The following is a 222500-nucleotide window of genomic DNA, read 5'->3' as shown; positions in this document are numbered from 1 at the left end:
TTGCTATGAACATAGGGATGCATGTATCTTTTCAAATTATGGTTTTTTCTGGATATATGCCCAGGGGTGGGATTGCTGGATCATATGGCAACTCTATTTTTAGCTTTCTGAGGAAGCTCTGTAATATTTTCCGTAATGACTGTACCAACTTACATTCCCACCAACAGCGTAGGAGGGTTCCCCTTTCTCCACACCTTCTCCAGCATTTGTTATTTGTAGACTTTTTAATGATGGCTGTTCTGACTGGTGTGAGGTGGTACCTCATTGTAGTTTGGATTTGCATTTTTCTAATGAGTGATGTTGAGTGTCTTGTCTTTTTTTTTTTTAATACGTTCATTGATTGATTGATTGATGGCTGCGTTGGGTATGTTGCTGCGTGCAGGCTTCCTCTAGTTGCAGCAAGCGGGGCGACTCTTTGTTGCGGTGCGTGGGCTTCTCATTGCGGTGACTTCTCTTGTTGCGGAGCACAGGCTCTAGGCACATGGGCTTCAGTAGTTGTGGTGCATGGGCTCCGTAGTTATGACTCACGGGCTCTAGAGCGCAGGCTCAGTAGCTGTGTCACACGGGCTTAGTTGCTCTGCGGTATGTGGGATCTTTCCGGACCAAGGATCAAACCTGTGTTCCCTGCATTGGCAGGCGGATTCTTAATCACAGCGCCACCAGGGAAGCCCCCTGGTTATCTTTTTTAAAATGTACATAGGTGGAAAATCTCACTCCTCAGTAATGTCAGATAGATCATCTTGACTTCTATTACTTGCTGTACCAGTTCAAGATATGACCAAGGCAAAGATTCAGTGAAAAGTGTGAACTGGGGAATCAAGTGCAAGGGCAAAGATAAACCCATCATCTCTGTGGGCCTCCTATTCATTGCAGAGTAATTTGACAATGTATAGCAAGACCTATCCTAAGACCAGTTAAACTTGTACATTAAGAAAGAAATCTTAAACACGGGGGGCTGGGGGGAGGAGCTTTGGGGATAATTCATTGCCGCACTAATTATGGTAAAATGAAAACAATCCAAATAAGTAAAAATAAAAAACCAACTAAATATTATGATTTTTCCAGTCTGAGTTCTTGATTGCAAACAGTGAAAACCGAGGAGAGTTTATCAAGCAGGAAGGGAATTTACAAGAAGGATATCTGAAAGCACATAAAATTGAAGAAATGGCTGTAGAAAATGTAACCAAGGACAATTATGCATCTGGGCATATAATCAAGATCACACCTCAGGGACACTCAGGTAAGGAAGCTCATGCTGGCCCTGATAGACACTCTCCACCATCCTGTTAATTTCCATCTGTCTCGGCCTCTTATGTCACTTTTTTTGATTAATTTATTTACTGGCTGTGTTGGGTGTTTGTTGCTGTGCGGGCTTTCTCTAGCTGCTGCGAGTGGGAGCTACACTTGGTTGCGGTCTGTGGGCTTATTGTGGTGGCTTCTCGTTGCAGAGCATGGCTTCTAGGGTGCACGGGCTTCAGGAGCTGTGGTGCGGGGGCTCAGTAGTTGTGGCTCACGGGCTCCAGAGCTCAGGCTCAGTAGTTGTGGCACATGGGCTTAGTTGCTCTGTGGCATGTGGGATCTTCCCGGGCCAGGGATCGAACCTGTGTCCCCTGAATTGGCAGGTGGATTCTTAACCACTGAGCCACCAGGGAAGTCCCTCTTGTGTCACTTTCTCATGACTCGACATCCCTAGTAGAAGTGCCCAGTGGGCTGAGCCTTCTCATGTGACGTGGCTGCCAGGGAGTGAGAAGAGAGAATGTCTGCCCCCTTGGGCTCTGGTAGTGGGAGGGGAATTTTGCCTCCCCCGCCACTTTTTTTTTTTTTTCCCGGTACGCGGGCCTCTCGCTGTTATGGCCTCTCCCGTTGCAGAGCACAGCCTCCGGACGCACAGGCTCAGCGGCCATGGCTCACGGGCCCAGCTGTTCCGCGGCATGTGGGATCTTCCTGGACCGGGGCACGAACCCGTGTCCCATGCATCGGCAGGCAGACTCCCAACCACTGCGCCACCAGGGAAGCACTACCTCCCCCTATTTTGGACTCTTACAAGGTAGGACGGATTTTGCTTCCAGGCATCAATGAATTACAAATTTCCATTCTAGTCCACCTCTTTGACTTCCTAATATCATAATACATTCTTCATTCCATCTTTTCTTCTAAAACAAAAACAAATGTTGCCACCAAACACAGTGTTGCATTCACTCAGCCATCTGCAAGCATATCCCCGGTCTTCAGGGGAACCAACCCAAGATCCTATCACTCACTCAGTGCATCCAGCTCTCAGACGGTGTCTCCAGCTGAACTCTGTTCCTTTTCTACCTCTGTTACAAGTCTGTCTTGATGTACTGAATTCATAAATCAAAATGATAAAGTTCACTACCAACATATGGGAAGTACAGAATAGCAGTGGGGAAGGAGATTAAAAAGTTAAGCATATTTTCTATTTCATAATAAAAATATAAGTACCTATAAAATATCACATATTGAGAAACAGAGATTGAGGTCGCATGCTTCTGTAACTACTCGAGAAGCTGTAGTTGGGTTTTCTGATCTTTATATTCTGTCTTCAGCAAGCATCTCCTTGCCAGGTAGAGAGACCCAAACCTTCTTTCCTGAGGATTCTGAGCCTTGGAAGGTCCTGCACAAATGGAGGACATTGCTCTTACGTTTTCCCCTGGGGCATGGCAAGAGTAGCCTGTCCGGATTCTAGCCCCTGTGCACCAGCAACTCTATTTCCCTTTAAACATCGAGACTACCCCAGTCAAAATTATAATTCCCCCCCCCACCCCCATTTTTGTCTTGCTTATCCTTTAGCATGAGAAGCCTGGAAAACTGGGAACTGGTATGTATTCCAGTCAGTGGAACAACCGTTGTGTTGTCAAGTGACAAGAGACTTCCTTAGAGACAAGAGCCCAAAGTCATAGGTACAGGAAGTCAAATTTTGCCTGTGAGTCATTTGGATGTAAGTGTGAGCAGCCTCACACATATTTCCACTCTCGGTTTTAGATCCATGAATTCTGCCTATACGATGCTTCATCAACGTTCCTGGTAGAAGGCATGGCTGTGCCTCCCATCTAAGGGAGATAATTTGATGTAAGTAGTCAAAAATGAAGAAGGATTAAATGAATTAGAGTATGTAAAGCACCTATATATGATAGTCAACAAATAATGTGATTAGAAGATACATTTTAATTCTTCCTATAAATACTTACATGCGTCAACATGCATCCATTTCCTTTGCCTCTATTATAATTATTCTAATACTTTCCTAAATTTGAGTTGAGTGAACACTACATCAGCTACCCAGCACTGGGAAGTCTGCGGAGGCATGAATCCAACACAGAGAAGGTTAGACTGAATTCTGACATCTCAGAGCAGGGGTTGAGGGGAGGGTAGGAGACAGGGAGTAGTGACCGGGCTGGTAGGGACTGAGACTGGAAGATTCGATAGTGGGGGTGGGCAGATAGCATCTCAGACACTGAATGTGGAAGGCAGAGCAACATGGTGGACCACGGGCTGGGTAGGCCTCACAGCAGGTGTGTGGGCCAGTAAGTGTGAGGAAACCCTGTTACCAGAGACCAGCTAGAAACATGTGCAACTCAATTCTGAGTTCACTATGAAGATCAGGAAAATCATTAGAGAAATTATGAATATCAGGAGACAACTGATGATGAGGTAGCTGGTGTGGTCCATTTAGAAAACAATTCTATGTCTTCTCCTAAATTAGAAACCAACCCCAGGTGAAGGGAGGCTCAGGGGCAGTGGTGAGTGCAATTAGCCAAAGCCCCAAGGGGGCAAAATGAAGTGAAGGGAAACCGAAAGTAGATCCCGGCCAGAGCAAAGGAGCCTGATGGGGCCCAGGCTAGAAAGTGCTGTTCCATATTCCTCTTCTTTCTTTTGGTAATAGAACTCCTCCATGGTTTAACCAGGCACACGGCTGCCTACTTAGACTGTATTTCTCAACCTCCCTTGCAGTTCAGTATGACCAGGGACTAAATTCTGACCAACAGGATGTTCGTGCGAGTGTTGAGTGTAACTACAAGGGCACAACCTTAAAAGGAACCTGTTTAGAAATAGACTCAGACACAGAAAACAAACTTATGGCTACCACAGGGAAAAGGGAGGAGAGGGAGGGATAAATCAGGAGTTTAGGATTAACGCATACAAACTACTATATATAAAATAGGTAAACAACAATGACCTACTGTATAGCACAGGGAACTAGTCAATTTCTTGTAATAACCTATAATGGAAAAGAATCTGAATAAAAAATACATATACATATATGTATAACTGACTCACTTTGCTGTACACCTGAAATTAACACAACATTGTAAATCAACTCTACGTCAATTTAAAAAAAAGAAAAGGGCAGTTGTCTGCCCTCTGCGGTAGGCAGATTAATGGCCTCCAAAAGATGTCCATGTCCTCATCTCTGTAACCCGTAAGAATAGGTTACATTACATGGTAAAGAGAAATTAGGATTACAGGTGGAATTATGGTGCTAATCTACTAATCAGCTGACCTTGACGCAGGGCAATCAGCCTGGATTACCCAGGTGGGCCCAATGTAATTATAAAGGTTTATAAACGTGGAAGGAGGCGGCAGAGAGAGACGCCAGTCTGGGAAGGGTTTGGCCGATGCTGGTGGTTTTGAAGCTGGAAGAAGAGGGCCCCAGAAGCTGGAAAAAGCAAGGAAAAGGATTTTCCTCCGCTGGTTCCAAGAAGGGAGCACAGCCATGCAACACCTTGACTTCAGCCCAGGGAGACCTGTGTCAGACGTTGAACCCACAGAACTGTAAGGTAAAGTCATGTTGTTTTCAGCCCTGTGTTTGTGGTGATTAGTTACAGCAGCTATAGGAGACGAATACACCTTCCGTTTGTTTTTTCAGCCTTCAGCTGGGCCAGAATATGGTGAGTCCGATGTGACCATGTAGAAGAGGATAACACTGGTGAAACAAGGTAAGAGCTGTACGGGTCCCTGGAGTACTGTACCGGTGAGCGTTTGGGCAGGAGACAAGGGCATGAGCTGGACAGTTGAATAAGGAACTGTTGACAAAGATGTGGACAGGGAGAAGGAAAGCCATAAAGGACGGCACTCCATATCCAGCACCAGGCAGGGGGCTATTGCCACCATTGGACAGGGCTGAGGAGAGAGGGGGAAAACAACAGAAGTAAAGATGGGGTGCATAGAAGGGTATTCAACAGGACCTGTAGGGACGTCCCTGGCGGTGCAGTGGTTAGGACTTGGTGCTTTCACTACGGTGGTCCGGGTTCAATCCTTGGTCGGGGAACTAAGATACCGCAGACTGAATGGGCAGCCAAAAACAACAACAACAATGTGTGATCTCTGGTTGAGGGATGCAGCCAACTGTGACCACCCTGCAGGGAGTCTTGGCGCGTAAACACCCTGCGTCATGCTCCCCCTCCCCAAGTCTAATGTCTTGCTAGTGTTTCCCATTAGCTGAACCAAGGAACTGGCTTGATGTGTCCAAGTAGCTTTGCCTCAGAGGGCAGGGGGAGCGGGGGCACGTCGATCTCGAGAGGTCTAGGGACCTTGTGGATTAAAGCTGTCTGTGCCTGACTCCCCTGGATTACCTGCCAGCTTGAACTTGTATGAAGTAGTAAAGCAAACTCCTCCTATTTATGTCACTATGATTTTGGTCTCTGTCAAAGCAGCTGAACCAACGTTCTCATCAGTATCTTTGCGGTGCTAAGGGGACTCTAAACCCTCTCCACAGTGCTACAGCAGTCCCCTGTCTGCCCCGTATTAGGGGGACAGGGGACCAAGAGTCAGGTGATAAGTGCAAATCCTCGTTTGTCTGCTCCACGATCTCAGGTGGTTCACAGTCTCTCTGAATCTGAAGTCCTCATTTCCTTCAGCTGTAAAAATGCCAGTAAATAGACCTGGGCTCGCCAGCAGGATCACAGAGCCAATTTCAGTGAAAGGATTTGAGTAGAGTGAGGTTTTCCTGAAATCCTTTAAGACACAGTGACTCTCCCGCTGTATGTGGTGCATCTGTATTTCCCTTCCGCCGTCGCTCCTGTAGTGCTTTCCTCCTTGACATCCCACTTGTTGTCTCTCCTCCACACCTGCCCTTTCCTTAAGGGAAAGCTCCCTTTACCCTGCAGTCCCCTCTCTCTGGCCTGCTTCAAAGCCCTTTCTCTGAAGCTCTCTCTTCTGTTGCCAATTGGCTGATAAACCTTACGCCTCTAACCAGAGAGCAAGTTCCCTGAAGACACAGAGTATGTCTTCGGCCACATCAGTGTCTCTGTTAGAACTCGACACGATGCAGACACGCTCAATATTTGTTCACTTCCGGATTAGTTCCGTAAATGGACTCCAGAGTGTTGGAGGTCGGGCATGCTCTGGACCACTGCTGAATTAGACGGTCTTCTGCTGTAATATGAACCCAGCTCACCCTATGGGTCAACTCTCTCAACACGTATTCGAGAATCATTCAAATCTCTATTTCCATATTTGGAGGAAACAACGCCACATGGGGAGAATACATAACACAAAGGAAATCCTCCTCCGCATCTCTGTCCCTCTCGGTGACTAACCCGCTCAGGAGCAGCTATTGCAAATACTGTCCCCTCTCTCTCTCTCTCTGTCTCTCTCTCTCTGTGTGTCTCTCTCTGTCTCTCTCTCTGGAAACTCCACCCCCGCTAAAAACTCCCCCCAAGCCAAGCTCTTCACTCCTGTGTGGCCGCCTCTGAGATCTAGTGTCTTCGCTTTGCTCTTGCTCGCGCTTGCTTTTCCCCCCGACACGTATGTGTGTTAACAGGGCTGTTGACGTTTTCCAAGTCACACAGCATAAAGCACGGTGAGCCACTCCCCAGCCAAGGTCGTGGCCTCACCGACAGGTGACCGCGCACTTCCCAGGCAGAGCCCGCTGAGCCAGGGGGAAGCACAGCCTCTCCTCTTCACTCAGTCAGCCTTTGTCCACGTTTAAGTGACTAAGCATACGACGCCAAAGGACACGTTTGAAAACCTACTTTTATAAATATTACATATATAAAGGTTTATATATTTATGTATACACTTCAAGATATATGCAAAGTTTATGTAAATGCAACTAGAATCGGTAGGCTTCTCGGTAACCCTTAGTCATAAAACAAATCAGTTTAATCAAACCCTCCTGTGTAGGATCCCTCCCGCTGCCCTCACTACCCCTTGCCCCCAACCTCGCCCACCCCTCACAAACATGCCACACCCCTCCCCAAGCAAGCGTGACTAGAACTTTCTTTTTATTTTTTTGACTCACTTTATGCTTGAAACTAAAAGTTCTTTCCCAGCCCTGATTCCCGTGCTTCAGAAAAGGGAACAGTTTTGAAATGTGGACCGAAGTTCTCACTGCTTTTTCCCATTATAAGCTTTAAGGCTTTTAGTAACGAGCTGCCTGCTTACAGTTCCTCAGAAGTCCCCTGTTTCTTCTTTCATATTCCGTGCCCTCAGCCATCTGTTTCTTCTCTTGTGAGAGTGGAAGAAGGAGGATATTTTTTCCCCTCTCCAGCATAAAGCAGCCAGAGCAGACCTTCTCTTAACACCTCATCTGTCAGCATCTAGTTTTGTCTTTTCTGGGGAATAACTTGAACCTACATATAATCTTTTTTTTAGTTGAAGTATAGTTGATTTTACAATGTTTCAGGTATGCAGGCACGTGATTCAGTTATATGTATATATGTATTTTTTCAGATTCTTTTTCCTTATAGATTATTACAGCACATTGAATATAGTTCCCTGTGCTGTACAGTAGGTCCTTGTTGTTGACCTATTTTATATATAGTAGTGTGTATCTGTTAATCCCGAATTGCTAATTTGTCCCTCCCTGCCTTTGCCCTTTGGTAACCAGAAGTTTGTCTGCAATGTCTGCGAGTCTATTTCTGCTTTGTAAGTTCATTCGAACCTACATATAATCTTTAACTTTACTCATCAAATTCTGGGTGCCATGACAGAAGCCTTCTCCTGCTCTACCTACATGTCTCTGATTCAGCCTGCCACCTGAACGAACTTTGTTACACGAAGCAAGCTTACTACAACCTATATTAAACATTAATCAGAACATATAGTGTTCTTGAACAGAGACACAAAGTGTCTTCTTCACTGTCATGGAATTTGTGATTTTTTTTTTTTTAACACTCAAGTGTTTGATTTACAGCGATATCTGACATAGTTCCACATGCAACCATCGCTCTGCTGATGACAAGCACCAGAGGCTACGGTTAGATGGTTGGTTGCATTTTATCTTACATCACTAGGTAGTAATAGTTTAAGGATCCTGCGTTTCAGAGCTCTCTCTAGTCATCCCAACGTGGCACCAAGAATTAAATCTAATCTTTTTTTTTTTTTTTTTTTGCGGTATGCGGGCCTCTCACTATTGTGGCCTCTCCCGTTGCGGAGCACAGGCTCCGGACGCGCAGGCTCAGCGGCCATGGCTCACGGGCCCAGCCGCTCCGCGGCATGTGGGATCCTCCCAGACCAGGGCACGGCAGGCGGAGTCTCAACCACTGCGCCACCAGGGAAGCCCTAAAATCTAATCCGTATAGTATTGGTACTTTCCTGCAGTGAAGACTTTGAAATATTTAGCCCACAAAATGTTCTCAGTGTAAAAACCAAACAAAAGACCCAAATAATAAAATCCACCAGTGGAAGAGGTTACCCCTCAAGGGAAAAGATATAAAATGAGTATCAGAAGTACTAGATGCACCTGGGCAAACCCTTAGACACTAGATGCAGGCATCTCCGGAGCTCTCACACGTAATACGCTCCCTGACCCTGATCAGGAAAGAGGTTTAAGAAATCCCAAATGCAAGAGCTGTAAACAACTGCCTAGTGACATCTCCTCATTTTGTGTAGAGCATCGAGGTTAATTTAGCCAGGGTCACACAGCTAGTTGGCAGAAAGGCCAAGGCAGGTGTGATAGGAAATACATTCCTCTCTCTCGCCCTCTCTTTCAAGACCACTTGCTCTTTTAACCGGTCTTAGGCTCTACTTAATGGGCCATCAAATCCAGCAAAACCATTTTCTTAAAATTGACTAACCCATTTCTTTACATAAGTGGCTTGTCTTAGAAGTTAAATATTTTAATGTTAATATTTCACAGAAAGGCTTTCTTTCTGCTTGGAAAAAAAAGAAGGTTAAAATAGCTAACCAAATAGAAATGCTTTATCTTAATGTATGAACAGAAAAGTATACTCTTCTCAAACTAGTATGTCTTGTGAGAGAATATCCAACTTCATGAGTATATCATTGTAGTTACTAAACACATTCAACTGAATTCTGTTCAGTCCTCAAAACTCTCCATGTAGTTTTAAAAAAAAGGACTACAGTGTAACATAAGTACAAGATAGGCCAAATTTTAGGTATGAAGCTTTATTATATCTAAAATTTATTACAATATATATTTAACAAATTCATTTGACCATGTAGGAAAAGAAAATAAACCTAACTACTAAAAGAACTACTTGTTTGGGAGCATTAGTTCTATATGATATAAAAACTTCTAGGACTCTGTAATAACCAAACAGCCGTCCAGATTATGACTTCTGTGAAAGTGCATATCTAAATTAGTCCATGTGTTTTTTCTTAAAGTATAGTTGATATAGAATGTTGTGTTAATTAGTGCTGTACAGCAAAGTGATTCTGTTATACATATATATACATTCTTTTATTTTTTTCCATTATGGTTTACATAGGATATTGAATGTAGTTCCCTGTGCTATACAGTAGGACCTTGTTGTTTATCCATTTTGTATATAAAAGCTCATATCTGCTCTCCCCAACCTCTCAATCCATCCCTCCCCCAACCCCCTTTCTGTTGCCAACCACCAGTCTGTTCTCTATGTCCGTGTTTCTGTTTCATAGATAGGTTTGTTTGTGTCATATTTTAGATTCCACATGTAAGTGTTATCATATGGTATCAAATCTTTCTGATTTACTTAGTATGATCATGTCTATCCATGTTGCTGTAAATGGCATTATTTCTGTTTTATGGCTGAGTAGTATTCCATTGTGTATATGTACCATATCTTATTTATGTTTTCCTCTGTCAATGGACATTTAGGTTGTTTGCATGTCTTGGCTATTGTGAATAGTGTTGCTCTGAATATAGGGGTGCATGTATCTTTTCAAATTATGTTTTTTTCTGGATATATGCTCAGGGGTGGGATTGCTAGATCATATGGCAACTCTATTTTTAGTTTTCTGAGAAAGCTCTGTACTATTTTCTGTAATGATTGTACCAACTTACATTCCCACCAGCAGTGTTAGAAGGTTCCGCTTTCTCCACACCCTCTCCAGCATTTGTTATTTGTAGACTTTTTAATGGTGGCCGTTCTGACTGGCGTGAGGTGGTACCTCATTGTAATTTTTTTTTTTTTTTTTTTGTGGTACGCGGGCCTCTCACTGTTGTGGCCTCTCCCGTTGCGGAGCACAGGCTCCGGACGCGCAGGCTCAGCGGCCATGGCTCACGGGCCTAGCCGCTCCGCGGCATGTGGGATCTTCCTGGACTGGGGCATGAACCCCTGTCTCCTGTATCGGCAGGCAGACTCTCAACCACTGCGCCACCAGGGAAGCCCCCCTCATTGTAATTTTGATTTGCATTTCTCTAATGAGCGATGTTGAGCGTCTTTTTTTTTAAAATACGTTTATTGATTGATTGATGGCTGCGTTGGGTCTTCGTTGTTGTGTGCAGGCTTCCTCTAGTTGCGGCTAGCAGGGCTACTCTTTGTTGCAGTGAAGGCTTCTCATTGCAGTGGCTTCTCTTGTTGCGGAGCATAGGCTCTAGGCACATGGGCTTCAGTAGTTGTGGCACATGAGCTCAGTAGTTATGGCTTGTAGTCTCTAGAGTGCAGGCTCAGTAGTTGTGGCACATGGGCTTAGTTGCTCTCTGGTATGTGGGGTCTTCCCGGACCAGGGATCGAACCCGTGTCCCCTGCATTGGCAGGTGGATTCTTAACCATTGCGCCACCAGGGAAGTCCCTTGAGCATCTTTTCACGTGCCTACTGGCCCTGTGTATGTCTTTTTCTGAGAAAGGTCTATTTAGGTCTTGTGCCCATTTTTCAGTTGGGTTGTTTTGTTGTTAAGTTGTATGAGCTTGTTGTGTATTTTGGAAATTAAACCCTTGTCGGTCACATTGTTTCCATATATTTTCTCTCAATCTGTAGGCTGCCTTCTCATTTTGTTTATGGTTTCCTTTATTGTGCAAAAGCTTGTAAGTTTGATTAGGTCCCATTTGTTTATTTTTGTTTTTATTTCTATAGCCTTGGGAAACTGACCTAAGAAAACAGTGGTATGATTTATGTTAGAGAATGTTTTGCCTATGTTCTCTTCTAGGAGTTTTATGGTGTCATGTGTTAAGTCTTTAAGCCATCGTGGTTTCATTTGTTTTGTATGGTGAGAGGGTGTGTTCTAACTTCATTGATTTACATGCAGCTGTCCACTGTCCCAACACCACTTGCTGAAGAGACTGTCATTTTCCCATTGTATATTCTTGCCTCCTTTGTCGAAGGTTAATTGACTGTAGGGGTGTGGGTTTATTCATAGGCTCTCTTTTCTGTCCTGTTGATCCATATGTCTGTTTTTGTGCCAATACCACACTGTTTTGGTTACTGTGGCTTTGTAGTATTGTCTAAAGTCTAGGAGGGTTATGCCTCCTGCTTTGTTCTTCTTCAGGATTGCTTTGGCAATTCTGGTTCTTTTATGCTTCCATATAAATTTTAGGATTATTTGTTCTAGTTCTGTGAAAAAATGTCATGGGTGATTTGGTAGGGATTACATTAAATCTGTAGATTGCTTTGGGTAGTATGACCATTGAAACAATATTAATTCTTCCAATCCAAGAGCATGGGATAGCTTTCCATTTCTTTGAATCATCTTCAGTTTCCTTTATTAATGTTTTATAGTTCTCAGTGTATAAGTCTTTCAGCTCCTTTGTCAGGTTTATTCCTAAGTATTTTATTTTGGGAGGTGTGATTTTGAAAGATATTGTATTTTTAATATTCCCTTTCTGATATTTCATTGTTGGTGTAGAGAAATGCAAACGATTTCTGTATGTTAATCTTGTTTTCTACTACCTTGCTGAATTCAGTGATCAGTCTTAGTAGTTTTTGTGTGGAGTTTTTACGATTGCTATATATAGAATCATGTCATCTGCATATAATGACAGTTTTACCTCTTCACTTCCAATTTGGATAGATTTTATTTCTTTTTCTTCTCCGATTGCTGTGACTAGGACTTCCAATACTGTGTTGAATAGGAGAGGTGAGAGTGGGCATCCTTGTCTTGTTCCAGATTTTAGCAGGAGGGCTTTCAGCTTCTCCCTATTGAGTATTATATTGGCTGTGGGTTTGTGATAAATAGCTTTTATTATGTTGAGATATGTTCCCTCTATACCCACTTTGGTAAGAGTTGTTTTTTTTTTGTTTTCTGTACGCGGGCCTCTCACTGCCGTGGCCTCCCCCACCGCGGAGCACAGGCTCCAGATGCACAGGCCCAGCGGCCATGGATCATAGGTCCAGCCGCTCCATGGCACATGTGATCCTTCCGGACTGGGGCATGAACCCGCATCCCCTGCACCGGCAGGCGGACTCTCAACCACTGCGCCACCAGGGAAGCCCAAGAGTTTTTTTGTTAATCATGAATCAATGTTGAATTTTGTCAAATGCTTTTTCTGCATCTATTGAGATGATCATGTGGTTTTTGTATTTTATTTTGCTTATGTGATGTATCACATTGATTTTCCATATATTGAAGTATCCTTGTGAACTCGGGATGAATCCCACTTGGTCGTGGTGTAGGATCTTTTTTATGGGTCATTGGATTCGGTGTGCTAAAATTTTGCTGAATTTTTGCATCTTTATTCATCAGAAATATTTGCCTTTGTCTTTTTTGGTGGTGCCTTTCTCTGGTTTTGGAATCAGGATGATGGTGGCTTTCATAGAATGTCTTTGGGAGTGTTCCCTCTTTAATTTTTTGGAAAAGTTTGAGAAGAATCAGTATAAGTTCTTCTTTGTATGTTTGGTAGTATTCACCTGTGAAGCCATCTGGTCCTGGACTTTTTTGTAGGGAGTTTTTTTTTTTTTTTTCTTTTTGGTGGTACGCGGGCCTCTCACTGCTGTGGCCCCTCCCGTTGCGGAGCACAGGCTCCAGACGCACAGGCTCAGTGGCCATGGCTCATGGGCCCAGCCGCTCCGTGGCATGTGGGATCTTCCCGGACCGGGCCACAAACCCGCGTCCCCTGAATCGGCAGGTGGACTCCCAACCACCGCGCCACCAGGGAAGCCCCCTTGAGGGTATTTTTGTACTAACCTTTATTAAGACACCTTGAGGGTGTCTCCATTAAGGTTGATGGAGAAGCCATTCCCATCTCCCCTACACTCTACTCTTTCAATCACGAGGCTCTCCTGATGTCCTCTTTTACATGTTCATATCCTTTTACTATTCAATGTCTTTTTTTTTCTTGATTCTCAGTTAATTGAGCCTATTAAAGTTATCACCATACTGTGAACATTCTTAAAAGGAGTAGAAATGGAAGTTAAATGGAGCCCGAAAAATCTAGCAACCAAACTAGTGTGTGAGGATTCCAGGGTTTCATACCATGGGAAGATGCTCAAATCTTGGAGAAGTTGTATAAACATTCCATATCTAAAGATAAACACTTAGGATCTTATGACCTTCAGGTTTAGCTTTTTTTTTGCCTTAACTGCATTATGACTCATCTAGGAAAGGCAAGATATGAATGGGAAAAACCAAATATTCAGGATTAAGGGAACAATTGCTTTCATTTGGAAAGAGGAAGTATAACATTTCTTATGAATAAATGTAAAAAAGTCAATCTATTTAGATATGATTGATATGTTAAGTTACAATTTTTTATTTTTAAAATCCCAGTTCCCTGGCAGTCCAGTGGTTAAGACTCCACACTTGCACTGAAGGGGGCACAGGTTTTATCCTTGGTCAGGGAGCTAAGATCCCACATGCCACATGGCCAAAAAAAAATCCCAGTTCTGTTCCTCAACTCTCTAGACCACCATCATACATGCTAAACAGCAGATACAGAAAAATATGTATACTAAATTTTCTACTTAAAGTCAATTTTCTTTCACCCTACTATGGGAGGCACATTTAATATACAGACAATCTTAAAGATTTAAATTTTGACATAAGCACACTCTAAGAAAAATCTACTTTTAACTGTGAACGCAGCTTACCATATTTTGATTAGAACATAGGAGCAAAGGAAGTGGTTAAAAAGTTAATCATGGCTGTTGTAACACTTCATTCAAACCCAGATAGACCATGACACTTCCTACTGAACTCAAACTCAAGTTTTTATGGAGTACCTGCATATTTTAAGGGATATCTGCAAGATTGATTTGTTTTTCCTCAGTCTTGGCTGGCCAGAAGACTGACCCTTTTCTTAGAGATATGAACATTGTCCAATATCTCCATCTAGGTTTTAAAGTCTATTAACATGATCTTCACTTCTAAACAAGGAGAGTCAGTCTTTTATGCAACCACAGGAATGCAAATACTGGAAGCTATCTTAATTTTGATTTTTTAGAACAAGGGCTATACATGTTCATTATGGAGAAAAAAGAGGAGAACTATCATCTAATATTTGGGGCTGTACACACAGATAATTCCTGGGTGACACCTCTTTTTAATCTCAAGAAATATGATAACGTATACTTTTTTCATAATTGAAGCCTACTTTTTCCTTCAGTTGTATCATAGAAATAGGTCCAATCTTTTTAGGCGATGGAGTATCCCATTACAGGGGTCTAGCATGATTACTTAACTTATCCCCTAGTGAGGACCTTTTAGGTTATTTCCAGTTTTTCTCATTACAATAGTGTAAACATCTTTATATGCTTAATTTGACATTTTTCTAGAGTCAATTTGATGTATATATTAAATTTTATACGTTGTTCAGATTGCCCTCCAGAAAGGCACAATTTTACCTTCCCCATAATCACTTATACTAGTGCCCTCGTGAGTTTGATTACAGGTAAGACTTGGGGACATTGACTTAACCATATCATCACCCCCTCGCAGCTTCTCACATGATTGTGAAAGTGTAGTCACTTCTTGGTTATCCTTGTGTAGGTTTACATTCTCCACATAATAGTACAGAGCAAGTGCATGTTAATACTGTATATTGATTAATCCTTCATATATCTAAATCAGAAAGTGTTCACTCTTGTTTATTTCCCATGGTATAAAATGAAATGTACTGTATGCTCTTTTAAAGTACTAATATGTATTGAGTATGACTCATTTTGACTAAAGCACTACCTGGGAATGATTTCTCCCCCAAAAGCACAATGGACATAGTGCCAGTTGTTTACTGAACAAATGCATGAAACAGATACCTGATGAGGTTTGTGCTCAGTGCTGGGGAAATTAGGATGCTCTGAAGGCACTTGGAATTCAACCCACACAGAATCTATTCATGCACTAACCATTTATTTCCTTAATACTCATTATACACCTACAATGTGCTCTGTGCCATGCTGGTGTTGGGGGTACAGCAGCGAGTGGGAGAGAGGGTGTGCATGACCTCATGATTGGCACATCTGTCCTAGAACAATCTAGCAAGGCCTTCTCCAATAGGGGTATGTCCAAGTATTGTACCTGGGAAGTGGCATTGAGAAGCTTCCACAAGTGAGGTATCATCAGAGGTAGACTTTGAACATAAGTAAAAGCTGGCTTGGCAGAGAAGAGAGAGAGGCATTCCAGGCAGAAGGAACAGTCTGAGCCATAAAACAGGGTCTGGGTTTGGGGACTGGTGAGTATACGGAGACTTAGTGGGAGACTGATATCCTGAGAATGCAGAGATGAGAGAGATTGTATTGGAGCCAGATTGGAAAGAGCCTGTATAGTGTGCTAAGGCACCTGAACTTGTAAAAAATATTTTTTGAAGTATTTTTGATTTACAGTGTGTTAATTTCTGCTATACAGCAAAGTGATTCAGTTATATATATTCTTTTTCATATTATTTTCCATTATGGTTTATTATAAGATATTGAATATAATATACAGTAGGACCTTGTTGTTTATCCATCCTATATATACTAATTTGCATCTGCTAATCCCAAACTCCCAGTTAAGGAAACTGAACTTTGTACTCCTTTTACAGATAAGGAAACTGAGGCACACAGGAATGTGACTCACATGGTCCCAACTTAAGAGCCTTGTAATGTTATTCAGTAAACTCATTAGTGACTAGAAACAGTGAATTTTAATTCTGTAGGTCTTTGAATTTATATTTCAAGTGAAGAACCCTGATTTCGTCCACATTTGTAGCACACTTCATTCCAAATATAACATTTTATATATATATATATGCTGTTTTTTTGTTTTTAATTATACCAGTTGTACACAAATAGTCTCCTTACTTAAAAAAAAAGTTAAAACCTTACAGATAAGGCATAGGTTCCCTTTAACTCCCATCCCAAATACAATCCCTGTATTTTCCTTCAAGTTACCCACTATTATCTGTTTGTTCTGCCTCCATCTAGAACTTTATCACTGTCTACTCATGTGTCTATGTTTACAAAAATAGAGAACTGTAATGTTCTTCCTTCATCTTAGACTTTACCCCTTGCTGATCTTTACCAATAGCATGTACAACTAAGACAATCCTGGCCTCCTCAAAATGTAGAATATACACCATTCGTACATAGCAGAGCTTGGCACATCGTAAATGCTCAAGACATCTTAAAGAATAAGAGATAGGTCACTGCTAAGGCTTAAGGTACTAATTAGGCAGATGTGGGAGTTGCCAGAGTCAACGGTCAACAAAGTAGTGGGGATTATCACCACCTGGATTAAAACAGAGTCGATGACTCGATCGATCGGCAGCTCCATATTCCATGACTTCCAAATAGAATCCCTGAGAAAGTATGCAGTCCTCGAGGTTGATGGCAGCAGTTTACTAGCCATTTTGAAAAGGGCAGACACATGCTGCAACTTCTTTGTCTGGCAAACAGCCCAATATGTGAGACGGCATTTAACCCTGGGGTGAGACCTAGTGCTGACTTGCCTCTGATGTGATACAAAACACAGCCACTGTGCTCTGGGTGGGCTGGCCTTCCTAAATCTGATTAGCAGCCTTGACGGCAGCGGTACAGCAACCATGATGAAATAAATGCTCTCTTTCCAGAAGAGCAGGCTTATTCCTTTAGAGGAACTGCAGTCGTGGCGTTAATGCATCTAGAAAGCCAAGGGCGTAGTGGTTGGGGGAGATGAGGCAACACTGCGTCTCTTTGAGAATGGAGATGGCTTTTACTAGCATTTCCATCACTTCTGAGATGTGCTCAGAGCAAAGATCCCATTTTCCCGAGGTAAAATTACTGGATTGAGAACTAGAAACTGTTCCTAGTACAAGCCATGAATATTAGTGGAACATTTAACTTGCTAATTAAATCTAGTTTCCTGGATCACTCTATGTAATAATTAACAACCCAGAACTATGAGAAAGGTTTGCAGCCAGCGAGTAGATTAGACTATCGCTTCAAGCCTCTGGTACAAAGATATTGCCTGAACCTTGCTAGGTTCAAAATATAGACTAAACAAGAAGCGCTTTTTCATTCAATAAGCATTTCCTAAGGACCCACTAAGTTCCAAGTATGGGAACTCACAGGGAGATGCAGCAAGGACTTCAGAAGCTCAGTAGGAGCTGTACTTGACCTTTCAAATGGAGAAAGACAGACTCTGGATTTTTTTTTAAAGAGTAAAGGTGGATTTAAAAAAATTAAAATATTGGAATACAGAAAGTCCTTTTTTTCCTCCTGGCTAGTGCTGAATTTCAGCATCCTTAAAAAGCTGAGGACGTAACACTACCAGCTAAGATAAAATTTTCAAGATAATCTTGAAAATACAATTTTAGGTGGATTGCTATAAGAGATGAGCTTTCTTTTAATTAAGGAAAGTTTTTCTAAAACTTAGTAACCATCAACCACTGAGTGTTAGTTGCCTACTCAATTTGCCATTGGTGACTTTCAATAAACATTAAAAAAAAAAAGCAGTCTTAATGCACTTCATTAAAAAAATTTTTTTTAATTTATTTATTTTTGGCTGCATTGGGTCTTCATTGCTGCATGTGGGCTTTTCTCTAGTTGCAGCCAGCGGGGACTACTCTTCGTTGTGGTGCGCGGGCTTGTCATTGTGGTGGCTTCTCTTGTTGTGGTGCATAGGCTCTACCGTGCGGGGTTCAGTAGTTGTGGCACGTGGGCTCTAGAGCTCAGGCTCAGTAGTTGCGGCGCACAGGCTTAGTTCCTCCACAGCATGTGGGATCTTCCCGGGCCAGGGCTCGAACCCGTGTCCCCTGCATTGGCAGGCGGATTCTTAACCACTGTGCCACCAGGGAAGTCCTACACTTTAAGTTTTAGATGCCAATGTGTTTTTGTCTAAGTATCTTATATAAAATATCTTAAGTATTTCTATAGTAAATAGTTGTAGTCACTTCTTAAACTTCCAATTATACAAATAAAAATGTTTGAATGTAACTATTATAGGTGACAAAAGCTAACCAGAGAAACAAAAGCCTTTATTTTCGAAGGCCTTAAGTCTTACCTGTGAATTGGCAAGTATTTGTATTTTTTTAAATTCTTACTTCCCTTCTTTAGTTAGGGCACTCATGAATGAAGGTAAAGATAGGATACGCCAGAAAAATGAAACTTGGGCTCATGACTAGTATTCAAGTCTTAAGGGGTTTAATTGACTAAATTTCAGTTAATTCTGCTATAAATCTAATTTTTTTTTAATTGTCAGAGCTTTCCTGAGGTTCCCTAGCCCAACCTCAGACATTAATCTCTCCTACTCATTTTTTTGTGTGTGTGGTATGCGGGCCTCTTACTGCTGTGGCCTCTCCCGTTGCAGAGCACAGGCTCCGGATGCACAGGCTCAGTGGCCATGGCTCACCAGCCCAGCCGCTCCGTGGCATGTGGGATCTCCCCGGACAGGGGCACGAACCTGTGTCCCCTGCATCGGCAGGCGGACTCTCAACCACTGCGCCACCAGGGAAGCCCTCTCCTACTCATTTTTAAATGAGGTTAGCAACCAGAAGTTAAAAATCCACAAACAATGAACTGAGAGGGCTTGCTCCATTTAGGGTGTTTCTATGGCATTCATGTTAAATATAGGTTAGAAATTAAAAAAAAAAATCCTTGGAATTCATGGGCATAGATAGGGAGGAACTTTGTTTCTACCCATCTCCTGTTGGATCTAAACTATCATCTTGCTACTTACTGGGAGGTGAAATGCAATGTGTGTGCAACCTTGCAGAAAACCTGTAAAGAGCGTGGATGAGGCCTGCCTACACCTATTTTAGTGACTATCTTAAAACACTCAAGTATTAACTTGGGTACTCTCTCACTTGTGACATTGCTTTTGAGATATCCAAGAATAGACAGGTGACTATTTTTAAGACCATGTTGATAAAAACCTGCCAGAACCAGTCAGGATAAATTAGGTTATGTTGCAGTTAAAACAGAAGACAAAAACCTCCCAATCTCAGGCTAAAAATAGAAAAGGTTTATAACTCTCTTATACTACCTATACAGAAAAATTTATTGGCTAAGGTAATATCTTCTGGCTTCAGGCATAGCTGGATCAAGATAATCCAAGGTGATCCTTAAGGATTTGTCCTATTGCATCCCTTAGTTCTGCTTTCCTCTGTGTTGGCCCCAATCTCAAGCAGCCTCTACTAGTTCCAGGCAGACATCCATATAACTCCAAGTCTAGAGAGAAAGGTATTCTTCTCTCCCATGAAAATTCCAGTAACTCCCACAAAAATCCCACAGGTCAGGCTTCCCTGGTCGCACAGTAGTTAAGAATCTGCCTGCCAATTCAAGGGACACGGGTTCGAGCCCTGGCCTGGGAAGATCCCACATGCTGTGGAGCAACTAAGCCCGTGTGCCACAACTACTGAGCCTGAGCTTTAGAGCCCGCAAGCCGCAACTACTGAGCCCACGTGCCACAACTAGTGAAGCCTGCAGACCTAGAGCCCGTGCTCCGCAACAAGTGAAGCCACAACAGTGAGAAGCCCGTGCACCGTGATGAAGAGTAGCCCCAGCTCACCACAACTAGAGAAAGCCTGCGCGCAGCAACAAAGACCCAACACAGCCAAAATAAATAATAATAATTTATTTTTAAAAAATCCCACAAGTCACCCTAACTGGAAATCTTAAGTTGCATACCCATCCCTGAACCCATTACTGGGAAGAGGGAAACGGAAATGCACTGATTAGCCTGGAGCCCATGGAGGGATGAGCCTCTTCCAGTGATGTGGGTTGAAAATGTGGAATGACTAGTCACCTCAAATCTAGGAGCTGTTTCCTGATAAAAGGATGTTAATGCAAGCCCAAGCAGCAGTTTCTATTGTGTGGGTCCCAGACTGAAACTGCCTGACTCAGCCCCTGATGTTTTCCATATTATATTACTGGTGACAGTAATAATCCTGTATACTCTCTAAATGGCTATAAGTAAGGGTTATTCAATTTTAGCTATTCATCCAACAAGTAGATATTGAGTGTACAGTATACCAGGAACTCTGCCAACTTATGGGAATACAAATTCCACTAAAATACAGTCCTCGCCCTCAAAGAGCTCCCGGGGATTTGGGTGGGGGGAGGACACTCAAAACTACAAATGACTATCCTGCATATTATAAGTATGTAGAAGGTACTGTTACTTTTGTCCTGAAATTTACTAGTCATCGAACCTACTTTTCTAGATGAATTCTGAAGCTTGCAAAGTACACTTAAGTCTAATTTTCAAAACAGCAAAAACCTAGTAATTTTCATGAGAACAGTGTTAAGTAAATAGCCGGGTTTTAGGACCTAATGATCAAAGTCTAGAATGTGATGTCCTTGTTTCACTGTCAACCCAAGAATTTAAAATGAGACACATAGGTGGCATTCTAAGATGATAAAGGTGATCTTTTTTAAAAATTTTATTTATTTTTCGCTGCGTTGGGTCTTTGTTGCTGCATGTGGGCTTTCTCTAGTTGTAGAGAGTGGGGGCTACTCTTCATTGTGGTGCGCGGGCTTCTCATTGCAGTGGCTTCTCTTTGTTGTGGAGCGCGGGCTCTAGGCGCATGGGCTTAGTTGCTCTGTGGCATCTTCCCAGACCAGGGGTCAAACCCGTGTCCCCTGCATTGGCAGGCAGATTCTTAACCACTGCACCACTAGGGAAGTCCTGAGAAAGGTAATCTTGAAAGCACGTCTTGGATTTTTTTTGAACAAAAACAATGCCTCAGGGCCACAACTGTCACACATTCTTTTGAGATGGAACAGCCAACAGCTGGCAATCCCATCTGCCATTCAGAACTGCTGTAGAACTCTCCAGTGAGACTGCCTTCCGCTGAAGCACGTAGTGCCAAGAAAGTAAGTTCAGGGACGAGAGGCCCCTGTCAGCAGGAGTAAAGCATTGTTAGGGTTCACTAGCAAAAGGGATTCATTCCTCCTAAACTGTAACATCTTCAGAAATCAGAGGCAGTTGAATGAAATATAACAGAGAGAAAGAATTTGTTCAGCAGTGAAATTGGGAAGCATTCCTAAAGTGAACTCAAGTCTGGTGGCCAAGTACCATGGCCAAGTCTTTTGTCTTGGACTGGAAATTTGTTAGGCAAAAGTAGGTATTTAAGATTTAAGAAGGTTTTTAAAACATCGAGACAAGTCTTGATTTACGTTGATTCCAGAAGCATTTATTGAGCACCTAAGATGTGCCCCATGTCCCATGAGACAATGTTTATGCACAAAGGAATGTTACACGATGATGGTATTTGTCTCACTGTCTATTGGGGGAGATAAGGGCATAAACAAATAGTTACAAGATTATGTCATGTATGCTGTAACAGGCTTTTACAAGGTGTCGGTAGACAGAGCTGGGAGTGGAGAAGAGGGAGGAGAGGAAGTCATGTTTAAGTAGAAGCCTTGAAGATGTGCGGTAGCTCCCTAAGTTGATAAGGTCAAGGAGGGTCCATGTAGCGGAGAAATGAAGGTATAATATAAGGAGTATGTCTAGGGAACTTCAGGAGGTTAACGTAGGCAGGGGGAAACCGTTGAACGCTTTTGAACGAAGTAGTGATGTGATCAAAGTTGTGCCTCTGAAAAATCCTTCCGGCAGTGTTACAGAGGGTTAGGCTGGACAAGGGAAGAGTTTGGCAGTAGGAACACGAGCCAGGAGGCTCCTGCTGGCTTTCAGACCAGATGTGAGCAGAGACTGAACTAAGGCAGCGTGATGAGGTTGGAGTGATGGGGACATGATGGCTAGTTGCCACTAGAGTAGAAATGATGGGACCTGATGAAGGGAGGAGGTGAAGGAGACAGAACTGTCCAGTGTGATTCCCAGGCTGAGCTGGCTTCAAGGATATATGATCCATGCAGCCTCACAGGGCCTCCCACTCAGAAGAGTCCCTACTGGCACCATCTTGAAATCACTGATAATTTTTGAATGAGGGGCCCCACGTGCTCGTTTTCCTTTTGTACTGGGTCCTGTGAATCGTATGGTCTGTCCTGTTCCCAGGTTTCTGCATTCAGCTACGGGGGGGGCGGGGGGGGATCACGGTACTAGTAACTGCAACTGGAAGCAGAAGAGATGGGTGGAGGGATGAGTTCAGTTTTGCAGCCCATGTGCCTATGGGTCATCAAAGTAGTGATGGTCAATAGGCTGTTAGAAATTAGATGTAAATCCTAAGCAAGGTACATGCTAGAGTCATCCATGTGGGGCGTGCCAAGGTGGTAGAGCCCCAGGATGTGGATGAAAGGGTGTAGAGGAGAAAGAAGCTGGAAATGGAACCTTCAGGAACATTAATGTGTAAGGGATCAGAGAGGGAGAGAGAAAAGGGGGTTGGGGGGAGGAGTCAGAGTCCTGTGGGAAATTTTCAGAGGGAATTGTGTCCTGGAAGCCAAGGAAATGTCTTAAGGGAGGAATCGTGAGGAACACATGCCACAAAATGATTAAATAGGGACACTGTCCATTGCATTTGGCAGTTAGAGGGTTGGTGGTCATCACGGAGACCAGTGGTGGAGACGGAAGCCACATTCCAATGGGATGGAGGAGAAACCAGGAGGAAACAAAAGTGAGTGCAGACTATCCTTTTAAGAACCTGAGCTGTGAAGTCAAAGGGAGGAAAGTAGTAGAGGGGTGTGGAGAATAAAGCTTTTTTATTTTATTTTATTTTTCCCTCTTGAGATGGGGGAATAGAGCAGGTTTGTGTGTGTGAGAGCATTGCTCTCAGGAGGTGAGATGAGGGCACACTTTCCAGGCCAGAAGTACAAAAGATAAAGGTGGGAACAGAGACGGACACATTCATAGATGGAGTGGTCAGCATATATGCATGCAGAAACAAACAAAACCCAACAAATCTAATTTTTTCAGTAATGGTAAGTTTACCACTGTAGGTGAAGTGTTAAGGCACACAGAGGGGCTTTAAGAGAGTGTTGAGGGTGCTTGCCCTCTGGGAGAGGACACTGACCGGCGACAGACAGAACTGCCAAGTAGCAGGGAGAGGTCAGCTGCTGTGAGAGCAGAGGCCAGTTTCCCCAAAAGAGGCAGAACCGAACGCTGCCTGCAACTTGTATGGATGAAAAACTGTAATAAGCAACTTTGGCCCGGGTATCAAAAGTTCCACAAAGGGAGAAGACATTCGCTTGGGAATCTCTTTTTTTAAGTTCTGAAGACCTTCCATTCACAATATTAAGACCGTCGCAAAGGCACCCGCTTTCTCGGTGTTCAGGGCTGCCCAGATAGCACCAAGGATCCTGAACATCAGGGAGAGGCAAAAATCTCCAAAGGCTGCAGCAGGGCGAGTCTTGATTTGGTGAATAATTAATGTATCACAGAGACCTAAGGCCTCCCTCCGTGGAAAGGATGTAGATAAACTCACAAAGCAGCTTACTCTATGGTCTAATGATTAAACTTCCCTGGGCCCTATTTCATTGCAACTAAGTTAAAAGCTGACCAACTGGCCACTTAAACGCTTCTCCCTGGGGGTGATTAATTAGGAAACCAAATCTCCTGACTGGACTAAACTAACTCTACTCTCCTCATTCCAGGGAACACTTTTGCCCAGCGGACTAAAGAAAGCTCAAGCTCTGACTCCAGCCATTGCTAAGGCAGCAGAATTGGGTTAATTCACAGAAGGCGTGGCAGAATCACACCACCAGCCTCTCTTCCCTCTCCAACCCCTAGAAGGGTGAGTGTGTATTTACCCCTTATTTAAACCAGACAGGTCACACGCAATGCTGCTGGAGACCCGACGTTAGAGGCTTGCTCGCACACCTCACCATTTGTACACCACGGAATTCCTCTCTAGAATTTGCGAGGTTGTGCTTTGTGGAGGTTGTGGACAAGTGCGTCTCAGGAGAGACCTCCAGCTTCGTGGCTGAGTCGACCCTTTCACGGTAAGATGGGAAAAAAGCGTCATTACCAAGAGCGGCGTTCGAGAAGTCACCTGAATTCCAGCCATACGTCTGGATTTAGGTAAGAAGTAGATTAAAAAAAAAAAAAAGAATTAGATGGGTAATTCAATGCTGTGGCCACCTGGGTAGCAGGGACTCCAGGCAGGTCCCGAGCTGGTGCGCAAAGGCAGCCGACCGAAGAGCACTTTCCTTCCTTCGAATGAAGACATCAGAGGTGGCGCCCAGCCCGGGCTCAGCAATACAGGGGCCTTCCCTGCTTTCTGAGGAGCAAACCTGCCAGGTCGACCCTCTTTCTAAAGGGTTTAACCGGCCCTCCTGGAGCGCTGGGTGCCAGAGTTTATAGCCTTGGGCACCTCTTCGTGACTCACTGCTTACAAATGTAAATGCAGGAGCTCGCCTTGGGTCCCGACCCGCCTCCTAGCCTGCGATCCGAGCACCTCCCGCCCCAGCCCTGCGCACCTCGGGACGCGCACCCGGCGGTCGCCCCGCAGCTTTGCGCAGGGAATGTTAAGAGCCACAGCCCCGCCGCGTCCACAGATGCGGCCTTAAAACAAAAGAGGCGCCGGGGGAGGGTTGGACCTGGCCCTCACCCCCTCCCCGCCAAGTCGGGGCCGCCCGCCGCCCGCCCCCTCCGCCCCGGCTCCCCGAGTGCGCATGAGCAGAGGCGCCACCCTCGGTTCCTCCCAGGGCGAAACTTTCTAATTCCCTTCTTTGGGCTCCGGGGCTGCCAGGAGCCGGGAGAGTGCTCGCCCCGCCGGGTGAGGAGAACAAAGTGGCGGCGCGATTTTTCCCTCCCCATCCCCCCGCTTCCGTGGGAGCGGCAGGAAATGCGAGGGCCCCTCTTCTCTCCCTGAATATTTGCCTTTTTTTTCCTCTCCCCCTCTCCAGAAAGGAAGACGGCGGAAAAGAGCCGGCGGCTCGGCGGCCGTGTCCTGCCCTCCTCTGCTGTGTCCCCTCGGCTGCAGGGACTGGCCATGGGGCGGCTCCAGATGTTCGCGTTCAGTTTCTTAGGTAATTCCGAGAAAACGGTGGGGGAAGGGCGTGGGCTTGGACGCGGAGAAAGAATAAACCAAGCCCTTGGTCCCAGCTTCGGGGGAGCCTGGGGGTTCGGGAGAGGGGCCCGGTGGAAATTCTGCGCTGGGATTAAACGCCAGCGCCCTGGGTGGTAGCCGGGGACGGCGTGCGAGGATCGCAGGCGACTGCATCGCGGGGGGCTGTGCCAGAGCTCCGGGTGCTCCCGCGGCTGCCTCTCTGGGATTTGCATCTCCGGCCCTTTCTCGGTGGGTCTGTCCGTCGCTGGGGTCGGGCTTATTGGGGTGGAGGGCTCGCCGGGAGCCCATTTTCCGGGAAAGTGCCCCGAGCTGAGCGCAGGCTTCGTCCTGGGAACAGATTGGGGCCATGTGGCTTTAATTAACCATCGCTGTTTGCCCCCGGATGGCGCCAGAAACAGCTGGACCGGGAGCGTCCCCGGAATGACGAATTGTTGAAGCCAATCCAAAGCCGCAGGGACTGTCCACCGGCCCCTCGCTCGGGAGAGTGGCGTCCCCCGCGAGCCCCACCATCCCCTGTCGCCCGGCGAAGCGCCCGCGTCCTCCGAGCGTGCATGCACACACACTCACGCGCCCGCACGCTCACAGATTTCCGCGCACACACTCGCGCTGTCACGCCGAGCATACACACGCTGCCGCGTGCATGCGGGTTCACAGACACACGTGCGCGAGTACGGGTGTGCGGCGTTTGGCCACCTGCCTCCCTGCGCCCAGGTCCAGGCATGTCGAAGTGCCCGGATCTGCTTGCCGGGCAGATTAGGGTGGGCACGAGTGTAGGTGGGTTTCCTGGGAGTGATGCTCTCGGCTCTGGACAAACTTGGCGTCTCTGTTTCTGTCTGAATCCTCCTCTCCACGTCCTGCCTTCCCGGCCTCGCTCATCTCCCCATTGTGTCTCTTTTCTGTGTATCCTGCTTTTTTACTGAATCTACTCTCTCCCCGCCCCTGCTTATTCCCTTTGCTGGGGCCCGCTCCCTGCTTGTGCCCTACCCTGTCGCCTGACCCTTTCCACAGCCCTGTGCGGAGCCCAAGTGAGTGCTCAAGAACCCGAGTTCAGCTACGGCTGCGCCGAGGGCAGCTGCTACCCGGCCACCGGCGACCTTCTCATCGGCCGAGCCCAGAAGCTCTCGGTGACCTCGACCTGCGGGCTGTACAAACCCGAGCCTTACTGTATCGTCAGCCACCTCCAGGTGAGAGAAGAGATGGCTCCAGGGTCTGCGCGCGCCGCCTCCAGTCCAGACCGAAGGGGAAGGCCCAGGGGACTCCGCATCCTGCCAGCGATCCAGATAGGAAGCGCCGCAGCCAGGGAGTCCCGGGATTAGGCTGGTAGCTCTCACCCTTTTGCACTGTGGTGGCTCACAGTTTGCACAGTTGTATCCGCCAAACATTTCCTGCCGCGGCCACAGTCAGTGTGGAAAGGCAGGGCTGCAGACAGATCTGGTGGCCCCTGCCCCCAAGCCCTGACCTCCAAAAGACCCAGGCGTCTAAAAAACCCATGTCTCTTTTTTTGTTTGTTGGTTTGGTTTGTTTTTTAATCCTTTTCTCTTTGGAAATGTATATAAAAGGTGGTTTAACCTCTTCTTTTTTATATACTGAGTGGTGATCTTGGGCTTTTCCCAAATCTTTCACTTGGATAAAGAGTATTCCAGCACTGACAGACACCTTGCAAGGTCACTCCCGTCATGGAGAAAAACACTCCAATGTTTTTGTCTCCTCATTTGGTGCTGTTCCCATCTACTTCTGTTAGATAGGAGAATCAGATGCTTGCTTTTTCAAAATGCCCTGGTTGCCATGGTACCTGATAGAGGAGGACCAAAATGAAATTTCCGAGTGTTATCTGTTTCTAAAAGTAGACCCAGATCCTAGCTTTCAAAGGTCACGTTTTTTGTTTTTTGTTCTTGTTTTTGTTTTTTGCGGTACGCCGGCCTCTCACTGTTGTGGCCTCTCTGGATGCGGAGCACAGGCTCTGGACGCGCAGGCTTAGCGGCCATGGCTCACGGGCCCAGCCGCTCCGTGGCATGTGGGATCTTCCCGGACCGGGGCACGAACCCGTGTCCCCTGCATCGGCAGGCGGACTCTCAACCACTGCGCCACCAGGGAAGCCCCAAAGGTCACGTTTTTAATAAAACTAATTTTAAAAGAAGACACAAAGCATAAACCACCCAGAATCAGAATCCCTTTCCTTGGTTTTGAAAAGGGAGGCAGGTATCTCTGGCCTCTAAAGACAGCATAAGGGCTTAGTCTCCTGCGCAGGGTAAGTGCCAAGCCACTTGCTCTAAACTTGGTCACTGCACCCACCTGCAGATCTGCCCTTCAGGAGTGGGTCAGAATACCGTGTGGTTTGCAGGCAGATGCCTTCAAGTGGAGTCACGTTTACAAAGCAGAAGGAGAGCCCGTTCTGGAGACCCGATAAATTAAACCAAAGGAATGTGGTAAAGTGGATTCCACTTACTTGCTTCCAGCTTTATACGGAGATGTCTAGACTGCTTCCTCCTGATTAGAAGGGAGGCTGTAATTAAACTTTTTTTTAAGTTCTGGTAATTGTTCTCCAGTATTAGTTTCCTTGGCTACAAGTTACTGAAGGCAGTTGATGTTACCTTTTCTAATATTAACATGTAAATTTTACCTAAAATATTATGCTAACATTTACCCCCAAGGCCAGGACATCCTGTAAATGAATCACCAGGTCCTGAAACCAGCTTTGACCAGAATGAGAATTGGACTCTTTGCCTTAAAAGCAAGTAGAGCCAGACTCCCTGGTTTATGTGATTAGCCATGAAATTGTGGAGCAGTCTTCACAGATATTAGAGCCTAAAGAAAGGTACTGGGTGTGTACTTCTCTCAGACGTTGAACAGGTCAAAAATTGAGGTAGGAAGCGTAAGTATTTTGTCTAGGGTCCCATTGTATTCCTGACTTCTGGCTTCTATTTTCTAGTTGGTACATCTTGCCAGTCTCTAAATCCTTTTGGGAGGAAGGTGATAAGTAATAGCTAGCTAAATAAATACAAACATAAAAAGTACAGGCAGTTGATACTGTCCTTATAAGAATACCACCCTTGCTTAAATGTTTGTAAGATGTGTGTGGGTCTCTATAGATTTCCATCTCAGTGTCACTTTCAGAGCTAAGAATAATATGCATTTCAGAAAATCTTAGGAAAGCCTTATGTGGAAAAGGGAACTTTAAGTGACACTGTTTATAATTCACGGTGATGGAGTGCAAAGAGGGCTCTTTTGGCTGTGACCCCCATTTTAGGGAAAAGGAAAATGAGAAGAGAGAAGTTCAAAGCTACTCTAAAACCTAAAGTATATTTTCAGTTCGGGTCCAATTTGGTGTTCTTTGAATTGGTCCCAGTTTTCAGTGCTCCCAACATGAGAGTCTGGTGTCCTCTTCCTGGATATTCTGAGCAGTTTGTAGGCTAGCCTGCTCGCTGCCACTGCGAATTCACTGCTGGGGCAGAGAAGAAGCTAAGAAATCTTTATCTGTAGTTCCCAAAGCTTCTTAAATACGTCTGCCTAATACTTGGTTTCTGCTTTATATAGGTTTTCGAAAATCAGGCCAATTGAACTGTTCTCTTTTTATTTTCAGTTTGCTTTATGTCAGCAAAAATTCTCTAAAACCTCCTCTGCAGTTTGCTGCAAGAGTAAACTTCTCCAGCTATTCACTGAGATTAAGACTTAAGCCTAGAAGTTTCATTTTGATTAAATTAATAGCTTGTGGAAACAATGCCTTCTACTTCTGACCTTGAAGTTGCAAGAGAAGAGGAAAATTTCAGGAGTATTTCATACTCAGTTAAGTTAAAAAGTGAAAGACATATGACAGGCCATTTAAGTAATTTTGGCACATGCATTTTTCTTGAAGCAAGTAGGTTGGGTTTTGGTATTGTGGGCTTGATTTTGGTGTGTGTGTGTGCGTGCACGCGCGCGCGATTGCTTCCTAGACTCATAGAGCTGACTTTGCTTTCAGGAGGACAAAAAATGCTTCATATGCAATTCACAAGATCCTTATCATGAAACCCTGAACCCTGACAGTCATCTCATTGAAAATGTGGTCACGACATTTGCTCCAAACCGTCTTAAGATCTGGTGGCAATCCGAAAATGGTATGTGGTTGGTATGGGGATAAGTTCTAAGGAGTGTGATTGGTCACCTGGAAGGGGTTTACGGGCTACTGGGTGTTTGTAATTACGATTGGTTTCTCTATCCTGGAATTATGGCCTTTGACAGATTTACTGCCTGAAGCACTAACTTCTCTTGGTAAAATCCAATCCTTCTTCCTGAAGTATGCACTTCCTATAAGAAAGAAGTCTTTCATGCAAGACCAAAGGAGTATTTCATAGTCTTCATCCTGAGGAGGCCTTGGGGAGCGTGGGCATGGGCCGGGGGCAGTCTGGGGAGGGCGTGGGAAGGCCCTGCACCATCTCAGGCCCTTATTCCTCCACAAAACAGCATCTTTCATTTTGATCAACTCCAAAGGAAAGGGCAGAATCGACACCCACCATCTTCCTTCCATCTAGAGAACATTTAATCATAGTACTCTGAATATACACTAGATGTAGTTTTTCAGACTCAACGTGGATAATGACCCCAAGTCAGCTTTTCCAGTGAGTGTGTGAATCCCACCGTTTTTCCTTTCTTTGCCTCTTGGGTTTTGGTTTAATAAATTCATCAGATACGATGTTACTGTTGAGGTACAACTAAGCCCAAATTAGTTTTGCATTTGCTTCAAACTTGAATGCTGAAATTTGAGGACTAAAGGTAGAGTTCATGTGTTTGTCATTAACAATGTTACCATTAGATCTTTTTTTTTTTAATGTTTTTCTTCTTTTTTTAAAATTAATTAATTAATTTATGGCTGTGTTGGGTCTTTGTTTCTGTGTGAGGGCTTTCTCTAGTTGTGGCAGGCGGGGGCCACTCTTCATCGCTGTGCGCGGGCCTCTCACTATCACGGCCTCTCTTGTTGCGGAGCACAGGCTCCAGACGCACAGGCTCAGTAATTGTGGCTCACGGGCCCAGTTGCTCCGGGATCTTCCCAGACCAGGGCTCCAACCCGTGTCCCGTGCATTGGCAGGCAGATTCTCAACCACTGCGCCATCAGGGAAGTCCCGACCATTAGATCCTTTTTACACAACATTTATGAGAAAGGACTCTCAAAGAGTGAATCTAAGCCTGGGCAGAGAAAGCCTGGGACTTCTGAAACCACATAGAGCTTATGACAAATGTGGGACGTTTCTGACTGTCCACGTTTTTCCAGTGAGACCGAAAGACAATTAGAAGAAGGATGCCTCAACATCAGTATCAAGTTGATAGACAGTAAAATAGTTCATCACGTGCTATTGTTCTAGAGTAGGGTTTTTCTTGGTTACATCAGTAGTTAATCAGTCTCTACAGCTTTGAGTTTGTGGGACAAAAGAGGCCAAATGCCAGAAAGAAGGGATTTTCAAATAGAGGGGTTTGAGGGCACTGTCACTGTCACAAGAGATCAGATGAGATTAGGTGGATGGAACTTAGTTTTAGAAAGTCAGACTGAATGTGACTGTCCCCTCTCATCTCTCTGCTGTCTGATAGGTCACAAGTGAAGACTTTCTTTAGGAATGTGATTTTATCTATTTATATTTTGTCCAAGATGAGCTTTACGTGACGTGTTAAATTATCAGTGTTCAGGCCCAGAAACAGTCTTGGAATGTGCAGCTACTTTTAACTTACCCCTCATGATGCTTTATCCCTAGGTCCGACAGAAATCAAGTACACTATAGAAGAATGATCTCATTTCTTTTCTCCGTGCATTTTTCTTCCCATACTTAAAAAAAAAAAAAACCTGCAGTGCTTTATCAGGTTAGGAATCTAAAATGGAATGTGCTTTTCAAGCCCACATTGCCGGATACGTTCTTATGTTACAGAACTGGTCCTAGTCTTGCTCGTACTTTACACTATTTCGTTATCTCTTCATTTTAAACATATAGTGCAGGTCTTTAAAAGCCTGGGAAAGGAGAGACAGATAGTTGCTTAGCTAACATTGTCCCTCAAAAAGAAAGGCGGAGAGTAGGTTTGTAGTTCGTTTCTTTCTAATAAGTTAGATAAGGTTAGTTAGCACGGCTATGTTTTTCTTTAACATTCCAACTAACTCATATCCGTTCCAGTGACCACTTCCCCCCAACCCCCATCCCCAATTGACTTGGCAGTTGTCCAGTGGGAGAGTTTATTTCAAAAGTCTACTGATTTCCTGAAAATACACCAGCCTGTGACATGATTCATCCCGACACATTCCTGTCTTCCTGCATTTAAGACTTACTTTGCTTCAGAAGATGGACCCCCAAAAGCTCTCTGGAGCACAGGAAATGTGGAAAGGTCTCCTTCACTAAACAGGCAGGCTTGAGGGCCCAAGGGATTGGGGAGGAGGTGCTTTCTGTCCCTGGAATTCCAGTGGATTGACCCCCAGGGCATAGTGCAGAGGCTCATTTGTTTGTTCAGGCTTTCCCCTGAAAGGGAAGATGTTAGTATTTGTTCTGGGCCAGTTTATTTATTTGACCCATTCTTGGTCTCTTTGGCATTGTTTCTCAGTTGTGGAAATGCACCCAAAGGCTTCTCCATCAGGGATAGGTTTTTCTAAATTGGAGTGTAACTCACAAAACGTGGTGGACTCTTATTTGTTTTCTTTGCTGCTGCACAGAAAAAAAGGAATATTTGTGTTTCGACTGGAAGAGGATTGTGTTCCTGGGCTTCAGACAGCGAAGCTGAACCCCTACTGTGCACAGGAAGTGCCCCCTCTTGTTTCCCCTTTGAGAGTCCCTTGGCTTAGTGGGTTGGGAAGACTTTTCATTTTTTTTCTAAGCAAAAGATGTCTTTCTTGACAGCAACTAAAGGCTGTCATTCTGACATTCTGCCAGATGTCTTGTTCCAGGGAACACATTCAATACGTTGAACTCCAGAATGATTTATGAACAACTGAGGAATCATTCTCAGCTGTGCTCCATCACCTGAATCAAGCCAGGGTTTTATCATTACTTATCTTCAGCTTAAGATGGACTGCAGAGAGAACTTCTATGCGGAGCCTAAGGATACTTGAAGAGAATAGTCTCAGTTGTTCACAGATGTTCCTGTTTACCTTGCTGTTTCCTTTTGTCTTTTCAAAAAACTCTCCTATAGGCGTGGAAAATGTAACTATCCAACTGGATCTGGAAGCAGAATTCCATTTCACTCATCTCATCATGACCTTCAAGGTAAGGAATCCCTAACTTTGTCACAAATTCCCCTTTCAAAATGGATGGCTGTTGCGAGTTGGCCTCAGTGGGAACCTAAACATTATTGTTGCTATAAATTGGGATAATTGAACAGCTTTCCAACATGGGCATGAAGAACTACGCTTAACAGATACTCTCTCTTCATGGCAGTAAGTAGAGAGAGCCACTGTTCTAAGATGATTCGACTGTAAACTTTTAATTAGATATCTGTTTATTTCCCCATGGAGACAGGCAGCTTTGACTTGCTCCCAAATCATAGTAAGACATCTGGAGAGTCAGGCCCTCCTCCCTTGGGTTGATGTTTTAATGCTGACTTTGGTAACTGAAAAGGAAGTGTATTATCTTTAGTTTTCAAGGTTTTGCAAAATATGTGGGAACGGTTTTTGAGTTCCTTAAGAAATGTGCCTGCCTTCTTCAACGTGGATTTTTCCCATCCTTTTTCTTTGAGAGATGTAAAATGACTCCAGGACTAGGGAATGTCTGTGTACAAAGTCCCTTTGTTTCTTCTTAAGCAGCTGCCTGGAAATGACAGGCTTCACATGGCTTAAAGTACATGTTGGTGCACACAAAACCTATAATTTACTTATTGCTTCTCAGATTAAAATCACTTTTGAATCGTTTTCAGTTGGGGGCCTTATCTATACCTTCTCAGGTTTGGAAGAGGTGCCAGGGGTAGGTTTACAGTGTGGGCGGGTAGCCATGAAAGTCTTACTTGTGTCCTCTGCCTAAGCCTGGGCGGCCAAGGGCCAGGGGTGGGCGTGGAAGTCACAGCGTGACTAGGAGGGCTGCTGGGCTGCTGATCCCCAGGCCTGAGCTCTTCCTCCCCTTGCTCCTCCACGGGAACCTGCTGTTGCTGGTTGGGGTGGGTGGGGGGAAGGTTTACACTGTGGCACCTGGTCCCGCGAGGGGTGGGGAGGACTTTCCCTAAACCACGCCTTGTCCCTTCATTGGCCATGTGCTCAGCCTAGCAGTTAGAATTGAGACTCAGCTTTGGATGTTGCCTTCATGTTATGGGACACCTAAAAATACTCAAAATCGTCTTTATTAATGTTTATGGTGCTATCTTTTACTTTGTTCGTTTTCTCCTTTTAAAAGGTAAAACTACCTTTTATGGGTAGTTCATTTATATCCAAAAGTCGGGTGGGCACATATCCTGTAGTTGAATACTCATTCAAGTGAATACAATGGGCCAAAGATGAAGTTCTGCACGGAAGTGCTGAAAGTCAAACAGAGGAGGTGGTGATTAAACTGAGACCTAAAGAATGGGTACACGTTGGCAGAACTCATCCTTTGGGCCCCTAGTTCACGTGTGAAAAGCAACATCTACAGGGTTGCACAGACTTGGGTGTGACTCCCCATCCTGTCCCTTACTGGCGTGTGTGGCCAGAGCTTCTCCTTCCTCTCTGGTAAAATGGGAAGAAAAATAACACCTGCATTATAGGTTGTGTGGCACACCCCTCTGCCCTGGGGGTAGGAATGATCTTACCACCCTGGCGTGTAATGGGAGCCTGACTGCTTTTATATATGCTGATGCTTGGCATGTAGTAATTGCTTTACAAATACGGCCTAAATATGTGGATAAATGAATTCAGTCATCTTCTGTTTGTAAGAAACTGCCTTAGATTTTAAAGATAGCATGTTCCTGCTCTGCGCTGTCCGGAAGCTCCAGTCTTCTAGGGGAGAAATACGTACTTGCAAATAACTTTCAATACAAGGTAGGATGTGCTCACTGCTATAGCAGAAGTTCAGGTAATGTACATGGGCAGGGAGGAGAGTGAGATTCACTTTTGCCTGGGATAAAGGAGAAAGCTTTACGAGGAGAGGACTGGGATTGCACTTGACCTGGGCCAGGAAGAGTGAACAGGATTTTAGGGAGAGCAGGTAAAAGAGAAACCCTTCTTGGCAGTGTGAGAGCAAAGCTCTGGTGGTGGGACAGTTCGGGCAGAGTTTGTTCAACACGTACTATGTAGACGTGCCCTGAACTTGGGCTGGTGAAGAGAGGAGCGGGAAGTAAGGTTACAGCCAGAAGGACCTTGCTTCCTTGCTGAGGGGTGTGAACTTCATAGAAAATGGGAAGCCATCGACAGGAAATGAGACCTGTGTTTCCGGAAGGGAGCCAAGAGGAAATGCAGAGGAGGGCCTGGGGCATGGAGAAGAGAGGGCACAGAGGCAGGGGGCTCTCAAGGTCAGCGGTCAGGGGGAGCTGGAACTGCCTTAGGCAGGGGTGGTGGTAACGCCAAGGCTGGCTGTGGCTCTCAAGTAGGAGGAAGCCTCCTGCTGCAACCCAGGGTCCTGGCAGTGTGACCTGGAGAGCTTTTCCCAGTCCCACGGCTCCCTTTGCTGCCCTCTCTGCTACCCTCTGCTACTGTGGCCTTGGAGAGTCATTGCCGAGAGGAGGAGCCCCTGTTTTCTAAGGGAGTCAGTCGGACCCTTTAGAATCAAGACTCAGCTATGAGTTGGAGAAAGATTAGAAGCAGAACAGCAGAAGGCAGGGATGAGTCAAAAATTACTGAGTTGTCCAAGCTGGGGAACCAGGAGGGTGGTGATACCATTGAGTGGTGAGGACAGGCAGAGGGCGAGGATGAAGAGTGTGTTTATTCCTTTTTTAAAAAAATTTATTTTATTGAAGTATAGTTGGTTTTCAATGTTCTGTTAAGTTCTGCTGTACAGCAAAGTGATTCAGTTATGAAAACGAATGTATATATATGTATATTATTTTCCTTTATGGTTTATCACAGGACATTGAGTATAGTTCCCTGTGCTATACAGTAGGACCTTGTTGTTTATCCGTTCTGTATGTAATAGTTTTCATCTGCTAACCCCAAACTCCCAATTCCTCCCTCCCCACCCTCCTCCCCCTTGGCAGTCACAAGTCTGTTCTCTATGTCTGTGAGTCTGTTTCTGTTTCGTAGATAAGTTCATTTGGGTCATATTTTAGATTCCACATAATAGGTGATAGTATATGGTATTTGTCTTCCTGTTTCTGACTTAGTATGATAATCTCTAGGTCCATCTTTGCTGTTGCAAATGGCATTATTTCGTTCATTTTTATGGCTGAGTAGTATTCCATTGTATATATGTACCACATCTTCTTTATCCATTCGTCTGTTGATGGATATTGAGGTTGCTTCCACGTCTTGGCTTTTGTGAATAGTGCTGTTATGAACACAGGGGTGCATGTATCTTTGAATTATAGTTTTGTCTGGGTGTATGCCCAGGAGTGGGATTGCTGGATCTTACGAGAGTGTGTTTGTTCTAACTTGTGTTTGCGTGGACATGGCTGTTTAGTAAGTGGATTGGATTTTCTTAGGGTAGCAAAACCCAGTTAGCATATCCACAGTCTGTTTTTGTTCATAGCCAAAGGTTTCCAAACTCACAGCTCTTTTGTTTAGTATAAATTCAGAGGCAGCTATGCAGCAGTGTGAGGCCCGAGAGGGTCAATGACTCAGCAGTGAACCTGGAAAGGCTTCCCTTCTGTAGGTAAAATGTGTTGTCCCAGTTTCCAGCAGCTTCCTAACTTCACAGGAAATTGGATAACTCGTCAATGGCCTTTTGGGACTCAGAAGGTTCCAGAAGGGAGAGAGAAGGAAGCACAGCCAGGACTGGCTATAAGGCTTTTCCTCTCTGCTGTCTTGTGCCACAGAGACATCAGGCTGGTCTCTTTCCAAAGTGTTGCCACCCACGAGGCAGGTCCCCTGGGGAGTTTGCCTTGGTTCAGTTATTGTTTTTTTCCCCCTTTGTTTAAAATTTTTAGTCTAATACTCTTTTGGGTTTAATAAAGTACCATTTTCTTATATTTCTGAATAGGTTAAAAAAAAACAAAAACCTGAGCAACTAGTAAATGTATAAGTCAAGGAATCTGTCGAAATGTGACTTTCCACTTCCTTACCCTTGTCTCCTTTTATCCTTGAGAAAGACCATCAGGATTATGAAGGATGGTACAAGGAGAACTGGGCATGTACTAGTTTTCACCCTTAGTTGTCACCCAGATTTGTCAAGCATTTGTTTTATTTTTTTTATGGTCCTGTTCAAGTTCTTATATGGGTCGTCTTGGCCCCCAACATTTACTCTCTTAAAAAAATTTTTTATTTCTATTTATTTATTTATTTATTTATTTATTTGCGGTACGCGAGCCTCTCACTGTTGTGGCCTCTCCTGTTGCGGAGCACAGGCTCCGGACGCGCAGACTCAGCGGCCATGGCTCACGGGCCCAGCCGCTCCGCGGCATGTGGGATCTTCCCGGACTGGGGCACGAACCCGTGTCCCCTGCATCGGCAGGCGGACTCTCAACCACTGCGCCACCAGGGAAGCCCTATTTTAATGTATTTTTAAAGGTTACTTTCCATTTACAGTTATTAGAAAATATTGGCTGTACTCCGTGTTGTACAACACGATACATCCTGGAGCCTGTCTTATGCCAAGTAGCTTGTGCCTCCCACTTCCCCGCCCCTCCCCCACCCCCCACTGGTAACCACTAGTTCTCTGTATCTATGAGTCAAGCACTGGTTTAAATTCAGAAGTGACTGTCTCTGTTGAGGCTCCGTTTGCTGAGTTGCCTTAACTTTCTTGGTCTTCCTCCATCGTCATCTGACTGCCACTTCCCGAAAGGCACTTACCCTGTTCATCACTGTTGAAGCTTTTGCCTATTTTTAGTGCTCATTCTGCTTCATCTCTTTTTTTCCCGTTGCCCCTGTTCACCACACCCTCTTAAATCTCCATGCTGCCTCAGTTTCCAGAATTCTTGTCTTTTTCCTCCTTCCTCTCTGACATCCATTTTTCAGGCTTCTATGACACCATTAGCCAGTGAGGCAAACAAGATCTTCATTCAGCCTGGATTTGAAAGGTCTTCATTCAGTCTGGATTGAAATCTCTCTGCCAGTACCTGGCGAGTTAACTAATGTCCCTGAGCCTCGATTTCCTCATCTGTCAGACAAATGTGTTGTTAAGGTATGTTAGTTTGCCAGGGCTGCCATAACACAGTAGCACAGACTGGGTGGCTTGAACAACAGAAATGTATTTTCTAGGGTTCTCAAGGGACAAAGTTTGAGATCAAGGTGTCGGCAGAGTTGGTTTCTTCTGTGGCCTCTTTCTCTCCTTGGCTTTTATTTTTTTATTTATTTTTTATTTTGTTTGTTTGTTTTTTGCAATACGCAGGCCCCTCACTGTTGTGGCCTCTCCCGTTGCGGAGCACAGGCTCCGGACGCACAGGCTCAGTGGCCATGGCTCACGGGCCCAGCCGCTCCGCAGCATGTGGGATCCTCCCGGAGCAGGGCACGAACCCGTGTCCCCTGCATTGGCAGGCGGACTCCCAACCACTGCGCCACCAGGGAAGCCCTCTCCTTGGCTTTTAGATGAATGTCTTCTCCCTGTGTCTTCACCTGGTCTTCTGTCTGGACCTGTCTGTGTCCTGATGTCTTGTTCTCAGAAGGGCACCAGTCATATGTGATTAGGGTCCACTCCAGTGACCTCGCTTTATTTTAATTACCCCTTTAAAGACCCTATCTCCAAATACAGTTATAGTCTGAGGTACTAGGGATTAGGTCTTAAACATCAGAATTTGGGAAGGACACAGTTCAGCCCGTAATGGAAGGTTAAGTGAAATAATGTGATTAAAGTTCCCAGCACCCCTCTCTTGTCTTCTACTAGCCCTTGGTTGATGTTAGAGCACTGACTTAGCTCTCTTTTATCTTGTTCTTTTCTTTTTGAGGGGAAATTAAATATTTGGAGGTTTCAAATACTGTATGTATACAGTGCCTCCCAAATCCATGTTTCAAGTTCCATTCTCATAGCTGAGTCCAAGACCACTGTTTCCAGTTGTCCAGGGGGCGTCTCGATTCTGAGACCTTGCACGTAACTAGACCAAAACTACATGCCTTTGCTTCTCTTCCGTATCTTTGTTAGTACTAGCACACGTGCCCACCTACCTAAGCTCAGGGGTTCCTGTTTCTTTCTTCTCCCTCCCTTTCCACTGGAATCAAACTGATCACCAAGTGCAATTCAGCATATTTTACTTCCAGTAAATTTTCAGAGCAGTCAATCCTATCCCTTTATCGCCATCCACACTGTAATGCTTGAGTTAAGACCTTCATCTTTTTTCTGTCACTTGGTTCCCTTGTCTTTTGTGTTGTCCATGTCCAATAACTGCCAGAGTTGTTTTTCTGAAGTGCAATCTAAGCGTTTCATTCTGAAACACTTAAATGTTTCAGTATTCCCCTTCATTGCATGAAGATAAAGTAAACCCCTTAGCATGGCAACACATTCCTTCCCAACCAACCCCTCCTGCCACCTGTAACCATCTCTACCCACTGTCCAGAAAACACCCAGTTACCGTTTTAAGATAAGTTTAATGCCATCTTCTCTCTGAAGCATTCCCTAGTTGTGTGTGTGTGTGTGTGTGTGTGTGTGTGTGTGTCTGCACACGCATGCTAAAATATACGTAGCACAGAATTTGCTTTTTTAATCATTTTTAAATGTGCAGTTCTGATGGCAGTAGGTATATTCACGATGTTGTGCGACCAACACCACTATCTCCAGAACTTTTTCATCACCCCAAGTAGAAACCCTCTACCCGTTAAGCAATAGGTCCTCATCACTCCCTCTTCCCAGCCCCTCTTTTGCAGTACGTGGCCTCTCACTGTTGTAGCCTCTCCCGTTGCGGAGCACAGGCTCAGCGGCCATGGCTCACGGGCCCAGCCGCTCCGCGGCATGTGGGATCTTCCCGGACTGGGGCACGAACCCGTGTCCCCTGCATCAGCAGGCGGACTCTCAACCACTGCGCCACCAGGGAAGCCCCTTCCCAGCCCTCTTAACCTCTAATCTACTTTCTGTCTCTATGTACTTGCCTATTCCATATGTTTCATATAAGTGGAATCACACATTATTCTTCTGTGTTTGGCTTATTTCACTTAGAGTAATGTTTCCAAGGTTCATCCATGTTGTAGGAAGTATCAGAATTTCATTCTTTTTTATTGCCGAATAACAGTCCATTGCATGTATATATCACCTTTTGTGTATCTGTTTATCCACTGATGGACACTTGAGTGGTTTCCACTTGTTTGGCGATTGTGAATGATGCTGCTCTGACTGTTCATGTACAAGTGTCCATCTGAGTCCCTGTTTTCAGTTCTTTGGGGTGTGTAGCTGGAATTGCAGGATTCTCTAGCTTCTTGGGTTAGTAATTCCTTCCTCTTGTTTTCCCAAAGCACACCACATGTGACTCTATTATAGTGTTTGACGAATTGTTTTGTAAATAATTTCTGCCCATTCCTGTATCTCATTGGACAGCATTAGTTACAACATTTAGACCCCTGTCTAGTACCGAGTAGCTGTCATTACACATCTACTGAATGATTAAATGAATGAATGAAAGAAGGAGCACTCAAGCTAAGCAGTCATTTCATGGGCATGGTGGCTAAATGCACCAAAACTTGTATGCTATTAAGGCCTGTTTATAATCAGCTTCTAAATAGGAAAAGCTTACTAGTCTCTAGTAAGGTGGGAGCAAGTGCAAAATTTAGAGGCGAGACACTTTTCTGTGCAAAGAGGCTCCATGGAACAGCTTGAAATATTTGAAATCCAGCCACAGTCTGAAATACCAACCACCTGCAGTCAGGGTTTGTGGCACACAATTGAATGATATTTTCCTCTGAGATTTTAAAATACAGATTACCAATAAAAACGTCCAATGAGTCTCTTCCACCCTGCTTTTAGACATTCCGTCCAGCCGCTATGCTGATAGAACGATCGTCCGACTTTGGAAAAACCTGGGGTGTATACAGATACTTTGCCTATGATTGTGAGAGCTCGTTTCCTGGCATTTCCACCGGCCCCATGAAAAAAGTCGATGATATAATTTGTGATTCCCGATATTCTGACATTGAACCCTCAACGGAAGGAGAGGTTTGTTTGTTCTTTTTGTTTTCCATTCTACTTACAAATCTAGTTTTGGATCATTGCAAAAATACCAATTACTCTTACATCTATTTTTAGGTGATTTTTCGTGCTTTAGATCCTGCTTTCAGAATAGAAGATCCTTACAGTCCAAGGATACAGAGTAAGCTTGTTTTCAAATAAAAGCTTTAATGAAGAACAGCAATCATGGGAGAATGCTTACCCAGAGCACTGCTACCCAGAATCTAAATATCAAGTGCTAATTCCACCCTCTCCATTTCCTTCTTTCTTTGCAATGCTCTTGAAATTGGCAGTTATCAGTCCTCACTGAAGGGGAACACGTTTTGATAAGAGTAAAAGGTTTGTGTCATAAGACCCCAAACCATTATGCTGGCCATAATACCTTATTTATTGCTCAGTATCATATATATATGACACGTGTGTATATATATCGCATATATGATACATACCACATATTATGCATACATATATATAATTATGTATATAAAGGTACAGATTAGGCCATTGTAACAAAGTGTCCCCAAAAATGCAGTGTCTCAAAAAAAGTTGACTTCTCTCTTACAAAATCACCGAGGGAGATTTACAGATAAAGTACCATTCACTTGCCGCAAGCAGGCTTACCAGATAAAATACAGGATGACACCCGGTTCAGTATGAATTTTCAGATAAATAACAAATCATTTTTTTCGGATAACCATGTCCCATGTGATATTTGTGACTGGTACGAGCCTATTCCATGCAATATTTGTGGTTAGTATAACCATGTGATATTTGGGACATATTGCTACTGCAATGATTGTTTATCTGAAAGTCAAATTTACTGAGCACCTTGTATTATTTTTGCCAAATCTGGCAACTGTAGCCATTAGGTCACCCAGGTTCCCAGGTTCCCTCTGTCTTGTAGTCTGTATCCACATGGTTAGACCTGGATCAACCCCACCCTGTCCTTGTCCCAACCTGTGGGAGGGGACAACTAAAGAGCAAGCGACCTGAAGCCGTACATCACATCCGTTCACACCCCACTGGCCAAAATTAGTCCCCTGGCTACACCGCAGGAGATGTGAGATGCTCTAGCTGGTGGCTGTGTGCGCTCTCAAACTCTTGGCTAGGGCTCTTATTGTCAAAAGAAGAAGAGAAGAAAGAATCCTGGGGGAAATTTTGAGGTCTCAGCCATATTCAATGTGCTCATTAAGATGAGGGTTGCAGTTGCATTTCACAGATGAGTCAACTGAGGCTCAGAGTTGGACTCACACGTATAAAGTGACATGGCTATGTAATGAGAGATCCTGAACACACGTGTTATGATTCTTAGATCAGAGTGCTTTCCAGCATCCAGCAACCAGGCTCATGTCTTTACAGAAATACACTTTGATCTTCTTGGTAGGCAGAATGGGCTTTGGAGTCCGACACAGCTGGGTTTAAGTCCCAGCTCCAGCGTGTTAGAGCTCTGTGACCTTGGGCAAGTCCTTTACTTACAACTTTTTTTGTTTTAGCTTCTACTTTTTCATCTGTAAATGGAGAGTCATGTTGACCTTCTGGTGGTTGTGGATGGAAAATGAATAATGTAGATAAATGACTCACCAAGGTGCCCAACGCACAGAAAATGTTGGGTCCGTGAAGCTGCTGCTGCTGTTGTGTCGTCACTGCCATCAGCTGTCACTCAGGCCTTCTGTAGCCCGGGTCCTGCACCTCAGAGTGAGGATAAGGCCCCCTCTCCAGCTACTGAGGTGCAGTCAGTTGAGCAGAGGTGGGGTGAGGTCTTGCTGATCTTTCTCAGTGGAGCATGGCCCTCCTTTGAACCAAAGCCCCGTGGCACTTCCTGGCTCACAGCAAGGGAGACTAGAATGGAAGGAGTCCAGGGAATATTGCCAGAAAAGTGCTGTTTCCCCACTTAATTTTACATATGGCGCAGACTGTGTCTGGTCTGTAATTTACTCAGTCATTCTACTGTCAAACAAATATTTAGTTTAAAGTTTTATTTTTTAAATTTTTTTGGAGTATAGTTGATTTACAATGTTGTGTTAGTTTTAGGTGTACAGCAAAGTGATTGAGTTACACATGTACATATATTTGTTATTTTTCAGACTGTTTTCTCGTATAGATTATCCCAGAATATTGAGTAGAGTTCCCCGTGCTATCCAGTAGGTCCTTGCTGGTTATCTGTCTTGCATATAGTAGTGTGTGTGTGTGTTCATCCCAAGCTCCTGATTTATCCCTCCCCCACCCGCCGCCATGTTTCCCCTTTGGTGAGCATAAGTTTGTTTTGGATATCTGTAAGTCTTTCTGTTCTGTAAATAAGTTCATCTGTATCATTTTTTAAAATTAGATTCCACATATAAGCGATATCATATGACATTTGTCTCTCTCTGTCTGACTTACTTCACTTAGTGTGATATCAAACAAATATTTAATGGTACATGCAGCCCTGTGCCATTTCTGAGTGAGCTCTGGGAGGCCTGCCCTCCCCGCTCTCAAAATCCAGTTGCGAGAAATGTCCACACAGGCTCCATGACCAACACCTCCTGGGTCCGTAAAAGGACTCACGGTCTGGTCCTTTTGGGTGAAATTTGTGGGACTTGGAGAGTGTGCTGCCATTATAATTCTGTTGTCTTTGGCTGTTAAAGGGCATCAGAAAACCTATTCCTATATTAAAGAAGCATCCACTGTAAGAGATCATGCTTTGGATTTACTCTGTAATCAAGGGAACAATATCTCTTTAGTTGTCCCTATTGTTGAGGCCTCCGAAAGTCACTTCAAAAGTGATTGTGCCTCTTATAACAGCGGTAAATACGAGGCTTAGCTGTTGTTAAATATGGCAGGAGAGAGCGAGGGAGCTTATTTGCTCTGCTGAGGGCTTCCACAGAGATCACTCAAGGGCTTCTAAATACTCCAGCTGCTCTTCAAGTTTGTTGTTTGGCCTCTTGTCAATAGGCGCTTGTGCTCATATTGTGCAGGAGGAAATGTTGGCATTCAGAAATTCCATTCGGTGAAGTAGTACCACAGTTTCTCTGTTTAGTTTTTGACTTTTCAAAGAGCCTAAGTTGAATGCATGGACTCATGGGCTTTCTCTTTCAACCCACAGTTATTTCTATAGTCTTCATTGTAAGCTATGCATATATTATAAGTATTTAAAATTGTATCTGGGCTTTGAAAGTATCTGATGCATTGGGCCAATGCCCCGTTGTCCCGTGTTGTAAATTTTAAGAATCTATCAGCAGAAATGAAAGTAAAGCTTAGGAGCAATTTTAGGCTACAGAGCTAAAAGGGGAGGACAGGTGGACTAATCAATCTTTTGGGCTCCACTTCAGCCAGAGCCACTTAGTGATTAATGAAAACACTGATAGAGAAGATTGAATGACTCTTGGTTTATCAAGTTATTAGAGAATGTAATTGACAACCCCGCTTCTGTGGTAAGCATAGGCCTATAGACCCAGAAAAAGGAAGAAAAGATCAAATAAGAGACATTGGTCTAGAAGTAACTTCTATTTAGGAAAAAATAATTTGCCTCAGCATCCCAATACTAAGCTCCTTTATCTTCACGCCACTGTATTATATTGGTAATTATATTGGTCAACTGTAAAACTGAGACCCAGAAAGTTGTAGATTGTAACGGTGCTTCCACAATTGGTTGAAAAGTCAGGCCCTGGATTGTGGTTATTCTTTCATGTTAAATCGATTTTAGTAACTTGGATTTCACCTAAATGGTGGGAAATTTCAGATAGCATTTTCCTCTCCAAAGATAAACACAAAAATGTCTCTAATTGTCTTATAATGATAATGAGAATTGGAGTGCTTTGATAAGCTCTTTCCTACCTGAATGGAATTTTCTGATTTTGAGACTAATTGCTGTGGGAACCAGATGGTATTGCAATAGTTTAGATTACTGTGTGTTCAGTGGCTTCCGGCAATCATGCAACCGCATTTTTAAATTTCTCCGCCTCCACACTTCTTCCTGAGACATCAGTCTGCCAACAAATCCATCACAGAACAAATGTTCTTGTTAAATTGATGAGAAGGGAATAACCTTTCTTCGAGAGACTGTCACATTATGTTAACCTTTATTATTACGTGCATCTAGATCATGCGGGGGCGGTAGGCTTAAGCCATTTTTATTTGTCATGCCTTTCTATAAAGGAAAAAAACCAAGTTGTCTAATTGCAAAGGAAGCCTTGCTTCTTTGATCACACTTTTCATATTCTTGGTGACCTTCGTAGATCTCTTAAAAATCACCAACTTGAGAATCAAGTTTGTGAAACTACATACTTTGGGAGATAACCTTTTGGATTCCAGAATGGAAATCAGAGAAAAGTACTATTACGCGGTTTACGATATGGTGATTCGAGGAAACTGCTTCTGCTATGGCCACGCCAGCGAGTGTGCCCCGGTGGATGGATTCCACACAGAAGGAGAAGGAATGGTAAGTACACATTCCAGGCAGCTTCCTTCTTCGTACGGGTGATTCTAAAAAGCAGATGGAAGCTAGTATTACCTTAAGCCTTTTAATTTGGGGTCTTATTTTTCCAGACTGCTCTTTAGTCCTTTGTACCATTCCAGTGGTTGATTTTTTTTTTTCCTTTTCTGTTTGCTGATTTTCTTGGACTACGAGAATGTAAAGAATACTCATTTCATAGACACCGAATTTATGGAAATTGTCCCTGTGGGCTGCTGCTACAGTAGATATTTTAGTCAGTAAGGATTAAAGAGTTTTCTACATGACAGTCACATCTTCCTTTACTTGAGGGAATATTAAAAACCACAAGCATTCCAGCCTGCATGCCAAAAGGCATAAATTGACCCCAGCCCAGAGAACCTGGAAATTTGAACCTAGAACCACGGACACCATTTAGGAGTCAAACGGACTTTGTTTCTTGATCTTCTAATTTCATACTTTTCCCACTTTTATGCTGTTTTCAAATTATGTAATTTTAAAAATAGAGGACTTGGGTAACTTGCCAAATGGGTAACGTTAGGATATTTTACCAGTTTCTAAGTGAATTGTTGATTCTTGTTAGAATAGACCAGAGTTTAATTTGCCAAAGGGCCTTATGTAAGTACATGGCAGATGCGAATTGAAATCTTGCTCTCCTGACTGCACCAGGGCCTCCACTGGACTGTGGGCCTCGCTTTTTTTTTTAATTAAATAAATATTTTTATTTATTTTTTTGAATTTTTGAATTTTATTTTATTTTTTTATACAGCAGGTTCTTATTAGTTATCCATTTTATACATATTAGTGTATACATGTCAATCCCAGTCTCCCAATTCATCACACCACCAGCTCACCCCCCTGCCACTTTCCCCTCTTGGTGTCCATACATTTGTTCTCTACATCTGTGTCTCTATTTCTGCCCTGCAAACCGGTTCATCTGTACCATTTTTCTAGGTTCCACATATATGCATTAATATATGATATTTGTTTTTCTCTTTCTGATTTACTTCACTCTGTATGACAGTCTCTAGATCCATCCATGTCTCTACAAATGACTCAATTTCGTTCCTTTTTTATGGCTGAGTAATATTCCATTGTATATATGTACCACTTCTTCTTTATCCATTCATCTGTCGATGGGCATTTAGGTTGCTTCCATGACCTGGCTATTGTAAATAGTGCTGCAATGAACATTAGGGTGCATGTGTCTTTTTGAATTACGGTTTTCTCTGGGTATATGCCCAGTCGTGGGATTGCTGGGTCATATGGTAATTCTATTTTTAGTCTTTTAAGGAACCTCCATACTGTTCTCCATAGTGGCTGTATCAATTTACATTCCCACCAACAGTGCAAGAGAGTTCCCTTTCCTCCACACCCTCTCCACCACTTGTTGTTTGTAGATTTTCTGATGATGCCCATTCTAACTGGTGTGAGGTGATACCTCATTGTAGTTTTGATTTGCATTTCTGTAATAATTAGTGATGTTGAGCAGCTTTTCATGTGCTTCTTGGCCATCTGTATGTCTTTGGAGAAATGTCTGTTTAGGTCTTCTGCCCATTTTTGGATTGGCTTGTTTGTTTTTTTAATATTGAGCTGCATGAGCTGTTTATATATTTTGGAGATTAATCCTTTGTCCGTTGATTCATTTGCAAATGTTTTCTCCCATTCTGAGGGTTGTCTTTTCCTCTTGTTTGTAGTTTCCTTTGCTGTGCAAAAGCTTTTAAGTTTCATTAGGTCCCATTTGTTTATTTTTGTTTTTATTTCCATTACTCTAGGAGGTGGGTCAAAAAAGATCTTGCTGTGACTTATGTCAAAGAGTGTTCTTCCTGTTTTCCTCTAAGAATTTTAGAGTGTCCAGTGTTAGATTTAGGTCTTTAATCCATTTTGAGTTTATTTTTGTGTATGGTGTTAGGGAGTATTCTAATTTCATTCTTTTACATGTAGCTGTCCAGTTTTCCCAGCACCACTGTTGAAGAGGCTGTCTTTTTCTCCATCATATATCCTTGCCACCTTTGTCATAGATTAATTGACCAGAGGTGCGTGGGTTTATATCTGGGCTCTCTGTCCTGTTCCATTGATCTGTATTTCTGTTTTTGTGCCAGTACCATATTGTCTTGATGACTGTAGCTTTGTAGTATAGTCTGAAGTCAGAGAGCCTGATTCCTACAGCTCTGTTTTTTTCTCTCAAGACTGCTTTGGCTATTCGGGGTCTTTTGTGACTCCATACAAACTTTAAGATTTTTTGTTCTAGTTCCGTAAAAAATGCCATTGGTAGTTTGATAGGGATTGCACTGAATCTGTAGATTGCTTTGGGTAGTAGAGTCATTTTCACAATATTGATTCTTCCAATCCAAGAACATGGTGTATCTCTCCATCTGTTGGTATTGTCTAATTTCTTTCATCAGTGTCTTATAGTTTTCTGCATACAGGTCTTTTGTCTCCCTAGGTAGGTTTATTCCTAGGTATTTTATTCTTTTTGTTGCAGTGGTAAATGGCAGTGTTTCCTTAATTTCTGTTTCAGATTTTTCATCATTAGTATATAGGAATGCAAGAGATTTCTGTGCATTAATTTTGTATCCTGCAACTTTATCAAATTATTGATTAGCTCTAGTAGTTTTCTGGTGGCATCTTTCAGATTCTCTATGTATAGTATCATGTCATGTGAAAACAGTGACAATTTTACTTCTTCTTTTCCAATTTGTATTCCTTTTATTTTTCATCTCTGATTGCCGTGGCTAGGACTTCCAAAACTATGTTGAATAAATGTGGTGAGAGTGGACATCCTTGTCTTGTTCCTGATCTTAGAGCAAATGCTTTCAGTTTTTCACCATTGAGAATGATGTTTGCTGTGGGTTTGTCATATATGGCCTTTATTATGTTGAGGTAGGTTCCCTGTATGCCCACTTTCTGGAGAGTTTTTATCATAAATGGGTGTTGAATTTTGTCAGAAGCTTTTTCTGCATCTGTTGAGATGATCATATAGTTTTTATTCTTCAGTTTGTTTAATATGGTGTATCACATTGATTGATTTGTGTATATTGAAGAATCCTTGCATCCCTGGGATAAACCCCACTTGACTCTGCACCGGGGCCTCCACTGGACTGTGGGCCTTGCTTCTTGATGAAAGGTGTGCCTTGCTTAGTTGATGCTGGCCTTTTCAAAAATTGTTAGTGCTCATCTAAGAAGGTGAAGGTGCAGGACTGACTTGTATTCAACAGTCTAAAACTTCTGTCTTCCCTTGACTCCATTTAGAACCTTTATTGCACAGATAAACTTGAATTTTTAACAGAGCCTGAAGGGAGAATATGTCCTTCTAATCTTTTTGCTCCATCTTTCAGAGAGTGCCAGGTAGATGATATTTACTTCTCAGAGTAACAAATCCTGCGTGTAGCTAACCTCACGTAGTCATGTCACTACCATGCGCCTCACAGTATTTTGTACTGTTGGTTCAGATGCCGTAGTTCCTGTGGTATGGGCTTTGGGACTGGTTTTCAGTCTACGTAAAACCACCTTATAATGAGAGGAATTTAATCTTCTGCTAACTGCACTTTTGTCGAGGTGGGTTCAGGGTGGACCTGTCTGTCCTGTTTCTGAATTCCATCCTGTAGAAAGTAGTGTTAAGGTGAGGGATCCGTGAACGTGCATATTTGCTCGACGGAAAGAATTGATTTATCATTTATGTGCCTCAGGGGCTCAAGTGTGACTGGTGGTGTGGTGTAAAAGAGCACATCATGGTCCCTTACTGAAGCAAAATAATCTGTTTCTTTTTCTGGCATTTTATATTTCTTTCCTTAAAAATGTAAATGTGGTAACTGATTAATTCTTAAAATCTCATTTTGGGTTGAAAAAACATTTTTAAGTGCTGAGCTGGAAGTCAAAAACCAAACAAAGCAAGCAGAGAAAACCTGTCTTTTGTATGGCATGGGGTAAAGCTTGTAGTAAATTGAGTTGGTTCCCAGTGGTGTGTACACGTTTAGTTCTCCATTATAACTTTTGTTGATTTCTATTATAATAGATTTTTTTAACTGTTAAGTAACTAGTTTGTTTTTTAAAAAAATTTTTAAGTGACTAATTTTGTTCTTCTGTGTTTTTCTCATCAATACTTCAATAAGAATATTTATCCAAGTACCCGTTATATAGCAGGAACTCTTCCTAGAGTTGGGAATTACGGACATCAATAAGACAGGACGCACCGGGGGGAAGGGACAAAATAAAAACAAAGAAACCCTCATTGTGGTGCGCTACAGATGAGGATTAGTGTCAGAAGGGGTTGATATTTTCCATTGATTGTGGGAAAGGTCTGGCCGTTAGTATATCTCTTCCTTTGCTTTCTTCTGTTTTTGTAACTTTCAAGGTTCACGGACACTGCATGTGCAGGCATAACACCAAGGGCTTAAACTGTGAACAGTGCATGGATTTCTACCATGATTTACCTTGGAGACCTGCCGAAGGTCGAAACAGCAATGCCTGTAAAAGTAAGTCTCAGGCAAAGGGATGTTCTGAATCAATTCAGACCCCGGTATCCATTTTTGGAGTGGAGATGCTGTAACAGTACCTTGGTCTGCAAAAGGAAGAAAAGTTACTACCCTTTTCCCAGCCTCACCCTGATAATCCTAGGAAGCCACTATCCAGTCTATTAAATTAATCAATTAGTATTTGAGCAGCACCAATGTGTTTGGCAGATTTAGTAGAAGACAGAGATGCCACCCCTGACATTGTACCTGTTTTTAAGGCAAGATGACCATGAGCGAACAGTGAATGAAAACAATCGTGTGGTGGATCAGTAAGGTCTAAAAGAGACGGAGTATTTGTCAGCCTTGTTTCTGTGCCAGCCCAGCTGCAGCCTGTGGCATCTTTCCATCCACCCATCCCTCCCGATGCTATTCTCTGAGCAGAAGGGTAGTTTGCAACACCACCACCCTGCCCCCCCCCCACAGTGATTCTGATAGACTATCATCCCTGCGAGGCGTGCCGTCTCTGCCCCCACTGAGGACTGTTCTAGGAGCTCAGAAAACAGTGAGGGCTGGAGTGGTCAAGGTTTTGTTAGTAAGGACGACCAGCTGGCCCTTAACAAATAGTTAGGATTGTTTAGGTAAAGAGAAGAAAGCGCAGGGGGGCGGGGGGTGGGGGGAGGTGGAAGGGAGTTCAGATAAGGAGAACACAAAACACAAGGCTCTAAGGACATTCTCACGACACGAGGGTTTAATTCATGATTCTGGGCTTTAATTAAAGCAATGTATCCAGGGCAGGACGACACAGTCCCTCCCTACAGGACGGATAAGGCCAGTGTGTAGAGCCCCGTGAGGGCCCCAGTGACAGAAGCTTCACTGTGAGAAGACAAGAGTCGTCGATGGGGGTTGTTGAGCGTGAGAGAGAGATGGTTCAAGCTGGGTTGGACCAAGAGGACTCCGCCGAATGGGCTAGAGGAGGGACAGCATGACCCAAGAAGGCCGGCTGGATGGCTGTTAAGGGTCTGATTAACAGAACCTGGCCTGGTGTGGTGGTGGGAATGAGAAGCAAGGGAATCCGGCCTTCATACCACGTTCCTCAAAGCCCGCAGCCCAGACAGGCTTCCCCAGGAACATACCTCGTAGAAAACCCTCTGGAGGGACGTATTCCCATCCCACCCTGAGCATGACCCAAACGCTTTTCCATGCAGTGCAGCCTTCCTGTGAGCGAGTCTCCAAGGGGGACTTCCCGCAGAACTTTTCAACTTTTTATAGCCCATTCTCTTCCAAAGAGGGCAAGTGAGGTTATTTCATAAAGGTCACACTCGGAAGGTTTCCAGCATGGCTTAGGATTTAAACTGATGTCGTAAGCAGATGCGTCCTTTTCACCGCCAGCGCCTACTTGTTCATTGCCATTTTGCCTGAACTTCGTCCCCAGTTTCCAAAAGGAGCTTCCTTCCCACCAACCCCATCCTCCCCCGGTACGTAGATTGAAAAGACTTCTCCTGCTGTGGGTCTTGTCTCGCAGAATGTAACTGCAACGAACATTCCAGCTCTTGCCACTTCGACATGGCGGTCTACTTGGCCACTGGCAATGTCAGCGGAGGGGTGTGTGATGAGTGTCAGCACAACACAATGGGGCACAACTGCGAGCACTGCAAACCGTTTTACTACCAGCACCCGGAGAGGGACGTCCGGGATCCTAACCTCTGTGAACGTATGTGGGGAGAGGTCACGATGGGGGGACCTGTTTCGGTCAGCTTTCAGCTGGAATAGTCTGCGAGTCACCATCCTTCTCCTAGGACTCAGACCCAGCCTTATTTTAGCTGCTGTATAGGGTGTCGGGGGTGGAATTTACTTAGTAGTCCAGCCTTTTTGAGTCTATTTTTGTGACATTTGGAGGGTGAAGGGAATATGTGTATTTCTACGTACACACACATTGTGTTACCTGATGCTTCTCATTCTCCTTAGAATGTACCTGTGACCCAGCTGGTTCTCAGAACAAGGGAATCTGTGACAGTTACACGGATTTTTCTACCGGTCTCATTGCTGGTCAATGTCGGTGTAAATTACACGTGGAAGGAGAACATTGTGATACCTGCAAAGAAGGCTTCTATGGTTTAAGCACGGAAGATCCATTTGGTTGTAAACGTAAGTACGTGTGTTCAAAAAGTTTGGGAGTTCTCATGTGCACGTGATTCCCATTTTACTTTGCAATTCTTAATCCAGTCGACTACTACAGACTCACTTGGTTTGTGTTTCTTTACTTCATTTTATCTTTAATGAAGCTTGTACTTGCAGTCCTCTGGGAACAATTCCTGGCAGGAATCCTTGTGATTCTGAGACTGGTTACTGCTACTGTAAGCGTCTGGTGACAGGACAGCATTGTGACCAGTGTCTGGTAGGTAAATCGTAATTACATGGGATGGGTGGTTTGTGGATATGACATTTCAATAGAGAACGATTTTCACAGTTGTAGATTCTGCCATCACCCTTTTATGTAAATATTAATATTAAAAGCCACGAGCAGACAATTCACAAAAGAGGAATTACTAATGAATAATTTTGACAAGATATTCACCATCGCTGTTAGAGTTGCAAAATAAAACCACAGTGAAGTACCATCTTTACAGACAAAACTAACAGAAGTTTTTAAAAAAAAATAGGAATGCTGACTGTTAAGTGAGGGGCGGGTACTCGTGTGCTACTGATGGAAATACAGACTGGTTCATACTTTGTGAAAAGTGTTTTGCAGATGTGTATCCATAGCCTGTAGAAATGTGCATCCCCTTTGACCCAGTAATCCCACTTCTGGGAATCTATCCTGATGAAATAATCAGAAAATTGGACAAAGATGTATTCACCAGAAGACTCATTGCATCTTTTATTAATCATAACAAAAATAACTTGGAAGCAACAGTAGGGAAAATAGTTAAATGAATGTGGGTGTTTCTGTGCAGTGTGGTATTTGGTTGCCATTGAAAATGATGGTAACATGAGGAAATGCTTATGCTGGTGTGAAAAAAATAAATAAAAGAACACAGGATGTGAGTAGTATCTTGACTAGGGAAAAAGTTCATCAAGAAAAACAAAATCTGGAAGGAAATAGACCAAAAAGTTCACTGTAGTGATTCTGGGTGGAGTAATTATGAGAGTAATTTTTATATTTTTTAAAACATTTTTGTGATTGCTGTCGTATTACTATCTCACCGCCAGAGTAATTCCAGAGAAGAAAATTGGCATGTTTGCTGCTATAGCTCACGTTAATTCTTGGATGAAGGCGATTTACAGGGCAAAGAAACTGCTCTGATCTGGGGTTACCATGTGGGTTTGTGCAACCCTCTCTGACCCCAGTGACCCACAGCTTGGGTTCTTTATGCTAGAATACTCCTACTCACACCTATTGTAGGCTTACTGCTTTCACGGTGCAGATGAACGTTTGGTGGAACATCCAAAACACGCCATAACTTGTCTCTTGCTGCGTCTATGGTGTAATTACAGGAACCCCCCTTTAGATGTTTAATCTTTTGTTCTGCAGCCGGAGCACTGGGGCTTAAGCAACGACTTGGATGGATGTCGACCTTGTGACTGTGACCTTGGGGGAGCCTTAAACAATAGGTGAGTGGAGCTGCTCTGACACTCTTGCGCTCAGTCACCCCCAGTGTCTTTGCGGCCTCTAGGACGAGGGTGACGTTCAGTGTCTCCTAAGAAGATAGAGTGCATTCACCTTTGCTTTGACTGCCTGAGAATCACTTTTACCTGTGCTCTCAAAGTTTTCAAAGGTTTATTCATTCCAAGAGTTAGCTTTGAAGCCTTCTCTAGTCTTTGTTTCTTGGGTTTTTTATTTTGTTTTTTCATGTTTCTTTAGTTTTTGTCTTTTTTTTTAATTGAAGTATAGTTGAGTTACAATATTGTGTTATTTTCAGGTGTTCAGCACAGTGTTCATACACAGTTATATATGTGTATATTCAGTTATATATGTGTATATTCAGTTGTATATATATGTTCTTCAGATTCTCTTCCCTTATAGTTTATTATAAAATATTGAGTATAGTTCCATGTGTTATATAGTTGGTCCTTGTTGGTTATTGTTTCTTGGTTTTTAATAGTGTTATTTGTTTTGTATTTTACTTTTTAGTATTTTTTAAATTATGGAAACAGTGTATGCCCATGGTTTTAAAAAAAAGTTCAAACAGTTCAAACAGGTATCCTGCCTTTTTTCCCCACCAAGTTCCATTGCCTTGAAGTGCCACCGTTAACAGTTTCTTGTGTCTCTCTAGAAATTAATAATAGTGCTCAAAATACCTATAAAAATGACAGTTTTCTTCCTCTCATTTCTTTTGAAATCATCTTAGATGTTACTTTTTAAACAAGACAAGTACAAAGGAATATAGTCCATGATTTCCTACTTAGCTTAACATTTTTTATAAATCAAATAATATATGTATGTACATTACTGTGCAACTTGTTTTTTTAATCTAGAGGTTTTTATATCAGCATCTATTCATCTACCTCTTTTTGTGTGTTCTATCATGTGATAGTGCCATGATTTATTGATTTCTGTTTTTTGGTTTTCTTTCTTTTCAAAAATGTTGCAGTGAATATCCTTATTGGTAATCTCGATGAGTGTTCGTAGACATATCTATAGATTGGGTTCCCAGTGATGGAAGTGCTAAGTCAAAGTACATGTGCATTTTCTATTTTACTAGAGGATGTCAGGTTGTTCTCCAGACATATGGTGCTAGTCTATTTTCCTCCCAACCAGTTACAAAGTACCTTCTTCCCCAGTCCCCCCACCAGCAGCTGGTATCATCAAAACTTTTATTTTCACCAGTTTAAAAGACGGAAAATGCAGTCCCATTTTGATTTGTGTAAAGGCTCTTCATTTTATTCTTCACTATTTCATTTTTTCCAACTTGCGGGTACATTAATGAAAATTACATACAATAATTTTAGTGACTTAAATAGGTTGATATTCCTTGAATTGGTGAGACATGACCCTCTCCTCAAAATGATCAAAGTACACATTTTGGCAAGATGTTCAATTTGTGGGAGTTGGATTAATTACCTTTGAGTCGTCTCTGTGTGTTACTGGATCAGATTCAGAACATCTGGTAAAAATAGCATAAGTGACTGTTGGGAGGATAGACAGATGTTTCCTTGTGGCCCAGGATCTTCCCCGGGAGAACGTGCTGAATTCATTGAGTAAGCCTCATGGATTCAAAAACTGACTCTCTTACAGGAAGATTTCCCAACACCGTAGTAGTCTGCTTGGGCAGGAGTGAGATTTTAGGCAGCAAGAACATGATCTGTTTGGCCTCCGTATTGGGGTTTGTTCTGTTCCAGATCATGCAGTGAACTTGGGACGGCATGTTGCCTCCGGAACTCCAGGGTGAATGCCTGTTCTTAGAAAACCTCCAGAGGGGAGGAAGCGAGGATAATTCCATAAAGGAGGAAAGCGAGACCAACTGCTCTCTCTGCTGATGAAGCCACTTCCCTGACTTCCCTTGGTGACCCCCAGAACACAAGCTGATGATTCCTTTCGTAATTGACTCCTCAATTCAAAGCTCTTGCCACTCCGAAAATGCTTCTCGATTAGAGGAAAGTGGCATACGTAACTCTCCAAATTATGTCCTAAACTCAGGAATGTCCTGTGTTCCTTTACCCTAAATGGTTTTTGTTGCTTACACTCCCTTCTTCTCTCTCGCTCGTCCGCACATGCTTCCTGTCTCTAAATGCACCCACGCACAGCCCCTGGCCTGCCCCTAATCTCTCCTGCAAAAAATGTGCAAAACCCAGAATGTGCTAGTCAAGAGAGTTTGTGAAACAAACTAGTCAAGAGGGTTTGTGAAGTTTTTTTTTTTTCAATTTTGATTGGCGTAGAGTTGCTTTACAATGTTTTGTTAGTTTCTGCTGTACAGCAAAGTGAATCAGTTATACATGTATACGTATATCCTTTAGTGAAGATTTTAAAGTGGGTAATTTGATCTTTCTAGCATGATGGATGAAATAAATGCCTTATCTTTTGGCATCATTGGTGGGGGAAGAAAAGAAACTTTCAAGATGCCTCTAGTCTTGTGACTCTTCAGGGTTTTATAGTCATCCTTTTCAAGGTTGTTTTTCCCCACAGGACTTTACGAGTCCCAAAGAGGTGACAGAGGTCTGTCTTCTAAAGCACCAGTTCTTCTAGAATGCTTGGTGCATAGCAGATGCTCAGGATCATACTTGCTGAATGATTGATTTGTTGCAGACAGTCATAAATATCTTCCACCTGACAGTATTATCGTACTTTGCTTTGCCTCAGACACATGTTGAGTAAATGTTGACTGAATAAAAGAATTTGAGAAACAAAAGATTTTTACGATATAAAAAAATTAAACATGCCCTCCTCGGGACAGGCAATCTCTAAATCAATCCCAAAACATTCCTTAGTTACTTTGGCTAGGGCTAGATTAAGTGTAAAGTCATGAAGTGGAAAAAGTTTTTAAATGTTTAATGAGCTGAGTGGCTTTTGGTAGAACAATTAAAGTGTGTAATCCATGCCTATTATATTGACAGCTAGTCTGAACTTTGGAATATTTTAAAGTAAGACCTAATTGATTTAAATAACGTGACTCAAACCAGGTTAATGACGTTTTGCCTAGTAGATAACCTGCTTTTTTTTTTTAATTTATTATTTATTTTGGCGCATCGGGTCTTAGTTGCGGCACGCAAGATCTTCGTTGAGGCACGCGGGATCTTTTGTTGCGGCGCGCGGGCTTCTCTCTAGTTGTGGCGTGCGGGTTTTCTCTTCTCTGGTTGTGGCACGCGGGTTCCAGAATGCGTGGGCTCTGTAGTCTGCGGCACGCAGGCTCTCTAGTTGAGGTGTGCGAGCTCAGTAGTTGTGGCCATGGCATGTGGGATCTTAGTTCTCCGACCAGGGATCAAACCCGCATCCCCTGCATTGCAAGGCGTTTACTGCTGGACCAGTGGGGAAGTCCCCTAACCTGCTTCAATGAATAAATAAGTGTGGTTGCTAAGTAAATGCTGCTTGCAACTGTTTAAGACGTTGAAAAATAGAAGCAGCTTGACAGCAGCCTTCAAAATTATTTCATCAGTTAAATTTAGGACTTTGATACCTGGCTTGAAGCCCACCACTTTCTTCTGAAGACCTCTCCTTTCTCCTTCTTAGACTGAAGGCCCCAACCCTCCCTTAATGTGAAAACACATTACTTCTGCATCTTTGTTAGCACTCATTCTGCTTTGTGTTATAGCTGTTTGTATTTGAAAGGTCTCTTTGGACAGGGATCTTGTCTTAGCTGTTTTTGCATATTCTTTTGTCCCCAGCCCATTGATAGGTGTTCAGTAAATGAGCTGAAATTTATTGTACTTCGAAACCAGAGCAGAAGTTAATAGATATTTTCATCAACGTATGGGATAACTGTGGTGTATCTAACCCTTTGTTAACTGCTATGGCAGCTGGACATAAAGAGATCATCGAACATAGCTCCTACCCTTTAAGAACCTATTCTAGTTGTAGGGGAATTGGCGGTGGAGGTTGGGTGGAGGGGTGGTGGGAAAGCTGCTCTGGATAGAAGGGATGGTGCTGACTCTGCTCATCACTGGGGAACCAGCTCTTACTTGTAATCAGTATTTTGGAGGAGATTTCAGCGTTGAACAGAGTAGTGGTCCTTGTGAATGATGATTTTTATCCTTTAATGTTTTTCTTTTGCTTTATTTCTTAGTAGTAAAGTTGAGATTGTACAGTATTCTCCCTGCTCATCACTGTTTAAATGAAAGGGTTTTCCTTCCAAGAGTTACCAGTTGCTACATTTATGAGAAATATGTGTTTTTGAGAAATGATCTTTTTATAAAATTTATTTTATTGACGTATAGTTGATTTACAATGTTGTATTTCTGCTGTACAGCAAAGTGATTCAGTTACACATTTCTATACATTCTTTTTCATGTTCTTTTCCATTATGGTTTATCACAGGAGATTGAATATAATTCCCTGTGCTATACAGTAAAACATTGTTGTTTATCCATCCTATACATAATAGTTTGCATCTGCTCAACCTAAACTTCTAATCCATCCCTCCCCCCACCATGCCCCCAGCAACCACAAGTCTGTTCTCTGTGTGTCTGTTTCTGTTTTGTAGATAAGTTTATTTGTGTAATATTTTAGATTCCACATATAAGTGACATCATACGATTTTTGTCTTTCTCTGTCTGACTTACTTCCCTTAGTATGATAATCTCTAGGTCCATCCATGTTGCTGCAAATGGTATTATTTCGTTCTTTTTTATGGCTGAGTAGTATTCCATTGTGTATATATGTACCACATCTTCTTTATTCATTCATCTGCCGATGGACATTTAGGTTGTTTCCATGTCTTGGCTATTGTAAATAGTGCTGCTATGAACATGGGGGTGCATATATCTTTTCTTTTTTTTTCTTTTTAAGAATCAATTTTATTTTTTGGCTGCGTTGGGTCTTCATTGCTGCATGCGGGCTTTCTCTAGTTGTGACGAGCAGGGGCTACTCTTTGTTGTGGTGCGTGGGCTTCTCATTGCAGTGGCTTCTCTTGTTGCGGAGCATGGGCTCTAGGCGTGCGGGCTTTAGTAGTTGTGGCTCGCGGGCTCTAGAGCGCAGGCTCAGTAGTTGTGGCGCACGGGCTTAGTTGCTCCGTGGTGGAATCTTCCCAGACCAGGGATCGAACTTGTGTTTCCTGCATTGGCAGGCGGATTCTTAACCACTGCGCCACCAGCGAAGTCCGCATGTATCTTTTCGAATTACAGTTTTCTCTGGATATACGCCCAGGAGTGGGATTGCTGGATCATATTGCAACTCTATTTTTAGTTTTTTAAGGAACCTCCATACTTTTCTCCACAGTGGCTGCACCAACTTACATTCCCACCAACAGTGTAGGAGGGGTCCCTTTTGAGAAATAATCTTGGCCTTTACCCTTTGAGGAAAAAAATAGGGCTTGTGTTAGGTTTCTGTTGCTGCCATAACAAATTACCAGCACTTAGTGGCCGAAAACAACATAAATTTATTATCTTACAGTCCTGTATGTCAGACACGGTCTCAGGGGACTAAAATCAAGGTGTCGGTAGGGCCACATTTCCACCTGGAGGTTCTGGGGAAACTTTTTCCTGCTCATTCTTGCTGTTGGCAGATTTCAGTTCGTTTGGTTGTAGGATGCAGTTCCCGTTTTCCTGCTGGCTGTCAGCTGAGGGCTGTTCCCAGCTTCTAGAAGCTGCCCACATTCCTTGCCTCTTTGTTTCACCTTCACAACCAACAACGGTGGGTCAGGTCATCCTCGCGCCACAGCTCTGACCCACTCCCCTGCTTTCCTCTGCTGCTTCTAAAGATTCATGTGATTGGCTTTGGCCCACCTGGTAACCCAGGGTAATCCCCCATCTCGAGGTCCTTAACCTTGATCTCATTAGGAAAGTCCTTTGTGCCCCATGAGGTGACATATCCACCGATTCCAGGGATGAGGATGTGGACATCTTTGGGAATCATTACTCTGCCTGCCACGGGCCCTGATATATTGTGTTTTATGTCTTTTTCCTACCTCACCGATCCAGTGAATTGCATCTGTATCTAGTTACAGGGACATTGGGGTGTGGGGAAACATACAGCATTGTCAGACGTACCATTTCTATCTGATTTGATTTTGCTTGAACACAGGAAAGAACTGGCACGTGATAAATCTTTTTCCTCTCTCGGGAGGAGGCGGGATTTGAGCTTTGGGGTGAAGGCACACAGGTGGGATGACCTGGTCTGATCTCGACCGTGTCTGCTCACGTTTCTCCATGAGCCCTCTCGGCTCCTGTCTTCCTGTCTCCTCTCTGCGGCCTTCAGGCCCACCTCTGTCCCGGTGTCCCCTCGTCTCCTCAGTCAGGTGAGCAGCGTCTTCCTCTCACCTGCCGTTCTTTGCTCTTAGCTCTGTGTGGGCACTGCCTGCATTTTGATTGGTTGTACTGGGCAGTTGCCTTATTGTTTATCCCCCTTGGTTAGATTGGAAGTGCTGTAGGGCAGGAACTATATTTTCCTCCCATTTTTCTTTCTCCATATCATTTCACTGGAAATAATGGACTTAACAAGGAAGGTAGGATTGGTTCAGAAGACAGTTGACAGGGACTTCCCTGGCGGTCCAGTGGTTAAAACTCTGCGCTTCCACTGCCGGGGGCACAGGTTCGATCCCTGGTCGGGGAACTAAGATCCCGCATGCCACGAGGTGCAGCCAAAAAAAGGAATAAATAAAGAGCTGACATGGACTAAAATGGGAGGGTCTCGACACCAGGAAGCACAGCTGCCAGGGCTAATATCTGCTCAGTAACTATTTGTGGAAGAGTATGAGTGTGGCTCAGCTAAAGCCAAGGGTGGGCACCCGAAAGAGAAGCAGTTGTTTTCAGAGGAGGGGTTATAGAGGCTGCGGGAAACCAGGCAGAGGCTCCGTGACTTGATAGAAGAAGAAACAGTTATGGGTTTGGGGGAAGGCGGGGCTTTGGGAAGGTTGGTTTGGCCGTGTAGCTGGATGATCTGGTTAGCGGGGAGAGAGAGGAACTGGAGAGATCAGCTCGGGAGGTGGCTGGAGTAACAGGTGTAGAACGATGACACATGGGACTAGGGTAGCCGCAGTGACAATGAGAGGAAACGGCTGAGTCAAGAACTGTCTTGAAATAACACGTGTTATATTGAGGATAAAGGGAAGATTACGTCTCACCTACATCAGATGAATTTTTTTTTTTTTTTTTTTTTGCGGTACGCGGGCCTCTCACTGCTGTGGTCTCTCCCGTTGTGGAGCACAGGCTCCGGACGCGCAGGCTCCCACGGGCCCAGCCGCTCCGCAGCATGTGGGATCTTCCCGGACCGGGGCACAAACCTGTGTCCCCTGCATCGGCAGGCGGACTCTCAACCACTGCGCCACCAGGGAAGCCCAGAGGAATTTTTTAAAATTAAAGTATAGTTGATTTACAATGTGTTAATTTCTGCTGTACAGCAAAGTGATTCAGATATATATATACGCACACACACACACACACACACATATGCACACACACATTCTTTTTTATATTCTTTTCTGTCATGGTTTATCACAGGAGATTGAATAGAGTTCCCTGTGCTCTACAGCAGGACCTGTTGTTTATCCATTCTCTATATAATAGTTTGCATCTGCTAATCCCAACCTCCCAATCCATCCCTTCCCCCTCTCCCCCTTGGCAAGCACAAGTGTGTTCTACATCAGAGTAATTTTAAATCTGCTGACGGAAATAGCAGAGCTGAAGATAAGTCTGTGTGAGGTGGCGAACAGTTTGGGACAGGATGAATTAGAGGTGATGGCTGGGCAAACCGTGGAAATGTCCCATCCACGGCTGGAGGGGTGCGACCAGAGCACAGTCGTGAGTCAGAAGTAAGAGCTGCAGGTGAGCGCCACCTGCAGGGGGCAGGTGAAGCCCCAAGAATGAGTTCACCAAAGGGTGTTGAGTGCCTACCGGTGACAAGCGTTCAAGTGTGTGGACACAGGCGTGTGGCTGTGGAGCTGACATGAGGGGAATTCCCTGCACAGGGTCAGGTCCTGGTGAGTTGTTTCTTCTTTCCAACTGTGCTGTGGGTAAAAACCTCTCGGGACTCTGCCAGCTGTCTCTATCCTTGCCTTCGTTGGCTTGTTCTCTAGTAAATGGATGACATTGGAAAGAATCTGGGCGTTTTCTTCTTTGGTGGTTCACGTTTGAGACATTTGTTCCCTCAGTAAACATCTGCTGGGGAGGAAAGGGATTTTCTTTTGTCCCCGTGATGTCATGTCTGACGCCTGAATTTTGGAAAATGGCTTTTGGTGGATTAGCTCAAAAGAGGTCTAGGTCCTAATTGGAACAAGCTTTCCTCCTCTGGGAATTGTCTACAGGATGTTGAGTGTGTTCTTATCCCTGTAGGATAAAAACTATTTACATGACATAAAGGAAGAAGACTTCAGCTGGACCATGACAGGGCTGTTCGGGGCATTTTTAATAAAGCTCTGAGTGTTCAGTCTTCCTGTGAGTTGTAACTTGCCTTAGGTATTTGGTTTAAAATGAAGTTTGGGACGAGAAAAAAAAGAACTCCGGGAATAGGTTTAAAGTAACAATTCCAAATCACATCTTGACTTTAATGAAGTAAAAATAGATGCATGTAATTCAGGGCTTTTTCTTTTTTTTAGTTGAAGTATAGTTGATTTACAATGTTTCAGGTATAGAGCAAAGTTGTCAATAATTGTCCAACAAGAGAGGAAGTGATCAATGTCTTAACAATAAAGATAGCAAACAACTGAAGCCTCAGAAGGCACCATTTGAGAAGAGGAGAGGGAGGGAACCACACAAGCCTTCATGAAGGGATGACAGTTGAAAAATCAGGAGGATTTGAAGACACAGTGCGTCAACTTTAATGGTGACAGCTTAGTTGTTGATGTGTCGCGTACATCATTTCTCTTGCAAGGAGGAGGTGGCACGACGGAGAAGGTGGTTCCTTCTATGGGTTGGGGAGTGATGGTCAGGAAACACCACAGCGGGAGAGATTTGTGAGCTGAATCTTGAAAGAAGAGTGGGTGGATCTTTGCTGGGTAAATAAGGGATCAGGGCATTCCAGGCTGCAGGAACCACACAAGCAAAGGGAAGGGGTCATGCGTCCCCCAGTGCATTGGAAAAACTCTTAAGTAGTTCATTGTGGTTGCAGAGGTGAGGGCAGAGGTGAGGCTGGGAAGGTAGAGAAGAACCAGCTGGTGGGGGGCCTGGTGCACCTCCCCGAGACCATCGTGCCTGGAAGTGATGTGGTTAATGCATCTCATAAGGGTCATTCAGGCAGCTCTGGGGGAAGGTGGAAGGAAGTTCAGGCTGGGAAGTTGGAAGATTGGCAGTAAGGCTACCAATTAGAGGACTGTGACTGCTTTTACTGTGAGCGAGAGAGAGAAGAAAGGCGTAGCCTAGTCAGTGCAAAGCGGGGAGAGGATACACAAGACGCTAGGAGGGGAAATCACCGAATTTGGTTCCTGATTGGCTATGAAGAAGGAATCTAGAGAAGAACTTCTGGCTTCTGATGTGGTCGACTCTGGGTAGTGTGAAGTCTTCTCCCCAGGAGAGAACATGGGAGGGATGGGGTGCTGCTTTCTGGGATTTCTGATTAGCCTCTGGGACAACTAAGTTGGAGCTGTCCTTCTGGGAGCTGGATATTAGATGTGAGGCCCAGGAAAAGGGGTTCCATTTGCAAAAGATAGATCAATGCAAGAACATATGTGACAACTACAGAAAACCTTAACGTGGCACAGATGGGGCATAGTCAAGAGAGCAAGGGAGATAAAACCGAAAGACCAGGTCACTGAGAGCTTTCAACCTCAGGAGTCCGGGATTAATTTGTGGGCAGTGTTTCTTTCCGTGTACTTATTTTCTGCAGGAAGTAAGAAAACCCTACCTGAATATTTCACCCCACTTACTATTTAATGGCAAACGTGGATCTGCTTCCAGTGGGGTCATTATGAACGTGGTGAGCACAACTGACCAGCTCTCCTTCCTTTCCAGTTGCTCTGCAGAGTCAGGCCAGTGCGTCTGCCGACCCCACATGATCGGACGCCAGTGCAACGGAGTGGAATCTGGTTTCTACTTCCCCACCTTGGATCACTACATCTACGAAGCAGAAGAAGCCAACTTGGGGCCTGTAAGTAGGGGGGTGCTGGCCAGGTGGGTAAAGCAGAGTATGGGGGGCGGGCAGTAATGGCCATACACATTTTGTAAAGAGACCAAGTAAGAAGCATCTCATCAGTGAGCACGAAATAAGGGCCAGGAGCAGGCCTTCTTGAGAACAGTCGTATTTAAAGCGTAAGTAAATCCGTAATGCAGAAGGAGACTTCGGAACATTCACTAGTAAGACTTTTGGTGTTTTTAGGCAGGTGGGTTTTTTTTTTTCTTTTTCCATTCTTTTCTCTACTGGTGCACCAGAGTTAGCTGGTATAGTAAATATTCAGAGAGGATAACTTCAGTTTTGTCACGCTGTGTAACAAGCCGTGCCCAAAGTTAGCGGCTTCAAATATATGTCTGGCACTTCAGCTGGGACGGCGGAAACAGCTGGAGGCCAGCTGGGTGCTGTTCTCCAAGCAGCTGTCTTGAGCTTCCTCACAGCATGGAGGTGTCTGGACAGTGAGAATTCTTACCTGGCATCTGGAGGAGGAAACAGAAACTGCCAGGTCTCTCAAGGTCTGGGCTGAGAAGTGCCCGAATGTCATTTTCTCGCACTTTGCTGGTCCCAAGGCACAAGGCCAGACCAGATTTTGAGGGCAGGGGAACATAGGTCCCACCTCATGATGGGTAAGGCTGCACACACATACATTACAGGGAATGAAGGACTTCATCTCTGGAGGTAGCTAATCACAGTTACTATATGTAATCCTGTGAACAAACTCAAATGCACACTTGAGTTAAGCAACTCAAATTGATCCATTCTCAGCCTTACAAACAGAATGCACTCATCAGTAGTGAACATTCACGGTTGTAACAAGTTTCCTCACTTGGATGTGGCGCCTGAAACAAATACCAATGAGAATGACAGAAATACATCCTCTAGATATCGGGCTAGCCTTGTGGAAATCTGGGACATACCTGGTCACTCCTAGGCTTGCTAGTAACGGCATTTGAGATGTTCTCTTTCCTTCCTTCATGCTCATTTTCCTGGTTATATCATAGAAGGTATATCCTAAGCCTTAAGCCCATCTCCAATGTCCCAAGACTACCTCAACCTAAAAACTGAAAAGAAACCAATTACCTGTTTATAAAGCAAAAAATTATACAGTCTACTGGAAAATATGACTGCAAAAAATGGGTTTAATATCTACAGTATTGGACCTTTGGGTGACTTCAGATTTCTTTGACTGTTACATTGAATTCCATTTCAAATAAAGCATCAGTCCTGTCCCCTTGTCCTTAGGGGGTCAGCATAGTGGAGCGGCAGTTTATCCAGGACCGTATTCCTTCCTGGACTGGAGCAGGCTTTGTCCGAGTGCCTGAAGGGGCTTATCTGGAGTTCTTCATCGACAACATACCGTATTCTATGGAGTATGACATCCTAATTCGCTATGAGCCACAGGTAACCCCTTGGTAGACTAATGCGGGGGGGATATTGGTAGAAAAATCTTTCTTCTAATGGACACTATGTCTTTGTGAATTGTGGAGGGTGCACTGTAACAGAGAGAACTCTCTCTGACTTTCTCTGCTCCTTGGAAGTAAAAATGTACATTTTTCTTCAGTTTCACAAACATTTAGTGATCTCCTTGTTAGGCACTTAGCCTTGCTGAGAACTGAGGTGGTGATGAGAATGTGCCAGGTTCTCTCCTTGCCTTGATGGCCTGCCCTGCCCAGGGATGGACACATGTCCCTAACTGCCATCAAAGGTGGAAAGTCTAAGAGCAGAGACACAAACAGGGCTGCAAGATGAGAGGTTCATACCAGCCGGACTGGCCAGGGGCTGCCAAAATGTTTACTAAAGAGTCAGTTGTAGGCCTTAAAACAGAGGTGGAATTTTGACACAAGAGGAAGTAAGGAATAGCATAAGCAGTGGAGAAGGGTGTTTTGAGCATCCTTCCACATAGCCAGGTAAGGGATATGGTTGGAGATGCTGTTAGGAGAAAAGCTGGCATCAGTAAATGAACTTGGACTCTTTACTAACAGGAAGCTGTCAAAGGGTTTGGGGCAAGGGATTGTCCTTATCTAAGCTGTGGGGTTTTGGGTTTTTTTTTTAATCTTCTTTTTTGCTTTTAAGTCAGAGAAAGACGAATATCATATGATATCACTTACATGTGGAATCTAAAATACGATAAAAATGAACTTATCTACAAAACAGAAATAGACTCACAGACATAGTAAACAAATTTATGGTTACCAAAAGGGAAAGTGGGGGAGGGATACATTAAGAGTTTGGGATTAATGGATGCACACTACTGTATATAAAATACATAATCAACAAGGACCTCCTGTATGGCGCAGGGAACTATATTCAGTATCTTGTAATAACCTATAATGGAAGAGAATCTGAAGAAGAATAGATAGATACATACGTATAACTGACTCACTGCTGTACACCTGAAACTAACACAACGTTGTAAGTCAACTCCAATAAAAGATAATAATAATAAGCTGTGTTTTAAGCTGGCTGAAAAGGGACGTTGGGAGAGGCAGGGAGCGCAGTGGGAGGCTGTTTCAGTGTCCAGGTGGGAAGGGGCTCGGGCTGGAACTGGGGTAATAGCCGAGGGAGTGGTCAAGAGGGAAGGGAAACGCAAGCGAGTGTTTCCCATTTAAACTTGGCAAAAGATGGATGGATGGATCCATCCAAACAAACGGGCAGCAGTGGGCCAGCTCGGTTGGTCTTCCCGATCATCTGTTTCTTGCTGTAGCTCCCCGACCACTGGGAGAAAGCTGTCATCACAGTGCAGCGACCGGGGAAGATTCCAACCAGCAGCCGATGTGGAAACACTGTTCCTGATGATGACAACCAGGTGGTGTCCCTATCGCCTGGCTCCAGGTCAGTGTGACAGTGGTTTGCAGCTCAACAGAACCAACATGCAAGTTAATTCTTTTTCTCATGTCTCGCCTGGTGAGTTGTACAGTTACCATTTTGGGGCCAGAGCCAAACGTGGACTGTTCCTTCCTTTGGGATGATCTACGTGGAGCTTTGATGGATTAGATACTTAAAGGCGCACCTTTGGTGGTTATTTTTCTCTTTTGTTTCGGGGCAGGTATGTGGTCCTCCCCCGCCCCGTGTGCTTGGAGAAGGGTGTGAACTACACAGTGAGGTTAGAGCTGCCCCAGTACACCTCCTCGGACAGCAGTGTGGACAGCCCCTACACGCTGATCGATTCTGTAAGTGAAGGTCGTTTCTGACATGAGCAGGGAGGGCTGGGCAGAAAGCATGCGTCAGCTTCCCCAGAGGGTTTTGTGGAGGGTGATGCTGAGAGGTGAGGCACAGCCCTTCTTTCTGCCCCCGAGGCCACTTTGCTTATTTATTTTAATAAAACTCCACCCTCTGGAAAGGATCTACTGAAGACGATCCTCCCTGAAAATATGAAGTGTCTTAATGATGCCATTTCAAACCCCATCCAACTTTGTAAGAAGTCTCTAAACTTTATCTGGCAAGAATATTTAAGAATGAAAAGGTTTTCACGTGACTCCAGGGGTCTGTTTTTTTTTTTTTTTCAAGAGTCAAAGAAGCACTGGGGTTTTTATGTGTTTGCTTGCGTTCATCGATGACCTGAGACAACCCCCGTAAGAACAGTGTGGTGTTCTGTTTTCTTCCTAGCTTGTTCTCATGCCATTCTGTAAGTCGCTGGACATCTTCACTGTGGGAGGCTCAGGAGATGGGGTCGTCACCAACAGTGCCTGGGAAACCTTTCAGAGATACCGATGTCTGGAGAACAGCAGAAGCGTCGTGAAGACTCCGATGACCGATGTTTGCAGAAACATCATCTTCAGCGTTTCCGCCCTGTTACACCAGACGGGCCTGGGTAGGTATTACTGCTGCTGCTTTGGCCCTTTCTTTCTCAAGAGGCCTGAGGACACTTGACATCACGAGGTGCGTTGGCAGGCATGTCCTGTAGTTCTGTGTTAGGCAGTCAGCCCAAAGGCAGTAGTGTCTCACCGACAGTTGGTGTTTGTTTCTTTAAGGGTATGTTAGTGATAGATCACCGCTGACAATGGACTCAGTCATCAAGTAACACACAAAGCATAGGGGACTAGGGAAAGGTCCCTGAGACTCTCCATACGCAGGGTGGGGAGTTGGGATGCAATGACAGCACCCCATAACTGAAATGGATATGTTGCTCTTTGAAAGGTCACTGGGCTTTTGTTGAAGGTCTTGTGATATTTGAGCTTTGAAGGCAAGGAAAGAAAACCTTAATGACCTCCTTCCTAGAAAAACCGCTTGTATCTGTCAACTCCGGCTCCTGCCACTTCCCTGGCACCCATCCGAGGGAGGATACCGCTTTAAATGGGGATTCTGAACAAGCTAAGGTGCTCACGGGGGGAGGATTGGGAAGGGCCCCAGCAAAAGGACAGACCAGTGCAAGCCAAGTGGACCTCACTGGGCTCATCGCTGTGGGGCACACGGCTGCCCTGGGTCACAGGCTTTTTTTTTTTTTTTTTTTTTTTTTTTTTTTGCAGTACGTGGGCCTCTCACTGTTGTGGCCTCTCCCGTTGTGGAGCACAGGTTCTGGAGGCGCAGGCTCAGCGGCCATGGCTCACGGGCCCAGCCGCTCTGCTGCATGTGGGATCTTCCCGGACCAGGGCACAAACCTGTGTCCCCTGCATCGGCAGGTGGACTCTCAACCACTGCGCCACCAAGGAAGCCCTTTTTTTAATTTTTAAAAAATTTTTATTGGAGTATAGTTGAAACTAATACAACATTAGTGTACAGCAAAGTGAATCAGTTATACATATCCACTCTTTTATTTTTTTTAAGCTTCTTTTCCCATATAGGCCATTACAGTGTTGAGTAGCGTTCCCTGTGCTATACAGTAGGTCCTTATTAGTTATCTATTTTATATATAGTAGTGTGTATATGCCAATCCCAAACTCCCAATTTATCCCTCCCCCGCTATCCCGTTAACCAGAAATTTGTTTGTAACCAGAGTCACATCTGTGACTCTACTTCTGTTTTGTAAATAAGTTCATTTGTACCTTTGTTTTTTAGATTCCACCTATAAGTGATACCATATGGTATTTGTATTTCTGTGCCTGACTTACTTCACCCAGTATGACAATCTCTAGGTCCATCCATGTTGCTGCAAATGGCATCATTTTGTTCTTTTTTATGGCTGAGTAAGATTCCATTGTGTATAGGGTCATGGGCTCTTGCCTGTCTCCCCTGCAGCTTGTGAGTGTGACCCTCAGGGCTCCTTAAGTTCCGTCTGCGACCCCAACGGAGGCCAGTGTCAGTGCCGGCCAAACGTGGTTGGAAGAAGGTGTGACAGATGTGCGCCCGGCACCTTTGGCTTTGGCCCCAGCGGGTGCAAACGTAAGTTGATCAGAAGAATTGTAACGTATTCATTCAGATCATGAGTCATACTAGCATGGGTTCCGTAGCTTCAGAAGGCATGCTGCACTCTGGAAATTGACCACAGGGGCCCATGAGCATTCTGCACTGGGCAGGGGGGGACTGGCCTATGTAAGGGGTGTGTTTGCAGTTAATGAGTTTTTCAGCTGGTCCCTTGGTTGCCTGTTTCCTCAGCTTGTGAGTGCCATCTGCAAGGATCTGTCAATGCTTTCTGTGACCCCATCACTGGCCAGTGCCACTGTTTCCAGGGGGTGTACACGCGGCAGTGTGACCGGTGCTTCCCCGGGTACTGGGGCTTTCCAAGTTGCCAGCCTTGCCAGTGCAACGGCCATGCCGATGACTGCGACTCGGTGACAGGGGAATGCCTGAGCTGCCAGGACTACAGCACGGGGCATAACTGTGAAAGGTACACGCAGCCTCTTGAAAGTAAAGAGAACGAGATTGTTTTTGGCTGAGCAAACAGCATCTTAGACAAACCACAGGATGAATCTCTGCCGGCCTCCACATGGCCCTTCATTTCCGATCAGCTCGGTATTTATTTTCTAGGAACTCGTTCATTGATGCAGAACAGATTTAGCTTACCCTCTGCGTGCCAGGCATTGTTCAAGGGCTGGTGTGTGTGGGGGGGGATACAGCAGAGAACAGAACTGATGTGAATCTGCCCTCTTTGGAGAGGCTTTCTAGAGGTCACCTTAAGGCTGTATAGAAATCATCTCTCTGTCTCAGCAGATCCTGGCCTAGGATGAGAGTTGTGAAATGTTAATGCCTAATTTAGGTCAAAGTAGAAACCAAATCCAAATGGGGCTTAGTCATTTTAGATGGTTTTGTTTTTTGGAAACATGTTATGCAGCTACAGCCCACATAAACTGCGCACAGGTAGATCTGTTCTCCAGTTAGCAGATGTTAATTGCATAATTATTATGGGTGTAGTGCACTGCACTAAGGGATAGTAAAAATTGGACATAAAATGTGCCTCTAATAACATTACAGCCCAGCTCAGTAGATAAGGAACAGTCCATATGAAAAAATTACATCCTGACCTACAGCGTTCATTACTAATTAAGAAAGGCAGACATGCTCTTAGAACCTGCTTTTTTTGGATTACTAGTCTCCACCTTTCAAGTCAATAACTCTTCTCTCTTCTAGTATCCATCCACATTATATGGGATTTCTGTTGTAAAAAACTTTCAGCAAGTGCTTCAGTCAGTGCAAAAGTTGCTCATCAGATGAAAGAAGTTGTTAGTGAAAACTGCATTTGCGATTACCTTATGGCTTGAAGATACGCAGGGCAGCGAATACTGCTGGATGGTATTCAAGAATTCAGCGATTTCAGTGACTACTCCTTGGAGTAAAAGTCAGTCCTTCTAACCACAAATGGTGTTGTGAAAAGATAACAAGGAAACAGTTACACAAGATTAAAAGGAAGAAATTAATATATTAGTGTCATCCCTTTTGTTTTCTCCCTTAAGTTTTTCATTACTGTTCTTTCATTGAGAGATGGAGAATATATTCGAGAGAGAGAGAGAGAGACAAACAGATAAGAAAATCAGATGAAAAAGGGGAAGAGATGGGTGGGGAACACAGGTCAACAGCGGTGGTTGTCCACAAGACCAATCTGAAATCAGGCCCACTGTGAATTTTTTTTGTAAAGCATTTTGATTTCTTGCAGAACTCAAAAGGGTATAGGAAGAGAAAAGATTTTCAGCCCTAGTTTGGATTGCAAACGTGCATTAAAGTATTTCAGATGCTGCTATCTAGTTTGAGCTGATTTCTCATTCTTTTCCTCTTTCTGAGATGATCAATTTTCATTCCTGTGAATTTAAAAAGAAGCTCTAGGCTCAGATTATTGCCGAGGGGGTTAGAGAGGGGAGGAGACAGGAAATGAACACTCAGTTCTTACCATGATGTATTTGGACTTATTTCACCTAGAAAAGCCTCATAGGAAACTTTCTCACAAACTGTTGCACGAAATTGCTTCATCACTGCTGATTTTCCCAGCACATAATTGGGGCACATGTTCTTGTATTGTGTCTGTGTCTAATTAAATAGAAGGTTAATGTCCCCTGAACAACTTTCCCCTTCTATTTCTTCATCCTTACCCGCTCCCCATTTTAAAAAAATTACCTCTGCCTCAAAAAAGAAAAAAAAACAAACAAAAAAACCAAAAAAACACTGAATTAGAAGTTCCAGGCTCTGTTGTGCTTGTAACCTGCTTATCTTGGGTGAGTTAGCTCACCTCTCCAAGTATCCAACTTTCTGATAGTAGAATAAGTTGGATTAGATGATATCCAAACTTCCTTCAAGCTCTCATGTTATAGGAAGTAAAAAAGTAACCTAATTACCAGTCATGTTGAAAAGCAGCATGACATACTAAAAGAATTCCTTGCTAAAAGTCAGGAGGCTGAATTCAAATCATGGCTCATTTATTCACTAGTTTTGTAAGGCTTGCCAGCCGTTTAAGCTCCATGGCTGCCTTATCTGTAAGGAGAGGTTTGAGAACTGTTGGGTTTGAGAACTGATAAGTAACATCTCTCATCCCTGAGAGGCAGACACAAGGGTCAGGCATCTGGAGAGCATCCTTATCGGCTTTATTACTGGTAAAGGCTGGATTGCAGAACCAAGGCACCATGGGCTTGCTGACCCAACGTCCCTCCCAGGCATAGGCAGAGACTGACAACCACGGGCTCTCTTTCCCCCAAACCCCGCCCCCAGACTCCTTAATGCAAGGACGGGAGCTACCAGGATGCTCAGGGCAGGCAGTAGGGTGCACCTGGGGAGACGTACCTCTTCCTCTGGGGAGGAGTGAACGAGCGTCCGGGTGAGGCCAGAGGTGTCACCCTAATGCAGGGGTCCTGCCATGGGGTCCCCAGGCTAGGAGCAGCAGCATCAGCCCCTAAATCAGAAACGGGGAGAGGGAGCCCAGCAATCTGTGTTTCAAAAGCCCTCCAGGGATTTCGGATTAGAACTAGTGTTTGAGCCACTGCTCTGCTGGGAAGTGGTTCATGTGGAAACGTGAGGAATGATGTTCCTAAACAGAGAACATGGTTTCTTAGACTCCTTCTTGTAACAGGTTTCTTATAACTATGGTTCATGACCTTCTCTCTTTGGCAACTGACGTAGATGCTTGGCTGGTTACTATGGAGATCCCATCATTGGGTCAGGAGATCACTGCCGTCCTTGTCCTTGTCCAGATGGTCCCGACAGCGGACGCCACTTTGCCAGTAGCTGTTACCAAGACCCTGTTACTTTACAGCTTGCCTGTGTCTGTAATCCTGGATACATCGGTAAGTGATGTGCAGACTTTGGGAGGAAAAGATGCGTCTTCACGAGATTAGTTGTTAAGGAGGAAAAAAGATGAAGAGTGAGCCAATTTAGTTGCTTTTTTTTTTTTTTTTAACAATCCTTATTTAAAAGTGAAGGGAATCTGAAATATAGAAGATGTTCTTTTCCTGTCTGGCATGTGGGGTAGAGTCCATTTTTGTGTCTCTGATAATCATCTTATAATACAGGGCACAGCAGCAAGCTCATTTAATCCGTAAGTCCCTGCTGACACTTTTCTGGTCTTCACCAGTAGAAAAGTTAATTTACATTTTACTTCTTCATTTCCTTATCCAACTTCTCGTGGAAGAGTCTCAGAGTAGTGAAGTGGCCAAATAGGGGGCAAAAGGAAGAAAAGAATATCATCTGGGAGTCCCCAGACAACAGAACCAGTCAAAGCTAGATACATTCTTCATTGTTTACGTAGTTTACATCGTGTACATCGTTGTACATACAAACATTATTTCATCCTGATGCCGCCGTTTCAAATACTCGTTATGCTTCTCCATGGCTCAGCCAATTGGCATGTTTCAGGATTTTTAAAAATAATTTGTTTTACTGAAGTATAGTTGATGTACAGTGTTTTAAATTCTGTACAGCAGTGATTCAGTTATCCATATATATATATATTATTTTTCATATTCTTTTCCGTTACGGTTTATCCCAGGATACTGAATATTGTTCCCTGTGCTCTACAGTAGGACCTTGTTCATCCTTCGGGATTCCTTAAGAAGGGAAATCGGTCATCCAGAGGGGCCCCATTTTTCAGGTCGCTCATGGAAGAGCAGGGATTTTTCCGTGAATATACGCCTTGGGTTAGGATGTAACATCAAGCCAAGCTTTCCGCTGTGAGACCACTGTTGCACTCCTGATCTGTCCGTCCCCGTGTAATGGGGAGCTAACCTCCTGTGTGCTGGAACCTCCAAACTCTCCCTGCCCTGCGTGGCCGCGGAGCCGGGCTGCAGCAGCATCGCTGCAAAGACCCTGCTTCCCCTCACGGCTAACGGCCCGCTTCCCCTGAAGGCTCAGCCACCCGGCTCGGTAACTAGCACACTGGGGACCCAGGCGCTGCCTGGATGGCCCCTCTGGGCGGCGGGAATGTCGGGGACCAGACCTTTCAGTGGGCAAGCCGAAGGTCCCATGCCGGTTTTCTTGGGACAACAGGCTCCAGGTGCGACGACTGTGCCTCGGGCTTCTTTGGCAATCCCTCGGACGCGGGGGGCGCGTGCCAGCCTTGCCAGTGTCACCACAACATCGACACGACGGACCCAGAAGCCTGTGACAAGGAGACCGGGAGGTGCCTCAAGTGCCTGTACCACACGGAGGGGGAGCACTGCCAGCTCTGCTGCTTTGGTTACTATGGCGACGCCCTCCAGCAGGACTGTCGCAGTAAGTTGCCCGTTCCCTTTGCCCGCTCCTTTGGATGACTTCCACTCTCTTCCTCCTCCTCCTCCTTGGGGGATTTTATTCTTCAGGGGTTTATCTCATCGGGGAAAATGCTTGTTCAGAGGAGTAAAATTTCACTGGTGACGAAAGATGAGGATGATTTTTTTAATTTTTCCTTTACCTCCTCATTTCCTGGCAGAGCTGAAGTGTCGAGCTGTGGCTGAAAGGGAACCAAAGGCTGTGTCGCTGTCCCCGTGATAAATGCCATCCCATAGAGTATATTGATTTCATGTTCTGCCCATGAACGTGCTAATGGGCTGGGACTTCTGCGTCCTAAATACACACTTTGGTCCGTACCTTTTCTTACATCATTGATGCATAGAGCCTTCCAGCTTAAGGAAAAGAAGGAAGTAACATCTCTGAAGTCTTTGTTTTGGAACACATTATTTCTCTCTCATCACAAGATCAGCCAGCATGTCCTGCTGTGGCTGCACGGCCCCCAGGCCCCTGTCTTTGTTGATACAAACACATGCAGAATGTTGAGGACCAGCAGGACCTGATTGTTTTAAGCCTTCCTAGCTTCAAGGGCTTCTCCCTGCCACGGCTCACACAGCCATGACTGTTCTTCCCTGCCAGGAGTTGGAAATCATTAGGTATCTCTGTTCCCACAGCATAGATTTTATTTCCAGTTAAGTCTTCAACTTTACAATGACTCACCAGCCACTTATTCAATCAAGTATTGTGAAAATACTGCCGGGCAGAATGTGTCATTTTGCAGGTCTGCCTGGGAAATGTCAGAACTGCATGGAACGTCATAAGAAGATGAAGACCACAGTTTTAGGTTTTTTTTTAATCCCCTCTGTTCCTTTCTCTACTTGTTTGCATTTCCAAGCTGAAATCTGGAGAGGGAAAATGGCAGTCATTTGATGTAGCTCACTTTTGCGTGATCTGTATGTTTTCCGAGTGTGACTCTGTAAGTACATCTGACCGGTTGCTCCTTTTTCAGAGTGTGTCTGCAATTACCTGGGCACCGTGCGGGAGCACTGTAACGGCTCTGACTGCCAGTGCGACAAAATCACTGGGCAGTGCTTATGTCTCCCTAATGTGATGGGCCAGAACTGTGACCGCTGTGCACCCAACACCTGGCAGCTGGCCAGCGGGACAGGGTGTGACCCGTGCGACTGCGATGCTGCTCATTCCTTTGGGCCGTCTTGTAACGAGGTGAGGTGTTGTGGCCGGCGGAGGCCGTCATGGCATATGGAAAGATGACTTTGAGTCCTGGTGACAGCTACTTGGTGGCCGGGCCCCAGTTAGAGAAAGGCACCCCTCCTTGTCACAGCCTTGCACCAGGGCACACAGCTTGGCAAACACAGCGCAGACTGGATATCCACCGTCACCGGTCCCCCTTGGCTGGGGCTGCGTAACTGTGCCCAGAGGCCCCATCGGATGCACCCGTAGCACCGCAGCCTAGCGCCCCAGCTGAAGGGGTGCAAACTCACTTTAGAGTGGACAAGGGGGGCCGTTTTTCTTCAATACCTGGCTGCCGAGTCAGGCTTTTTTTCCCTTAACCCCACAGCCTGAAATGAGCCACATAGTCATACCCAACATTGTAGAAAGTTCTCCTGTTCCCTGACACACACAGAATGGTGAGTGAGGTCACAGGTCACAGGTGGTCCAGGCTTGTGAGCGATGTGAGGAAACATGTCAATAAAGGGGGACGTGCTGTGGGCCTTCCCAGCCCCAGCTGCAGAAGAGCAGTTAGGAGACACTGGCCTGGGGCCCTCAGCACCTGGGATCAGTGTAAGATGCCCTGTTCCTGGTCAGGTGTGAGGCCTTCTCAGGCAGACAGATGGGTCCCCGTTCCCATAACCGGCAGCCGGAAAAGGCAGTGCAGCCTGGCCTTGGCCCGGCAGCCTGTCTGACCCGGCTCTGTCTTCTGGCCGCAGTTCACGGGGCAGTGCCAGTGCATGCCTGGCTTCGGAGGCCGCACGTGCAGCGAGTGCCAGGAGCTTTTCTGGGGGGACCCCAGCGTGGAGTGCCAAGGTGAGGTGCGGGCACCGGGCTCTCGGGTGGAGTGGGGGGGACGGGTGTCTGAGGGAGCCTTCTGTCCAGTACAGCACAATTGAACTTGTCTATAAACACGAGGTTTGATTACAAAAGAAATGCATGCTCATGGTTTAAAAACAAAAAATCCTGGAGGCATGTAAGTGGTAAAAAGTGGACCTGCTGGCTTCCAGCTCTGTTGCCCAGGGGTGAGGTTTGTCTCAGCACAGACGAGCATACATACGTACCCCAAATACACACAGAATGGCTTTATCTTTTTTTATTATTTTTTAAATGGAAGTATAGTTGATTTACAGTGCATCAGGTGTACATTAGAGTGATTCAGGTATATATATGTGTGTGTGTGTGTGTATAAAAATATACTTTTTCAGATTCTTTTCCTTATACATTATTACAGGGTATTGAGTAGAGTTCCCTGTGCTATACAGTAGGTCCTTGTTGGTTATCTATTTTACATATAGTAGTGTGTATAAATGTGAATCCCAACCTCCTAATATATCCCTCCCCCACTCTTTCCCCCCTTGGTAACCATAAGTTTGTTTTCTATGTCTGCAAGTCTGTTTCTGTTTTGTAAATAAGTTCATTTGTACTATTTTCTAGATTCCGCCTATAAGGGATATTATATATTTGTCTTTCTCTGTCTGACTTCCTTCACTTAGTATGATCATCTCTAGGTCCATCCATGTTGCTGCAAATGGCATTATTTCATTTTTTTTATGGTTGAGTAACCAGAGTGGCTTTTAAAAATGCGTTTAACCAAAATGTGCTCGTATTCACCATCGAGTTGTGCAAATTGACTTTTCCCCCCTCTGAACAGTATTTTGGGGCCAGCTTTCTTGTCTGCACAAGCAGAGCTAAATGTTCTGGAAAGATTGTTTGATCCCAGCGTAACAAGCAGGTGGTGCTGACAGTTAAAGCCCTCGGCAGGAGTGCACTGTCCTCATCAGCGAGGACAGCAAAGGAACAGGTGACAGGAGCGCCACGTCCCACTTAGGCTTATGATTAGCTAGGACTGTGAGGGAAAACTTGATGTTTTCTTAAGAATAAAACTTGTTACAATCATGTGGATCAGAAGGATTGCTTAATTTTTAGGCTGTTGCAATTTTTTTTGACCGGCCAGGTTATTTTTAAGATCTTCAAGTAAAAACATTTATGGGAAAGATGTTAATAGATTGTTGCTATTCTGTATTCCTCTTCTTTCTTTCCTACTTGGGTTTTCTTCCCTGTGTTTTAAGTTTATAACTATGGATAAACATCTTCTGTAGTTTCTTATTTGCTCTTTGACCCATTTTCTTCATCACACATCTGAAATTCTAGGTCCCTGTTGGACTCTACATTAAAAAAATACATCTTTTTCTTTCTTGGATACAACTGTAGTGAGAAATAATACAGATCTGCAAGTTAGTGGTTCATTCAGACTCTTCTGTTGAAAGTCACAAACCTAGACACTAAGTGTTCTTTCAGAGTCAACTCATCTGTTCCTGAATAGCCAGAAGACTTCAGACAGTGGACACGACCAGGACCAATGGCATATGATTTGTTTGTTTTCATTCGAGGTGTAGCCAGAAGGGTCTGTACTAACATCTTAGATGAGATGAAGGTTTGCTCCACAGAGGAGGAATGAAGGCTTTGTTGATAAGCGTGCTTTAATTCATCAGGCTTCAGTCCCAACGTTGGTTCTTAACGGGATCTGATTTTCTCACTTCCTTTAGAAGGTCCGTGACATTCAGTGGACCACTTGATTCGCGATGTCTCCTGCAAGTAAGATCCTGCTTAAAATCTGGTTTCTCCAGAGCTCTAACCACAATTCTGTTAAATTTCTCAATCTTGTACTGCCCCAAGGGCTTGATTTTCTCCAGATAATAGTTCTATCATTGCTTATATAGCCTGATTCTGTCAGCATGTGTCATTGGCAAAATAGCTTTGGCTGCCAAAGCTTTCTGACCTTTTGCTCCATCTAAGCTTTATTAGCATGAAAAACCTGTTTCCTGGAGTCAGAGTCAATCAGAGGATTGTTCATTTAATACTCAGAACTTTACCCCTTACCCTTTAATCTTTAAACTTTCACCTCTAAATCTGCCAGAGACATTGTGGCTTATAGGAACAGTATCAACTTGTTCAGGTCAAAAGTTAGATCATGTTTTAGAAACTTTGCAAAGAGAGAGATCCACGGCATCCATGTTCGCCAACTTCTCTGTTCGTTTTATCTAGAAGAAAGGTCAGCCTGTTACATAAGAAACTATGGGGACCCAAATGCTTTCAACACCCTGTGGAGGCAGCTCGTAACTGACAAGGCACCCAGAGAGGGTGAGAACTGAGTTAACGACGGGGGGAGTCCTGGCCAGCTGCGGGCCTTGTGCACATAGCGTGGCAGTCGGAGCAGGACCAGTATAATATGATGAGGGCAGGGACAAAAATTCAGTAGTGGAACAGAGTCACCAGTGAAAACAGGAGGATAAGAACTTGAAGGGACGGACGGGGTCCAGCGACCAGCAGGGACAAGAATAGGTGTCATCTGAAATTAGGTGGAGCTGTGGGGAAAAAATGTGACCACTTTTCTCAGATTACATCATTGATTGCCCAAGAATCTTCAGTTTCAAATCATTTAGTTGAACAGGGCACAAGTTTAGACTTTCTGGGGCCACCTTGCTAACAATATGCTTATAGAAAGACTTAGGTCATAGCTAAGTAGTCTCCTTATGGAAGAAAATGGAGTTATGTCAAGGACAAACGAGTTGAGCCTCCAGCTCATGAATGGTTGAATGTTCCCATTGTCCTGGCGGGTTGGGGCTCTTGGCCGATGGTGCTGAGTCCGAACAAGTCCATCACTGTGCTGGATGGAGAGGATCTCGCCTACCCCGTCCTGAACGTGCCGAGAAAGCCTCGGCCCGGAGCGCTGCCTTGTGCCCTGAGGACTGAAGGGGTCACAGGAGGAATCTTCCTGTTGATTGGTGGATAGCAGAAGCAGGGATCCTGGCTCTTGGAAAAGGCCAGTGTTTCTTTCTTTTTTTTTTTTTTTTTTTTTTTTGCTGTACGCGGGCCTCTCACTGTTGTGGCCTCTCCCGTTGCAGACGCGCAGGCTCACGGGCCATGGCTCACGGGCCCAGCCGCTCCGCGGCATGTGGGATCCTCCCGGACCGGGGCACAAACCCGTGTCCCCTGCATCGGCAGGCGGATTCTCAACCACTGCGCCACTAGGGAAGCCCAAGGCCAGTGTTTCTTAAACCCAGGCTGATTGGAAATGTGGGCCATAGGTGAGAGGCTCTGCAGAGTGGCCATTTTTTTTCATCCTGCTTGTTTCTCATTTCAAACTGTTTTTTGTAGAAAATCGAAGTACATTTTTTCTCAGACATAATTTTTTTTTTTTTAATGCTTGTCTACTTTTCTCAGGCTGGGATTCATTTACAGTCACCCACCTTTTTATTTCCAGGGTGGCTCAGGAAATCAGATTTAATTTGATTCTTTAGAGAACCACAGATACTCTTGTTAGTACAGGGAAGGCTTGTCTACGGCCATGTGCCAAATCCAGCTCACAGCCTGGGCTGGTGAATAAAGTTTTAATGGAACACAGCCATGCCCATTTGTTTACATATTGTCTGGGGCTGCCTTCGTGCTGCAGTGCCCGAGTTCAGCGGTTGTGACAGAGCCCATAGGGCCTGCAAAGCCTAAATATGCACCATCTTTTATAGGAAATGTTTGCCAACTCCTGGGCCAGACAGCCAGCTCATTTCTGCAGGTGAAGTCATAGTCATTCCCCCACCTTGCATTTCAAAACTGAAGTTACAGTACTGAGGCCAAAAAAAAAAAAAAAAATGTGGGGCTGGAGGAGGTAGAGAATTTATAGGAAAAGAAAATCACAGTTCAGAGATGAAAAAGCATTAAATTTCCCGCATTAAAGTAAAATAGAAAAGCCTAAGTAAAGTAAGAGTAAAGCTTTGGGCATGATAGCACATCCTGGGTCCCTTACTGCTGTGAGGCAAGGTCCACGGCAAAAGCGAATAAACCCAGTCACCTGATTTTAGGATATAGCACTCTCTCGCTCCCCAGGCAGGTTCAAGTTTCAAAAGGAAAGAGGGGGGACCAACGCAACCCTGAGTGACTGCCCACTGGTGCCCAGTGGGGAGTGGATGCAGCAGAGGAGAGCCACTCCCTGAGAGGGGGGCTTGGGGGGCGGAGCTTGCAGGCTGTGGGAAAGGGTAGGTAAAGTAGCAGGACGGCTGGAGGTGAGTGGTGCTGTCCTTTGCAGCATCAGAGGAGGGAAGCCCGGTAGGAACTGGAGTCACTTGGCAGGTGTCATGGAAACTGTCTTCGTGGAGAGTAACAAGGAGCTTTGGTTTCACCATTGGGGATGGATTTTCTTCAATAGGCAGGGGAGGTCTGTAGACTGGGAGGGGAGGATACAAAGAGAGCGGAAAAGTTACACCTGCTGATAAAGAGGCACACAGGCTGACGTTTCCCATTCTGGCATTCACTTGCTAATGCTTTCCTCTAGATCTCAATATCTCTAAAATGGGTACAATATTTTTCATCTGCCTACCTCTTAGAGAACTTTTTTTTTTTTTTTTTTTTTTTTTTTTGCGGTTTACGGACCTCTCACTGTTATGGCCTCTCCCGTTGCGGAGCACAGGCTCCGGACGCGCAGGCTCAGCAGCCATGGCTCACGGGCCCAGCCGCTCCGCGGCATGTGGGATCCTCCCGGACCGGGGCACGAACCCATGTCCTCTGCATCAGCAGGCAGACTCTCAACCACTGCGCCACCAGGGAAGCCCAGAGCATATATTTTATTTACTTATTTTTTAACTGAAGTATCGTTGCTGTACAATATTATATGTTACAGGTGTCCAGTATAACGATTCACAATTTTTAAAGGTTATACTCCATTTATAGTTATTATAAAGTATTGGCTATATTCCCTGTGTTGTACAAGATATCCTTGTAGCGTACTTTATACCTAATAGTTTCTACCTCTTGTTTTAGATGAGAAAACTTAGTAAAAATTGAGAGAACCCGCTGCCCACATAACCAAGAATATATTTATAGATGAAGGTAGAATTCTCATGGCTTGTTAAAATGATGACGGTCTCATTTTTAGAATGCTGTTCGTCATCTTCACAATTTGTTCAGCTTAAAAATCAGGCTTGTCCGCACAGCTGCCCAAACTCTCACCTTTCCACTCAGGCCGCCCTCTTACTTGAAGTGTGTGTGGAACGTGTCCGCGCAGTACACCTCGCTGCACAGCTAAGCATAGGTCTGGGCATCGTAGCTTCCTGCCAGGTGACCGAGGTTCGCAGGCAGATGGGTCCCTGGGACACACGCGGATAGGCTCCTGCCCGGGCCACAGGCCGCCCACTGCCCCTGCCCCAGATCGGGGGCCGCAAAGCAGCCCTGTCTGAGTCCCCTGCCTCTAGAGGGAGTATTGGACCAACACTTGTAGAAAACGGGGTCCTTGCGGGCCACTCATTGGAGGGACACAAAGAAAAAAAAAAAAAAAATCAGGCAATAACTTTTGCTATATACACTCTTCTTCTTCCCAAGAGAAAGTTTTTGATCCTCTGCCAAATAATCCCATTCCTTAAAGCCACATTGAGTTCCAGGTCCCCCTGGACTCCTATGCCTTTCTCTGAAGAGAAGAGAAAACCCATTGGCCCCCGTCAGAGACAGCCTGCACAGTTAGCTGATAATTTTTCCCATCCCAGTGGATGTGAGAGATGATTGATTGGAGAGTCTCCTTCACAATTTTAGTGTCCTTGAAGTTTTAAATTGTCAGGTGAGAACCAACCTTTACTCGTAGGGGAGGTCTTTTTACAAGGTCCTGAGTGTGGGCCTTCTAGTTCTTGCCTTCTAGGTGGCCCCATTAGAGAAGCAGTTCTGGAAACTCAATGAGGGAAAGCAGCACGTGCCCACCGGCACTATAGCAGTTTCCCGGCTTCAGTTTGAAATGAAAACCTGATGCGTTTTAGGTAGTCATTTGGTACCCTTCTAGAGAAAGGTCAGGATTGACGTTTTCAGTGATGAAACCGCAATCCAGCCATCTATGAAATTTGACTCTGCTTTTCAAACGGAGGAATGTTGTCAGCTGAGTGGGTCCTGGTCTCTGGAGGGCGCCGAAGCTCTGCCCTGCCTCTGTGATGCTGGTCTTGAGGGGAAGGGTCCAGAGATCAGCTGGGATGAGAATTAGGTGGACTATGGGAAAAGAACATGACCGTTCTTCTCAAATGATGTAATTAATTGCCAAATATGCTTTCCATTGCTAATCTTTCAGTTGAAGTGGTTTGTTGGAGGGCACAGGTTTAGACTTTCTGGGACCACCTATATGCTTCTGGAAAGACTTGAGTCATAGCTAAGTATTCTCCTTATGGATAAAAGATGTAGCTGTGTGAAAGACAAACAAGGAAAGCCTTAACGGGAGGGCACTTGCCTTCTAAATCCCCCAGTTTGGGGCCAATATTTTCCCCCTCAAAGATGCCCATGACAGAATGAGAGCAAGACATGCCTTTACTAATGACTTAAATGAAAAAGTGTTAGAGAAATTAAAACTAAATTTAACATATGCACACAGCCCTTGGCCCCAGCATGCATCTAGTGAAAACCTCTTTAGGACTGAAGTGTACCTTTGCATTATCTAGGGGAAAGAAAGGTTTTCTAAGCATGTGCAGCATCTGCTACCGTTGTCCCAAGCCTAAGGGGGATGGTAAAACAGGACAGATCTGCTGGGCCACTGAGGCCCCAAGCAGGGCTACCTGCTGGGGCCTGCAGGACAGGAGCGACGGACAGTCTGATTCATTTCACATGGCATCATGAAGGCCCCCCACTTGCACAGGTCCTGAGGTCTGTGCATCAGCTTATATGGCTTAACTCGAGGCTCATGATGGCTCTACGCCACACACACATACACACTTAACAGGCAAAAGGGAGGAGAACAGCTGGGAAGATAACAGTCAGTACTCCCCAAAATGGGGTGTAGCAGCCCTCAGCATCAGCCTCTCCTGGCAACTGCTAGAAATACAAATTCTCAGACCTCACCGGTTCCAGATCTGGGGGTGGGGTGAAAATGTGTTAAAGAGTCCTGCTCGTGAATCTGCTGCGTGCCGGAGTTTGAGAGGCTAGGACCTAGATGACCCAGGTAACTTACAGCTTTTTGGACGATGACTAAATGTTATGAGACGATACGGAAATTCATTCCTAAAGTCTGAAGTGCTTCCCATCCTCCTGACTGTAGAAACTGATGAAGGCAGTGGTCTCCCCAAGCCTTTCCCATTCTTTTTCTGGGGTGTCATTAGGTATTCCACTAGAGAAAGATCCCACAGTCCAGTGAGTCTGGGATATGACTGGGTTAAAAAAAAAAAAAAAAGTGAAACAGGGTTTTTCCTGCAGAACTCCTATGAGTCTTTAATATGCCGTTTGTTTTGAACCTTCAAGAGGAGGATGTAGAATTTCCCGAACCTGCTTGTTCATGGAACTCTCATTTCTGGGAACATCTCCTAGAACTAATTAATGGTCTAGGAAAAACAGTTATCCACAGCTCACCTAAGCTGCTTCCCGATTCATGAGAATGCCCCCAAAGAACACAGGAAAATGAAACATGCCTGGAAAGAAACAAAATGCTTAAGGAAAAAAGAAGTTTTGTTTTGAAAACCTAAGGTATCAGGAAAATGCTATAGATTTTAAATCCTAAAGGTTGAAGACTGGAGTATTCCAAACTTCAAATTGTTTAATAATCGTGTTATTGGCAAATATGCAGAGACAAACGTAAGGCTGTGACAACTTTTTGCCCATGGAAATATGATCAACACTCTGGACAGGAACCACCAGACACTTGGACATAGAGCGATAAGAATAAAAACATGTCTTGAGTGCTTACTCTGGACCAGACACTTCTCTATTTTAGAGTTAAGTTATTTCATCCTGAAAGCAATCCTAGGAGGAGCTGGGTATAATCATCACCCCTTTTACGTGGAAAGCCGTGACTGTTTCTGTCCTCCCCAGGGCTGCATGGCTGGGTGTGGGGAAGGCAGGATTCACCACCAGGCAGCCTGCACTCTTATCACAACGCTGTGCTACTCAAACTTGCTGCTTGAGATCATGGAGTGTAGTTGGCAAACAAAGGCCAGGAAAAGCTAAACAATACAAGGCAAGGTGTGAGGATGTTCAGGTGAACCGTCCAAGCCACAAACACATCTTTCTGGCTTTGGAGGATAGAGGCGTTTTGTTTCTCAGGACCATCGGTGAAACTGGTTCTAGAAGATGTTTTATTAGAAAGTCTGTCAGAGGCAATCATACCTATTGACTCAAGAAGGGGTTTTTTGTTTTTAATTGAAGTATAGTTGACTTACAGTGTTGTGTTAGTTTCAGACATACAGCACAGTGATTCAGTTATATATTCTTTTTCAGATTCTTTCTCCCTATAGGTTATTACAAAATATTGTATAGTTCCCTGTGCTGTGCAGTAGGTCCTTGTGGTTTATCTGTTTTATACATAGTAGTGTATATATGTTAACCCCAAACTCCTAATTTATCCCTCCCTTCCCTCACCTTTCTCCTTTGGTGACCATAAGTTTGGTTTCTGTCTCAGGGTTTATGTGTTCTGTAAGTAAGTTCATCTGTATCATTTTTTTTTTAGATTCCACATATAAGCAATATCATATGTCTTTGACTTACATCACTTAGAATGATAATCTGTAGGTCCATCCATGTTGCTGCAAATGGCATTATTTCATTCTTCTTTGATGGCTGTGTGTGTGTACACACACACACCACATCTTCTTTATCCATTTGGACACTTAGGTTGCTTCTGTGTCTTGGCTATTGTAAATACTGCTGCTAGGAGCACCGGGGTGCAAAGCTACCTCAGACAGGATGATTCTGTTGTGCTTTGCCACAGTTGACATTGAGTCTTAGGAGGATTATTTTCTTTTGTAGGGGTGTATGGATGTCTCTTGTGTACCTGTATCAAAAGCGAGGTTAAAGGCCTGTTTGGCAAAGACGGTTGAACTCCAGTTTGCAAGTTGACCCTGTGCTCAGGTCAGAGCTGAGAATGGAGAAATGGTTACAGGTGTACCTCTGCCCTTGGAGTCCACAATCTAGTTAGGGAAATAAGATCTTTGTTTTTGTTTTTATCCCCACCTTTTCCCAGAAAGGATTTAGGGCCAGTGATAAGATGCCTGTACAGGCCTTTTGTTACTCAAACACTGTACAGATACTGTGAAATGTCAAGTGTTGATATAAAACCAAGTTAGTCACCTGAGCTTTAGGACTCTGAGCCAGGGTTCAACAGCATCGTGATGGGTAATCTCAGCCACAGTCCGTTGGCCAAGAACACAGATCTCACCCTGTACCATTTGGTTCTGCTTAAGGTGCCTCACCCTCTTGGGCCAGTGAGAGGCTGGCCCTTCCTATCACTTCAGATGTTTTACGAGCCTATGCTCTTAGCGCTAGGGGTGGTTATCACAATGGCAGACACCCACCCACGAGTTAGATGATACTGAGTTGAAAGCCTTTTAAATCGGATACTTGGAATTCCTGAGACTTCTGCCTGATTTAGTTTTCTTTTTATCAACTTCATTGCATTTCATCAAGCATTCACTGTTCTGCTTTGTGACCAGGTAGAGGGATGTTGGTGTGTTGCTCATTACTGCTGTATCTCAGGCCAGAGGCCTCACGTCATCAGGCTGTCACCTGAATTGTCTGTCCTGGTAGGATCTACAGACGGGTCAAAAAAAGAGGGAGGCAAAGGCAGGACAGAGCTTAAGAGCACAGGCTCTGGAGCCTGCAAAGTGCTGAGTCAGAATCCTGGCTTGGCCATTTCCTCGCTGGAAGACTTGGCAGTCATGTAACCTCTCTAAACCTCAGTTTCCACATCCATAAAACTGATGATTGTAACACCTGGATCCTGTAGGGTTATGCTGAGGATTAAATGAGATGATGCATGTAAACCATCTGTACAATGGCAGGCACAATGGTGTTCACTTAAAAAATAACTATCATCACTATTATAGTTAAGACATGATTAGCCAGGGTTGAGATAACGCGTGTTCTGGAGGAAGCAGCTGCAGTCTCTGTGCAAACCGTTGGTAAGCTGTCGTGGACCATTTGTAAACCTTCCCATTGTAACGGTGACTGAGGATTCTAACTGCCAAGTCGCTGAGGTTGGGGCTCGAGTAGCTCAGCCAGCACTGCCGTCTCCCTTCTAGCCTGTGACTGCGACCCCAGGGGCATCGAGACACCGCAGTGTGACCAGTCCACCGGCCGGTGTGTGTGCGTCGAGGGAGTGGAGGGTCCCCGCTGTGACAAGTGCACTCGGGGGTACTCGGGTGTCTTCCCCGACTGCACGCCCTGCCACCAGTGCTTTGCTCTTTGGGACGTGATCATCGCCGAGCTGACCAACAGGACCCGGAAGTTCCTGGAGAAAGCCAAGGCCTTGAAGATCAGTGGCGTGATTGGGCCTTACCGGGAGACTGTGGACTCGGTGGAGAAGAAAGTCAACGAGATCAGAGACGTCCTGGCCCAGAGCCCAGCCGCCGAGCCGCTGAAGAACATCGGGAACCTCTTTGAGGAAGCAGAGTAAGTAGCTGACGGACCGGAGTAACAGCTCACGATGCTGTTTCCACTCGATGAATCCACAGCATGGCCCTTCCACCAGGAGGCGTGGTTAGTGCTGTGAGTGAAAACAGGTAACTGGGCCATTCGTTTTCCAGCAGTCGCTGCTCTGGGGATGGGGGTGAGTGGACGCTGGCTCACTGCTGGGGACCAGAGTTGCAGAGATGGCAGTGCAAACTGTGTAAATGTTACATTCAGCACTCTTCTCTGCAAATAGTACTCTCGGGCAAGGATGCTGGATTCAGAGACAAAGGATCCGTAACAGAGTCACACAGCTGGGTTACTTGCTAGGCTTGTGAACTTGAATGACTCGCTCATTTCTAAGCCTCTCTCTCCTCTCCTGCGGAGGAGGGGAGGATAGTATTTACCTTTCCCTGACAGAGTAACAAAAGGACTGATCTATGAAATGGGAAGGTAATTGCAGAAAACAGTATGAATTGTTATTATATGTTTTGCTACTACCAGGAAAAGTCCATTACCACAAATAAGACTCCTATTTCTAGGTTATTTCCACTGCTCAGCTGTTGGTCCGCTAGAGCAGTGCTTTATTCATCGAATTATAACAAATTCTCTGTGATGAAAATTCCTCTTCTTAGCTCTTCTCTGGGTAATCCTCTCGCTAACTGTAAAGTGTGTATTTTGCCAGTGGAAGCAGAGAGAATTGAGCAAAGTGATGCTGAACTTTCCCCCATTTTTTCTCCCATTTCTCCCAGCCAGTCATCTTTCCTGCTCTCAAACATTCCAACTCCCTTTGCCAAAAAGGACCCCCCACCCCCGACCCAAAACAGCATAAGGTCTAGGCTAAAGGACAAAACAGGAAAAGGTATGAAGCATTTGTGTTTCCCCAAATGCTATGGGTTTTTATTGTAGACTCACCATTTGGCATGAGCAAGGGGGTTGTTTCATGGCTAAGTCCTATACATTAAGGCGATATTATATCATGACAGACTACGGTAACATTTTTGTGTGATGGGACTTTTAATCAGCATCTCTACGAAGTGAGATGGCCTTTTCATCTCAGCGCTGTGTATGAGAAGCAGGAAGCTAACCGCTGACATTAGCTCAAGTACCTTGTAGGAGGTCCTTCCTAGACCTTCTAGATTTAAAGTAACTAGTCCCTTGATTTCAAGCCTCAGATCTCATGGCCAAGATCATGCGGTTGACCAGGGTGTTAGGCGATGTCTGATGTGGGGCCATAATGCACTTAGTGAGGAATTCAACCTCATTAAAAAGACCGTGGTACAGCTCAGCCTTCTTACATGTAGCGATCACGAGCCGTGGAAGGCCCGGGTCTGAGTGCAAGCCCATTTAGGAAATGATGTCTTGACCTGGGTGTCATGCACCTTAAGGGAAAACAAGAAAATCTGGTATCCATCAAGAGCCTGCCAGAAGAGCGACTACACTCTTCAGACAGCCCTGGTCCTACCTTCACTCTTCACCTAATTAGACAGATTGTAATCACCTCAGGAACACCAATTTCATCAATCTTTTTTCAACACAGTATCCAAGGACGCGTGGTCTAGGATCCAAAGGGGCATTATTTACAAATATACAATGAGATTTGACTTTGTAAAATTGTAACACTGTACGAGACCTGAGGAGAAATGAAAGCCTTCTGTGAATCAACCGATTAATAAAAGCAAAGCACTGAACAAACAGAAAGTAGCCTCAGGAAAAGAGCCATCAGGTTTACAAAATGTAATTTAACCCGCAAATCCTTTTAAGCGCTTTTTCTTTGAGTTGGGTCATGGTATTCTCTCAGCCTTAAACATCATTTTTCGATTGGCCCCCAACCTTTCAGCTCTCTGCATTTTCCCCGTTTTTTGTACGATTATATTCCTGAGAAGACAATAATACTGAGTTAGGTGACACCCAGGGGTAAGGTCTTCTCAAATATTCCTTTCTTTGAGATACATACACACATGCCCACTGTATATACGAGTAATTTACAAATAGATGCCTAAAGTACAGCTCTGGAGACAGGAGGATACAGAACAAAATGCAGGTGGGTTTCGATTCCAAATGAAATACTGTGAAAGCCAAATGGTTATCATATTCCATGCTTACTGGTACTACCTCCTTTCTCAGGAAAAATGAAAGGGTTGCTTTGTTGGTGGAAGGAGGAGGCTCCTCTGATGAGACGTGGCTTGAAGGGGGTCGGGTATGAAAAGCTCCTTTGGGTTGCTCCCACTGTCTTCCTGGTGGCGGTGGGGCTTGCTTTCTGAATGTCACATCTTGAAGGAGATCCCTGAGGTTCACATGAGAGCATCTTTGGTGGGTGGCTGGGAGGCATAATTGTACGCTGGAGTCACTTACATGGTTCGAGTTTGTGGGACTGTATGGGCTTGAAGCTGCTTATGTACAGAGCTGGTACTCCACGCTCTGGATCTGTGCTCATGTTACATCAGACATTCGGAATCCCTCCTGTAGTCCATCCGCCACAACACAGCTGAGTGGTGCTGCTATGTTTTTCTTCAAAGTCTTGAAGAAAGAAAAATTACTAGATTTAACAGAGTCTCTTAATGATCAGAATAAAACCAGTACTTAAAGATAAATTATTACAGACTGCTGAATCGGTCTGAAATTACAGAGGAGTGGATAAAGTATTAGTAGAAAATGTAAAATTGAGACTTCAAGTTTTCCCTTTGGTTTATTTTCCTTTAAGTAAATTTGCCCTCCTCTTTACAGGAAACTAACCAAAGATGTTACAGAAAAGATGGCTCAAGTAGAAGTAAATTTATCTGACACAGCTACACAAAACAACAGCACGGCCAGAGAACTAGATGCTCTACAGACAGCAGCAGAAAGCCTGGATAACACAGTGAAAGAGCTTGCTGAGCAATTGGAATTTATCAAAAATTCAGATATTCGGGGTGAGCATTTCTTTGTGCAAATACTTAATCCTGGGCAATGGATTTTATCACCTAACCTTTTAATAGAGCACTTTCAGAAGAAAATTAAGTGCTTTGTAATCATTTTTAAGCTTTTTCTCATTGAGACTGGCACAGATGAGGATTGAAGTCCCCATTTTACAAACACGGGACGTGGGGCACAGAAGGTTGCACGGAACGAGCAGTGGTTGTTGCGTTAGAACGGCACACGGTCTCTGATTTTTAAATTTTTTTTCCAGTTAGTGGTTTACCTCCTTGACTTCTCTTGGAAACGGGCTCTTGTAAAAAGTTAAGAAATGAAGTTGATACTTCTGTACATCGTTTTATATTCAAGAATGTTACTTGGTCAGGAAATCACATTTTCAAATCGTTTATTGATTGGTACTGTAGGCCATATTAGAGGACCTTCCCTCCCCAAAGCAAAAGAAAGTTAAAAATGTGTCAGATCACCCTATCCATCCTGCTTTATGCGTGATTGCTTATTTTTTTGGCTAGATCCTTAAAGCCAAAACACGTCAAGCTGTTTTATGTATATGATATGAGCCGTTTGAGTGGATCTAAATAGTTAAATGACTGAGAAAAGGGAAAAATCATCTGGACATGTAATCTACAGGCTCCCTGACACCAGCTATTTAGAGAGAACTGGACGCTTGCCTGTGTGTAGGAACAACATCTGCATGATTGCCTTAATTTTCTAATCCAGATGTTTGGCATCCTCCAGAGCCAGAGTTAGGTGCTAACGGGACAAAGTGTATTCATTGATCATGAGAGGAAAGTTATATTTCTTCATAAAGATTTTATTCCTTGAATTTTAAAACAAAACCATATATGGTCAGTTTAGACGCGAAATGCAGCCGTTGCTTGATGGGGGAGATCGAATACAAGGGGATTAACTATGGGCAGTTTCATTTCATGCCCTAGGCGCCTTGGACAGCATCACCAAGTATTTCCAGATGTCTCTCGAGGCAGAGGAGCGCGTGAACGCCTCCACCACAGACTCCAGTGGCACCGTGGAGCAGTCGGCCCGCACTCGGGACAGAGTGGAAGACCTGATGTTGGAGCGCGAGTCCCAGTTCAGGGAAAAACAGGAGGAGCAGGCCCGCCTTCTGGATGAACTGGCAGGCAAACTACAAAGTCTTGACCTTTCAGCTGCTGCCGAAATGGTAAGGTTTGAGGGTTTGGCCTCAAGGCTGCCATGCTACAGGAGAAAAAACACCCTGCTTTGTCTTTAACATTGTCCACTTTGCAAATGAGTCAGCAGGAGGGAAACTCCCCGGCTCAGTCTCTGGCCCACAGTCTGGGGTATCCGTGACCAAGCCAGATTAAACAACAGTGTGTGGGTTTCCAACCTTCCTCTCCCCTAGAGGTTTCTCTGGTACAACCAAGAATCAGGGCTACTATCCCAAGGCTGCTGAATTGAGTCACTGCCTTCTTATCTAAACTGGATCCTTTTTATGCTGTGGACATTTTTTACTTTGTTCTGATTTGAAGTGCAAACTCCATCTCAGGGGAGCAACTGAGAATCATTCTGGGAGAGACTTCTTAAAAAAATTAAAGGGCGCTAAAGAATTTTTTTTCATGGGTGGGTGGGTGTTAGTTAAAATGCTCCTTTGTCCCAGTAACTTTACCTAGTGAAGACCAGCCTAGGAAGTGGATTCATTTCCCGGAAGCTTTTAAAAAGTAACTCTGAAGCCAAATGAAACTGAGTAGCGAGTTCAATGAAAATCAGGCAGAAAGCCAAAAAAAAGCCAAACTAAGCCTGTTTCTTCCTCTTGCTCCCTTACTGTTTTTCATGGAGGAACACCTATCGGAGAGACTTTGGAGGATGTTTTTATATACTGTACCTTTATTTTATAAGGCTTCTGCTCTCTTAGCTTAGAACAGAGGGTCAGTACAAGGACGAAGGTGGGTTCCTAGGAAGCTGTGAGTTCAGGCCTCACTACAGTTTTGTCTTATTAACAGTCCCCCGCCCTCTCGGACTTCTCCCCTCCCCCGCCCCCACCTTCTCCAAAATAGACAAAAACACACTGTGCTTTATAATTAATGCCTACAAGGTTACATTTTCATTATCTTAGGAAACTTGATGGCATCTAATGGAAATAGGGAGCTATTTCTCTATCAGAGAAAGAGGCCTAGATCAATGTGTAATCGCACCTGAGACAAAGCCATCACACACGAGCGTGAAATGCCAAATCTGTCTTCCCCCCTTTCGGTGTATTGGCTCCTTCCTTATAAATTCTAATTCAAAACTAGTCATCACAAACAAAATCTCTCCAAACTAAAATGAAAAGCAGATAAGCATGCTAAAGGATGTTTGACTCTGCAGCGGAGGGTGTCTTGGGAGCGGGGGTGGGGGTGGGGGCTGCCGCGGGTGCCTCTGGCCACAGGAGCGGGAGCCCTGCCCTGGGCCTGCTTTCCATCAGGGGCGTGGCCTAGGAACACCCTTCGCTCCTTCCAATCTCCCACTCTGTCGAGTGTTAATGATCCTGTGAGAGTTCCCTTTATAGAGTCCATACCACCACTTCTCGTGTAGAAAGATTTTTGCTCCTTTGTGTTTTTCAAGTACCGTTGGTTCTTTGTCTTTGTGTATGTTTAGTTAGACCCATGCTGTTTTTTTTTTTTTTTTTAAGCCTGCCAGGCTGCTGAAACAAAACAGATCTTCTAGTGTGCTGTCAGATAGTTTTTAGAAAGCATCTCTTCTTGATTAAGGCTCATGTTCTTGTACAGCATGCGGAATAAATGTTATTTTCTGAAGCTTTTTATGTGCTGTAAACCAGACACATGAAAGACTACTATTTATTATTTTGAGATATAATGGGATTATAATTATTACAAAACTATTCGGTTAAACAGTTGACAGTATTTATTCAAAACCTACTCTTTTACTTATTAAAAGGAGTACTTGTTTGGGAGTATCCTGTTAACTGTTTTTCACTGTAGTATATAGCTTTTGCCTCTTTTCAACATGACCATTTTCCACAAAAGGATAGCTCTAAGTGTAATTTTTCTTCCTGCCCAGCCTTTTCCATCACATAGCAATCTTGTAATTTATCAATTTGCTGTGTATATTCTACAACCAAGCCCTGGTCTTTGGAAGTTTCTGGTAGATAAGAAAGGAGGAGTCTGGCAGGGCCGTTGGGAGGTTATTTGGAAAAGCTATACCCGTACTTTTGTCTTCTCTTCTTCTCCCATGTGGAATGTTCCCCCACTTCCCCTGCTCAAATCCCACCAGCCGACACTCCTTCCCAAACTACAGTAATACTCGGTGGTCTCTGCTTTGCCTGCTTTCCTTTGCACTTGCAGCATCTGACCTATCTTGGCTGTTTTACCTAGAATGATCCTGTCTTCCTTACTAGATGGGAAATTACTAAAAGGCCCGATAATGGGCCTTTTATATCACCCTTTTCACCAAAACAGTTAACATGATGGTAGGTCTAAAGAAGGTTCTCAATACTTTTTGTTTGTTTTTGGTAAATCCTACTACCACTTAGGAGAAAGAGGACGGGACGCATTCTTTGGCTTTCACATTGGCCGACTTCAGCCTGATGGAGCAGATAACGTTTGCACCCTGCACAGAACCCATATGGCATTGCAGTTCATTAGGGCAGAAGGTACTGATGCAGGGCTGTAAATCTTCGTTTCCTTGGAAATAAGCAGGTTAGCTCAGCCCTGAGCTCTTTGCTCCGCTCTATCCTGAACACTGTTTTCAAGCACCCTCGCTGAGGACCACCTACACACTCTCTGGGGCCACCCAGGCCCTGCACAGCTGTTGGCCGCAGCGGACTCACTCTGCACCCCGTGCTTGTTCCTTGGCTCGCTGCAGACGTGTGGAACACCTCCAGGAGCCTCCTGTTCCGAGACCGAGTGTGGCGGCCCAAACTGCAGAACTGACGAAGGACAGAAGCAGTGTGGGGGGCCTGGCTGTGGCGGGCTGGTCACTGTCGCACACGGCGCCTGGCAGAAAGCCATGGACTTTGACCGAGATGTCCTGAGTGCCCTGGCTGAGGTGGAACGGCTCTCCAAGATGGTAATTCAACCGATGGGCTGTTTTTGTTTGTTTGCTTTCCATTATGGACTGGAGGATCTGAATGGGACAAGTCAATTCCAAATGCTGACTAAAACAAAAAGGCATAAGTTTTTGTGAGGTCAGGGAAAGAGAGGAGGAGGTTTTATTCATAGATGGCTTAAGAATCTGCTTGTTTCTCACAATAATTTGAAATAACCATGTTACTAACTATGGGTCCAGGGTTATGAATACCTCCAACTGTTATTTCAATTGAGCCTTTATTCTTCTGAAGTGACATGAAGTATTTATTAACTTCATGTTAACTGAAGTATGTAGGTTAGTACCTGAGAAAAAGACTAACGAACATCTCTACACCACCAAATGTTTTGCAGGAGTTAAAAACAACTAGAAAAAAATTTTATATGCTAGCCCTAGCTATGTAAGACTGTTGTATAGGAACTGGTATAGTGAATACTTTGTCTATACAAGAATATAATATGGTTGAATGGGAGATGTTTGTTTCTAAAAGCCATGACTCCAAATACTTAAGTTTTTCGACATCATTTTCTGGACCATTTATAATATTCTCGTCTGTTTTAGAAAGAGTGACATTGTTCCATGGGTATTTTATTCCCCATACATAGGTCTCTGAAGCAAAAGTGAGGGCAGATGAAGCAAAACAGAATGCTCAAGATGTTCTGTTGAAAACCAATGCTACCAAAGAAAAAGTGGACAAGAGCAATGAGGATCTGAGAAATCTGATCAAGCAAATCAGGAACTTTTTGACCCGTAAGGAACTTTCTACTTTTACTTTTAGACATTTCTTTCTGTCCAACAATTTCTAAAGAGTGTTTGAGAGGCCATAATTCAAAATCTGCATTGTAGATAAAATCACATTATTGCAGGGAATGAAATACTTCCACATTTTTAAATGTATCTGTATGTAAATAACCTCTAATTTATGCTGATATAGACACACCCGGTGTGATACCCAAGTAACAAATCAAGAAGTCAAACATACAGTGAGAACTATATTTGGAATTTGTGTTAGAGATTACATATAATGTGTCATAAGAACCTTAATTCAAAAGCTTTGTAATCCTATTATTTATAGGATATTATACTTATAGTTAGTTACATAGCTCTATACCTTAAGTGTTCTGTACAGAAACAGAAAATCTATGGGATTTGTGGTCCAGCTCATAAATGTTGCAGGTCACAGTTTGAGTGTTACCAGTCAGGATAGTTTTGGCTGCAAGTTAAAGAAAACTCTCAACTGAAATGGACTTAATCAAAAAAGGGATGTATGTTATAACACATAGTAATAAGTTCAGTAGTAGAACAGCTCCATCGTTCTAGGATCCATGCACTTCTCATCTTTCTGTACTGCCATTTTAAGCATATCAGCTTTGTTCTCAGGCTGGCTCCTCCCGGTTACAAGGTGGCTGCCAGAGTTCCAGACTTCACATAAAGACAAAATAATAGCTAACAGAAGAAGAGACCACCTATTTCCTTTGTTGTATCATTTTTAAAAGAAAGGGATTACCGTAATTGGCAGGCTAAGCAGTATTTAACTCTGAGTTGAGAAGCTCACCTTACCTGAGGTTGGTACCTGAACGAAATCAGTATGCTGTTAGCAAGGAAAAAGGGAGAGTGGCTAATAAGTAAGGCGCCAACAGTATTTGCTAAGGATATCTTACAGAATATTCTGTGGAAGCCATCATTCAATCATATATTATCCTGTGCTTAAACCCTTAGGGCTCCATTTTTATATTCTTGCACAGTTTAAAAGAAAAAAAAAGCCTAAATATCGATGACATATTTAAAGTTTAAACTCTGGTATTTTTTTTTTATCTCTTTTCACATTTGACATTTGAAACTCCATGGCTTCTTTGATAAGGCAACTATCCTGATTCTCTTGCTTCTGACTGGATTTTCTCCCTTTCTGTAGTTTCCTGAATCCAGATAATTTATTAGGAATTTCCACATTTACATCTGCATTTACAGTAGTTTCCTAATTTTTCAACCTCAACTGAAAGTTTTCATTGCCCTTTAGGATCCAGACCCAGCTTCTGTACCCTGGCCTGTGTCGTCTTCTACAATCTGAACCTTTCGCTTCACTCAGCTTCCACAGAACTTGCTCTGCCCATCCTGCCTCTCCAGCCAGAGATGTTCTCTCAAATCCTGTTATCCTTCAAAACCTGATCAGTTCCTCACCCTCCACCGTTTTACCTGACGACCCCAGCCTTACAACCAACTCCAGTAGTACACGCTGTCTGCAGGACTGTTCCTGTGTGTAGGTCTCATCTCCCCAACCTAGATTAAAAACTCTTAAAGAGGAAGTACCTTTGTCTTGGTGTAACCCCACCATGCTGATCACATAGAAGATGACCAGTAAGTGGTTGAATGAGTGAACCATATATGATTTTCACCTCTTCACGGGAATATCTTTGCTTTTAACAGAGGATAGTGCTGACCTGGACAGCATTGAAGCAGTTGCTAACGAAGTACTGAAAATGGAAATGCCTAGCACCCCACAGCAGTTACAGAACTTGACAGAAGATATTCGTGAACGAGTTGAAAGCCTTTCTCAAGTAGAGGTTATTCTACAGCAGAGTGCTGCTGACATTGCCAGAGCTGAGATGTTGTTAGAAGAAGCTCAAAGAGCCAGGTATCTGAAGACAGTATTATGGCATTTGGGGGGGGGGCTTTGTGTATCCAGCACTGAGTGAAGTATTTCTCCACGTGAGTCTCTCGGGGTCATTTCAGGAAGGCTTTTCTTTAAAAGAAATGCTCTCTTCTGGGAGGAAGTACTTTTTTCATGTTCACATATAATATACTGTCTCATTCTTTTACTCAGCAACAGTGCAACAGATGTTAAAGTCACTGCAGACATGGTAAAGGAAGCTCTGGAAGAAGCAGAAAAGGCCCAGATTGCAGCAGAGAAGGCAATTAAACAAGCAGATGAAGACATCCAAGGAACCCAGAACCTGCTAACTTCAGTAAGAGATTGCAATCATTATTATGTGTGGGAGAAAACACGGGCACATATACTCTTATCAGAAAAGAAGCGCCTTTCACAGTTATCTATGAAAAATCTTACAATTGAATGCTAAAGGAGTCCTTTCAGTAAATCTAAACTACTCCCATAGCACAAGGTGCTAAAAGTGTCATTTTTCAAGGAAGAAAAAGGACTCTAAAGAGAAACATTAAACCCCCTTTCATTTTCATCCCCACAGAAAGCCTAAGAAAGATAAAGAGAGTTTCCTGTTCCTTCAAGGAATCACACAGATTTTATTTAGTATGAAGCACACTCTTACTCTTATCCAGTTTTAGAACATCTCTGGCTGGAGAGAGAGGACGAACAGAGCAAGGTTTTGCAGCCCAAAAGCAACTACACGTAAGACCAGTGCCTTCAGATTTATGAGGTGATCGTTCACAAAACGTCTGCTTCTAACACCCACTTTTAGAGGATCCTAATAGAGCTCTTACAGCTAAACAATCTGTTTTGTTCAGAATGCATGGGAAATATATAAGCAGAATACCCTAGAGCCTACCAAATATTTAAGACACTAAGAACTTTTCACGTGGATTTAGTGTTTTATTCTAAAAACTTCCCTCTTAAAAGTAATGCAAACTAATTGTTTTATTCTTTCACTTTTCAAAAATCAGTTCTAGAGGCAAATTTTTCCTTCCAATCTTAGGAAAGTTCATTTTTTATGAAACTGAGGACTCGTCTAACCCCTCCTCACGTTCTCAGAACACACCGTGAAGTTAGATGCTCTTAGTACTTGCTGCTATCCCCCTTCTCAAGCCAACGACCCCTAATGTTTAAAACCTTGGGAAATGCCTTTTCAGCCGGCTTTCCCTACGAGTAGTTGATAAAAACCCATCTTCCCCTATTCCATTACTCTCAGTAGAATGAAGCTGGACTGTTCCCAAGCCACTTTCTTACATTATGAGCAATTTAAGGCCCTTTCTTCAGGCTACTTGTTCAAGTTTAGAAAAATTATGTTTTCCCACCAGACTACATTCTAACCCTTTCAATTACTGTTTTTTTCTATCTCTAGGATTTTCAAATTTGTCAGTGGGTTGTTAACATGCTAATGAACTTTAAGTAGCTTTTAAAAAATGACTGTTTTGAAAAGCAAAATGGAAACTATCAAACTGTAGGTGCGATATCTGGCTTGTTGTTGCAAGTTAATAATGGTGGGCAGAAGTGTTTCAGGTTAACAGTAAGAAAAAATAGAGCCTTTACCTAACCCACACTAATGAAAGCTTGTCACAAAACTATTCGCCTACTTAAAACTATAAGGGTTATCTTGTAAGAATAGTCCCTAAGAATTGTTTTCTAAGTTAACTAATGGGTGAACTCTCAGATAAGAATCAAATAGTTACAAATTCTAGCATATGCATATACTGACCCATTAGTTACGACATTGTTATTCAGAGTAATTCTGTGGAATAGACCCATCCTTGAAGATCATTTTTCAGAAACATTAGGGGCTCAGTGAAACTGGTTCTTCTGTTATGGTTCAGGCTTACTTTGGCTAGCTTTAAAAACAACAACAGTTACTGATTATGCTTTGAAATGAGAGCAAACGTGGACCCTCACCAGTTGCACAGATAAGCTACGTTTCCCCTAAATAATTTTGAGCACTTATAGCTTCCAGTTATAACATTCCCAGACCTATGCCATCTCACAACCCTATCGTAACTTTCCAGAGTTTTAACATTCCTGATTTCCTACTATATAACCTCTGCTCCTAGAGTTTAACATTTACAGTTGATAGAAAAAAACTAAAATTGACTAGAAGTTATCATTTTTCCACCCATAATACTTCAGAAAGTTGTGTGGCTATCCCTCTACTCAAAGTCTGCAGGTGTTCTTAACATGCTTTCTCAACACATCAAGCTGCCTCTAGGTGGTTCAGTAAGGAAAAATTTTACAAAACTTTCAGCCTAGACCAGCAGAAGTAGTGAAAGAATGAAGTTAATATATGAGATGTAGCAGAGACCATTTTAAACTTGGGCACTTTATATAAGCTTTCTTGAAATTTCTTTTGTTCTAGAGCAATGTCATAGCAGCTTTTTAAACCTTCCTCTACACGATAGTCATAGCACTTGCTACCACTTCTTGAATTAATGGCTTGCTGAATGATGACGCTTTTAGATTGAGTCTGAAACAGCAGCTTCCGAGGAAACCTTGTTCAATGCCTCCCAGCGCCTCAGCGAGCTAGAGAGAAATGTGGAAGAACTTAAGCGGAAAGCTGCCCAGAACTCTGGGGAGGCAGAATACATTGAAAAAGTAGTATATACTGTGAAACAAAGCGCAGAAGATGTTAAGAAGGTAAGTAAATCTTCGTAACTTCACAGCTATGTGGGTAAAGGAGCAAGTAGTCTCCTTCATGTCTTCCTTGGAATTAATAATAAGGGACACGGACCTAAACATGGTTATTCATCAGAAACATCCCCAAGTGACCTGTTTTGAAAGAGCAGTCTTCAGAGACACGGATGGAAAAGAATGGGAGTGGATATAAATGTATCCATACACGTGATGGAGGCCCTCAACTCCAAACTTGGATAAGGGTTTAGAAAAATGAAATTAACTTAGGGGTGAAACCTTCAAACAAGCATTATTGAGCTTGTATTTCAATTAGGAAGAACTTCATGGCAAACAGTAAATTACCTGGCCCTTTGAGAAATCTTTCAAAGCAGGGTAGAAAATGCTTAAAGAATTCCTAACAGACAACAGCTAGTAGGGAACCCTTATCTCACCTCTTCTGTGCTCATCTGGAATTAACCACCTCTTGCTTCTCAGTGGACGGTACTATATTTTGCAGAGGAAAGTCTCAAGCCCAAATTTCTCACTACAAGCCAAGTAATGGAGACACATTTAATTTCTACATTTCTGTAAGCAAATATTTAAACCTTTTTAAACTTTTCAGGAGTGTTGAAACTTTTAAATGAATAGCAGGGTGCTAGAAACTGACATGAAGTCGAGATTTTTCCTAGAAGCGACTGTAGCTTTTAGGCATTACATACAGGTGACTTCTCTACACCTGTGGTTTGGGGAAGAGAACAATATGTTTAATGCCACATTTGTCTTTTTTCATTCTGGTCTAGGTTCCTACAGGTCTGAGAGCGTAAATCTCCCAAGTAGTCTTCTTATAGAACACTTTGAATCAATATTAAATTTCACTAGAAATAAGAACAAAACCCCTTGACATGAAATTCCTCTATCAACCGAATTATTCACAACCATCTTTCCAAACCCACGTTAACCCCACTTGTGCTACAATCTTGCCCTCCCTTCCTTTTGTTAAATCTGCCTTTTCCCTCCGATTTCCTGATAGCAAGTCTCTATCAAGATGGTCTTACCTGTTTTTTTTTCCCCCAAAGTTGGCTTCTTTTGATCTCTAAATATTTGGATCTTGGCAAACCTACCTCTGAGAAACTCTAATTCTCAAACTCTCCCTCCGTGCATTCTCCTAGGACATCTCCATAGAAAAGTACTAATCCCCAAAGACCTACCACAACACGTCTTTAAGATGTTTCATTTAAAAAACTCATGGCCATGTTGTGTCTTCTAATTCCACTGTTTCAAGTTAATGTTTTCAGTTATTTACTACTGGGTAGCTTGAAGCCTGCATACCCTTGGTAGTGGCCTTTAATTCAGAACGCTGGCCATGCAGGTTGATCTCATCCAAGCTTGCCATGATTTACCAGTCTTAAATGTAACTTACTAATGCTATTACCGCTTTGTGCTGAAATGTGGAACTGCAGACTCTGGATGGTGAACTTGATGAAAAGTACAAGAAAGTAGAAAATATAATTGCCCAAAAAACGGAAGAGTCAGCTGATGCCAGAAGGAAAGCTGAACTGCTACAAAACGAAGCAAAAACACTTTTGGCTCAAGCAAACAGCAAGCTGCAACTCCTGAAAGGTAGATTTTTTTTTTTCTTTCACTTAAGACTCATGATTTTTTAGTTTATTTAAATGGTAAACATCTATTCACTATGTCTTAGGCAGTTAAATAGAGCCTTATAGGCAAAGAGGAGCAGTGTTTGATTTTGAGATGATCATCAAAGTAGTGTAACTGCTCAGACCTTTTTATCTCCCACAGATTTAGAAAGAAAATATGAGGACAATCAAAAATATCTAGAAGACAAAGCTCAAGAATTAGTAAGACTGGAAGGAGAAGTCCGTTCACTCCTAAAGGATATAAGCCAGAAAGTCGCTGTTTACAGCACCTGCTTGTAACAGAGGAGGAGGAGCTATAAGTAAAAGATGGCCACAGTGTGTGACCAAAGCAAAATCACTACATTTTAAAAACTGACTTTTAATGTTTTTTAATCGCATTTTATATGGACTTAAATAAAGTACAGTGCTTTTATATAAATGTATATTCAGAATAATTCTTAAACTCATCGTTACTTTTCCTGATTTAGCATTCATGAATCCCTTTAACAAAGAATGTTATTTTCACTGTAAAGATGGATTTAAAAGCAAGCTGATTGCCTTCACAGAGATGCTAATTTTTCTTATCTGTCTCTGTTTGGGTCAATATCCTCTACAAACCCACTCCTAAAATCACCTCCCAGTTGGATTCCCAGGTGGAGATTAAAGAGGAAGGACGCAGCCTGAGCTACCACCCTTTCCCTGGCTGCTCAGTTGCTCCAGTCTCCAAAACTCCTATAAGTATTCCTTGCTCTAGGCAAGAGAACAACAAAAGCAACTTCTAGGGCAGTGTGACTTTAAAGTATTGCCACCTAACAATAGAACAGTCAGACTTAATTGATATCTTCAGGACATTACATCCCCCCAAAAAGCAAAATACACATTCAAGTGCACATGGAACATTCTCTATGATCGACCATGTACTAGGGCACAAAACAAGCCTCACAAATTTAAGAGTACAGAAATTATTTCGAGCATCTTTTCTGACCACAATGGCATGAAACTAGAAATCAACCACAGAAAAAAAAAATTACAGGGAGATTAAGCACCTTGCTACTGACAAACCAATGGGTCAACAATGAAATCATAGAAGAAGAAATTTAAAAATACCTCATGGCAAATGACAATGAGAAAACAACCATACAAAATCTATGGGCTGCACCAAAGGCAGTTCTTAAGAAACAAAAAAATCTCAACCTAACCCACTACCTAAAACAATTAGAAAAAGAAGAACAATCAAGCAGAAGGAAGGAGATAATAAAGATCAGGGAGGAAATAGAGATTAAAAGAAAAAAATCAATAAAACCAAGAGCAGGTTCTTGGAAAGGGTAAACAAAATTGACAAACCTCTGGCCAGGCTCACCAAGAAGAAAAGAGAAGACACAAGAAATAATAAGAAATGAAAGAGGAGAAATCACAACTGATACCACAGAAATACAAAATACCATAAGAGAATACTATGAACAATTATATGCCAACGAATTTGAGAACAACAAATTTATATGCCAACAACAAAATTATGTGCCAACAACCTAGAGAAACGCACAACTTTCTAGGAACATAGCCCACCAAAACTGAATCAAGAAGGAATAGAGGACAAAACCATACTTTGCAAAGATATATGCACCCCAATGTTCACTGCAGCAGTATTTACAATGGCCAGGGCATGGAGGCAACCTAAATGCCCACTGACAGAGTAATGGATAAAGAACATGTGGTACGTATATACAATGGAATATTACTTAGCCATAAAAAATGAAATGATACTCTGCAGCAACATGGATGGACCTAGAGTTTGTCATACTGTGGGAAGTAAGAGAAAAATATCATATGATATCACTTATATGGGGAATCTTTAAAAAAATGGTACAAATGAACTTATCTACAAAACAGAAACAGAGTCACAGATATAAAAAACAAACTTATGGTTACTGGTGGGAGGATAAATTGGGAGACTAGGATTGACATATACACATTACTATATATAAGACAGATAACTAATAAAGGACCTACTGTATAGCACAGGGAACTCTACCTAATACTCTGTAATGACCTATATGGGAAAAGAATCTAAAATAGAGTGGATATATGTATATGTATAACTGATTCACTTTGCTGTACAGCAGAAACTAACAACACTGTAAATCAACTATACGCCAATAAAAAAGAAATAGATAACTTGAACAGGCCAATCACTGGAAACAAAGTAGAATCTGTAATATATATATAAAAAAAAAAAAACCTCCCTACAAAAAGAAGTCCAGGAGCAGATGGCTTCACTGGGAAATTCTACCAAACATACAAAGAACTTATACTGGTCCTTCTCAAACACTTCCAAAAAGACTGAAGAGGAAGGAACACTCTTAAAGACTTTCTATGAAGCCACCATCACCCTGATACCAAAACCAAAGAAACTGCCAAAAAATAAAATTACAGGCCAGTATCTCTGATTATGACATAAAAATCCTCAACAAAATATTAGCAAACCAAATCCAACAACACATAAAAAGGTCATACAACACAACCAAGTTGGATTCATCACAGGGTCAGAAGGATGGTTCAACATATGCAAATCAATCAGTGTGATACACCACATCAACAAAAGAAAGGTCAAAACCCACATGATCATTCAATAGGTTCAGAAAAACACTTGATAAAATTCAACATCCATTCATGATTAAAAAACCCTTACAAAACTGGGCACAGAGGGAACATATCTCAACATAATAAAAGCTATTGATGACAAACCCACAGCCAATATAATACTCAACTGGGAAAAGCTGAAAGGTTTCCAACTGAAATCTGGAACAAGACAAGGATGCCCACTCTCACCAATTTTCTTCAACATAGTATTGAAATCCTAGCCACATCAATCAGACAAGAAAAAGAAATAAAAGGTATCCAAATTGGTAGGGAAGAGGTAAAATTGTTTTATATGCAGACAACATGATACTATATATATTGGGTTGGCCAAAACGTTTGTTCAGGTTTTCCGTAAGATCTTACAGAAAAACCCAAACGAACTTTTTGGCCAACCCAATAGAAAACCCTAAAGACTCCACACAAAAACTACTAGAACTGATAAATGAATTCAGTAAAGTAGGCAGATACAAGATTAACATAAAAATCAGTTGTATTTCTTTACACTAACAATGAAATATCAGAAAAGGAATGTAAACAAACTATCCTTTTAAAATCACATCAAAAAAAAACCACAAAAAAACCCACCTAGGAATAAACCTCACCAAGGAAGTGAAAGACATGTGCTGAGAACTACAAACCATTAATAAAGGAAACTAAAGATGATTCAAAGAAATGGGAAGATATCCCATGCTCTTGGACTGTAAGAATATTGTTAAAATGGCAATACTACCCAAAGCAATCTACAGATTTAATGTGATCCTAGAACAAATAATCCTAAAATTTATGTGGAACCATAAAAGGCCCAGAATTGCCAAAGCAATCCTAAAGAAAAAAGCCGGAGGCAAAACCCTCTCAGACTTCAGACAATACTACAAAGATACAGTAATCAAAACAGTGTGGTATTAGCACAAAAACAGACATATGGATCAATGGAACAGAATAAAGAGCCCAGAAAAAACCCCCACACACCTATGGTCAATTAATCTTTGACAAAGGAGACAAAAATGTAAAATGGGAAAAAGACAGTCTCTTCAGCAAGTGGTGCTGGGAAAGCTGGACAGCTGCATATAAATCAATGAAGTTAGAACACGCCCTCACATTATGCACAAAAATAAACTCAAAATAGCTTAAGGACTTAAACATAAGATGTGACACCATAAAACTCCTAGAAGAGATAAGAGGCAAAACATTCTCTGACATAAATCGTACCAATGTTTTCTTAGGTCAGTCTCCCAAGCCAATAGAAATAAAAACAAAATTAAACAAATGGACCTAATCAAACCTACAAGCTTTTGCACAGCAAAGGAAACCATAAACAAAACAAAAAAACAAGCTACAGAACTGGAGAAAATACTTGCAAACCATGTGACTGACAAGGGCTTAATTTCCAAAATACACAAACAGTTCATACAACTCAACGACAACAAACAACCCAATCGAAAAACGGGAAGACCTAAATAGACATTTCTCCGAAGAAGACATACAGATAGCCAATAGGCACATGAAAAGATGCTCATCACTAATTATTAGAGAAACGCAAGTCAAAAGTACAATGAGGTACCACCTCACACCAGTCAGAATGGCCATCATTAAAAAGTCTATAAATAACAAATGCTGGATAGACTGTGGAGAAAGGGGAACCCTCTTACACTGTTGGTGGGAATGTAAATTGGTGCAGCCACTATGGAAAACAGTATGGAGGTTCCTCAAACAACTAAAAATAGAATTACCAGATGATCCAGCACTCCCACTCCTGGGTACATACCCAGACAAAACTATAATTTGAAAAGATACATGCACCCCAATGTTCACAGCAGCACTATTCATAATAGCCAAGACATGGAAGCAACCTAACGTCCATTGACAGATGAATGGATAAAGATGAGGTACATATGTACAATGGTATACTACTCAGCCATAAATAATAACGAAATAATGCCATTTGTAGCAACATGGATGGACCTAAAGATTCTCATACTAACTGAAATAAATCAGAAAGAGAAAGACAAGTAGCATATGATATCATTTATATGCGGAATCTAAAATATGACACAAATGAACCTATCGCTGAAACATAAACAGATTCACAAATAAGGAGAACAGACTTGTAGTTGCCTTTACAACTACAAGGGGGAGGGGGCATATGGGAGGGAAGGAATGGGAGTTTGAGATTAGCTGAGGCAAACTATTATATACAGGATGGGTTAACAAGGTCCTACTGCATAGCACAGGGAACCATATTCAATATCCTGTGACAAACCATAATGGAAAAGAATATGAAAAAGAATATATATATGTAGAACTCAGTCACTTTGCTGTACAGAAGAAATTAACAACACTGTGTATCAACTATATTCCAATAAAATTTAAAAAAAATACGAGTATTGCCACCTAAAACAGGGCTAGGGCTGCTGAGGGGAACGTTTAAATTAAGTTGAGCCGAAGTTTGGGGGATATTACTGCTTGTGCACAGTGAGCAGTGCTACTCAAAGTACAGAAGGATGCTATAATTTCTCAGATTTTACATTGAATTTTATTTGATTTCACAATCAGGTAACAGTTATTCCACAGGAAAAAGAAAATAGCTGGAATACAATTGCCAAGCCTTTGTCGACTTTATAGCTGAGTTAGCTGGAAACAGGCCAGGCCTTAAGTGGTTTTTTCACACATTCTTCTTAGAGAATAGGCTACTCTGCACCACGTAACAACAACCCACACATCCAACACAGCTGCATTTGAAGCTGGGCCTGAACAAAAGTTACGTTAATTGCTGTAATCTCAATAATAAGGCAACTTCCCTCTGGTTCCACACAGTTGTCACTTTTATTTAGATAGGAATTCTACTAGCAAAGTGGTTGTAACTCCTCATCTACCAGGGCAACTAAGTCTTTTTTTCCCCCTTGATTATAAGTATTTACTTAAAAGCAGAGGTAGAAACCTTCACTACCCCTCATTGCTTTTCAGCTAAACAACTAAAAGTCGCACTTTAAAATTAGTAATTTCAATCAGATCCATGAATTGGACAACCCTTCACAAGGGTGGGCCCCACCCTTCACAAGCCAGGAGAATACTCAGAACTTAATAACAATAAGTGAACATTAAAAATTTGTCTTATACCTAGGACTTCATTCCCAACCATATATATTTCCATTCTCACAGTGAAAGGGACCTTAAAGTTGCACTTAACTATTATTTTGTGTCTCTCTATAGCTAGGACTTTGTATTAAATTAATTTTCACTATTCCCTCATCAGAATCTTTCTACCTAGAGGACATGTTTGAGGTTTAAATAAATTAGCACTTCACATAATATTGGGATTTCATATTTTAAAAAGATGCAGAGTTCATTACCAATAATGGCAAATAGCACATATCAGACCACCACTCCTACAGATAACAACTGAAAACTCTGAATAAAATATATTTTTAAAAAGTAAAGGTACTGGACAACAACCAGAAGTAGGCAGAAGAGGGGGGTGCGCGTCGCATTCAAACAGCCTTGCGTGAGATTTCCATTTTTAATAGCTTTTCACTGAGGGGAGGTCCCAAGTGGCAACTTGGAGAGAAGCCAAGTTTTACTGGTTAAGGAATCGGAGGACAGAGTTTGGGGTAACCAACAGCAACTGAAATATGAGGGGAGGAACCCCAGAAAAGAGGTATAAATTCTGCATATCCCTTGTCCAATCTCTAGCTGATCTGTGAACTTTACATGCATGGCACAAACTTCACGTAGCCCAGGTAAAGCTAAAACAACTGCGTAGATTTCAGCTGTCCACCCGCGCCCCCCACACACACACACGCGCGCGCGTGCACAAAGACAACAAGAGTTTGGAGTTTAACCAAGTTAACTGCCCACTAAAAAATTCAGTATTTTTCAGAGGTATGTAACAGAATCCAGTCTTTACAATGTATCCATTTATAATGACCATAATACAATTCAAGAGCACTGGACATGTGAAATAAAAGGAAAATGTGACCTACATATAAACCAATAAAAACCTGAAGGCTACAAAACATTTTCCTTTTATCTATGGATCAACTGATGATTTCTTATTCCATACAGCTTTCTGCTCATAAATTACATTCTCCAAACTTTCCTTAAGATGATATATAACCTTTAAATTGCAATCAAGTGAATATCTGGTTTGCACATTTCAGTTCCTTAATTTACTTTCTTTAGAAATTTATGCTATATCAAATATGATGAATGAATCTGAAATGATTCTTAAATTTAGTTATAATAAAGTCTACTTAGTATTCAACACTTTGTTATGTAAGTGTTTTAAGAAACAGCCATTTTAAGCATTTACCAATAAATATAATTTTATAGCACTCTTTAAAGAAATAGTCAATTTTACCCAGCCAGGATACACTGGCAATCCACTTAAAAGACAACAGATTAAAGATTCCCTTATGTTGTTTCTCCAAAAATAAATGTTAAACATTTAGTAGGTATCACTAGAACAGATGAAAGGATAATGACCTTTTAAATACCTTAATACTGTCCTACAGTGTGGGGAAAAAAAGATCTATCCAGGCCTATAAAAGCAATAATAAAGAGTAATAAACAAGAATGTATGGTAGAGGTAGTCATAAAAAATCTAGGACCATCTTGACATCCACTCAGAATAACCAGTAAATGAATATTTAAGACATGTTTATTTCCATATCTTAATTTCCCACTGTAATACATTACTTCTCCACTTAATATATGAATTTCATATATATACTGCCTTACTTTGGTCAACTGTATAACTATACTTCAGACTGCAGACCTCACTAGAACCTTAAAAATCTAAACACAAATTCTACCTCTAACTGCCAAGACTTTGGGGATTAAAATAACTGATAGACCATCATTTTTTATTTACATCAGTTCAGTTTATACATGTTTACCTTATTCTAATGACTTTCCAATGTGAAAACCAAGTTTAAAATAACTTGATCACCTTGTTTCAAACACAGCTGTTCACATACCACACTCCAGCTCTATCCATGTAAGTAAATCCTGTATCAGAGATAAAAGCTACTTAGCATAAATTCAGTGAAGTTGAGCCTTATATAAACAGCATGAAAATATGGGTTGAAGAAAATTTTCCAGGATGCTACCATAAGCAGTTTTTCTGCAGTATTAACGCAGTGAAATAAAATATTAAATTTATTTAAAATATAGATATGAGATTATTCCATTCTGTCCAAACCTATTAAATACCTTCCAAAAGTTTCATAATTCAGTCCTAGAAATTCTTGGAGCTGTGAGCATTTCCTGTTCAGAAATGTTACCTCTATAAAAGTTCCCAGGAAATTGCAGAAAAATATAATCTTCTAATTTAAAAGTTGATCGATTTCCCAAATGATGCAGCCAGGTTTGCTTCTCTAAAAGCTTCTGATAAGGTCTGCAAAGGGAAGAAATTTAGAATTAAAAACCAAGTATTTGTGAATGAGAAGAAACTTGAGATAGCCATTAATTGCATATGTTGTTACCGGATGTGCATGACAGACTCTAGCTATATCTTCACAGGATGCTCCATATTCCAGTGCAAGAGCAGCTTCATTTATCATTTCACCAGCACCCTTTAAAATAATAAACCAAGAAGTAATTTTGTTTCTATGGCAAAAACAACTACCTTCTAATACGAGAGATTAGAACAGTTAATTGCCTCCAGTCAGAAAAACCTTAACAGAAAAAAGCAGTTCAGAAGTTAAGAGCCTGGGCTCTGAAGCGAGATGGCCTGGATTCAACTCCTACCATTTACTGCCCTAACCACTCACTGACTCTGTGCTTTGGCCCATTTATTCACCTCAAAAATGGGAACACCACCACCTACCTCACAGGGTCATGGAAACTAAAGTTGATGCATGCATCTAGGAAAAACTGTTACAAAGTAAGCACTCAAATGTTCTAGTACCATTACTGATGCACCAGATACCTAGGGGAGGGCATACCTCATGTGCAGTGACAGGAAAGGCTTCTCTTAGAAGGTAACATCTGAGCTAAGACCTGAATAATAAGCCAGTCATGCAAAGATATGAAGGCAGAGGATTCTAGAACAAAGGCTTTAAAATGGGAACAAGCTCAGCCTATTAAGAAATTGACAGAAGGCCCATGAGACAGGGAATTAATAAGCAAAGGGGATGAGTGGAAAGAGATGAGGTCAGAAAAGTAACCAGGGCCAAATTCAGTGGGGCCTTTTATATAAGTCTAGAGCAGAAAGAACCATTAGAGAGTTTTAAGCAGGCAAATGGCCTGATCTATGTTTTAAAGGGATAATCTTAGTTGCAGCATAGAATGCAGATGATACGATGGGCAAGAATGTCAGTGCTAGAAACGATGCATGAAGAAGCCATATTCAAACTTTTGCTAGTAAATAATAACCGCAGAATGTAAACACCAGGTGGTTTTAAATTAATCTACTAAATAACAATGCTTTCCAGAAATCCTAGTGGGATTTCTGGTTTTACAGTACTCACTGGTCCTAGAATATGTGCTCCCAATACTCTGTCCGTTGATTTCTGCCCAAGTATCTTCACCATGCCATCTGTGTCGGCGTTTGTCTTAGCTCTGCTGTTAGCAGCAAATGGGAATTTCCCAACTTTGTACTCAATACCCTGTGAGAAGCAGAAAATGAGAACGTACATAAGCTATCAAAAAATTCATTCCCATTTGGTGAAAGTGTCTACCATTTCTTCAGAATATAAATCCCAAGAAGGCAATTCTTCACAAAGCATATAGAAGGAAAGACCAAAAGGCTTGTTACTGAAATATATTTTGGGTACAAACACAAGCAAATGCAAATGTCAGCCCACCTGGATACATTTCAAAGCCAAATATAAGAGCTCTGGAATTACTAGTTTTTGAATACAGTCAACCAAATGATCTCCTTTAAGATACAAAGTAAAAAATTATACAAACTTACCTATAATGTTCTACATAGTTATTTAAATGCATTAATGCAATAATGAAAGGATTCTCAACCACTGGTATCAACTCAAATCACACATTAGAGGAAAACTACTCTGAATTACCTCTTCTTTCAACTGCTCTTCTGATTTGCCAACCCAAGCAACTTCAGGGTGTGTGTAAATCACCGATGGTACACAATTGTAGTCAATGTGCACAGCGCCACCAGCCATCCCTTCAACACAGATAATGCCTTCATCCTCTGCTTTGTGAGCCAGCATTGGACCAGCAACCACATCGCCGATTGCATAGATACTGCCACGGAGATCAAAAGAAACAGTCAACTTCTGAAATCACAGACACTCATCTACAGTTATACCAGGGTAACAAAATACACGTTTCTAGTTATAAAGTCACCAAAAAATAAATCAAATACAGCTCTTCAAATATCTATGAGTTCAGGTTCTAATCTTTGGGTAGTGAAAAAATTCAATTAATTATTTTTGCTTTTACATGTTATAAGTTTACTGTTCTTCCCCAAAGCCAATGTACTTTTTTTTTTTTTTGGCGGTACGCGGGCCTCTCACTGTTGTGGCCTCTCCCGTTGCGGAGCACAGGCTCCGGACGCGCAAGCTCAGCGGCCATGGCTCACGGGCCCAGCCGCTCCACGGCATGTGGGATCCTCCCGGACTGGGGCACGAACCCGCGTCCCCTGCATCGGCAGGCAGACTCCCAACCACTGTGCCACCAGGGAAGCCCCAATGTACTTTTTAAGCATGATAAAAGCCTTATTTTCAAAAGAGTGTTTGCTTAAAATTATTGAAAATGCAGGTAAGTATCCAACTTACTTTGGAATTTTAGTTTGGAATCTGGTATTTACTGGAATTCTACCTCTAGGATCCAGCTCAATTCCAAGCTCCTCCAGTCCCAAATTCTTAGTAAAGGGTCGTCGGCCAATGCAAACCAGCAGTACATCACAAGTGATAACTTCAGCTTTACCACCAGAAGCAGCTTCAATGCTAGATAATGAACAGTGTATAACTGTTAAACACACGTCTACATGAATAGCTGACAGACTTGGAAATTTAAGACCAGACATGTCTCAAGTATCGATGACACCTCTAACAGTGTACCTTTATTTTATTACAAATATAAACGTCAGGATCAGGCAAAGAAGAATGTACATATCCTCTAGAGGTCTATCATGAGAACCTCACAACAAAGGCTGTAAAACACAGTTTAAGAACATTAAGTCTTAAGAGTCCGACAGATCCAAGTTCAAGTACTGCTGCTGCCCCCACCAGCTGGGTGACCTTAGGCAGGTTATTTCAGGGTTAAACGAGCAGAATGCCAAGCACACAGTAAGCAACTGAACCCGTAATATTACTGATTTCCCCATGTATCTGTCTAAAAATACTGAATGAATTTTACTGAACGTTCAGAGTTTAAATTTTTCTGAATGTATACTATGAAAAAGTACATTACAAATGAGAACACTGGCTTCATTTTTCTATCATCACTGCAATCGTGCATTTCAATGGACTGACTTGATAAGCAATACTGAGTTATACTACGCAGTAAAATGGTAGTAAGTTATAGAAGAATCTGATTCTAAAAACGGAATGTTTTTCTTAAAGAAACGCACAGAAGGGTATCATAACAAAAACAGATGTAGCGTACTTACGAAACGTCAATTCTTCCATCTGACTTCTTAGTAGCACCAGTAACTTTGGTATTCAGTTTAAATTTAAATCCTTGTTTTTGAAGGACGCGCTGGAAGTTTTTAGATATCTCCATATCAATTCCAATTCCACCAACATGACCCAAAAACTCAACTGCAGTCACGTCTGCACCAAGTCTTTGCCAAACTGAGCCCTGCAAATAAGAAAAAAACAATAATCATAAACATAAAGGCTTCTGTAGCAAACGTTTAAAAAAATCATCTTAAACAGTTTAGTGTACGATATTTTCTTGTGTTAATATGTTCCTACTAGAAACTCTTGAGGTTTAAAATTAACATGTGACAAACATATATAACTTAATATTCACTAACTCAACGTGTACTGAGCAAGTACTATAGGCTAGGGCACCATTTTACGTGATAGACATACGTCAGTAAACAAAACACTGCCCTCAGGGACCTTAGATTCTGACAGGGGAGACAAATAAGTAAAATTCATGCAGAGGACAGTAAAAGAGCTATGAGAAGAATAAAGCAGGAAGTAGAACCAGGACTACTGAAAGGAGAGGGACTGTAATTTTAAGCAGTGTGGCCAGGGGAAGGCCTCACTGCAAGTGCCATCTGCACAAAGACTTGGAGAAGGAATGAAATACACTGGTAACTGGTCCAGAAAGAGGAACGGCAGTGGGAAGGCAGGTCCTGAGGGAGAAGAAGTAACCTCTTATTGCTAATTACTGATGCTTGCAAAATATTAAACTGGTTTCGTATTTTATTTTCTCAACAGAGAAATGTTTACATTTTCAGTCAAATTATAATTTAAAGTAAATGCTGGCTTTTTATTTTAACAACATTTTATCAGTTATAACTTGTGAATACTTATATGTGAAACCGGCAATATGAAGATAATTTTACAGCATTAAATAAACTATGAAAAGCTATGAATATATCCTTTGCAAGAATCTGTATTAAATTCATCTCATAATTTAAAATTCACCTTAAGAGTTTACCTTACCAACTAAATTAAGTTCATGTATTCATTTTAAAAATTTCATGAATTTTTGGGGTGAGAGCTGAGTTAACTAGAGGCTATATAATGACACTAAAAATCCAATGACAAGCATACATGAAAAGGTAACTCAAAATCATGGACCTAAACGTAAAACCCAAGGCTATAAAACTTCTAGAAGAAAATATAGCAGAGAATCTTTGTGACCTTGAGTAGGCAAAGATTTCTTAGCTACAATACCAAACGCACAATCCATAAAAGAAAAAAGATAAATTAGACTTCATCAAAATTAAAAACTTCTCTTCAAAAGACAGCATTATGAACCCAAAAAGAGAAACCATAGGCTGTGAAGAAATGTTTGCAAACCATCTACTGGGGGCTTCCCTGGTGGCACAGTGGTTAAGAATCCACCTGCCAAGGCAGGGGACACGGGTTCGAGCCCTGGTCCAGGAAGATCCCACATGTGGCAGAGCAACTAAGCCCGTGCGCCACAACTGCTGAGCCTGCGCTCTAGAGCCTGCGAGCCACAGCTACTGAGCCCGTGTGCCACAACTGCTGAGCCTGCGCTCTAGAGCCCGCGAGCCACAGCTACTGAGCCCGTGTGCCACAACTGCTGAGCCTGCGCTCTAGAGCCCGCGAGCCACAGCTACTGAGCCCGTGTGCCACAACTGCTGAGCCTGCACGCCTAGAGCCCGTGCTCCGCAACAAGTGAAGCCACGGCAATGAGAAGCCCACGCACCGCAACGAAGAGCAGCCCCCGCTCACTCCAACTAGAGAAAGCTCGCATGCAGCAAAGACACAACGCAGCCAAAAATAAAATTAAAAAAAACATATAAAGTATTTAAATAAAGAATCTAAATCCAGATTACATAAAGAAGTCTCAAAGCTCAGTAACAAAACAAATGAACCGGGAAAGAAATCCGACAAAGAGGGGCTATATGTATACATATAGCTGATTCACTTTGCTGTACAGTTCCTTTTTTTTTTTTAAACCAGTAAAACTGGTTTATTCGGGAATATCAAAGAATTGCAATTTGGGGCATACAATCCATGGTGAACCACAGGCAAGTCCAGAGAACAAAGAAGACGAACGTTTCTCTTATAGAGGAAAAGGTGGAGTTGGGAAGGCTGTTACAAATAAAAAGTCCATTGGAGTCGTGCAAATTGGAAGCTGTAGTGGTTTTTTATTGGCTGAGTAATGACAGTCTCCCACTGGCAAGGTTATTGCAAGGAGAATCTTCCTTCCTTCTGCTGTGGTAGTACAGTAGTAACCTTCTTCCTGTTGGAGATGCGAGGTATGTCTCCTCCTGTTGGGTCTGCAACTGACTACTAAGTGGTAGGGCAAGAGAGCTCCTCCTTCTGGCCTCACAACTCTTTTAAAAAATTTAATTTAATTAATTTATTTATTTTAGACAGTAGTTTCTTATTAGTTTTCTATTTTATACATATTAGTGTATATATGTCAATCCCAATCTCCCAATTGCTGTACAGTTCCTTGAAAGGTTAAAAACAGAATTACTCCCAAGTATATACTCAAAATAAATGAAAACAGAGGTCTACACAAAAACTTGTACACAAATGTTCATAGCAGCATTATTCATACTAGCCCCAAAGTGGAAACAACCCAATTGTTCATCACTGATCAATTAATTTTAAAAATGTGCTATATCCATAGAATGGAATATTATTTGGCCATAAAGAGAAATGAAGTATACCTGAACGTTGAGAACATTATACTAAGTGAAAGAAGCCAGACACAAAATGCCACATATTGCATGAATTCCATTTATATGTAATGTTCAGGATAGGCAAATCCATGGACACAGGAAGTAGATTAGATTTCCAAGGGCTGGAAGAAGGGAGGAATATAGAATGACTACTAATAGTCACGGGGCTTCTTTCTGGGGTGATGAAAATGTTCTGGAATTAGATACTGATGACAGATGCATAACTCTGTGCATAGACTAAAAATCATTGAATTGTACACTTTAAATGGGTGAACTATATATGTGAATTTTATCTCAATAAAGATGTTTAAAAGAAAGGAATCACTCTTCTGAACCTAAATCGAAATAGTAAGAGTAGAAATGATGAGAAGCAGCATCTCAAAGTCTATAATTCAAAGTATGGAACAATGAGCATAGCTAGACAAGTGCCCTACTCTTTAGGAAAGCTGATTTCAAAATCCTTAGAGATAGGAAAACTCCAATAATATCTACAATTTATTTACAGCTTGTTAAATGCCAGGCACTATGTTAAGTTTCTTAAATGTATTAACTTTATAAAATCCCAACAAAATCTTATAAGGCAATTATTCTTTTCCTCCTTTTTATGATTAATCAACTGGTTCAGAGAGGGATATAAATTTAACAAGGACATAAAGTCATTAAAAGGCAGAGCTAAAATTCAAATTTATATCTGAGTCCAAAACCTATGTTCCTGAAAGCACTGTAATGGAAGAAGGAACTAGAACTGTAAATAAAAAATAAAACTCATATGACTAACTTTATGAGAAAGTAAAGAGATATGTATGACTATCAGTAAATTCTCTGATAAGCCTAAATTTTTAAAATGACGTGTAAAAACTAATTCAATATGGTAACAGACCCCTAAAACATTGTGGCAAGATATCTGGAATGACCCAAGGCTTGTAAAAAACCTAAAGCAAAAGTGCAGAGATGGAGGAAACAGAATTACTGCTTGGGGATATTATTATACTGTTTAACAAAAGAAAGTAAATCTATTATTATTCTTTTTCTTGCCTGTTTTATCCATCTGTGAGAACAATTTTCAAAGTGGAGTGAACTGAAGAAATACCATTAAGCGAGAAGTGAAGCCCAAGACAACAACTCCTAATGATTTTGGATGAATTAACTCCCTAATCAAACAAATTAGAACACAGGGTTTGGATAACAGAGACAGTCCATCAGTGAACTCTGAGAACATATTAGCATAAGAGTACTGCCAAAGGTGGAAAAGAATAGATTCTAAAGAATAGATTCTGGAGATTAGCTCAAGATGGTGGAGTAGAAGGACGTGAGCTCACCCCGTTCTTATGGAAACACCAAAATCACAACTAATTGCTGAATGACCATCAACTAAAAAATGCTGGAACCTACCAAAAAGGATACCCTTCATCAAAAGACGAAGAAGCCACAACAAGACAGTAGGAGGGGCACAATCGAGATAAAATGAAATCCCATACCCGCCAGTGGGCGACCCACAACTGGAAAACAATCATACCACAGAAGTTCTCCCACAGGAGTGAAAGTTCTGAGCCCCCCCGACAGGCTTCCCAGCCTGGGAGTCCGGAAGTGGGAGGAGTCGTCCCCTGAGAATCCGGCTTTGAGAGCCAGCGGAGTTTGATCGCAGGACTTCCACAGAACTGGGGGAAAGAGAAACTCCACTCCTGGAGGGCACACACAAAATTTCATGCACACCAGGACCGAGGGGAAAAAAGCAGTGACCCCATAAGAGACTGGGCCAGACCTACCTGCTAGTATTGGAGGATTGCCTGCAGAGGCAGGGGGCAGCTGTGGCTCACTGCAGGGACAAGGACACTGGCAGCAACATTTCTGGGGAGTACCCATCGGCACGAGCCCTGCCAGAGGCAGCCATCAGCCCCACCAAACATCCTGTAGGCTCCAGTGCTGGGTCACCTCAGGCCAAATAACCAACAGGACGGGAACACATCCCCACCCATCAGGAAGCCTGCCAGCCTCCTAGACAGCCTCATCCACCAGAGGGCAGAGAGCAGAAGCAAGAACCACAATACTGTAGCCTACAGAATGGAAACTGCTATCACAGAAAGTCAGTCAAAAGGAGATGGCAGAGGAATTTGTCCCAGATGAAGGAAAAGATGAAATCCCAGAAGAACAATGAAGAGAAGTGGAGATAGCCAACCTACCAGAAAAATAATTCAGAATAATGATAGTGAAGATGATCTAAGATCTCAGAAAAAGAATGGAGGCAAGGATCGAGAAGATGCAAGGATCGAGAAGATGCAAGAAATGTTTAACAAAGACCTAGAAAACTAAAGAACAAACAGAGATGAACAATAACTGAAATGAAAAATACACTAAAAGGAATCAATAGCAGAATAAGTGAGGCAGAAGAATGGATAAGTGACCTGGAAGACAGAATGGTGGAAATCACAGTGTGAACAGAATAAATAAAAAAGAATGAAAAGAAACGAAAACAGTCTAAGAGACCTCTGGGACATCATTAAAAGCACCAACATTCGCATTATAGGGGTCCCAAAAGGAAAAGAGAGACAGAAAGGACCTGAGAAAATATTTGAAGAGATAATAGCTGAAAACTTCCCTAACATGGGAAAGGAAACAGTCACCCAAGTCTAGGAAGCGCAGGGAGTCCCAGGCAGGATAAACTGAAGGAGGAACATGCCAAGACACACAGTAATCAAAATGACAAAAATTAAACACAAAGAAAAAATATTAAAAGCAACAAGGGAAAAATGACAAATACCATACAAGGGAACTCCCATAAGGTTATGAGCTGATTTCTCAGCAGAAACTCTGCAGGCCAGAAGAAAGTCACATGATATATTTAAAGTGATGAAAGGGAAGAATCTACAACCAAGAATACTCTACCCAGCAAGGCTCTCATTCAGATTTGATGGAGAAATCAAAAGCTTTACAGACAAGCAAAAGCTAGGAGAACTCAGCAAAACCAGACCAGCTTTCCAACAAATGCTAAAGGAACTTCTCTAGGCAAGAAAGAGACCAGTAACTTAAAACAACCTTATACATATATAGACTGCTATATCAAAATCTTATGGGCACAGCAAACCCAAAACCTACAATACGTACAAACACAAAAGAGAAAAAGCAACCCAAACACAACACTAAAGATGGTCATCAAACCACAAGAGAAGAGAACAAAAGAGGAAGGGAAGAAAAAACACCTAGAAAAACAAAGCCAAAGCAATTAAGAAAATGGCAATAGGAACATACATACCAATAATTACCTTAAATGTAAATGGATTACATGCTCCAACCAAAAGACACAGGCTTGCTGAATGGATACAAAAACAAGACCTGTATATATGCTGTCTATGAGAGACCCACTTCAGACCTAGGGACACATACAGACTGAAAGTGAGGGGATGGAAAAAGGTATTCCACACAAATGGAAATCAAAAGAAAGCTGGAGTAGCAATATCTGTATCAGACAAAATAGACCTTAAAATAAAGACTGTTATAAGAGACAAAGAAGGACGCTACATAATGATCAAGGGATCAATCCAAGAAGAAGATATAACATTGTAAATATATATGCACCTAACATAGGAGCACCTCAATATATAAAGCAAATACTAACAGCCATAAAGGGAGAAATCGACACTAACACAATAGTAGTGGGGGACTTTAACACCCCAGTTTCATAATGGACAGATCATCCAGACAGAAAATCAGCAAGGAAACACAGGCCTTAAATGACACATTAGACCAGATGGACTTAATTGACACTTAGAGAGCATTCCATCCAAAAGCAGCAGAATAGGGGATTTCCCTGGTGGTGCAGGGGTTGAGAATCGCCTGCCAATGCAGGAACACGGGTTTAAGCCCTGGTCTGGGAAGATCCCACATGCCGCGGAGCAACTAAGCCCGTGAGCCACAACTACAGAGCCCGTGCGCCTAGAGCCCGTGCTCCGCAATAAAGAGAAGCCACCTCAATGAGAAGCCCGTGCACCACAACGAAGAGTAGCCCCCACTCGCCACAACTAGAGAAAGCCCGCATGCAGCAACGAAGATCTAACGCAGCCAAAAATAAATAAATTTATTTAAAAAAAAAAAAAAAAGCAAAAGCAGCAGAATACACATTCTTCTCAAGGGCACGTGGAATATTCTCCAGAACTGACCATGTGCTGGGTCACAAAATGAGCCTCGATAAATTTAAGAAAACTGAAATCATACCAAGCAACTTTTCCAACCACATCACTACGAGATTAGAAATCAACTACAAGAAAAAAGCTAAAAAACACAAACACATGGAGGCTAAACGATATGCTACTAAACAATGAATGGATGGATCCCTGGTCAGGAAACTAAGATCCCACATGTCGCCCAGCTTGGCAAAAACAAAACAAAATAACAACAAAACCTAGAGACAAATGAAAACGAAAGCACAACAATCCAAAACCTATGGGATGCAGCAAAAGCAGTTCTAAGACAGAAGTTTACAGCAATACAATCTTACCTCAGGAAGTAAGAAAAATCCCAAATAAACAACCTAACCTTATAACTAAAGCAACTAGAGAAAGAACAAACAAAAGCTAAAGTTAGTAGAAGGAAAAAAAATAAAGATCAGAGCAAAAATGAATGAAATAGAGACAACAGCAAAGATCAATGAAACTAAAAGCTGGTTCTTTGAAAAGATAAACAAAATTGATAAACCTTTAGCCAGACTTGTCAAGAAAAAAACGGGAGACGACTCAAATCAATAAAATTAGAAATGAAACTGGAGAAGTTACAACTCACACCACAGAAATACAAAGGATCATAAGACACTACTACAAGCAACTATATGCCAGTAAAATGGACAACGTGGAAGAAATGGACAAATTCTTCAAAAGGTACAATCTCCCAAGACTGAACCAGGAAGAAATAGAAAATATGAACAGACCAATCACAAGCACCGAAATTGAAACTGTGACTTAAAAACTCCCAAAAAACAAACGTCCAGGACCAGATGGCTTCACAGACAAATTCTATCAAACATTTAGAGAAGAGTTAACACCTACCCTTCTGAAACTGTTCCAAAAAACTACAGAGGAAGGAAAACTCCCAAATTCATTCTATGAGGGTGATGACCCTTATACCAAAATCAGACAAAGATACCACAAAAAAAGAAAATTACAGGCCAATATCACTGATGAACATAGACGCAAAAATCCTCAACAAAATACTAGCAACTCTGAATCCAATGATACATTAAAAGGATCATACACCACGATCGAGGGGGATTTATCCCAGGGATGCAAGGATTTTTCAGTATCCACAAATCAATCAGTGTGATACACCATATCAACTGAGAAATAAAAATCATGTGATCATCTCAATAGATGGAGAAAAAGCTTTTGACAAAATTCAACACCCATTTATGATAAAAACTCTACAGAAAGTGGGCATAGAGGGAACATACCTCAACATAATAAAGGCCATATATGACAAACCTACAGCTAACATCATACGCAACAAAACAAGACAAGGATGTCCACTCTCACCACTTTTATTCAACATAGTTTTGGAAGTCTTAGCTACAGCAATCAAAGGAAAAAAAAAGAAATAAAAGGAATCCAAACTGGAAAAGAAGAAGTTAAACTGTCACTGTCTGCAGATGACATGATACTATACATAGAAAATCCCGAAGACTGTACCAGAAAACTACTAGAGCCCATAATCATGAATTCGGTAAAGTTGCAGGTTACAAAATTAATACACAGAAATCTGTTGCATTTCTATACACTAACAACGAAAGATCAGAGAGAGAAATTAAAGAAACAATCCCATTTACCATCACAGCAAAAAGAATAAAATACCTAGGAATAAACCTACCTAAGGAGATAAAAGACCTGTACTCTGAAAACTATACTACACTGATGAAAGAAATCGAAGACAACACAACAGATGGAGAGATATACCATGTTCTTGGATAGAATCAATATTGTCAAAATGACTATCCTACCAAAGGCAATCTACAGATTCAATGCAATCCCTAACAAAGTACCAACGGCACTTTTCACAGAACTAGAACAAAAAATCGTAAAGTTTGTATGGAGAAACAAAAGACCCCGAATAGCCAAAGCAATCTTGAGAAAGAAAAATGGAGCTGGAGGAATCAGGCTCCCTGACTTCAGACTATACTACAAAGCTATAGTTATCAAAACAGTATGGTACTGGCACAAAAACAGAAATATAGATCAATGGAACAGGATAGAAAGCCCAGAAATAAACCCATGCACCTATGGTCAATTAATCTACGATAAAGGAGGCAAGACTATACAATGGAGGAAAGACAGTCTCTTCAATAAATGGTGCTGGGAAAACTGGGCAACTACATGTAAAAAAAAATGAAATTAAAATACTCTTTTAACACCATACAAAAAAATAAACTCAAAATGGATTAAAAACCTAAATGTACGACTGAACACTATAAAACTTTTAGAGGAAAACATAGGCAGAACACTCCCTGACATAAATCACAGTCATATCTTGCTCAATCCATCTCCCAGACTAATTGAAATAATAACAAAAACAAATGGGACCTAATTAAACTCAAAAGCTTTTGTACAGCAAAGGAAACCACAAACAAAATGAAAAGACAACCCACAGAATGGGAGAAAATATTTACAAATGATACAACCCACAAGGGATTAGTCTCCAAACTTTACAAACAGCTCATAGGGCTTAATATCATAAAAACAAACAACCCAATCAAAAAATGGGCAGAAGACCTAAACAGACATTTCTCCAAAGAAGATACACAGATGGCCAAGAGGCACATGAAAAGATGCTCAACATTGCTAATTATTAGAGAAATACAAATCAAAACTACAACAAGGGGACTTCCCTGGCAGTGCAATGCAGGAGGTACAGGTTCAATCCCTGGTGGGTGAGCTAAGATCCCACATGCCTCACAGCCAAAAAAACCAAAACATAAAACAGAAGCAATACTGTAACAAATTCAATAAAGATTTTTAAATGGTCCACATCAAAAAAAAAATCTTAAAAAGAAAAAACTACAATGAGATATCACCTTAAACCAGTCAAAATGACTATCATCAAAAAATCCACAAACAATAAATGCTGGAGAGGGCGTGTAGGGAAGGGACCCCTCCTACACTGTTGGTGGGAATGTAAATTGGTATAGCCACTGTGGAGAACAGTACGGAGGCTCCTTAAGAAACTAAAAATAAAGCTACCATATGATCCTGCAATCCCACTCCTGGGCATATATCCAGAGAAAAACATGGTCCAAAAGAATACGTGCACCCCAATGTTCATTGCAGCACTGTTTACAATAGCCAAGACATGGAAGCAACCTAAATGTCCACTGACAGATGAATGGATAAAGAAGATGTGGCAGGGCTTCCCTGGTGATGCAGTGGTTGAGAGTCCACCTGCTGATGCAGGGGACACGGGTTCGTGCCCCGGTCCGGGAAGATCCCACATGCCACGGAGCGGCTGGGCCCGTGAGCCATGGCCGCTGAGCCTGCGCGTCCGGAGCCTGTGCTCCGCAACGGGAGAGGCCACAACAGTGAGAAGCCCGCATACCGCAAACAAAACAAACAAACAAACAAAAAACCCAAAACAAACAAAAAAAGAAGATGTGGTACATATATACAAAGGAGTATTACTCAGCCAATAAAAAGAATTAAATAATGCCATTTGCAGTAACATGGATGGACCTAGAGATTGTCATACTGAATGAAGTAAGTCAGACAGAGAAAGACAAATATCATATGATATCACTTACATGTGAGGTCGAAAAAAGAAAAATACAAATGAAGTTAGGAAGTTTGGGATTGATATGTACATACTAGTATATTTAAAATGGATAACCAATAAGGACCTACTATATAGCACAGGGAACTCTGATCAATATTATGTAACAACCTAAATGGAAAAGAATTTGAAAAAGAATAAATACATATATACATATAACTGAATCACTTTGCTGTACACCTGAAATTAACAAAACATTGTTAATCAACTATACTCCAATATAAAATAAAAAGTTAAAAAATAAAAATAAAGAAGAATAGACTGAAATGTGGAGCAGAGGTCAATCTCTGCTAAACACTAGAAGAGATTTTTAAACAGCTGGTTTGACAATCATTAGACACTACCACAAGTGTTTCAAACAGGTCATGTAAACGACCCACACTTTATTTTCTAAAAGTTTTTCTGGGCTGGTTAATGTAGTATATTTTGGTATCAGCAAGGTATTCAGTTATGTTTATAACTGGTTAAAGACTGTAGTATCAGGGACTTCCACGGTGGTCCAGTGGTTAAGACTCCGTGCTTCCACTGTCGGGGGCACGGGTTCAATCCCTGGTCGGGGAACTAAGATCCCGCATGCGGCGTGGTGCAGACAAAAAAACAAAACAAAACAAAAACAACAACAAAACAAGAAAAGCAATGGAGATTTAAATATGAATAAAACTCAATCTCTGCCTTTAAGGAGCTTATGGTCCTATAAAAAAGACAGACATAAATAAATAGATTCAATATACTGTTATTAGTAGATGATGCAAAGATGCAGACACATTATACTGAAGACTCGAAGAAGGAAAGACCTGAGCTTTCTTAAACAGAAGTCTCCACTAAAAAGGTAACTTCTAAGCTGACATTTGAAAGGTATTTATTATATCAACAAATGTTTATAGAGCCATAATAAAAGCCAATACATGAGTACTTATTATAGATCAGCCACTATGCTAGATCCTAGACACACAGTAAATGAAACAGCCAGCATCTCTACCCTCATGGAGTTTATGATTTAATGAAAGAGAGACAAGTGAACAAGTAACATCAAGAAAGCAAGATAAATGCTAGAACAAGAAGTATAGGGTGCAATGGAACACTCAGCAAGAGTACCTAAGGACATCTAGGGTAGGCAGGGAAGGGCTCAGAAAGTGCAGAAACTCGTAGAGGGATGAAATGTTCCAAACAGAAGCAAGGCCTACCTACAGATAAAGAATGCAGCTTGTTCAGGAACTGATATTTCAATATACCTTGAACATAGTTTGAGAGGGAAAGGGGTTAGAAATGAGGCTGGAGATCTGAGCCAGCACCAACCTACATTTAAGAGTTTGTACTTATCCTAACAGCTATAATGAGTCATTGAAGGGTTTTCAGCAGGAAGAGACATGATTACATTTGTGTTACAGAAAAATCACTTCAGCCACTCTGGGGAAAACAGATTAGAAAAAGTTAAAGTAAGAGAAACCCAGGGTAAGACATGATCTTGGCATGAACTGGGATCTAAGTAGATACATGAAAAGAAGAGGGGCTTCCCTGGTGGCGCAGTGGTTGAGAGTTCGCCTGCTGATGCAGGGGACACAGGTTCGTGCCCCGGTCTGGGAAGATCCCACATGCTGCGGAGCGGCTGGGCCCGTGAGCCGTGGCCGCTGAGCCTGCATGTCCAGAGCCTGTGCTCCGCAACGGGAGAGGCCACAACAGTGAGAGGCCCGCGTACCGCAAAAAAAAAAAAAAAAAAGAAGAGGATATATTCATGAGCCACCTAACAGGTAGTATCACATTACAACCCAGGGACTGACTCAGTATGGGGCACAAAAGCATGGAAGAGGTCACATATAGTTTCCAAACTTCTTTAGGCCTCTAGATAGATGGCAGTACCACTCAGAGATGGGAAATGTTAGAAAAGAAACAGGCTTTGTTTTATTTTTGGGGAGTGAAAGAGGGAGAGAAAGGTTAAGAGGCACTTACTGAACTGAGGGTCTGTGAGACCTTCAAACAGAGATGCTGGTAAGCATTCAGATATAAAAATTCAGAGGCAAGGAGAAAGGATTAGGCTGTAAGTATTTACGAGTCCTTGTGTAACTGAGGTAAGAGGGAAGAGAATATTCTGTGGAAAGACAAAAAGGGTCTGGAATAGAACCCTGAGACAGAACCTAGAGTAATACTAACAATTAAAGGGAAGGCTGAGAAAGGGAAGGAGAAGTCAGCCCAAAGGGCAGCTGGAAAACCCACAGAGTGTGGTTTGATCAGAGAAGTTAAGGGAAAAGTTTCAAACGCAAGAAAACCAGCAATTCTGTTTGCTACCAAATAAAGCAGTGAAGAAAACAGTCCACTGGATTGAGCAATAAATCCATTCATGCCCTGTCAAGAGCAATTTGATGGCACAAGAAGCCATGGACGAAGAAGTGAGTGGGAACTGATGAAACAGAGTGTGGGCATCTCTTTCAAGAAGTCTGGTTGTGAAGAGAAGGTGGGAGGAAAATTAGCAACTGAAGGAGGACACAGGATCAAAAAAAGGCTTACTTATGTGTACACAGCCCGTGTCTGTGAGTGCAAAGGCATCTTGGCATGTGTGAATGCACACAGGTGCCCACAGAGAAGCAGGTTTAAACGTAAATAAGGAAGCAAAAACAGAGGAGAGTTTGAAGACTAAAAAAAAAAATACAAAAATAAAAATCACAAAACAAAGTCCCCAAGAAGGCAGGAGATGATGCACTACCAAGCACAGGTGAAGGGCTCAGTCTTAGGGAAAAAAGCACTTCGAGAGTTACAACAGAGATCAAGAGAACAAGTGTAACAATGGGTAAAAATATTTTGAAATCTGGGGCATCAGGCTGAGGGAGTTCTCACCTGATGGTTTCTCTTATGTGCAATTTAGGAGACAAGGTCATCTGCAAACAGGGGAAGACGCTGTGCTGGCAGAGGTTTGAGATGAGTGGGAAATGGAACAACCATTGCAGGCATCAGGAGAGTGTACCAGCTAAGGAAATAATGGAGTTGTCAGCAAGGCTGAGGATCTTGTTGAGACCTGTGGCCAAAAATTTACACAGGTACTAATCTGCAGGGTGCGTGTCTTTCTCCTGGTGTAGTCAGTATCCTGGGTATAGCATAAAAAGACAGCTGAATTCAACCAGGACTAGTTTTCCTAAGCAGATATGACAGAATAGCAAGGCAAGGGACTCAAGAACACCTGTAAGGAAGTGATTAAAGTGACACATTATAGGGGCTTCCCTGGTGGTGCAGTGGTTGAGAGTCTGCCTGCCGATGCAGGGGACACGGGTTCGTGCCCTGGTCCGGGAAGATCCCACATGCCGCAGAGCAGCTGGGCCTGTGAGCCATGGCCGCTGAGCCTGTGCGTCCAGGGCCTGTGCTCCGCAACGGGAGAGGCCGCAACAGTGAGAGGCCCGCGTACCGCAAAAAATAAAATAAAATAAAATAAACAAAGTGACACATTATAGAATCTAACCTGCTCGGGAAAGCAGTCAAGATGGGATAAAGGCAGAGAGCAAAATCATAAGAGGGATCTAGGGACTAGAAAACTTGATTAAGTTAGAGAGCCTGTCTACCTGAGGAATAACTTAATAAGAGGAAAGGAGCTTATGGTTAGAGAATAAAATGTCTGGATTTGTGATTTCAGAAGTAGAGCCATTCTTGGCGATTACAAGGTAAAACAGCCCTGGGAAAGGACTCCTAAAATGGAGGGATAGAGGTCACTGGACAAACATGAAAACTGCCAGATGGACAAGAAGGGAGAACCAGGCAGCAAAAAGGTAGGAGACAGCACAGTATTCAGAGAACTTCAAGTAGTCTGACATTTCTAAAACTTGAGTTAAGAGGGATCGAGATGAGGATGGAGAGGCAGGGAAGAGTCAGGTCACATAAGTCATGTCTTTATCTGAAATGTAATTCACTCAGAATGAGAGCTGTCTGCTGAAGGGTCGAAGGGCTGGTAGATTTTTAAAAATTAGTCCAGTTCTAGGGAAAAGGAAATGTGAAAGATACAGGGAAGCAGATTTCAAAACAAAAGAGAATGTTCTAATGACTAATGATTACTTAAATAGGTTGCCTTGAAAATTCTTTACTACTAGATAAGTGTCTAAGCAAAACTCCATGCTGGGACTTCCTTGGTGGTGCAGTGGTTAAGAATCCGCCTGACAATGCAGGGAACACGGGTTTGACCCCTGGTCCGGGAAGATCCCACATGCCAGGGAACAACTAAGCCCGTGCACCACAACTACTGGGCCTGCGCTCTAGAGCCAGTGAGCCACAACTACTGAGCTCACGTGCTGCAACTACTGAAGCCCGCGCACCTAGAGCCCGTGCTCCGCAGGAAGAGAAGCCACCGTAACGAGAAGCCTGTGCACTGCAACACAGAGTAGCCCCTGCTCGCCGCATCTAGAGAAAGCCCGCATGTAACAACGAAGACCCAAAGCAGCCAAAAATTTTTCTTAAAAAATTATTTAAAAAAAACTAATGGATGTACATAAATATTTTAAAAAGAAACAAAAAGAACCCCTCAATGCTGATCTACCTGTGATGTTATACAAAGAATCAAACAGGGCACCACTAAGTCCTGTCCAACTCCATGTTAAGTAATAAGGGGCAGAAAAAAAACATCACTCACCAATTCTACACCTATTACTCCTGCACCGATGACAACCATCTTTTCTGGAACATTTTTTAAAGACAAAGCACCTGTAGATGACACTACTGTATCTTCATCAATCTGTAATTTAAAAAAAAGATATAATCAAAATTATTTGGAAAAACCTACTGATTATAAACTGTGATCTCAGTATAATCACTAAAAATACTAGGTCATTTATTTGCTTTGAGCTACTTATGACTTTTATCCATAGACTCAATTTTATCAAAACCCATTAAAAATGCTCACTTAAAAATTTATCATTCAGCATTTCAAAACAAAATGGTCAATTTTAACTTCATATTGAATTGAAATATATCTTAATATACAGTGTTCTATTTCTGGTCACGATCACTGCAGAATAAAGACAGGCAATTTCCTAAAGCTGAATGACTGTCAACATATAGTACTTCTGTCAGAGATCTGTCATTCAAAGTTCATAAAGAGCATAAAGTCGCTTATAAAACATATTTCTGTAGGAAGGTTGTGACAGCTGTAAGACATGTAAATACCGTAATTCCAGGAAAAGGAGTGACTTCGGAACCTGTGGCTATAAGAATGTTCTTTGTATCAATAACTTGAGTGCTGCCATCGGCTTTTGTAGCGGTGACCTGATTTTTCCCAGTTATCTTTCCATATCCATTTACATGAGCAACCTTTAAAAAATAATGTTTATAAATTCACAACATTTAAAATAACTTTTTGGAGAAACAAATATGAGTAGTCAGAAAAAACTATTAAATCAGTTATCCAATACACAATACTTCCCTACTTAGTAATGCCACGTGTGGAACGGCAGACGTTTTGTTACATGTATCGGGGAAATCTACGTCAGGTTAACGTACTGTTTTAAACTAAGTATTCTCCAGCGGCCAAGTTCCAATGACATCACTGTGAGCATAACGCAATGTGACGGTGTACGTAAACTACAGCAAACATGTGCACAGGAAACACACTGACCTTATTCTGTCTGAACAGGTGGGCGATTCCACCCGTTAGAGCTTTGACTGCGTTACTCTTCTGCTCCATCATCTTCTCCAAATTCAAGCGAACTTCAGACACTACAATTTGGTAAATAAATCTTTAGTCCGTAGCTAAATTCCTGAAGCAACGTGTGGTATGTTTCACTAATCAAGGTCTAAGAAACTGCAGCCTAATGCTTACGGAACTGTATAAAAGGCAGTATTACAATTTTTTAATCTAATGACTGATACAATAATCGTAGCTGGCAAAAGGCAAACAGCGTCCTATCACAATAACAGAACCTATCACACACTGTAAAAAGTCCACCTTCAGGAAAAACGAAGTCCAAAATGAAACATTACACCCCATTATGACAATATATTCTCCAAACACCTTATGATAACTATAAATCTGGAAGAGATTTAAATTTAAGTACTGACAAAAATGACAAAGTGAAACATCACTGGAAATTGCAAACAAAAGGGTAAATCTCATGAAACAACTACTAAAAATACACATTTGAAAACTTCAAATACAGAAGCTTAATATAAAAGAGTTTAATAAACTAGATTTTACTCACTCAATTCAGAAGAAAACTCTGAAACAACTCAGAAGATAAAGAAACTCAAACTCAACAGAACTTTACATGTAAGCATACCTCAGAAATCAGCTCATGCAACCAACACGTATCTTAAAGATGAGGAAACAGAGGCCCTGAGAGATTTGATTTACCTAAAGTCACAGAGCTAGAACGTGAAGCTTTACCTACAATGCATGTCTTTGACTAACCCTGTCTCTTCTTTCCTTTGTGGGCACAGAAAGTGAGTTTTGATTCTACTTTTCGTCTAGCTTAATATATTTGCTTTAATGTATATACATCACTCCTATATCTTCCTGCCTGCCTACACTACAGCCCAATCTTTCAGAAACCTACCGCTACGAAGAAATAAATGAAGGAAAATCAATTAACACCACCCCCCCTCCAACCAAGGTGTGTTTCGGCCCTTCCTAGAAGGGCCAAACTATATATAGATATAGATATAAGATAGATATAGATATAGATAGATATAGATAGATATAGATATCTGTAAACAACAATAATTGGAGAAAAAGGATGAAATGAAAACAGTCCAAAAAGAATGGCAGGAGACATGACATAACAAATTAAAATGTTATGAAATGTCCTTCTTTTCCACTATGCTGCATCCTTCCCCCTCTCCTTGCATCTCTTTCCACTACCGACAACTTAAGGAGACTTTGCTTCCTTCACCATTAATTTGCCCATGGCACTCAGGAATCCAGCGCCTCCCAATGATCTCTAGGTTTCAGGGAAATAAAAACTGACTCCCCTCTCTCTCTCTCTCTCACACACACACACACACACGTTAGCAAAGGAACACAAGATATCATAGTAGAAATATAAATTTAAGCCTTCTTTCTTAAATAAATCTTCTCACATTAAGATCTTTGTCTTACGCTTCCCTCACTGAACATATATTACACACTGATTAGACACAAGTCAAGTTAAGCCAGAAGAGTCAAGTTAAGTGAAAATATTGCTAAATATGAAAGGTATACATACTTTCAATTCCTCTAGATGCAAAATCTTTTCCATGGGCCATATGGTAATAATGAGAGTTATTCAATAAAGCCTAAAGGAAATAGACTCAATTATCAAATTTCACAAACTATATATAATAAAAAACCACTTACAAAATGACATTCTCTACGTGAAATAGCATATAGGACTACACCAATTCAGTTTCTGTTCTTACATAATTAATCTAAGACAAACAATAACGACTTAAATGTTCAACAAACAAGAATGAAAAAACATCTTTACTTTCTTTAAAAGCAATGAATTAAATACACACTTCAGAAAGGCAAGTTAAAAAAGCAGTCATATTTTCATATATAAAGGGGCTAAAAGAAGCAGTTACTACCTATTATCTGTTTCACTGTAAAGGAAAACTAAAAAAAAAAAAAGTGGAACATCAGAGTCTGTCATCAGAGGCTAGCTCAAAGGCTAGGCATTCTGAGACAAGGAAATTATTTCAGGAATCTATGGCAGACTGATGACAGTACTCTAAGTTTTAACAAGGGAAAAACGTGTTTTTATCATCCCTGGTTTATTTTTTAATAACTGTATTAGTTTAATATTTGAATCTCAATATATCCTTCTAGCTGGTGGCTAATGAAAAAATTTCTGCACTGCACAAAACATATGCTCACCTTAGAAGGAATACAACCAACGTTCAAGCATGTTCCACCGAGTGTTTCATTTTTCTCAACACAGACTGCCTACAACCAAAGAAAACATTATTTACTGCACATAACCTGCAATGTTTCGGTTCACTAAAATTCCAAATATATCTGTCTTAATTCTTCTACAAAACATGCTACTGAAGCTGTGTTTGTGAGAATGAAACAGACTCCTTTATAATTTATTATTTGAAGAATACTAACCCAAAAGCGAATTATTCTAAAAGATATTTTTGTTTAACAACCAAATACATGTTTCTGGCTCTATTACTGTATCTTCCAAAGTGTGATTAGAAGCCAAAACAAAAAAGTATTGGGGGGAGGGGAAAAATAATGACTTCACGTTCCATTTCATGAAAATACTACAATCGAATAAACCCTCTCTCTTCATTAGTCTCAGGCCTAAATATAATTTATAGAATTAAGAAATTATTTACCATTATTAATTACCTGCAAAGTATTTTGTGAATGTGATCAACTCTTGCCAAATGAAAAGGAATCAACACCTAGTCTGAGCCTAAACCTTACCTTGAAGCCTAACTGGGCAGCTTTAATAGCAGCAACATATCCTCCAGGACCAGAACCTATCACTGTTACATCAGCATCAACTACAATAAAAGCAAATGGATACAAAACAATAAATTGCTTAATATCGACCAAAAACAGTACATTAAAAAAAAAATCTTACATTTTACACCTCCAAGAAAGTGCAAAAAATCAGCATTTTCTACACAGTACTATTCATTCCTAGGTACCTGATGTTCTTTGACATAACTGAAAACGGCACAGATTTTTAAATTTTGTTTTCTATTTATTCATTACGGCATACCAAAATACAACTGAGCTTTGTACCCACTGACCTTGCTAAATTCCATAGTTTCGTAACGGACAGGCATTTACTGACACATCTGTATGAAGGAAAGAGCCTGAGCTTTGGAATCTTGACACACCTGGCTTCAAATCTCAGCTCCTGTCACTTATTAGTTGTGTGACTAAGTGACCTCATTTTTCTGTCATACAGGAACAATAACACTGTCTTAAATGATTGATGTTTGGATTAAATAAGATAATTTTGTATAATACTTTAGTTCTCTCAATAAATTTAAGACTGATTATATCCTTTTCAGGCACTTAACTTCTAAGATATCAGGGGGAAAACTCTGCTTCCCTATGATGCATGGCAAATACGTTTTGAACTTTATTTGAATAATGATACATTTTGTATAGTTTAAGATAATAGGCTAAACAGAACTCAATGAATTATTCTGGACATTTATCATATAAAGATAAGAAACTGAAAATTAACTTTGATCAGTAGCCTGAGAAATATAATAATTATGATACAAATGTAAAATTAAGTCCAATTATTCCCATTCTCCTCAATCCAACATCAAATAAAGCAACAATAACTGTTAGAGTTAGAGACAGTCTCCCTTCTCCACCCCCCAACTGTCACTGCAACCTAGCATTTAGCAGTTTTTAACACACTTTCACATATATTATCATGTTTTCCCCAGAACTTCCTAGGAGGAAGGTAAGGATGGCATATATCCGATATATCACAGATAAAAAACACTAGGTTCAGAGAGGTCAATTAACTTGCCCAAGGTCATCTAGCAATCGTGTGGCAGAGACAAAATTTCTGTCTCTCCTTCCAGTGGTATTTCCATTATTCAAACTACTCCATTCCTCAGTTTCACCTATCCCCAAGGGCAATAATCAAGCTTTATAATTACTAGCTATCTGACCTTAGATGAGTAATTTAACCTGCTTCACCCTCAGTTTACTCATCTGAAAAATAAACAGTACAAGAAAATCTACCTCATAGGGTTGTAATACAGAATAAATAATGTATACAAATAGCTTAGCATAGTACCTGGAACGTACATAGTAAGTATTCACTGTATAATAACTATATTCTGACCTACAAAGACAGCAATTTTAATTTCTTATCATCCCTCCCCCACAAAACACACACCTCCTAGGGGATGGGAGTGTAGTATCATTCAAAAGACCTTTGCTGGCCTGAACAGAATCAAATAACCTCTATGTTGGACGACAACTAACAAGTTAGCCTAGCCAGTTATCCACAAAATCTAAGAATCGTCCTACTGAATAAATCATAGTACTGATTCTCCTTGGTTATGTCAGATGATAATTAGGATTACTCAATACATGAAAAAACTATAGCTGGTCCAATACATGATAAAAGTATTGCTTCAATTTTTACTAATCCATTTATGCTTTTTGGCCACAATGCTTGGTTCACTCTTTCACATTCAGAATTAAGTATGTAATAAAATGTATTTCTTTTTTCAAGTCTTGAACCAAATCAGGACCTAAACAATATCCCTTAGTTTGGGTCCTAATTTTTAATTTCACAGTAATCTAAATACAAGCTACAAAACATGTTTCTCTGCTGATTTTTTTTAACATTTTTTTGGTTATAATATACATGTTTGTTGATTAAATTTAAACACAAAAAAGCCAAAATACTTGCATTTTATTTCCCAATTTACTGTGTCATCTTAGGTCTTTTTAAAAACCGTAGAAAATACCAAAAAACAGTTCACCTTGCACTGAAGATACTAAGTGTACCATTCCATCAGAATCCCACTAAAGTGCTAGGAAGCACAAAGATGAAGGGAAAAAAGAAGTCTTCATCTGAAGATTTGTCAACTGAAAGTATAGGAGGGTATGATCCAATGCAAAGCTTCAAAAATAAGCTATTATTTAGGGGGAGTACACCAATGTCTGCAATTTACCTTGAAATGCATCAGAAAAGTAAGAAGAATGAATGGATACATATATGGATGAACAGGTATGTGATAATGTAAGTATAGTAAAATGTGAAGAATCCATGGGTATTCACTGTAAAATTCTTGCAACTTTTCTAAATGTTTGAAATTTTTCATAATAAAATACTGGAAAAACAAACCAGCTAGCTTTCACCTTTACCAAAAGCTGCTTGCAAGTGACAGTTTACAATACCTGATTCTGACTCACCATCTCCTTGTCAAGAAGCATTTCTCAATTTTAAAGTAGTTTTAAAAATCAGGATATAGAAAAGTAGTTAAACCAAACACATTAATTTAGGGAACACTTAATATATAATTTTACAAAACTAGAATCAGCCTTTAAAAGTGAAAAAGAAAAGCTGAAAAGGATATACAAATTGATAGCATAAGAGAACGATGACTAAGCCAAAACGGCAGAAGACAGCTGGATAGCAATCTTCATTTCAGGTGGCAGTAAACTACCGGGAGAAAGCTACTGGGTTGATACTTTAAAAAACACTGGGGTACAGTAAGAGGTGACTGACTTAATTAGTCAACGCCATGAAATAAACTGAAAGAAAAAGCAGGAAAACGTGCTCTACAAGTTACTCTACAAATGTTACTTATTATATCATTATGAGGAAACGAAGGCTACCACATTATCAAGGCTACCACTGAAGTAAAGGTGTCCGGTTACAAACCAACTGTAATCATCAACAAATTACAACACATGTTTTAAGAAATCAGTCAGCAATATTATCTGCCACTTGGATAATATACACGCCAGGTAGTGACCTAAATGCTTCCTGTTGTCTTATTTAAGCCTCGGCACATCTCTGTTACACAGTTATTACTGCCATTTAACAGGGAGAAGATAAGGCTGAGGGTAACTAAACAACCTGTATAAGGTTGCACAATTAGTAACTGATCCAGCCAGGATTCAAGCCATATTCTTTAGATTCTGAAGCCTATGCTCCTACACCATTATGCCTCCCAAACACTCAGATGATCCCATAATCTCCAGGTCAATCAGGAACTCCAACGAAAATGACAGGAAGCTCTTCATTATCAGAATGAAATCAAATTTCATGAATGCCTATCCTATGAGGAAATCATCACTACCTTCAAAAACCTTACGTTATAGTTAGGGGAAATAGGCACGTATCAAAATGTAGATAAATCAAGATTATTTTTAAAACAAAAAAAAGGAATAGGAAAAGCAATATAAGGCAGTAATTATTAATTACCAATTTCACTAAATGAGTATATGCTACTTGTTGTAATGTTTACTTGTTGTTTTGTTGATGGGGGGGCGGTCTGTTTTAAAATCATCAATAGCCTGGGACTTCCCCGGCGGTCCAGTGGTTAAGACTCTGCACTTCCACTGCAGGGGGCACTGACTGGTTCAATCCCTGGTCGGAGAACTAAGATCCCACATGTCGCGGGGTGCAGCCAAAAAAAAAACAAAAAACAAAAAAACACCCGAAAAACAAAACAAAAAATACAATAAAATAATCAATAGCCTTAATCTTCAGTCTATTTCCATAGTCACATCCTCTACCTGTGATCACCCTAAACCGTTCAGCTTCAAAGAAAATCTTGAATTCTAATACTTTTACTTTCTGATGATAACCCTACAACCCTCTAGTCCGTAACGGAAGAGAAACACAGTAAAAGAAGAAAGGATTTGAAGTTAAACAAACCTGAGTTCAAATATGAGCTCTACCCTCTCTTCAATTCTTGGGTAAATTATTTAATCTCTCTGGGCTTCGATGCAACACAGGCATAGCAGTGACAGTCATATCTACATCCCAGGGCTGAGAGGTGAGAGATGAGGTATGTCAAGATCCTGGGAGAGTGCCAGCTGCACACTGGGCACTCGACACATGTTTCTTCCCTTCTCAGAGCCTCCTGCCAATGTTAGTCCTGCAGCCTTCAGTCTCATCCCCACCCTCCTCAGCTACCACGCTGTCCCCTCCTGCCAAAACCCAACTAGGACTTTATTCTCTTGCTCCTCATTGGTTTCCCTGCCTCTTGTTAGATAAAATCCAAGTTCCTAAATACACATCTACATCTCTTCAATAACTATTTCTCCAGCCTCATCTTCCACCACATTCTGCTTATCCACCAATATCATGCAGTTTAAGCTGCAGCAATAATGAATTACTGGTACCTTAACACGCACAGAATTGGGCTGGTCTACCCACATACATTCTGGTCCATCTACCTAGAAATAAATACTGATAGCATGTATTTCACATTACAGACACAATTCTAAGCTCTTGGGCTACCAATGAATGACAGAGCCCTGGTTCTTACTAATGAGAGAAAAAGTTATTACAATAAAAACTCTGATCTGCAACCAAAACGAGCTTTAAAAACAAATCTGATTTTATCATGCCCCTGCTTAAAACACTTCAATGACCTCCAATTGCCCTTAAAATAAAGAGTTAGGGTCTTCTGTAACCCGGAGAAGTCAACCGTCAACACATTTCAGCCACACTGGCCCTTTCTGGGCTCCTCAAATGCACTATGCTCCTTCTCGCATCAAAATATTCCCACATGCAGGTCCTTCTACCTGGAACACCTCCTCCCATACCCACTCCCACCCCAACCCTTTTCAGATACCATCATTTCCTTAGAAAATAACTGTGGCCATTCCTGATCCATATACAGATGTCATAACTCCCAATGCTCAGTTTGTGGAGTCCTTATCACAATTATTTGTTGGATGTTTATACTCCCCAGTGGACTGTAAACTGTAAAGCTGCATCTTGTCTGTCCTGTTCACTGTTGTATCCCAGCAACTAGTCCAATAACTAGCACAGAGTAGATACTCCATATCTGTTGAAATAATGAATGAATAAATTAACATAGCAAATGTGACTGATGAAGGGCTGTAAGTCTATTCCTGTCATGAAACAGGTCATATCAACAACAACACACAATACTTTTCAAATCTTGATGAACTTGGTTCATATTCAAACACCTCCCAGATGCTGTAACAGGGACTGTATCATAATAAGCTTGAACTCCTCAAGTTGGTCAAGCAATACTCATGTAACGAGGCAAGCCAAAGAGAACAAGGATAAAGAGTGTAAGCTCTAGAGTCAGAAGAGTTTTCCCAGCTCTGTCATTTCCTAGCTAAGCTCTCTCGACTCAGCTCCTCCATTCACTAAATGGGGAAAATAGCAGCACATACCTGGTAGGAGAGCCACAAGGATTAAAGACTGTGCCTAAAACAGAGTAAGCCCTCAAATGCATCAGTTAATATCCCTGTTGCTGCTGGGTACTCACTGTGTACCAGGCATGGGCCCAGAGTTTATTCAATAAATATGCACTGAGTACCTACTGTACCATTTTTGATGCTAAACAGTCACAAATCACAGTCCTTGACCTAATGAAGTGTGCACTCTTGAGGAAAGTACAGACATTAAATAAACACCTCAGACAAATATAAATATGTACAAAAAACGCTTGTTACTTCATGAAACCAAAGACTTTATGCACGGAATCTACATGGGTACTAAAGGATTTATAACTTACTCGATGTCAAGGGATCACTACATTATTGGATTCATGCGTGCTCAGTTATCCCCGTAACATTACAATCTAAGTTCCTGCCCAGGGACTGCCTGGCAAATAGAAGGTACTGAATAAGTCCTCCTTGAATATGTAATACCAAAGGTGTAGAATGAGCCATGGAAAGTCTTTACTTGCATGCTTGGAAATGAAGATCTAATATTTCTCCTATTGAGCTGAGAAGAATAAATAATAATCCCATTTAACAAAAGAGACAAAGGGTGTATGCCAATTATACCTCAATAAACTGAAAGGGGGAAAGAAGGGACAAAGGACATAACGGGTCCAACTCCCCCCAACCCCACCACCATCAAATTTGTATTTTTTAAAGGATTTCTTGACCTGTTCAAAGCTAGGATAAATCTCCCACTGTTGGTCATCAGTGACCCAAATCCTCCTCCTCCTCTTTCTCCTAGGAATATACAAAATGATAATAGTTTGACAACAGTTTAAGGATACAGGATAAAATTATTTCACAGGATGCAGGGAGACTGATGGTCACAGCTCCCCCCAGTTAATGGTTTCTATAATGAAGCTTTAAGACATCATGTGCAACTTTACTTATGATTATATGAGCGATTCCAAAAAATGTCAAAACAGATAATTTCAGGCTTCCCTGGTGGCGCAGTGGTTTAGAGTCCGCCTGCCGATGCAGGGGACACGGGTTCGTGCCCCGGTCTGGGAGGATCCCACATGCCGCGGAGTGGCTGGGCCCGTGAGCCATGGCCGCTGAGCCTGCGCGTCCGCAACGGGAGAGGCCACAGCAGTGAGAGGCCCACGTACCGCAAACAAACAAACAAACAAAATAACCAGATAATTTCAAATACTCAATACTCAGTAGTCTTGGTACTGGGAGGCCAAAGTATCTTACCCATTAACTCCCTGTTTTAAATACTTTAAAAAATAAATTACATATCCTTTACAGAAACTTCAAAAATATAGAAAAGTATAAAGAAAAAAGTATTCATAGCCCATAGCTTCCTTTCAGGGTACATTCTTCTAGTCTTTAAAACGTGCTTTTGATAAGCCCACCAAGATTTTCATTCAGTGTGGAAAAAGATTTCTCATCATTCTAAACAGTGTTAAGCAACTAACACACTCCATCTTACCCAGTGGACAGAATTAAGTTTTTTGGGGTTTTTTTTGGCCACACAGCACAGCAGGCGGGAGCTTAGTTCCCCGACCAGGGATCAAAACCCATGCCCCCTGCAGAGGAAGTGCGGAACTTTTCAAGTGTAAACATATAAAATCGCTCCTCTGCCCAACACCCTTCAGTGGTTTCCCCTCACACTTGGGAGTAAAATCCTGGCCTGGCATATAAAACCCTCCATATCTGATCCCTGCCTACCTCTCTGGTTTTACACTCTATGGGTCTCTGCTCTAGCCACACCAGCCTTCTTGCAATTCCTTAAACCTCACAACTGAATTCTCACCTCAGACCCTTCTCACTGCTGTTTGCCTCTGCCTGAAATAAACTTCTCACTCCCTCACTTTACTCAGGCCCTTACACAGAAAAGCCCTGACACCCTATCTAAAATAGCCTCCTTACCTCCCAATTACCAGCTTTCGTTTTCAAAGACCTCCCAAAATATTTCCGTTTCTTGTGTACTGTTTGTCTTTTACCCCCAGACTATAAGTTCCATAACAGGAGGGCTTTGCCTCATTCACCACCCGGAACACACTAGATGCTCAATAAACATTTAAGTGAATAAACATATGAACAAGTGAATTCTATGACTGATTACTTTATTATTAGTTACTCTACCGTTCACTTGCTTTTACATTTAAACACAAAGGAAATATGAGTTCATATGAGGAAAACCTGTTTTACTAACTACTTACTTGGTTGATCTGCATAAGTTCTCAGTGGCACTGCAGAAACTCCTTGCAGACCATGAGATATTCGATTGAAATGGCCTCTCTGAAACAAAGAAAAGAAAATGTTCCTATTATGTAAAATATGATTTCAAAATACAGAACTCCTGAAGGTCCTTGAAAAGAATGAGTTAAGGCAAATGTATCAAGCAATGATTATTAATGTATCTTCCACTGCCACAGAGGTTACATATCAATTTCTCCTCTTCTGTAAAAACAGTCAGCTTGCCACACTTTTCATTATGAACAGTCAACATCCCATTCCATATTTAACCTAACTAAAACATGTTACTCAATGGTGTTAAATTTTATTAAATTTTAAGGAAGCATGGCTAACTTTTGGTACCAGGGATCATTTTAATGTCATAACTAAAGTGTTCAAAGTTCTAGCTTAAGTACTTGGATAATTTCATTATGCAAACCTTTTACACGTGATCCATGTACAACCTATGAAGATGTACCTGAACCGTCCAACAGGAATAGAAAATGAGACAAAATACCTTAGAAAAATGCACCAAGTAATGTACTCATATTCAAGAGCTACTACGGTTTTACAAACTGCATCATAATCTCCACAACAACCTCTAAATGTGGATGGCTACTATCTCCTAAGAACGGTGAGGCACAAAAGAACAAAGCAAATAGCTCCGATCACAGAAGGCAAATGGGAAGCAGTGACAAAACCTACACTGAGCTAGTAACGTTGTCTATTTCAAGGCACTTCTTGCTGAGGTCAGGACAGCGGTCCAAAGAACAGCAGAATAAATATCAGCCCTGAGTTTTAGTCCCAGCTCTGCCTTTCACTAAAAGTACGACTTCTACCATGTTACATTAACTTCGGAAAACATAAGCTACTCATGTTTGAAACAAAGGAGTCTGACTACTGTATTATTTTTAAGGTCTGCATCAATATTGTATCCAGCCACGATCCCACATATATACACTTTGGCTGTATTTGGTACATAAATGAAAAAGGAAAGCTTTCCTGAGGATAACCTGTTACAATTAAAAATACAAGCTGCTAAGAGGGAAGTCAATGCACACTAGCTTAAAACTGCAAACGCGGAAGGGACCTTCGAGGAATTCCTAGGGCTACATGTTAGGGCTGACTCGGTCTGGGTCTTTCAAGCGGTGGCCCAAGGTTACCTGTCCACTGTAGAAAGGCCACTCAGGGGCCGGGACGAGGATTAGCAAAAGGTATGAAAAAGAATCGACCATATGGGGCAAGGTAGACTCATACTTCCTCCGCCAAGGGGGCAAGGCCTATGTGCGACCGCCAGGCCCCACGGCCCAGGCTTGGGAGGGAACTGTGTGTGACTGCTGGCCGTCATACAACCCATAAAACCGGCCGGGCCTCTCCACCGCCCAGGCCTCTGCCTCCGAGCCGCCGCCCGGGCTGAGCCGGTTCAGGGGTGGAGCCGCAGCTGGTCCCGGCCTGGCCGCCGGCCTCTCCCAACCCCACCAAGTAGGCCGCGTCCCGGACTCCGTCAGCGGGCCTCTCTGTGCCTCTAGCTCAGCACGACCCCACCCAGTCGGCCCTCACCTTAGCCAAAGAACAGTACACACGACTCCAGCTCTGCATCTTGCCGCTGGACTTTCCTTTCCGCCAAAGCTTTCACCTCCACTAAGCGTCTCCGCCGCCTCGCCAAGGTCTCCCCGCTCTGCGCATGCACGAGCGCGGCCTACGTCATCGGTCGGGCGCCGCGCGATTGGCCCGCGCCGTGCGGACCAGTCAGGCTCGGCGTCGTACACTGTCGTAAGGAGCGTAGTGCTTTGTGGCAGCGGGGAATGAGGGACTGTTCTAGGGGAATGAAAGTGTCCGGAGTTGCGATGTAATCTTATAGAATACTTGAAAGGCGTTTGCTTTCGTAAAGCTATCGTTTGCTTAAAGCACACTACAAAAAGTAAGGTTTCACCAGTTCTTGATGCTGCTAGGCTGAGGAATCTCAGCACTTTCCGGGCACTATCTCACTTTATCCCTAACTATACGAAGGATTCCGAGTATTTCTACTTCTTGGATGAGGCCCTGAGAGGTTAAACAACACCCCCAAGGTCTCACCAAGGACAGATAGCTGCAGCCCTGAGGTCAAAGCCTTTAGTCTTAATTACTGCTTTATAATCTCTCCCTCAGTTCAAATGCCATGTAAGAGATGGGGGTCACAGACTGTGGTATCACCGGCATCCTGCTCTAAGTAACTAAGCTAACTGGCAATGTGTAGAAAACACACTACCTTCTATCTCCTCAGCTGGGAAACACACCTCCCTGTTGAAGCAAATTAGAATGGGTGGGGGGTGGGGGTGATATCATACTTTTTAAAGAGACACTGAAAACCATTGTCTTCAGAACTGAGCACAGAGATCTAAGGTCTGATCCTTGCTTTGCAATAACTCTGTATAGCATGGATAAAACTTAATTCTACATTTCTTGAAAGTTTACTGCCCAGTCACTGTGGATTTAAATACTAATTAGAAATTAATGGGAATTCCCTGACGGTCCAGGGGTTAAGACTCGGCACTCTCACTGCCAAGGACCCAGCTTTATCCCTGGTTGGGAAACTAAGATCCCATAAGCCTCGCAGCATGGCCCCCCCAAAAAAAAGAAAAGAAAAAAAGAAATTACTCCTTGCTGAGGTAAGCTGTTTTAGGGGAGAAGATATGAATGATGTTTAGTGTTTGTTATAGAGGCTGCCACTTTGTACTCAGTATCCATGCTCCCTCTTCTTTCCTCTGTAAATAAGCATTTTGGCCATCTTAACCATTTTCCTGGCTTTGGCACCCACCTGCATACACTGATACTGATAACTCCTAGATCCTTAGCTCGTCTCTACTTCTCTCCTAGACTCCAATTCCATATTTTCAGCTGTCTACTGAACACATCCAACTGGGGGGTTCTGCCAGCACCTCCATGGCAATTATCTAATACCTAAAATATTAAATACATATTGTCTCCTTTATATTTATAATTCATGATACCTCCAAATAGCCAGTCATCCATAGGAAAAAATATCATAGCCATTCTCAATTCTTCCCTTTATCCCAATATCTAATTAGTCACTGTTTTACTTGACTACATCTAGAAGCAGACCTGGAGACAAGCATTTGAGTGCAACAAGTCTGTTGGAGAGATGAACCAAGAAAGCATCAGTAGGGAATGGAAAAGAGATGGAAACAATTTCAGTTACATTAATGAGCAGATTACCACTGTGGGCAATTGTGTCTCAGACTCACTGGACACCTCTGGAAGACAGCATACAGCATGCTTCAGAGTTGTCCTACCCAAAATATATCCATCAACTTCCATCAGGCTTTGGTTTAGGACTGCTCGTAGGGATTTTAACTCCCTGGCACATCTGGCCTGCCCTGTAAGTGGGCTGAGTAAGCACCAACAGCCGGAGAAATCTCTCGGGCAAAGAGTCCCTGGTGCTTCCAATAAGAAGGGTTTGGGTGAACATGAAAAGAAAAAGTGAGTGGGCTTCCCTGGTGGCGCAGTGGTTGAGAGTCCGCCTGCCGATGCAGGGGACACGGGTTCGTGCCCTGGTCCAGGAGGATCCCGCATGCCGCGGAGCGGCTGGGCCCGTGAGCCATGGCTGCTGAGCCTGTGCGTCCGGAGCCTGTGCTCCGCGGCGGGAGAGGCCACGGCAGTGAGAGGCCCATGTACCACAAAAAAAAAAAAAAAGAAAAAGTGAGTGCTAAAAGGATACAGGTGAGACCCCAGTAAGGTTGGCTACAATCACCAAGTTCTATCAATTCTGAAAGTGAGAATAAAAGTGAAGGAAACAGTGATGATGGCTCCAAACTTTCTACCTTAGATGGCAGGGTGGGTAGTGAAAGCAATACAGAAATAGGCAGTCAATACAGAAATAGAAGGAAGAACAGCTTTAGGGAGAAGATAAGTTGGAGACAGAAGGCTCCCCTAAGAAAGCGATGCTCGAGCTAAAATCCAAACAATTTGTAGGAGTGCTCCAGGCAGTAAGAATTATTATCATACCCATTTTACAGATGGGAAAGAATGCAGTGAGGAGAACTGGAATGACCATTAGGAGACCAAAGTTCTAGACCTGAATGCTCTTCACTTTCTGTGTAATCTAGTATAAGTTGTGTCTTGGGGCCTTGGTTGCCCAAATTTTCAAATGAGGGGCTACAAGCTCCCTTCCAGGTATAAAGCTATTCCACTGAGTTGCATAGAGTTGGCCTCCAGAGAACCACATAACAGTCACATCTGTAGTAGAGGTTCATTACTTTGGGGCTGTCATCTAGTGGAAACCTCACTCCATGTTTGAGGGATCTGTCACAGTGTGAGATCACACTCCACTAGGAAGCACAAGTGGCCCTCCCTGGCTCTCCTGACTCCCAACAGGTAGAACAGGCACAGAACCTAAGCCAATCAGATGCTCTTCCCAGGACCAAAGTCAGGAGTGGCATAAAGAAACTAACAGCTTAGAATTCATGCCACTAGCAGCTGCTCGGTGGCCAGTGGTGACAATGGCAGTGCTCCATTCAGAACCTACCTGTGGAAAATCTCACCTGGGGCCACCTAGCTTCCTGCCTGCTTCTCGAAACTTCACATTGGTTCTTTCGCTATCAGACAGCTTGCCAATAAATTCCTTTTTGCCAAAGTGAACCAGAGATGATTTCACAGAGATTACTTGCAATCCAGAAACACGACTAGTAGACTACCATTTATTAAAAAGCTGCTGTGTACCAGACACCTTAAATGAACTTTAAAAAAATATCATAAGATTGCAAGACAAGTATCACTAATCCGGTTTTTAAGTAAAGGAAACAGGCTCAGAGAGTTTAAATAATATACCTAAGCTCATGCAGTCAATCAGCAGCAAACCACAGTGTGCCCCTGCCTTTTGCACAATTCTGTGCTACACCTATTCATGCTGGACACAGCATTAACCAGTGAGAAAGAGAATTCCTTGGCTATTTCTTTCTACTACTTCGTTCTCTTGTGGGGGAAGTCCTCATCTCTGGCACCGTCCAGCCTTGATTGATTAACTCAGGTTTGGTGGGGTTGAATTTCTCCATCTATTAGGACACAAACAGCCCAAATGGTCTCAGGTGTACTGCCCATAGAGCCCTCTCCCCTGGGTAGTTCGTGGTTTTACTGTAGCCAAAATTCGGCCTCTATACATCAGTACCGAATTGAATCTCGGAGACAGTTTTGGGTGAAGTAGAAAAGAATAGCGTTATTGCCTTGTCAGGCAAAGGGGGCCACAGCAGGATAAGGCCCTCAAAACCGTGTGTCCCGGGGGCTTCCCTGGTGGCACAGTGGTTGAGAGTCCACCTGCCGATGCAGGGGGACACGGGTTCCTGCCCCGGTCCGGGAAGATCCCACGTGCCGTGAAGCGGCTCGGCCCGTGAGCCATGGCTGCTGAGCCTGCGCGTCCGGAGCCTGTGCTCCGCAACGGAAGAGGCCACAACAGTGAGAGGCCCGCGTACCACTATAAAAAAACAAAAACAAAAACAAAAAAAACAAACAAAAAAACCCCCATGTGTCCCTACCAAGAGGGGATAGAGAGGAGTTTTATAGTAATGCTTCAAAGAGTGAGGGCGTGGTCGACATGTGGACGTTTTTCTGATTGGTTGGTGGTGAGGTAATTGGGAGTCAGCATCATCAACCTTCTGGTTCCTACCGGTCTAGGGTCTATGTGCTTATGGGCAGCATGCAGTCAACTTCTTTCACCTGGTGGGGGTTTTAGCATCTGCAAAACAGCTCAAAGATACTATACGTATCCCTTGAGGGGGAACCAAGACCCTGCCCCCAGGCTTCACTATTGTATCTTTTTTTAAAGTTATTTATTTTATTTATTTTTGGCTGCCTTGGGTCTTCATTGCTGCAGCGTGGGCTTCCTCTAATTGCAGCGAGCAGGGGCTGCTCTTCATCACGGTGCGTGGGCTCCTCATTGCGGTGGCTTCTCTTGTTGCAGAGCACGGGCTCTAGGTGTGTGGGCTTCAGTAGTTGCAGCACAAGGGCTCAGTAGTTGTGGCACAGCAGCTTAGTTGCTCCCCGGCATGTGGGATCTTCCTGGACCAGGGCTCGAACCCCTGTCCCCTGCACTAGCAGGCAGATTCTTAACCACTGCGCCACCAGGGAAGCCCTTCACTATTGTTCCTTGACTACTCCTCCATTGTCTCCATATCTGATTAGCAAATGTTTGAACCTGACTTTGGAACTCAGGGAAGGTCATGGAGGCTGAATGAAGCCTATTTCCTACAAGCAAGAAACAGGGGACACAGAAATACTTTTGTGCCCAGGAACCTCACAGGGTCCTGCTCATTACGGAGGGGATAACTGTACTTTATCTCCTAATCATCTCCTTTGTTCCTGATAAATTTCATTTTCTTAGATGATGCTTAAACAACAACAAAACTATACCAAAATGCTAATTTGAGCATCTGTGGTTGATTGAGTTGATAATAATTACTTACAGTGGCATTATAGTATTTAAGTAAACTGAGAAAAACTGAGTCAAAAGTGTTCTATAATGACACTTTTTGCAAAAGCATGGATGAACATAGACAAGATCATAAAAAGTGACATAAGTCACACAGAGAATATCATATAAAGTCACTTCTAAGAGCAGTCAAAAATTGATACAAACTTAATTAACTAACATGAAACAGTCACAGATTTAGGAAAAAACTTATGGCTATCAAAGGTGAAAAGTTGGGTGGGAGAAATAAATTAGGAAGTTTAAATTATGATACACACCCTTACATACAGAAAATGGGTAATCAGTAAGGACGTACTGTATAGCACACAGAACTAAACACCCTGCAATACATGAAAAAGAATATACACGATTGGTAGTTATCAGAAGAAGAATATATAAGGGTCTCTGCATAAGGGAATCAGGTAGGAGTTCACCAGAAGAGAAAACAACATCGCAAAGCTGCTATATTCCATTACAAAAAAAAAAAGGAAAAAAAAGAGGGGGCGGGGAATTGTTACTAAATTTCTTCAGTGTCGAAGAGCCAACTTGGTGTCACATACCTGGGTCTGAGCGGGCTTGATCTCAGGGAGACTTTCGTGGTGCTAAGGGACCTGGTAAGGATGTGCCAGCTAAAGCAGCCCCACTGGAGATGTGCTGCCTGATCCCCATTCCAGGTAACAAACTCTCCAGGGGCAGGGGACCCAACCTACAACTAAACATGCCTAGGACACGCAAAGGATGGTAGAACCTCTGGGTGGAAAAAACTCGGAAAATTCAGCTAATCGCCACGTTTCCCGGAGGTGCAATTCGCAACTCGAGCCTCTTTCCTTAAGGTCTCCCCACCGGGGGAAGACAAAACCCTTATATTCCGTTTTGCACAGCTTGGAATTTCTCCGCTGCATTAAGGTTAAGGGGGGAGGACTCAGTCACAAGCCCTAGGGTGTTTGCAAAAGTACAGGCCATCTAATTTCCAAGCAGGAAGAGGACTTCCCCAAAGGCCCTGTTTGCCCCAGGTACACGAGTGGGTTTTAAAGAAATCCTGCCGCCTTGTGGCTCCTTCCCGTAACAACAACATGAAAAGGGGTGCTCAAGGGCACTGCCAATTACAAGGCCTGCAGTGCTGTAAAGGACACCTGACCTCGCTCAATGTCTTGGGGTAGGTGATCGAAAAAGACGTGAAAACAAGGCGGAGTTGCAACAAATGCATTACAACAGGTAGGTTTTACTGGCACATCAAAGCACGTAAAAAGCCGCTTAATAGCACCAGTGACTCGGTTGGAACAAAGGGGCGTTCGGGTTTTTCCGGGATATATCGTGGAAAACACCGAAGGCCCTTTGTGGGAATCGAATATTCCGGTAATGCAAATCAACTCGACAGAGAGGTGTCATCTCTCACCATTCAGAATGACCATCATCACCAAGTCTAAGAAAAAGAAACGCTGGAGGAGGCATGGTAAAAGAGCTAACCCTGCCCAGCTGGTGGTGGGAAGGTAAACCGGTAACAGCCACTAGGGAGAACCGTTTGGAGCTTCCTAGACATCTAAAATCTAGAGCTACAGAGGATCCAGAAATGCCACTCTGGGGCATATACCCTGGGACACCCAGTAATCGAAGGACACATGCACCCCAACATTGAGTGCACCCCTCTTTTCAAGAGCATAGACTTGCAAGCAAACTAATTGTCCTAGAAAGGAACGATGGATACAGAGCTTGCAGGACATATGAAGCATGGAATATTACTGAGCCACGAAATGAAGGAAATGAGTCCATTTGCAGAACTCGCATGGACCTAGGTAGAATCATACTGGGTGACAAATGTCAGAGAAAGCGAAATACCATATGATATCACTTATAGGTCCAATCTAAATCTTAATACAAAACAACAAACTTCCCTAGCAGAAACACAGTCACAGATTGAGAAAGCAAACTTATGGCTACCAGAGGGGAAAGTCAGCGGGAGAGGCATCAACCTGGAGTTTGAAATTGGCATACCTACCCTTAAGTACAGAAAATGATTAGTGAATAAGGACCTGCTTTTAGCACCTAGAACTTGACTCAACACACTGTAATACACGAAGAAGAATATGTAAGCTTGGTAGCAATCCACACAAAAATACAGAAACCTCTCTGCATAAGGGAAGCAAATACGAGTCCACCGGAAAGGAAAACGACATTGCAAACCTGCTATATCCCATTATGAAAATACAAAACAAAAGGGGGTCGGGAATCGTTACTGAATTCGTTCAGCGGCGCAGAACCAACCAGGTGTCACATCCCTGCAGCCAGAGCACGCTAGGGTCCCAAGGGTGGACTTCACTGGGAGTGAGGGTCCTGGTGAGGATGGGCCAGTTAATGCAGCCCCCATGGGAAATGTACTGCCTGATCCAAACTGCAGGTGCTGAAATCTCCAGGGTAAGGGGACCCCACCTACAAGTAAACATGCCTGGGACACCCAAAGGATGGTAGAACCTCCGGGCGGGAAGACATTTGAAACATCACCTCATCTCCATATTTCCTGATGGTGTGATTCCCACCTGTAACCTCTTTCCTTAAGGTCTCCCCACCGGGGGAAGACAACACCCTCATATCCCGTTTTGCGCAGCTTGGAATTTGTCCGCTGCATGAAGGTTAAGGGGGGGGGGAGGACTCAGACACAAGCCCTAGGGTGTTTGCATAGGTACAGGCCATCTAATTTCCAAGCAGGAAGAGGACTTCCCCAAAGGCCCTGGTTGCCCCTGGTACACGAGTGGGGCTGAGAGAAATCCTGCCGCCTTGTGGCCGCTTCCCGTAACAACAACCTGAAAACCGGTGCTCAGGGGCACGGCCAATTAAAAGACCTGCTGTGCTGTAAAGGACACCTGACCTCGCTCAATACCTTAGGGTAGGTGATCGAAAAAGACGTGAAAACAAGGCGGAGTTGCAACAAATGCATTACAACAGGTAGGTTTTACTGGCACACTAAAGCACGTAAAAAGCTGCTTAATAGCACCAGTGACTCGGTTGGAACAAAGGGGCGTTCGGGTTTTTCCGGGATATACCGTGGAAAACACCGAAGGCCCTTTTTGGCAATCAAATATTCCGGTAATGCAAATCAACTCGACAGAGAGGTGTCACCTCTCACCATTCAGAATGACCATCATCACCAAGTCTAAGAAAAAGAAACGCTGGAGGAGGCGTGGTAAAAGAGCTAACCCTGCCCAGCTGGTGGTGGGAAGGTAAACCGGTAACAGCCACTAGGGAGAACCGTTTGGAGCTTCCTAGACATCTAAAATCTAGAGCTACAGAGGATCCAGAAATGCCACTCTGGGGCATATACCCTGGGACACCCAGTAATCGAAGGACACATGCACCCCAACATTGAGTGCACCCCTCTTTTCAAGAGCATAGACTTGCAAGCAAACTAATTGTCCTAGAAAGGAACGATGGATACAGAACTTGCAGGACATATGAAGCATGGAATATTACTGAGCCACGAAATGAAGGAAATGAGTCCATTTGCAGAACTCGCATGGACCTAGGTAGAATCATACTGGGTGACAAAGGTCAGAGAAAGCGAAATACCATATGATATCACTTATAGGTCCAATCTAAATCTTAATACAAAACAACAAACTTCCCTAGCAGAAACACAGTCACAGATTGAGAAAGCAAACTTATGGCTACCAGAGGGGAAAGTCAGCGGGAGAGGCATCAACCTGGAGTTTGAAATTGGCATACCTACCCTTAAGTACAGAAAATGATTAGTGAATAAGGACCTGCTTTTAGCACCTAGAACTTGACTCAACACACTGTAATACACGAAGAAGAATATGTAAGCTTGGTAGCAATCCACACAAAAATACAGAAACCTCTCTGCATAAGGGAAGCAAATACGAGTCCACCGGAAAGGAAAACGACATTGCAAACCTGCTATATCCCATTATGAAAATACAAAACAAAAGGGGGTCGGGAATCGTTACTGAATTCGTTCAGCGGCGCAGAACCAACCAGGTGTCACATCCCTGCAGCCAGAGCACGCTAGGGTCCCAAGGGTGGACTTCACTGGGAGTGAGGGTCCTGGTGAGGATGGGCCAGTTAATGCAGCCCCCATGGGAAATGTACTGCCTGATCCAAACTGCAGGTGCTGAAATCTCCAGGGTAAGGGGACCCCACCTACAAGTAAACATGCCTGGGACACCCAAAGGATGGTAGAACCTCCGGGCGGGAAGACATTTGAAACATCACCTCATCTCCATATTTCCTGATGGTGTGATTCCCACCTGTAACCTCTTTCCTTAAGGTCTCCCCACCGGGGGGAAGACAACACCCTCATATCCCGTTTTGCGCAGCTTGGAATTTGTCTGCTGCATGAAGGTTAAGGGGGGGGGGAGGACTCAGACACAAGCCCTAGGGTGTTTGCATAGGTACAGGCCATCTAATTTCCAAGCAGGAAGAGGACTTCCCCAAAGGCCCTGGTTGCCCCTGGTACACGAGTGGGGCTGAGAGAAATCCTGCCGCCTTGTGGCCGCTTCCCGTAACAACAACCTGAAAACCGGTGCTCAGGGGCACGGCCAATTAAAAGACCTGCTGTGCTGTAAAGGACACCTGACCTCGCTCAATACCTTAGGGTAGGTGATCGAAAAAGACGTGAAAACAAGGCGGAGTTGCAACAAATGCATTACAACAGGTAGGTTTTACTGGCACACTAAAGCACGTAAAAAGCTGCTTAATAGCACCAGTGACTCGGTTGGAACAAAGGGGCGTTCGGGTTTTTCCGGGATATACCGTGGAAAACACCGAAGGCCCTTTTTGGCAATCAAATATTCCGGTAATGCAAATCAACTCGACGGAGAGGTGTCACCTCTCACCATTCAGAATGACCATCATCACCAAGTCTAAGAAAAAGAAACGCTGGAGGAGGCGTGGTAAAAGAGCTAACCCTGCCCAGCTGGTGGTGGGAAGGTAAACCGGTAACAGCCACTAGGGAGAACCGTTTGGAGCTTCCTAGACATCTAAAATCTAGAGCTACAGAGGATCCAGAAATGCCACTCTGGGGCATATACCCTGGGACACCCAGTAATCGAAGGACACATGCACCCCAACATTGAGTGCACCCCTCTTTTCAAGAGCATAGACTTGCAAGCAAACTAATTGTCCTAGAAAGGAACGATGGATACAGAACTTGCAGGACATATGAAGCATGGAATATTACTGAGCCACGAAATGAAGGAAATGAGTCCATTTGCAGAACTCGCATGGACCTAGGTAGAATCATACTGGGTGACAAAGGTCAGAGAAAGCGAAATACCATATGATATCACTTATAGGTCCAATCTAAATCTTAATACAAAACAACAAACTTCCCTAGCAGAAACACAGTCACAGATTGAGAAAGCAAACTTATGGCTACCAGAGGGGAAAGTCAGCGGGAGAGGCATCAACCTGGAGTTTGAAATTGGCATACCTACCCTTAAGTACAGAAAATGATTAGTGAATAAGGACCTGCTTTTAGCACCTAGAACTTGACTCAACACACTGTAATACACGAAGAAGAATATGTAAGCTTGGTAGCAATCCACACAAAAATACAGAAACCTCTCTGCATAAGGGAAGCAAATACGAGTCCACCGGAAAGGAAAACGACATTGCAAACCTGCTATATCCCATTATGAAAATACAAAACAAAAGGGGGTCGGGAATCGTTACTGAATTCGTTCAGCGGCGCAGAACCAACCAGGTGTCACATCCCTGCAGCCAGAGCACGCTAGGGTCCCAAGGGTGGACTTCACTGGGAGTGAGGGTCCTGGTGAGGATGGGCCAGTTAATGCAGCCCCCATGGGAAATGTACTGCCTGATCCAAACTGCAGGTGCTGAAATCTCCAGGGTAAGGGGACCCCACCTACAACTAAACATGCCTGGGACACCCAAAGGATGGTAGAACCTCCGGGCGGGAAGACATTTGAAACATCACCTCACCTCCATATTTCCTGATGGTGTGATTCCCACCTGTAACCTCTTTCCTTAAGGTCTCCCCACCGGGGGAAGACAACAACACCCTCATATCCCGTTTTGCGCAGCTTGGAATTTGTCCGCTGCATGAAGGTTAAGGGGTGGGGGGAGGACTCAGACACAAGCCCTAGGGTGTTTGCATAGGTACAGGCCATCTAATTTCCAAGCAGGAAGAGGACTTCCCCAAAGGCCCTGGTTGCCCCTGGTACACGAGTGGGGCTGAGAGAAATCCTGCCGCCTTGTGGCCGCTTCCCGTAACAACAACCTGAAAACCGGTGCTCAGGGGCACGGCCAATTAAAAGACCTGCTGTGCTGTAAAGGACACCTGACCTCGCTCAATACCTTAGGGTAGGTGATCGAAAAAGACGTGAAAACAAGGCGGAGTTGCAACAAATGCATTACAACAGGTAGGTTTTACTGGCACACTAAAGCACGTAAAAAGCTGCTTAATAGCACCAGTGACTCGGTTGGAACAAGGGGCGTTCGGGTTTTTCCGGGATATACCGCGGAAAACACCGAAGGCCCTTTTTGGCAATCAAATATTCCGGTAATGCAAATCAACTCGACGGAGAGGTGTCACCTCTCACCATTCAGAATGACCATCATCACCAAGTCTAAGAAAAAGAAACGCTGGAGGAGGCGTGGTAAAAGAGCTAACCCTGCCCAGCTGGTGGTGGGAAGGTAAACCGGTAACAGCCACTAGGGAGAACCGTTTGGAGCTTCCTAGACATCTAAAATCTAGAGCTACAGAGGATCCAGAAATGCCACTCTGGGGCATATACCCTGGGACACCCAGTAATCGAAGGACACATGCACCCCAACATTGAGTGCACCCCTCTTTTCAAGAGCATAGACTTGCAAGCAAACTAATTGTCCTAGAAAGGAACGATGGATACAGAACTTGCAGGACATATGAAGCATGGAATATTACTGAGCCACGAAATGAAGGAAATGAGTCCATTTGCAGAACTCGCATGGACCTAGGTAGAATCATACTGGGTGACAAAGGTCAGAGAAAGCGAAATACCATATGATATCACTTATAGGTCCAATCTAAATCTTAATACAAAACAACAAACTTCCCTAGCAGAAACACAGTCACAGATTGAGAAAGCAAACTTATGGCTACCAGAGGGGAAAGTCAGCGGGAGAGGCATCAACCTGGAGTTTGAAATTGGCATACCTACCCTTAAGTACAGAAAATGATTAGTGAATAAGGACCTGCTTTTAGCACCTAGAACTTGACTCAACACACTGTAATACACGAAGAAGAATATGTAAGCTTGGTAGCAATCCACACAAAAATACAGAAACCTCTCTGCATAAGGGAAGCAAATACGAGTCCACCGGAAAGGAAAACGACATTGCAAACCTGCTATATCCCATTATGAAAATACAAAACAAAAGGGGGTCGGGAATCGTTACTGAATTCGTTCAGCGGCGCAGAACCAACCAGGTGTCACATCCCTGCAGCCAGAGCACGCTAGGATCCCAAGGGTGGACTTCACTGGGAGTGAGGGTCCTGGTGAGGATGGGCCAGTTAATGCAGCCCCCATGGGAAATGTACTGCCTGATCCAAACTGCAGGTGCTGAAATCTCCAGGGTAAGGGGACCCCACCTACAAGTAAACATGCCTGGGACACCCAAAGGATGGTAGAACCTCCGGGCGGGAAGACATTTGAAACATCACCTCACCTCCATATTTCCTGATGGTGTGATTCCCACCTGTAACCTCTTTCCTTAAGGTCTCCCCACCGGGGGAAGACAACACCCTCATATCCCGTTTTGCGCAGCTTGGAATTTGTCCGCTGCATGAAGGTTAAGGGGTGGGGGGAGGACTCAGACACAAGCCCTAGGGTGTTTGCATAGGTACAGGCCATCTAATTTCCAAGCAGGAAGAGGACTTCCCCAAAGGCCCTGGTTGCCCCTGGTACACGAGTGGGGCTGAGAGAAATCCTGCCGCCTTGTGGCCGCTTCCCGTAACAACAACCTGAAAACCGGTGCTCAGGGGCACGGCCAATTAAAAGACCTGCTGTGCTGTAAAGGACACCTGACCTCGCTCAATACCTTAGGGTAGGTGATCGAAAAAGACGTGAAAACAAGGCGGAGTTGCAACAAATGCATTACAACAGGTAGGTTTTACTGGCACACTAAAGCACGTAAAAAGCTGCTTAATAGCACCAGTGACTCGGTTGGAACAAAGGGGCGTTCGGGTTTTTCCGGGATATACCGTGGAAAACACCGAAGGCCCTTTTTGGCAATCAAATATTCCGGTAATGCAAATCAACTCGACAGAGAGGTGTCACCTCTCACCATTCAGAATGACCATCATCACCAAGTCTAAGAAAAAGAAACGCTGGAGGAGGCGTGGTAAAAGAGCTAACCCTGCCCAGCTGGTGGTGGGAAGGTAAACCGGTAACAGCCACTAGGGAGAACCGTTTGGAGCTTCCTAGACATCTAAAATCTAGAGCTACAGAGGATCCAGAAATGCCACTCTGGGGCATATACCCTGGGACACCCAGTAATCGAAGGACACATGCACCCCAACATTGAGTGCACCCCTCTTTTCAAGAGCATAGACTTGCAAGCAAACTAATTGTCCTAGAAAGGAACGATGGATACAGAACTTGCAGGACATATGAAGCATGGAATATTACTGAGCCACGAAATGAAGGAAATGAGTCCATTTGCAGAACTCGCATGGACCTAGGTAGAATCATACTGGGTGACAAAGGTCAGAGAAAGCGAAATACCATATGATATCACTTATAGGTCCAATCTAAATCTTAATACAAAACAACAAACTTCCCTAGCAGAAACACAGTCACAGATTGAGAAAGCAAACTTATGGCTACCAGAGGGGAAAGTCAGCGGGAGAGGCATCAACCTGGAGTTTGAAATTGGCATACCTACCCTTAAGTACAGAAAATGATTAGTGAATAAGGACCTGCTTTTAGCACCTAGAACTTGACTCAACACACTGTAATACACGAAGAAGAATATGTAACCTTGGTAGCAATCCACACAAAAATACAGAAACCTCTCTGCATAAGGGAAGCAAATACGAGTCCACCGGAAAGGAAAACGACATTGCAAACCTGCTATATCCCATTATGAAAATACAAAACAAAAGGGGGTCGGGAATCGTTACTGAATTCGTTCAGCGGCGCAGAACCAACCAGGTGTCACATCCCTGCAGCCAGAGCACGCTAGGGTCCCAAGGGTGGACTTCACTGGGAGTGAGGGTCCTGGTGAGGATGGGCCAGTTAATGCAGCCCCCATGGGAAATGTACTGCCTGATCCAAACTGCAGGTGCTGAAATCTCCAGGGTAAGGGGACCCCACCTACAACTAAACATGCCTGGGACACCCAAAGGATGGTAGAACCTCCGGGCGGGAAGACATTTGAAACATCACCTCACCTCCATATTTCCTGATGGTGTGATTCCCACCTGTAACCTCTTTCCTTAAGGTCTCCCCACCGGGGGAAGACAACACCCTCATATCCCGTTTTGCGCAGCTTGGAATTTGTCTGCTGCATGAAGGTTAAGGGGGGGGGGAGGACTCAGACACAAGCCCTAGGGTGTTTGCATAGGTACAGGCCATCTAATTTCCAAGCAGGAAGAGGACTTCCCCAAAGGCCCTGGTTGCCCCTGGTACACGAGTGGGGCTGAGAGAAATCCTGCCGCCTTGTGGCCGCTTCCCGTAACAACAACCTGAAAACCGGTGCTCAGGGGCACGGCCAATTAAAAGACCTGCTGTGCTGTAAAGGACACCTGACCTCGCTCAATACCTTAGGGTAGGTGATCGAAAAAGACGTGAAAACAAGGCGGAGTTGCAACAAATGCATTACAACAGGTAGGTTTTACTGGCACACTAAAGCACGTAAAAAGCTGCTTAATAGCACCAGTGACTCGGTTGGAACAAAGGGGCGTTCGGGTTTTTCCGGGATATACCGTGGAAAACACCGAAGGCCCTTTTTGGCAATCAAATATTCCGGTAATGCAAATCAACTCGACGGAGAGGTGTCACCTCTCACCATTCAGAATGACCATCATCACCAAGTCTAAGAAAAAGAAACGCTGGAGGAGGCGTGGTAAAAGAGCTAACCCTGCCCAGCTGGTGGTGGGAAGGTAAACCGGTAACAGCCACTAGGGAGAACCGTTTGGAGCTTCCTAGACATCTAAAATCTAGAGCTACAGAGGATCCAGAAATGCCACTCTGGGGCATATACCCTGGGACACCCAGTAATCGAAGGACACATGCACCCCAACATTGAGTGCACCCCTCTTTTCAAGAGCATAGACTTGCAAGCAAACTAATTGTCCTAGAAAGGAACGATGGATACAGAACTTGCAGGACATATGAAGCATGGAATATTACTGAGCCACGAAATGAAGGAAATGAGTCCATTTGCAGAACTCGCATGGACCTAGGTAGAATCATACTGGGTGACAAAGGTCAGAGAAAGCGAAATACCATATGATATCACTTATAGGTCCAATCTAAATCTTAATACAAAACAACAAACTTCCCTAGCAGAAACACAGTCACAGATTGAGAAAGCAAACTTATGGCTACCAGAGGGGAAAGTCAGCGGGAGAGGCATCAACCTGGAGTTTGAAATTGGCATACCTACCCTTAAGTACAGAAAATGATTAGTGAATAAGGACCTGCTTTTAGCACCTAGAACTTGACTCAACACACTGTAATACACGAAGAAGAATATGTAACCTTGGTAGCAATCCACACAAAAATACAGAAACCTCTCTGCATAAGGGAAGCAAATACGAGTCCACCGGAAAGGAAAACGACATTGCAAACCTGCTATATCCCATTATGAAAATACAAAACAAAAGGGGGTCGGGAATCGTTACTGAATTCGTTCAGCGGCGCAGAACCAACCAGGTGTCACATCCCTGCAGCCAGAGCACGCTAGGATCCCAAGGGTGGACTTCACTGGGAGTGAGGGTCCTGGTGAGGATGGGCCAGTTAATGCAGCCCCCATGGGAAATGTACTGCCTGATCCAAACTGCAGGTGCTGAAATCTCCAGGGTAAGGGGACCCCACCTACAAGTAAACATGCCTGGGACACCCAAAGGATGGTAGAACCTCCGGGCGGGAAGACATTTGAAACATCACCTCACCTCCATATTTCCTGATGGTGTGATTCCCACCTGTAACCTCTTTCCTTAAGGTCTCCCCACCGGGGGAAGACAACACCCTCATATCCCGTTTTGCGCAGCTTGGAATTTGTCCGCTGCATGAAGGTTAAGGGGTGGGGGGAGGACTCAGACACAAGCCCTAGGGTGTTTGCATAGGTACAGGCCATCTAATTTCCAAGCAGGAAGAGGACTTCCCCAAAGGCCCTGGTTGCCCCTGGTACACGAGTGGGGCTGAGAGAAATCCTGCCGCCTTGTGGCCGCTTCCCGTAACAACAACCTGAAAACCGGTGCTCAGGGGCACGGCCAATTAAAAGACCTGCTGTGCTGTAAAGGACACCTGACCTCGCTCAATACCTTAGGGTAGGTGATCGAAAAAGACGTGAAAACAAGGCGGAGTTGCAACAAATGCATTACAACAGGTAGGTTTTACTGGCACACTAAAGCACGTAAAAAGCTGCTTAATAGCACCAGTGACTCGGTTGGAACAAAGGGGCGTTCGGGTTTTTCCGGGATATACCGTGGAAAACACCGAAGGCCCTTTTTGGCAATCAAATATTCCGGTAATGCAAATCAACTCGACGGAGAGGTGTCACCTCTCACCATTCAGAATGACCATCATCACCAAGTCTAAGAAAAAGAAACGCTGGAGGAGGCGTGGTAAAAGAGCTAACCCTGCCCAGCTGGTGGTGGGAAGGTAAACCGGTAACAGCCACTAGGGAGAACCGTTTGGAGCTTCCTAGACATCTAAAATCTAGAGCTACAGAGGATCCAGAAATGCCACTCTGGGGCATATACCCTGGGACACCCAGTAATCGAAGGACACATGCACCCCAACATTGAGTGCACCCCTCTTTTCAAGAGCATAGACTTGCAAGCAAACTAATTGTCCTAGAAAGGAACGATGGATACAGAACTTGCAGGACATATGAAGCATGGAATATTACTGAGCCACGAAATGAAGGAAATGAGTCCATTTGCAGAACTCGCATGGACCTAGGTAGAATCATACTGGGTGACAAAGGTCAGAGAAAGCGAAATACCATATGATATCACTTATAGGTCCAATCTAAATCTTAATACAAAACAACAAACTTCCCTAGCAGAAACACAGTCACAGATTGAGAAAGCAAACTTATGGCTACCAGAGGGGAAAGTCAGCGGGAGAGGCATCAACCTGGAGTTTGAAATTGGCATACCTACCCTTAAGTACAGAAAATGATTAGTGAATAAGGACCTGCTTTTAGCACCTAGAACTTGACTCAACACACTGTAATACACGAAGAAGAATATGTAAGCTTGGTAGCAATCCACACAAAAATACAGAAACCTCTCTGCATAAGGGAAGCAAATACGAGTCCACCGGAAAGGAAAACGACATTGCAAACCTGCTATATCCCATTATGAAAATACAAAACAAAAGGGGGTCGGGAATCGTTACTGAATTCGTTCAGCGGCGCAGAACCAACCAGGTGTCACATCCCTGCAGCCAGAGCACGCTAGGATCCCAAGGGTGGACTTCACTGGGAGTGAGGGTCCTGGTGAGGATGGGCCAGTTAATGCAGCCCCCATGGGAAATGTACTGCCTGATCCAAACTGCAGGTGCTGAAATCTCCAGGGTAAGGGGACCCCACCTACAAGTAAACATGCCTGGGACACCCAAAGGATGGTAGAACCTCCGGGCGGGAAGACATTTGAAACATCACCTCACCTCCATATTTCCTGATGGTGTGATTCCCACCTGTAACCTCTTTCCTTAAGGTCTCCCCACCGGGGGAAGACAACACCCTCATATCCCGTTTTGCGCAGCTTGGAATTTGTCCGCTGCATGAAGGTTAAGGGGTGGGGGGAGGACTCAGACACAAGCCCTAGGGTGTTTGCATAGGTACAGGCCATCTAATTTCCAAGCAGGAAGAGGACTTCCCCAAAGGCCCTGGTTGCCCCTGGTACACGAGTGGGGCTGAGAGAAATCCTGCCGCCTTGTGGCCGCTTCCCGTAACAACAACCTGAAAACCGGTGCTCAGGGGCACGGCCAATTAAAAGACCTGCTGTGCTGTAAAGGACACCTGACCTCGCTCAATACCTTAGGGTAGGTGATCGAAAAAGACGTGAAAACAAGGCGGAGTTGCAACAAATGCATTACAACAGGTAGGTTTTACTGGCACACTAAAGCACGTAAAAAGCTGCTTAATAGCACCAGTGACTCGGTTGGAACAAAGGGGCGTTCGGGTTTTTCCGGGATATACCGTGGAAAACACCGAAGGCCCTTTTTGGCAATCAAATATTCCGGTAATGCAAATCAACTCGACAGAGAGGTGTCACCTCTCACCATTCAGAATGACCATCATCACCAAGTCTAAGAAAAAGAAACGCTGGAGGAGGCGTGGTAAAAGAGCTAACCCTGCCCAGCTGGTGGTGGGAAGGTAAACCGGTAACAGCCACTAGGGAGAACCGTTTGGAGCTTCCTAGACATCTAAAATCTAGAGCTACAGAGGATCCAGAAATGCCACTCTGGGGCATATACCCTGGGACACCCAGTAATCGAAGGACACATGCACCCCAACATTGAGTGCACCCCTCTTTTCAAGAGCATAGACTTGCAAGCAAACTAATTGTCCTAGAAAGGAACGATGGATACAGAACTTGCAGGACATATGAAGCATGGAATATTACTGAGCCACGAAATGAAGGAAATGAGTCCATTTGCAGAACTCGCATGGACCTAGGTAGAATCATACTGGGTGACAAAGGTCAGAGAAAGCGAAATACCATATGATATCACTTATAGGTCCAATCTAAATCTTAATACAAAACAACAAACTTCCCTAGCAGAAACACAGTCACAGATTGAGAAAGCAAACTTATGGCTACCAGAGGGGAAAGTCAGCGGGAGAGGCATCAACCTGGAGTTTGAAATTGGCATACCTACCCTTAAGTACAGAAAATGATTAGTGAATAAGGACCTGCTTTTAGCACCTAGAACTTGACTCAACACACTGTAATACACGAAGAAGAATATGTAACCTTGGTAGCAATCCACACAAAAATACAGAAACCTCTCTGCATAAGGGAAGCAAATACGAGTCCACCGGAAAGGAAAACGACATTGCAAACCTGCTATATCCCATTATGAAAATACAAAACAAAAGGGGGTCGGGAATCGTTACTGAATTCGTTCAGCGGCGCAGAACCAACCAGGTGTCACATCCCTGCAGCCAGAGCACGCTAGGGTCCCAAGGGTGGACTTCACTGGGAGTGAGGGTCCTGGTGAGGATGGGCCAGTTAATGCAGCCCCCATGGGAAATGTACTGCCTGATCCAAACTGCAGGTGCTGAAATCTCCAGGGTAAGGGGACCCCACCTACAACTAAACATGCCTGGGACACCCAAAGGATGGTAGAACCTCCGGGCGGGAAGACATTTGAAACATCACCTCACCTCCATATTTCCTGATGGTGTGATTCCCACCTGTAACCTCTTTCCTTAAGGTCTCCCCACCGGGGGAAGACAACACCCTCATATCCCGTTTTGCGCAGCTTGGAATTTGTCTGCTGCATGAAGGTTAAGGGGGGGGGGAGGACTCAGACACAAGCCCTAGGGTGTTTGCATAGGTACAGGCCATCTAATTTCCAAGCAGGAAGAGGACTTCCCCAAAGGCCCTGGTTGCCCCTGGTACACGAGTGGGGCTGAGAGAAATCCTGCCGCCTTGTGGCCGCTTCCCGTAACAACAACCTGAAAACCGGTGCTCAGGGGCACGGCCAATTAAAAGACCTGCTGTGCTGTAAAGGACACCTGACCTCGCTCAATACCTTAGGGTAGGTGATCGAAAAAGACGTGAAAACAAGGCGGAGTTGCAACAAATGCATTACAACAGGTAGGTTTTACTGGCACACTAAAGCACGTAAAAAGCTGCTTAATAGCACCAGTGACTCGGTTGGAACAAAGGGGCGTTCGGGTTTTTCCGGGATATACCGTGGAAAACACCGAAGGCCCTTTTTGGCAATCAAATATTCCGGTAATGCAAATCAACTCGACGGAGAGGTGTCACCTCTCACCATTCAGAATGACCATCATCACCAAGTCTAAGAAAAAGAAACGCTGGAGGAGGCGTGGTAAAAGAGCTAACCCTGCCCAGCTGGTGGTGGGAAGGTAAACCGGTAACAGCCACTAGGGAGAACCGTTTGGAGCTTCCTAGACATCTAAAATCTAGAGCTACAGAGGATCCAGAAATGCCACTCTGGGGCATATACCCTGGGACACCCAGTAATCGAAGGACACATGCACCCCAACATTGAGTGCACCCCTCTTTTCAAGAGCATAGACTTGCAAGCAAACTAATTGTCCTAGAAAGGAACGATGGATACAGAACTTGCAGGACATATGAAGCATGGAATATTACTGAGCCACGAAATGAAGGAAATGAGTCCATTTGCAGAACTCGCATGGACCTAGGTAGAATCATACTGGGTGACAAAGGTCAGAGAAAGCGAAATACCATATGATATCACTTATAGGTCCAATCTAAATCTTAATACAAAACAACAAACTTCCCTAGCAGAAACACAGTCACAGATTGAGAAAGCAAACTTATGGCTACCAGAGGGGAAAGTCAGCGGGAGAGGCATCAACCTGGAGTTTGAAATTGGCATACCTACCCTTAAGTACAGAAAATGATTAGTGAATAAGGACCTGCTTTTAGCACCTAGAACTTGACTCAACACACTGTAATACACGAAGAAGAATATGTAAGCTTGGTAGCAATCCACACAAAAATACAGAAACCTCTCTGCATAAGGGAAGCAAATACGAGTCCACCGGAAAGGAAAACGACATTGCAAACCTGCTATATCCCATTATGAAAATACAAAACAAAAGGGGGTCGGGAATCGTTACTGAATTCGTTCAGCGGCGCAGAACCAACCAGGTGTCACATCCCTGCAGCCAGAGCACGCTAGGATCCCAAGGGTGGACTTCACTGGGAGTGAGGGTCCTGGTGAGGATGGGCCAGTTAATGCAGCCCCCATGGGAAATGTACTGCCTGATCCAAACTGCAGGTGCTGAAATCTCCAGGGTAAGGGGACCCCACCTACAAGTAAACATGCCTGGGACACCCAAAGGATGGTAGAACCTCCGGGCGGGAAGACATTTGAAACATCACCTCACCTCCATATTTCCTGATGGTGTGATTCCCACCTGTAACCTCTTTCCTTAAGGTCTCCCCACCGGGGGAAGACAACACCCTCATATCCCGTTTTGCGCAGCTTGGAATTTGTCCGCTGCATGAAGGTTAAGGGGTGGGGGGAGGACTCAGACACAAGCCCTAGGGTGTTTGCATAGGTACAGGCCATCTAATTTCCAAGCAGGAAGAGGACTTCCCCAAAGGCCCTGGTTGCCCCTGGTACACGAGTGGGGCTGAGAGAAATCCTGCCGCCTTGTGGCCGCTTCCCGTAACAACAACCTGAAAACCGGTGCTCAGGGGCACGGCCAATTAAAAGACCTGCTGTGCTGTAAAGGACACCTGACCTCGCTCAATACCTTAGGGTAGGTGATCGAAAAAGACGTGAAAACAAGGCGGAGTTGCAACAAATGCATTACAACAGGTAGGTTTTACTGGCACACTAAAGCACGTAAAAAGCTGCTTAATAGCACCAGTGACTCGGTTGGAACAAAGGGGCGTTCGGGTTTTTCCGGGATATACCGTGGAAAACACCGAAGGCCCTTTTTGGCAATCAAATATTCCGGTAATGCAAATCAACTCGACAGAGAGGTGTCACCTCTCACCATTCAGAATGACCATCATCACCAAGTCTAAGAAAAAGAAACGCTGGAGGAGGCGTGGTAAAAGAGCTAACCCTGCCCAGATGGTGGTGGGAAGGTAAACCGGTAACAGCCACTAGGGAGAACCGTTTGGAGCTTCCTAGACATCTAAAATCTAGAGCTACAGAGGATCCAGAAATGCCACTCTGGGGCATATACCCTGGGACACCCAGTAATCGAAGGACACATGCACCCCAACATTGAGTGCACCCCTCTTTTCAAGAGCATAGACTTGCAAGCAAACTAATTGTCCTAGAAAGGAACGATGGATACAGAACTTGCAGGACATATGAAGCATGGAATATTACTGAGCCACGAAATGAAGGAAATGAGTCCATTTGCAGAACTCGCATGGACCTAGGTAGAATCATACTGGGTGACAAAGGTCAGAGAAAGCGAAATACCATATGATATCACTTATAGGTCCAATCTAAATCTTAATACAAAACAACAAACTTCCCTAGCAGAAACACAGTCACAGATTGAGAAAGCAAACTTATGGCTACCAGAGGGGAAAGTCAGCGGGAGAGGCATCAACCTGGAGTTTGAAATTGGCATACCTACCCTTAAGTACAGAAAATGATTAGTGAATAAGGACCTGCTTTTAGCACCTAGAACTTGACTCAACACACTGTAATACACGAAGAAGAATATGTAACCTTGGTAGCAATCCACACAAAAATACAGAAACCTCTCTGCATAAGGGAAGCAAATACGAGTCCACCGGAAAGGAAAACGACATTGCAAACCTGCTATATCCCATTATGAAAATACAAAACAAAAGGGGGTCGGGAATCGTTACTGAATTCGTTCAGCGGCGCAGAACCAACCAGGTGTCACATCCCTGCAGCCAGAGCACGCTAGGGTCCCAAGGGTGGACTTCACTGGGAGTGAGGGTCCTGGTGAGGATGGGCCAGTTAATGCAGCCCCCATGGGAAATGTACTGCCTGATCCAAACTGCAGGTGCTGAAATCTCCAGGGTAAGGGGACCCCACCTACAAGTAAACATGCCTGGGACACCCAAAGGATGGTAGAACCTCCGGGCGGGAAGACATTTGAAACATCACCTCACCTCCATATTTCCTGATGGTGTGATTCCCACCTGTAACCTCTTTCCTTAAGGTCTCCCCACCGGGGGAAGACAACACCCTCATATCCCGTTTTGCGCAGCTTGGAATTTGTCCGCTGCATGAAGGTTAAGGGGTGGGGGGAGGACTCAGACACAAGCCCTAGGGTGTTTGCATAGGTACAGGCCATCTAATTTCCAAGCAGGAAGAGGACTTCCCCAAAGGCCCTGGTTGCCCCTGGTACACGAGTGGGGCTGAGAGAAATCCTGCCGCCTTGTGGCCGCTTCCCGTAACAACAACCTGAAAACCGGTGCTCAGGGGCACGGCCAATTAAAAGACCTGCTGTGCTGTAAAGGACACCTGACCTCGCTCAATACCTTAGGGTAGGTGATCGAAAAAGACGTGAAAACAAGGCGGAGTTGCAACAAATGCATTACAACAGGTAGGTTTTACTGGCACACTAAAGCACGTAAAAAGCTGCTTAATAGCACCAGTGACTCGGTTGGAACAAAGGGGCGTTCGGGTTTTTCCGGGATATACCGTGGAAAACACCGAAGGCCCTTTTTGGCAATCAAATATTCCGGTAATGCAAATCAACTCGACAGAGAGGTGTCACCTCTCACCATTCAGAATGACCATCATCACCAAGTCTAAGAAAAAGAAACGCTGGAGGAGGCGTGGTAAAAGAGCTAACCCTGCCCAGATGGTGGTGGGAAGGTAAACCGGTAACAGCCACTAGGGAGAACCGTTTGGAGCTTCCTAGACATCTAAAATCTAGAGCTACAGAGGATCCAGAAATGCCACTCTGGGGCATATACCCTGGGACACCCAGTAATCGAAGGACACATGCACCCCAACATTGAGTGCACCCCTCTTTTCAAGAGCATAGACTTGCAAGCAAACTAATTGTCCTAGAAAGGAACGATGGATACAGAACTTGCAGGACATATGAAGCATGGAATATTACTGAGCCACGAAATGAAGGAAATGAGTCCATTTGCAGAACTCGCATGGACCTAGGTAGAATCATACTGGGTGACAAAGGTCAGAGAAAGCGAAATACCATATGATATCACTTATAGGTCCAATCTAAATCTTAATACAAAACAACAAACTTCCCTAGCAGAAACACAGTCACAGATTGAGAAAGCAAACTTATGGCTACCAGAGGGGAAAGTCAGCGGGAGAGGCATCAACCTGGAGTTTGAAATTGGCATACCTACCCTTAAGTACAGAAAATGATTAGTGAATAAGGACCTGCTTTTAGCACCTAGAACTTGACTCAACACACTGTAATACACGAAGAAGAATATGTAAGCTTGGTAGCAATCCACACAAAAATACAGAAACCTCTCTGCATAAGGGAAGCAAATACGAGTCCACCGGAAAGGAAAACGACATTGCAAACCTGCTATATCCCATTATGAAAATACAAAACAAAAGGGGGTCGGGAATCGTTACTGAATTCGTTCAGCGGCGCAGAACCAACCAGGTGTCACATCCCTGCAGCCAGAGCACGCTAGGGTCCCAAGGGTGGACTTCACTGGGAGTGAGGGTCCTGGTGAGGATGGGCCAGTTAATGCAGCCCCCATGGGAAATGTACTGCCTGATCCAAACTGCAGGTGCTGAAATCTCCAGGGTAAGGGGACCCCACCTACAACTAAACATGCCTGGGACACCCAAAGGATGGTAGAACCTCCGGGCGGGAAGACATTTGAAACATCACCTCACCTCCATATTTCCTGATGGTGTGATTCCCACCTGTAACCTCTTTCCTTAAGGTCTCCCCACCGGGGGAAGACAACACCCTCATATCCCGTTTTGCGCAGCTTGGAATTTGTCTGCTGCATGAAGGTTAAGGGGGGGGGGGAGGACTCAGACACAAGCCCTAGGGTGTTTGCATAGGTACAGGCCATCTAATTTCCAAGCAGGAAGAGGACTTCCCCAAAGGCCCTGGTTGCCCCTGGTACACGAGTGGGGCTGAGAGAAATCCTGCCGCCTTGTGGCCGCTTCCCGTAACAACAACCTGAAAACCGGTGCTCAGGGGCACGGCCAATTAAAAGACCTGCTGTGCTGTAAAGGACACCTGACCTCGCTCAATACCTTAGGGTAGGTGATCGAAAAAGACGTGAAAACAAGGCGGAGTTGCAACAAATGCATTACAACAGGTAGGTTTTACTGGCACACTAAAGCACGTAAAAAGCTGCTTAATAGCACCAGTGACTCGGTTGGAACAAAGGGGCGTTCGGGTTTTTCCGGGATATACCGTGGAAAACACCGAAGGCCCTTTTTGGCAATCAAATATTCCGGTAATGCAAATCAACTCGACGGAGAGGTGTCACCTCTCACCATTCAGAATGACCATCATCACCAAGTCTAAGAAAAAGAAACGCTGGAGGAGGCGTGGTAAAAGAGCTAACCCTGCCCAGCTGGTGGTGGGAAGGTAAACCGGTAACAGCCACTAGGGAGAACTGTTTGGAGCTTCCTAGACATCTAAAATCTAGAGCTACAGAGGATCCAGAAATGCCACTCTGGGGCATATACCCTGGGACACCCAGTAATCGAAGGACACATGCACCCCAACATTGAGTGCACCCCTCTTTTCAAGAGCATAGACTTGCAAGCAAACTAATTGTCCTAGAAAGGAACGATGGATACAGAACTTGCAGGACATATGAAGCATGGAATATTACTGAGCCACGAAATGAAGGAAATGAGTCCATTTGCAGAACTCGCATGGACCTAGGTAGAATCATACTGGGTGACAAAGGTCAGAGAAAGCGAAATACCATATGATATCACTTATAGGTCCAATCTAAATCTTAATACAAAACAACAAACTTCCCTAGCAGAAACACAGTCACAGATTGAGAAAGCAAACTTATGGCTACCAGAGGGGAAAGTCAGCGGGAGAGGCATCAACCTGGAGTTTGAAATTGGCATACCTACCCTTAAGTACAGAAAATGATTAGTGAATAAGGACCTGCTTTTAGCACCTAGAACTTGACTCAACACACTGTAATACACGAAGAAGAATATGTAACCTTGGTAGCAATCCACACAAAAATACAGAAACCTCTCTGCATAAGGGAAGCAAATACGAGTCCACCGGAAAGGAAAACGACATTGCAAACCTGCTATATCCCATTATGAAAATACAAAACAAAAGGGGGTCGGGAATCGTTACTGAATTCGTTCAGCGGCGCAGAACCAACCAGGTGTCACATCCCTGCAGCCAGAGCACGCTAGGGTCCCAAGGGTGGACTTCACTGGGAGTGAGGGTCCTGGTGAGGATGGGCCAGTTAATGCAGCCCCCATGGGAAATGTACTGCCTGATCCAAACTGCAGGTGCTGAAATCTCCAGGGTAAGGGGACCCCACCTACAACTAAACATGCCTGGGACACCCAAAGGATGGTAGAACCTCCGGGCGGGAAGACATTTGAAACATCACCTCACCTCCATATTTCCTGATGGTGTGATTCCCACCTGTAACCTCTTTCCTTAAGGTCTCCCCACCGGGGGAAGACAACACCCTCATATCCCGTTTTGCGCAGCTTGGAATTTGTCCGCTGCATGAAGGTTAAGGGGTGGGGGGAGGACTCAGACACAAGCCCTAGGGTGTTTGCATAGGTACAGGCCATCTAATTTCCAAGCAGGAAGAGGACTTCCCCAAAGGCCCTGGTTGCCCCTGGTACACGAGTGGGGCTGAGAGAAATCCTGCCGCCTTGTGGCCGCTTCCCGTAACAACAACCTGAAAACCGGTGCTCAGGGGCACGGCCAATTAAAAGACCTGCTGTGCTGTAAAGGACACCTGACCTCGCTCAATACCTTAGGGTAGGTGATCGAAAAAGACGTGAAAACAAGGCGGAGTTGCAACAAATGCATTACAACAGGTAGGTTTTACTGGCACACTAAAGCACGTAAAAAGCTGCTTAATAGCACCAGTGACTCGGTTGGAACAAAGGGGCGTTCGGGTTTTTCCGGGATATACCGTGGAAAACACCGAAGGCCCTTTTTGGCAATCAAATATTCCGGTAATGCAAATCAACTCGACAGAGAGGTGTCACCTCTCACCATTCAGAATGACCATCATCACCAAGTCTAAGAAAAAGAAACGCTGGAGGAGGCGTGGTAAAAGAGCTAACCCTGCCCAGCTGGTGGTGGGAAGGTAAACCGGTAACAGCCACTAGGGAGAACCGTTTGGAGCTTCCTAGACATCTAAAATCTAGAGCTACAGAGGATCCAGAAATGCCACTCTGGGGCATATACCCTGGGACACCCAGTAATCGAAGGACACATGCACCCCAACATTGAGTGCACCCCTCTTTTCAAGAGCATAGACTTGCAAGCAAACTAATTGTCCTAGAAAGGAACGATGGATACAGAACTTGCAGGACATATGAAGCATGGAATATTACTGAGCCACGAAATGAAGGAAATGAGTCCATTTGCAGAACTCGCATGGATCTAGGTAGAATCATACTGGGTGACAAATGTCAGAGAAAGCGAAATACCATATGATATCACTTATAGGTCCAATCTAAATCTTAATACAAAACAACAAACTTCCCTAGCAGAAACACAGTCACAGATTGAGAAAGCAAACTTATGGCTACCAGAGGGGAAAGTCAGCGGGAGAGGCATCAACCTGGAGTTTGAAATTGGCATACCTACCCTTAAGTACAGAAAATGATTAGTGAGTAAGGACCTGCTTTTAGCACCTAGAACTTGACTCAACACACTGTAATACACGAAGAAGAATATGTAAGCTTGGTAGCAATCCACACAAAAATACAGAAACCTCTCTGCATAAGGGAAGCAAATACGAGTCCACCGGAAAGGAAAACGACATTGCAAACCTGCTATATCCCATTATGAAAATACAAAACAAAAGGGGGTCGGGAATCGTTACTGAATTCGTTCAGCGGCGCAGAACCAACCAGGTGTCACATCCCTGCAGCCAGAGCACGCTAGGGTCCCAAGGGTGGACTTCACTGGGAGTGAGGGTCCTGGTGAGGATGGGCCAGTTAATGCAGCCCCCATGGGAAATGTACTGCCTGATCCAAACTGCAGGTGCTGAAATCTCCAGGGTAAGGGGACCCCACCTACAAGTAAACATGCCTGGGACACCCAAAGGATGGTAGAACCTCCGGGCGGGAAGACATTTGAAACATCACCTCACCTCCATATTTCCTGATGGTGTGATTCCCACCTGTAACCTCTTTCCTTAAGGTCTCCCCACCGGGGGAAGACAACAACACCCTCATATCCCGTTTTGCGCAGCTTGGAATTTGTCCGCTGCATGAAGGTTAAGGGGTGGGGGGAGGACTCAGACACAAGCCCTAGGGTGTTTGCATAGGTACAGGCCATCTAATTTCCAAGCAGGAAGAGGACTTCCCCAAAGGCCCTGGTTGCCCCTGGTACACGAGTGGGGCTGAGAGAAATCCTGCCGCCTTGTGGCCGCTTCCCGTAACAACAACCTGAAAACCGGTGCTCAGGGGCACGGCCAATTAAAAGACCTGCTGTGCTGTAAAGGACACCTGACCTCGCTCAATACCTTAGGGTAGGTGATCGAAAAAGACGTGAAAACAAGGCGGAGTTGCAACAAATGCATTACAACAGGTAGGTTTTACTGGCACACTAAAGCACGTAAAAAGCTGCTTAATAGCACCAGTGACTCGGTTGGAACAAAGGGGCGTTCGGGTTTTTCCGGGATATACCGCGGAAAACACCGAAGGCCCTTTTTGGCAATCAAATATTCCGGTAATGCAAATCAACTCGACGGAGAGGTGTCACCTCTCACCATTCAGAATGACCATCATCACCAAGTCTAAGAAAAAGAAACGCTGGAGGAGGCGTGGTAAAAGAGCTAACCCTGCCCAGCTGGTGGTGGGAAGGTAAACCGGTAACAGCCACTAGGGAGAACCGTTTGGAGCTTCCTAGACATCTAAAATCTAGAGCTACAGAGGATCCAGAAATGCCACTCTGGGGCATATACCCTGGGACACCCAGTAATCGAAGGACACATGCACCCCAACATTGAGTGCACCCCTCTTTTCAAGAGCATAGACTTGCAAGCAAACTAATTGTCCTAGAAAGGAACGATGGATACAGAACTTGCAGGACATATGAAGCATGGAATATTACTGAGCCACGAAATGAAGGAAATGAGTCCATTTGCAGAACTCGCATGGACCTAGGTAGAATCATACTGGGTGACAAAGGTCAGAGAAAGCGAAATACCATATGATATCACTTATAGGTCCAATCTAAATCTTAATACAAAACAACAAACTTCCCTAGCAGAAACACAGTCACAGATTGAGAAAGCAAACTTATGGCTACCAGAGGGGAAAGTCAGCGGGAGAGGCATCAACCTGGAGTTTGAAATTGGCATACCTACCCTTAAGTACAGAAAATGATTAGTGAATAAGGACCTGCTTTTAGCACCTAGAACTTGACTCAACACACTGTAATACACGAAGAAGAATATGTAAGCTTGGTAGCAATCCACACAAAAATACAGAAACCTCTCTGCATAAGGGAAGCAAATACGAGTCCACCGGAAAGGAAAACGACATTGCAAACCTGCTATATCCCATTATGAAAATACAAAACAAAAGGGGGTCGGGAATCGTTACTGAATTCGTTCAGCGGCGCAGAACCAACCAGGTGTCACATCCCTGCAGCCAGAGCACGCTAGGGTCCCAAGGGTGGACTTCACTGGGAGTGAGGGTCCTGGTGAGGATGGGCCAGTTAATGCAGCCCCCATGGGAAATGTACTGCCTGATCCAAACTGCAGGTGCTGAAATCTCCAGGGTAAGGGGACCCCACCTACAAGTAAACATGCCTGGGACACCCAAAGGATGGTAGAACCTCCGGGCGGGAAGACATTTGAAACATCACCTCACCTCCATATTTCCTGATGGTGTGATTCCCACCTGTAACCTCTTTCCTTAAGGTCTCCCCACCGGGGGAAGACAACACCCTCATATCCCGTTTTGCGCAGCTTGGAATTTGTCCGCTGCATGAAGGTTAAGGGGTGGGGGGAGGACTCAGACACAAGCCCTAGGGTGTTTGCATAGGTACAGGCCATCTAATTTCCAAGCAGGAAGAGGACTTCCCCAAAGGCCCTGGTTGCCCCTGGTACACGAGTGGGGCTGAGAGAAATCCTGCCGCCTTGTGGCCGCTTCCCGTAACAACAACCTGAAAACCGGTGCTCAGGGGCACGGCCAATTAAAAGACCTGCTGTGCTGTAAAGGACACCTGACCTCGCTCAATACCTTAGGGTAGGTGATCGAAAAAGACGTGAAAACAAGGCGGAGTTGCAACAAATGCATTACAACAGGTAGGTTTTACTGGCACACTAAAGCACGTAAAAAGCTGCTTAATAGCACCAGTGACTCGGTTGGAACAAAGGGGCGTTCGGGTTTTTCCGGGATATACCGTGGAAAACACCGAAGGCCCTTTTTGGCAATCAAATATTCCGGTAATGCAAATCAACTCGACAGAGAGGTGTCACCTCTCACCATTCAGAATGACCATCATCACCAAGTCTAAGAAAAAGAAATGCTGGAGGAGGCGTGGTAAAAGAGCTAACCCTGCCCAGCTGGTGGTGGGAAGGTAAACCGGTAACAGCCACTAGGGAGAACCGTTTGGAGCTTCCTAGACATCTAAAATCTAGAGCTACAGAGGATCCAGAAATGCCACTCTGGGGCATATACCCTGGGACACCCAGTAATCGAAGGACACATGCACCCCAACATTGAGTGCACCCCTCTTTTCAAGAGCATAGACTTGCAAGCAAACTAATTGTCCTAGAAAGGAACGATGGATACAGAACTTGCAGGACATATGAAGCATGGAATATTACTGAGCCACGAAATGAAGGAAATGAGTCCATTTGCAGAACTCGCATGGACCTAGGTAGAATCATACTGGGTGACAAAGGTCAGAGAAAGCGAAATACCATATGATATCACTTATAGGTCCAATCTAAATCTTAATACAAAACAACAAACTTCCCTAGCAGAAACACAGTCACAGATTGAGAAAGCAAACTTATGGCTACCAGAGGGGAAAGTCAGCGGGAGAGGCATCAACCTGGAGTTTGAAATTGGCATACCTACCCTTAAGTACAGAAAATGATTAGTGAATAAGGACCTGCTTTTAGCACCTAGAACTTGACTCAACACACTGTAATACACGAAGAAGAATATGTAAGCTTGGTAGCAATCCACACAAAAATACAGAAACCTCTCTGCATAAGGGAAGCAAATACGAGTCCACCGGAAAGGAAAACGACATTGCAAACCTGCTATATCCCATTATGAAAATACAAAACAAAAGGGGGTCGGGAATCGTTACTGAATTCGTTCAGCGGCGCAGAACCAACCAGGTGTCACATCCCTGCAGCCAGAGCACGCTAGGGTCCCAAGGGTGGACTTCACTGGGAGTGAGGGTCCTGGTGAGGATGGGCCAGTTAATGCAGCCCCCATGGGAAATGTACTGCCTGATCCAAACTGCAGGTGCTGAAATCTCCAGGGTAAGGGGACCCCACCTACAAGTAAACATGCCTGGGACACCCAAAGGATGGTAGAACCTCCGGGCGGGAAGACATTTGAAACATCACCTCACCTCCATATTTCCTGATGGTGTGATTCCCACCTGTAACCTCTTTCCTTAAGGTCTCCCCACCGGGGGAAGACAACACCCTCATATCACGTTATGCGCAGCTTGGAATTTGTCTGCTGCATGAAGGTTAAGGGGGGGGGGAGGACTCAGACACAAGCCCTAGGGTGTTTGCATAGGTACAGGCCATCTAATTTCCAAGCAGGAAGAGGACTTCCCCAAAGGCCCTGGTTGCCCCTGGTACACGAGTGGGGCTGAGAGAAATCCTGCCGCCTTGTGGCCGCTTCCCGTAACAACAACCTGAAAACCGGTGCTCAGGGGCACGGCCAATTAAAAGACCTGCTGTGCTGTAAAGGACACCTGACCTCGCTCAATACCTTAGGGTAGGTGATCGAAAAAGACGTGAAAACAAGGCGGAGTTGCAACAAATGCATTACAACAGGTAGGTTTTACTGGCACACTAAAGCACGTAAAAAGCTGCTTAATAGCACCAGTGACTCGGTTGGAACAAAGGGGCGTTCGGGTTTTTCCGGGATATACCGTGGAAAACACCGAAGGCCCTTTTTGGCAATCAAATATTCCGGTAATGCAAATCAACTCGACGGAGAGGTGTCACCTCTCACCATTCAGAATGACCATCATCACCAAGTCTAAGAAAAAGAAACGCTGGAGGAGGCGTGGTAAAAGAGCTAACCCTGCCCAGCTGGTGGTGGGAAGGTAAACCGGTAACAGCCACTAGGGAGAACTGTTTGGAGCTTCCTAGACATCTAAAATCTAGAGCTACAGAGGATCCAGAAATGCCACTCTGGGGCATATACCCTGGGACACCCAGTAATCGAAGGACACATGCACCCCAACATTGAGTGCACCCCTCTTTTCAAGAGCATAGACTTGCAAGCAAACTAATTGTCCTAGAAAGGAACGATGGATACAGAACTTGCAGGACATATGAAGCATGGAATATTACTGAGCCACGAAATGAAGGAAATGAGTCCATTTGCAGAACTCGCATGGACCTAGGTAGAATCATACTGGGTGACAAAGGTCAGAGAAAGCGAAATACCATATGATATCACTTATAGGTCCAATCTAAATCTTAATACAAAACAACAAACTTCCCTAGCAGAAACACAGTCACAGATTGAGAAAGCAAACTTATGGCTACCAGAGGGGAAAGTCAGCGGGAGAGGCATCAACCTGGAGTTTGAAATTGGCATACCTACCCTTAAGTACAGAAAATGATTAGTGAATAAGGACCTGCTTTTAGCACCTAGAACTTGACTCAACACACTGTAATACACGAAGAAGAATATGTAACCTTGGTAGCAATCCACACAAAAATACAGAAACCTCTCTGCATAAGGGAAGCAAATACGAGTCCACCGGAAAGGAAAACGACATTGCAAACCTGCTATATCCCATTATGAAAATACAAAACAAAAGGGGGTCGGGAATCGTTACTGAATTCGTTCAGCGGCGCAGAACCAACCAGGTGTCACATCCCTGCAGCCAGAGCACGCTAGGGTCCCAAGGGTGGACTTCACTGGGAGTGAGGGTCCTGGTGAGGATGGGCCAGTTAATGCAGCCCCCATGGGAAATGTACTGCCTGATCCAAACTGCAGGTGCTGAAATCTCCAGGGTAAGGGGACCCCACCTACAAGTAAACATGCCTGGGACACCCAAAGGATGGTAGAACCTCCGGGCGGGAAGACATTTGAAACATCACCTCACCTCCATATTTCCTGATGGTGTGATTCCCACCTGTAACCTCTTTCCTTAAGGTCTCCCCACCGGGGGAAGACAACACCCTCATATCCCGTTTTGCGCAGCTTGGAATTTGTCCGCTGCATGAAGGTTAAGGGGTGGGGGGAGGACTCAGACACAAGCCCTAGGGTGTTTGCATAGGTACAGGCCATCTAATTTCCAAGCAGGAAGAGGACTTCCCCAAAGGCCCTGGTTGCCCCTGGTACACGAGTGGGGCTGAGAGAAATCCTGCCGCCTTGTGGCCGCTTCCCGTAACAACAACCTGAAAACCGGTGCTCAGGGGCACGGCCAATTAAAAGACCTGCTGTGCTGTAAAGGACACCTGACCTCGCTCAATACCTTAGGGTAGGTGATCGAAAAAGACGTGAAAACAAGGCGGAGTTGCAACAAATGCATTACAACAGGTAGGTTTTACTGGCACACTAAAGCACGTAAAAAGCTGCTTAATAGCACCAGTGACTCGGTTGGAACAAAGGGGCGTTCGGGTTTTTCCGGGATATACCGTGGAAAACACCGAAGGCCCTTTTTGGCAATCAAATATTCCGGTAATGCAAATCAACTCGACAGAGAGGTGTCACCTCTCACCATTCAGAATGACCATCATCACCAAGTCTAAGAAAAAGAAACGCTGGAGGAGGCGTGGTAAAAGAGCTAACCCTGCCCAGCTGGTGGTGGGAAGGTAAACCGGTAACAGCCACTAGGGAGAACCGTTTGGAGCTTCCTAGACATCTAAAATCTAGAGCTACAGAGGATCCAGAAATGCCACTCTGGGGCATATACCCTGGGACACCCAGTAATCGAAGGACACATGCACCCCAACATTGAGTGCACCCCTCTTTTCAAGAGCATAGACTTGCAAGCAAACTAATTGTCCTAGAAAGGAACGATGGATACAGAACTTGCAGGACATATGAAGCATGGAATATTACTGAGCCACGAAATGAAGGAAATGAGTCCATTTGCAGAACTCGCATGGATCTAGGTAGAATCATACTGGGTGACAAATGTCAGAGAAAGCGAAATACCATATGATATCACTTATAGGTCCAATCTAAATCTTAATACAAAACAACAAACTTCCCTAGCAGAAACACAGTCACAGATTGAGAAAGCAAACTTATGGCTACCAGAGGGGAAAGTCAGCGGGAGAGGCATCAACCTGGAGTTTGAAATTGGCATACCTACCCTTAAGTACAGAAAATGATTAGTGAGTAAGGACCTGCTTTTAGCACCTAGAACTTGACTCAACACACTGTAATACACGAAGAAGAATATGTAAGCTTGGTAGCAATCCACACAAAAATACAGAAACCTCTCTGCATAAGGGAAGCAAATACGAGTCCACCGGAAAGGAAAACGACATTGCAAACCTGCTATATCCCATTATGAAAATACAAAACAAAAGGGGGTCGGGAATCGTTACTGAATTCGTTCAGCGGCGCAGAACCAACCAGGTGTCACATCCCTGCAGCCAGAGCACGCTAGGGTCCCAAGGGTGGACTTCACTGGGAGTGAGGGTCCTGGTGAGGATGGGCCAGTTAATGCAGCCCCCATGGGAAATGTACTGCCTGATCCAAACTGCAGGTGCTGAAATCTCCAGGGTAAGGGGACCCCACCTACAAGTAAACATGCCTGGGACACCCAAAGGATGGTAGAACCTCCGGGCGGGAAGACATTTGAAACATCACCTCACCTCCATATTTCCTGATGGTGTGATTCCCACCTGTAACCTCTTTCCTTAAGGTCTCCCCACCGGGGGAAGACAACACCCTCATATCCCGTTTTGCGCAGCTTGGAATTTGTCCGCTGCATGAAGGTTAAGGGGTGGGGGGAGGCCTCAGACACAAGACCTAGGGTGTTTGCATAGGTACAGGCCATCTAATTTCCAAGCAGGAAGAGGACTTCCCCAAAGGCCCTGGTTGCCCCTGGTACACGAGTGGGGCTGAGAGAAATCCTGCCGCCTTGTGGCCGCTTCCCGTAACAACAACCTGAAAACCGGTGCTCAGGGGCACGGCCAATTAAAAGACCTGCTGTGCTGTAAAGGACACCTGACCTCGCTCAATACCTTAGGGTAGGTGATCGAAAAAGACGTGAAAACAAGGCGGAGTTGCAACAAATGCATTACAACAGGTAGGTTTTACTGGCACACTAAAGCACGTAAAAAGCTGCTTAATAGCACCAGTGACTCGGTTGGAACAAAGGGGCGTTCGGGTTTTTCCGGGATATACCGCGGAAAACACCGAAGGCCCTTTTTGGCAATCAAATATTCCGGTAATGCAAATCAACTCGACGGAGAGGTGTCACCTCTCACCATTCAGAATGACCATCATCACCAAGTCTAAGAAAAAGAAACGCTGGAGGAGGCGTGGTAAAAGAGCTAACCCTGCCCAGCTGGTGGTGGGAAGGTAAACCGGTAACAGCCACTAGGGAGAACCGTTTGGAGCTTCCTAGACATCTAAAATCTAGAGCTACAGAGGATCCAGAAATGCCACTCTGGGGCATATACCCTGGGACACCCAGTAATCGAAGGACACATGCACCCCAACATTGAGTGCACCCCTCTTTTCAAGAGCATAGACTTGCAAGCAAACTAATTGTCCTAGAAAGGAACGATGGATACAGAACTTGCAGGACATATGAAGCATGGAATATTACTGAGCCACGAAATGAAGGAAATGAGTCCATTTGCAGAACTCGCATGGACTTAGGTAGAATCATACTGGGTGACAAATGTCAGAGAAAGCGAAATACCATATGATATCACTTATAGGTCCAATCTAAATCTTAATACAAAACAACAAACTTCCCTAGCAGAAACACAGTCACAGATTGAGAAAGCAAACTTATGGCTACCAGAGGGGAAAGTCAGCGGGAGAGGCATCAACCTGGAGTTTGAAATTGGCATACCTACCCTTAAGTACAGAAAATGATTAGTGAATAAGGACCTGCTTTTAGCACCTAGAACTTGACTCAACACACTGTAATACACGAAGAAGAATATGTAAGCTTGGTAGCAATCCACACAAAAATACAGAAACCTCTCTGCATAAGGGAAGCAAATACGAGTCCACCGGAAAGGAAAACGACATTGCAAACCTGCTATATCCCATTATGAAAATACAAAACAAAAGGGGGTCGGGAATCGTTACTGAATTCGTTCAGCGGCGCAGAACCAACCAGGTGTCACATCCCTGCAGCCAGAGCACGCTAGGGTCCCAAGGGTGGACTTCACTGGGAGTGAGGGTCCTGGTGAGGATGGGCCAGTTAATGCAGCCCCCATGGGAAATGTACTGCCTGATCCAAACTGCAGGTGCTGAAATCTCCAGGGTAAGGGGACCCCACCTACAAGTAAACATGCCTGGGACACCCAAAGGATGGTAGAACCTCCGGGCGGGAAGACATTTGAAACATCACCTCACCTCCATATTTCCTGATGGTGTGATTCCCACCTGTAACCTCTTTCCTTAAGGTCTCCCCACCGGGGGAAGACAACACCCTCATATCCCGTTTTGCGCAGCTTGGAATTTGTCCGCTGCATGAAGGTTAAGGGGTGGGGGGAGGACTCAGACACAAGCCCTAGGGTGTTTGCATAGGTACAGGCCATCTAATTTCCAAGCAGGAAGAGGACTTCCCCAAAGGCCCTGGTTGCCCCTGGTACACGAGTGGGGCTGAGAGAAATCCTGCCGCCTTGTGGCCGCTTCCCGTAACAACAACCTGAAAACCGGTGCTCAGGGGCACGGCCAATTAAAAGACCTGCTGTGCTGTAAAGGACACCTGACCTCGCTCAATACCTTAGGGTAGGTGATCGAAAAAGACGTGAAAACAAGGCGGAGTTGCAACAAATGCATTACAACAGGTAGGTTTTACTGGCACACTAAAGCACGTAAAAAGCTGCTTAATAGCACCAGTGACTCGGTTGGAACAAAGGGGCGTTCGGGTTTTTCCGGGATATACCGTGGAAAACACCGAAGGCCCTTTTTGGCAATCAAATATTCCGGTAATGCAAATCAACTCGACAGAGAGGTGTCACCTCTCACCATTCAGAATGACCATCATCACCAAGTCTAAGAAAAAGAAACGCTGGAGGAGGCGTGGTAAAAGAGCTAACCCTGCCCAGCTGGTGGTGGGAAGGTAAACCGGTAACAGCCACTAGGGAGAACCGTTTGGAGCTTCCTAGACATCTAAAATCTAGAGCTACAGAGGATCCAGAAATGCCACTCTGGGGCATATACCCTGGGACACCCAGTAATCGAAGGACACATGCACCCCAACATTGAGTGCACCCCTCTTTTCAAGAGCATAGACTTGCAAGCAAACTAATTGTCCTAGAAAGGAACGATGGATACAGAACTTGCAGGACATATGAAGCATGGAATATTACTGAGCCACGAAATGAAGGAAATGAGTCCATTTGCAGAACTCGCATGGACCTAGGTAGAATCATACTGGGTGACAAAGGTCAGAGAAAGCGAAATACCATATGATATCACTTATAGGTCCAATCTAAATCTTAATACAAAACAACAAACTTCCCTAGCAGAAACACAGTCACAGATTGAGAAAGCAAACTTATGGCTACCAGAGGGGAAAGTCAGCGGGAGAGGCATCAACCTGGAGTTTGAAATTGGCATACCTACCCTTAAGTACAGAAAATGATTAGTGAATAAGGACCTGCTTTTAGCACCTAGAACTTGACTCAACACACTGTAATACACGAAGAAGAATATGTAAGCTTGGTAGCAATCCACACAAAAATACAGAAACCTCTCTGCATAAGGGAAGCAAATACGAGTCCACCGGAAAGGAAAATGACATTGCAAACCTGCTATATCCCATTATGAAAATACAAAACAAAAGGGGGTCGGGAATCGTTACTGAATTCGTTCAGCGGCGCAGAACCAACCAGGTGTCACATCCCTGCAGCCAGAGCACGCTAGGGTCCCAAGGGTGGACTTCACTGGGAGTGAGGGTCCTGGTGAGGATGGGCCAGTTAATGCAGCCCCCATGGGAAATGTACTGCCTGATCCAAACTGCAGGTGCTGAAATCTCCAGGGTAAGGGGACCCCACCTACAAGTAAACATGCCTGGGACACCCAAAGGATGGTAGAACCTCCGGGCGGGAAGACATTTGAAACATCACCTCACCTCCATATTTCCTGATGGTGTGATTCCCACCTGTAACCTCTTTCCTTAAGGTCTCCCCACCGGGGGAAGACAACACCCTCATATCACGTTATGCGCAGCTTGGAATTTGTCTGCTGCATGAAGGTTAAGGGGGGGGGGAGGACTCAGACACAAGCCCTAGGGTGTTTGCATAGGTACAGGCCATCTAATTTCCAAGCAGGAAGAGGACTTCCCCAAAGGCCCTGGTTGCCCCTGGTACACGAGTGGGGCTGAGAGAAATCCTGCCGCCTTGTGGCCGCTTCCCGTAACAACAACCTGAAAACCGGTGCTCAGGGGCACGGCCAATTAAAAGACCTGCTGTGCTGTAAAGGACACCTGACCTCGCTCAATACCTTAGGGTAGGTGATCGAAAAAGACGTGAAAACAAGGCGGAGTTGCAACAAATGCATTACAACAGGTAGGTTTTACTGGCACACTAAAGCACGTAAAAAGCTGCTTAATAGCACCAGTGACTCGGTTGGAACAAAGGGGCGTTCGGGTTTTTCCGGGATATACCGTGGAAAACACCGAAGGCCCTTTTTGGCAATCAAATATTCCGGTAATGCAAATCAACTCGACGGAGAGGTGTCACCTCTCACCATTCAGAATGACCATCATCACCAAGTCTAAGAAAAAGAAACGCTGGAGGAGGCGTGGTAAAAGAGCTAACCCTGCCCAGCTGGTGGTGGGAAGGTAAACCGGTAACAGCCACTAGGGAGAACCGTTTGGAGCTTCCTAGACATCTAAAATCTAGAGCTACAGAGGATCCAGAAATGCCACTCTGGGGCATATACCCTGGGACACCCAGTAATCGAAGGACACATGCACCCCAACATTGAGTGCACCCCTCTTTTCAAGAGCATAGACTTGCAAGCAAACTAATTGTCCTAGAAAGGAACGATGGATACAGAACTTGCAGGACATATGAAGCATGGAATATTACTGAGCCACGAAATGAAGGAAATGAGTCCATTTGCAGAACTCGCATGGACCTAGGTAGAATCATACTGGGTGACAAATGTCAGAGAAAGCGAAATACCATATGATATCACTTATAGGTCCAATCTAAATCTTAATACAAAACAACAAACTTCCCTAGCAGAAACACAGTCACAGATTGAGAAAGCAAACTTATGGCTACCAGAGGGGAAAGTCAGCGGGAGAGGCATCAACCTGGAGTTTGAAATTGGCATACCTACCCTTAAGTACAGAAAATGATTAGTGAATAAGGACCTGCTTTTAGCACCTAGAACTTGACTCAACACACTGTAATACACGAAGAAGAATATGTAAGCTTGGTAGCAATCCACACAAAAATACAGAAACCTCTCTGCATAAGGGAAGCAAATACGAGTCCACCGGAAAGGAAAACGACATTGCAAACCTGCTATATCCCATTATGAAAATACAAAACAAAAGGGGGTCGGGAATCGTTACTGAATTCGTTCAGCGGCGCAGAACCAACCAGGTGTCACATCCCTGCAGCCAGAGCACGCTAGGGTCCCAAGGGTGGACTTCACTGGGAGTGAGGGTCCTGGTGAGGATGGGCCAGTTAATGCAGCCCCCATGGGAAATGTACTGCCTGATCCAAACTGCAGGTGCTGAAATCTCCAGGGTAAGGGGACCCCACCTACAAGTAAACATGCCTGGGACACCCAAAGGATGGTAGAACCTCCGGGCGGGAAGACATTTGAAACATCACCTCACCTCCATATTTCCTGATGGTGTGATTCCCACCTGTAACCTCTTTCCTTAAGGTCTCCCCACCGGGGGAAGACAACACCCTCATATCCCGTTTTGCGCAGCTTGGAATTTGTCCGCTGCATGAAGGTTAAGGGGTGGGGGGAGGACTCAGACACAAGCCCTAGGGTGTTTGCATAGGTACAGGCCATCTAATTTCCAAGCAGGAAGAGGACTTCCCCAAAGGCCCTGGTTGCCCCTGGTACACGAGTGGGGCTGAGAGAAATCCTGCCGCCTTGTGGCCGCTTCCCGTAACAACAACCTGAAAACCGGTGCTCAGGGGCACGGCCAATTAAAAGACCTGCTGTGCTGTAAAGGACACCTGACCTCGCTCAATACCTTAGGGTAGGTGATCGAAAAAGACGTGAAAACAAGGCGGAGTTGCAACAAATGCATTACAACAGGTAGGTTTTACTGGCACACTAAAGCACGTAAAAAGCTGCTTAATAGCACCAGTGACTCGGTTGGAACAAAGGGGCGTTCGGGTTTTTCCGGGATATACCGTGGAAAACACCGAAGGCCCTTTTTGGCAATCAAATATTCCGGTAATGCAAATCAACTCGACAGAGAGGTGTCACCTCTCACCATTCAGAATGACCATCATCACCAAGTCTAAGAAAAAGAAACGCTGGAGGAGGCGTGGTAAAAGAGCTAACCCTGCCCAGCTGGTGGTGGGAAGGTAAACCGGTAACAGCCACTAGGGAGAACCGTTTGGAGCTTCCTAGACATCTAAAATCTAGAGCTACAGAGGATCCAGAAATGCCACTCTGGGGCATATACCCTGGGACACCCAGTAATTGAAGGACACATGCACCCCAACATTGAGTGCACCCCTCTTTTCAAGAGCATAGACTTGCAAGCAAACTAATTGTCCTAGAAAGGAACGATGGATACAGAACTTGCAGGACATATGAAGCATGGAATATTACTGAGCCACGAAATGAAGGAAATGAGTCCATTTGCAGAACTCGCATGGACCTAGGTAGAATCATACTGGGTGACAAAGGTCAGAGAAAGCGAAATACCATATGATATCACTTATAGGTCCAATCTAAATCTTAATACAAAACAACAAACTTCCCTAGCAGAAACACAGTCACAGATTGAGAAAGCAAACTTATGGCTACCAGAGGGGAAAGTCAGCGGGAGAGGCATCAACCTGGAGTTTGAAATTGGCATACCTACCCTTAAGTACAGAAAATGATTAGTGAATAAGGACCTGCTTTTAGCACCTAGAACTTGACTCAACACACTGTAATACACGAAGAAGAATATGTAACCTTGGTAGCAATCCACACAAAAATACAGAAACCTCTCTGCATAAGGGAAGCAAATACGAGTCCACCGGAAAGGAAAATGACATTGCAAACCTGCTATATCCCATTATGAAAATACAAAACAAAAGGGGGTCGGGAATCGTTACTGAATTCGTTCAGCGGCGCAGAACCAACCAGGTGTCACATCCCTGCAGCCAGAGCACGCTAGGGTCCCAAGGGTGGACTTCACTGGGAGTGAGGGTCCTGGTGAGGATGGGCCAGTTAATGCAGCCCCCATGGGAAATGTACTGCCTGATCCAAACTGCAGGTGCTGAAATCTCCAGGGTAAGGGGACCCCACCTACAACTAAACATGCCTGGGACACCCAAAGGATGGTAGAACCTCCGGGCGGGAAGACATTTGAAACATCACCTCACCTCCATATTTCCTGATGGTGTGATTCCCACCTGTAACCTCTTTCCTTAAGGTCTCCCCACCGGGGGAAGACAACACCCTCATATCCCGTTTTGCGCAGCTTGGAATTTGTCTGCTGCATGAAGGTTAAGGGGGGGGGGAGGACTCAGACACAAGCCCTAGGGTGTTTGCATAGGTACAGGCCATCTAATTTCCAAGCAGGAAGAGGACTTCCCCAAAGGCCCTGGTTGCCCCTGGTACACGAGTGGGGCTGAGAGAAATTCTGCCGCCTTGTGGCCGCTTCCCGTAACAACAACCTGAAAACCGGTGCTCAGGGGCACGGCCAATTAAAAGACCTGCTGTGCTGTAAAGGACACCTGACCTCGCTCAATACCTTAGGGTAGGTGATCGAAAAAGACGTGAAAACAAGGCGGAGTTGCAACAAATGCATTACAACAGGTAGGTTTTACTGGCACACTAAAGCACGTAAAAAGCTGCTTAATAGCACCAGTGACTCGGTTGGAACAAAGGGGCGTTCGGGTTTTTCCGGGATATACCTTGGAAAACACCGAAGGCCCTTTTTGGCAATCAAATATTCCGGTAATGCAAATCAACTCGACGGAGAGGTGTCACCTCTCACCATTCAGAATGACCATCATCACCAAGTCTAAGAAAAAGAAACGCTGGAGGAGGCGTGGTAAAAGAGCTAACCCTGCCCAGCTGGTGGTGGGAAGGTAAACCGGTAACAGCCACTAGGGAGAACCGTTTGGAGCTTCCTAGACATCTAAAATCTAGAGCTACAGAGGATCCAGAAATGCCACTCTGGGGCATATACCCTGGGACACCCAGTAATCGAAGGACACATGCACCCCAACATTGAGTGCACCCCTCTTTTCAAGAGCATAGACTTGCAAGCAAACTAATTGTCCTAGAAAGGAACGATGGATACAGAACTTGCAGGACATATGAAGCATGGAATATTACTGAGCCACGAAATGAAGGAAATGAGTCCATTTGCAGAACTCGCATGGACCTAGGTAGAATCATACTGGGTGACAAATGTCAGAGAAAGCGAAATACCATATGATATCACTTATAGGTCCAATCTAAATCTTAATACAAAACAACAAACTTCCCTAGCAGAAACACAGTCACAGATTGAGAAAGCAAACTTATGGCTACCAGAGGGGAAAGTCAGCGGGAGAGGCATCAACCTGGAGTTTGAAATTGGCATACCTACCCTTAAGTACAGAAAATGATTAGTGAATAAGGACCTGCTTTTAGCACCTAGAACTTGACTCAACACACTGTAATACACGAAGAAGAATATGTAAGCTTGGTAGCAATCCACACAAAAATACAGAAACCTCTCTGCATAAGGGAAGCAAATACGAGTCCACCGGAAAGGAAAACGACATTGCAAACCTGCTATATCCCATTATGAAAATACAAAACAAAAGGGGGTCGGGAATCGTTACTGAATTCGTTCAGCGGCGCAGAACCAACCAGGTGTCACATCCCTGCAGCCAGAGCACGCTAGGGTCCCAAGGGTGGACTTCACTGGGAGTGAGGGTCCTGGTGAGGATGGGCCAGTTAATGCAGCCCCCATGGGAAATGTACTGCCTGATCCAAACTGCAGGTGCTGAAATCTCCAGGGTAAGGGGACCCCACCTACAACTAAACATGCCTGGGACACCCAAAGGATGGTAGAACCTCCGGGCGGGAAGACATTTGAAACATCACCTCACCTCCATATTTCCTGATGGTGTGATTCCCACCTGTAACCTCTTTCCTTAAGGTCTCCCCACCGGGGGAAGACAACACCCTCATATCCCGTTTTGCGCAGCTTGGAATTTGTCTGCTGCATGAAGGTTAAGGGGGGGGGGAGGACTCAGACACAAGCCCTAGGGTGTTTGCATAGGTACAGGCCATCTAATTTCCAAGCAGGAAGAGGACTTCCCCAAAGGCCCTGGTTGCCCCTGGTACACGAGTGGGGCTGAGAGAAATCCTGCCGCCTTGTGGCCGCTTCCCGTAACAACAACCTGAAAACCGGTGCTCAGGGGCACGGCCAATTAAAAGACCTGCTGTGCTGTAAAGGACACCTGACCTCGCTCAATACCTTAGGGTAGGTGATCGAAAAAGACGTGAAAACAAGGCGGAGTTGCAACAAATGCATTACAACAGGTAGGTTTTACTGGCACACTAAAGCACGTAAAAAGCTGCTTAATAGCACCAGTGACTCGGTTGGAACAAAGGGGCGTTCGGGTTTTTCCGGGATATACCTTGGAAAACACCGAAGGCCCTTTTTGGCAATCAAATATTCCGGTAATGCAAATCAACTCGACGGAGAGGTGTCACCTCTCACCATTCAGAATGACCATCATCACCAAGTCTAAGAAAAAGAAACGCTGGAGGAGGCGTGGTAAAAGAGCTAACCCTGCCCAGCTGGTGGTGGGAAGGTAAACCGGTAACAGCCACTAGGGAGAACCGTTTGGAGCTTCCTAGACATCTAAAATCTAGAGCTACAGAGGATCCAGAAATGCCAATCTGGGGCATATACCCTGGGACACCCAGTAATCGAAGGACACATGCACCCCAACATTGAGTGCACCCCTCTTTTCAAGAGCATAGACTTGCAAGCAAACTAATTGTCCTAGAAAGGAACGATGGATACAGAACTTGCAGGACATATGAAGCATGGAATATTACTGAGCCACGAAATGAAGGAAATGAGTCCATTTGCAGAACTCGCATGGACCTAGGTAGAATCATACTGGGTGACAAAGGTCAGAGAAAGCGAAATACCATATGATATCACTTATAGGTCCAATCTAAATCTTAATACAAAACAACAAACTTCCCTAGCAGAAACACAGTCACAGATTGAGAAAGCAAACTTATGGCTACCAGAGGGGAAAGTCAGCGGGAGAGGCATCAACCTGGAGTTTGAAATTGGCATACCTACCCTTAAGTACAGAAAATGATTAGTGAATAAGGACCTGCTTTTAGCACCTAGAACTTGACTCAACACACTGTAATACACGAAGAAGAATATGTAAGCTTGGTAGCAATCCACACAAAAATACAGAAACCTCTCTGCATAAGGGAAGCAAATACGAGTCCACCGGAAAGGAAAACGACATTGCAAACCTGCTATATCCCATTATGAAAATACAAAACAAAAGGGGGTCGGGAATCGTTACTGAATTCGTTCAGCGGCGCAGAACCAACCAGGTGTCACATCCCTGCAGCCAGAGCACGCTAGGGTCCCAAGGGTGGACTTCACTGGGAGTGAGGGTCCTGGTGAGGATGGGCCAGTTAATGCAGCCCCCATGGGAAATGTACTGCCTGATCCAAACTGCAGGTGCTGAAATCTCCAGGGTAAGGGGACCCCACCTACAAGTAAACATGCCTGGGACACCCAAAGGATGGTAGAACCTCCGGGCGGGAAGACATTTGAAACATCACCTCACCTCCATATTTCCTGATGGTGTGATTCCCACCTGTAACCTCTTTCCTTAAGGTCTCCCCACCGGGGGAAGACAACACCCTCATATCCCGTTTTGCGCAGCTTGGAATTTGTCCGCTGCATGAAGGTTAAGGGGTGGGGGGAGGACTCAGACACAAGCCCTAGGGTGTTTGCATAGGTACAGGCCATCTAATTTCCAAGCAGGAAGAGGACTTCCCCAAAGGCCCTGGTTGCCCCTGGTACACGAGTGGGGCTGAGAGAAATCCTGCCGCCTTGTGGCCGCTTCCCGTAACAACAACCTGAAAACCGGTGCTCAGGGGCACGGCCAATTAAAAGACCTGCTGTGCTGTAAAGGACACCTGACCTCGCTCAATACCTTAGGGTAGGTGATCGAAAAAGACGTGAAAACAAGGCGGAGTTGCAACAAATGCATTACAACAGGTAGGTTTTACTGGCACACTAAAGCACGTAAAAAGCTGCTTAATAGCACCAGTGACTCGGTTGGAACAAAGGGGCGTTCGGGTTTTTCCGGGATATACCGTGGAAAACACCGAAGGCCCTTTTTGGCAATCAAATATTCCGGTAATGCAAATCAACTCGACGGAGAGGTGTCACCTCTCACCATTCAGAATGACCATCATCACCAAGTCTAAGAAAAAGAAACGCTGGAGGAGGCGTGGTAAAAGAGCTAACCCTGCCCAGCTGGTGGTGGGAAGGTAAACCGGTAACAGCCACTAGGGAGAACCGTTTGGAGCTTCCTAGACATCTAAAATCTAGAGCTACAGAGGATCCAGAAATGCCACTCTGGGGCATATACCCTGGGACACCCAGTAATCGAAGGACACATGCACCCCAACATTGAGTGCACCCCTCTTTTCAAGAGCATAGACTTGCAAGCAAACTAATTGTCCTAGAAAGGAACGATGGATACAGAACTTGCAGGACATATGAAGCATGGAATATTACTGAGCCACGAAATGAAGGAAATGAGTCCATTTGCAGAACTCGCATGGACCTAGGTAGAATCATACTGGGTGACAAAGGTCAGAGAAAGCGAAATACCATATGATATCACTTATAGGTCCAATCTAAATCTTAATACAAAACAACAAACTTCCCTAGCAGAAACACAGTCACAGATTGAGAAAGCAAACTTATGGCTACCAGAGGGGAAAGTCAGCGGGAGAGGCATCAACCTGGAGTTTGAAATTGGCATACCTACCCTTAAGTACAGAAAATGATTAGTGAATAAGGACCTGCTTTTAGCACCTAGAACTTGACTCAACACACTGTAATACACGAAGAAGAATATGTAAGCTTGGTAGCAATCCACACAAAAATACAGAAACCTCTCTGCATAAGGGAAGCAAATACGAGTCCACCGGAAAGGAAAACGACATTGCAAACCTGCTATATCCCATTATGAAAATACAAAACAAAAGGGGGTCGGGAATCGTTACTGAATTCGTTCAGCGGCGCAGAACCAACCAGGTGTCACATCCCTGCAGCCAGAGCACGCTAGGGTCCCAAGGGTGGACTTCACTGGGAGTGAGGGTCCTGGTGAGGATGGGCCAGTTAATGCAGCCCCCATGGGAAATGTACTGCCTGATCCAAACTGCAGGTGCTGAAATCTCCAGGGTAAGGGGACCCCACCTACAAGTAAACATGCCTGGGACACCCAAAGGATGGTAGAACCTCCGGGCGGGAAGACATTTGAAACATCACCTCACCTCCATATTTCCTGATGGTGTGATTCCCACCTGTAACCTCTTTCCTTAAGGTCTCCCCACCGGGGGAAGACAACACCCTCATATCCCGTTTTGCGCAGCTTGGAATTTGTCCGCTGCATGAAGGTTAAGGGGTGGGGGGAGGACTCAGACACAAGCCCTAGGGTGTTTGCATAGGTACAGGCCATCTAATTTCCAAGCAGGAAGAGGACTTCCCCAAAGGCCCTGGTTGCCCCTGGTACACGAGTGGGGCTGAGAGAAATCCTGCCGCCTTGTGGCCGCTTCCCGTAACAACAACCTGAAAACCGGTGCTCAGGGGCACGGCCAATTAAAAGACCTGCTGTGCTGTAAAGGACACCTGACCTCGCTCAATACCTTAGGGTAGGTGATCGAAAAAGACGTGAAAACAAGGCGGAGTTGCAACAAATGCATTACAACAGGTAGGTTTTACTGGCACACTAAAGCACGTAAAAAGCTGCTTAATAGCACCAGTGACTCGGTTGGAACAAAGGGGCGTTCGGGTTTTTCCGGGATATACCGTGGAAAACACCGAAGGCCCTTTTTGGCAATCAAATATTCCGGTAATGCAAATCAACTCGACAGAGAGGTGTCATCTCTCACCATTCAGAATGACCACCATCACCAAGTCTAAGAAAAAGAAACGCTGGAGGAGGCGTGGTAAAAGAGCTAACCCTGCCCAGCTGGTGGTGGGAAGGTAAACCGGTAACAGCCACTAGGGAGAACCGTTTGGAGCTTCCTGGACATCTAAAATCTAGAGCTACAGAGGATCCAGAAATGCCACTCTGGGGCATATACCCTGGGACACCCAGTAATCGAAGGACACATGCACCCCAACATTGAGTGCACCCCTCTTTTCAAGAGCATAGACTTGCAAGCAAACTAATTGTCCTAGAAAGGAACGATGGATACAGAACTTGCAGGACATATGAAGCATGGAATATTACTGAGCCACGAAATGAAGGAAATGAGTCCATTTGCAGAACTCGCATGGACCTAGGTAGAATCATACTGGGTGACAAAGGTCAGAGAAAGCGAGATACCATATGATATCACTTATAGGTCCAATCTAAATCTTAATACAAAACAACAAACTTCCCTAGCAGAAACACAGTCACAGATTGAGAAAGCAAACTTATGGCTACCAGAGGGGAAAGTCAGCGGGAGAGGCATCAACCTGGAGTTTGAAATTGGCATACCTACCCTTAAGTACAGAAAATGATTAGTGAATAAGGACCTGCTTTTAGCACCTAGAACTTGACTCAACACACTGTAATACACGAAGAAGAATATGTAAGCTTGGTAGCAATCCACACAAAAATACAGAAACCTCTCTGCATAAGGGAAGCAAATACGAGTCCACCGGAAAGGAAAACGACATTGCAAACCTGCTATATCCCATTATGAAAATACAAAACAAAAGGGGGTCGGGAATCGTTACTGAATTCGTTCAGCGGCGCAGAACCAACCAGGTGTCACATCCCTGCAGCCAGAGCACGCTAGGGTCCCAAGGGTGGACTTCACTGGGAGTGAGGGTCCTGGTGAGGATGGGCCAGTTAATGCAGCCCCCATGGGAAATGTACTGCCTGATCCAAACTGCAGGTGCTGAAATCTCCAGGGTAAGGGGACCCCACCTACAAGTAAACATGCCTGGGACACCCAAAGGATGGTAGAACCTCCGGGCGGGAAGACATTTGAAACATCACCTCACCTCCATATTTCCTGATGGTGTGATTCCCACCTGTAACCTCTTTCCTTAAGGTCTCCCCACTGGGGGAAGACAACACCCTCATATCCCGTTTTGCGCAGCTTGGAATTTGTCCGCTGCATGAAGGTTAAGGGGTGGGGGGAGGACTCAGACACAAGCCCTAGGGTGTTTGCATAGGTACAGGCCATCTAATTTCCAAGCAGGAAGAGGACTTCCCCAAAGGCCCTGGTTGCCCCTGGTACACGAGTGGGGCTGAGAGAAATCCTGCCGCCTTGTGGCCGCTTCCCGTAACAACAACCTGAAAACCGGTGCTCAGGGGCACGGCCAATTAAAAGACCTGCTGTGCTGTAAAGGACACCTGACCTCGCTCAATACCTTAGGGTAGGTGATCGAAAAAGACGTGAAAACAAGGCGGAGTTGCAACAAATGCATTACAACAGGTAGGTTTTACTGGCACACTAAAGCACGTAAAAAGCTGCTTAATAGCACCAGTGACTCGGTTGGAACAAAGGGGCGTTCGGGTTTTTCCGGGATATACCGTGGAAAACACCGAAGGCCCTTTTTGGCAATCAAATATTCCGGTAATGCAAATCAACTCGACGGAGAGGTGTCACCTCTCACCATTCAGAATGACCATCATCACCAAGTCTAAGAAAAAGAAACGCTGGAGGAGGCGTGGTAAAAGAGCTAACCCTGCCCAGCTGGTGGTGGGAAGGTAAACCGGTAACAGCCACTAGGGAGAACCGTTTGGAGCTTCCTAGACATCTAAAATCTAGAGCTACAGAGGATCCAGAAATGCCACTCTGGGGCATATACCCTGGGACACCCAGTAATCGAAGGACACATGCACCCCAACATTGAGTGCACCCCTCTTTTCAAGAGCATAGACTTGCAAGCAAACTAATTGTCCTAGAAAGGAACGATGGATACAGAACTTGCAGGACATATGAAGCATGGAATATTACTGAGCCACGAAATGAAGGAAATGAGTCCATTTGCAGAACTCGCATGGACCTAGGTAGAATCATACTGGGTGACAAAGGTCAGAGAAAGCGAAATACCATATGATATCACTTATAGGTCCAATCTAAATCTTAATACAAAACAACAAACTTCCCTAGCAGAAACACAGTCACAGATTGAGAAAGCAAACTTATGGCTACCAGAGGGGAAAGTCAGCGGGAGAGGCATCAACCTGGAGTTTGAAATTGGCATACCTACCCTTAAGTACAGAAAATGATTAGTGAATAAGGACCTGCTTTTAGCACCTAGAACTTGACTCAACACACTGTAATACACGAAGAAGAATATGTAAGCTTGGTAGCAATCCACACAAAAATACAGAAACCTCTCTGCATAAGGGAAGCAAATACGAGTCCACCGGAAAGGAAAACGACATTGCAAACCTGCTATATCCCATTATGAAAATACAAAACAAAAGGGGGTCGGGAATCGTTACTGAATTCGTTCAGCGGCGCAGAACCAACCAGGTGTCACATCCCTGCAGCCAGAGCACGCTAGGGTCCCAAGGGTGGACTTCAGTGGGAGTGAGGGTCCTGGTGAGGATGGGCCAGTTAATGCAGCCCCCATGGGAAATGTACTGCCTGATCCAAACTGCAGGTGCTGAAATCTCCAGGGTAAGGGGACCCCACCTACAACTAAACATGCCTGGGACACCCAAAGGATGGTAGAACCTCCGGGCGGGAAGACATTTGAAACATCACCTCATCTCCATATTTCCTGATGGTGTGATTCCCACCTGTAACCTCTTTCCTTAAGGTCTCCCCACCGGGGGAAGACAACACCCTCATATCCCGTTTTGCGCAGCTTGGAATTTGTCTGCTGCATGAAGGTTAAGGGGGGGGGAGGACTCAGACACAAGCCCTAGGGTGTTTGCATAGGTACAGGCCATCTAATTTCCAAGCAGGAAGAGGACTTCCCCAAAGGCCCTGGTTGCCCCTGGTACACGAGTGGGGCTGAGAGAAATCCTGCCGCCTTGTGGCCGCTTCCCGTAACAACAACCTGAAAACCGGTGCTCAGGGGCACGGCCAATTAAAAGACCTGCTGTGCTGTAAAGGACACCTGACCTCGCTCAATACCTTAGGGTAGGTGATCGAAAAAGACGTGAAAACAAGGCGGAGTTGCAACAAATGCATTACAACAGGTAGGTTTTACTGGCACACTAAAGCACGTAAAAAGCTGCTTAATAGCACCAGTGACTCGGTTGGAACAAAGGGGCGTTCGGGTTTTTCCGGGATATACCGTGGAAAACACCGAAGGCCCTTTTTGGCAATCAAATATTCCGGTAATGCAAATCAACTAGACGGAGAGGTGTCATCTCTCACCATTCAGAATGACCACCATCACCAAGTCTAAGAAAAAGAAACGCTGGAGGAGGCGTGGTAAAAGAGCTAACCCTGCCCAGCTGGTGGTGGGAAGGTAAACCTGTAACAGCCACTAGGGAGAACCGTTTGGAGCTTCCTAGACATCTAAAATCTAGAGCTACAGAGGATCCAGAAATGCCACTCTGGGGCATATACCCTGGGACACCCAGTAATCGAAGGACACATGCACCCCAACATTGAGTGCACCCCTCTTTTCAAGAGCATAGACTTGCAAGCAAACTAATTGTCCTAGAAAGGAACGATGGATACAGAACTTGCAGGACATATGAAGCATGGAATATTACTGAGCCACGAAATGAAGGAAATGAGTCCATTTGCAGAACTCGCATGGACCTAGGTAGAATCATACTGGGTGACAAAGGTCAGAGAAAGCGAAATACCATATGATATCACTTATAGGTCCAATCTAAATCTTAATACAAAACAACAAACTTCCCTAGCAGAAACACAGTCACAGATTGAGAAAGCAAACTTATGGCTACCAGAGGGGAAAGTCAGCGGGAGAGGCATCAACCTGGAGTTTGAAATTGGCATACCTACCCTTAAGTACAGAAAATGATTAGTGAATAAGGACCTGCTTTTAGCACCTAGAACTTGACTCAACACACTGTAATACACGAAGAAGAATATGTAAGCTTGGTAGCAATCCACACAAAAATACAGAAACCTCTCTGCATAAGGGAAGCAAATACGAGTCCACCGGAAAGGAAAACGACATTGCAAACCTGCTATATCCCATTATGAAAATACAAAACAAAAGGGGGTCGGGAATCGTTACTGAATTCGTTCAGCGGCGCAGAACCAACCAGGTGTCACATCCCTGCAGCCAGAGCACGCTAGGGTCCCAAGGGTGGACTTCACTGGGAGTGAGGGTCCTGGTGAGGATGGGCCAGTTAATGCAGCCCCCATGGGAAATGTACTGCCTGATCCAAACTGCAGGTGCTGAAATCTCCAGGGTAAGGGGACCCCACCTACAAGTAAACATGCCTGGGACACCCAAAGGATGGTAGAACCTCCGGGCGGGAAGACATTTGAAACATCACCTCACCTCCATATTTCCTGATGGTGTGATTCCCACCTGTAAGCTCTTTCCTTAAGGTCTCCCCACCGGGGGAAGACAACACCCTCATATCCCGTTTTGCGCAGCTTGGAATTTGTCCGCTGCATGAAGGTTAAGGGGTGGGGGGAGGACTCAGACACAAGCCCTAGGGTGTTTGCATAGGTACAGGCCATCTAATTTCCAAGCAGGAAGAGGACTTCCCCAAAGGCCCTGGTTGCCCCTGGTACACGAGTGGGGCTGAGAGAAATCCTGCCGCCTTGTGGCCGCTTCCCGTAACAACAACCTGAAAACCGGTGCTCAGGGGCACGGCCAATTAAAAGACCTGCTGTGCTGTAAAGGACACCTGACCTCGCTCAATACCTTAGGGTAGGTGATCGAAAAAGACGTGAAAACAAGGCGGAGTTGCAACAAATGCATTACAACAGGTAGGTTTTACTGGCACACTAAAGCACGTAAAAAGCTGCTTAATAGCACCAGTGACTCGGTTGGAACAAAGGGGCGTTCGGGTTTTTCCGGGATATACCGTGGAAAACACCGAAGGCCCTTTTTGGCAATCAAATATTCCGGTAATGCAAATCAACTCGACAGAGAGGTGTCACCTCTCACCATTCAGAATGACCATCATCACCAAGTCTAAGAAAAAGAAACGCTGGAGGAGGCGTGGTAAAAGAGCTAACCCTGCCCAGCTGGTGGTGGGAAGGTAAACCGGTAACAGCCACTAGGGAGAACCGTTTGGAGCTTCCTAGACATCTAAAATCTAGAGCTACAGAGGATCCAGAAATGCCACTCTGGGGCATATACCCTGGGACACCCAGTAATCGAAGGACACATGCACCCCAACATTGAGTGCACCCCTCTTTTCAAGAGCATAGACTTGCAAGCAAACTAATTGTCCTAGAAAGGAACGATGGATACAGAACTTGCAGGACATATGAAGCATGGAATATTACTGAGCCACGAAATGAAGGAAATGAGTCCATTTGCAGAACTCGCATGGACCTAGGTAGAATCATACTGGGTGACAAAGGTCAGAGAAAGCGAAATACCATATGATATCACTTATAGGTCCAATCTAAATCTTAATACAAAACAACAAACTTCCCTAGCAGAAACACAGTCACAGATTGAGAAAGCAAACTTATGGCTACCAGAGGGGAAAGTCAGCGGGAGAGGCATCAACCTGGAGTTTGAAATTGGCATACCTACCCTTAAGTACAGAAAATGATTAGTGAATAAGGACCTGCTTTTAGCACCTAGAACTTGACTCAACACACTGTAATACACGAAGAAGAATATGTAAGCTTGGTAGCAATCCACACAAAAATACAGAAACCTCTCTGCATAAGGGAAGCAAATACGAGTCCACCGGAAAGGAAAACGACATTGCAAACCTGCTATATCCCATTATGAAAATACAAAACAAAAGGGGGTCGGGAATCGTTACTGAATTCGTTCAGCGGCGCAGAACCAACCAGGTGTCACATCCCTGCAGCCAGAGCACGCTAGGGTCCCAAGGGTGGACTTCACTGGGAGTGAGGGTCCTGGTGAGGATGGGCCAGTTAATGCAGCCCCCATGGGAAATGTACTGCCTGATCCAAACTGCAGGTGCTGAAATCTCCAGGGTAAGGGGACCCAACCTACAACTAAACATGCCTGGGACACCCAAAGGATGGTAGAACCTCCGGGCGGGAAGACATTTGAAACATCACCTCATCTCCATATTTCCTGATGGTGTGATTCCCACCTGTAACCTCTTTCCTTAAGGTCTCCCCACCGGGGGAAGACAACACCCTCATATCCCGTTTTGCGCAGCTTGGAATTTGTCCGCTGCATGAAGGTTAAGGGGGGGGGGAGGACTCAGACACAAGCCCTAGGGTGTTTGCATAGGTACAGGCCATCTAATTTCCAAGCAGGAAGAGGACTTCCCCAAAGGCCCTGGTTGCCCCTGGTACACGAGTGGGGCTGAGAGAAATCCTGCCGCCTTGTGGCCGCTTCCCGTAACAACAACCTGATAACCGGTGCTCAGGGGCACGGCCAATTAAAAGACCTGCTGTGCTGTAAAGGACACCTGACCTCGCTCAATACCTTAGGGTAGGTGATCGAAAAAGACGTGAAAACAAGGCGGAGTTGCAACAAATGCATTACAACAGGTAGGTTTTACTGGCACACTAAAGCACGTAAAAAGCTGCTTAATAGCACCAGTGACTTGGTTGGAACAAAGGGGCGTTCGGGTTTTTCCGGGATATACAGTGGAAAACACCGAAGGCCCTTTTTGGCAATCAAATATTCCGGTAATGCAAATCAACTCGACAGAGAGGTGTCATCTCTCACCATTCAGAATGACCACCATCACCAAGTCTAAGAAAAAGAAACGCTGGAGGAGGCGTGGTAAAAGAGCTAACCCTGCCCAGCTGGTGGTGGGAAGGTAAACCGGTAACAGCCACTAGGGAGAACCGTTTGGAGCTTCCTAGACATCTAAAATCTAGAGCTACAGAGGATCCAGAAATGCCACTCTGGGGCATATACCCTGGGACACCCAGTAATCGAAGGACACATGCACCCCAACATTGAGTGCACCCCTCTTTTCAAGAGCATAGACTTGCAAGCAAACTAATTGTCCTAGAAAGGAACGATGGATACAGAACTTGCAGGACATATGAAGCATGGAATATTACTGAGCCACGAAATGAAGGAAATGAGTCCATTTGCAGAACTCGCATGGACCTAGGTAGAATCATACTGGGTGACAAAGGTCAGAGAAAGCGAAATACCATATGATATCACTTATAGGTCCAATCTAAATCTTAATACAAAACAACAAACTTCCCTAGCAGAAACACAGTCACAGATTGAGAAAGCAAACTTATGGCTACCAGAGGGGAAAGTCAGCGGGAGAGGCATCAACCTGGAGTTTGAAATTGGCATACCTACCCTTAAGTACAGAAAATGATTAGTGAATAAGGACCTGCTTTTAGCACCTAGAACTTGACTCAACACACTGTAATACACGAAGAAGAATATGTAAGCTTGGTAGCAATCCACACAAAAATACAGAAACCTCTCTGCATAAGGGAAGCAAATACGAGTCCACCGGAAAGGAAAACGACATTGCAAACCTGCTATATCCCATTATGAAAATACAAAACAAAAGGGGGTCGGGAATCGTTACTGAATTCGTTCAGCGGCGCAGAACCAACCAGGTGTCACATCCCTGCAGCCAGAGCACGCTAGGGTCCCAAGGGTGGACTTCAGTGGGAGTGAGGGTCCTGGTGAGGATGGGCCAGTTAATGCAGCCCCCATGGGAAATGTACTGCCTGATCCAAACTGCAGGTGCTGAAATCTCCAGGGTAAGGGGACCCAACCTACAAGTAAATATGCCTGGGAAACCCAAAGGATGGTAGAACCTCTGGGCGGGAAGACATTTGAAACATCACCTCACCTCCATATTTCCTTATGGTGTGATTCCCACCTGTAAGCTCTTTCCTTAAGGTCTCCCCACCGGGGGAAGACAACACCCTCATATCCCGTTTTGCGCAGCTTGGAATTTGTCCGCTGCATGAAGGTTAAGGGGGGGAGGCCTCAGACACAAGCCCTAGGGTGTTTGCATAGGTACAGGCCATCTAATTTCCAAGCAGGAAGAGGGCTTCCCCAAAGGCCCTGGTTGCCCCTGGTACACGAGTGGGGCTGAGAGAAATCCTGCCGCCTTGTGGCCGCTTCCCGTAACAACAACCTGAAAACCGGTGCTCAGGGGCACGGCCAATTAAAAGACCTGCTGTGCTGTAAAGGACACCTGACCTCGCTCAATACCTTAGGGTAGGTGATCGAAAAAGACGTGAAAACAAGGCGGAGTTGCAACAAATGCATTACAACAGGTAGGTTTTACTGGCACACTAAAGCACGTAAAAAGCTGCTTAATAGCACCAGTGACTCGGTTGGAACAAAGGGGCGTTCGGGTTTTTCCGGGATATACCGCGGAAAACACCGAAGGCCCTTTTTGGCAATCAAATATTCCGGTAATGCAAATCAACTCGACAGAGAGGTGTCATCTCTCACCATTCAGAATGACCACCATCACCAAGTCTAAGAAAAAGAAACGCTGGAGGAGGCGTGGTAAAAGAGCTAACCCTGCCCAGCTGGTGGTGGGAAGGTAAACCGGTAACAGCCACTAGGGAGAACCGTTTGGAGCTTCCTAGACATCTAAAATCTAGAGCTACAGAGGATCCAGAAATGCCACTCTGGGGCATATACCCTGGGACACCCAGTAATCGAAGGACACATGCACCCCAACATTGAGTGCACCCCTCTTTTCAAGAGCATAGACTTGCAAGCAAACTAATTGTCCTAGAAAGGAACGATGGATACAGAACTTGCAGGACATATGAAGCATGGAATATTACTGAGCCACGAAATGAAGGAAATGAGTCCATTTGCAGAACTCGCATGGACCTAGGTAGAATCATACTGGGTGACAAAGGTCAGAGAAAGCGAAATACCATATGATATCACTTATAGGTCCAATCTAAATCTTAATACAAAACAACAAACTTCCCTAGCAGAAACACAGTCACAGATTGAGAAAGCAAACTTATGGCTACCAGAGGGGAAAGTCAGCGGGAGAGGCATCAACCTGGAGTTTGAAATTGGCATACCTACCCTTAAGTACAGAAAATGATTAGTGAATAAGGACCTGCTTTTAGCACCTAGAACTTGACTCAACACACTGTAATACACGAAGAAGAATATGTAAGCTTGGTAGCAATCCACACAAAAATACAGAAACCTCTCTGCATAAGGGAAGCAAATACGAGTCCACCGGAAAGGAAAACGACATTGCAAACCTGCTATATCCCATTATGAAAATACAAAACAAAAGGGGGTCGGGAATCGTTACTGAATTCGTTCAGCGGCGCAGAACCAACCAGGTGTCACATCCCTGCAGCCAGAGCACGCTAGGGTCCCAAGGGTGGACTTCACTGGGAGTGAGGGTCCTGGTGAGGATGGGCCAGTTAATGCAGCCCCCATGGGAAATGTACTGCCTGATCCAAACTGCAGGTGCTGAAATCTCCAGGGTAAGGGGACCCCACCTACAAGTAAACATGCCTGGGACACCCAAAGGATGGTAGAACCTCCGGGCGGGAAGACATTTGAAACATCACCTCACCTCCATATTTCCTGATGGTGTGATTCCCACCTGTAACCTCTTTCCTTAAGGTCTCCCCACCGGGGGAAGACAACACCCTCATATCCCGTTTTGCGCAGCTTGGAATTTGTCCGCTGCATGAAGGTTAAGGGGTGGGGGGAGGACTCAGACACAAGCCCTAGGGTGTTTGCATAGGTACAGGCCATCTAATTTCCAAGCAGGAAGAGGACTTCCCCAAAGGCCCTGGTTGCCCCTGGTACACGAGTGGGGCTGAGAGAAATCCTGCCGCCTTGTGGCCGCTTCCCGTAACAACAACCTGAAAACCGGTGCTCAGGGGCACGGCCAATTAAAAGACCTGCTGTGCTGTAAAGGACACCTGACCTCGCTCAATACCTTAGGGTAGGTGATCGAAAAAGACGTGAAAACAAGGCGGAGTTGCAACAAATGCATTACAACAGGTAGGTTTTACTGGCACACTAAAGCACGTAAAAAGCTGCTTAATAGAACCAGTGACTCGGTTGGAACAAAGGGGCGTTCGGGTTTTTCCGGGATATACCGTGGAAAACACCGAAGGCCCTTTTTGGCAATCAAATATTCCGGTAATGCAAATCAACTCGACAGAGAGGTGTCATCTCTCACCATTCAGAATGACCACCATCACCAAGTCTAAGAAAAAGAAACGCTGGAGGAGGCGTGGTAAAAGAGCTAACCCTGCCCAGCTGGTGGTGGGAAGGTAAACCGGTAACAGCCACTAGGGAGAACCGTTTGGAGCTTCCTAGACATCTAAAATCTAGAGCTACAGAGGATCCAGAAATGCCACTCTGGGGCATATACCCTGGGACACCCAGTAATCGAAGGACACATGCACCCCAACATTGAGTGCACCCCTCTTTTCAAGAGCATAGACTTGCAAGCAAACTAATTGTCCTAGAAAGGAACGATGGATACAGAACTTGCAGGACATATGAAGCATGGAATATTACTGAGCCACGAAATGAAGGAAATGAGTCCATTTGCAGAACTCGCATGGACCTAGGTAGAATCATACTGGGTGACAAAGGTCAGAGAAAGCGAAATACCATATGATATCACTTATAGGTCCAATCTAAATCTTAATACAAAACAACAAACTTCCCTAGCAGAAACACAGTCACAGATTGAGAAAGCAAACTTATGGCTACCAGAGGGGAAAGTCAGCGGGAGAGGCATCAACCTGGAGTTTGAAATTGGCATACCTACCCTTAAGTACAGAAAATGATTAGTGAATAAGGACCTGCTTTTAGCACCTAGAACTTGACTCAACACACTGTAATACACGAAGAATATGTAAGCTTGGTAGCAATCCACACAAAAATACAGAAACCTCTCTGCATAAGGGAAGCAAATACGAGTCCACCGGAAAGGAAAACGACATTGCAAACCTGCTATATCCCATTATGAAAATACAAAACAAAAGGGGGTCGGGAATCGTTACTGAATTCGTTCAGCGGCGCAGAACCAACCAGGTGTCACATCCCTGCAGCCAGAGCACGCTAGGGTCCCAAGGGTGGACTTCACTGGGAGTGAGGGTCCTGGTGAGGATGGGCCAGTTAATGCAGCCCCCATGGGAAATGTACTGCCTGATCCAAACTGCAGGTGCTGAAATCTCCAGGGTAAGGGGACCCCACCTACAAGTAAACATGCCTGGGACACCCAAAGGATGGTAGAACCTCCGGGCGGGAAGACATTTGAAACATCACCTCATCTCCATTTTTCCTGATGGTGTGATTCCCACCTGTAACCTCTTTCCTTAAGGTCTCCCCACCGGGGGAAGACAACACCCTCATATCCCGTTTTGCGCAGCTTGGAATTTGTCCGCTGCATGAAGCTTAAGGGGGGGGGGAGGACTCAGACACAAGCCCTAGGGTGTTTGCATAGGTACAGGCCATCTAATTTCCAAGCAGGAAGAGGACTTCCCCAAAGGCCCTGGTTGCCCCTGGTACACGAGTGGGGCTGAGAGAAATCCTGCCGCCTTGTGGCCGCTTCCCGTAACAACAACCTGAAAACCGGTGCTCAGGGGCACGGCCAATTAAAAGACCTGCTGTGCTGTAAAGGACACCTGACCTCGCTCAATACCTTAGGGTAGGTGATCGAAAAAGACGTGAAAACAAGGCGGAGTTGCAACAAATGCATTACAACAGGTAGGTTTTACTGGCACACTAAAGCACGTAAAAAGCTGCTTAATAGCACCAGTGACTCGGTTGGAACAAAGGGGCGTTCGGGTTTTTCCGGGATATACCGCGGAAAACACCGAAGGCCCTTTTTGGCAATCAAATATTCCGGTAATGCAAATCAACTCGACAGAGAGGTGTCATCTCTCACCATTCAGAATGACCACCATCACCAAGTCTAAGAAAAAGAAACGCTGGAGGAGGCGTGGTAAAAGAGCTAACCCTGCCCAGCTGGTGGTGGGAAGGTAAACCGGTAACAGCCACTAGGGAGAACCGTTTGGAGCTTCCTAGACATCTAAAATCTAGAGCTACAGAGGATCCAGAAATGCCACTCTGGGGCATATACCCTGGGACACCCAGTAATCGAAGGACACATGCACCCCAACATTGAGTGCACCCCTCTTTTCAAGAGCATAGACTTGCAAGCAAACTAATTGTCCTAGAAAGGAACGATGGATACAGAACTTGCAGGACATATGAAGCATGGAATATTACTGAGCCACGAAATGAAGGAAATGAGTCCATTTGCAGAACTCGCATGGACCTAGGTAGAATCATACTGGGTGACAAAGGTCAGAGAAAGCGAAATACCATATGATATCACTTATAGGTCCAATCTAAATCTTAATACAAAACAACAAACTTCCCTAGCAGAAACACAGTCACAGATTGAGAAAGCAAACTTATGGCTACCAGAGGGGAAAGTCAGCGGGAGAGGCATCAACCTGGAGTTTGAAATTGGCATACCTACCCTTAAGTACAGAAAATGATTAGTGAATAAGGACCTGCTTTTAGCACCTAGAACTTGACTCAACACACTGTAATACACGAAGAAGAATATGTAAGCTTGGTAGCAATCCACACAAAAATACAGAAACCTCTCTGCATAAGGGAAGCAAATACGAGTCCACCGGAAAGGAAAACGACATTGCAAACCTGCTATATCCCATTATGAAAATACAAAACAAAAGGGGGTCGGGAATCGTTACTGAATTCGTTCAGCGGCGCAGAACCAACCAGGTGTCACATCCCTGCAGCCAGAGCACGCTAGGGTCCCAAGGGTGGACTTCACTGGGAGTGAGGGTCCTGGTGAGGATGGGCCAGTTAATGCAGCCCCCATGGGAAATGTACTGCCTGATCCAAACTGCAGGTGCTGAAATCTCCAGGGTAAGGGGACCCCACCTACAAGTAAACATGCCTGGGACACCCAAAGGATGGTAGAACCTCCGGGCGGGAAGACATTTGAAACATCACCTCACCTCCATATTTCCTTATGGTGTGATTCCCACCTGTAAGCTCTTTCCTTAAGGTCTCCCCACCGGGGGAAGACAACACCCTCATATCCCGTTTTGCGCAGCTTGGAATTTGTCCGCTGCATGAAGGTTAAGGGGTGGGGGGAGGACTCAGACACAAGCCCTAGGGTGTTTGCATAGGTACAGGCCATCTAATTTCCAAGCAGGAAGAGGACTTCCCCAAAGGCCCTGGTTGCCCCTGGTACACGAGTGGGGCTGAGAGAAATCCTGCCGCCTTGTGGCCGCTTCCCGTAACAACAACCTGAAAACCGGTGCTCAGGGGCACGGCCAATTAAAAGACCTGCTGTGCTGTAAAGGACACCTGACCTCGCTCAATACCTTAGGGTAGGTGATCGAAAAAGACGTGAAAACAAGGCGGAGTTGCAACAAATGCATTACAACAGGTAGGTTTTACTGGCACACTAAAGCACGTAAAAAGCTGCTTAATAGCACCAGTGACTCGGTTGGAACAAAGGGGCGTTCGGGTTTTTCCGGGATATACCGCGGAAAACACCGAAGGCCCTTTTTGGCAATCAAATATTCCGGTAATGCAAATCAACTCGACAGAGAGGTGTCATCTCTCACCATTCAGAATGACCACCATCACCAAGTCTAAGAAAAAGAAACGCTGGAGGAGGCGTGGTAAAAGAGCTAACCCTGCCCAGCTGGTGGTGGGAAGGTAAACCGGTAACAGCCACTAGGGAGAACCGTTTGGAGCTTCCTAGACATCTAAAATCTAGAGCTACAGAGGATCCAGAAATGCCACTCTGGGGCATATACCCTGGGACACCCAGTAATCGAAGGACACATGCACCCCAACATTGAGTGCACCCCTCTTTTCAAGAGCATAGACTTGCAAGCAAACTAATTGTCCTAGAAAGGAACGATGGATACAGAACTTGCAGGACATATGAAGCATGGAATATTACTGAGCCACGAAATGAAGGAAATGAGTCCATTTGCAGAACTCGCATGGACCTAGGTAGAATCATACTGGGTGACAAAGGTCAGAGAAAGCGAAATACCATATGATATCACTTATAGGTCCAATCTAAATCTTAATACAAAACAACAAACTTCCCTAGCAGAAACACAGTCACAGATTGAGAAAGCAAACTTATGGCTACCAGAGGGGAAAGTCAGCGGGAGAGGCATCAACCTGGAGTTTGAAATTGGCATACCTACCCTTAAGTACAGAAAATGATTAGTGAATAAGGACCTGCTTTTAGCACCTAGAACTTGACTCAACACACTGTAATACACGAAGAAGAATATGTAAGCTTGGTAGCAATCCACACAAAAATACAGAAACCTCTCTGCATAAGGGAAGCAAATACGAGTCCACCGGAAAGGAAAACGACATTGCAAACCTGCTATATCCCATTATGAAAATACAAAACAAAAGGGGGTCGGGAATCGTTACTGAATTCGTTCAGCGGCGCAGAACCAACCAGGTGTCACATCCCTGCAGCCAGAGCACGCTAGGGTCCCAAGGGTGGACTTCACTGGGAGTGAGGGTCCTGGTGAGGATGGGCCAGTTAATGCAGCCCCCATGGGAAATGTACTGCCTGATCCAAACTGCAGGTGCTGAAATCTCCAGGGTAAGGGGACCCCACCTACAAGTAAACATGCCTGGGACACCCAAAGGATGGTAGAACCTCCGGGCGGGAAGACATTTGAAACATCACCTCACCTCCATATTTCCTGATGGTGTGATTCCCACCTGTAACCTCTTTCCTTAAGGTCTCCCCACCGGGGGAAGACAACACCCTCATATCCCGTTTTGCGCAGCTTGGAATTTGTCCGCTGCATGAAGGTTAAGGGGTGGGGGGAGGACTCAGACACAAGCCCTAGGGTGTTTGCATAGGTACAGGCCATCTAATTTCCAAGCAGGAAGAGGACTTCCCCAAAGGCCCTGGTTGCCCCTGGTACACGAGTGGGGCTGAGAGAAATCCTGCCGCCTTGTGGCCGCTTCCCGTAACAACAACCTGAAAACCGGTGCTCAGGGGCACGGCCAATTAAAAGACCTGCTGTGCTGTAAAGGACACCTGACCTCGCTCAATACCTTAGGGTAGGTGATCGAAAAAGACGTGAAAACAAGGCGGAGTTGCAACAAATGCATTACAACAGGTAGGTTTTACTGGCACACTAAAGCACGTAAAAAGCTGCTTAATAGCACCAGTGACTCGGTTGGAACAAAGGGGCGTTCGGGTTTTTCCGGGATATACCGTGGAAAACACCGAAGGCCCTTTTTGGCAATCAAATATTCCGGTAATGCAAATCAACTCGACAGAGAGGTGTCACCTCTCACCATTCAGAATGACCACCATCACCAAGTCTAAGAAAAAGAAACGCTGGAGGAGGCGTGGTAAAAGAGCTAACCCTGCCCAGCTGGTGGTGGGAAGGTAAACCGGTAACAGCCACTAGGGAGAACCGTTTGGAGCTTCCTAGACATCTAAAATCTAGAGCTACAGAGGATCCAGAAATGCCACTCTGGGGCATATACCCTGGGACACCCAGTAATCGAAGGACACATGCACCCCAACATTGAGTGCACCCCTCTTTTCAAGAGCATAGACTTGCAAGCAAACTAATTGTCCTAGAAAGGAACGATGGATACAGAACTTGCAGGACATATGAAGCATGGAATATTACTGAGCCACGAAATGAAGGAAATGAGTCCATTTGCAGAACTCGCATGGACCTAGGTAGAATCATACTGGGTGACAAAGGTCAGAGAAAGCGAAATACCATATGATATCACTTATAGGTCCAATCTAAATCTTAATACAAAACAACAAACTTCCCTAGCAGAAACACAGTCACAGATTGAGAAAGCAAACTTATGGCTACCAGAGGGGAAAGTCAGCGGGAGAGGCATCAACCTGGAGTTTGAAATTGGCATACCTACCCTTAAGTACAGAAAATGATTAGTGAATAAGGACCTGCTTTTAGCACCTAGAACTTGACTCAACACACTGTAATACACGAAGAAGAACATGTAAGCTTGGTAGCAATCCACACAAAAATACAGAAACCTCTCTGCATAAGGGAAGCAAATACGAGTCCACCGGAAAGGAAAACGACATTGCAAACCTGCTATATCCCATTATGAAAATACAAAACAAAAGGGGGTCGGGAATCGTTACTGAATTCGTTCAGCGGCGCAGAACGAACCAGGTGTCACATCCCTGCAGCCAGAGCACGCTAGGGTCCCAAGGGTGGACTTCACTGGGAGTGAGGGTCCTGGTGAGGATGGGCCAGTTAATGCAGCCCCCATGGGAAATGTACTGCCTGATCCAAACTGCAGGTGCTGAAATCTCCAGGGTAAGGGGACCCCACCTACAAGTAAACATGCCTGGGACACCCAAAGGATGGTAGAACCTCCGGGCGGGAAGACATTTGAAACATCACCTCACCTCCATATTTCCTGATGGTGTGATTCCCACCTGTAACCTCTTTCCTTAATGTCTCCCAACCGGGGGAAGACAACACCCTCATATCCCGTTTTGCGCAGCTTGGAATTTGTCCGCTGCATGAAGCTTAAGGGGGGGGGAGGACTCAGACACAAGCCCTAGGGTGTTTGCATAGGTACAGGCCATCTAATTTCCAAGCAGGAAGAGGACTTCCCCAAAGGCCCTGGTTGCCCCTGGTACACGAGTGGGGCTGAGAGAAATCCTGCCGCCTTGTGGCCGCTTCCCGTAACAACAACCTGAAAACCGGTGCTCAGGGGCACGGCCAATTAAAAGACCTGCTGTGCTGTAAAGGACACCTGACCTCGCTCAATACCTTAGGGTAGGTGATCGAAAAAGACGTGAAAACAAGGCGGAGTTGCAACAAATGCATTACAACAGGTAGGTTTTACTGGCACACTAAAGCACGTAAAAAGCTGCTTAATAGCACCAGTGACTCAGTTGGAACAAAGGGGCGTTCGGGTTTTTCCGGGATATACCGTGGAAAACACCGAAGGCCCTTTTTGGCAATCAAATATTCCGGTAATGCAAATCAACTCGACAGAGAGGTGTCACCTCTCACCATTCAGAATGACCACCATCACCAAGTCTAAGAAAAAGAAACGCTGGAGGAGGCGTGGTAAAAGAGCTAACCCTGCCCAGCTGGTGGTGGGAAGGTAAACCGGTAACAGCCACTAGGGAGAACCGTTTGGAGCTTCCTAGACATCTAAAATCTAGAGCTACAGAGGATCCAGAAATGCCACTCTGGGGCATATACCCTGGGACACCCAGTAATCGAAGGACACATGCACCCCAACATTGAGTGCACCCCTCTTTTCAAGAGCATAGACTTGCAAGCAAACTAATTGTCCTAGAAAGGAACTATGGATACAGAGCTTGCAGGACATATGAAGCATGGAATATTACTGAGCCACGAAATGAAGGAAATGAGTCCATTTGCAGAACTCGCATGGACCTAGGTAGAATCATACTGGGTGACAAAGGTCAGAGAAAGCGAAATACCATATGATATCACTTATAGGTCCAATCTAAATCTTAATACAAAACAACAAACTTCCCTAGCAGAAACACAGTCACAGATTGAGAAAGCAAACTTATGGCTACCAGAGGGGAAAGTCAGCGGGAGAGGCATCAACCTGGAGTTTGAAATTGGCATACCTACCCTTAAGTACAGAAAATGATTAGTGAATAAGGACCTGCTTTTAGCACCTAGAACTTGACTCAACACACTGTAATACACGAAGAATATGTAAGCTTGGTAGCAATCCACACAAAAATACAGAAACCTCTCTGCATAAGGGAAGCAAATACGAGTCCACCGGAAAGGAAAACGACATTGCAAACCTGCTATATCCCATTATGAAAATACAAAACAAAAGGGGGTCGGGAATCGTTACTGAATTCGTTCAGCGGCGCAGAACCAACCAGGTGTCACATCCCTGCAGCCAGAGCACGCTAGGGTCCCAAGGGTGGACTTCACTGGGAGTGAGGGTCCTGGTGAGGATGGGCCAGTTAATGCAGCCCCCATGGGAAATGTACTGCCTGATCCAAACTGCAGGTGCTGAAATCTCCAGGGTAAGGGGACCCCACCTACAAGTAAACATGCCTGGGACACCCAAAGGATGGTAGAACCTCCGGGCGGGAAGACATTTGAAACATCACCTCATCTCCATATTTCCTGATGGTGTGATTCCCACCTGTAACCTCTTTCCTTAAGGTCTCCCCACAAGGGGAAGACAACACCCTCATATCCCGTTTTGCGCAGCTTGGAATTTGTCCGCTGCATGAAGCTTAAGGGGGGGGGGGAGGACTCAGACACAAGCCCTAGGGTGTTTGCATAGGTAAAGGCCATCTAATTTCCAAGCAGGAAGAGGACTTCCCCAAAGGCCCTGGTTGCCCCTGGTACACGAGTGGGGCTGAGAGAAATCCTGCCGCCTTGTGGCCGCTTCCCGTAACAACAACCTGAAAACCGGTGCTCAGGGGCACGGCCAATTAAAAGACCTGCTGTGCTGTAAAGGACACCTGACCTCGCTCAATACCTTAGGGTAGGTGATCGAAAAAGACGTGAAAACAAGGCGGAGTTGCAACAAATGCATTACAACAGGTAGGTTTTACTGGCACACTAAAGCACGTAAAAAGCTGCTTAATAGCACCAGTGACTCGGTTGGAACAAAGGGGCGTTCGGGTTTTTCCGGGATATACCGCGGAAAACACCGAAGGCCCTTTTTGGCAATCAAATATTCCGGTAATGCAAATCAACTCGACAGAGAGGTGTCATCTCTCACCATTCAGAATGACCACCATCACCAAGTCTAAGAAAAAGAAACGCTGGAGGAGGCGTGGTAAAAGAGCTAACCCTGCCCAGCTGGTGGTGGGAAGGTAAACCGGTAACAGCCACTAGGGAGAACCGTTTGGAGCTTCCTAGACATCTAAAATCTAGAGCTACAGAGGATCCAGAAATGCCACTCTGGGGCATATACCCTGGGACACCCAGTAATCGAAGGACACATGCACCCCAACATTGAGTGCACCCCTCTTTTCAAGAGCATAGACTTGCAAGCAAACTAATTGTCCTAGAAAGGAACGATGGATACAGAACTTGCAGGACATATGAAGCATGGAATATTACTGAGCCACGAAATGAAGGAAATGAGTCCATTTGCAGAACTCGCATGGACCTAGGTAGAATCATACTGGGTGACAAAGGTCAGAGAAAGCGAAATACCATATGATATCACTTATAGGTCCAATCTAAATCTTAATACAAAACAACAAACTTCCCTAGCAGAAACACAGTCACAGATTGAGAAAGCAAACTTATGGCTACCAGAGGGGAAAGTCAGCGGGAGAGGCATCAACCTGGAGTTTGAAATTGGCATACCTACCCTTAAGTACAGAAAATGATTAGTGAATAAGGACCTGCTTTTAGCACCTAGAACTTGACTCAACACACTGTAATACACGAAGAAGAATATGTAAGCTTGGTAGCAATCCACACAAAAATACAGAAACCTCTCTGCATAAGGGAAGCAAATACGAGTCCACCGGAAAGGAAAACGACATTGCAAACCTGCTATATCCCATTATGAAAATACAAAACAAAAGGGGGTCGGGAATCGTTACTGAATTCGTTCAGCGGCGCAGAACCAACCAGGTGTCACATCCCTGCAGCCAGAGCATGCTAGGGTCCCAAGGGTGGACTTCACTGGGAGTGAGGGTCCTGGTGAGGATGGGCCAGTTAATGCAGCCCCCATGGGAAATGTACTGCCTGATCCAAACTGCAGGTGCTGAAATCTCCAGGGTAAGGGGACCCCACCTACAAGTAAACATGCCTGGGACACCCAAAGGATGGTAGAACCTCCGGGCGGGAAGACATTTGAAACATCACCTCATCTCCATATTTCCTGATGGTGTGATTCCCACCTGTAACCTCTTTCCTTAAGGTCTCCCCACAAGGGGAAGACAACACCCTCATATCCCGTTTTGCGCAGCTTGGAATTTGTCCGCTGCATGAAGCTTAAGGGGGGGGGGAGGACTCAGACACAAGCCCTAGGGTGTTTGCATAGGTAAAGGCCATCTAATTTCCAAGCAGGAAGAGGACTTCCCCAAAGGCCCTGGTTGCCCCTGGTACACGAGTGGGGCTGAGAGAAATCCTGCCGCCTTGTGGCCGCTTCCCGTAACAACAACCTGAAAACCGGTGCTCAGGGGCACGGCCAATTAAAAGACCTGCTGTGCTGTAAAGGACACCTGACCTCGCTCAATACCTTAGGGTAGGTGATCGAAAAAGACGTGAAAACAAGGCGGAGTTGCAACAAATGCATTACAACAGGTAGGTTTTACTGGCACACTAAAGCACGTAAAAAGCTGCTTAATAGCACCAGTGACTCGGTTGGAACAAAGGGGCGTTCGGGTTTTTCCGGGATATACCGCGGAAAACACCGAAGGCCCTTTTTGGCAATCAAATATTCCGGTAATGCAAATCAACTCGACAGAGAGGTGTCACCTCTCACCATTCAGAATGACCACCATCACCAAGTCTAAGAAAAAGAAACGCTGGAGGAGGCGTGGTAAAAGAGCTAACCCTGCCCAGCTGGTGGTGGGAAGGTAAACCGGTAACAGCCACTAGGGAGAACCGTTTGGAGCTTCCTAGACATCTAAAATCTAGAGCTACAGAGGATCCAGAAATGCCACTCTGGGGCATATACCCTGGGACACCCAGTAATCGAAGGACACATGCACCCCAACATTGAGTGCACCCCTCTTTTCAAGAGCATAGACTTGCAAGCAAACTAATTGTCCTAGAAAGGAACGATGGATACAGAACTTGCAGGACATATGAAGCATGGAATATTACTGAGCCACGAAATGAAGGAAATGAGTCCATTTGCAGAACTCGCATGGACCTAGGTAGAATCATACTGGGTGACAAAGGTCAGAGAAAGCGAAATACCATATGATATCACTTATAGGTCCAATCTAAATCTTAATACAAAACAACAAACTTCCCTAGCAGAAACACAGTCACAGATTGAGAAAGCAAACTTATGGCTACCAGAGGGGAAAGTCAGCGGGAGAGGCATCAACCTGGAGTTTGAAATTGGCATACCTACCCTTAAGTACAGAAAATGATTAGTGAATAAGGACCTGCTTTTAGCACCTAGAACTTGACTCAACACACTGTAATACACGAAGAAGAATATGTAAGCTTGGTAGCAATCCACACAAAAATACAGAAACCTCTCTGCATAAGGGAAGCAAATACGAGTCCACCGGAAAGGAAAACGACATTGCAAACCTGCTATATCCCATTATGAAAATACAAAACAAAAGGGGGTCGGGAATCGTTACTGAATTCGTTCAGCGGCGCAGAACCAACCAGGTGTCACATCCCTGCAGCCAGAGCACGCTAGGGTCCCAAGGGTGGACTTCACTGGGAGTGAGGGTCCTGGTGAGGATGGGCCAGTTAATGCAGCCCCCATGGGAAATGTACTGCCTGATCCAAACTGCAGGTGCTGAAATCTCCAGGGTAAGGGGACCCCACCTACAAGTAAACATGCCTGGGACACCCAAAGGATGGTAGAACCTCCGGGCGGGAAGACATTTGAAACATCACCTCACCTCCATATTTCCTGATGGTGTGATTCCCACCTGTAAGCTCTTTCCTTAAGGTCTCCCCACCGGGGGAAGACAACACCCTCATATCCCGTTTTGCGCAGCTTGGAATTTGTCCGCTGCATGAAGGTTAAGGGGTGGGGGGAGGACTCAGACACAAGCCCTAGGGTGTTTGCATAGGTACAGGCCATCTAATTTCCAAGCAGGAAGAGGACTTCCCCAAAGGCCCTGGTTGCCCCTGGTACACGAGTGGGGCTGAGAGAAATCCTGCCGCCTTGTGGCCGCTTCCCGTAACAACAACCTGAAAACCGGTGCTCAGGGGCACGGCCAATTAAAAGACCTGCTGTGCTGTAAAGGACACCTGACCTCGCTCAATACCTTAGGGTAGGTGATCGAAAAAGACGTGAAATCAAGGCGGAGTTGCAACAAATGCATTACAACAGGTAGGTTTTACTGGCACACTAAAGCACGTAAAAAGCTGCTTAATAGAACCAGTGACTCGGTTGGAACAAAGGGGCGTTCGGGTTTTTCCGGGATATACCGTGGAAAACACCGAAGGCCCTTTTTGGCAATCAAATATTCCGGTAATGCAAATCAACTCGACAGAGAGGTGTCATCTCTCACCATTCAGAATGACCACCATCACCAAGTCTAAGAAAAAGAAACGCTGGAGGAGGCGTGGTAAAAGAGCTAACCCTGCCCAGCTGGTGGTGGGAAGGTAAACCGGTAACAGCCACTAGGGAGAACCGTTTGGAGCTTCCTAGACATCTAAAATCTAGAGCTACAGAGGATCCAGAAATGCCACTCTGGGGCATATACCCTGGGACACCCAGTAATCGAAGGACACATGCACCCCAACATTGAGTGCACCCCTCTTTTCAAGAGCATAGACTTGCAAGCAAACTAATTGTCCTAGAAAGGAACGATGGATACAGAACTTGCAGGACATATGAAGCATGGAATATTACTGAGCCACGAAATGAAGGAAATGAGTCCATTTGCAGAACTCGCATGGACCTAGGTAGAATCATACTGGGTGACAAAGGTCAGAGAAAGCGAAATACCATATGATATCACTTATAGGTCCAATCTAAATCTTAATACAAAACAACAAACTTCCCTAGCAGAAACACAGTCACAGATTGAGAAAGCAAACTTATGGCTACCAGAGGGGAAAGTCAGCGGGAGAGGTATCAACCTGGAGTTTGAAATTGGCATACCTACCCTTAAGTACAGAAAATGATTAGTGAATAAGGACCTGCTTTTAGCACCTAGAACTTGACTCAACACACTGTAATACACGAAGAAGAATATGTAAGCTTGGTAGCAATCCACACAAAAATACAGAAACCTCTCTGCATAAGGGAAGCAAATACGAGTCCACCGGAAAGGAAAACGACATTGCAAACCTGCTATATCCCATTATGAAAATACAAAACAAAAGGGGGTCGGGAATCGTTACTGAATTCGTTCAGCGGCGCAGAACCAACCAGGTGTCACTTCCCTGCACCCAGAGCACGCTAGGGTCCCAAGGGTGGACTTCAGTGGGAGTGAGGGTCCTGGTGAGGATGGGCCAGTTAATGCAGCCCCCATGGGAAATGTACTGCCTGATCCAAACTGCAGGTGCTGAAATCTCCAGGGTAAGGGGACCCAACCTACAAGTAAATATGCCTGGGAAACCCAAAGGATGGTAGAACCTCTGGGCGGGAAGACATTTGAAACATCACCTCACCTCCATATTTCCTTATGGTGTGATTCCCACCTGTAAGCTCTTTCCTTAAGGTCTCCCCACCGGGGGAAGACAACACCCTCATATCCCGTTTTGCGCAGCTTGGAATTTGTCCGCTGCATGAAGGTTAAGGGGGGGAGGCCTCAGACACAAGCCCTAGGGTGTTTGCATAGGTACAGGCCATCTAATTTCCAAGCAGGAAGAGGGCTTCCCCAAAGGCCCTGGTTGCCCCTGGTACACGAGTGGGGCTGAGAGAAATCCTGCCGCCTTGTGGCCGCTTCCCGTAACAACAACCTGAAAACCGGTGCTCAGGGGCACGGCCAATTAAAAGACCTGCTGTGCTGTAAAGGACACCTGACCTCGCTCAATACCTTAGGGTAGGTGATCGAAAAAGACGTGAAAACAAGGCGGAGTTGCAACAAATGCATTACAACAGGTAGGTTTTACTGGCACACTAAAGCACGTAAAAAGCTGCTTAATAGCACCAGTGACTCGGTTGGAACAAAGGGGCGTTCGGGTTTTTCCGGGATATACCGTGGAAAACACCGAAGGCCCTTTTTGGCAATCAAATATTCCGGTAATGCAAATCAACTCGACAGAGAGGTGTCACCTCTCACCATTCAGAATGACCACCATCACCAAGTCTAAGAAAAAGAAACGCTGGAGGAGGCGTGGTAAAAGAGCTAACCCTGCCCAGCTGGTGGTGGGAAGGTAAACCGGTAACAGCCACTAGGGAGAACCGTTTGGAGCTTCCTAGACATCTAAAATCTAGAGCTACAGAGGATCCAGAAATGCCACTCTGGGGCATATACCCTGGGACACCCAGTAATCGAAGGACACATGCACCCCAACATTGAGTGCACCCCTCTTTTCAAGAGCATAGACTTGCAAGCAAACTAATTGTCCTAGAAAGGAACGATGGATACAGAACTTGCAGGACATATGAAGCATGGAATATTACTGAGCCACGAAATGAAGGAAATGAGTCCATTTGCAGAACTCGCATGGACCTAGGTAGAATCATACTGGGTGACAAAGGTCAGAGAAAGCGAAATACCATATGATATCACTTATAGGTCCAATCTAAATCTTAATACAAAACAACAAACTTCCCTAGCAGAAACACAGTCACAGATTGAGAAAGCAAACTTATGGCTACCAGAGGGGAAAGTCAGCGGGAGAGGCATCAACCTGGAGTTTGAAATTGGCATACCTACCCTTAAGTACAGAAAATGATTAGTGAATAAGGACCTGCTTTTAGCACCTAGAACTTGACTCAACACACTGTAATACACGAAGAAGAATATGTAAGCTTGGTAGCAATCCACACAAAAATACAGAAACCTCTCTGCATAAGGGAAGCAAATACGAGTCCACCGGAAAGGAAAACGACATTGCAAACCTGCTATATCCCATTATGAAAATACAAAACAAAAGGGGGTCGGGAATCGTTACTGAATTCGTTCAGCGGCGCAGAACGAACCAGGTGTCACATCCCTGCAGCCAGAGCAGGCTAGGGTCCCAAGGGTGGACTTCAGTGGGAGTGAGGGTCCTGGTGAGGATGGGCCAGTTAATGCAGCCCCCATGGGAAATGTACTGCCTGATCCAAACTGCAGGTGCTGAAATCTCCAGGGTAAGGGGACCCCACCTACAAGTAAACATGCCTGGGACACCCAAAGGATGGTAGAACCTCCGGGCGGGAAGACATTTGAAACATCACCTCACCTCCATATTTCCTGATGGTGTGATTCCCACCTGTAACCTCTTTCCTTAAGGTCTCCCCACCGGGGGAAGACAACACCCTCATATCCCGTTTTGCGCAGCTTGGAATTTGTCCGCTGCATGAAGGTTAAGGGGTGGGGGGAGGACTCAGACACAAGCCCTAGGGTGTTTGCATAGGTACAGGCCATCTAATTTCCAAGCAGGAAGAGGACTTCCCCAAAGGCCCTGGTTGCCCCTGGTACACGAGTGGGGCTGAGAGAAATCCTGCCGCCTTGTGGCCGCTTCCCGTAACAACAACCTGAAAACCGGTGCTCAGGGGCACGGCCAATTAAAAGACCTGCTGTGCTGTAAAGGACACCTGACCTCGCTCAATACCTTAGGGTAGGTGATCGAAAAAGACGTGAAAACAAGGCGGAGTTGCAACAAATGCATTACAACAGGTAGGTTTTACTGGCACACTAAAGCACGTAAAAAGCTGCTTAATAGCACCAGTGACTCAGTTGGAACAAAGGGGCGTTCGGGTTTTTCCGGGATATACCGTGGAAAACACCGAAGGCCCTTTTTGGCAATCAAATATTCCAGTAATGCAAATCAACTCGACAGAGAGGTGTCACCTCTCACCATTCAGAATGACCACCATCACCAAGTCTAAGAAAAAGAAACGCTGGAGGAGGCGTGGTAAAAGAGCTAACCCTGCCCAGCTGGTGGTGGGAAGGTAAACCGGTAACAGCCACTAGGGAGAACCGTTTGGAGCTTCCTAGACATCTAAAATCTAGAGCTACAGAGGATCCAGAAATGCCACTCTGGGGCATATACCCTGGGACACCCAGTAATCGAAGGACACATGCACCCCAACATTGAGTGCACCCCTCTTTTCAAGAGCATAGACTTGCAAGCAAACTAATTGTCCTAGAAAGGAACGATGGATACAGAACTTGCAGGACATATGAAGCATGGAATATTACTGAGCCACGAAATGAAGGAAATGAGTCCATTTGCAGAACTCGCATGGACCTAGGTAGAATCATACTGGGTGACAAAGGTCAGAGAAAGCGAAATACCATATGATATCACTTATAGGTCCAATCTAAATCTTAATACAAAACAACAAACTTCCCTAGCAGAAACACAGTCACAGATTGAGAAAGCAAACTTATGGCTACCAGAGGGGAAAGTCAGCGGGAGAGGCATCAACCTGGAGTTTGAAATTGGCATACCTACCCTTAAGTACAGAAAATGATTAGTGAATAAGGACCTGCTTTTAGCACCTAGAACTTGACTCAACACACTGTAATACACGAAGAATATGTAAGCTTGGTAGCAATCCACACAAAAATACAGAAACCTCTCTGCATAAGGGAAGCAAATACGAGTCCACCGGAAAGGAAAACGACATTGCAAACCTGCTATATCCCATTATGAAAATACAAAACAAAAGGGGGTCGGGAATCGTTACTGAATTCGTTCAGCGGCGCAGAACCAACCAGGTGTCACATCCCTGCAGCCAGAGCACGCTAGGGTCCCAAGGGTGGACTTCACTGGGAGTGAGGGTCCTGGTGAGGATGGGCCAGTTAATGCAGCCCCCATGGGAAATGTACTGCCTGATCCAAACTGCAGGTGCTGAAATCTCCAGGGTAAGGGGACCGCACCTACAAGTAAACATGCCTGGGACACCCAAAGGATGGTAGAACCTCCGGGCGGGAAGACATTTGAAACATCACCTCATCTCCATATTTCCTGATGGTGTGATTCCCACCTGTAACCTCTTTCCTTAAGGTCTCCCCACAAGGGGAAGACAACACCCTCATATCCCGTTTTGCGCAGCTTGGAATTTGTCCGCTGCATGAAGCTTAAGGGGGGGGGAGGACTCAGACACAAGCCCTAGGGTGTTTGCATAGGTACAGGCCATCTAATTTCCAAGCAGGAAGAGGACTTCCCCAAAGGCCCTGGTTGCCCCTGGTACACGAGTGGGGCTGAGAGAAATCCTGCCGCCTTGTGGCCGCTTCCCGTAACAACAACCTGAAAACCGGTGCTCAGGGGCACGGCCAATTAAAAGACCTGCTGTGCTGTAAAGGACACCTGACCTCGCTCAATACCTTAGGGTAGGTGATCGAAAAAGACGTGAAAACAAGGCGGAGTTGCAACAAATGCATTACAACAGGTAGGTTTTACTGGCACACTAAAGCACGTAAAAAGCTGCTTAATAGCACCAGTGACTCGGTTGGAACAAAGGGGCGTTCGGGTTTTTCCGGGATATACCGCGGAAAACACCGAAGGCCCTTTTTGGCAATCAAATATTCCGGTAATGCAAATCAACTCGACAGAGAGGTGTCATCTCTCACCATTCAGAATGACCACCATCACCAAGTCTAAGAAAAAGAAACGCTGGAGGAGGCGTGGTAAAAGAGCTAACCCTGCCCAGCTGGTGGTGGGAAGGTAAACCGGTAACAGCCACTAGGGAGAACCGTTTGGAGCTTCCTAGACATCTAAAATCTAGAGCTACAGAGGATCCAGAAATGCCACTCTGGGGCATATACCCTGGGACACCCAGTAATCGAAGGACACATGCACCCCAACATTGAGTGCACCCCTCTTTTCAAGAGCATAGACTTGCAAGCAAACTAATTGTCCTAGAAAGGAACGATGGATACAGAACTTGCAGGACATATGAAGCATGGAATATTACTGAGCCACGAAATGAAGGAAATGAGTCCATTTGCAGAACTCGCATGGACCTAGGTAGAATCATACTGGGTGACAAAGGTCAGAGAAAGCGAAATACCATATGATATCACTTATAGGTCCAATCTAAATCTTAATACAAAACAACAAACTTCCCTAGCAGAAACACAGTCACAGATTGAGAAAGCAAACTTATGGCTACCAGAGGGGAAAGTCAGCGGGAGAGGCATCAACCTGGAGTTTGAAATTGGCATACCTACCCTTAAGTACAGAAAATGATTAGTGAATAAGGACCTGCTTTTAGCACCTAGAACTTGACTCAACACACTGTAATACACGAAGAAGAATATGTAAGCTTGGTAGCAATCCACACAAAAATACAGAAACCTCTCTGCATAAGGGAAGCAAATACGAGTCCACCGGAAAGGAAAACGACATTGCAAACCTGCTATATCCCATTATGAAAATACAAAACAAAAGGGGGTCGGGAATCGTTACTGAATTCGTTCAGCGGCGCAGAACGAACCAGGTGTCACATCCCTGCAGCCAGAGCAGGCTAGGGTCCCAAGGGTGGACTTCAGTGGGAGTGAGGGTCCTGGTGAGGATGGGCCAGTTAATGCAGCCCCCATGGGAAATGTACTGCCTGATCCAAACTGCAGGTGCTGAAATCTCCAGGGTAAGGGGACCCCACCTACAAGTAAACATGCCTGGGACACCCAAAGGATGGTAGAACCTCCGGGCGGGAAGACATTTGAAACATCACCTCACCTCCATATTTCCTGATGGTGTGATTCCCACCTGTAACCTCTTTCCTTAAGGTCTCCCCACCGGGGGAAGACAACACCCTCATATCCCGTTTTGCGCAGCTTGGAATTTGTCCGCTGCATGAAGGTTAAGGGGTGGGGGGAGGACTCAGACACAAGCCCTAGGGTGTTTGCATAGGTACAGGCCATCTAATTTCCAAGCAGGAAGAGGACTTCCCCAAAGGCCCTGGTTGCCCCTGGTACACGAGTGGGGCTGAGAGAAATCCTGCCGCCTTGTGGCCGCTTCCCGTAACAACAACCTGAAAACCGGTGCTCAGGGGCACGGCCAATTAAAAGACCTGCTGTGCTGTAAAGGACACCTGACCTCGCTCAATACCTTAGGGTAGGTGATCGAAAAAGACGTGAAAACAAGGCGGAGTTGCAACAAATGCATTACAACAGGTAGGTTTTACTGGCACACTAAAGCACGTAAAAAGCTGCTTAATAGCACCAGTGACTCGGTTGGAACAAAGGGGCGTTCGGGTTTTTCCGGGATATACCGCGGAAAACACCGAAGGCCCTTTTTGGCAATCAAATATTCCGGTAATGCAAATCAACTCGACAGAGAGGTGTCATCTCTCACCATTCAGAATGACCACCATCACCAAGTCTAAGAAAAAGAAACGCTGGAGGAGGCGTGGTAAAAGAGCTAACCCTGCCCAGCTGGTGGTGGGAAGGTAAACCGGTAACAGCCACTAGGGAGAACCGTTTGGAGCTTCCTAGACATCTAAAATCTAGAGCTACAGAGGATCCAGAAATGCCACTCTGGGGCATATACCCTGGGACACCCAGTAATCGAAGGACACATGCACCCCAACATTGAGTGCACCCCTCTTTTCAAGAGCATAGACTTGCAAGCAAACTAATTGTCCTAGAAAGGAACGATGGATACAGAACTTGCAGGACATATGAAGCATGGAATATTACTGAGCCACGAAATGAAGGAAATGAGTCCATTTGCAGAACTCGCATGGACCTAGGTAGAATCATACTGGGTGACAAAGGTCAGAGAAAGCGAAATACCATATGATATCACTTATAGGTCCAATCTAAATCTTAATACAAAACAACAAACTTCCCTAGCAGAAACACAGTCACAGATTGAGAAAGCAAACTTATGGCTACCAGAGGGGAAAGTCAGCGGGAGAGGCATCAACCTGGAGTTTGAAATTGGCATACCTACCCTTAAGTACAGAAAATGATTAGTGAATAAGGACCTGCTTTTAGCACCTAGAACTTGACTCAACACACTGTAATACACGAAGAAGAATATGTAAGCTTGGTAGCAATCCACACAAAAATACAGAAACCTCTCTGCATAAGGGAAGCAAATACGAGTCCACCGGAAAGGAAAACGACATTGCAAACCTGCTATATCCCATTATGAAAATACAAAACAAAAGGGGGTCGGGAATCGTTACTGAATTCGTTCAGCGGCGCAGAACCAACCAGGTGTCACATCCCTGCAGCCAGAGCACGCTAGGGTCCCAAGGGTGGACTTCACTGGGAGTGAGGGTCCTGGTGAGGATGGGCCAGTTAATGCAGCCCCCATGGGAAATGTACTGCCTGATCCAAACTGCAGGTGCTGAAATCTCCAGGGTAAGGGGACCCCACCTACAAGTAAACATGCCTGGGACACCCAAAGGATGGTAGAACCTCCGGGCGGGAAGACATTTGAAACATCACCTCACCTCCATATTTCCTGATGGTGTGATTCCCACCTGTAAGCTCTTTCCTTAAGGTCTCCCCACCGGGGGAAGACAACACCCTCATATCCCGTTTTGCGCAGCTTGGAATTTGTCCGCTGCATGAAGGTTAAGGGGTGGGGGGAGGACTCAGACACAAGCCCTAGGGTGTTTGCATAGGTACAGGCCATCTAATTTCCAAGCAGGAAGAGGACTTCCCCAAAGGCCCTGGTTGCCCCTGGTACACGAGTGGGGCTGAGAGAAATCCTGCCGCCTTGTGGCCGCTTCCCGTAACAACAACCTGAAAACCGGTGCTCAGGGGCACGGCCAATTAAAAGACCTGCTGTGCTGTAAAGGACACCTGACCTCGCTCAATACCTTAGGGTAGGTGATCGAAAAAGACGTGAAAACAAGGCGGAGTTGCAACAAATGCATTACAACAGGTAGGTTTTACTGGCACACTAAAGCACGTAAAAAGCTGCTTAATAGCACCAGTGACTCAGTTGGAACAAAGGGGCGTTCGGGTTTTTCCGGGATATACCGTGGAAAACACCGAAGGCCCTTTTTGGCAATCAAATATTCCGGTAATGCAAATCAACTCGACAGAGAGGTGTCACCTCTCACCATTCAGAATGACCACCATCACCAAGTCTAAGAAAAAGAAACGCTGGAGGAGGCGTGGTAAAAGAGCTAACCCTGCCCAGCTGGTGGTGGGAAGGTAAACCGGTAACAGCCACTAGGGAGAACCGTTTGGAGCTTCCTAGACATCTAAAATCTAGAGCTACAGAGGATCCAGAAATGCCACTCTGGGGCATATACCCTGGGACACCCAGTAATCGAAGGACACATGCACCCCAACATTGAGTGCACCCCTCTTTTCAAGAGCATAGACTTGCAAGCAAACTAATTGTCCTAGAAAGGAACGATGGATACAGAACTTGCAGGACATATGAAGCATGGAATATTACTGAGCCACGAAATGAAGGAAATGAGTCCATTTGCAGAACTCGCATGGACCTAGGTAGAATCATACTGGGTGACAAAGGTCAGAGAAAGCGAAATACCATATGATATCACTTATAGGTCCAATCTAAATCTTAATACAAAACAACAAACTTCCCTAGCAGAAACACAGTCACAGATTGAGAAAGCAAACTTATGGCTACCAGAGGGGAAAGTCAGCGGGAGAGGCATCAACCTGGAGTTTGAAATTGGCATACCTACCCTTAAGTACAGAAAATGATTAGTGAATAAGGACCTGCTTTTAGCACCTAGAACTTGACTCAACACACTGTAATACACGAAGAATATGTAAGCTTGGTAGCAATCCACACAAAAATACAGAAACCTCTCTGCATAAGGGAAGCAAATACGAGTCCACCGGAAAGGAAAACGACATTGCAAACCTGCTATATCCCATTATGAAAATACAAAACAAAAGGGGGTCGGGAATCGTTACTGAATTCGTTCAGCGGCGCAGAACCAACCAGGTGTCACATCCCTGCAGCCAGAGCACGCTAGGGTCCCAAGGGTGGACTTCACTGGGAGTGAGGGTCCTGGTGAGGATGGGCCAGTTAATGCAGCCCCCATGGGAAATGTACTGCCTGATCCAAACTGCAGGTGCTGAAATCTCCAGGGTAAGGGTACCCCACCTACAAGTAAACATGCCTGGGACACCCAAAGGATGGTAGAACCTCCGGGCGGGAAGACATTTGAAACATCACCTCATCTCCATATTTCCTGATGGTGTGATTCCCACCTGTAACCTCTTTCCTTAAGGTCTCCCCACAAGGGGAAGACAACACCCTCATATCCCGTTTTGCGCAGCTTGGAATTTGTCCGCTGCATGAAGCTTAAGGGGGGGGGAGGACTCAGACACAAGCCCTAGGGTGTTTGCATAGGTACAGGCCATCTAATTTCCAAGCAGGAAGAGGACTTCCCCAAAGGCCCTGGTTGCCCCTGGTACACGAGTGGGGCTGAGAGAAATCCTGCCGCCTTGTGGCCGCTTCCCGTAACAACAACCTGAAAACCGGTGCTCAGGGGCACGGCCAATTAAAAGACCTGCTGTGCTGTAAAGGACACCTGACCTCGCTCAATACCTTAGGGTAGGTGATCGAAAAAGACGTGAAAACAAGGCGGAGTTGCAACAAATGCATTACAACAGGTAGGTTTTACTGGCACACTAAAGCACGTAAAAAGCTGCTTAATAGCACCAGTGACTCGGTTGGAACAAAGGGGCGTTCGGGTTTTTCCGGGATATACCGCGGAAAACACCGAAGGCCCTTTTTGGCAATCAAATATTCCGGTAATGCAAATCAACTCGACAGAGAGGTGTCATCTCTCACCATTCAGAATGACCACCATCACCAAGTCTAAGAAAAAGAAACGCTGGAGGAGGCGTGGTAAAAGAGCTAACCCTGCCCAGCTGGTGGTGGGAAGGTAAACCGGTAACAGCCACTAGGGAGAACCGTTTGGAGCTTCCTAGACATCTAAAATCTAGAGCTACAGAGGATCCAGAAATGCCACTCTGGGGCATATACCCTGGGACACCCAGTAATCGAAGGACACATGCACCCCAACATTGAGTGCACCCCTCTTTTCAAGAGCATAGACTTGCAAGCAAACTAATTGTCCTAGAAAGGAACGATGGATACAGAACTTGCAGGACATATGAAGCATGGAATATTACTGAGCCACGAAATGAAGGAAATGAGTCCATTTGCAGAACTCGCATGGACCTAGGTAGAATCATACTGGGTGACAAAGGTCAGAGAAAGCGAAATACCATATGATATCACTTATAGGTCCAATCTAAATCTTAATACAAAACAACAAACTTCCCTAGCAGAAACACAGTCACAGATTGAGAAAGCAAACTTATGGCTACCAGAGGGGAAAGTCAGCGGGAGAGGCATCAACCTGGAGTTTGAAATTGGCATACCTACCCTTAAGTACAGAAAATGATTAGTGAATAAGGACCTGCTTTTAGCACCTAGAACTTGACTCAACACACTGTAATACACGAAGAAGAATATGTAAGCTTGGTAGCAATCCACACAAAAATACAGAAACCTCTCTGCATAAGGGAAGCAAATACGAGTCCACCGGAAAGGAAAACGACATTGCAAACCTGCTATATCCCATTATGAAAATACAAAACAAAAGGGGGTCGGGAATCGTTACTGAATTCGTTCAGCGGCGCAGAACCAACCAGGTGTCACATCCCTGCAGCCAGAGCACGCTAGGGTCCCAAGGGTGGACTTCACTGGGAGTGAGGGTCCTGGTGAGGATGGGCCAGTTAATGCAGCCCCCATGGGAAATGTACTGCCTGATCCAAACTGCAGGTGCTGAAATCTCCAGGGTAAGGGGACCCCACCTACAAGTAAACATGCCTGGGACACCCAAAGGATGGTAGAACCTCCAGGCGGGAAGACATTTGAAACATCACCTCACCTCCATATTTCCTGATGGTGTGATTCCCACCTGTAAGCTCTTTCCTTAAGGTCTCCCCACCGGGGGAAGACAACACCCTCATATCCCGTTTTGCGCAGCTTGGAATTTGTCCGCTGCATGAAGGTTAAGGGGTGGGGGGAGGACTCAGACACAAGCCCTAGGGTGTTTGCATAGGTACAGGCCATCTAATTTCCAAGCAGGAAGAGGACTTCCCCAAAGGCCCTGGTTGCCCCTGGTACACGAGTGGGGCTGAGAGAAATCCTGCCGCCTTGTGGCCGCTTCCCGTAACAACAACCTGAAAACCGGTGCTCAGGGGCACGGCCAATTAAAAGACCTGCTGTGCTGTAAAGGACACCTGACCTCGCTCAATACCTTAGGGTAGGTGATCGAAAAAGACGTGAAAACAAGGCGGAGTTGCAACAAATGCATTACAACAGGTAGGTTTTACTGGCACACTAAAGCACGTAAAAAGCTGCTTAATAGAACCAGTGACTCGGTTGGAACAAAGGGGCGTTCGGGTTTTTCCGGGATATACCGTGGAAAACACCGAAGGCCCTTTTTGGCAATCAAATATTCCGGTAATGCAAATCAACTCGACAGAGAGGTGTCATCTCTCACCATTCAGAATGACCACCATCACCAAGTCTAAGAAAAAGAAACGCTGGAGGAGGCGTGGTAAAAGAGCTAACCCTGCCCAGCTGGTGATGGGAAGGTAAACCGGTAACAGCCACTAGGGAGAACCGTTTGGAGCTTCCTAGACATCTAAAATCTAGAGCTACAGAGGATCCAGAAATGCCACTCTGGGGCATATACCCTGGGACACCCAGTAATCGAAGGACACATGCACCCCAACATTGAGTGCACCCCTCTTTTCAAGAGCATAGACTTGCAAGCAAACTAATTGTCCTAGAAAGGAACGATGGATACAGAACTTGCAGGACATATGAAGCATGGAATATTACTGAGCCACGAAATGAAGGAAATGAGTCCATTTGCAGAACTCGCATGGACCTAGGTAGAATCATACTGGGTGACAAAGGTCAGAGAAAGCGAAATACCATATGATATCACTTATAGGTCCAATCTAAATCTTAATACAAAACAACAAACTTCCCTAGCAGAAACACAGTCACAGATTGAGAAAGCAAACTTATGGCTACCAGAGGGGAAAGTCAGCGGGAGAGGCATCAACCTGGAGTTTGAAATTGGCATACCTACCCTTAAGTACAGAAAATGATTAGTGAATAAGGACCTGCTTTTAGCACCTAGAACTTGACTCAACACACTGTAATACACGAAGAATATGTAAGCTTGGTAGCAATCCACACAAAAATACAGAAACCTCTCTGCATAAGGGAAGCAAATACGAGTCCACCGGAAAGGAAAACGACATTGCAAACCTGCTATATCCCATTATGAAAATACAAAACAAAAGGGGGTCGGGAATCGTTACTGAATTCGTTCAGCGGCGCAGAACCAACCAGGTGTCACATCCCTGCAGCCAGAGCACGCTAGGGTCCCAAGGGTGGACTTCACTGGGAGTGAGGGTCCTGGTGAGGATGGGCCAGTTACTGCAGCCCCCATGGGAAATGTACTGCCTGATCCAAACTGCAGGTGCTGAAATCTCCAGGGTAAGGGGACCCCACCTACAAGTAAACATGCCTGGGACACCCAAAGGATGGTAGAACCTCCGGGCGGGAAGACATTTGAAACATCACCTCACCTCCATATTTCCTGATGGTGTGATTC

At 44.5% G+C, this 222500-nt stretch overlaps 2 protein-coding genes and 1 long non-coding RNA gene across 7 annotated transcripts; 2 read left to right on the top strand and 1 right to left on the bottom strand.

The window, feature by feature from the left end:
• The first annotated feature begins 4564 nt into the window (after nucleotides 1-4564).
• LOC309810830 lies at nucleotides 4565-24205 on the top strand. The gene is made up of 3 exons (XR_014295059.1): nucleotides 4565-4799; nucleotides 4889-4958; nucleotides 24067-24205. It is a non-coding gene; the product is annotated as an uncharacterized lncRNA (long non-coding RNA).
• Nucleotides 24206-25083: 878 nt separating this feature from the next.
• On the top strand, nucleotides 25084-100221 carry LAMB1 (laminin subunit beta 1). 3 transcript variants are annotated; one of them, XM_082632994.1, is made up of 34 exons: nucleotides 25084-25190; nucleotides 25321-25443; nucleotides 26493-26668; nucleotides 29443-29578; nucleotides 32622-32695; nucleotides 40427-40615; nucleotides 40706-40769; nucleotides 44842-45044; nucleotides 49411-49531; nucleotides 51033-51221; nucleotides 51476-51655; nucleotides 51793-51905; nucleotides 53043-53122; nucleotides 63044-63179; nucleotides 64443-64601; nucleotides 65905-66032; nucleotides 66247-66370; nucleotides 66807-67011; nucleotides 68376-68519; nucleotides 68733-68964; nucleotides 71679-71842; nucleotides 73041-73265; nucleotides 74269-74483; nucleotides 75209-75305; nucleotides 85517-85886; nucleotides 88611-88795; nucleotides 89735-89976; nucleotides 92637-92840; nucleotides 93464-93608; nucleotides 95283-95490; nucleotides 95680-95821; nucleotides 97993-98169; nucleotides 99606-99765; nucleotides 99946-100221. In XM_082632994.1, exons 2-34 carry the CDS (start codon nucleotides 25407-25409, stop codon nucleotides 100080-100082), a joined length of 5361 nt encoding a protein of 1786 aa, XP_082489120.1. In that variant the 5' UTR covers nucleotides 25084-25190; nucleotides 25321-25406; the 3' UTR covers nucleotides 100083-100221. The 3 variants fall into 3 exon arrangements, with proteins under 3 accessions (XP_082489120.1, XP_082489119.1, XP_082489121.1); XM_082632993.1 differs by having other exon boundaries at nucleotides 25104-25210; XM_082632995.1 differs by lacking the exon at nucleotides 73041-73265 and having other exon boundaries at nucleotides 25104-25210.
• On the bottom strand, nucleotides 87676-139289 carry DLD (dihydrolipoamide dehydrogenase). Of its 3 annotated transcripts, XM_082632999.1 has the most exons (15): nucleotides 139163-139289; nucleotides 137587-137665; nucleotides 129914-129993; nucleotides 129356-129424; nucleotides 128706-128775; nucleotides 127121-127221; nucleotides 126673-126816; nucleotides 126140-126241; nucleotides 111007-111197; nucleotides 110171-110341; nucleotides 109448-109637; nucleotides 108893-109030; nucleotides 107906-107995; nucleotides 107705-107817; nucleotides 87676-88403 (listed from the first exon to the last, which is right to left on the bottom strand). In XM_082632999.1, exons 1-14 carry the CDS (start codon nucleotides 139199-139201, stop codon nucleotides 107752-107754), a joined length of 1530 nt encoding a protein of 509 aa, XP_082489125.1. In that variant the 5' UTR covers nucleotides 139202-139289; the 3' UTR covers nucleotides 87676-88403; nucleotides 107705-107751. The 3 variants fall into 3 exon arrangements, with proteins under 3 accessions (XP_082489125.1, XP_082489124.1, XP_082489123.1); XM_082632998.1 differs by lacking the exon at nucleotides 87676-88403 and having other exon boundaries at nucleotides 106249-107817; XM_082632997.1 differs by lacking the exon at nucleotides 87676-88403 and having other exon boundaries at nucleotides 106249-107995.
• Between the last annotated feature and the right edge of the window lie 83211 nt (nucleotides 139290-222500).

This window comes from Mesoplodon mirus (assembly GCF_964341445.2).
Source record: "Mesoplodon mirus genome assembly, chromosome: 9".
Taxonomy (NCBI): Eukaryota; Metazoa; Chordata; class Mammalia; order Artiodactyla; family Ziphiidae; genus Mesoplodon; species Mesoplodon mirus.
This window is presented reverse-complemented; position numbering and strand designations above follow the sequence as displayed.

Excerpts from the sequence above, each read along its gene's own strand:
- LAMB1 (XM_082632994.1), top strand. The coding sequence starts at position 25,407 with ATGGGGCGGCTCCAGATGTTCGCGTTCAGTTTCTTAG. Across the intron at positions 32,696-40,426 it reads ATCTCATCATGACCTTCAAG|ACATTCCGTCCAGCCGCTAT; the intron begins GTAAGGAATCCC and ends CCCTGCTTTTAG. Across the intron at positions 73,266-74,268 it reads CCTCCAGCAGGACTGTCGCA|AGTGTGTCTGCAATTACCTG; the intron begins GTAAGTTGCCCG and ends CTCCTTTTTCAG.
- DLD (XM_082632997.1), bottom strand. The coding sequence starts at position 139,201 with ATGCAGAGCTGGAGTCGTGTGTACTGTTCTTTGGCTAAG. Across the intron at positions 127,222-128,705 it reads TGCATCTAGAGGAATTGAAA|TGTCTGAAGTTCGCTTGAAT; the intron begins GTATGTATACCT and ends ACCAAATTGTAG. Across the intron at positions 126,817-127,120 it reads ACCTGTTCAGACAGAATAAG|GTTGCTCATGTAAATGGATA; the intron begins GTCAGTGTGTTT and ends TATTTTTTAAAG.